The 251,779-nt window shown below is 40.8% G+C and overlaps 1 protein-coding gene and 1 non-coding gene across 2 annotated transcripts; both read left to right on the forward strand.

Annotated features, from left to right (window-relative positions):
- Positions 1–23,772: 23,772 nt before the first annotated feature.
- Positions 23,773–240,533, forward strand: sorcs3a (sortilin related VPS10 domain containing receptor 3a). Its single transcript, XM_088006703.1, has 27 exons — positions 23,773–24,370; positions 115,573–115,640; positions 135,633–135,732; positions 143,191–143,349; positions 178,439–178,512; positions 181,422–181,486; positions 181,996–182,114; positions 185,516–185,605; positions 185,981–186,160; positions 191,897–192,043; positions 196,125–196,227; positions 197,912–197,988; positions 199,382–199,473; positions 200,634–200,741; positions 201,437–201,554; positions 201,627–201,760; positions 207,363–207,476; positions 208,809–208,980; positions 215,023–215,209; positions 221,915–222,048; positions 222,829–222,952; positions 223,355–223,467; positions 231,281–231,412; positions 231,497–231,596; positions 234,078–234,183; positions 234,903–235,063; positions 236,592–240,533. The coding sequence occupies exons 1-27, from the start codon at positions 23,816–23,818 to the stop codon at positions 236,648–236,650; spliced, it is 3,591 nt and encodes a 1,196-aa protein (XP_087862829.1). The 5' UTR covers positions 23,773–23,815; the 3' UTR covers positions 236,651–240,533.
- Positions 105,696–105,768, forward strand: trnai-uau (transfer RNA isoleucine (anticodon UAU)). Its single transcript has one exon. It is a non-coding gene; the product is annotated as a tRNA-Ile (tRNA).
- Positions 240,534–251,779: the final 11,246 nt, after the last annotated feature.

Raw genomic sequence — 251,779 nt, forward strand, 5'->3', positions numbered from 1 at the left:
TTGCAAGCTCAGCTATTTTTCAGTAATTGCTTCTTAAACAGCTTTTAATAATGAACTCAGAGAAGTGAAGCGTATCACCGCCCAGCCGCCTCCCGATCACCACCAGGTCTTACGGACCCGGCTTTCTTAAAATATCTGACTCAGTTGGACTGACCTGAAATTCTTTCCCCTCCTGATCTGCCGAACGGCCTGTGCGTTCCCAAACTATATAGGAAAAAGATCGCTCACACTCCAAAGCCAGTGTGGTATAATGAGGCGACCCGGGAACGCTGGTTTTACTTTCCAGCTATAGGCTCTGAAAGGTTAGCTCAGCCCAATTAATTCTGCTAGTTAAAAAGGTCAAGGCTCCGAGTTAAAGGACTTGGGAAAAGCTGCACAAGGGCCTCTCAGTGGCGCCTCATTACTTAAACTTCATCATGCTTCATTATAAAGTGAAAGACAATGTTTAAATGTGATTAGAAGAATCCACGGATTTGAATAAAATCTGACCCAAACTGATATTTATCTGCTGTAGGACTGGAGCTCCAGAACATGATGGAGAAGAGATGCTAGAAAGTGTTTTAAAAAGATCAAGAGTTTCTGATGAAGAAGAGCTGTTTATTTAAGCAGACCATGGGATTAAAGTGAACTATGATCTGCTGACAAGTTGCCTTTAGCAAAAGTATTTCAACTCTGAAGTTTATTTTAACATTTTCTAACTTTGCAAACACAAACTGTAATAGGGTTTTGTGGGATTTCATCCAACACAGTGCCATGTTTGTGGGTGCAGCATGGTCAAGGCGCAGGCAGACACTTGAAAAAGGCATTTTGAGGATTTTAATAAAAATCCAAACTCACAGGTTATGAGGCAAACAGGCCAAGGAGTATGGAGACGGAAACAATGAAAGGAAAGTTAGAACAATGGAACCATGGAGCTTGAATACTGAGGCAGAGGTGGACAAAGGAACCAGTTGAGCTAAATAGAGATGACTTGAACAGACATGTTGGGACTGTTAACTCCAACTAAAGCAACGATCGTTTAACAGGTAAAGACTTGGTTTAGAGCCGACCTGTGGTGAACAGGTAACACTGCCGTTTCTACATGAATGACTTTCTATGTCACACAAACACACTATTCAGGTATCACTGCAGAGCCGACCTGGAGAAAAGTTGAGAAGCAAATATGTAAATAATGAGCTTTACTTGAAGCGTGAAAAGGATGTTTTTGCTTGAAAGTAGACAAAATACTTCATAAAGTTTGATGTTTTTTCAATGTATCAATGTTCTATTGGTCAGTACTGATCCATAAGAACCAAAAATAACCAGAAATTAAATTTTACGACTAAAAAAGCCATTAGTTTTTGTTTTTTTTTCCCTTTCAAATGTAATATTTGGTCCACCCAGCTAAAAGTCCACACCTACAAGCTTTGACAGAATAATTCAGTACGACGTGTAAAGACACCAAAGGCACCAAGAGACCTGAGCTGGGATCAGATCAAAGGTCAGAACCTGAGATAATTAAGACTGATCCGTCAAACGCATGGAAAATGAATCCATCACTATTCTGGAACAGTGAGATCCCTGCTGGGCTCTCCGGCTGCGCTCTGCTATCAAACACTATATTAAAAAAGGTAGCGCTCGGGGAAAAGCTGCACCAGCTGGTTTAAGCATTGTTCTAGATCAGAATACATTCAAAGGACCAGGGCTGAGTTTCAGGGCAGCAGCTCTGAAGGACTGGATGTGAGTTTTTCTTGAATCATTTCTAGAACTGATTCTGAGTCTGTGTGAAACCAGCAGAGCTGTGTCACTTTAAACTGCTGTTCAACAAATGACCATGTAACCAAATTAAAGGACCGGCACAGGTATAATTTAAAACAGCTGCTCAAGGCAGGTGAAGCTAAAGGCCCTGAGCCAAATTCCCTGTTCAACACCTGCTGCCTGCTCACGACTCAGAGCCACATGGAGCCCGGATCAAATCAGACCAGTCAGCCAGCAAAACCTCCTGGCAGAATTCAACTTTACTCTGAGCAAATGCATAAAAATATGATTCTGTTATTCTGTCAAGAACGTCTCTTATGACTGAAAAGACAAAGATTATTTTAAATACAGATTCATGTCCAGAGTCTTTATTTATATTAATAATATTTGACTTTTTGATAACTGCTTTAGGGAAAGATGTAGAGCTGCAGGTTTCAAGAGTTTTAGATCAAGTCATGAGACATCAGCACAAGAAATAACATTTCCCATCACACAGACCAACACACAGTGTTCAAGTTTGTTACACATTTCAACACCTTAGTTAAAAGAGCTTTATGCCATAAAAATATAACACAATAAATTAATAAAATAAGAATGGCAGCAAAAAATGCAATCCAGACTCGAATGAATCAATGTTCCAGTTATTAATCAAATATAACTCCAAACAAAAAGTTTATTATCTCTGATTTAAAGGAACTCAGTGTTTCAGCTGTTTTGCAGTTTTTTAGAAGTTTGTTCCAGATTTGTGGTGCATAAAAACTGAATGCTGCTTCTCCATGTTTGGTTCTGGTTCTGATGCAGAGCAGAACCACAAGACCTGAGAGGTGAGGTTGATGCAACGACTGCAGATCTTTCATGTGTTGTGGCGCTAAACTGTTCAGTGATTTATAAACTAACAGCAGCATTTCACTGTTTATTCTCTGAGCCACAGGGAGCCAGTGGAGGCTGCAGAACTGATGTTCTCTATCCTCCTGGTTTTAGTCAGAACACCAGCAGCAGCATCTGGATCAGCTGCAGCTGGAGGAGTGATGTTAGGCAGACCTGTTTAGATGCTGTTGCATTAAATGTGGCTGAGTTTTTCCAGATCTTTCTGGGACCACAGCCTTATGCTGTGGGAATGCTTTAAAAATGCCTTGAAACCTTTGGAACAAGTATTCACCCTGTTTATCTAGCATAATCTCAATTAAATAACCAGAAAAATGCAGTTATGAAGTGGCAAAATGTGAAAAGCATAATAAGTTTGCATTATGGGAGGTCAGTCTTAGTCACTCTTGTTAAATAATTTCGTACAGAATGTCTCTTATTTTCTTCAATGAAATGAAATAAGCGGTTACTCATCACATGATGATGAGTCATTAGTTATAAATACAGGATTATATTTCATTTTATTACAAAACATAATTTTTCCTTCAACAACAGAGAACCTCAGGCCTCTTTATGATCTCTAAACGGTCGTAGAGTCTCAATGCAAACCCGTGACTGTCCTCCCAGAAACAGAAGGTATTGCTGGTGTTGCTGCCTGGCATCCAGCTGCCAGTTGTTGTTAACACATTAGCAGAGTAGCTGACTGAAAGCCACAGAGCACATCACCGTATTCAAGATTCCTGATTATAATAGCTGCTGTCACTGTCTGTCCAAGTGAGTTAAAAACAATGAGAGCGAACGGCGAAATGTCAGTCGTATTTCAGGGTATGAGCTTTAAAAGCTTGTTGGCTGCAAATCTGCATTAATATTTATAACAGAAGGAGCAGATTTCATCCATCTTTTTCCCCCTGCACTTTTACATTTGGCTGCTACTTTCATTTTTTGTTTAGTCATATGCTTCACATGCACATACTATCCCAGACCTTGGAGAAAACACAGCGGTCTTTCAAAGTGCCACCATCTGCTTTTGAATCCTCCTCAAATGGGGTGGCAGGTTTTCCACCAAACTGGCCTATAAAGCAAAATCATGGATCATGAAAAACCCTAAGCTGGGAATTCCTCTGCCATCTCTTCAGTTCAGCTATAGCTCCTGCTTTAAACTTCCTCTCCATTCCAGGCCTCATGCAAGTCGAAACAGCTGATAAAGGATCTCAGTGTTAGGTTGCTTTGGGAAAGTCGGGCAGAAAACACAAATTGCTTTAGTTTCTGTCACGTCTCTTGTCTTGCCTGGAGAAGAATCCTTTTTCTGACATAACTTCAGGTCATGGAGAGGTCGTCTGTGTGAGTCCCTCTTTTACAAATGTCATTCCTGTTTTGTCTTTCCTTCTTGTTTGTGAAGAAACTCCAAAAGGTGTTCTGTGGCCCTTCTGCCCGCTGAAGCAACCACGACAAGGTGCTCTGCTCTGTACAACCACTTTGCTCATCAATTTTTCAAAGGCCCTGAAATAAAGCAGTTTGCCCCTTTTTATCATTTAAGGAGGAAAGACAGAATTGTAAATGCACTGCTTGTGGTTTTGATGCCAACGCAATTCAAATTAAAAGATTTAAAGATGTGAAAAAAGGAGTCACAGCTTCAGAAAGTGTTGTCTTCTGGCTGTTTCTGAGGATCAAATGCAAGAATGAAATTATTCCTTTTCATGCTTCAATCTGTTTTTGCTTTAAACATTTATCTTCTTCTTATCAATTTCTCAGATGGCTATTAAGGTGGAATCCCCATTAGGACTGCCTTCTCCTTTTTACCTCTAAAGTCATAATTCAGAGAAGTTATTGTTATGAATCTCAATATTCAGTTGCTGAAAGTCTGAAGTTCAGCCTCCATTTATAAACTTTCTCTAACACGTTTCCCCTGGAACCAAGTTTCTCTGCACCTTTTATTTTATCATGGCTGCTGACTGTATGTGTTCCACTGTGGGCTCCAGAACTGGTTATTTGCAGAAGCTGTGCAGATGTTTCTCCTGCAGACGGGTTGCCATGATTCAAGGGCCAAGTTCTCTTCCATCCAGACAGCAGAGTGTGATTAAAGAAAACAGTGAAATCAGAAGAATAAACCATTATTTCCACATTATTTCGTAGCGGTTATGGCTTAAAAACAAAGCCATAAGTTAGAAGTTTCCACTTCCAACTTTGTGGAAATGCAAATTAGATCAGACTTGGACTGAACCACTGATGCTGGATAACAACAGTAAGACATTCCAGTCATGAACTCATGTTTGGATCCAGCTGTTAGAAACCTCTAATAAAAAACACACAAAAACAAAAAGATTATTCAAGACATAATGAAATTTGAAATCTTGTGAACTTTGCTAGTTTTGAAAGTCGGGTCTGTGGCAGTCCTGGTGTTTTCTGTGGAACAGAGACGGATCTGGCGGTTTTATTAGGAAGATGCTTGATTTATGACTTTATTACACAAAGCTGGAGCTGTTATTGAATTCTTTTTGCTGCCTTTTGACTGTTTGAAGTTTGCATTAACTTGCTTTATGGACTAATATTTGCACATCATTTCAGTGAAGCCCAGCAGTTTGTGGTATTGTAAATCTTGCGGTTCTGCAGATGTTCTGTAAAATTGATGAAAACTTCAAAGGAAGTTTGTTTTTAAAAAGTGATATCAATACAAAAAAAATAGCATAAGCCCTGAAATAATTCAGGGCTTATACTATTTTTTTCATTTTTAGCTGTTCTTTTCTTTAATAGGATTTCTGAAACACCAGTTTTCAGCATAAGAGTGAAAACCAATGACTTTAATAACACAGAAAACAGTAGCTTCAATTTTGCTTCAGGATTAGAACATTTCTAAACACAATTACTACACAGTTGCATGCCGTGGAGTAAATGAGTCCTCACCTGAAAGTCCTCTGGTCTTGGAACATGGAAAACATTTGGTTAGTGGACCTCAGTGTTCTAGATGAAGAACGGAGTTGCAGAAGATCCTGAAGATAAAAAGGAGCCAAACCGTTTGGAGCTTTAAAAACCAACAATAAGATCCTGAAATCAGCCTGATTGCAGCCTGGGAGTCGGCGCAGTGAAGCCATCGCTGGTTTCTGTCTTCACGTTTTCTTGTTCTGGTTAAAAGTTGAGCTGCAGCACTTTGTAGCATTTCAGGACAACGTAGAGACTACTGATCCCTTATACAAAGACTTACAGTCTAAACGTTTTATAAGAAAACATGATTTTTACAAAGTCTCTACAGCAGAAGCAGGATTTTCCCTCGGCTAAAAGACGTAGCTGAATGAAGCTTGATGCTACGTCTGTAATTTTGTAATAAAAAATCACTTGTTTCATGAAAAGACACTTCATCTGCGGTGAGAAGCAGAGCCGTTGCTCTAAATGAGCATGTATTCAAATTAATGGTCGGCTCTTTGAAAGTGATCATTTTAGCTCTCTTAATTGACCAAACTGAAACTCTTATTTTCCACAGCGAATGAAGTGAATGGGAGCGGTGCCCGGGGTCAGGCTCAGTGCTACGACTCTAACAAAGTAGAATCCGACACACAGTTCAGAAAAAATAAAAGTTTAATTGAAATGAATGAAATGACTTCTACTTGGGTAATTAAAGCATTTCAGATTTGTCACATTTCTTGAATAGCGATCTGCTTTGGGTGTAAAAACTGAGTCAATCTGAATATTGTAGGGTGGAAACAATGTGCTAATAAAACCTCAAAATACAACAGGAGAAGGTTTTTTACATTAAAGTGACTCTAAAGCTGGTTGTAACCCTGCAGTTCGTTCAGCACACAACCAAAGTGACATGACACATTTTGGAGAAATTGGTAAAAAACGTCTCCAACAATTTTGTTTTCAACATATTTTTTTCACAAAGCTGTTCTGATCTGGGTTGAATTCATCCTTCTGCTTGTTTTATCATCACCACCACATTTCAGATATGTAATTATGCTACCTTAAACGAATGTTGAATTTCTGTTTTGCCCTTTCATGTAATCAAAGCCAATGTTTATTAGCTCAGTAATCCCAGAATGCATCAGTCCAAACCCAAGCAAACACAAAGACATTTCTAAATTTAACTGACTTTTGTAGTTTCCTACAATCTAAATTCTTCGTTATATTTTTCCACTTTTTTGGGAATGAAGGTGAGGATGAAAACACAGAATTTAAAGAGGAAGATCTTTAAGATGAATTTGAGTTTTCAGAAGCGTCCTACAGAAATGGATCATTAAATGGTTTGTCTTTGGGTTGATCTGCAGGTACAGAGAAGAAAATGGCTGGTTTTAGAGATGGGATGTGTTACACCACCTGTCAGGTTACACTGAATGACAAAGATGCACAGAGTATCTGCTGCTTCAAACTCCCCCCGTATTTAATTTGCATGATTGATGATTTTGTCATTTAATGAGCTTCAGCTAAATGAGGGTTTTGTTAAAGAGGAGCATCATTCTCCCTTTTGAGCTCAATAATATACAAGCAACCTGAATTAATTCAGATTTTATGGCTGTAAAATTATCCAAAACGGTAGATTGGAGTGATGTGAATGTTAAGCAGACACACATGGCAATGCACCTTTCATAATTAAGTACCAATACAAGCCATTTTGATTAAAGTAAGGGCATCAGTGGATTATGTTTGCTTTAATTTCTGTCATATATTTTCACAATGGCTCAGGCTCAGACAGATAGATTGGATTTGACTTGTCTGCATTCATGCAATAAAAAGCTCCTCAGTAAACAACAGCCACTGTGTTGATGATCACAAAGACTGTGCAGCAGTTCACCCTTCACCTTCGCTTTCTAACCACTGATGATACAAGTATTTACAGCTGAACTTGTAACTGGTATGTAAAATATACATTTGCTATTCATAAGGTAACCCTTACTGCAAAGTGTTACCGATTATTTCTCTGCCTGGCCAGAGTCGTGACTTGAATCTTTGGGGGAAGAAAAAGATTTAGTGTGATGGCACAGAGGCCTTCCAACCTCAGAAACTTGGAGCTCATCACCAAAGATAACTCATGAAAGTGCCAGAAGAAACAAAAAAACTGCTTAGCAATTAAGAGAAGAGTTAGACTACAGTAATGGCAATACAGACTTTTCACTGATTAAGGAGAAGGGCAAATGGCTTAGCTCGTTTTAAATCTGCCAGTTATGACTTATTTTGTGAGAAACTGTGAGACCAAAAACCAGATTTGGAAGAGGTACATTTTTCATGCATTGTAAATGAAGTGGATCTGGAGGAACATCTAAACCAGCGTTGCCGACGCCACTGTGGTGCATTTACAGTCCACTCAGCAAACTTTGGTCCTGATTCTACCTGCTAATCTCAGTTCTCCTTCTGCACCTCTGTCACAGCAGGGCCTTTTTTCTTTCTTCCTCCGCTGTTATCAGACATGCTGGCTAGCTCATAAAATTGATCACATGCACAACTGGAGCCACCCGAAAAGTTCAAAGCGCTGCCCTCTCTTTCTACGTCTCTGAAGTATGACTAAATAATGCATCTGCAGTGGGAGTCTGTCTACCTGGATTGGCCTGTTTACATTCTGCAGGGTTGTCCATCTGAGCAAGCAGCTGCCTGCTGAGGACCCTGAGGTGTGAAGATGGATATCCTTATCCAATGATAAGGGAACAAACCTGCCACCGAGCAACACATCAGTGACAGCGACAGAGCACTGACTCAGCCATTGGAGGATCCATTAGCTGCCCCAACTGTCAGTCTCTATTTAGAATAAAACAGCGATCGATACTGCCACCGTTCACCCTGCTGCACCTCCAGGAAGGCTGCAGGAGCTGCGTTTACCGTGCTGAAATATTTAAAACATTCGCTGTGTCCTATTTTTCTGTCCTCTTTAATTAATGACATTTGCTGGAGTGAACATTGGGGAAGATTCAATTAGCTGTATAAAACATCAGTGTTCAGAGGTAGTTTATTAGCTTCTCTCCACTTGAAGAAAAATATCACACAAAACCCATAAATGTAATTAGCCCACCAGATGCCAAGTGGCATTAAAACGGCACTGAAAGAGCAATTAACTGTGGTCTGATTGAGTGGTAGCTGAAGTATTGGAAGTAAAATCTGAATTATTACCGTGATTGTTGGACAGGAAAAGACAAACACTTACACTATAATGATGGTAAGATGTCAAGATGACTGATATTTCAGATTATGTTTATTATTTTATGAAAGTCCCTGCCTAGCAGGGCATGGACTTCACCAGACGTCCATCTATTCGTGTCTCCACGGGTTTATCCTCATGAGGCTGTGGGAGGCTGCTGCCTATTTGAGGCGGTCATTGGTGAGAGGCAGAATACTCTCTGGACAGGCCACCTGTTCATCACAGGACAGATAACCAAACATGAACACTCATAACCAACAGAGCAACCCATTAACCATCCACACTGGGGTCTGAACCCAGGACCTTCTGCTGAAGGAGTTCTGCCAACTGGGCAGCTCAACATCTGAATATGTGCTGTGATTTCTGGCTCCAAGCTGTAAGGAGAAGATCCTTTGAGTCCTGTGGATCCTGGACCCGTTTGTTCGGTTCAACCGGATGGAGGTCTGAGGAGCTGGGAGGGGACGTTCGTACTGATCAGATTGGTCCACCTTTCATTGCACTGAGGTCCAGTTCTGATGTGCAGATTGTTGCTTTTGGCTGTGGATGAGGGTTATCACAGGTTTCCAGCCTCATAGATGGAAAACAGCCATGCAGCATGCATTCTGACATTATCAGGCCTTAACATCTGCTGGATGATCCTGTTGCCAGTAAACTACTGTTTCTTTCTTGGACCACTTGTGATAAATCATTTTGTATAATAATTTAAGTGCCATTCTGTGGAGTTGTCACAGAAAAACAGAACAGGAAACATTTAATTAGCAGTGTGTGACTCTCATGCTTTAGTGTTTTTCATGCAACACTTACCAAGACGTTCTGATATCCTCAGTTGCTCCTGTCTCTCACTCCTCCCTGCCATCTGCGATTCTTAAACCGTTTCCTCTCACTAATCATGCCCTCCACTGTATCTGCTCCTTGGTTTCTTGGTCATGTTCGTTTCCTCTATTGTTGCCCTTTCTGACTTTCCTGGCTTATCAGTAAAACCAATCAGTGTCATTCAGAGCTTGTCGGCCTAATTTCTGTGTCCTTTTTAACAGTAACTTGTGACAGCAAAATGACTAACCAGGCAGGGAAACGGGAAATTCAAGCAGCTACAATTTTTATTTTGATATACAGAATTATTTTAGTGTCAGAAAGTTACTCTGCCTGCTCAAGTAAACGCAGAGACAAAGTCCATGAGCCGCACCATAAAGGAAAGCAGGAGGAAGGAGGTGCTGAGGCTACGGTTAGAGGGTTTCATTCTGGATACATTGAAGGAGAAGTTTATAGAAGGTTAGAGAGTATAGGAGGCCAAGGGAGGAACTCTGATGATGGATAAGAAAGTCAGGAGCAGCAGAGACGTATTGGTGTAATGTAGGAAGGGCTTACAGATTGGTTTGTTGTGGAAAGAAGGATAATCAAAATCAAAGGAAGGTAGAACCACGTTAAAAAAGTTAATGGACACAGCAACGTTTGAAATACCTTCCTCAGTTTTGCAAAAACGTTTTTACGCTCACTTTAGGTGGTTTTTGACTTTCTTTAAAAAGGGTTAATGCGTAAAAGGAGACATGGAAACACATTTGCAGAGTAAGTTGTGGTGTGGCAAACTTCCATCCACTGGTGGGTTTCTGCCCTAAAGCCACAAAATTCTAAAAATGACTAAGTCCAAACATCCAACATGAAGGGGAGAGCTGCAGTCTGCAGCGGCTGGCGAGAGGCTCTCCCTGCTGGGATGGGGGCGGTGGATCGCTCCCATCCACTGGTGGAGATGGAACCACCAGCCAGGTCGGGGGGGTCTCCATTTTTCCAGGATAGTTTGCAACTTCTACATCTTTATTACAGTCATATGAAACATCACAGCTCATAAAATTACGGTTTGCTTAACCTGGTTGATTCACTCCAACACAATAGATGGAAACAAACCTAATTTGCATTTTCCTTTTTTTGCAACATTTCAAAAGTTCACTTCAAATTCGCTTAATTGGATGGAAACATAACTGGAGAGGGACAAAGACACTGAAAGGAGTGAAGAACCTTAAAGTGGACAACAGAAGGCAGGGAGCAGCAGCCTGAGGGAAATCCATGGAGACGAGACTCGGGGCTCCTATGTGACAGATCTTTGTGACCTGTTTAATAGTTTTGTAGTCATTTCCCAGCCAAACCTCATCAGTTTATTCTGTCCCACTCCTTTCCACCCCCAGCTGCAGCCAGACTCTGGACCAATCAACCACCCGGCCGGTGGTCAGTAATCGGCGCCTCGGCTCGGATTCTTCTCCGTTTATTCAGGTATTTTCCACATCCAACTGTTTGTTTCGGTTGCCATGTTTAAGAGTAGGTTGTTGTTTTGTTTTAATCAAAGCCTTGAACATTGACCTTTTGATTCTGTGGTCAACACCTGGAAGTGATAAAACAATGTGAACATATCCCTCCAGTATCTCCCTTCTGCAAAGAGGAGCCACAGATTTTAACTGGGACAAATCACAAGCTTCTTCAAAGTTAATATTAAATGTTTACAGGAAGGAATGATTTAATGTTTATTAGTGCTTCCATTGTTCTAGATGTTTATGAGAGTTTTTGGTAGCAGATAACTAAAGCAGTTTTATTTGCAGGAGCTGAAACATGATCTAAAAGCACAATATGAGAGAAATGCATTTGTATTTCAGAGAAACCATTAAAATGACTCAACATTTCCTCTTCATTTTATTTTACTGGTTTCATATAAAATCAGATGAAGTTTCATTGGTTAAACCAAGCCAGCGGAGCAGTTAGGAGATTAGATACAGAATCCAAAATGAAACGCATCCATCAAAATGTTTGTCACTTTAAAATCTAAGGATCATCAGAAGAAAAAACATTCACAGCAACGTTAAACAAAGAAGGATTAATGCAAAAAAACCATTGCAGATAAGTCACAAACACTGTCTTCTGCACCAAACACTCCCAAAGCAACCTGCTAACTACATCTGCCTGGCAGTGAATGAACTTCAGCCCCTGCAGCAGCATATGCCAATCAGTGCCCTACCGTCAAAGGAAAAGGTCAATTACAGTTGCGTGTCCAAGGACTCTCTATCATAGTTTGACCTTTTTAACTTAATGTGACCGAAAAGCCTCTGGAGCTTCATCCAAATGTCACATATTTCCTGACACTGTTTGATTCCCCGGGCTTCGGACTATTTACTGTGTCCCCTGTCTGTGTTGATGCAGGAGGAGAACTCTGACAACCAGAGAAAAACAAGTCAATTTACGCACTTTTATAGGTCTACATATGTTTTATAGGTCTACATATGTTTTATAGGTCTACATTTGTTTTATAGGTCTACATATGTTTTATAGGTCTACATATGTTTTATAGGTCTACATTTGTTTTATAGGTCTACATATGTTTTATAGGTCTACGTTTGTTTTATAGGTCTACATATGTTTTATAGGTCTACGTTTGTTTTATAGGTCTACATATGTTTTATAGGTCTACATTTGTTTTATAGGTCTACATATGTTTTATAGGTCTACATATGTTTTATAGGTCTACGTTTGTTTTATAGGTCTACATATGTTTTATAGGTCTACATATGTTTTATAGGTCTACGTTTGTTTTATAGGTCTACATATGTTTTATAGGTCTACGTTTGTTTTATAGGTCTACATATGTTTTATAGGTCTACATATGTTTTATAGGTCTACATTTGTTTTATAGGTCTACATATGTTTTATAGGTCTACATTTGTTTTATAGGTCTACATATGTTTTATAGGTCTACGTTTGTTTTATAGGTCTACATATGTTTTATAGGTCTACATTTGTTTTATAGGTCTACATTTGTTTTATAGGTCTACATATGTTTTATAGGTCTACGTTTGTTTTATAGGTCTACATATGTTTTATAGGTCTACATTTGTTTTATAGGTCTACATATGTTTTATAGGTCTACATTTGTTTTATAGGTCTACGTTTGTTTTATAGGTCTACGTTTGTTTTATAGGTCTACATATGTTTTATAGGTCTACATATGTTTTATAGGTCTACATTTGTTTTATAGGTCTACATATGTTTTATAGGTCTACATTTGTTTTATAGGTCTACATATGTTTTATAGGTCTACGTTTGTTTTATAGGTCTACATATGTTTTATAGGTCTACATTTGTTTTATAGGTCTACATTTGTTTTATAGGTCTACATATGTTTTATAGGTCTACGTTTGTTTTATAGGTCTACATATGTTTTATAGGTCTACATTTGTTTTATAGGTCTACATATGTTTTATAGGTCTACATTTGTTTTATAGGTCTACGTTTGTTTTATAGGTCTACGTTTGTTTTATACGTCTATATATGTTTTATAGGTCTACATATGTTTTATAGGTCTACATATGTTTTATAGGTCTACATTTGTTTTATAGGTCTACGTTTGTTTTATAGGTCTACGTTTGTTTTATAGGTCTACGTTTGTTTTATAGGTCTACATATGTTTTATAGGTCTACGTTTGTTTTATAGGTCTACGTTTGTTTTATACGTCTACATATGTTTTATAGGTCTACATATGTTTCAAAGAAGCCCCATATTATTACAAAAAAGACATATCCTGTATTTAAACTGTTTTCTCCGTTTTTGTTTTAAATCAGTTGGGATTACCAAAGTTATATAAAATAAATACAATTATTTCTATTTACTAAAAGCTGGAATAATGTAAGAATTTAGAAAATTCTCTAATTTCAAATGTCAGTGGCGTCGTAACGTTACACAGGAATCGTCAGTATGCTTAAATAATTGAAAAGACAAAAACGATGAAGCTGTGTGCAGAGAGAAGCTGAAATATATCAAAGTGCTAAAACTTGACCAGATCCAGTGATGTGACGTTCCATGTCCTTTATTGTCTTTACCATAATAACAACAGTTATGGATAGCAATAAAGTTTTGATGCCACATCATTGACCTACATAGTGTTAAATGATCACGCTCTGGTTGGAAAGTGAACTTTGCAGGTTCTTATGATCGGTGTTAATAACAGCATCTGACTTCCTGTAGCTTCTTAGGCCAAAACCACAACGTCTAATTTCTGAAGGTGATTTAAAAAATAATAATTTAACAAAAACAATATGAAAATTAAAGGAAGTGGTGGTGAAGTGGTCCCAGCATGGGGTGTAACATTTATCTGTCTGGTGTTAGCCTTTAATCTGACATTGGTCTCCAGTCCAGAACCTTCAAAGCTTGAAGAGTAATCCACAGAAACAGTCACACAATTTATTCCTCTCAGATGGTCGTGGCTGAGCCCATTCTCAGCTGGTGAAGGTGTTTAACAGGTTATGGGGCCTGACCACTTCTGCTCACTTCAGTCTGATCCTGGTTGAGCGTTTCTAAACGTTCCTGTTTCATTTGGAGTTAGACAGAAAAGTTCACTTCTCAGAGAATTTATTTTAAATAAGTGCATATTGCAGGATGATGATGTACCTGATGGTGGCATGTTTACATTCACCACCCAGAGTTGGTGCAATGTCAAATTAGCATTAAGCCTGTTTTAATGTGCATTCATGTGTTAATGTGTCAAACGTTCATTCATTCATGCCTGGATAAAATGTTTAAAACAAGAAAGAAAAATACCGAAAACAAATTCCTGGAGGAGAGCAGAGTGTGAAGGGCTTCATTTGGATTAAAGAAAACCCAACTCAGAACAAGGGTAACAGGAGGTAACAGGGGTAACAGAGGGTAACAGGGGTAACAGAGGGTAACAGGGGTAACAGAGGGTAACAGAGGGTAACAGGGGTAACAGAGGGTAACATAGGGTAACAGAGGGTAACAGAGGGTAACAGAGGGTAACATAGGGTAACAGAGGGTAACAGGGGTAACAGAGGGTAACATAGGGTAACAGGGGTAACAGAGGGTAACATAGGGTAACAGAGGGTAACATAGGGTAACAGAGGGTAACAGAGGGTAACAGAGGGTAACAGAGGGTAACAGGGGTAACAGAGGGTAACATAGGGTAACATAGGGTAACAGAGGGTAACAGGGGTAACAGAGGGTAACATAGGGTAACAGAGGGTAACAGAGGGTAACATAGGGTAACAGAGGGTAACAGAGGGTAACATAGGGTAACAGAGGGTAACAGGGGTAACAGAGGGTAACATAGGGTAACATAGGGTAACAGAGGGTAACAGGGGTAACAGAGGGTAACATAGGGTAACATAGGGTAACAGAGGGTAACAGGGGTAACAGAGGGTAACATAGGGTAACAGAGGGTAACAGAGGGTAACATAGGGTAACAGAGGGTAACAGGGGTAACATAGGGTAACATAGGGTAACATAGGGTAACAGAGGGTAACAGGGGTAACAGAGGGTAACAGAGGGTAACATAGGGTAACATAGGGTAACAGGGGTAACAGAGGGTAACATAGGGTAACATAGGGTAACATAGGGTAACATAGGGTAACATAGGGTAACAGAGGGTAACAGAGGGTAACAGGGGTAACAGAGGGTAACATAGGGTAACATAGGGTAACAGAGGGTAACATAGGGTAACAGAGGGTAACAGGGGTAACAGAGGGTAACATAGGGTAACATAGGGTAACAGAGGGTAACAGGGGTAACAGAGGGTAACAGAGGGTAACATAGGGTAACAGAGGGTAACAGGGGTAACAGAGGGTAACATAGGGTAACATAGGGTAACAGAGGGTAACAGGGGTAACAGAGGGTAACATAGGGTAACAGAGGGTAACATAGGGTAACAGAGGGTAACAGGGGTAACAGAGGGTAACATAGGGTAACAGAGGGTAACAGGGGTAACAGAGGGTAACATAGGGTAACATAGGGTAACAGAGGGTAACAGGGGTAACAGAGGGTAACATAGGGTAACAGAGGGTACTCTGAGCATTCTGTATTTAGTTGTGTTTCTAGACGTGTGTTGGGTTCTTTAAGACGTTGGTACATTTAGATTTATTTGTGATTTCTGAATCGTTTTCTGAATTGTCCTGTTTCTATCTGCCTTCCCATCATCCTGGTTCCATCGCTCTGTTTGTTGCTTCCCTCAGACTCTCAGCTTCATTCTGTTAATTAGACCAATCTCCGTTAACTCCAGGGATCAAACGCCTCAGTTTTTCAGCTCCTGTCGTTCTTCTCTTGTTTCCTGAACATTCATGGTTTTTGGTTTCTGTTTGTCCTGGAGTTCCTCCTCTCTGGTTCAGTTCCCAGTTCCTTTTCCCTTGTTATTAATCCCAAACGTTGAATCTATGCTACATGAATTTTCACCTTCCTGGTTAAATAACTAAAATATTAATTCATAGTTCATATTTTGTAGTTGAGCACTCAGAAAACAAATTAAATATATGAAGGACATTTAAAACGGTAGTATTCAAAACCTGAATGAGTGCATGATTTTTTATTTATTTATTTGTAGTTCTTTAGGAACTACAAATAAAAATCAAATCAACTTTTTAACATATCAACCAGAAGGACGTGATGAAAATGTAACATAAGGCTTCAGTTCACCAGTTGCTTCATTTCTGTTGTGAACTAAATCTACATGCTGCATTTATTTCTATTTACTCTGAGATTAACTAAAACTGCACAGTGAAGAAATAGTCACATAATAAACTAACTTGTATCGATAAACATAAGTTTTTAATAAACTTATTTTGAAAAATCTTTAATTTGTATGTTTTTCTTTATCACTGATTTAATCTGGTTTTTTCTTTTCCCTTGTACTTTAGAATATTTTCCCTTTGTTTACTAACATTTTGTGAATTATTTACACATTTAAATATTTGTATTCTTTCTGAATTTTCTTGTCTGTATTTTATATTAAAATATCATGACTCAAGCTGATTTTTTTCTTCTATAAATATGCAGTCTGAGTACATGAAGTAATTATAAAATGGTTGCATAGCCCAGCTGTGTAATATTGCACCGTGTTATGGAGCAGCTTCCTTTGAGCTGCAGCTTCAGCACAGATCAGTTCAGCCTTAAAGAGACATTAAGTGTTTTACTGAAAGCCACTTCCTCATGGTTAAAGGTGCTCTCAAAGCCCCGGGCCTGTTTGCTCATAAAGACATATCTCTCTGATAAAATGTCCTCTTTTTGTGCCACATCTAGACACAGAATACGTCTTACTTGAAGGCAGATTGATTTGAAAAAATTCAGTTTGATTTATTGTTAAATGGGATTAATAATTTCCACTCCATTAGTAAGCCATGGTAATTGATGAATGGCAGCATCACAAGAGATGAGAAGTTTCATTCACTTTCATTAAAATCTCATTACATGTCTCTGTGTGATAATTCAGTCTCTGCTCAGGGATGATGTGAGCTGGGAGGTTTTTCTTGTCTCTGGTTCTTTGGCTGCTGTTGTTTTAGGAGCCATCTGAAAATGGGACCTTTTTGATCATCAAACTCACTGACTGACAGATATTCAGGGAATTCTGTTCATTTTGTTCTGGCCAAACGTCGGAGTTTCAGGAGACAGAACTTTTTAGAGTATAAAGGTTTGAAGGATTTATTCAGCCTTCATCTGTTCGTGTGGCACTGGGCTTGTTCTGTGTTTGACAGTAGCGCCGTTCACTTTGCTGGGTGGCCAAGCTTATCGGCGCCACCAGTAAACAACAAAACCTTTTGCTGCAGTAGATAATGTTTTACTCAGTTATTTAGAAAATTACCTTTTTGTTAAAGAGGCAAAGAGTAAATTGTTTTTGGGCAAAATCACTCACAGTTTTCCTTTTATGCCCCAACATTTCACAAAGTCAAAAACATACACCTCGTCTCACAAGTTTTTATTTATTATCATTTTAAAGGGCTTTAAGTCTAACTAAGCTTATTGGAGGATTGTGTCTCATTCAGGCCCAAATTCAGCCCTGACAGAAACGGTTCCTCCACGAAGTAAATTAAGATGAGCTGAGATGGATGCCTCAGTATTACGACTGAAGCTCAACCATAAAAACAGACACTTCAGGCACGACTTGGACTCTGGAGACTCAAAACCTGAGGTCTGGGACTTCAGCTTCATAAATAATCTTTATATCTAATCAGGCATCAGTGTAAGCCAGGAAATGTAAATCCTTGTAGTAAATTATGTTGCCTCATCTGAATTACCGTAGTCATGGTGGTAACTGTATGCACAGTACTTTTGGATACGTATTAAGCCGACTATATGGTATGCATTGAAAGGTAAATATTACTTTTCAGACTTTAGAAATGAGATATTTCATAAAAGCAAATAGAAAACATAAATGAATGAAAAATAAATACATAAATGGTAAGTACAACTCACATTGATGATATTCCACATCAGAAGTCAATGTGCTGAGGATCAGAGCATCAATGCTCCTGCCTTCAGCCTCTCCACAACTCACCTGGACCTTGAGACCTTTGACCCCTCACACAATTTGTAAGCTCATGTTGGGGCAGAAGCCCTAATATGGGCTTTCCTCTTTGGCTATGGGCTCCGGGGGGGAGGGGGGGTCCAGTGACCTACATCTGGCTGAAGGAACGTCGTTTCTGTGGGTTTTTATCGGTTCTTGTCTCATCGGTTCTGTTCACAGCCTTTATGGACAGAATTTGTAGGTGGAGCCAACTCAGCCAAGGTCCTGACCCGTTTTGGTGGGCTCAGGATCGGGCCTCTGCTTTTCACAGATGATTTAGTTCTGTTGCCTTCATCAGGACGTGACGATCCTAACTAAGAAGCAGCTAGGATGAGAATCAGCACCTCCAAAAGAACCGGAGAACAGGAGAGCGCCCTCTCTGGGTCGGGGAGGAGTTGTTCATGAAAGAGGGAAAAATGGACAGAAAGTCCTTTAGTGGTTTGGTGCTGTTTATATAAGCGCTGTAGTGGTGTGACATGGTGAACAAAGAGCTGAACCAAATGACAAAACTCTGGATTTACTGGCTTATCTTCACTCCAACCTCTTCTGTGACTGAATAAATGAGATCATGGAGACAAATGGCTGAAAGGAGTTTCCTCCTGAGTGTCTGGGTTCTCCATTTTCAGAGAAAAGACTAAATAATGCTGCAGCATCGTAATGATGGAACAGCGACATCATCCAGTGACTCCCTCATCTCGTGCTTTGACCCGGAAACTGGTCCAGTTTGGCTTGGATGTTTAGCAAACTCTGTCCAAACTTGAAAAATGTTCACTGGAACTGGAACTGATCAGCCTTAAAAATACAAATTAAAATGGCCAGGTCAGCTAATGCACCGACTTAAAATCTGTAATGCGAGCTTGCTTTTTGGCTCCAATCAGGAAGAACTGGAAGAAGTCCGGTTCAGTCTGCAGAAGGGTTCAGGGATTGGGTTCCTGGAGGAGAGAGAGTGCTCTATCTGATTTATTGGGAGGAATTGGCAGAGTTGCACCACTCCAAGGGGAGAAATAAGGCAGAGCCCAGAGGCATGAGAGAGTGACGGAGAGGGGAGAGCAGGGATAGACTGTGTAGCTGCACATCAAGGACCTGGAAAGAAAGGGAATGTGTGTGCATGAAATAAAATGAGTGAGTCTTTTTTCTCCTCCTCTGTGGGAGTGGGTTTGTTTGAGTGGCTAAGTGCAGCTTGGTTATTCATTAGCGGCCTGGCATGTTGCGTCCTTGTCTATCAACTTGACTGGCCACAAATTGAACATCAGGGTAAACCCCAGAGGCTCTGTCTGAATCCCAGCAAATTCCCAGTGATTTTAATGTGAGAAGGAGAACTGCGGAGCAGACGGGGTAGTTTTAGGATTATACACCAATACACAGGGACCACTGCGGTGGAATGTGGAGTTTAATCAGATTTCTCTGCACTGCCACACAGAAAGAATGAGTCTAAACTGTAGCATAACTGTGACTTAAAAAATCCCCACAATAATTATTAAATTTTTATTATGTGACATGATCTGATTGTTGTGAGAAAACAAAATTAAGATCTGCTCCCAGATGGTTTTCAGCCTGAAGGATGACGTCACTTGGACAGAAAGAGCTTTCTCGCTATTTGAGCCAACAGTCTTTAAACAGCTTGTTTCCTGTTGGCTTGCGCCACCCTGCAGCCCCCATCCCAAACACACACACACATACACACACATACACACACCAGGGACATTATAGTAGGGTGATGCCATCTAACAGAAACCCCCTGGCTTTATTACTACAAAACTTGCAGATTAAATAAATAAACAATGAACAAAAGACGACCTTATTTGCAGTGCGAGGTGGCCTGTCCACATTTATCTCTTTAATAATTGCAGCCTGTGGGGAAATTAAGGCTTTTCAGGCCCCAGGGGTTTCTTTGTTTGAGTGTATTCATGGCTCACCTATAAACGACAGATAAAGTCAGAAATTAGTCTGAAAATTTCCCAGCTGAGCTCCAAATTACACCCAAAGAAAATATGGTGGCATTTTGTGAGTATCAGTCTATAACAATAAGTTCTCATTACGTCATTGTTTTTGTTTTTACTGCTGGAGTTATGCACTTAAGTGAAAAGGATGAGTGGACACTAACTGGCTCTGGAGGATCCATCAGGGACGTCACCTGACCGTCTCCAAAAACAGAAGCTTTAGTAGTTTAGCTTTAGTAGCTTAGCTTTAGTAGCTTAGCTTTAGTAGCTTAGCTTTAGTAGTTTAGTTTTAGTAGTTTAGCTTTAGTAGTTTAGCTTTTAGTAGTTTAGCTTTTAGTAGCTTAGCTTTAGTAGTTTAGCTTTAGTAGTTTAGCTTTAGTAGTTTAGCTTTTAGTAGTTTAGCTTTAGTAGTTTAGCTTTAGTAGTTTAGCTTTTAGTAGTTTAGCTTTAGTAGTTTAGCTTTTAGTAGTTTAGCTTTAGTAGTTTAGCTTTTAGTAGTTTAGCTTTTAGTAGCTTAGCTTTAGTAGTTTAGCTTTAGTAGTTTAGCTTTTAGTAGTTTAGCTTTAGTAGTTTAGCTTTAGTAGTTTAGCTTTTAGTAGTTTAGCTTTAGTAGTTTAGCTTTTAGTAGTTTAGCTTTAGTAGTTTAGCTTTTAGTAGTTTAGCTTTTAGTAGCTTAGCTTTAGTAGTTTAGCTTTAGTAGTTTAGCTTTAGTAGTTTAGCTTTTAGTAGTTTAGCTTTAGTAGTTTAGCTTTAGTAGTTTAGCTTTTAGTAGTTTAGCTTTAGTAGTTTAGCTTTTAGTAGTTTAGCTTTAGTAGTTTAGCTTTTAGTAGTTTGGCTTTAGTAGTTTAGCTTTTAGTAGTTTAGCTTTAGTAGTTTAGCTTTAGTAGTTTAGCTTTTAGTAGTTTAGCTTTAGTAGCTTAGCTTTAGTAGTTTAGCTTTTAGTAGTTTAGCTTTAGTAGTTTAGCTTTAGTAGTTTAGCTTTTAGTAGTTTAGCTTTAGTAGTTTAGCTTTAGTAGTTTAGCTTTGGTAGTTTAGCTTTTGGACTTTATGAGTCAATAATAAGGTCCATTGTATATCAGATATGTCTTCTGTGACACCAGAACGATAGTGAATCTACAACAGAAGGTCTAGAAAAGAAATCATGGTGTCTCAGTGACCCGGATCAAATCAGATGGCATCGCGATCTGACTTCAATGCTTCTTACAGGATCATGAGAGGCTGTGCAGAAACATGGAAGAGCAAACATCTCTTGCATGTGAACACGACACCTGGTTTTCGTTAAATCAGGCTGTTTGGGAGTATTTAGGTTTCACTTTGACAAGCCAGTCAGCAGTGACTCCAGACAGAGGCTGCTGCCTTGAGTTTACAGATTACACTTGAACTATATTTTAGTCAATTCACTCTTTGCCTAGTTGTTATTTTCTGTACTACATTTGCGATCCATAGTTGATCAGCTGTAGAGCATCAATAATTAATGTCTTTGTCACAGTTCTTGAGGGCTTGGTTTTTGGTCTTCATTTTTGTGTTTTGAACATTTTTATGTGGTTTATGTTGAAGTCTTGCCATACTCAGTTCATTTCCCTGTGCTCATTATTAGAATGTTTTTGCCAGAAGAGTTTTTCCTGTTGTATTTATGTAGTTTTTGAGTCTTGGTTCAGCTCCTCTGTCTTGGTTAGTCTCTTTCCGTTAGTTTTCTTGCTTCCACTCTGCCACAGCTGTACCACATTTCCTCTGATTAGTTCATCTGGTTCATTTGTAATAACCTTCAGTCTCACTGGTTCATTGCTGGAATCACTGCTCCACCTGTTAGCCTTTTCATTAGATGAATGCTGGTACCATTTCCTGTTCCATTGGAACTGCTTCATAAAGTTTTGTAAGTTATTTTTCATTAAACTCCTCACATTATAATGTAAAAAGCAAACGTGATTGCTTTGAAGGGAAAAAAAAACATTGCACTTTACTTTTTCTGAACCAACAGTTAAAAATGAACTATTTCTACTCATCATTGGTTGACTATATTTTAGTACACAAGCAAAAATGATTGATTTGAATTAAATATTTTGTAGACAAGGAAAAAAAGTCTTTGCTTTCTCTGACGTGCCTTATAGAGAACGATAAGTAAATAAATGGAGAAAAGAAAGAATGTTTTCCAGATTGTCTTAAATATTATATTTAGTAAATAAACATGATCATGCTTTATAAATGTAATATATTTATAGTAGTTTTATAAAGTTTTTCCAAAACTACTTCAGTATTTATTTTTCCATGAGCATTAGGTTTTTGACTGTGTGTTAATTTAAAAAATATAAAGAAAGTTTATGTCTGTACTTACTGTTGGAGTCTGGATAACATTTAAATCAGAGTTTGATCTTTGACTCTTAGTTCAGCCTCCTTAACTTGCACAAAGCATTAAAACTGCTGTTTCTGGAATTTAAATACACCAAACTGAACAACTAAATTCATTTTAAGTACCAATTCACAACAAATATGTTTTTCTATCCTTTGATAGCGGCTTCAAATACAGTTACCAACAGCGTTTCCATTCAGACCTTATTTACAACTCCAAGTGTTTTACATTCCAACATTTTTATTTATTAGCAAGCTTAACATTTTATTTATTTATTTTTGTTCTATTTTAGACCAAGTGAGGGGAATTCAAGTGAGCCAGAAGCGATTTATAGGTAAATGAAAACATTCAGATTGAAACTAAGATGAATGTTTGAAAACGGAGAAATAAGAGACGAACAGAAAGGCAAAATGTACAACATAGGAAAAATATCACTGTAGTTTTAGATAATACTACAGTGATAGAGAGAAAAAATGAAATATGAGTAATGAAGTAATGATTCTTTTGACTGACCAGCATGGAGTTTATTTCATAATTAATCAGCAAATAAGAATAAATAACAGTATTAATTAGAGCAAAACAAGAGGGGGGATTATGATTAAATCAATGCCAGACAGATCTAGAGGAGGTAGAAGTGATCAGATAAATGATTCTAGAATCGGCATTTATTAAGCCTTTTAACTAATGAAATATGTTACATCTAACAGTCTCAGTATTAACACTTTAGGACTTTTGTTGTTTTTACTCTGATCCCAGATGGCGCTGCTGATTCTACCTTAACCAGCTCCACTCAATGCGCTGAAAAACTGAACCACTTCCTTCTGAATCCATGACTGTTTAGTTTCTCCAACTGCTGCGCCACCGCACATTTCTGCGCTGATCCAAACAGCGCAGTTTTATTTACACACCAACGCAACTTGAATCTTTTCCAACCATATGTTACAAATTTAATCTTTAAATGTGCTTAGTGAATTAGTAGCAGAAACAAATAAAAAGCAACAAAAATGGAGAGGCTGTGTGGAGAATCCGAGGCTGCAGCACAGTGACTATTCTGTGCTGCTCAGATTTGAACACTTCAAAGAAGCTTCAGCACCATGGACAGCGTTTCTCTCTCTTTCTCTGTTACACACACACACACACACACACACACACACACACACACACACACACACACACACACACACACACACACACACACACACTAGAACACTGAGCGTCTCTTCCGGACGCTCACTCGGCAGCTGGCTCAGAATCAGCTCCTCCCTCCTGTGTGGTGGCTTTTCCGACCAAAAGCTCCTCAGACGTGAACAGTTTCGCTGAGGAGCACTTTACTCCCCCTCAGCCCTTTCCCCCCGCTGCTCCCCCCCCTCCTTGGAAAAACATCCAGGCGGACAACCGAGGCGTCACTTTCTGCATAGCGACCTGAGTGAGAGGAGTTGAGGTGTCGGATAATCAGGTCTCCAGTCGTCCTTCACCCGGATCTCTGTCAGCGATGGAGACTCGGGCTGGCACCCGCCCAGGCTCTCACATCTCTCTGGGTCTCTGGCTGCTGATCACCGCTCATGCCCTCCAACACGCCAGGGCGGAGATAAGTTGCGGATCTTGCCCGTCGCCTGTTCAACTTCACCGGGAGGAGCTGCAGCTGGCGCCGGGGGTGCGCTCCGACCCCGCGGAGGAGGCGGTTGAGGTCAGGGAACCCCGGGTTACCGGTCGGGAATCTGGGATGCTTGCTACTTCTGGCCCTAATTTTAGTTTGGATGAAGTTAAACCAGACGATTCCGAGTCTGGGGTGGCTGAGGATGCTGCGCTCTGGAGAGCCAAGAGGAGCGCTCCAGACTTTAGCGAGTTCAGCGACAGCGACTGGACCGGCCGGACCGCGCAGCTGGATAGCCACAAAGCTGTTCGGTCGGAATTCGGGTGGAACAGGCAAGATGGGAGAGGAAATACCCGGCAGGATGAGCCCAGGCTCAACAGCAGCACCTTCGCTCTCACTGGGGACTCTGCGCACAACCACGCCGTGGTCTACTGGACCGGACAAAACAGCAGCGTGAGTGCAGTTCCCTTCTTATCTCCCCCTGGTTGATCTGTGCGGATAAACTCCTCGCAGCGCACACTTTGTGCCGCTGTTAACAGGTGCACCTCCAGCTACAGATGCGCGCTGACGCACGCTGCCAGACCTGAGCAGCATCGCGATTTGCGCGCACCAAACCTCTCAGCCACTTCTTCAACTTCTTATTTTCTTTCTTCAACAATCGACTCAGCTGCTTTTTTCGCTCGCTCTCTATCTGCGTGTGGCCTTAAAGGCGCGATTAGGTTAAATATTTTATTTTGAGTGCGGAAATATTCAGAGCAGATCTGAGATAAGCGAATACATGATTCATTCCTCCCCAGCGATGCCAGCTTTTCAATCCAAATTAAGTGACTGGGGAGTGAGGGCGTCCTGAATTATTAAAGACGTTTCAGAGAAATTCTGAAATTCCTTAATATATTTAAATCGGAATCCATTATTATTATTATTATTATTATTATTATTATTATTATTATTATTATTACTATTATATTTTTTTCAGGGTTCCGTGAAAACGGACAAATCGGGTTTTACTTAGGATCCTCGTTTGGTTGTAAAAATCTGTTATCCTTCAGAATACAAAGATGCCAACCCCTGTAGCATTACCTCACATTTTCCAAAGGGAGTGTTTGGAGATTAAGTCCAGTTCTTATCTGCAATATTACACCGGGATTTGAGCATTATTCCATCAACTTCATGTAATCTGACATGATGCATCTGCTTCATCTTTGCCAGAATCATGAAAGAAAACAATTCATTTTCAGACTTGGATATTGGAAGCTCTGGGTCTTTGAGTGCAGCAGAAATGAGTGTTGAGGTCAAAGAGAAGTGCAGCATTATGCGCCTTTATATTTCTCCCAGCGCCACTTCACTGGTCTCAGTAATACGGAGCTCATTCAGAACCAGCCCTGCTCAGAAACCGGCTGAATGCTGCAGCTCTTACTCCAATGGTTCTATTCCAGGAGGAGGATAATGAGCAGAAATAAACCCGAATCATTTTTACGCGGCTGTATCTGCTCAGTAGGAACCCAGGAGTTCTTCTTTCAGCAGCTTTATTTGTTGTTATGGCTGCTTTTTACTCCATTAAAATAAGAGCAAAATGTAGCACATTTAGTCTTATCTGGGCTGATTATGGCAGGGTCAGTGAACTTTTTTTAACCCGCAGTGAAGACCAAGGGGGCTGTGCGTGTGTGTGCGTGTGTGTGTGTGTGTGTGTGTGTGTGTGTGTGTGTGTGTGTGTGCGTGTGTGTGTGTGTGTGTGCGTGTGTGTGTGTGTGTGTGTGTGGGGGGGGGGTGTAACTTTGGGATTGAATGCTGGATGGAGAAGGTGAGGGGTTGTGAAGGGCCCCTGCCCCTAAGGTTTGGTGTTTTCCTCTGTTTTGAAGTTTCTTTTTTCGTGGTGAAAATCAGGATAAATGAGGACAGAAGCAGAGATCGTCCCTCTGCTGCTGCTGGTGCTTCAGTTTAAAGCTGTTTAACAGTACAATGCCCTGCGGAAGTAATAATAAAGTTGTTGACATTTTGTGACATTACAACATAAAGGTCGATGTAATTTGGGGGTTGTGTAAGATGCCAACACAAAGAACAGCATAACTAGTAAAGTGATATATATTTTTCTTTATCAAATAAAAATCAGAAAACTGAGGCGTGACACTGCAGGTACATCTCCACACTGAAATTCCTCTTTGGCTCGATCTCAGATTGGCAGGACAGAGAACTGCTGTTACCCCTTGGACTCTCAGTTGGATTTGGTCTGGACTTTGATTAGGCCATTGTAGCAGATATATGCTTTAACTGCAGCATTCTGTGGAAGCTCTCATGTTTAGGGTCAATGTCCTCTTGGAAAGTGAACCTCTGTACAGAAGCTGGTTAGCTACATGTGCCGAAGACCTAATTGTATAATTCCCTTCAATAAATCAAGATTGCATTAAGTGTCAAAGTAGAGATACTAGAGATAATTGGAGTAGAAATCTGGTTTATGACCCTTTTCAGCCTCTGAACAGGTTTTCTTATGCAGCTCCATTAATCTACTCATTAACTATAATCAGCTTCATCCCATTGCTGAAGACAGGCCTCCTGACAGCAGGATGCTGCCACCACCTTGAGTCACAGTGAGGCCGGCATGTTCAGGTAACGATTAACCTTTAACTTTGGTTTCCTCTGACCTTAACACCATCCAACACATTTGATTTCCCTACATGCCTTGTGTTGAACTGCAAACAGCTCGTTTGGGCAGTCTTGTTGCCTCTTTTCCATAATAGCCAGATTCTTGGTGGCGGTGCCAGCAGAGTCTCACATTTAAGCGTTGAATCTCTGCAGCCTCCCAAATCTTACCGCCTCCATCTTGGCTGCTTCTCTGAATCGGGCTCTCGCTGCCCAGACGGTCGGTTTGAACGGACAGTCATGTCTTCGTAGGTTTTAGAACCGTCACAGAACATCTGGATTCATATTAAGAATAAATTACTCAGAGATTATTTAATAATTATCCTGCAGGCAATTGCGAAAGTGAAGGTCTGAATATTTACCCCCCTTCTGAGATTTTGATGTCCAAAGAAATGTTAAAAATTCAGCTTTGTTTTGCTTTTACTTTCTAATTTTGCATTATTGTGTCGAGGAATGGACTGAAGTCTGTAGTTGTGACAAAATGTAGAACAGTTGATGAGCTATGCGCACTTTTGCAGTGCGCTATAGTAAACATAAATTCCCAGTTGAGAGGCAGGACTTAATGGACGGATGGTGACCATCTTTGTTTGGTGGGTTTAACCTTTCCTGTCAGCTTGATCTGAAGGAGAGGAAACGCCACAGGCTGTTTGGTCGGACCAAACCTCCTCAGGTGCCGTTTGCTCCAGATGGAAGCAGCTGTTCCACAGCATGCCCTTGTCTTTCACTTCATGCTGTACATTCATTGTGAAATGTGACATTCTTTTTCATTTCTAAGGTATTACTTGTCAAGACAGACTGAAAGAATCTTATTTTTACCAAGTCTTAAAATGAGGTTAATCCAACAAGGAATAAACAAGTCAACATCACATCTGCAGAAACCTGTAAAGAATCCAAGTCCTTGTCTTCATGTTCGATATCATCCAGGTTCTGCAGCACACACTTTCACTGGACACCATCAGCGGTTTGCTGCTGTGGAACTTATAAGACCATGTTAAGATGGAAAGACATTAGCATTTACCTTAAAGAAGCAATGTCCAGTTGTGGTTCTGAAAAGTAAGGATCTGCAGTGGCCCAGTCAAAGTCCAGACATCAAACTAATTGCAAATGCTGAAAGAAACCTTTGTAATTGCTTAATTTTTATTCCTGGATCAACTCATCTTTATCATTGTTTGAACCATAAAACATTAAAATGTAAAATTCCTAAAAGCTGATTGATTTTATCAGTAACAGATGTGGTGTTACTGAAACGCTTCCTGATTATTCAGCCATAAGCATCCAAATAAAAAACGGTGATGTTGGCAACGTAGGTCCCTTAATCGTTGGGCTGCAGGTTGGTTCAAGCCCCCACTCCTTCTTTCTCTGACTTTGTGTCCTTGGGCCACCACTTCGACCAGGTGGGCGGTCAGAGGGCCCGGGGCCGCCGGAGCACGGCGGTCACGGTGGTCAGAAGGCCCGGGGCCACAGGAGCACGGCGGTCACGGTGGTCAGAGGGCCCGGGGCCACCGGATCACGGCGGTCAGAGGGCCCGGGGCGGTGGTCAGAGGGCCCGGGGCCACCGGAGCACGGCGGTCAGAGGGCCCGGGTCCGCTGTGGCCACAATGTGTGAAATAATGAATGTCTTCTGAAACACATTGAGGTCCTCTCAACCTAATAACATGCTACACAAGTTTACCATATGATTAATATTTAAATGACTTTATATTCTGAAATACTGAAGTGTAAAACATGTAGAAAAAAGGAAATGAGTTATGGAGCAAACAAACTGCTGGACATAGAAGGTTCCTGGTTTTATTCCTGACCAAGTTCTGACTTTGACTTTGTCTCAACCAGGTCTTTAACTCGACGGTCACCATTACTACAGGCATCTGACTTGATGGACAGTTGGGGTTCTTGGTTAGCTTGTGGTGGTTGTGTGTCAGATGACATGCTCATGGATTAATTTCTAGTAAATGTTTTGAACATTGTGTCCGATCAAATCACATGAAATGCTTCCTTTGCCCGTTTCAGAGTTTGGTATTAGCTTTTCAATTTTTCATTTTAAAGCATCCAAATCTTAGTCTGGTAGTTCTTCTTGGCATGGCCACCCTGTAACAGGACCAGAGCATTTCTATTATTAAAACACAACTTTGCTGCCATTTTTAGAAAGCCACAGAGTGGGCCACATGGTGCTTTGTGCACCACTTTCTCAAAAATAGCTGCTGGCCTGCAGAGTTTTCTCTTTGTTCTATTGTAACACAAAAACAATAACAGGGGATCAAACTTATCATCCACAAGTGCAACTCAATTGAAAAGTGGATTTATTTCAGTAATTCAATTCAAGAAGCCATTACTGCAAGAGCAACATAAAAGGCCAAAATGCAGTTTTCAGATGCACTCAGAGACAAAGATTGAAATGTTTGGAGACATGTCCTGTTATCTAAAACTGAAGCGTTTGGCCATCATTGTATTTGAATGAAAAAAAGTTAACAAGCCTGGGAACCATGTGCCAACTGTGAAGAGGGATATCATGTTGTGGGCGTCTTGCTGCAGGAGGGACGGGTTGCACTGCACATGAGGAAAGGTCATTATGCGAAACCACTGAGGTCAAAGACAATGGAAGCTAAAGCTTGGGACTAAATGAACAATGACCCCACCAATACGACGTATTGACTCCAAAATATTCACTGAAAACTATTTATTTTCTATTTCTATTTTTTTTTCTTGTTAGCATATCTAAAATACCAGACAAAAAAATCATGTCAAGCTGAAATATGTTGGCACAATGCTGCTTGTCACACTGTAGGCTGGCATTTGCATTTGCATGCTAATACACACACACACACACACACACACACGGAGCACATGCATAAAGCTAAGGTTGAAGGAAATGACTCGTTAGGGAGCGCCCTCTTTAGGGCGTTTAGCATAGAGGCCAACAAAGGGAACTACAAGCTGCTTGATGCCATTTTGCTCTGTTAGCCCATAATGATAGCATGAGCAATGGACCAGCTGTATTTTTGTATTAATAAATGTAATTCATGAATTCAACTCACTGAGTCTTCTTTGACATCATACGTCGATAAATGGAGAAAGGCTAATTCTCCTACACTATTAAAGTAGCTAATTATGAGAGTTTTTAGAGGTGAGCTCAAGTATTGCATATCGTAGCTATTCTCTGGCGGATGTGGCTCCTGACCAGGGGTCCAATGTATCACCAAATAGTTACAAGGTGGTTGAGGGCAGCTAAGTCCATGTTGTTGATTAGCTCTGATCTCAGTGAAGGTCAGTTTGAAAAGGTGTAGGAGCAGTGGGCCAAAATTACAGTAGTTTTATGAGCAACATTTCACAGAAACTCAATCACTCATCCAGCTTTAGAGGCAATTCTGCCAGGTATTTAAAAAACGTGCGTAAATTTCTAAATTCGAAGGATGTTTACAGTTTCTTTATTCTGGCATTTAGCAAGTAAAACATACTTTGGGTAATCCTAATTAAACTAAATTAGGGGTTTAGTCTTGGTGAGAAGGAAACATTTGCGTCTCTTCATGCGGTGAGTATCTGTTTCAGCTGCATGTTTGTTTCAGTTTGATGGTTATTCATCAAGATGCAGCTGCAAGTTTTGTTTTTCCTTTTGGGTCCAAATGTTGAAATCTGAACACTGAGGAGGTTTATACAGTTAAAATTTCAGCGGACCCAATGGCAAACACAAAACTCTCTGATGAATCACTGCAACAGTCATACGCATGTTTTAAAGTGCTGACAAAATGCTGAAAACTGACACAAACTCATACAGGCATGCTCTGGAGGGCACAGGCCCCATTCCACTGACCTTTAGTCAACATGCCAATCCCCCGCACCATGCTCGACCATTCCACCGCCCCAGGCCCAAATGCCAAAAATATAAATGCAGCTGAATGTGACTTGCAGCCCTTTTTGGTTGACTGACCACAACATGGAACATAAATTCACAACCTCTCTGGTCCAGAGACTTCCCCTTAGTCGCGTTTCATGCGGGCCGGCCGGCCGTGTCTTGCAGCGCTGCTACCTGTGTGCTGTAGTGGGCTCCCAGGGGGCTTGTGGTGCGTCCTCTGAGGCGTGCACACTGGGCTAATGCACTCTCACTATCTCTCAGTGCTTGTCCAACTGGCTGTCTTCACCCCCAGCGGTGTGCTTCACTCTGCCTGCTGTCAGTCCTGTCCTCATGTCTGCCTCGGGCTGCTGCAGGTTGTGTTGAGGCCTTGCCTCGGATCATATAAGGGTAGCCATGTTGAGACTGGCTGTCATTTACAATGCTGATTAACATAATTCGGATGAAGCGTCCCCGCGGCGATGTGCCAGGCTCTCTCCTCAAGTGTTTTTGAGTCACTGTAGCCTCTCAGCCCCGGCAGTCATGAACATAATGGCATTGTGAATGACAGCTTGAAGACAAAAATGGATAGCAGTGTTATCCTGAAACATTCATCTCTTCTCTGGGAACCTTGAGATCGCCTCTCGACAGCATATGCAAAACAAATCTGTCCCTTTCATCGCTTTTGGCTGCCACAGCTTCCCTTACTTCTTTGAATTCGCTCGACGCGCTGCGGCACGTGCCGCTCTCAGCGTTGTCAGTGTGCTTCAAAAAATCAGCGTGACGTGCAACAGATAGGTGAAAGACTGAAGAGGTCTTTTTAAACGGTAGAATCACGGAGAGGCAGGTCATCCATATCTGGCAGGTCATCAATAGAGCTGACTGTGTGTTTGAAATTCCCAAATCCCCTTTTTGAGCAGCAGAGGAACCCATGCAGACTCTCATGAGCAACATTTAAAGTCACAAATGTCACACGGCAGAGACAGCCGGGCTGGTGTGAAACCTTAAAGGCTCTTTTCTCTGCAGGTTATTGGATTCTTCCAGAGCAGGTGTCCATGAATGATCTGGTTTTATAGAAATAAAAGGAAAAAAACCTGTCTGCTCCAGATATTTTTGGTGAACACATAAAATCTGGACTGGCTTTCATTTGCATCCGATGGTCGTTTAAGAGTTTTTCCTGTGAGGAAAGTAAAAGCTCAGACGTGCTAACAAGCAGCATGCTGGAGGCCTAAACGACTTCCTGCTTCCTTCCCATTAAACCACTTCTCCTTTAGGACTGAGGAATATTAATACTTCATGCTGGTTTTTCCTTTATTCCTCTGCTGCTGTGGTTTCATGTTCTGAGACGTGAAGCCACATGTCTCAGTCACAGACAGTCTAAAAAGATCATGTGTATCTTTTTAGAAATGTTTCTGCTCAAATGCAACCAAAGAAAATGACTGAATTGACTCCTGGTCCAGCTAATGAGCCATTTATTTGACCTGGGTGTATCGAATCAGGATAACAACTAAAAGTTGCAGGTCCAGGCCTTAAGGACTGACTTTGGACGTTTTTGTTCTAAAGAAAAGAAGAATATCACAATAAAACTCCACTGATTTATCTTGTATCCTCCACATCCCAGGGCTCTGATTCCTTCTGTGTTGTGTCTTCAGGACTTCTAGCAGTGGGAATGCCAACAAGCTCATACATTAATGCTCAGCAGCATCTCTTTGTCATTTTGAAAGCAGTTCTACTGTCCAGTGGCAGGCATTACTTAGAGGAGATGAGGGTGAAACACTAGAAAACAGCCAAGAGTTACTGCCAATATAAAGATTTCTCTACTGACGTTTTTCAGATTTTTTCCTTCTGGATGGATGTTAAAACACTCTTGACAGTTTCTCCTCAAGGTTGAAATCCAGTTTTCTGTAGTTTTCTGTATTTACCGCAAATCGCCATATATATATATATATATATATATATATGAATATATAAATTCTCAGTTGTGTAAAATTCATCAATGCACAGTATACATTTTGTTTTCCTTTTGTTCCTATTGATTGCTTTTCATTTGTACCTCCTATTACTTTGCAGCTCTGTAGTAAATTGACTGAATTGTGACTCTGGATCTCTTTCTGCTGTTGTGGTCAGGCTGATGCTGCTCCTTCACCTCCTGCTCCCATCCTGCACAGCTTTAAAAGCTCACATCACCCTGCTGTACAGTCAGAATAACCTGTGAAGGATTTGTCATGAATTACACAATTTGGCCACAGTTCAGGCTGTGATTTCAGCCGTGCAGAATGAAAAGTAAAAAGGTTCCGTGTGGGATGAGGAGCATTAGCTAATTACATAAGTCCTAAAATAAAACAACACTACACACGTCGCTTTCAACAGCATCCAACCTACATGACTGCACACACAAATAAAGCTCCTTTCTTCTGTCAGAAGGTAAGTAGGTCAGCACATGTTCAGCATTTTATGATTCCTGCTAAAGGTCACCTGATCCACTTAGCAGAGCCACGCTGGAGTAAAACTCTCCTGGCCACAGAAGCGCCACTACATTCAGGAAGCCATTGAGATTCCTGCCAATCAGGATGCATTGCACCTGCACCTGCAGCATGGCATGGATCTCAGATCACATCAAACTGCTAAAAGGCTTTCGAGCAACGTGTAAAGTAGGAACCCAGCCGGCCCGAGCATCGGCTGTAAAAGGCTGCGTTCGCCTAACCTAATGGCCTCGTTATGCTTCCTGTATGATTGCCACAGCGGCTGCTGGGGAGGCGCCTCGCCTCGACTTCAGAGTGTTGAGTGTAATCACACGCTTGGCCACTGATCCTGGTTCGCAGTACAAGGGTGCTGACATTATTTGTGTGTGAGAAGACGTGTGTGCACAGAGCCAAAGTCGTAGCACTTCAATGTCAGATTGGATTAAGATTCACTGAAAAAAACACTTTTCCACTTATGTGTTAAGCAATACATTTTCTTTTACATTGCAGAAAAATCACGAGTTTCACATTTGCAAGATGTGTCAACATGTGATCACATCTGAATAACCGTCAACATTAAAGCTACTCTGACACATTTACATTGAGAGCATTTTGATCATATAACTGTGAAACCTAAAGGATTACACCTGATGCTCATGTGACTGTAAGCTATTGGAATATTAGTCATGTCTAAACCAAAGTGACAGTTAATAAACCTAAACAGAGCACACTGCCAGCTCAGCTCTCTGCTGCACTACAAATGCTAATGCAGAGGCAACATAATCATTTGATGCATGTCTGAGTTTTGAAGTTTTTGGAAAAACTGCTAAAAATCCAGAAATCAAGGAAATCTGATTGCATGATTTTTTTAAAATAATTTGTTGTATTTCACAAAATAAGTATTTGATTTAATAGTAAAGTAGAAGTTAATAATTGGTTTGTGAAGAGAGGTTGGATGCTTCCTCCGTTCTTGACCTGCAGCAGGGGTTGTGGGACCGCTCCTCTCCTCCCGCCCATTGTGTCGCGTCTGCAGGTGCACAGTTAATAATAATCACTCCAGAGCCACCAACTCAGCAGCTTTGTTGCTATATTTAGCAACTAACCCTCAGATTTAAAAAAAATCTATATCTGCAAAGATCAGAACGGGCAGGTCAGGTTTTATTAAAGATCCGTGATCGGTCAGAAAACTGGAATCGGTGCAGCTCTGGTTTCTGCTGGCTGGGAGCCTCAGCCTCTAATTCAGACATGCTTCCCTCCCACATGACTAAAATACTATATTTATTACACACAGTGATCACTGAAGGAGGCAGAGGAGTAATCCTATATCTCCACATGTGAAAGAGTTCATTCATTCACCACAGACGAGGACAGTGGCTCGTTTTTCATCCAGATTTTGCTCGGCTCAGGTTAAACATTCATGGAATACTGAGTTTTTAGACGGCCTCATCCCAGAGGCACAGAGCACATTGACCTCATCCACCTCCATATTTATTTTTATAAAGTGAAGAACGGTGCCTTGTAACCTTAATGTCCTCTATGGTTGAGGCGAGAGGCCAGGCGAAGAGGCCGTAATGATGTCACCGGATCCGTAGATCGCACGCTGTGCCTCCACGTCTCTGTCCGGCTCTTCCTCTTCCTCACTTAAAGGAGGAAAAAGACAGAAACGTTCACATTCACACTCAGGATCACGTCTCACTCCGTCAGATTGAGAGCCTCCCCTCCTGGAGGAGGCCGTCATTGATAGAGACTAATGTTGACACGTCGCACCCCAGGACCTGCAGTCAATTAACACATTGTCTAATTAAAGTGATCTACTGGTTTATCTATGAGAGATTGAAAGTGGCTGTGAAATGAATCCACGCTGCATTAATTTTACAATCAGGTCTGCTTCTTTATTTCCATTTGGATTTTAATGGTAATAACCTGCGTTAGCATCCCGTCCCATTATTGAGCAGATGCTGAAAGCATCTCTCACTGATGAGTTTGTGAATCTGAATGTGATCCTGTTAAACGGCCTGATTGTCTGAAACATCCATAAGTTTTCACCAGGAAGTCGTCGTTGACTAAGCAGTCCTGTTATTGGTTGCTTTTACATGTCTTATAATTCCCTCTGAGGAGAAACATATTTCCATTTTTCTCACAGTAATTGTGGTTTACATAGCAAGCCGCCATGCTGAGATGCCTTTAGAAATGTAATTACGCTGCAGGACTCGTTTGGCTTGTGTTGCAAGGACGTCTCAAATATAAGCCTGTTTCATACAAGACAAAGTGAATCATCATAGATATCAATTAATTATTAATCCTTCAACACTTTTATAGTTGTTTTTTTTTCCTTTTTATGATGCTGCTGAAGACAAACCAGTAACTCCACTGGCCAAGACAGGCTAATGATTCCTTTGAATAGAAATGTCACAGCCAGCTCAGGAATGCATCATTTCATTTCCATTAAGGGACCTCTGTTATAAATGAATGATATGTTAAAGGTCTAGTTAAAGCTCAGGTTTCATAGTGAAGCAGAACTTGGTGGTGGGAAACATCTCAGGTAATCTGGAGGTTATGAAGGAGCTGCTCTGGTCTGTGGTGGTGAAGATCTTTATTCACTGGCCTAGTTAAATCCCAGCCTTAGCCTGTAGACCACAACTGAAAGAATGAAATCCCCAGTGAAAGCACCTGGCATTTGTTTGGACCATGAAACGATCTGTGGTATGAAGAGGAAGGAGTTTGGGGAATTGCATCACAAGCTCATCATTTAGATGAGATGGAAAATATTTTGTCTGCAGAGTTAGAAATGGCTGTTAAATGGAGGATCCACTTCAGTCCCAACCTGAACTCTATTAACTCACTTTGGCTGCGTTCACACTGCAGTCTGAAGTGACCTAATTCTGATTTCTTTTTTGCCATAATGCGGCCGGTGTCTGATCTTTCCAGGACCGTCTGAACAACACAGGTTGGACTATTTTTGAAGGGTCTCAGTCTGTCTGGGCCTCTAACCGCCAGCAGAGATGATTTTCCACAGTAACTCTTCCTGGATGACACCATCAGTTGTTAGCCAGCTCTGCTGTTCCACCTCGTTTGCATTTGCTGCTTCTCTCTAAATTCCTGTTTGGTTGGAGGAAGATGCTGGAGTTGGGGATGAGATCGTAGGCCTTTATGAACGATGGAAGAAATGTTTGAACGTCCTGCTTCTCTCTCTGCTCAGCAGCCATGAAGCATCTTTTTAATCTGAGATTTGAAATGTTATTACTTCCTGTTTTTGGCCTTTTAACCCTGATTTCATTAAAATAGGCTTTTCTTTGCTGTAATTTAATTCACGTTTTCTTCACGCTGATAGCAGAACAAACTATTTTTATTATGATGTTAAGATTTTTCAACAGGGAGTTTTATTTTAGCGTCTCTGTGAGGTGACACCTGGATTCAGTAGAAAACTTGAATCCTCAGAGGACTGAAGCTTTAGTTTTTCTGCTCCTTGTCACCGTTTGTTGTCTGCAAACAAATATGAAGTGATGACATTGACCTGCAATCCACAGACCTGAAAATCTTGTGTACTTGTTTGTAACACGAGTGCTGATGGGAAACATGGACAAACTTCCTGTTTAAACCTGTATTAGATGTCGAGTCCTCCGGTATCAACATACAAACCCAGCAAACAAAATGAATTGTCAGATTTTGCTTATTTTCCTGACAAATAAAGCCTCAGCTCTTCTGGCTTCCCCAGTGGGTCATTTGTTTGCAGCAGGAACATGAAACAGGAGGAGAAACTGCATCCGAAACCTGCTGTAAACTGATCCAATCACACACAGCAAAGCAATAATGAGAGAGAAAAGCTGAGTTTTCTTCTGCTTTACAAGAACCTGGACAGCTAAATAATTTGTCCTGCTGCTGTAACAAAGTTGTCGCCAAGTGGCCACACCTCAGTCACCACATTCATCTCCCTGTTTGACTCCCAGCAGCTGGAGTTAAGGTTGTACAAGCAGTAATGTTGAGTAATGAGCGGCAGCACAAGCTGCTAAATAAACGGCCTCGGTTCTAGAGCAGGTCCGGTTCTGCCTGCGTTGGCAGCACAGTGACTTCCTGCAGAAACAAAAATAATCATGGGCCAGTTTTTCTTTTTTAAATTGGAGCTTTGTCTGCTTGGTGGTGGTAGTTGTATTGAAACAATGTCCTTAAACTTCTTTGCCTTTTGTTAACATTTAATCTTTCCATTTCCGAATTTCTGGAATTGTTTTCAGCGCCAACATTGGACTTTCTTTTCCCAATATCCCTCAGTGAAGGTTGCCACAGTGCTGCCCCAGTCCTGTCATCCAGAGACTGATAGTGGGCCTTTGTAATCAGTTGTGCTGTGCATTATTCCCGGAGTGTTATAGACCTGCAGGCTCCCATGAAAATAAGCCAGGTAACCGCTTAGTGACTGAGACTCTTTGTGATGCTGAATTTCCTTTTGGTTTCGGGGCAAAACAAACATGCAAACATCATATTTTAGGTAATAAATGGGAGGAGGAGCAGAAATAGACAAGATTTTAATGTGACAAGCAGAAAATCTTTGTTTTACAACATGAGCCAGTTATGCTGCTGCTCCAATTGTCCTGAAAGGACAAATTAAAGCACCAGCCTGCAATGGGGAGAGCAGCACATGCAAAGCTACCTAAAGTTTTACATATTTTAGTTTTTTACATGCAAAACTTACATTTAATGAAAGTAGGATTATTAAATTACTGAGAACTTCTCAGACAAACGTCTGATTAGTGAGGCTGATCAGCTCTCCTGCCTTATTAAAACTCATTTTTATTGTTTCTGAATCCCTGCAGAGGATCTAGATGAGTGCAGGCCGTGGTGCTCAAGTTTGGACAAATCTACTCCCTTACAGCAACAACCAGTTTTCAGCAGTCATGTGACTTCATCATTGCAGATGTTTCTGTTTTTTTATTCCTGGAAGGTAATGAAAGGATGGAAGGATAAACTCTAAACTTATGTGTTTCTCATGATTTAAAAACAGCTTTGGCCATTTCATCACTGTAACATTTTTGAACTTATTTGAAGTTTGAAGACACTCAGTGTCTGGTCTTGGACTAGGCCATTGCAGCACTTTGTTTCCTTTTGTTTTTTAACTGTGTTGTAGTGAATTTACTGCTGCGTTTTGGGATAATCAGATTATTTCCGTATTGATCAGCTGGTGATCAGCTCTAAATGTAATATTGCCCTCCTGATAAGAATCACCTTTGCTGCCTTCCTCCCTCTAACAAGGTGCAAACGGCCCCCGCTGAGTCACACAGCATGTTTGTGATAGCAGCCATATGCCGAAGCCCTTTTAATTATTGCACATTATCCCAGCCGTGTCAGACTGTTGCAGCGGGAGCATTAGCTCCAGCACGACCTTTTCATCAGGACAAACGTATGAAAGCAGAAACAGGCAGAAAACTGTAAAATGGCAAAACTGGTGAAATTAAATTCCTACACGACTTAAAAAAAAGAAAATATGCTGCACATCATGTCTGTTCGTGTCTAACAGCCTGTTCTCCGTGGCCTGACCCCAGCTCTCAGTTTAACATCAAATATGTTATTGTGTAATGTGTAAAAATAAGTCGGTTGCGTAAAACGTAATGAATTATGAATAATGCCCCTTTTCTTTGTGTGGCCGGCTCAGGCTCTGGCCACATCAGTTATGTTGAAGTGGATTGATCTCATTTCAGAGGCTGTTCCAATTTTAAGCATGTCAGCGTAAAGACATAATGGCATTTAAATGAGACGACGCAAATCGAAGCCCTGATTTGTTGCAGACAGAGAGCTTCGCAACAGCTTTGTTTAATGAATCCAGTTCACTGGTTCTGACTCACCTTTTCATTTGTTCTGCACACGATGCTGCATGTCAGGCCAGTGAGCTCCATCTGAGCAGGGACAGTCTGGGATCTGCAGCAGTGACTGATGGCTTCATGAAGCTGCACACATGCTTCCTGCTCCGCATTTATCACATAAACTCCAGGATTAATTCTGGGAATACAGATGAGGAAAGTGGAGCTTGCGTCGCATAATTAACATTTTCAGACGCAGAACCAGGAATAAAGTCGGCACTGCATCATCTGGAGCGGTGAGATGGATGATGGGAGGGGTGTTGAGGGAAACTAGGCCTCCTCAGGACCCCACTGAGTAGCTTTACAGAAATCCAGCCCAGGTGATTATCACATTGTGCCACAGAAGCAAAGCTGCTTTTTTCCTCCAGCAGTTTAAATTTATTATTTTTCAGTTTCACTATTCCTGCCTTTTTAACTCCATGTTGCTATGTCACAACAACAAAACTATTGATTTAGTATTTTATTTGGATTTTAGATCACATGTGTCAAACTCAAGGCCCGCGGGCCACATGTGGCCCGCCACGTCATTTTATGTGGCCCCCGCAGCGTTTTATAGGCCCATGATTGATTTAAAATAGGTTTTGAACACGAATTGACTACAAACTACATCTCCCATAATGCATTCCGATTGTTACCAGCGAACATTGCGGCTTCTCGCCACTAGAGAGCAGCAGAGTCACCTCAAGCTGCTTATTGATTTTCCCAGCGAATAAAACTGAGACATCGACAAGCTAACATCAAAACGTCCAAGAAAAGAAAAATCGATTTACAAGTAAGACTGTGAATGAAGATGTGTGAGTTGGTGTCAGGGCGGGCTACTTTTTTGTTATCCGTTATCTTGACCGACAACAACAACAACAAAATCGGTCATGTACTATTTTTATCCGTGAAATTACAATCATATTAACATCGGATATTTACTCGCATTTTATGCATTTTGTATAAAAGTGTAGATAAATGTATCTACATTTTTCTCCGTAGTGACAAAAACCACTGACTGAGGCCCCAATAACTTTTAATAAATTAAATTAAACGACTTCACTTAAATTAGCATCACTTCACCCGCTGGGGTCTGAACGCACTTCCTCCTGGTTCCCATCTGCAGAAAAATCTGCGCTAATTCATCAGTCAGTTGGATCTGTCTGATCCAAACAGATCAACTGATCGATTGAACTCTTTGAGTGTTTTACCCTGCGCGCGGTCCGGTGTGCGCTTTTACCAGGATTTATTTTTTGCGTGGTTTTGCTTCTCCGAAACGGACAGATGTTTCGTCTGCAGCTCCTCCAGAACTCCGCTCTCCTGGGTAACGTGCAACAAGGCTCCATTTGTTAAATCCGCTGGATGAGTTACTTCCGCAGTGGTTGAGCAGCGCACTGCGCATGTTACAGTCTAATTAACTAATGCATCGTCATTTATTTCCTCAAGATAAACTGCCGGCTCCTCAAATGGATTAACACAACGTTGAATTCTCTTTAGTTTTCTCTGGTCTGTAATGGAGACTTGAATTTAACGCGCCATTTCAACCAAATATTTTGAATGGGCTTCCTAACCAGACGCTCCAAAGCGTTATTAACAATATGAGGTGTTGTTTAATTTATTTTAAACATCGTATTTTCATACATTTATGCTAGCGCTGCCCAGGTCTAGTTTTCCAGAGCTACCATCTGAAATTTTAGATGCGTTTCTTCTCTAACCCACCTGGATCATTGACTCATTATAAGCCTCTACAGAACTGAATGAGGGAAGTCAACCTTTTGTCTGGGGTGTTTTAGCAGGGATGTATCTAAAAGTTGCAGTCTGGAGGACTGGACCTGGGAACTCCTGATTTGTACCGTCAATGTGGCCCGTTGAGGGGGGTCAATATGCTGAAGTGGCCCTCGGTGAAACTGAGTTTGACATCCCTGTTTTAGATGATTGGCCAACATAAAGTCATTTAGATTTTTGCAAGACAAAATTAACTTTTGAAATAATCCACAAAATGTGTGGTGGACGTATCCAGTCACCTTTCAGTAAATAGTCTGCTTGTCATTTATGAATCCAGCTGTTCTGTTTCTGGCTTCAGAGGTTCAGTAGAGACCAAGCAGCATGGAGACAGAGGAACCAGCAGACGGGTCAGAGACAGCGTTCTGGAGAACTTCTGAACCAGTATCCCAAGCTCTCTGTAAGGAAATGCAGCAGATTGCAGATTTACTCCTCCTGGATGTGGAGCGACAGTGGGAAGGAAAGAAAAAACCTCCATTAGAACCAGAACCTGACTCAGGATCAGGGCCAAAAAACCCTGAAGCACTGACACAGTCAGTTTTAGATCTCAGTCACCACAGAAGCTCAGCTGTGGGAGAAAGACGGGGTTCAGCACTGAATGACAGGGTCAAAGGTCATCTACAGGAGGAAGTTGTTGGCAGCAGAAGTTCAACTGATGCCGCCTTCAGGAAGGAATCACAACCCAACAGAACCAGATCAGGTTTAGCCTCTATGGAGTAAAATACATGAAGGTTAAATGTTGAAATGAGTAGTAGGAGCATGTAGAGCAGGGGTCCCCAAACTACGGCCCGCGGGCCGGATCCGGCCCGCCTCCTCATTTGGTCCGGCCCCCTGAACAGAGAGCATTCAGTGTTTTTTTTCATATATACGTGGATTTTTCTTCAACCACCAGGGGGGGCTCTTGAGCAGATATGAAACTCAGTTTCCCTCAATGGAATATATACTAGTCAGTACCAGTCACTGTTTCGCTCATTGTTTTTTTCCATTTGCATTCTGGGTAAAAATCTATCTACAAACGCGAATATGTCGTCGGCAGTAATCCAGCCCCCCCCCCCACACACACACACACACACTCCAGTCAACGAAAGTTTTCTAAGGTTTCTTTCTCGAAAAACTAAGACCGGCCCCCGACCAGAAAAGGGAACAGTTATGTGGCCCTCGCAGGAAAAAGTTTGGGGACCCCTGATGTAGAGTAACAACAGAGAGTCCTTCAACAGCCTACAGCCCTGAACACCTGGGAAATGCTGCTGGCAGCATCATACTGTAGTGTTTGGAGAATGGATGGAGGTAAATCCTGGAGAGTCCTGGTGGAAAACCAGCTGGAGGACAGAGCACATCATCATCTGTTAAAAAGGTCTAGTTAAAGTCCATAACTATCTCCAACTGAAGGTCTTTCATTTAGAAAACATTTTAAGAACCAACATTTCTTTTCCTTTTGACTTCCTAGTTATGTCCTAGTTTGTGTTATCTTCCAAATAAAATCCCAATAAGTACATTGAAGTTTATGGTTGTGACTAAATCTAGAAAAGTTAGAGACGTGTGGATCCCTTCCAGAGGCCGAACTGCAGGATTCCCTCCCAGGTGATGATCTCTTATCACTGCTGCTTTTTCTCACTGTGTCCGTCCACCGCTGGATCCTGCAGGCTGAACACCACACTGCCCTGAGCAGAGCGCTGGTGCTCAGTCATCTTCCTGCAGTCTGACAGCGCTCAGCAAACAAGTGTTCCCAGCGGCCGGCTGGCGAGGCATCCAGCCTGCAGCGAGACTCTAACTCCTCCCGCCGTTCCCCTGGATCCACATTCTCCGGCTGCCTGCCGGCTGCTCCGCAGGCAGTGCCTTTGTCCATCACTAGAGGGAGCGGGCAGCCCTAAATATAATGCAGAGTAATATCAGGCATTGGACCAGAGGACAAATGGAGAAGTGGAGAGACGAGCAAACGATGTAGGAAGAGTTTGGAACCCCAGAGGAGGATGTGGAGGAGATCCAGAGTGGACTGGATGGATGCCTCTGGACTAATCCTGCAGAGACATAAGTCAGAGTTTTTGGCAGATAAAAAGAGTGATTAATGGAGACGGTGTTTACTTTGTGTCTCTGTGATGAAGTGTGGCAGAAGTAGTGAGACAGATGGATGCAAACATGACAGCAGCCGCAGACAAATGCAGCTTGATATAGAAACACTTCCTGGAAGTCTCTCAGTGCAGCGACTTCTGCAGGGTTTCAGGATGAATATCAGAGTTCCTCCCAGATCCGGCTCTGCTGGCTGCAGCCCAGACCCTCATGCTCCTTTCAGTTCTCACTTACCACACGCAAAATCCGCTGTCAGACAGGACGGATGATCGGCCTGGTCAATGTTTGACTAGCTTTTATTTTAGTCATCACTATGAGGAGATGAAGGTGCAGCCAAATCTGAGCCTGAGGAAACGGCAGTCACAGCGTGTGACTTCACGGCCATCCCTCCTCAGAGAGAGGTGTGTCAGCTGTGTTGGTCAGTTTGCTCACTGGCCCGATTATTTTGTCTGATGCAGGACACAGAGCATCCACAGCCAGCTTTAAATTTCAGCTTTTTCCACTCACCCTGAGAGAATAGGTCAAAACAGATTCTGTGAATCACCGACTGCGCCTTCAGAGCGCCACATGACCAAAGGTTCCCGTTTAAAAAAGAGCTGAGGGCCAGTTCACAGAGAAGCCAAGTCAGACCTCCTGGGTGCTGTGGAGCAAATCTGGTTAATGAAAAAATGAAATCATTCATGGTCCTGAAGGCGCGGTCATATCTGCTGAACCCACTGGACTCCAGTCCTCCAGGATCCATGTGGACTGGATGCATCCATGTTGATCCTCCTCTGGATTAAAGCAGCAGAATTCACAAAACACAGGAGACACAAACAGTTGGAGATCAGTTTCTTCTACTTTTGTCAAATTGTAACAAGAAGCGATCAAACAGGGTTTTATTAACTATTATATGAGAAAGAATCAAGTCATTAATGAGCGATGCTGCACATTGTGACATTACATCCCTGTAACTGACATAAAAGCATAAAAACATTGATTAAAGCTCAAAATACGACTAATAAATGTTTAATATATTCTATAAATACAGAGCGCTAGCTTGTAAAACCATAATTTAAACATTTTATATAAAACTCTAACTAAATTCTGTTAGCTTCACATAATGACATAAGGGTCTGTGCATGTCTGCAGTTCTTTCACCTTTGACCCCACTTTGTAAAGCCCACAGTCACTTTTTCTCATTTTTCCCCCCACACTAAATTTACCAGTCGCCCTTAGCAGACGGTATTTTTTCTGCATGACTTGAGTAAAAAAAATCACTTCTGGTTTTTAAGAATTCAAGGCTACTGACTCTGGCTGTAATCTACATAAATATATATAATTGTTGGCATATTTTTACATAAATGCATACATAGCATCTTATTTAAGCATGAGCAAACTGTGTCTGTCCTGACCGGCCGTGTGGCAGACAGGACAGTGGAGATATATATATATATATATATATATATATATATATATATATATATATATATATATATATATATATATATATATATAGGAGGCAGAGGACTAGTGAGTGTGAGAGCCACTGTCCAGGATGAAACATCCAAGATCCATAAATACATCAAGGACAAAGCCTCAACGGACGATGTGCTCAGCGAATGTCTCAGGCAATGGGGAACAGAGGACGAGGTGCTGGAGGAACCATCATGGGAAGACAAGCCCCTGCATGGGATGTACCACCGACAAATAACTGAAGTGGCTGATATCAGGAAATCCTACCAATGGCTGGAGAAAGCTGGACTCAAGGACAGCACGGAGGCCCTCATCCTGGCCGCCCAGGAACAGGCCCTAAACACCAGAGCAATAGAAGCTCAGATCTACCACACCAGACAAGACCCAAGGTGTAGGTTGTGCAAGGAGGCCTCTGAGACAGTCCAGCACATAACAGCAGGGTGCAAGATGCTGGCAGGGAAAGCGTACATGGAACGACATAACCAAGTGGTGGGCATAGTGTACAGGAACATCTGTGCCGAATATGGACTGGAAGCCCCGAGGTCAAAATGGGGGACACCCCCAAAGGTGGTGGAGAATGACCGAGCTAAGATCCTGTGGGACTTCCAGATCCAGACAGACAAGATGGTAATGGCGAACCAACCGGACATTGTGGTGGTGGACAAAGAACAGAGGAAAGCTGTTGTGGTGGATGTAGCAATACCAAGTGACCACAACATCAGGAAAAAGGAGCATGAGAAACTGGAGAAATACCAGGGCCTCAGAGAGGAACTGGAGAAGGCCTGGAAGGTGAAGACCACAGTGGTGCCTGTGGTCATCGGGGCCCTCGGGGCAGTCACCCCCAAACTGGAGCAGTGGCTCAAACAGATCCCAGGAACAACATCAGACATCTCAGTCCAGAAATGTGCAGTTCTAGGCACAGCCAAGATACTGCGCAGAACCCTCAAGCTCCCAGGCCTCTGGTAGAGGACCCGAGCTCAGAGGATGAAAGAGACCACCCACGGAGGGTGAGAGGGGAATTTTTTTTTTTTTTTTTTATATATATATATATATATATCTCAGTGGGGGCAGGCCTCCAATATTCCCCCACCCAGCACTTGGAATGACAGAGCAGAGCTTTCCTTGCAGCTGCATGCAGAGAGGTTGTCAAGTCGAGTTCAAAGGTCAGAGGAAGTTCGGTTACCAGCATCTCCCTGCTGACAGTGATGGGCCCTGTGGGAGGTAAAGATTTCATATGAAGGGGACAAGAGAAGTTGGAACATGATTATTAATGAAAGACCTGCATGTTTGTGTTATATTTCAATTGTTTCTTAGGACAGTTTTTATTAATCTGAGAGTTAAAATCAGGATCAGAATTATCAGATTATCAGATGATTTCTGTTTTCTACCTGGACACATGCAGAACAATGCAAACCTGTTCAGCTATGTTAGAAAATAATCCATCAGCTTTCTTATCTGCTGATGGATGAAGGCTCGGTCCATAGCGGTTCTGTTCATGGCCGGAGCATCAGAGAACGACGCAGGCTGGTGGAGGAGCTTCTGAAAGACTGCATGCAGAATAGAGGGGAGTCTGGGGAGCGATATTTTTTGCTCTGCTGCGTGGACTCATCATGGAGTGGGTTATTCAGCCGTGTGGAAAGTATTCTACCAGGAGGGACACAGAGTGCCAACAGACCAGATTACCGGCTCTCAGCAGAACTGGAAGCACTCTGAAACAAGTGCAAAGAAGATGTGGCCATAGATTATGCCTGTTGTTGCTCAGCATGATGACTGATGGAAACTGCATCTGTTCGCGGACATGAGAGAGAACAAAGATTTTTGCAGAAGAAGATGCGAATGCACATGGATGTGTGAAAGACCTCCACGGCTCCCTCAGCTTTTCTGTGTCGCACTCGCATGACGTGTGGGCGGATTCACAATTTCTGGACCGTTTCTGGTCCTCGGGCTCCGATGTGGATGGTGGGGGCTGGGACTGAAATGACTCCGAGAGCCCACTCCACATCTCTGTGTGCTCCCTGTGGGGCTGAGGCGGTTCTGGAGAACTTCTGTCATGGCTGCGGTTCCTGCAACAGGATTCAGCTTGACTGGTGATGCTCTGTTCAGACGTGACTCTGTCAGTGAGTCACAGATGATGTGAAAAATCAGCTTTCAGGTGTCGACAGACAAATGTCTGAATTCTGGATGCACCTGAAGGTCTTTGATCATTGAAAGAGGGCTGACTGGTGCCGGAGTGAACTGCCACCACCACTTTTTATCTTTTCAGCCTTTTCAAAATGATGCATGATTTCACTCAACACAAGCTGCTTTGTGCAGTTTTCCCTGGTTCTTATTTTTGCATCTTTTGGGGCACCTGGAGCTCATTTACTGTTTTTTTCTTTTAAAGCTTTATTTCTTTGATTTATTTTTAAAAAATCAGTTTTACATCCTCATTCTGCTTTTTTTTGACTGAATCTTCACAGCTGCCTCCGTCTGGTTGTTACCTTTAAATGTATATTTTCCTGACAATTTGCCACATTATCAAGCCTCCCAAAGTCAGTTTCTTTAGCCTTTTCCTGATGTTCCTGTTTGAATTGCGTTAAATTTGCTTCTGTAGTTTGACTTATTTCCTGTTTTGCTCTCCGGCTCTCCCGTTCGGCCATCATGATGGCTGCCTCCGCCTAAAACCTCCTGTTGAATTTTAAATCTGAATTTTTTACTCTGACCTGTTTTGGTGCATTTGGAGCTGCTCATTCTGCATACTGATCGCAGCGTTTCTCAAACACAGCGATGCCACGAAAAAGACTTAGAGAATCTCAGTAAGTACAACTGAGGCAGCATTGTTTCCAGGATAAAGAAAACAAAGCTGTTATCGTCGTTGGAAATGTTTCTTTGGTTTGCAGGAGTTTCCTTTATTGGTTCTGGTTACAGAACAAAGTATTTGGCTTAAACTGCCTAAATATTTTCATGGAAGGAAACATTTACAACAGAAAAGTTTGATTCCAGAAATATTCTACAATAGTAGATACAAATGAAATAGTGCCAATAATATGCAGATGGATAAATATCCACCATTTGTTTTGTACTCCTGTCCTAAATGGGTTTTATATTATAATGTGACATCATGCTGTCTTCGAGAATGAAAACAGAAGACTTATTCTCAGTGTTTAATATGATACATTAGCAGTTAGCACAGTAACCTTACTGACACATATTGTCAGTAAGGTTACATTCACGGTTTACATTTCATTACTGTGATTCCAAGATTTTCTAAAAACTGCCAACATTTCCAAATCCATCAAGTCCCAGGATGCAGATAAAGAGCATGAAGTGGAAAACCAGATCGCTCCAGTTTCCTGCTGAAGGTTTTTCTCTTTCTCGCTCTCACAGACTTACTGAAGGAAAAGTAAAACTTTCAGAGAAGACATAGTTTCCTCTTAAATAGCTTCTAATATATTTGTGTTTTTTCTTATTTCCTTTGAAATAATTCACTAACACTGAGAATATCGAGCTTTGAGTCTTCCTCAGGAATATTCTGGTCCTTGTGACATTCCAACATGCGGCACATTCACCGATCAGACAGAAAAAAGCTGATTCTGTTGCCCGAAAATGAATAAGTACCAATCATCAGCTGATTTTCTGTGCTTGTCTGTTCTGTTTTTCAAACTAAAAATATATATTTTGAAAGAAAGAACTATTTTTGTAACTGGAATCTTAAATGTGCTCTTAACTTTTCATTAATACTGTGAATCATCAAGGTTTATAAATGTAAGTTTGATTTTTCATCGACTGAAGAAGCATTGGATTCTCATGAAGTGCTTTTTATTTAGTCTCTTAACTTCCTAATAATCATTTCTTGTTGCTTTAAGATCAGCCCCAAAGATTTCATTAATGTTTTACTCTGCTCTGAAAAGGCCTGTCGCCCAGAAAACCTCAGAAAACAATAAAACACGACGTTCCGAGGCAACGCTCTTATTGGCTAAGACAATGGTCATAAAGCCTCATGAAATTGAGGTGAAAACTCCATTATGTTCTGGAGATGGGGCCATTTTATTAGACTTACAAGGAACAGTGTTCATGACTCATCTGGTCCGTCAACTAATATCGGCCATAACAACCGATTTCAGCAGCATGAAACGACTCCACCGGCCTAAACAGCAGCATATGCTTCACCAAATTACGGGCCTGTTAGAGCGTGAGAATTGGCTGTGCTTTCGGCGATTCCCCCAGATGGATGGAGATTTCCCAGAGGACAGGAACTTAACCATCTCCTCAGCTCCGCCACCTTCTCGTCTCCTTCTGTCCGTTACACATATCACAACTTTATTTACTAACCTTGAGACGATCTCTCTTCATCAAACGCGTGGAGCATCCCCCCTCGGGTCCTCTTGAAGCGGGCCGGCTGAACCTCAGGGGAGTGTGGCTCTTACCCTCCTCTAAGGACGACGCTTTAAAAGAGAAACTCCAAAGAGCTGGTGTCTCTTTACTTGATAGATCCTTAAGAAGCAGAAAAAACTCTTTTAGAGTCGGGCTGGAAGATGCAGAGAAACAGAAAAGAGTATATGTGTTTTATGAATCAACGGCTTTGAAGCTTTTTGCTTGAAAACCAGCAAAATAAATCAAAATAAAGAAAGAATGCTCATTTTAAGCTATCAGCTCTTAAAAATGTGTTTAGGATGTCTTAAAGTATTCCTATTTGTTGAGCACATTTTGTCACTTCAGTCAACAGCTCCCAGTTTGATTTGAGTTTAATGTGAGTGAATAAAAAGGTGATATTTGTGAAGAGGAAAGAAAAGAACATGATTTTCTGAAATGTTCCCAGTAAAATCAAAGCTTCAGTTTTAATCCTGACTGGGCGTCTCTGCCAGCTGAGGCTGAACATTTTGGCCCTCTGGGTTTCAAAACAGCTCAAGTTCAGAAAGATTGACAGGAGAGCGTATGTGAACATCAGTGTTTTTAAGTTTTTCAATTGAATTTATCCTAACTGATTAATATTGGTTGATCTGAACCATTACAGAGTTGTTGTCCTGCTGGAAGTTGAAGCTCTTCCCCACTGTCTCTCGTCTCAAATCTTTTGGTCTTTAACATTTTTTCTCCTTCTCCACAACTTTCTCCCTGGCCTTTCTGATTTGTTCCTGGCTCTTCATGAAGCTCTTATTAAATTAAAGTGAGATTTAATCTGGCTCTATGAGCGGATGAGTGTTGATATGATGCAGTCTGTGTGGCGGCCGTGTCTCGGCTGGATGTTGGATGCCACAGCCCTCCTGGCCTCCCCTGTGCAGGTACGGCAGCTGTGGGTCGTGTCGATAAATTCAGAGTGGATGAGGGAAGAATGCTGATCAGAGCGCTGAACTACGGCCAGCAGAGAGGAGACGGTGGCCTCGCCTCCTGGCACAGATCTGTGGGTTTCTCTGCAGCGTTCAGGCCGTTCTGCTGGAGGTACCAACATGAATACTTATTTAGTTTTCATATGTGTGAGCTTTTACTTCCTTTGACAGTTTAAGAAGTCAAAACTTTGTAAGAAGCAGAGTTGTGTAATTTATTCATAATTCTGATCAATGACTTTTCATTTTGAGATTCCCCTCTTTTTTTTTCAAACACTGCTTGAGTCAGATGGATGTCCGATTTCCGACAGAACTTTGATTTTCTCTGCAAAAATCCGTCTCTACATGTTTAGCTTTGAGATTTCAGAGATTTCAGTATTTTAGGATGATACAAGTTTGATGTTACAGCTCCGGCTGTGTTAAATGGTTTCAGCGTCTGCTGAAGTCATCAGGACAGAAACCTGCCTGGTGTCCACAGCGTTCCTCATCAAACATCTGAATGCATTAGGTTTGCACAATGCAGCACCGATGTACCATCATAATAAAAGTCTGTGCACAAAGAACGGCTCTGGTCCAATATTTGTTGGCTGATATTTCTCACACTGTACAGGATAAATTCAGAGGCTCCAGGAAACCTGAGTTACATTTGACTCAAACGTTTTTCTTTTTTGTTTCTGATACTTTCATTTAAGAAGCATTACTAAATGCATAATTTCCCAAGCAGATCAAGAAACATTCATTATGCATTATAATTCATTGCATTAGACTGCTGCAAAGCTGCTGCAGAGCTGCTTAAATCTTGACAGATCATCAATTTCAAGTCTGAGCGGAGAACACGTCACCCAGACTTCTCTGTAAATCCTCTGATGTCACAACCATTTTAAACTCTTTCCTCTGGCTCCAGTAGGTTTGAGAACTAGTTTTAAGTTTGACCTGTACTCACCTGCAGCGCTCCAAACGGTCAGGCTACTTGTTATTTGTGTCGTCTTTAAACCCAACTCTGTGCTGCTTGTAGCCTTTCGTTCCAACCCAGAATCTGCTGGTTGTTCCTTGTAAAAGTCTAAAAACTAAAAACAGCAGCAGCTGTCAGCCTGTGGCTCTTCAGCTCTGGAGCTGGTTGTTTCTGCTGCTTCACTGTGGATGCTTTAAAAACCTGTTGAAAACTTGTTTCATACTATGAGTTTGAATTTGATTTGTGTACAGGCCTTTGCCTCTGTGAAATGTGGCAAATGAAAAATCTTGTCCTCCTTACTGCTGTAGATGAGCTGACAGATCGTAGTTCTCAAGATGCCCAACATCCCAGAGAACTGGATGAAACATTTATCATAAACGCCTGTGGGTTTTACAATATTTAACAATAATGTCATTATTGACTGATTTCCTAATATTGTGCAGACCTAATGCATATGAATGAAGCTATGAGCGACTCTGAAAGAAGCTTCATCCAGAACTGTAAAACATAAAAGCATATCCTGACAACTGGTAGCAGAATGAGTCAGAGATGTGTTTCCTCTTCAGCAGGTACATCGAGACACTGAGGAGTTTTTAGGCTTTTTAGGAAAACAGTGAGAGCAAAGTCTCCAGCGCCAAGTGAGATCTTAAAGCACTGAGTAGTTATTGTGATTTATCCAGTAAAGAGGAGGAAGTTAAGAAAAATGTTGTCTGAGAACAAAAGCCTGGAGTCCAGAATCCCACCGTCAGCTTTAGAAATACTCTGAAGATCCCAGCATGTCGTTCATTCACACAGTGCTGAAGGCTGCAGACAGAGACGTGGCATCAACAGATCGGCCAGCATTCAAGGGAACTTCTGTCCCTGGTACTTACTCATCTACTCTCCATTTTTAATAATAATAATAATAATAATAATAATAATAATAATAATAATGATAATAATAACAGTAATACATTTTATTTAAAGGCACATTTAAAAACACCAATTTCTTACATTGTTTTTGGCGGATCAGGATCTGGTCGTCCTCTTCAGATCTGGGAACTTCATCCACTTGTTCTACTTATTGGATCTTTGGGGAGCGACGCGGCGCACCGCTCACTCCATCTGAGCTTCTGGTCGTTTTGGCGCTCCGTCTTCATTTATTGCCCCTGAAACCAGGTAGCTGCTCCATAACTGCTTTGTTAGTAACTGTCTGGGTGCAACAGGCTCTTGAGTCAGAAAAGTTCCTTTTTAAATAATTTTCTGCTTTGAATATAAAGAAAAAGTGAGAATGTGATTTATTTATGAGTTCTACCAAGTTTCCCAAGCTTTCAAACAAATATAATAGGATCTGAACTTTAAATACTTCATCAAAATCTCTTTCTAGTGTTTTGACTATTTTCAGTTTCTGCGTTTGCTGGCTTTCTGGTATTTCTGTAGTCCAGCTCTAACAGCAGGTTGTGTGTGAAGGGGAGTTGTGCTCTTTATTTACCGTCCACAGCAGCAGTGATGGAGGAGATCTGCAGTAAGCACTTCCTGATTGTGTCTGACCTGAGCTCTCACCCTGCTGCAGATGTCTGAGGGGATCAGCATCCTTTAGAGGGAAAAACTTTTTACTGAGGTTATTGAATCCCTGCAGTTTTCGTGTTTTGTGTAGATTTTGAAGTTTGTCTTAACTGAAGCACAATGAGGGAGAGAAAATGAAAGATAAAGTTCAAATTAAGGTTCAAACCATAAAGTATTACATATGCTTATTAAAGGAAAAGACAAAGCATTCTGGCATTGCTAAAGGATTTCTAGACAAGTAGCTGATGTCAGAGTAAAATATGTAAGGACAGTGGTGGGAAGCTTTCAGTAGGAACTTCTTATTTGTGATGCTGAGTGATGGATCCCTCCTGAAAGCGCTGACCTTCTCTCTTGATCTGCGGTTAAAGGCCATGGCATTCTTAAAAAGAAAAAACGATGAAAGAAATGATTTTTCTTGACATGTCTTTCCCTAAATAAGAGTTTGGATGAAAGTTTAAAAGCTGCAGACATGAATTGCTCCCGCAGCATCAGATGTAAAATCACCGGTCGGGTATTGGAGAGTGTGACGGATTCTCTCCTCACAACTGTGTCTTGATTACACTTCTGAACCGTGAGAGTTAATTACTGGCTGATGGGGAGGGTGATCCACACCGATCCCGGGAGATGAAGATGTGACGCCGAGCCAGAGAGCATGAGGAAGGCGCTGCCGTGTGTCTGATGGGGTTCAGGAGAGGAGGAACTCAGCGGGAGGAAGAGATTGTTTTGAGCTGTGCTGCTAATTAACGGCCGAGTGAAACCCATGAAGAGAGTTTCTAATCAAACCAGCTCCCTCCCTTCATGTCTGCATCCTGGAGTCTTTCCTGGCTCGGTAATTTGCTCAAGGTCTCTTCGTTAATATCAACCCTCTCAAAGGATGGAGAGTCATACCTGATGACTTTAATTAATGACCAATATTCAGCGGAGGAGGGACCAGACATCCTGGTTCTTCGCTCATCGCTTTCATGTCTGTTTTTATGTGGTAAACCCAAACTAATTAGCACATAGTTGTCAATTAGAAGGGAAATTATACATTTCTAAAAGCTTTTTCACAAATATAAATCTGTAAAGTCTGCTATGCGTCTAGTCATCCCTGATAAAAGCTCTTTTATTTCAGCTAATGTGTCCATTTCTTTCCATTTGTTAATGCCACCTCCTGACTCTGTAGACATTTTTTAAATGTTGTTTATCTTTCATTTTGTGATTATGCAAATTCCATCCAGTGGTCAGGCTGGAGGAACATAATATCAACTTCCATACATTTTCTGATCATAAATATCAGTTTTATTTAGTTTTTTATTGTTTTGTTTGTCTCTTTAAAATATCTCACCTCATTGCTTCCCACCAGCTGAAGACACTTTTTGCTGTAACTTATTTCTGACAGTTTTCAGATATGTGCTGAGACATGATTTAAAAAAATGTGAATAAATGCTGCTGCTATATTTTGACACTGTGTTTATGTGATATATCTGATCTTTGTGTCTCTTCCATCCAAATGAAAAAACATTAATCACTAAAACTAACATTCAGAAAAACAGATTATATTTTTACTGCAACCTTTAAAAATTCATATTTTATAGTTTAAGGTGAAGGTCCTTTATGTTTTGTCATTTTTCACCTCATATCATCTTTCACACCATATTCTATCACCACTTTATATAATGCATCAACACAACACTTATTGGTCGAATTGCTCCGTCTTTCATTTCCTCGTTTCTATCTGATGTAAGTATCTTGATCATTTACTAACGGTAAACTGCGAAGCACTTCTCTTCCTTTTCTCTTTTTACTTCCAGGATTGACTCAGGAAATTAAACTCTGCCTTTGTGTCACATCATCCAAGTCTTACCAAGTGTTTCACCATCGTTTTCGCTTTGCCGCCTTCCTGCACCACTGACCCATTTCTGGTTGCTGCTGCCGCCCCCAGCGTTGAGCTGACCGAGCAGCCCCTCCACCACCTGGCCAGTTGTCTGCTGGGAGTTGGCCAGGTGTAAAAGTTCAAACTAATATAAGAGGGAACAGCCAGACTCATGTTCGGTTTTAGGGAAACTGAATTTAGTTTCACTTCATTTAGAAGAAGCATAATGGAGAAAATTTGACCTCTGAACCAAAAAGTAGAATAAACCTGTTTCCAGATGAAAATATGCTTGAAGCAGGAGGATTTAGTCTTTTCCATCTTCGCTGTTCCTCATCTTCAGATTGTGATTCTGGTCTCCTTCTCCCCTCCTGTCAGGTTGAGCCGTCACACTGTTTTTCATCATGTGCATGTCACGCAGCAGGTAGTTGGGGATTAGCTTCCTTCTCACAATGGCAAACACAACCAGAGCATTATAAACATCATTTCTTGTGTCATTGCACCAAAGAGTTGAGCCACAGATTTCAGCTCCTGGGGCGATTCAGTGCCTCGGTGTTTAGGCTTCCTTAAGGGGGGCTTTGATTGCTCAGTTTGAATTTTAAAACTGCAAATGTTCAAATAATTAACACAGTCAGAGGAGTTTTTGTGGAGCCTGTTTTCATTACTGTTCTGAACATTGAACTCATTTCCTGGTGAATTTTGTTATGCTTTCTAGTTTAATCGGTTTAACCATTTTATGCTCCAACTATGCTGGGTGTTTGATGAAACCAGTTATGACTGCCCAGGCGGCGTCTCAAGGTGACGCAGCCTTGCTGAACGTGAGAGACGGGTCGACCGTTTTTGCTGCAAGATGTGTAAAGTGTCAGGACTTGGACAAGCCCCCCTTGTTTAGCTCGACCTTCCACACGGCAATATCAGTTCTCGGCTGCACTTTTTTTTTGCTTCTTTTTTCGACACAGAGGATAAATATGGGCAAGGACACTATGAGAACAAGCCGTCTCTGTGGTCGCAGGGCATGTTATGTCACCACAACAGCTGATGAGACTAATTGATGACATAATGATGGTAGTCTTCATCACTTCTGGGCTCTCAGCAGAACAAGGATGATGGGCTGCTGCAAAATGTGCACAAAATGTCAGTAAATATCACAAAATGAACGTTCCTGCATGCATCCTCCCTTTTTTCTCACGCTTGCTGTTCTTTTGTGCTTTGTGTAATAATCCAACCAGTCAGCATCTTACACTACAGTTAAAACCTCAAAGAGGAATTCCAGCTGATTGTTCCTTCTAAACAAAAGCCAGATAAATGCTGCGCCTCTGGCCTTTTCTTTTGATACTTTTTGTGTTTTCTTGTAATTTAATTAAATCTATTAACATTCAGTCCCAAAACCTCCTCCATGCTTACAGCTTGTCTGTTCACAGAGCAGACTTAAGTTTGTGCACTTTAAGCTCCAGGGCTTCAGTCATGGTTTGTACATTTTTTTATTTTCTCTTTGTTACGGAGACCAAACAGAACAAAGAGCTTTTCAAAGTCTTGGCAAAGCTGCAATGTGATTCCTGAGGCTGTGAATCGTAATGACTTCTAAATAAATATATTAATTAACTCATCACTTCATTAATTGTATCATGTACCCATCCAGTGGGTGGTTATTGTGCATTCATTTTTCAGTATGTAGGTTCTGGTTCTGGTTGTTTTATATATCTGGAGAGATGGAGAGTGTTTATCTGTAAAGCATCTCAGCTGCAGGAAAACTCAGGCTGTGTTTATGACGCCTGTGGTGCCTGTAAGCAAATTGGCGATCAGCTTTCGTTTAAAAGAACTCTATTTTAACATCTTTGCAGTTTTCTAGAAATGAATTCCAGATTAGAGGAGCATAAAACATAAGGCTGCTTCTCCATGATTGGTTCTGGGGCTGCAGAACAGAACCAGAACCAAAAGACCTGAGAGGTCTGGAAGGTTGATGCAACAGCAGATCTTTAAAGTATTTTGGTACCAAGCTGTTCAGTGATTTATAAACTAACAGCAGTATCTTTAAGTCTATTCTCTCTGTGAAGGATTTTAGAACTGGGTGATGCTCTGTCCTCCTGGTTTTAGTCAGAACAGCAGCAGCAGCTGGAGGATTGATTTTTTTTTTTTTTTTTTGCTGCAGTAATCAATGCAACTAAATATGACTGCAACAATGAGTTTCTCAAGATTTTATTGAGACATCAGTCCTTTGATTCTGGAGAGGTTATTCAGAGATAGAAGGCCGACTTTGTAACCGTCTTTATGTGGCTCTGAAGGTTCAGGTCAGAGTTCATCACTACTCCCAGATTTCAGTCTGATCTCTGTAATAACTGAAGCTGCGTGTTGACTCTAGATCTATGACTCTAGATCACTTCTCTTTAGGTCCAGAGGCAATTGTTTTTATTCAGATGCCGGTTATTTAACGTCCATGTATTGATTTGCTGTATGCATCCACTAGACTCTTAAACTCTTGCTTGAGTTCAGTCACCTGGTGACATTGTAAAGTAGAGATAAATGCTACTTTACAATGTCAGTAAAGTAGCATTTACTGTGTCAGATAATCTTATTTGTTTTAATTTGAGCTAGTGGGAGGATGTAGATGTTAAAGATGGAGCCTGGAGGAACCCCTCATGTGATTTTTGTCAAACATCTACAGACTAAGCAGTCTGTAGACGTTTGAACTGGTCTGGTACTGGTCTGGCTCCAGGAAGGTTTTCTCCTCACCATGGTAACTGTTCACGGTGACAGATGTCAGGCAACCAATAAACATTTTCTCTTGTGTTCAGTTCGGCTTGTAAAACAGTTCAGATGACACTCATTCACCTGTTAACAAACACATTCATTGCACTGATGGTGTTAAACTGCATGTCTCCACAGCGGCTACATGCAGTCTGAAAGAAGTTTGACTCCTGTAGGGTTTGCAGTGAGGGTCAATATTAGAATATATTAAAGAATGCAAATTGTGATGCAGAAAGTATCTTTATTACTCAGGTGGCATTTTAAAAGTGAAGATCTGTGTAGCATCTGCTTGTTGAGATTATTCACTAGAGGACCATTAGTGAGGGGTCCAGCAGCAGCAGCAGGCTGGTGGAGACCCAGTTGAGTCGTCCTGGAGGTTTTCTAACTCTCATCCTTCAGGTTCTACTTCTACACCAAGTTTTACTGACAAATCCCCAAAAGTCTTAGTACAGGAGTTCTTCCTGGATTTGCTGCTAAAACCATTCAGTCAAAAACCTGAGAAGGTCTTCAGTGACACAGTGAGGTCCAAGTCTGACTGAGTCAGGCTCTTCTAGCAGCAACACAGCATTGGGCAAGTGATCAAAATGTTATGCAGAATCTCTGGCTATTTCATCTACAAACTGCATTCAGTACATTCTGTGATAGATGTAACGTGGGCTCCTTACACATAACATGATTTAATCAGGAAGATTTTCAGTTTTTTGGCCAGAGACAGGCAGCCTTTAAATAGCCCAATTAGCATTCTTGGCTTGAAGGCGAGACAAAGCTGGCAGCTTCCGTCCCTCAGTCTGCAGGACTGCACCGGCGTTCGGCTTTGGTTTCATGCCTCCGCGACAGAGCAGGCTGCACGCTCAGATGAAAGCGGTGATGTGAAGAATTTCTTCACAGGGAGCTGAGGGAAAATCCCCTTTTAATTCAGTTTAATCCGAGGTATTACATTCAAGCGGCTGCAGCAATTGTCGCTGAGCTCAACCTGATTTATAGGTATTTAACGCTCTAAGCAGAGAACCCGCACGTTTCCAACCTAATCAGAAAATGTTGATCTTATGTTTCACAGTTGTTGGGAATGAATTGGAAGCAGTTCAGTGTCCTGGATTATCTTTGTTCTAGTAGAGCTTAGTTTTATTCCTGAGCTGGTGGGAGTACTGTACACATAAAGCACAGTTATACAGAAATATCACAACACTGTCATTTCTAAAGTGGTTCAAAGACAGCCTGTCTGAATGTGTCTACTGCTCTCCACTCAATGCTTTAATGTCTGACACCACCGACTGCAAGGATAAACACAGTAAAGGCTCAGAAGAGGCTAATCAGATTAGCTACAAAATTCAGTGTTAATCACTGTTTTAAATTTGTTCAAAGGTTTTTTGTGGCACCAGAGCCCTTAATTTACAATAATCAGACACAGAATGGACAGAGATAGACGAGGTGAAGACACACCGAGGTTTAGGAACTGAACTTCAAACTGAACCTTCATTAAGGACCAAAATGGATCCGGCAGATTTTTCTGTGGTTTGTAAGAAATTCACCTATTTGCAGATTTATTTTGTTAAGTATATATATATTTTTTTAATGACAGAAAACGTAGCTTGGGAAGATGACACAGCAAGGCATAATGCTACTTGACTTGCTATCAGCTTGTGTTTTGCAAAGCAGCCAATCCAAAGCTCCAGTCATTTTCCTGTGGCCTGATTGGCTGCAGCTCCAACAGCAGAAAAACAGAGGACTGGAGATATTAGCTTCTTTTTAACCTGAGTGAGAACAAATTCTCATTTCAACAATAACCTGTTCAGAAAAACATCATAAAACAGAATAAATCTCAAACAGTTTCTATTGTGTGTATAAATACATATTAAGGCACATTTAGTGTTCCAGGTATTAAAATAGGTAGTTATAAGCGTGTTAGTGGGAGGCTCAAATATTCCTAAAGTTGAGCTAATCAATTAGATGTTGCTAAATACTGTTAGACACGTTTGTTTCAGTTGGAAAAATCTCCATTGTGGCTGAATTAAAACAAATCTGCCAGTAAGAGTTGATCAAAGCTCAACAGACAAGAAACTCAACTGTGTCAGAAATGATTAGGTTTATTTACCAGGCAACAACTTATTCAGATTACTTATTTTACCTTAATAAAACATGTATTTATTTAAAAACATCCATATTGTTTCCAGATTATCTTTGATCAGATATATTTGTCGTGTCTTAATTTGTTTGATTTGAAATGTTTGTGACAAAAACAAACTAAAAGACATCTGTAAAGGGCAAATATTTTCTCCTTTCAGACCATCTCATTGTCTGTTGCATCTTTTCACTGTGTCACTTTCTGCGACTGCTGGGTTGTAAATGAATAGTTGTCTCATGATAAGCAGTATTGCTGCATGTTTTCAGCTCCTGTGATTTCACATGACAGAAGGATTCTCCACAGTTTGAAGTCAGAGGAACTGTCCAGGCATGGAGGACGTTCAGTTTTACAGTCTGGGAGCATGACCTGCGTGAAAACTGGACATTTTGGTCAGAAGGCTGCTGAAAAGAAGTCTAAATGTAAGAACTGAGTTCAGCTTGTCACATTGCTCAGAGCAAACATCATAAATGTATAAACATAAGCTGCAGACAATGCTGCAAACCAAGCATTTGTTTAAGGTGTGATGATCATTTAAATTCTCTAGAAATGAATAATAAAGGCTTCAGAGCCTCAGTCTATAGTAATAATGCCGTTAGTTAAACTAAAGAGCTCTGGGCTGTTAAAACCACAAAAATCAGCCTAAATATGCAGAAACTTTCTGTCCAGATATGTATATGCTGGATTGTAATCCTCTGTGGAAAATTAAAAATCTATATTTTGATATTTATTTCTATTACTACGATAGCAGTATTAAATGTTGCTTCTTTTTTTCTCCTGAGGAAGCCATCAGTGTGTTCCTTCTTGTGAGAGATTCAAATATGTGATCAATATATTGAACAAAGTGCTGTGAGGTATGACTGCACAGCTGGGAGGGGCGATTTGATTGGTCTAAATGAATGTGGCGGCTGGGAGGGGCGATTTGATTGGTCTAAATGAATGTGGCGGCTGGGAGGGGCGATTTGATTGGTCTAAATGAATGTGGCGGCTGGGAGGGGCGATTTGATTGGTCTAAATGAATGTGGCGGCTGGGAGGGACGATTTGATTGGTCTAAATGAATGCGGCAGCTATGAGGGGCAATTTGATTGGTCTAAAGAGGAGACGTACTGTATGCAGCCTACATGCAGCATTGCCAATATTTTACAAGTCATTTCCTGCAGAACACTATTTTACTGAACAAGTGAAGACACTAAGTTGATCTGCTTGACAAAAACTGATTTTATTCTCAGAAGCTTTTATTTTACATGTTTGGTTAAAGCACGTAAACCCAACCAGAGGATTCTGTTGGCTGAGTGAATACCTACTGCAGGGGTCCCCAAACTTTTTCCTGCGAGGGCCACATAGCTGTTCCTTTCTCTGGTCGGGGGCCGGTCTTAGTTTTTGGAGAAAGAAACCTTAGAAAATTCTTGTCTACGGGGGGGCGCGACGACACATTTGCGCTTTTAGATAGATTTTTACCCAGAATGCAAATGGAAAAAACCGTGAGTGAAACGGTGACTGGGACTGTCGAGTATATATTCCATTGAGGGAAAGTTAGTTTCACATCTGCTCAAGAGCCCCCCTGGTGGTTGAAGAAAAATCCACATATAAATACAATATATGAAAAAAAACACTGAATGCTCTCTGGTATGAGGAGGCGGGCCGGATCCGGCATCGTTCAGGGGGGCCGGACCAAATGACGAGGCGGGCCGGATCCGGCACGCGGGCCGTAGCTTGGGGACCCCTGACCTACAGTGTCTCTTAGAACAAAACTCTGCTTGAGATTAATGTGATTGTGCTTAAAGACATCAGGAAAGATAAATCAGTGCAGGCAGAGCGCTGCTGTGACCAGGGACTCCACAGTTCAAGGTATTTTGTTTATAAGTTAAAACCTCTGCTGAAGATAAAAAGTTCATATGAGTTGAGCGCCATGGCAACTTCACAAAGACATAACGCTGCCTCCATGCTGATCCATGTGCTAGACTAGCTTGTTAATAACACAAACGTCATGGAGTGAAAACCTGAGCCGGATATTCAGACGGCTGTGATGGATGATGCTTGGTGAGGTGTGATGCGGCGGTACCAAGGCCTGGTTGGTCAGCTGTGTGTTTTTCTGTATGATCACATTATTTTACATGGAAAATCAAGAGAGCTCAGCTTGAACTGCCTCAAATGTCTCTTGAAATAATAATTTAAATATTTTTTACCATCAGATTTAAATCAGTTTTTTGTGTTTGAATAACTTTTTAAACTATTCTGTCTCTGTTCTGTTTCCACAAAAAACACAATAATTCAATCTTTGGGATGTTTGGGTTGGATGGAGTTTGGACCCGTTCATGGCCTTTTTCTCATTTTAAAATGCGTTACCGACGTGTTGATGGGGTTTTGCCGATGCTAAATCACTGTCACTTATTTTAAACATTTCACAAATTATGCAAACATGTACTGTGCATGTAAAATGGTCTGGCTGAAAAGCTCCTCTGAGGTTTTCTTCTTTCAATTAACGGAGGAGATGTCTGACTTTACAGAAATGTCTCAGGCTGAAAGCTCTCAGCATTCTGGTCCAGGATTCCTTTTCATCAGATGGTCGTTCACAGCGTTTCTGCCAAAACACGCAGTAGGAGGACACTTAAGGATCACTTCACACTGACTTCCTGTAATATCATGTTTATGCTTAAGGAGGTTCTTTTATGGCTTAAAGCTGCAAAGACAGACGTTTAGCATCCTCAATTCAAAATATATTTTAGTTATGAGGACAAAAGATAGTTGCAATAAATGACAAAAATTAATTAAATATTTGTTGACAGGTGTTTGAGTTACTTTGACAGCAGAGCCGGATCTAACTTTGAAGTTTAAAGGGAAGATACAACATATGTGTGTGAAGTGTTGATTCAGTTTGACCGTTCTTCCATTGCTCCTATGAAACAAATAACTGAATTCCCTCATCAGCAGTCACTCAGCTCTGCAGAGCAAACAAGCCTGTCATTTGACTCAGGTGTGTTGGAGGAGGGAAGCATCTAAAAGGTGCAGGATTGCAGCTCTTGAGGAATGGACTGGGCCACTTCCACTCCAGGATGTTCCAGGATCTTAGGTTTTCTTGGAGTTGTGTTTTGGGTTATTGTCCTGCTGGAAAGTGCAATGCTCAATATTGTCAACAGAATTCTTTAAGTTCCTTCTTATAATGGACTTTTACTTCTGGGAATTCATGATCGGTTTTTCCTCCAGTACTCCACGTTAGCTCCAGGTCAGACATCTTTGAATCAACACAGGTTTAATTATTGTGATATGACTGTAAGAAATGTGCCTTGGAACAATGGAAGGTTTAGGAACCATAACTCTGATCCGTGAATGCTTGAAAATCCTCCTAAGCTCCTATTTTAATAGTTTAAACTCAGAATATTCCTTAAATATGTATTTACACCCACAGTGGAAACCAGCTAAGTTCACCACACAAGCCAACACCCACAAATCTCCACTGTTCAGGTTCAGCCAATCAGTGCCAAGAAAAATAAACTCTGTTCCTGGAGTTACAAACTCCAACCAATAACGTGCCAACTAGCATTGCTCCTGCTTATTCCCCCTTTCTGTTTTGGAATGTTGTCTACAAAAAAATCCATGAATGGGCGAATTTAGAGTCACGTTTCATACAATCCTGCAGAACCACAAACAGCAGCTGTCCAATCTGCTTTGTGCGTTTTCTCTTGATTTTATGGATCATTCAATCATAAAATGTCAAGCAAAGCAAAATTTAGCTCCTTGACAATATTTCAATTCAATTCAGGTTATTTATGCAGGGCCAATTCACAACAAATGTCATCTTAAGGTACCTTAACTTCTAATCCTTAAAATATTTCACAAGCAGAATATTATGCATGATTGCTTTGGAAGCTTCACATCAGCAGATATGAAATCTGTCCTTGATAGGTAGTTATGATACATCTTAACAGAGACTAATGCAAAGATCCACTCCATGAATAGAGGTAATGCAGTAGATTGCCTCTTTCCACCAGAATAAGGCTGCAAACTGAAGCCTTTCAAGTAAAATGGCACCAGTCAGTTTCCAGGAGACAAAAGTGAACTAATAGACAAGTTCAAAGTGAGGCAGACAGAAAACACCAAAGAAATCACAGTTTGAGTCATGTTCATGAGTTCATAAGGTCACATTCATTATTCTGCTTTTTCTGCCAACACACTGCATACAGCTGAGGACAGAATAATAAATCCTACAAACAATAAAGAGTGTGGTGGTAGTACTACTGAAGATGGTTTGTTATGGAGTCTTCAGTGTCTGCAGTCACATCACCAGCATCATTAGTGCAGCTGAACACAGTTAAAAAGTTTGAATTATAACAATACTTCTGAGCACAAGGCAAAACACACACCCACTGTCAATTATAGAGCAGAATATATCAAGAGCTAATAAAAACTACCTGATCTTCACCAGGTTCAAAACGGGTTCAAATTTAACCCCACTTTTCTAGAAACACCTCAGATTCCATGTTTTACATGAACTCAAGACAGGAAGTAGAAGCTGATTGTTCAGATGTGTCCCATTGAGGGACAATGAAGGGTATTTCTATTCTATTCTCAGTTAATTGTTCCTCAGTAGAGCCACCTGGAGATAAGCAGGCATTTTGGCAGTTTGCTGCTCTGGAGAGAGCAGGTGAGAGTTAACACAATGCCAAAGCAAAGAGAAGATCATCAATTAACTTAGAGAAGCAACTCCTATCTAATTCTGCAGAGATAAAGAGAAATACCAAACTTCCCAGGTGTAGAGGACCCAAAACATTTCCCCAGGTGTGAACAAAGCTCAGAGGAACGGAAGACACACAAATTCCAGCTCAGACTCGAAATGTCTTGGTTTGTTTGGTAAATGTTGAAGTTCATGCCACAAAAACAAGAAAAGAAAAACCTGAAGCATCTCTAAACTCAGGCAACATGGTTTAGGATCAGGAAACTGCTGAGGGCAGTTCTGAAAATAGTTTTTTGACATGGTTATTAGAAAGTCCCCATGCTGAAGGCAGCATCTGACTTGTTGAAGTCTGAAGACTCAAGTCTTTCCACCCAAGTTCCAGCCAAGTCCAAAGAGAAAACATGCAAGTCTCAAGTCAAAGTCCAAGGCTTTCAATTTTAAATATGTTTTTGTTTCCAGAACAACCAGCAAGAGAAACTGAACATTAATATCCTGTAAAAACCTTGGAGCATCAATCAGTCCAGCCTAAACTTAAAAAATGAACAACTGATCAAAAAATAACTACAATAATTTTACAAAAAACTCAATTATTTAGCAGAACAACCCATTACTTTTGTCACTTCTTTATCTTTAAGTGCAGTTTTCTTCTGAGTAGTAAGTAGGATGAGCCGTTTTACTCAGACTTCCTGAGAGGAGACCTCTATACCACATGCTGCACCATTTGCTGTCTCTGTCCTTTGATTAGGACATTTTTTCACACCTGTTTGTTCAAAAGATGAATAATCTCTCAGAAATAACTCGGCTCAGCTATTATTTTTAACTTGCCCTTTTCAGTTTGTGATTGAATCATGGAAGAGGCGGGATCCTTATGACTGAGTCTGCAGGTTTCCTGTTTCCCTACGATGTCTGTTAGTAAATTATTTACTATTTTCAAACAGAATTTCTGTCAAAGACAAAGATTGATCTGACTTATTATTTTAAGCACAACTCATGTAATGACTGCTTTCTGCATCAAAACAATACCTTTCAGTCCCATACGATGTATTGAATTATTCATGTTTTGATGAAAAGTTTGCACATGAAAGTTCTCACAGTGAAGATCTGAACTTCCTGTTTCTCTTTGTGGATTTAACAACCGATGGTCCTGAAGCTCTGAAACAATACAGAAGATCCAGTGATTTATACTGAGGAAAGGTCTGGGTGCTACTCCGGCTTTAACCGAGCCGGCTGATACGGTCTGTAATGTTGAAGTGAATAGTGTGGTTGAAGTGCAGGGCTACAGATTTCTCCCATTTAAGCTTTTTTCTGTCGGGGTTGTTAAGGAAGCTGAAATCATCATTTCATCAGCCAAATGAAGGCTCTCTTCAGGTGCTGCTATCTGCTGCCTCTTTGAAGTGCCGCTAGCCTTCGGAAAACATCCTAATCACAAAAAATCCGAGGATATATTTGGTCTATCAGCACCCAGTTCAGACCCGGCAACGTTCCTGCGAGGCAGTGCTGCAGGGCCAGTGGCGGCTTAAATCTGTCAATTCTGCCTGACTGGAAACTGAAATTTACAGGCAGAAAAAGAAACTCCTGTAGTAGTTTGGAAGGCCCTTTTTTAGCCATTTCAGCTGTTCCATGGCCCATTTGCCCTCCAGTAATATGTTGACTACTGTGCCTAATTTCTGTGACACATGCCCCTCTTGTGAACCATGGCAGAAATGTCTAACTTTCCCAAAGTAGAAGTCATAAGAACATATATCTCAAACTTTAATTCTGTCACAGCCAAAGCCTTAACTTTTGTTCAGAGCTGCTGCGAGTTTTGACTTCTGAGGAAGCATCTGAGACTGGTGACAGAGTCAGACTCTCAGGCACAAAGTCAGCCATGAAAGGCCAAGAAACTACAGGGGGAGATGGATTGAAACTGAAGCTGCAGCTTCTGGGTTTTTTTAAAAACTGTTTATTTAAACTCCAGCTTGGAATAGTCATGATAAGAATAAGAACATTACTGTTTTAAAGACAGGTAAACATATGAAACAACCTGTTTAATCTGATCCCATCGGACAACGCTGAAGTATTCTCTCCCAGGTCTGAAGGCAGAGACCCGGCTTAAAATCAGCCTGGTCTCATGGATGCGTTGTTCCCTTATAGTCAGGAAAAAAGCTCATGCAGATCAAATAGATTCATTTCACAGAGTGAAATATCTCAAACATTTGTTCTTGTGGTTTTGGTGATCGTGGCTCACAGAGAATGAAACCCAGACATTCAATGTCTCAGAAAGTAAAAGTATTCCATAGCACCAATTTTAAAAAGTAGAATTTTTACTGCATAATATGTTACATTATGAGGAATGTGGCTGATTAGACGGATGTCCAGAAGACAGTTGCTCCACAAGGAAGGGAAGACACAAAAGCTGTTCACAGTCCTGTATCCAAGTATATTCATAGAAAGTTGAGTGAGAGGAAAAAGTGTGGTGGGACTGGGTTCACCATGGATAACCTGAGCCTGGAGAGGATTGACAAGCAAATCCATTCATGAATCTGTGGGAGTTTCACAAGCAGTGGACTGAGGCTGAAGTCAGAACATTAAGATCCACGTTCAGTCAGATCACAAGCCTCTGACTAGAGCAAGAACTGTCGTTTCTGAAATGAGGAACCACAAGTATTAAACTTTCTAAAGATATGATTTTTATAAGGACCTGCACATTTGTCGTCGTTTGATGAGTGTTGTACTGTCCAGGTTTCCTCTGCCTCGTCTCCGTTGTCTGCTGGAGATTCTCCAACCTCAGAAACCCTGAAACTTTATAGCAGATATTAAACCATGATGGATGTTTTTTTTCCTTCACCGCCTGCCTTTCACAAATTAAACGCATGTCGTTTTAATGGAGAAGAGTTTCATTTCTGCTTTCCTTCTTGTTAGATTTCTGCTCATCCCCATCTGCTCAAAACGCTCCCAAAGTTTGGGAACTAGCCCAAATTGTCTGCAGAACAGTAAATGTTCTCTTAGTGTGTTTCCTAACATTACCAAAAGAAACATTTAGCATTAAGCTGCCATTTGAAAGCTGCTGAACTGACAGGTGGTGTTAATACACGCTCATTGTTGTCAGCTTTATCCCGCCGAGATCGTGGCAATGAAACGTCACGCTGACGAGCTGCTGATGGCCTCAGCCAGGGAATGAGTCTAACTGGAATGACATTCTCTGTCCATATGTCCATGTTGGAGTCTCCCCGTTGAGTCACAATATGTAAAAGCAAATTACATCCACTATTACTGCCTGATGTCATGCTGGCACACAGCTTGTTGACTCCAAGAAAGTTTCATTGAAGAGAACTTTAACTGAATTCAGAGAAGGAAGAGAGAAGCCGTGGAAAGTATCGCAGAAGGTGGCGTGTTCTCTTCGAGCAGCGTGTGCACTTTGAGGAGGTCAGGGGAGAAATGTTCACGGCCCATTTAGCCCCGAACACATCAGCTCCATCGTGCCATCTGTGTTCGTTCTCCTGGTAGAAGTGAAATCCCAGAAAGCCCGGCGATGTGACAGAGGAGAGAGATGTTCCTGCGATGTTTGGAGAGTGCAGAGCTGAACATAATTAGATTCCAGTTCCCAGACATCCACAGGGACTTCCTAAACACACACTTCTAATGTCACCATGGCAGGGGCTTCTGCTCAGGCCAGCTCTACTGTCAACAAGCAGCATGGAGAGACCGTCTCTGTTTTTACAATAATGTGAAGCGTTACTGGAAGCCTGGAGATCTCTGACGCCGAAAGCTTTAGAGCAGGATAAATGCAGCTGGGAGGCTCTGTTGATGGTTTTATTAGCTTTTTGCTCAGCTAAAAAAACTTCCAACTCTAACTTAAATATTTTGCAGCAACATCCAAACTCCTTAAATTTTGCTGCATTTTTTCACATTAGAGCCTTGAATTAGCATTTAATTGTCATCTTATGGGGCAGAACAACACAAACAGTAAGTAATTTTGGAAATGGAATGAAAAATAAATATTTTCTCATCAAAATCTAGGAGTTGCAAAGATTGATTTATGTGCCTTTTTTAATTTTACAACACTAAATAAAATCTAAACCAATCAATTTCCCTCAAAAATTTACTTAGTTAGCAAACAGAGATGGAAACGTTAAACTGTCACCGATTCCTCTGTCCATAGAAAGTTTGATCACTCTAACACTATTAGTTATTTTTTAAGATCTACATCCTGTTGATTATATGAATATCAAGAAGCAACTAATATATTTGAGGTGATAATAGTAGATAGATAATAACTAAAACTAGTTATTATCTATTACACGACAAAAACAAATTATGACAAACTGGTCCGAAGTCAGCGAAGCTCCTGAGTTATTTTTTTTATTTATGAAAATATTATATGAAAGTGATTTGAACTTTGTGATGAACAAAGATCCATTTATTGCTGCATAAATAGCAGCTGCCATTGGAAACACCTGGAGTTGAAAGGTTTTCAGATTCTAAGCTCAGAGAAAGTTTGGACAGATTATTAGTTTTGTTTTCCATTAAAGTTGAAACAGGAGGTAAAACTTTACCAGAAACGTAGGAATATTTGTCACTGAGCTGCTGAAACGTGATGTGAGTTTGTATTCAGAGCCTCGGAGGAGCAACGGGAAACAAGTTCAGAACTGATTTGATTGCACATCAAGCTGGTGTTGGTGGGCACAAATTCTGAAACTGAATTTGAAGATATTGCTTGAGAAGAGAGATGATGAAAGAAGTTTGAATTGCAGCAATCAGCTCTGAAGGATTTTGTTGAGGGTGTCTCGATTTTCATTAAAATGTGAAGCACAGATCCAGTCTGAGTCCCAGGAAGGAGTGAAAGAAGGACAGGATGCTTGTTGATGCTGGCAACAATGGAAATGAGAACAGAGTCGATGAGATGCTGCAATAACTGAATGTGGATGGAGTAAGATAGACTAGGCAGGGATAAAATAAGTTTCTACAAGTTTTGTACATTTCATTCTACTGCAAGAAAAATCACACTAAAAAGTTTCTTGTTTTATCTATTATCTGAATGAATTTTTCTCCAGCATCCAGAGAGAGGGATTCTGATCATTCTGAACTGGTTACAACGACAGAACAGAAACAGTTCCCTGCAGAAACATTCCCTTGAAAAGTGGGGGAAAATGGTTTTTTTACAAAAACAAATCTGGTAAGTTTGGTGTGCTTCCAGCTTCGCCCCTGAGTCAATACTTTGCAGAACCACCCTGCACTACAATCATAGCTGTAAGTTTTAGGTTTATGTTTCTGCCAGTTTTGTACTTTTAGAGACCAAAATGCTGCACATTGTTGCTGACAATGCTGCTGAAAACGTGATATATAAATAAAACAACCTTACTTTAGACACCCCTCTTTGCAAAATAGTCCAAGTTCAGTCAGATTGGATGGATAACATCAGTGAACATCGATTTACAAGAAGACATCAATCTGCATATTGGTCCATGAATGTCAGATTGCTTCAACCATTTTACATGTGAATATTCATGTAAAATGAATATTTTTTCGTTTGCACAATATTTCCCAAAACATTTTGCATTGCGTTTCTGAAACAACGTAGCGTGCATGCCAGGCCTGTAGGGGGCAGTGTTATTCCTGGAGGATAGTCTGCTGTGTGCAGGTAATAAACAAAAAAAAACTGCAAAACAATAAGACGATCATGATTGCCAAAACGCTGTTACCATGGATACAAGAGGCCAAAACGCAATAATATGTTTGCCTTTTACTGATCACTGCAACTTTGCTTTTCAAGGTTTTCTTTGTCCACCAACAAACTTCTGACTCTGACTGTGGTGGTTCTCCACTGACACCTTCTGATGTGGCCAAAGCATTAACCCCACTTCACCCCACCCATCTGCATATTGGTCCATGAACGTCTGCATGAATTTCATTTTCAGGCATCAATAAAAGGAGAAATTGTAGAAAATTCAAAACACTTTTCATATTTTTGGGGTGATGGAGGGTAAAATGTTTAATCTATAGGCTGAACCCCCGTCTGAGCTAAAGTCAGCTGAGTCCCATAAATCAGGTTGGGAAGAGATGGTAGATGGTTTCAGCATGTTTGCACTGCGTTACAAATATTAACCTGCAGTTGTTGCTCCGTGTTACGCCTGAACGCATGGCTGCTCCTCTAACTCGTCTTTGTGTGGAGAACAAAAGACATTGCACATGTTTTTCCCATTTTATTTTTTTCTTTGCAACCTCGGGGCGGGATGTTGATATTAATTTCATCACACTGGATTTAAAGCACTTGAATTCATACTGGGGCAGCGTGAGGTGTGATGAGAGGAGGCGCACAAGCTCTTTAGTTTTTTGTCACTGTAATGTATTCTTCACTTCTCTGCTGACGTTCAGGCCTAAGGCAAAGTTTAGTCTTTTCATTAAAATGGAACACAAAGCGATTGTAGTGTAGTTTTTGCTTCATTAGCCCCAAACTCTGCTGCCACCGCTGCTGCAGAGCTACGCTGCTGCTAAGGATCTTACACTCCCTCTAGAAAATGAGCTGCTGCAGGAGATTACTCTATGAGTAACTGGATGAATCAAGCATGTCGAAGTACATGATGGAGATTAATTACTTGCTTATTTTACCTTTCTTCTCACCTGTTTTGCTACTGGTGCTGGGATAATTGGATTTCTGTAATCTTTAACATTTTATTTGCACACTTTAAACCAAAATTTACAAATGTTACCTCAGAACTTCTTCAATTAATCACTTTTGGTACATTTGCTCTTTGGAGTCACTTTTGAAACAAAGGAAAACTGGATTTTCTTACAGTTTTGGTGCCTTTTAGTGTGTTTTCAATGCATTGTGGTACATTTTAGACATCATGTTCACAGCATGTTCATAGCATGGAACATGTTGCCTGCAGTTAGCATGCAGTGAACATGTTATCAAGCAAATAAAAGGTTCAACAGTCAACAGAATTCCCTATAGAGAAATTCCTGTTCCCTCTCTAACTTCTCATGGAATCACTGCAGTAAAAACGGGTTCATTGTGACGGAACAACATCAGACAAACACGCATCAGAACTACAGAGGCTTTAACATTTTCAGAGATTGATAGGCTGAGGTCTGGTTGTTCTTAATGGGATGAAAAGCTGTTTACTGAGGAGCATTTCAAGCTGCAGTGTGTTGAACATAAATGTAACCAACATGGTAAAAGAAAAAGAGTACTGCATAGCGCAAAGACTCAGAATATATATTTACTTAATGTCCAGGTAGTGCAGAGACCACGCACAGTCCTGTGTGATCTGGAGAGCCTGGAGACTTTACAACCAGCATGATGAAAGCTGTTTATTGGAGCAGAGAGAGGCTGAAGTAATGTAGGAAAAGGCGTTGTGGAGGACTGGAAGGAGACATATGGTCCAGCAGTGAAATGAGCTAAGTAACATAAAAGCAGCAAATGTGCCCGAGAAAGCTTGGGTGTGTTGAGGCATAATGCTTAATGAACAGAGTGATCCTCCACAGGAAGCCTAATGACAGAGGAGATGAGGAAGCTGCAGAAAGTAAGAGGAACCGTTCAGAAGAGCAGAGTGAAACTTTAATACTTTCACACTCTGCAAAACCGGTCTGAATAAATTAAGCACACAGCAGAAATGTTCCTGTTCCTTAATACACATGCAGGCCGACCAGGGTTAGGTAGAGAAAAGGTTTGATTTGCAGAGGCCTGATGGTTGGAACGGGCAGTCCTAAAAGTGATGGACAGCACTACCTGCCCTTCATGGGGTTTAATGGGCAGTCAGACCCTATAAAAACAAGATGTGGATCCAGTGTTAGAACCAGTGGGTGTGTGAGGGCCCCTGGTAGGCCACGGATATCCAACGTTAGTATAAAAGGGCCAGAATCCTCCCTGGTTCAACACACCTGAATCAAATGATTGTTCGTTAATAAGACCCTGCAGAGTTCATCTACATGCTGAGGAGGATCTAAGGGTCTGGATTCACCACATGGGAGCAGGACCCGTCTAAAACATGCCGGACTGACCCTTACAGAGAGCAGGTGGGGGCTCCTGCTTCAGACGGATGCTGTGCATCAACCACCAGAAAAAACCATGTTACCCAACACTGGCACTGGATTCTTCATACAGCAGAATGATCTAACACCTACACATGGCCCTGTGTTTCAGCGTTACTACTCAACGTTAAAAAGAATTACTGAGCCATTATGGAGTCATTCTTTTTCGATAGTAAGACTCCATCAGGGAAATTTACAAACGCATTTGTGGAACTTGTGCAAACCGAGTCTAACAGAACAGAAGGGTTTCTTAAATATGTCTGTATGTTGACTAAATCCACCTACTTACTTTTGTTTCCTCTTATTTGTGCACATCAGATCAAAAGATTGGTTTTCAAACATAAACTAGGGGATGGAATAGAAACCACACTGTGCTGCGTGGTAAGACACACAGCCTCTCTCCCCACATGAAGGTTCCCCCTGCAGAAGTAGTTGCCAGATTGCTGGAGCATGAAGCACTAACAGCTTCGCCCAAGGCCAACCTCAACCTTTTCCACTGGAACGGAATGGAAGATGTCTGGTGAATTTCTCATTGTTTATGGTCTCATTTCATGAGGAGATTAAGAGTGAGTCCCTTTGCTTGGTGAAACAAGGGGAAAGCAGGGAACCGAGAAGATCATTTACTTTCTGACAAAATGAGCTTTCCTCTAAAGCAAAGCTGTGTGTGTGATTTAAGAGCTGAGTTTAACAAGAAGGAAAGTGTTATTCAGAGTAATTGAACTTTCTACATTTTCTCACTGAAGAATGTTGGCCATTTTTCTTTTCTGTGTCCTTAATGAAGAGTGAACGTGAAAAGCTGATGTTTTTCAGGTGGTACAGTAGGATGTGGATGAATTCAAGCTGCACATCACTAAGAATCTTGAAGATAAATTAGATTAGATATGAGTCTGAATGCTTATTTAGAGGATGTTTTCCTCTGCAGCTGTTTCATGAAAGCAGCCATCAGTCAGAGACCAGTCACAGCAGATCTATGACAAAATATTAAAGTACATCTTACATCTGTTAGATAAGTCATAGTTTGAGAATAGTCAATTTTAAATACAGGCTTTATTTATTTGTCAATACGATGAGCTGCAAAGTTCAGTTTCTGTTCCAGTAAAAGTAAATCAACCCAAGCAGCTTCATGACCTCCTGAACTCTGACAGCTCTTTATTTGGAGGTTTGATCTTTGGTTCTTGAAGTTTTTTCCACTCTTCCAGCATTTTTTTTCTCATTTCAGTGTTGTCCTTGTACCAAACCATGAAAAAATGTTGTGAAGTCCTTGCTTCAAAAACCGACACTATATAATCTCAGTTTTGAAGTCTTATTTAAAGCCTGGTGTGTTTTCTTTACAACTCAAACAATATTTTAGGAAAAACAACGAAAATCACAATTTTCTCAGAAATTGATGACTTTTCTTCTCTGTGCTCTGGTGACTTGTTCCTACGTTTCCTGTGGTGCATCACGTATTGCCTCATGTAAAATGTGCAGAAGACGGTATAAATCTTTCTCACAAACCTCCAGCCATTGCACACACACACACACACACACACACACACACACACACACACACACACACACACACACACACACACACACACATACACACACACACACACACACACACACACACTCCAAGATCTGTGTGAGCAGTGAAGAACTGAAACCAGCTGGAGAATTGCAATAGCTGGGCATCAAACCCACGTTTGCTTTTCTTTTACATTAGGTACACGCACACACGCGTACACACGTATACCATATACAGAGCTACAGGGGTTTTCCATTCTTGTTTCTGTTTAAAGCGTATTGGTGTGTTTTTCCTCTGTTTCACATGATTTATTGATAATTTACAGTGATTTATGCAAATAAAACTTCCACCAAAAGTTGTTTTTCTGCTTCAGAAAAGTTCATCAATGTGGTAAGAACTGAAAAATCACTCATAGAGATACTTAAACTTACAGTATTTAACTAACCTTATGGGCCAGTCAAAGAACTGAGCTTCCGTTTCCAGATGTCTGTTTCTGCATATAAATGAAAAAACACATTAAATAGGTTTCTCTCCACAGGATCCCAGCAGAACGTTGTGATTTCCACAGGCTTGATTCTACTATTCATGATCTACTCAGAGTACGAGAGCATCAAACGTGACACTTAAAGCAAAACACACAACAATTAGTGAAGATATTAATGTTGGATCAAATGATCCACTAAATTCAGAAACAAACACAATTACTTCTGCAAAGTTTTAATAAACAGTATTTGCTAAATTTGATTTCAAATGTTTACATAAGGAGGAAGTGCATTTTATTTTTGAAATCCAGGAAAGAGCAGATGAATTAAACCATTAACTATAACAAGTTTTCAAAGCCTCGCTGCATATCTTGTCACAAACACACACCTCAAGTTGTGAAGTAAAACAAAAATCCGACCAGCCTCAACAGTCCAGTCCTCAAATCTGTCACCTTTCTTAAACTGCTGATGGCTCTGCTTATAAACTGGCCTCAGCTGATTTTTGGACATGGAGGGATTTAAGTGTCCATAAAGAAACGTAAACATTGAGTTCCAGGATGAGAATCAATAAATCATGTATTTTTTTGACAGTCTTTATAACCCCATAAGACTCCAGTGAGCTCAGAACTCCTTTGTCTGCTTGCAGCTGAAGATGGCTCCTCATAGCTGCAGCTGTGTGTTTGCTCTCTAGCTGCAGACTGAATTTATGAGTGGTCAGATACCCTGATGTTAACGCATCACAGCCAGGAAACAGCACTTCTGACATGCACGCATCATAAGTCTGCCAATTCACACAATCTGTGACTATGCAGACTGGGGATAAGAAATCTTAACTCTTGAATCGTGTAGGGAAAACTAACCAAAAGTCAATTTATTTCTGGATGGAAATGCAAGTTGTTGACATCCCATAAACCCGAGCATCTTTCATCTCAGCTAATATGACAGAAAATTGATCGTTTTGTGGTGAGAAAGTGGTGGAATATTCCTTAAAGTGCTTCTGGGACAGGATTTAGCAGGAGGGGAAAATTCATCTTCACACCTTTGGCTTGGATCATTTAGACTTAATGAATGCCTCACGGAGCCAGATTTTTTTCTTTCTCAGGTTGACAGGGGGGTGGAGGTGGTAAAAAACTCCTGGAGCAGCTGAGATGTGGAACAGCAGCACATTGAGTCTGTTACTGTATGAAAACGAGCCTTCATCAGGTGTTTATCTCTGGTTTTAAGGCGTGAAGCTCCTTTTAATCTCGGCTGCGTCTCCGAACTGCTCCACGTTGCCGAGCACATGCGGAGCTGTAACGGTGCTCCGTATTCTTCTTGAAGTTATTATTTTGGATGTTTTACAGTTGCGCCGACTGGTTGGGCTTGACTTTTTCAGGCTTCCTCCCAAACAAGGAGAGCAGGTGTTTGACAGCTGATGGGTCGCCCTCTGCTGAGAGAACCCGGCTCATCTTCTCTAATGAGCTACATGAGACGGATTGCTTCTTTATCCTTCATTTGACTTTACAACAAGAGTGAGTCTTAACAAAACTGTTTGGCTGCTAGAAGAATAAATTCGCCCCTCGGAGGCAGCAGAGAAACAAGTTGCTTCAATAAGGCCTTTGAAGGCGGTTTAATGATTTTCCTAAATGAATGTTTTGGCAGCTCTGCCGTCTGGCTGCAGCAACGCTTCGGTCTGCTTTTATCGCACGTTTCGGATGCTCTGTTTGGAGAATCTGTGGCAGGAGTAAAGTGAGACACAGAGCGAGGATGCTGCAGAAACATGAAGTATTGATTATGGCTGCAGCAGCCAGGCTGTGTTACTCTTGGTATCACCCTCACCTGAACGGTCAAGTGGCTGCCACTCTGCTTTTTGCTGCCCGTCGTTGGACCACAATATGCATTTCAGCAGACAAGAGAAGATTAGAGTGTCAGTGAAAACAAATAAATTAAAAGTTAAAAAAAATAAATAAATAATCCCTCCATTAAAATGGGATAAAGTAACACAAAGCAATTAGGTGGCAGTGTGACTAATCCCTCCTCATCCTGGGGTGAGAATGTGCTTTAAGGAGCATTTTCAACAGAAAACCTCAACAATGGCATTCAGCAGATCTCTTCAGCGATATTCTGAAACTGTGATTTAGAGAGCTACTTGTAGCAGAAAATTAACAATGAAACACAATCTGTTTCCTGTAGGAGAGAATAATACCAGCTTTAGGTTTCTGAAGCTGGTATTAGAAAAACATGTGTTCCTTTAAATCTAGACTAAAAACCCACCTGGTGGGAGCTGCTTTTGAAACATTATAAATGAAACATTAATCAACTTTCTGTGCACTTGACAAAATGTAACGCCTCAATTATTGACTGTCTTCTTCATCTTTGAATCTGATAAATAGTTGTTGCATTTTGTGACAATGTTTTGGTGTCTTTGTTGTTAGCAGCATGTTGTGGTAAAAGTTAGCATGTCAATCCAAGTGAAGCTAAATCTGTTTTCGTTTGTTAGTTTTACAGTTCAGAGTTGATGAAAACGTGTTGCATGAATCAAGCTTGGTAGAAACACTTAGAGGTGGGAACTTTCCACTGATCTGCTTTTCTTTGTGCTTTTGCTAACTTTAAAAATTGATAAGCGTACTTGTAGCTTCTCCTAAATTAATATATTTTATTCTAAAGCAATAATATACTTGGCTGTTTTGTAAACTTCCAGTTGAATAAAGCTTGATGTGTTAAAGTTTTTCATTTAATTATTTGTTGTTAGATGATTATTTTCTTATTTTGAAATAGGTTTAGACTGTTTACGATTTTATTTTTATAGTAATGTTTTATAATATATCTGATATTTAATCAAATATATGATTTTCTTTTGTCTTTCAAACAAAATTATTATCTGGGCCACTTGAAAATGAGTTTTGAGCCACATGTGACCTGTGGCCGCCATTTAAAGAGGCCTGCTTTATATTAAAGCCTGTTCATGTGTTAGAATGAGCACTCCACACTTTTCAGATTAGTTTTAGTATGAGATTCTGAAACCCACATAACCTTATACTCCTGCATACATTTATAATGAAATATGCCATAATTATTTAATGCAACAGAGTTAAAATAATCAAGGGTTTTGAATCGTTTTAAATCTAAAGATTTTCAGTCTATAAAATGATCAGGTCTGTTTACTGTGTGCTAACGAGTATCCTGTTGTACGTCTCCTTTCCTGTATTTGGTTTATAAATAAAAGGTTAAGGGAACAAGAGCGTAAAGAGTGAGAGTCAGAGAGGAATATTTTCCATAGGAAAACGTCTGGTGCTCTGCAGAGTCTCAGTCGGAGCGGAAGATGATGGATCGTATCAAGCCGCAGGCAGGGAGCGCTAGAAATAAGTAATCAAAGAGAAAGTGGGGGTAGGTGGTGTTCATGCAGACTCGCTGCTCACCATTCATATTCCAAAAGGTGACGGCGCTTGTTAAGTTGTTGATGGCACCACGTATTGTACAAACTCTGCTGCCTCTTGGCTCCAGTAGGTGTTTTAGTGGAATAGAGTTGAATTATCCATTTAGTACCAGAGGGGCAGTTCGTGACCTCTTCCTCTCGCACTCCCCCGCACCTCCATCAGCCGCCCACAGTGGCATCCGCGGTCAAGGTTAGCTCTGTGGCTATTCAGCATTCTGCGCTGAGCCAGGAAAGTCTGCCAGACAGGTTCTGCTTGAATATACTCAGGTGCAGAGATGGTTTCAGGGTACATTTTCATAATGCAACCAAATGGGCGATACTTTTTTCCTTGTTGCCATGGAGCCTGCATGTCTCTTTGGAAATTAGATTTGACATTGGTTTAAAAAAATAATCAGCAGGAGGGATTCAGGATGCCAACAGGAGCTAAAAATCCAAATATGGTAATTAATAACTCGTCTTTGGTTTTGCTGAAGAAGCTGCTTTTATGTGTTACTTAAGAAAACTGCATGAAGTTTCCATTTGAGAAAGAAATGTGGGCAGAAATGTGCCGTTTTTTATTTAAACTGGAGTTGGTTAGAACCCGCTGTAACCTGGAAACAGACGATACCGCTCGCCGTGCAGAAAATTGTAGAACAAAATGTGCAACATTATGGCTAAAGAGGATGCTGAATGTGTTATTAGAGGTTTTAAAATGTGTCTGGCATTTTCCACCTCACAGGAAATGGCAACTGACTGATAATAGCCTCGTTGTCAATGGCCAGAAAATTCTGCTGCTGGTCTCAGAGGTTTGCACCTGGATCCACAGAGGTTCAGACCCGCCTCCCACCCACTGCAGAGACCCAGCATCTGTAGGCTTATGAACAGATGTGGAGTTTATTTTAGTGGGTTGATGATTCACAGTGGCACAGAGATCAACATGAGGTGTTAGTAAACTTACTATTTCTGAGAAAAAATTGTTTAGGTGCTCAATTTGTTTCCCATTTTAAACCTAATTGCTTAGCTGTCTGCTTGTTGGTATCACTTGTGCCACGCAAGGCCTGAAGGGAAATGCAAATTCCTGGGTAATTGCAAGATTTAGTTCACAAATTCATGTATAAATTATGATGTTTGATTAATTAATTAGAGGCCAAATGATGATAATTAGACTACAACTCCAACTTTCTGAATCGTATTAATTTTTAATCGTGTAGTTAAAGAGGCTTTAATGACTGGATGGTAAGATGCATAGTTTCTGTTTAAGTGTGTGTGAAATGTGACTGAGACCATTCTTCTATTTCATCATTATGTTACACATAATTATTTACATGCTTCTCACAGGCTCTGATGAATAGCAGTGATATGATGCAGGAGGGAGGAAAATTACAGCAAAGAAAATTATTGTTCCTCAGAAACCACTAAAGATTTATTTAAATTAAGGTAACTATATTTTGTAATGTTTTTATAGATTCACATCTACAGTTGTTTGATAAAACTTTAAAATATTCTACCAATGATAATCTTAAGACCAGGAAACAAAGCTGCTGGACAGTCACCAGGTTTTAATGCAGTTCCATAATTTGCCTAACATTTTTGTGTCTGTCCTTGTTTTTTGTTTTTTCTTGTATCTTAAATCTCTAGTTTGATACTTTAAATTTGTCTTTGATCAGAAATGCATATTGTTTTAATTCAGCAAAAACTCACATGTGAATGTAGTGGAAGAACATCTGGTTCTGTGATGGTCTCATCCAGTTCAAGATTCAGCTGAATTTACACCATTTTTTAAATTCTAAGGCAAATATTCATTCCCTTTCCATAAATGAATAATGAAATCAATTCAATATTGCATAATTAGATAGATTCCAATTCAATTAAATATATTCAGCTTCCCTATTAAATAATTCATCATCCCTCTTTTTTGTAGAATCGTATTCCTCGTCTAATATCAACATCTCTCTATATAAAAGCTGTTTTAAGCGAGAGGTGTCTGTAAATGCTTCACAGTTATGACAGACTGATCTTTGGGGAGGATTCAGCCGGAGGACTGTTAAAACCAGTTGAGTGCATTGTTTACTGCAGGGCTATTTGAACTATAAAACACTGATCTGACCTACAGGAATAACTTCCTAGAAATTATTTTTGTGGCCTTTAGAGAAAAGGCTAAAGGCACGCGTTCATTGATTCTGATTTGGTGCTAAACTGAAGGCTGTTTCTTCTGTTTGTCCAAATAATCTGTCATCTGCCTTTGATCACTCTTACATGGATCAAACCCAAACGAGACAGATCTATACAGGACCAAGGTTTAATAATCAGCTTTAGCTTTAGCATACTCTGTTGGTTCAGACAACGAGTTACTAGAGCCCCACGACTGGGGCTGATAAATCATGATTGGATTACAAACACATCCACAAAATCTTGGATTTTGAATAAAAGCTGAGCAGCTTGTTTTCTACTCACCATAGTAGGTGAGGAGCAAAGTTGCCTTTGCTGCTACCTTTATGTGGTTCCAATGCTAAAGGTAAACATCCAAATTCTTCTAAATCTTTCACTTAGAATCCATGAATCGTCAGAATGTCAACTCAAATTTGTATTTTATACCAAGAACAAAAAGCTAAAGGGCTCAAAGGCTCTTTGTTTGTCTTTTTTATGCCTGACTGTTTGCCTGTGAGAAAATGTGCAGATGATCTCTGTTTAGATCAGATTTTTATTTATGGTAAATGGTTACCATCACTTGCAAAATTTAAACATTCAAACTAAAGAAGTTGACAAAATAATACATTAGTTAAGCATTTCAAAAACAATTCAACTATATAGTTACTTCCTGGTTCTTCACTTAACTACATAAAGTTTTAATGCAAGTTTATGGCAAAACCCACAGGGGTTGTTTTGGTTGTTTTTATCTTCCTCTTGAATCCCTTCTTAGTTCTCTGTTATTGTTTGAAAAGTCTTCCAGTTGTTTTTGGTTATTATTGGTAGAAATGTGTTGCCACATTAGTTTACTCCTTTATGTTTGGTACTTAGTTTATTCATGTGTTTTATTCGTTGTACATTTGAATGTCTTTGTCTTAGATTACTGTCAGGTCTGTCAGGTTTGTCGTGTCAGTGGCTCAGGTCACTCAGTCACTTTGTTGTCTGGGTAAAACACTCCACCTGCTTTGCCTTCTAGTGGCGGCACTGACTGAATGGTAGCTCAGCATCTGTCAGCTTCCCCAGGGCAGCTGTGGCTACAGTGTAGCTTATCACCATCAGAGTGCAGATGAATGGATGATCAGCTGCCTCACAGGTTTGTGTGGCTCTTTCCTGGTTCATCCTTTCATTCTGTTATTCATAACCTCCACACTATTCTGTGTCAAAGAATGTCTTCCCAACTTCTGCCTTCATGCTTGTCTTTGTCATATTCATGCTAGCAGGGCTAAAGCTGATGTTGATTGTTTCACTGGACAGATGCATCATCATAGCAGGTAGTACCACACATCTCCACTCACTTATGCAGTAGTTCCTCCTTTTTGACCCCCTGCATGAGATTCTTGCCGCCCCTGTGGCGTTCCTGATGGTGAAGGAAGGAAAACATCTTGACCAACCCCTGAAAAACAAAATGTGGAACATGCTCTTCACTTTCCTTCTGTTTGGCATTGTCTTGCATTCCTGGAACATTTTGTAGAAACAGAAAGTGTTTTCATATTCATTCAGAAATCTGTTGTCATGTATGATTTATCAAATTTTTCAACTCAAAAGGAAATATAAGCTTTCATTTGAGATCTAGTGATTGTTGCTGACATAGCCTTCACAGGTATGAAGGATACAAGCTGAACAACTGAAGAAAGAGTGTTATAATTGCATACGCACATTTCCATGTGGCTCATCAGTCTGGCTTTTCTGCTATAAGAACAAAAAGAGAGAGAGAGAGAAGGTTGTAGGTCCATTCTCCTTTGATGTGCTTCTGATCAGAGTGCAAAAGCTCCAGCGCTGAAGCTTTGAAAAGTTGTTGCCAGCCTGCCGGTACAGATGATGTGTCATTAGTGAGCCGAATGATTGATTTCTTAAAGTGGATGTGTGGCTCTAGAAGAGAAACATTTACCCCTCAGGCAGGAAGGCAGTATTAATAAAACATTACAAGGAATGAATCGCCGGCTCTTGGAACTCAGAGTGTATAATGGTTGTTTTTTTCCCCTTTCTGCCTTGTGTTTAAACGCAGTACCATGAGGATTTCATTCTTTAGGACTGTGAGTCAGATGAAACTGTGAAGAGAGAAAGTTTGCTCAGGTTAACTCTGTAAACTCGTCTCAGGAGGTGTTGCAGTATTTGGCCTGACGTTTCATATTCCAGCCTAATTTTCTGTCCATGAAATGACTTGTAATTCAAGTCAGTGTCAGTTTCAAATGTTTCTATTAAATCTGAAATGGAAGGAAATTACTTCCAGTTTGACACATTCATTCAAAGCCAGTGGCTGATATTCTAAAACTGTGGGTCTGTTTACCCGAGCATGAGTTGGAGTTAATTAACTGTGCTAATGTTTCAGATCCAATCTGTATTCATTGTCCAGACTGCTGTCTCTTGTTTGTCTCTTTGCATGACAAGTAGCAATTCAAAATGAGAAATTCAAAACTTTGTTATTAGACCAATAATCTGAATGTTTTGTTCTGTAAAGCCATAGCTTTTCTCATCTTTTTAGTCCACTTTGTTGAAAGATGAAGCAAGAAGAAACAATTACTTCAAGACTTGGCTTTGACTCACTCTTTAATTTGACCAAATGTCTTAAATATACACATCTGTAAATGTGTCAGAACCATCCAAGAGAAAATGTACGCTACATAAACGTAAACCAAAGCTTTCCAACTGGATCATTGGTGTAAAGCAGTCTACATTATCTCAGATTTCAGCTGTTTATTGGTAACAGAGTCCATAACTCTGACTGTAGTTTCAACATATCCTGCTAACCGTCAACTTTTCCAAGGCAGACCTCAGGACATGCACACCCTTCCACATGGACGAGGTTGTGGTGGAAGTGGGAGATTAAATCCCTAATTCTGAGATAATTTGGGTTTTATTTGCGTTCTTAAGGAAGCTCATATCTTCTTGCAGAGAACAGAGGAATGAGTCTGTGAGGAACTCCACCGCTTGGTTTGAACAGTATTGAGTAAATGCAGAGCAGAGGCACTTTTCATAAAGAGGATTTGAGTGAAGCCTGCCTTGATATAAAATGTACAGCAAATGGATCAGTGCCAGCTCCCTGCATTAAATAAAGTGCTCTCACTTTGTGGGTTAACAAGCCTCAGTCAGGAGAAGAACCAACAATCAAATCAATGGGAACAAATCTCATTCACATTCATGTCTTTACCAAGAAAATCTAACTTTGTGAAGGGAAGTAAAGCTGCACACTGAGTCTCCAATCATGATATCATATTTCTTTACTGCTGCCTTTCAGGGGTAATGCTGTCTAACTTTAAAGATGGCCAAAAAGGAATAGTTTTTCTCACAGGAGTTCTTTGTTTCATTGATGTGTGCATTTATGTGCCACCAGTTTTAATGCTTAGCGCTCAGCGCCATGAGCCTGGGGCTATTTTGTGAAATTTCCACATGGATAAACATATTGAAATTCAGTAACAACTTGTCTTCTGAAAGGCCAATGTGGAACACCTCAGGCTCAACAAAATGAGACACTTAGAAGAAAACAGTCTCAGTCCCACATTTTAAAAGTCCTATTCCGCCCTTTGTCTGATCAACAGAGTAAATTAAAGACTAATGTGCAGTTTTATTTGAAGTGAACAGATCACACCAATTTCACATTAAATTATGCTTAATTTTAATGAATACATTAAGGTAAGGAAACAGATTCTAAATGGTTTTTAGTTTTGATTTTGGGAACTTCTGAAATGAAGAAAGCCAATGACGGTATGGCAAACATTAAAAGTAAAATCAGTATCTAAACTCTTTTCAGTGAAGGAGCCATGCTGTGTGTTGGGTCTCCTCCCTGTTAAACATGCTGACCAAGCAAAGCTTCAGTCCCTCCTTACACCTTACGCCTGGTTTGCTTTCAGAATGTTTCTTTTCCAACAGAAACTGGTCATGTTGTTAAACTTTCCTTCCCGTCTCTCAACTAATATCTGTATATGAAGACATGAAGTTGGTATCTTCATATGTGCACATGAAGATACCAAAAATGGTCCAAAACCTTACTACTGAAAAATTTAAGTCAGTATTTGACATTTTAGTCATGGCTAGTTGATTCCTAGTAGTTGTTTTTAAGTTTACATCTGTTTCTTGCTAATTAACGAGGAACCACCAACCCCTGTGATTATCATCCTTCCCAGTACGTCTATTCACCTCCATTCTGCTGTTTTTATTCCTTTGTTCTTGGATCTTTGAAGTTTCTTTCATTAATCTGCATTTTGGATATTTGTGTTGATAGCTATTACATACCAGTGACTCATTGTAAATCTTGAACAGAAAACTGACTCTTTTCATTTCCCTCTGCAGAACTGCCATTTTCAGGTTAAGGAAAATGTTCAGAATCCCTGTTGTCATTCACACAGTGAACTACGGATGGTGGCAGGGTCTCCTGAGCAAATAAACCGGGTAGAAGCCAGACTGAGACCGAATCAAGGACCTTAATGAAGCAAGACCACTGAATTTGGTAAACCTACTTCAGAATATGGAGGCCAGGGTTGTTTCCTTCAAAGTCTGTGCAATGAACATGTTGATGGATAACAGGAGATCCAGTCCAATGTTGAGCCAGAAGTACCAGCTAGAATCTGAGCCTGTTTAGGGTTTAGGATCGGAGAGCAGGAGCCGACTGGGTTTCCACAACTTTCCCTAGTAATTAATTGAAAACAGCATCAAGGTGTTCTTTGGAACAATGAATCACCTCAGACATTTTGAAGTATGCAAGATATGACATTACGTTGCCTCGGGGATTGTGAATTATTGATAATACTGATGGACCAATGCAGGTTAGAGACTGAACAAATAAAGATGGATCTAATATTTCTAATGAACAAGTAGTCTTTAATATTTCCAGTTAAAGCAGTCAGCTCAAATGTTGTAATTGGAACAAAATAAATAAATGACTCAAATCACTGGGGCTCATCTTCATAGACAGAGGAGAAACATCAGATTTGATTTTTATGATCTTCTTCACAAAAACAACTGATAAACCTGTTGACAGTCATCATCTGAGGTTAACAAAGCATGTTGGGTTGGAGCAGATAAGATTACTAAAAATACAACTTATCATCATTAACCGCCTTATTATAAGAATCCAGAAATATTTTTAAATATTCACAATGGACAACTAGACCTGGACTCTGGAACTTGTTGAAGAAAGCAGGCCACTAGAGATTTTTATCATTTGTACTGCACTAATAGCACTGAAGCATTGCAATTGAAAGGGTTAGATGAATAGGAAAGAAGCCAAACATACAGAGCTTTAATAAATCCTGAGTTTAGAAGCTAACATGAAGAAAGAACCCAATCTATGGCAGGTTTTCAACCACACTGCCTAACTTGTGCCCTCCCGACCAACCCCTGTGATATTTGTTTGTGTGTAGAGCAGATGGAACATGCTCTAAAACAGTCTGACCAAATATATTACTGAGACCTTATCCATGAAGACATGATGTGAGTCTTTACAACCTGTCTGACCTTTATACCTCACCCTGTGCGTTTAATCAGGTCTTGTTATCCTATCCTGCTTCTCAACCTTGTGACATTTCACTGTACAAGGTGGGGAATGCAGCCTTCCTCTTTACTGTGTGACAACAACCTGCATTTCAACAACTGCATTATATGAAACAGGAATAAATAATATTAGAAATGTGGTTTAATACTTAATGGAATGTTCGGTTTCATAACAAAGTCATCAAACTCTTTCTCTCCTCTGGAAGTTTCTAATAACTGAAAGCAGCTGTTTATGTATTTGGGGCAGAAGCTCTGAGTAATGACATTTGGCTTTTTTCCCATGCATACAAAGTGAGCATGTCAGGGTCTGAGATGGTTAAGGTAAGCAGATTGACAAACACAGCTCTGCTTCTTTGACACTTCCTGCCCCCCTCCTCTGCACCCCCTGCTGCAGCTTGACTGAAGAATTACTGTATTTGGTGCAATTTGATGGACTGCTGAACTGTGAATATGCTTTGGCTCCAGACAGCTGTCTTGCCCAGAGTGAAATGTGATGGATGGGAAGGAGAGCAGGGGGGACATATGGAAATGACCGGGCATGAAGGAAGAAAGAGAAATTCTGCTTCCCTTTGTTTCATCACCCTGACCACACACTGACAGTAGTTTGCTTCCCCACTCAACGATTCAACCACGTTCCTCACCTGCTTCCTTTTCCCCCAATCAGCATCCTGGGAGCCTAATCTCCTGCAGGTTCAGACTAAAATTAATTTGGCAAATGCAGGAGGTTCCTGTTATTGATCTAAATAACTTCATCGGGATGCATTTATCACTCTGGTAGTGACAGCAGCTATGTCTCCTTAAGCAGCTCCAAGTCGTTGAGGCTTGCAGGTCGGTGCCGCAGTGACAGCAGCTAAAGATCAGGATTGACAAAGTGCATCACCTCTGCGGATAGAGTGGCACCAAAGCATAATTTACCAATAACTCACTATATTTGGCGACGCCTTAGTCAGCAGAAATCTCACAGGCCATCAATCCAATCCAAAGAAATTGATCTGCTGATTGTGTTTGCATGTGACTGCGATGAGGGCAGAAAAGGTAAAGAAGGCAGAGCTGAGGAGATCGAGAGGCAGAAAGAAACCAATAATCCTTTATTTGGCCCTCAGAAGAGAAATTAGCATTGGGCTATATTTCAAAGAAAACAGTTATTCTGTTTTCAGGCTAATAGTCTGCATGCTGACCAATAAGTTTTCTGTCATCTGTGCTGAAGTTGGAATAGATAAAATATTTTGCATAAGTGATCAATGCAACTTTAACATTTCTGCATCAACTGCTGAAGTCTTTCTTTTCCTCACTGAAGATGAGCAGTTACACAGCATGATGCAGCCACCACCAAGTCTCACCATAGCAATGTTTTCAATATGATGTGCTGTTAGTTCTCCGTTAGACACATCATCTGACCTGAGCTGTGGGTCTCTGCACCTCCTCCAGAGCTACCATGGGCCTTGCTGATGAATGCTCTGTTTGCCCAGCCAGTCAGTGCAGGTGGACGTCCATGACTGGGTAGGTCAACAGTTGGTCCTTCTGCTCCATGATGAGATGAGGGATTGAACAGAGCTCTAAAATGTTCAGTTTGGAATATTGTTATAAAACCAGCTCTGCTTTAAATGTCTCCTCCCTGACCTGTGACCTCTGTTCCAGTGTCCATGATGCTCACCTGGCTGCTCTCTGATATTTTCTAACAAACCTCTGAGGGCTTCATACAACAGCTTGACTCACACTGAGAATAAATCACACAGATAAAGTCTACTTAGAGCAACTGGTTGCACTGTATTTTATATATGTATGCTTTACTTTTCAGATATATATTTTTAAATAAACAGACATCCTTGTAAGAATACTTTTGCAAGGCAGTGTATTTGTTATACATTCATATAATAGTATCTTGAGATTCTTTGAAAGTAAGCTTGACCCTGTGTTGATTTATTAAAATGTTTTTTTTACCACATGCCATATTTTAAGTGGCACTCTCTTTGTCCCAACAACTCTGTCAAATATTTCTCTTATATACCTTATATGCCTCTATGAATAACTTGTGTGAAAGCTCTTCATTTATGCAATATATGAACTTTGGAAAATTCAATCGAAGGACTTTTTTTAATGTTCTTAATTGGCAGCCTGCCATTTTAATTCATCAAGTGTATTATGGATTGTGGGACATCTGCCCATCTTGGAAATATGAGAGGCTTCAGGTTCTTAGGGAATTACTTAATGATGTGCTGATCCTACCTTTGAGTGTGTGCTTCCTAAAAGCACATGAACACACACTTCCACACTAAGCTAAGGTGTTTGTTCAACATCTTGTTCAAATAAACCTCCTTATTGCTGATATTAAAGCACTGCCACACAGCACTTTCCTCACCTTCCGGATATATTAGAGATAAATTTAAAAAAAGACATGAAACACAATAAGTTCAATAGTGCTGCTGTTAAGCGGTTCAAATAAAAGCAATATAAAAAAAAAATCTGCACTAAACACAATATGGTTCTTGTCTTGTGTTTACGCTTTGAAGGCCAGGATTTTATTTGTGGTCAGATTTCTGACACTAGTTGCATGTAGCTGCTTCGTATAACTGCAATCTAATGTGCATAATGTAAATTGGAAACAAGATGATGGCATATATGAGCAAAAATACTCAATACTATCTTTATCTCTAGGGGCGGCACTGGTGGAAGTGCTACGTAAGCAAGATCCAGTAATGCCATTGGTCAAAGATTCCCAATACACAACAGTAGAGCTGGAACTGTATAAAAACTTGATGTCAGAAGTAAGAGAGAAGACATTTTGGATTCCGAGACGATGAAATTGAGATGATGAAAATGTAATGTGTGAATCCGCAGATGTGCATTAAATGTCTTCCTGGTTGTCAGTGAGCCGGAGAGAATGGACTTTGTGTACCGTTTCTTATTTCATGAGTTTGGCACCTTTTAATTCCTCCATAAGAGTTCTTAAGAATGGAGCCAAATCCTTTAGACTCTTCTCCTGTGGAACAATTTTAGTCCATGAAGCAGACATCCTGTATACTTTTAAGGTTTAAAACTTCCATTCATTCAATACAAAACTACTTTGTTTATCTAAAAGGTAAAGTAAATGTCACTCATAGTATTAGTAACTCATAAGTATCTTCAAAGAGTTGTTGTAGATGGTAATGCAGGAAGAATTTCCAGTAGCAGTTAGTCATGCAACAAATCTAAAGACCTCATGTGCTATTAAAGATGTCACCCATCATTAGCATTAAGAGATTTAAAGAGGAGTTTCTGCTGCTCCTCTTTAAATGTCTGTCTGTGGTTGTGGTTCTGTTGGAGGCTTCTTTCTGTTAAAGAGGAGTTCTGTTCTCCATTGTCACCACATGCAATGGTATGAGGAATTGCTCCAAAGTTAAAAACTAACTGAAATTGTTGTCCACTGTTAGCATTTTTCTCTTTTGGGAGAGATTACAGCTAATTCATTGTTTTTTGAAAATTTGTAAAAGAAAATCTTAGAAATCAATGCTTTCTATGCATTTCCTTGGTTTTTGGATAGAATATCCTTTTAAACTGTTGGTTTTGGTGTGGGAACTTCAGGCACCTTTCCTTAAAGTACAACCACAGATCTGCCTTTGATTTACACAGGTTTGACATCATCATCATGGCTTTTCCAAATATAGGGAACATTTCATGCAAAATTCACTTTTTTAGCTCACAAATGCATTTTTTGTACTTTGAATACATTTTTTTGTACTTTGAATGTCTAGGAGTTAAAAAAATAATACACGTATTCTCTCCCGTGCTGCATAGATATCTTTATACTCTTTTTGGGTTATTTGCTCATTTTTCTCTATTCGCTATAACGTTATATTGGCTATGACGTCACTGCATTTGCACTGGAACTTCTTAAGAGGGTCATGACATTAAAAGACAAAAAAAGAACAAGGCCATGACTTCCGGTGTTCGGTTTGGCTGATCTGTTGTGAATCCGCCATTTTTTTTAATCCTCAAAACGAGTTTTGTCGTTCAAGTTCAGATGTGCCGAAATTGCAAATAAACAAGTCAAAATGTTTGCTTCTAGCGTGTATTAACGCACAAGATTCCTTACGTCGCCCTCCAGCATCAGAGCCTCATCGAAGTGTTTGGTTAAGTTTTATTTTTCTCGGGAATGGACCCACTTCAGAGGGAAAAGTCCGTTTTTGGAGCACTGCCGGACTTCTGCCAGTACCAGGGATTTTCCTAAAGACTCCGTCTGATTGAGGCATCAGTTCCTTCTCTCTGTGGAAACGATGTACACAGCAAAGAGGTAAACTGCTAATAACGCTAAAATGACAGCACAGCTTATTGTAGACAGGAATGTTGTGTGTTAATAATGGCGTCCCTGGCCATTCATGGTAGCATTGAGCCTTCTGCTTCTGTTAGCGCTGTGTGCTAGCTAGCTGTTAGCTGCCTCCTTGAGGACATAACTGTACTGTAGTGGTGGGAATTTCGGCTCTCTTCAGAGAGCCAGCTGTTGTGGCCCGGCTCCCAAAGAAGAGCCGGCTCTTTCGGTTCACCTGACTGTTTGCTCCCCTCTCTGTTTTCGCATAAGGGTATGACGTCCTCACATGTGATTGGCCACAAGGCTACGCTGCTGCGTTTGAAGAACGGCTCTCTCAAAGAGCCGGCTCTGAGAGCCGAAACGTTCTCGACTGACCGATCTTTACATCTCTACATTTTATTTTATTTTTTTAAAATAATTATTTGATCGTTTTTGTGTAGAGGAACACATGACCAAAAGCATTCAGTTACGTTCTTGATGCTCCTGTTAACTAACCCCTTAATTATGTCCAGGCTTTGTTTACTTAACTATTTAGTATTAAGATTTTAAAAGGTATCTGACAGGCATAGACACTAGAGTTAAACTTGTAGGTATTTGAGGGTAGATATACAGTACTAACACCTTTGCGATGCATTCATTTGAGCGCTTGGTTCTGCAGGTTCGTTGTCTTCATTCTCCTGCTCTGGGTCAGACTCTGGCTCCAACATGTAAGGTTGGATAGACAGGTCTGCCATCTTTAAAAAAACTTTGGAGCAGAAAGTTTCTTTGAGCATAGTGCAGAGAAAAGGAAGGATTTAAAAGTCACATTAAAGCAATCTTGGTGTATGTAAACTTATGAGTTTGAAGAAAGTAAAAATTCTAAATGGAAGTAATTGTTAGTCCCAGCTGACCTAAACCAGGAGAGGTTTGGTCTGGTTTAATGTCTCATGCAGGTGAAAAGGCGACACTGTTTTTACACAGGGTATGTAAATATCTGGTTTATGCCTCCCAGATGCCTGCTGAGTGTGTGTGTGTTGATGAAATCCATGTGTTTGTGGGCTTTGACAGTGTGGATGTAATTTTATTTGGACATAATCTTTCTCTCTGCTACTTGGTTCTACAGAATAGAATCAGGAAGCAATGTTTTTATTTGCTTCAGTCTACTGCTGCCATCGGACTGAAAAGGCAATATCCCAGAGATCCATCTGTAAACAAACAGCATCTCAATACATAAAGTGCATTGGATGAATAACACCAATATTTGATTCATTTCTTGTATATAAAAAAGCAGGCCAGTAAACATAAAAAAAAAAAACTTCAAATGTTTCTTTAGATTTTATAGAAAGTATATTTTCTACCCTTAGAGGGTAAAAAAAAAGCTTTGAGATGTGATATGTAAACCAGGGTGCAGCATACTAAAGCTGAACTGTTTCAGGTTTGAAAGCTTCAACAAAGCATTGATTTTAGGAGAACTGAGCCGTCTTCCAGTTCAGGGGAACAAAGAACACACGTCCAGCCACAATGTAGGTTTAAACATTTTCTGTGTTTCACAGACCCCAGGGCTTTGATTAATTGATTTTCAGTATCTACATAAAGTCCTGTTGCCTTGGATTTATACCCAACATGCAGTGCTTTCAGTCTCCACCGCCACATAAAAACACAAGGATTCATGGCTGCTCCCAGGCACCATATTAAATGCTGTTTGTCTTCTCCTGAAGACATAACTCTCCTCTGTTTACCATAGTTCAACAAGCCCCTTTGGGCCAACAGCCAGACTTTTACTTCTCATTTTTTCTGTACTACCTGGACATAAAATGAAATTCATGACAGATTTGTTTTCCCTGACACTATATTTGTCTTTGGAGGCAGAATCTGTTCTTTTAAAAATGTTTATTTTTGTTTTTTGTCACTTCTCTAACAGCCTGTGTAGATTCTGACAATAAAAAACATGCAGATCAGATTTTGACTTTACCTGTAACAGAGTTTTTATTTTTACTTAAAATATAGATTTAAAAGCCCCACTAACCATTTTTACTTATATCCATGTTTGGCCATGCTGACACGATGTTTGAGACAGACGAGCCAGTAACCCACGGTTACAGATTGAACCCTTACCTCGTGGCTCTTTCCCATCAGCACCAGCTTCATCCAGTTCAGTGTGACACAGAGCATTTGATTGCCCTTCATTACAATTGAGTACCACATCAATTTAGATGGGGTTGTTATAGCAACTTGGCCACCAAGCACATGAAATGTCTGCGCCTGGTCAATGGACACTGGATATTGAATTTTCCTCATTTAAGCCATAACCATCAGTGTGGTAAAAAACATCCCCCAGCTCTACGCTTTGCTTCATGTGGAGGATCTGATGGTGGTGGCCTCTTTCAGCAGTGGATGGTTGAGGAGCACAACAATGTTGACTTTGCTTGGCATCTCTGGGATGTGCTTGACAAACAAGTCCAGTTCAAGGAACTGGTGGAGCCAGTTCCTCCATGGATCTCCTCTTGAGCTGTCTTGGCAGCAAAAGAGGTCCTAAGGGGGTCATAATGTTGTGCCTGATTAATGTAAATGCAAGTATATATTATACAGGAATTATTTTTATTTATGTTGTCTTAGTTTGCATTATAGGTTCCAAAATATTTTTATTTAAGATAAACTTCTGAAAAATGAAATCACAATTTGGTGTGAAACAAAAGTCTGGTTGAATTTAATCGGAACAGTCCAGTTTCCACATACAGCTCTGAGCGATGTTAAAAAGGACAAAATTCTGCTTTTAATTGACCAGCGAAGCCATTCCAGTCTGCGGGCAAGGTGTTGGATTTAATTGAGAGGAGATGTCAGCTCTACGATTGGAAGACTCAACTACAGTAGTCCTCAGAGTCTGAGAGTCAGCAAAGTCAATGAAAGGCCTGAACTTTCAGACGGCATGAAAGAAATGAGGGCAGGCGATGGAGATTGGGTCCAGGGACATATCCAAGAGGGAGGGGAGGCAGGGACCGGCCAGAGACACGGAGCAAAGTACACTTACGTCTTCTTTTGCCTTCTTGGGCGTTTCATTGCTGCTGAATTACGCCTGATCTAAAAAGTGCAGACAGTTGGCTGCTCCAAGTTGATGATGAGAGCTCAGGTTCTGTGATATATCTGCCCATCAGACAGACTTAACTGCAGAGGCATTATTCTTCATTCCAAAACCCGAACACATTTATTACCTTGCTTCTCTGAGGATCCCTATTTATAGTGAAGCTCTCCTGCTAGAGACACAAAGAGAGCAGCAGCAAGGTGAGGCACGTTTATTGCTATACCACACACGGAGGGTTTACTTTAAACTATTTTATTCTGAACTCTTCAAATGATGACCTTTTTGCTCATAAAAGAAAACCCTATACATCCTGCATTAAAATGTCTCTATATGCAGATGATATACATGTTATTTTACATTCAGAGAGCTTTCTCTGATGCAAATCAATTCCCTTCCCAGAAATAGATCACATAAATACACAGTTTCTACCTCGTTCTGTTTGATCTGCATCTTTCTTTCTTTTTTTTATCTTATGCTGCAACAACATCTACACTGGCAACAGAACCTTGTCCTGCTGGGTGCTTTTTTTGGCCGTGTTCCTCATCTTGCTGGCTTGAGAAACCAGAGCTACTTCAGCAGTATCCACTGTGCCTTGGTGAATGAGAGACAGAAGACGTATGCCTTCTTTTCAAATGGTTACTGAAAGTCTTTAACCAAGAAAACATCAGAAATCTGAGATCAAGTGTCCTGATGAGACCTAATAGTCTTAATTCTTTGCAGCAACAGATGGTATTTTGTTCATGCGTTTAAGCACCGAGCTCGATCAGGCTGTAACTGCAGGAGGTGAGAAGTGACTTTTCTTTTCTTCTCACCCTGAGAACAAAAATGACTCATCAGATTTAAGGATGGAGCAGCTGAATGACTATCCTAGAGGGCCGAGCATTTAAAGACTAGACAAATCAAATAATGGCAGCAGTTTCTATAAAAACGTTTATAGAAACGTAAGAAGTATTTTTAATTGCAACATATTAAATACTCACGAAACTGACATTTTTTAGCACATATTGATGATCTTTTTTTTTATTCATATGCACAGAAACCTTCTCTTAGGCTTCCATTAAAAGCCTACATTCATGTCCGCCTGCTCTAAATCTGAGAAAAAAAAATTAAGAGATTTTACTCTTAAAATTTGTTTTTGCCTTCTGTCAATTTCTTGGGCAAAGATAATCTGAATACATAAATTTGAATAAATACATTTGCATTTATTAGAGGAAAAAAGGTACTCAAACCAACCTACATATATGTGGTATAATATCTGAAACTGGCCTCAAGGCTTTTATCTTCCATTAATGAAACTAATGAAAATAAAAATGTTTTACCTCATAGAAAAACTGTATGTGCAGTCTGTGGTAGCTTCACTTGGGATTTTCCATACTCTTGACTATTTTATGTCTTCTGGTTTCCATTGATAATCAGCCCATGTCTCCTGTTATTCTTACAAACTTCCATTATAGATTGAGATCAGTTTTTCATCTTTCAGACACGTTCAGCATCATGCGAGCCCACAGATCTGGGCGTTTTCAGTCCATTTTGATACGTTTGCTCGTTTTATCAGCAGCGTTCTGAAAAGTAGCAAAATGAGCTCACCGACTCATCTTCTCTCCTCGCCCGTCCTCGACTGAATAAGAGGAAAGTGTGATGGTCAAAATTAGCGACTGAGCCAATACAATCAGGCTTTTATCTCTTTTTCTCAAAGGCTGCTGCATGACCTTTTCTTCATCTAATTGGTTTATGAAGAGCCTCTTGCAGCTGCACTGAAGCCTGGCGAGATATGTAACGGCTGTTTGAAAAGTCTTTTTATCATGCTCCCATGTGATAAAACCAAATCATTCAGTGTCACGCATGAAAAAAAATGAACCCAAGTCATTAATGTGGAAAAACTATAAAAGTTAATTTTGACTAATTGATTGTTCAGTTAAAAAATGGATAAAAGTCATATTTCTTGTAAATAATGTGTTTTCCCTTTGAAATTGCCAGTTTTGGGGGTCAGATATATCTCAGTATTTTATGAGGCCAAGCTGCTTTTTGTTAGTTTTAGACCAGAATACCAACTGGATATTTGTTCTGAACTCCAGCAGATTTTACTGGAGCAGGGTCAAATGTCAGTTAGCTCTAATCAGTTGTTTATAATTGTGAATTTTAACCAAAAGACAAGAAATGGAATATGCATTTCTGTATTTACCAATAAAATTTACTGTATGGTTTATCGCCACAGTAAGAACACCAGTCAGATGGGAGACCGCCTGAAAAGCAGGAAGCAGACTATAACTCAGGGCATTCTGGGTAAATACAGCCAAAAGGAGTGTGCAACTCTAGCGGTAGAAATGTCTCATGGTCTTTTGTGAATGTCGAGAAATTCTACTACCACTAAAATGTGACGCCTCTCCATTTTGTGAAGAAGGAAGTTGTGTTCAGTGTCTTCAGGTGTTAAATACCCGAGAGATCATAACAAAGTCTGATTTCTGGGAAGAAAATCCTGAAGTAATGACTTTAGCGCAAACCTTTACAGTGTTTATATACATTTTAATGAGATGCTTTAGCTCTCTTTTGAAGAGTCAGTTAAATTTAGAGAAATATCCCAGCATGCATAGGGTTCTGTTGTGAGTCCAGCACCTCGGCCATGAGGTTCTGGTCAGAAATGACTCGTTTAAAAAGCCCTGACCGTGACAACGCTTGGCACATCAAACTGAATGGTGTCAGGCAGCACACAGCACCAGCTGCTTTTGTTTGTCAGCCTGCTGTTGTTAGCACAAAGTGAAACCTTCTGCCCGTGACGGCACCTCGTGATGAGATGGGGAAAGCAGAATCTCCCGAGCCGTCGCCCCAGAGAGCAGCGCTGCCTCCCTGGAACAGCACTGCAGTGAAGAGTTGTGCACTGAGCTTTTTCCCCTGATGAAAAAATAGAACAGAACCAAACGGATCTGCATAAACTTTAAAGAGCAACTTTCCAGTTTTTGTTCCAAGTAAAGTAAGTTTGTTTGGTTACAAAGTTTTTGTCATTTTCTGTTGGGAAATGATTCCCCCTGTCGACGGCGGATGTGGCAGGTGGAAAGTGTAATGGATAGTGTGCAGGGTGGCATCAGCAGCACATTTAAGTGTCTGCTAAAGCAGAGTTGTCGCAGCAGATGTCAGAGTAAGCAGCTGCTGAGCCATCAGTGAGCTGGCTTGTGCCGATGGATCAAGTGCTTGATGGATGGCGTAATGCCCCTGAAAGGACAACTTATTGCAATTTTAATTATGCTCAGCTCACTCCTGATGCTTTTAGTGCGTCCGCAGCGTCTAGCTGGGTGCACCTGCAGCCGATGGTGATGTGTGCTCTGCTTCCCATCCTCCCCTCGTTCAGTCCCATCAGTATGTACCGTGAGGAGACCGAAGCTGGTCTCAGAGCTGAGGGAAAAAATGTAATTAAGAGTTTCAGATTGGAGCCTGGTGTTAATCAGCTGTCCTGTCACCTTCATATCGTGTCACCTCTGAGACGATCTGCAATGACACATGAACGGGTCCCCGGTTAAAGCTTGCTGCCTGGCTTTGCCTCTGCGCCGCCGCCAGACTGGAACACATTACCAGTCTGGAATAAAGTGGAATAAAGAAAGAAGAGTAATGTGAAAATGAAAATGACAGCCTCCTACTAATTACTGTCGCTCGTTTAAAGAATAAAGAGCATTATGTCGCCCTAATCAGAAATGATGTATCTGTGGTTACATGGGGGAAGAAGCTTATTCAGACTTAGGTCTGTGGAATATGACTGATTAGTTTCAGAAACCTACAGCTGTCGGGGTGATTAACACTTTCTGATAATTAACGCCAGCAGTTTTGATTGTGATAAATGAACTTGATGTATCTGGATTTAAGCTACACTCTTTAAAACAAAAGAAGGCAGAGAGAGAAATCTTTAGTTGGGGACATTTCCCACCCAGACTCTCGACTCCTACTACTTGTGAATTTATATTTCACACTCATTTGCAAAAAAAAGGTGACCATTCTCTCTTTCTTTAACCACCAAAAAAGCCTGGTACGGAACGCATTTCACAGTTGGCTGTCTGTCACTTGAGCCATGGACCATCGATTCCCTCCAGCAAAAAGCACAAAATGCTTCAGTCAGGGAAATAAAACTTTGACTTCTTTTGATTTTCTTTCAGTCAAAAAAAAACTTAAAACCCAACTTTAAATTGACATTCGACACCTTTAAAAAAATGCCAACCCACACTCCAGTGCTGTTTGCTGGAAATTGTATATTTAACATTCAGCAAAAGGAAGCTTTGGCTTTCCTGCTGGTTAGACAACGAGATAATTAGTTTATCCACTCCACTGGTTTCGCTTAATGTCGAGGATCACGACTCGGGGGGCGGAATCGGATTTCTAATGAATCAGACTCGTTAGGGATCTGTTAAAGACGTGGCTGGAAACGTGGTCCACCTGACTGATATAGGAAGCCAACTAGTACCACTGAACTTCAGGCATGTAAAAACAAAAAAATCAGCTGCAAATGTGTAGGGACTCAAGTCTCAGACCTACAAACAGAGAAATATGTACATTTAAAGGTGACCAGACAACATTTATAAAATAAAAGCCAAGTTTTCTTACTTCTTGAAGATCTTTCTGACCACGGCTTGGGATCATATCATCTTAGCGGTGTAGTCGGATAAATCCTGCCTGTAGGCCTGTTCAGGTCACCATTGATGTTGCTAGGGTCACATCCATTACTTGGCCTGCCCTGCATTCGGTTCAGTGTTTGCATTGTTAACATTTATTGTCGCTAACATACCACCTCGTGTTTCCCTTTGAGTTTGTTTTGGGTCTAAAGGTGTAAATGTCTGTAGAACCAACTGAGGAGACGAGACATTCGACATCAGAGGGTCACAAAGATGAAACGAGGCCATTTCCTCTGCTTTGGTTTTTCACGTTTGATGTAGATGGATTCATCCACTCGTCTCAGGAACCACAGTCTTCCCTGTCCCAAACACACCTTGCTATTTTCAAGAGCCTGTGCATCAACCTTGAGATGTAGATGAGCTGCTTGGTGTTGATCTGATGAACTGACTCTTCTTGTGTTTGGTCAATCTTTTGAGTAGCTGCTGAATCCATGTTTAGAACTGAAAAAGCCTTTCAGGTGAGAGATGAATTATGAGAAGTCCAGTTCCCTTCTGTTTCTGTTTGGGCATTTTGGATTATCATGTTTTGGTTGGCAAACACAAATGCTGTGACCTTAACCACCTCAATGAATATTACGATTATTGGTTATACCAAGCACCTACACTGGCCAGTTCCTCAAAGGTCACACTCCCAGGAAATGAAGTTTTTGGGTTTAATGTTCATAATTTTCCTCAGTACTTCAGCTCTTCCTGAATCCTCACATTACTCTTAGATCTCCATTCACCTTCATAGCAACAAAAACAAAAGTTGATCCAGAATCTTTTGATTTGCTTAAGAATCCTGCTAACATTGAGAGTAAAGATAAGAAAAGCCTCAATCTGCTGCACTCTGCAGCGAAGTTGTGGATAATTTGAACTACTCTGTTTTTTTTTTTTTTACAACATTTCAGAGACTGTTAATGAGACACAAGTGTCTTGAACTGAGCATTGTGATCTTTCTGCATCATTGATCGATTCAACAAGAGCCAAACTAAAGACTGTTTCATGCATGGACCTTGTCAGAATACAAGGGAGAACCTACAGCTCTTTCAGATTTTCTTTTTGTATTTCTTTGAAACACACCACTCGTTTACTGAGAAATAGCTTTTCAGCTAGTTACTGATTAAACCTTTAAAAAGGGCTTTGTGTTTTCAACTTTCCTGTCTGCCTGCATAAAAATCTACCATCATTTAAACTGAATTTTAGATAAAGAAATATTAGCTAAACATGTCTCAATCTTGTCCAGAGATACAAGTTCATTTCATGCTAATCTGCATATATTTAAAAACAATGTGTGAATGCAAAAGAAGGATATAGATGTGGGTGGATTATTTGTAACATATCATTCACATGTGCAGGGATCCTCTTGTTTCCATTTAGTCTTCAGCCTTCAGATAGAAAAGACACAACACTTTGTGTTGCCTTGTTGCTGAAAATGTGTGATATAAATAAAATTACCGGTACCTTTACCGTTTACCTTTACATTTTTGAGCTGCAGGAAACTTATATCGTACATTGTTTGTTCTTTTCATCCATTCAAGCCCAGAAACTAGATTTCAGCCATCAACCAGCAACCATTAGATATTTCTGAATCAACTTCTGCTTCACCATAAGAAATGTTGGTAGCAGTTATGTAGGTCACCAAATGAGTTAAAGATCAATTTGTTTGATATGGGATCCCATAATGACATGTCAAACAAACATATCAGACACACATAAATTAATCGGTATACCAATGTGTTGATCCGGGTACATCTTGGGAAAATTGCCAGCTTATTACAGGTAAACAGGGACACACAGAACCAACACACACACACACACACACACACCAAGGGGGAATCCTGATGAACTGTTTGAGGAAAACAGAGAGAACCCCTGCATACACTTGGAAAACATGCAGGCTCCTGCTGTGATTCAAGCAGAGGGCTGATGCTGATCACCATCATCATTAACCAACAAAAAAGAGGTCATTTTCCTTTAGTCAAAGAGTCTCATTTGCAGAAGGTTCTGTTTCTGCATAGTCCACTAACTTCATTCTGAAATCTCACTGCTCACTTTCAACACAAATGTCTTTTTTACTTTTCATGAATATGTTCTTTTTGTTGAATTGTAGGAGATGATAACCTGGTTTTACTGTAAATTTGTGGGAGTTGAAGACTTTCAGATCAGTTCATTAGGTTGACACCCACCATGTCCCGCTGAGCCAGCAAGCAACAACATGAAAGACAATGATGATTTGGGGATATAAAAGTAAAATTCTAAATCAAAATAGTGTATTTCTGTGAGCAAGTCAGGAATTAGCTCATTATGACAAAGGCAAATTCAGAGCAAGCCATAGGTATATTCCTTCTCCTCTAGATATTAGAATATTCTGTTCTCAATCAATCTGCATTTTATATAACAAAGAGCATCTGAACAGAGAAACATTTCCAATGTCATGAACTTAAGATCTTGTATTAGTCTCCCTTAAGAGAAATTTGTTTAGGAATCAGGGGCAAAACTACAGTACAACAATAAAACAGCACATCCAAAAAAGACAATAGCCACAAACATAAAAGCAAAAATTCACAAAAAAACACAAATGTCAGATCAGCAGTACATTCCCATAACCATCTCATTTCCATTCACATACAATACATCTTCTACATGCTACTCTTGATCACCGTCTGGGCCTCCTATTACTCTGTTCAGGCCCCAGTAGTCGGAGAGCCTGTTAAATTGTTGATACATGTATTATATCAACAATACATGTTGATACAATAACATAAAACTCTCTAACGAGAAAAAAATGAGAATCAAGTTTTGTTTATTGAATGAAAGAAAGGCTGACCACTTTTGGGTGTGGGTGTCTGTGTCTCTGTGTTTTCTTCTGTAAAGGTCAACAGGAAATGTATGGATTCAGACTGTAGAGATGTATGAAACTAGCTTCTTCAGTAGGGTGTCTGGTAACCCTTGGAGATGGGATAAGGGACTATGTCTTCAAGGAGCCTTTGCAGAAGAGCCAAATTAGCTGAGGTGGTTCAGAGTTCTGCAGGATGCCTGCCAGGAGTTTTGTCAGGAGAATGTATAGTGAATGGGTGAATGACAGACTGTGGTATAAAGTACTTTAGGGTTCTCTGGACTGAATAAAGAACTGTGCCAGTATAGGCCATTTCCCATTTCCCAGGAGGTGACCATAAGAGAGACCCAGGACTCATTGGAGTTGCAATAGATCCATTTTAGCCTGGGAACATTTTGGGACTTCTTGAATGAGCCGCAGAGTGCTACTGGGTGAAGAGATGTGAGGCTAGAAAATTTAAGATTTCATGTAGTGTCTTAATACATCTGCCTCACAAGATGAGATGATAAAAGATGTAGGGCTCATGAAAATATGACCATCCAACTATTGTCTTCTGTCTATCCCAAATTGTGGGATAAGTCCAGAAGGGAACCCTAGACTCTCCTCTCACCAGCGTCTTTTTGAACCTTGCTTTTGCTACTTTATCTCAATCATCTGTCTGGAAATTCTGACCTTGAGTGATTGCCCTGTTTTGTGGCAAAGAGGATTTACTGTTAAATTTTGTTAAGCCGTTTTGCACATATACACAAGGTGATCTTGGACAGCATCTTTTTTTTGTCCCACACCAAATTCGTCCTGCGCCTCCATTTTTCAGTGCGAGGTATCGATTCCCTCCAATGTACGGAGCTCTGTTATCTAATTAGTGAACACGCAGAACTGCACATTCTATAAAAATAGCTCCCTCCGAGAAATAGAGATTGTTTGAACATATTCCACATTGTCACTGTGGGCTCCCACTAAATGAACTCTCCAGTGCATTTAATGATAAGATATATAATAAAAATGAGATAAAAACTGATGCTGTAGAAGGAAGGAGCAAGAAGAGTGCCACTGCGCTTTTTCAAGTCAAAGATATATTCTTATAGTTACACATTCTTTGCCACAGTGAGATGGCGGGATGCCTTTTTAGCTTCGCTTTGATGTCTGCTGAGACTATATCTGTGTGCCAATAAAATTCTAACTCTTCCCATTTTCTGTTTGTTGTTGCTGCTCTGTGTTTTAGTGGAGAAAAGTCAAAGATTCTTTGTTTTCCCTGCACCCTGGCTTGCACCGTGATGAGCCCTAACCCTTCAGTGGAGACTTTATGCCCAGCCTGATAGGGTTTGTTTCGCTTGACTTCATCAGGAGCTGACCTTAGAGGAGGATGTGCCATGAGGAAGAAAATGGGAGTGTTTGTACCCCAAATGAAATGCCTACAACAGCCTGATCTAAGAGAGGATTATTAATTCAATCATTGAGCTGTTCTCAAAGTAACCAAAGGCTTTGAAGTCTTTGCGTTTGCTCTGCACAATGTAGATTTCCTTTGAATCTGTTATTTATTTTATCCCAATTAGATGTCTTAATGAGGCATCTCAAGCATTCTCCAATGAAGTATTTTCTTTATGGATATTCTAGAATAATCTTAACATCTCCTTCCATTTGATTTATTTATTTTCTGGATGAATCAACCAAACACTTGGTGCTGTGGGTCAGTATCACAGTATCAGAGGTCACTTCCTCCATAAAGTATGGTAAGAAGAAGAACAAACTTTGTTTCCCTTAGCCGTTGTAGTGGGTTCCTTAATGCATTCTTGCATCGTCCTTGCCAGAGTGTATTTTCCTCAAATTATAAATCCTTTCTGAAGAAGACAGCAGCAGGCTTCTTATGGACTTTTACAAACTTTGGATCCAGGATGGCTGGAGCTCTCTGAGCATTTTCTACTGCTCTTCAGACAGCAGTTGTTAAGGTAACCTTTCTATCTTAAGTCTTTGAAGCTGAGGGTAGGATACAGTGTGCCCATGTGAAAAACGGCACTTAAAAGTTTTTCTAGGCTGCAAGGAGAATAAACGGCAGGTTTATCTATACTCAAAAGGTTAGATATAATAGATAAGCTTTACAATCTCACTCCTCCCATGCAGTGCCACATGACTGGTTTATCATCTGACCTTTTCTTCACCTTGTAGTGGCCCATTGATCTTCCGGTTCTTCTAAGGATACCAGCTGCAATCCTCAAACACAAACTTATGCAAAACTCTTGCAAAACACCAAGTGGTGAAAGAGCTGTTGGATGGTGGGGCAGTTGGTAGCACTGGTGCCTAGCATCAAGGAGGTCCTGGGATTGAATCTCACTTGGCGTTTAAATGTTCTCCCTGTAAATGTGTCAATTACATTTGTTGGTTCCTGAGCAATCAATTTATCTATCTAAATATTAATTGACTTAATCAATGCAAGGAATCCAAAAATGTTGATTAAAATCAAACCTGAATGTATGGTACAACTAAATATGATCATATTAAAATGTTAAATTTCACAGCTTTTTATGGTGTCTAAAACTTGACCTTTCTGACCTTCCTTGATGCTCCTTACAGGCATCATGCTAGAAGATCTGCTCTCCAGTCAGCAGAGCCAGTTTAGCTGCCACCTGCTCAGGACACTTTGCTCACTCCAAATAGAATAAGTGGAACCTTACAGAAAACAGTTATTTTTTGTTTCCTTCAGTTACAGCAGTTATTTTTAAGAACATACTATTGATGAATTCATAATGAAAGGTCTTTCTTAGAAGCACAAGCAATTCCAGATATTCAGTTCAGTACACAACAAAAGCCATTGTCTGGTTTATTTGTGTGACAACAGAAGAAACTAAAAAGCAAACCAGTTATTGATGATATGATTCAGGGAAGGAGAGAGGTAGCTAGAGGGGGAAGAGAGGGTGAAGGTAAGGAGCAACAGACAGGTCATATTACAAGGACAATATGGGAAACTACAAAGAATACAGATAAAGAGAACGTGCAAGGAGACTGTGTAAGAATGAAGTGAGTATGCGTAGGGTGGGGGGCAAGTCCAGTTAAACAGACCAAGAGGGTTTTGCTAAGAGGAAAAAAAAACAAAAAAATATGGCAGGTGAGGAATAAAAACTCAGAGGAACAAGGGAAAGACATTCAGATGAAGGATGGAGTAAATGAGAGGAGGCAGACAGAGAAGGAGATAACCCAAAGTGATCCAGATACCTGAGCCAAAAGGAGTGAGTGTGATGGAAGAGCGTGACATGAAGCGAGAGAAGATGTCCGGAGGAGGGCAGAGTACAGTAAACCCCTCCATGACTCAGCCTTGATGTCTTAAAAAAACATACCCTACTTTATGTTTAATTGACCTTCATTCTTAAATTTACATGTGTTTAATCTGTGCTTGTAGTTAAGAGTGAAACACTCGGAGTGCTGATGTCTGACTGAAACCTTGGCCTTTTTCGTCTCCTGTAGCTGTGACTACGCGATGCTAGATAAGAAGCACTCATGTCCCAAGGCTAGCTGAGTCTTTTTGTCTTTGTAGTGTGTATTTATATGTGCATAATAATGCATCTGGATGCTGTTCATGCACCTTTGATGCAAATGCCAGACATATTACCCTTCACTGCACAGCGTGGAGCAGAGAGTGAGATATTAACATGGTGCACACAGAAGAGTTTTCTATAAGTGGGTTCTAATATTCCAGTTTCAATACCCAGAGTTCCTGGATACCTCTAAAACATACAGTATTGCAGTGTTTGTGAGAAAGAGAAGAGAAGGTTTGAAGACTATCTGAAGAGGTGGATTAACTACAGTGGTCTGTTCATTCAGCTGGCCGTGCAATCAAGGCAAGAAACATGAGTTTAGCTCTGAATTTAAATACTTTCAGTTTCTTTTTCTGTAATTTGAATTCTTCATTTTAAGATTTGTGTACTTATGTTTTTATCCACTTACCAACAGGTCAACAAAAGCCTTTGTTTTCTATTGAGCCAGGCCAAATAGCAAAACCCATAGACTGTTTCTCAGATTGTCTTGCTGTCAGCGAGTCTTTGTTGCTGCCAGTTGACAACGTCTCACATAAACAGCTCTCACCAGTTGATAAAGTAATTGCTCCTCGGTTGACATGCTACAGGGAGGTGGGGAAGCTTAATCACTTCCAGATAACGATCAGTTCCAGCTGTCATTTTCCTGTTGACTGTCTTGATGCTTGCAGACAACTACAAGCTTCTTTTCAGGCAGTTGTTCTATTGTTAGTAGACTGCAGTGACATTTAGCAATTAAAAAGTAAGCAAAAAAAGCTTTTTGTTTGTGTTACATACATGTCTTAAAACCCATTGAAGCTCAAATACAAGATGTTAAAGAGCAGTTTAAACAATCTACAGCTTATGAATTTGTACTTTTATGGGATTTTTTAATAATTATAAATATACTACACACTGTTCTAAAAGTCATTTATTGGCTACACTACACTTTGCCAGGCATAAATTTAATTTGCCCAACTGCCATAATTCTTTGAAGCACTGATTCAGCAAAGTGAAAGGTGTCGCACTGCATGATCTGTTCTGGAAGCAGGATCCACACCATTGGTGCTTTTACAGATGTGCTGAAGCAATACTTCCTTTAACTGTACATCTGTAAAGTGTAACATTTATTCATGTTAATTAAAATACTACTTGTTATAAGATGATCTATTTTCCTGGTTAATGAATGATAAATGTCATAATTTAGTTCAAAGATTTTAAGTAGAATTGTGTATTGGACTCACAGGACTGTTAGCTAGTTGCTACCATCAATGTGACCTCTGGTAACTCGTCGCAGATGGAAAAAAAGACCTTTATTATTCATAATAATCACATTTTATGAGTTTAACTAAATGTGTTATTGTACTTTACAAGACTATATACACCATGTATTCATGGCAAACACTGATTTTACTCTTTCCTCATGTTTTATTATTGTACAGTGGCACATTTTTTCAATAAGCAGTGTTAAATGCAGCTAAACAATTTTTGTCTTTATTTCTTGTGATTCTCTTTCAGTCATATACTATTTTTATGATTACCATGACAGACAAATAGAAATAAAAGTATCCTCTCTGGAAGTATTTATTTTAGCACATGATGGCACAGGTGATGGTGCTTCTGGAACAGAACATGCAGTGAAAAATGCAAATAGGTATTGTGTAAACAGGAAATGGAAGACCTGTTTGGAGACGTTGATGAACTTGTATCCTCTAATGTGTGAGTTGGTGTCAGGGCGGCAGGTGGTGCTAGACTTTTTTTGTTATCTGTTATCTTGACCGACAACATAAAAACAAAATCGGTCCTGTACTATTTTTATCCGTGAAATTACAATCATATTAACGTCGGCTATTTATTCGCATTTTATGCGGTTTAGTTAATATTCACCGTGAATCCAGATCCCATCACCAATTAAGCAGATAAATGCATCTACATCTAAGCGACTTCACGTTTCTAATTCATCGCAGCAGCGGAGCCTCGTCCGCAGTGGTTGAGCAGCGGACTGCGCATGTTGCAGTCTAATTAACTTTTGCATCGTCATTTATTTCCTCAAGATAAACTACCGGCTCCTCAAATGGATTAACACAACGTTGCATTCTCTTTAGTTTTCTCTGATCTGTAATGGAGACTTGAATTTAACGCGCCATTTCAACCAAAGGTTTGTAATGGGCTTCCTAACCATTTTTTATTTGTAAATATTGATTTTATAGCCATTTAGCCAAGTCTCTGTAGAACCATTTGTCTCTGCTAATGACATCTTCAATACATTTTTTGATCCCAGGCTTAGTTTATGGACTGAACAGACAGAAACAGTTACCATTATACATTTTGAAGTGTTGATTTTATTTTTGAACCATTTTTAATTTTGAAGTGTTGATTTTATTTTTGAACCATTTTTTAATTTTGATTTTATTTTTGAACACTTATTTATTGTAAAGTGTTGATTTTATTTTTGAACCCTTATTTATTGTAAAGTGTTGATTTTATTTTTGTATTGATTTGATTTTTGAACCCTTATTTATTTTGAAGTGTTGATTGTCTGAAAGACCTTACACATGAATTGCCCCATATGGGGTTTGAACCGACGACCTCAGCATTACCAGCACGGTGCTCTAACCTGCTGAGCTAACTCACCTACCTTACAAACTGTTGAGTTTCCATGGATTTAAGAAGAACTTACATGATCTTACCACAATGAAGATTTGATAAAAGTGCTTATATTCTAATGTTTTTCAAAACAACATACATAATATTTTATTTTCCAGAGATTTTGTATTTTTAAGTGTTGATATTATTTTTGAACCATTATTAATTTTCAGGTGTTGATTGTATTTCAGAGATATTTTTTATTTTAATGTGCTAATCTTATTTTTGAACCATTTTTTATTTGTAAGTATTGATTTTATTTTATAGCCATTTAGCCAAGTCTCTGCAGAACCATTTGTCTCTGCTAATGACGTCTTCAATACAATTTGTTGATCCCAGGCTTAGTTTATGGACTGTAATGTGAAATTAGGCACAAGTATAATTTTGTTCACCAAGTTACTGTGCTCTCTGAGAGGATCTGTGGTATTTGACATTGTTTCATGCCCATTGTTGACATTAGTCTCTAACAAAATTTGGATCATCTACCAGGAACACTGTAAAGAGCCTGAGTTTCTGTAGTGTAGTGGTTATCACGTTTGCTTTATATGCAAAAGGTCTCTGGTTCGAAACCAGACAGAAACAGATTTTGCATGTTCTATTCATCACAGGTGTTTACTAAAGGTCAACAAGGGTCTGTGGTGTCATGGTCTGTACTTTGAATCCAGACATCTGAGTGCAAACCTCAGTTGAAATTTTCATGCGTTGCATCTCACATCTTCAACTTTGGAACCTCAAACTGAAACAAAGCAGAGAAGTTCAGTTCCTGTAGTGTAGTGGTTATCATGTTTGCTTTACACGCAAAAGGTCTCTGGTTTGAAACCAGATAGAAGCGGTTTTTGTCGGTTATGCATCTCTTGGGGTGCAGTGAGACAACAAGAGCCTTCCTCTTTGGTGATGGTTCATTTGCCAATCGACTTCAATGTTGGCTTCTTTGAAATCGAAGATACTTTACTTCAATTACCAATTGGCAGTTCTATGGCGTAATGCACATGTGTCTACATCTACATTTTTCTTGTAGTGACAAAAACCACCCCAATAACTTTTAATAAATTAAATTAAGCGACTTCACTTAAATTAGCATCACTTCACCCGCTGGGGTCTGAACAACTTCCTCCTGGTTCCCATCTGCAGAAAAATCTGTGCTAATTCATCAGTCAGTCGGATCTGTCTGATCCAAACAGATCAAATGAACTCTGTGAGTGTTTTACCCTGCGTGGTCCGGTGTGAGCTTTTACCAGGATTTTTTTTTATTTTTTATTTTTTTTTGTGTTTTCGCTTCTCTGAAACGGACAGATGTTACGTCTGCAGCTCCTCCAGAGCGCCGCTCTCCTGGGTAACTTCCACCCAGGAGGCTCCATTTGTTAAATCCGCTGGATGAGTTACTCCCAGCGGTTTCTAAGTCACCGCAGTCCGCAGTGGTTGAGCAGCGAACTGCGCATGTTACAGTCTAACTTCTGCATCGTCATTTATTTCCTCAAGATAAACTGCTGGCTCCTCAAGTGGATTAACACAACGTTGCATTCTCTTTAGTTTTCTCTGGTCTGTAATGGAGACTTGAATTTAACGCGCCATTTCAACCAGACGCTCCAAAGTGTCCGGTCCATAACTCTTCAACACGCTGTCAGCTCCCGGTCAGAAAGACGCATTTAGTTCAGAGACCATGAGATGATATTCAGAAAGGATTTTTTTTATTATTAATTGATTTCAGTTGCCTCAGAGACTAAATCTTTGCGTAAAGTCTATAATGTCTGCCCATGTGACTTGTTTTTATTTGCTTGCTTACCTTTAAACACTGATTTAAATATTGTAATTTTTAAACTGAGCAGTAATTTTACATCCATGGAAACTCAAATGTAATATTTAAAACTGACCTCAATACCTAAAATCAGTTATTTAACAATTTGAGGTGTTTACTTTATTTTTAACATTGTATTTCATACATTTATGCTAGGGCTGCCCAAGTCTAGTTTTCCAGAACTACCATCTGCAACTTTAGATGGATTCCTTCTCTAACGCACCTGGACCATTGACTCGTTATAAGCCTCTACAGACCTGAATGAGGGAAGTCAACCTTTTGTCTGGGGTGTTTTAGCAGGGATGCATCTAAAGTTGCAGTCTGAAGGACTGCAGCTGGGCACTCCTGATTTGTACCGTCAATGTGGCCCGTTGAGGGGGGCCAATATGCTGAAGTGGCCCTCGGTGAAACTGAGTTTGACACCCCTGCTCTATATGCTGGAAACCAGTGATGATGAAGTCACAGAGTCTCGATACTCCAGTAGCAGAGTGAGTGAGTTCACGCGCGCTGATCCAATGATCGGGTCTCACCATAGGTAAAGGGATTAGTTTGTAATCTAGAGCCCAGTGGTAGGCCAAACGGTCCGGGTCAGAATGGGTGGAACAGATCTAAAATCTATGAGGCGGAAATTGGGGTTGAAGTATATGAAGATAGACTCGGAATCAGCTGCAGGTCAAGTACATGACACGGACATGAAAAACGCTTGAAAGCTTTTGGTGGTTGACCACAAATCATCTCACGCTGAGATGGTTGATGTAGGACAGGTGGAAGCAATCAGACAGCCAACAGGAGCGGGAGGAGCTGGAGAGCAGCATGAGCCATGGCAGGAACAGGGGCATCATGACAAGTTCTCTTTATTAACCAGTCTGGATGCCCTCCAGCTGTTACCTAAGTTCATGAGATTTGGCTCATTTGAATACAAACGGCTAAGATTAACTTCCTTTGGAGGAAGCTAATTCTCTATGAAAGAATTAGCTTCCCTGTGAAGGGTTCAGTTTAGGAAACTTTCTGTCAGGAACGTTCTGTCATCTAGCAGAGACTTGAAGTCGAGCTCCTGCTCCTTCACGTTGAAAGGAATCAGTTGAAGTGGTTCTGCATCTGACCAGCTTGACCAATGTCTGTCTTCTGAGCTCTGATATGAGCAACCTGCTTTTATCCACACAACTACCACTCACTAAAGTATTTTCTCATTTTTTGACCATTTTGTGTCCGACACCAACAACCATGTTGAAAGTCAGTCACTCAAACCCTCTCCTGCTGTCTTCATCACTGACATTGAGTTTCTGTGAGTGTGTATTTAAGTGCTTTGTTAACGATTGTATTCTCTATTACAAACTTTGATGTATATTTATATAGACACCTAAAAAGTGCTCATCAGCGGTGTATTAACTGAGCTCTCATTCAGCATGAATGCACTGCCACTTTTGATTTAGCTTGGTTTAATTTAACAGCCTTTCTGTGCTGCTGTGCTAATACCTGACTTCAGCAGCAACACCTCTTCAGGTCATTGTTCTAATTAAACTTTTGCCTCACATAGAGATGAGCCAGTCATTTTTTTTTCTTTCAAAAAATGTCATTAAGACTGATTAATTTGTGATGACATGAAACAATTTCTAAAATTGCGTATGGCACTTTGACTTGGTCATGTAGTAGATGGAACATTTAGTCATGGTTGTAATATGTTTTCCACACTCCTGGTTAATTGTCTAGGCAACCAGGCAAGTACAGTGTGGCTGGCATTTTGATTCAATAATTGCAAGTCAAGTGGGGATTCAAATACAGAGTCTGCTTGAGATACAGACGCCTGGTCTGGTGTTGCTTGAGGTTTGTCCTTCTATACTAGTTTTCACTTTTGGACAAGGTATTGCTTTTACAACCAGGAGCATCTGATTAAAGGTCAAATATAAAAGCCTTAACTATGACCCCAAATCCCAGAGGAGTAGAAAAACAGCTGCAAAGCAGGACCAAAACGCAGAGAGAGAAGGAAGAAGCTCAGACCATTCCTTCCTCTGGGGATAAGATCCATGGAAGAAATGGATCCAACTTTTCTCTGTCCACCTTTCTAACCATAGAGCCAGATGGAGATTTAAAGAAGAGTGGCAAATGCAAATGAGCTGGATTAGCAGAGCTAGCCAACAACTGAGGGTGTCATCCAGGACGTGTACATGGAATATGATCTCTGTTTCTGGATGTTGAGCTGTTATGTCATGATTGTCCTCAGCAACTGTCTTCAGTCAGAGGCTTCTTCAGTTTTGTTGCAAGACTGACTGTTACTGGAGTCAGTCTTGCATCCCGAATGACTGTTTGAAGATGTTTAGATGACATCGTTTCATTTCTTTTTGAAGTACAGTATTTTTCCTATTGAACTGGATTGAGCTATGAACCAGCACATGAATTCTCATTAGATAACATTTAACGTTATGAATTACAACACTGTTTTTAATTGAAAATTAACTTCCTTTGTAGTGAACAAAAAGTGGACAAATTTCCATCTTTCCTGGAAGATCTTTTGAAGAATCTTTTTTTTTTCTGCGTGGCGTCTAATGTGAATTTCACATTCAAACTGTCATAAGGGGATGAGAGGACGCACGTCTGTGTTTCACCTCCCTCCAAGCAGAGGAGGCGGCACATCTCTGACAGCCCAAATCCAAGGAAGGAGGGGGTTACAGGACCGCATACACAATTACACTGCAGTGGACAAAAAGTGGACTTTATCAAAGTACAACTGGACATGAAGTTACCCAGTTTTTTATCATTTTTTGATAAAAAAAAAAAAAAAAGATAAATGATGAAAATAGACCCTTTTCATTGGCCTTTCTCTGGCAGTGCAGGCTTTCTTTGTATGAGCCATATGTTCATGCTCTCAGTTGAACGGACCCTCTGGCATGTGGTCCATCCTCATCCACAAACTGCCCAGGGTTCTGGTTCAGAGGGCAAATAATCGAGACTTAGCAGGAGGTGGAAATGTCCTGGCATTCTGTGAGCCTCCGAACATTACCGGGGCGTGAGGCGAAGGATGCCAAGGCACTGGTGGCTCTGGAGTTTTATTTTGGTCACGTTTAGCATGATTACTGCCGTCTGTCACAGGATTTGGAGTATTTACTGCCATCTTAGCTAAATGACTAAAGTTTTGCTTAAAAGGCAGAAGACTGTTCCAAAGAAAAAAGGAAAATTAAGAAAACGAAAGATCCAGCTGTTCAGACACAAACTGAATCTAACATAATTTGTGAAACACAATGTATAAAAATGACATGTTTGACAGAACTTGGTACAGAAATCTAAACTGTTTAATGAAAGTGTAAAGTCTTAAAGGTATAGTTCATATTAATCCATGTTTAATTTTTGGGAGATGAGCAGTTAGTCCTACATGCATCAGATAACTCAAATAGCTCAAGTAGCAATTTTGACTAATATCAGAGGGGAAAGAAGTTTGAATTCTCCAATGTCACTTTCACAAAACCTTTCCATTATTAGTCACATAATGAAGAACTGACCTACACCATGATGTTCACAGAAATCTGTAACAGTGTTTCCATCAGGATGTTTTTTAAAAGCTCTTTGGAAAAGTTTGATAGAAACAACAAAATTTGAAAAACCTTCCCAATTTTGCTAAAAACGTTTCTTGTGAGTTGGCTTTTGGCTTTTCTTGACGTTAGTCTGCCAAAGGGGAAATGGAAACACATTTGGCAAATAAGTTTTGATGTAGTGAACATTTACATTTCTTCCTTTAGATCTATGAACAACATGTAATACTGCAAAATCTAGTTGACACATCAGATCTAGATGTTCTATAGCGATACATTGCTGAAAACGTCCATCCATTATAAATGTGTGGTCCTTACAGGTTTGGTTTGGAACCTCGACTTTGCAAAATTAGAGGTTGCAAAGTAGAAAAGGTTTGTGTGGCTGCCGCACATTTTCACTCCAGGGAAAAAGCGTGCATATATTTACGCAAACTTTGAGGCAAAATTAATTTTTATACACGCCGACTTGTGCATAAAATATGGCGCCGCAGATTTTTTGTGTGTACGCCACTTGAGGTTTCCTCAACTCCAGTTTCACAAACTTCATAGCAATCCTTGCAAGCATTGTTCAATCAACACCAGAGTCACTCTGCTTTAGATGCTCTTTTACATGTAAAGTGTCTAGAACTGCTGTGCTAACCACGGCTCAAAACTCTTCTTGAAAAATCTGAAGCATGCCTCTAGATTTCAAAAGCAAAAATAAAACTTAAGCTAATAGTTTTCTTTTAGTTTTCCAAATCTTGAGGTGAATAAAAACTGAAGTTACCAGATGGTTGAAGTTGTTAAACAGGCTTATTTTTAGTGGCAGTTGATTTTATCCCCTTCCATCTCTCTTCATCCCTGTGGAGCAGAGTTGTGATCTTGCACTTTGGAGTGGAGGATCACAGCTGACCGCTGATCCTCACAACCTTCATGTCCTGTGATTTGCTCTGAGGATGTGCACAGTCCTTATCAAAGCGCCCCGCCTGCTGATTATCTCTCTCTCTCTTTAAAAGACCAAAGCTTTGAGCAGTCTGTTGGATGAGACTTTTCCACAGGGGCGAGGATGGCAGAGTGCTGCATCAAGAAAAAAAGACGAAAAAAAAAAAAAACGTCAAAGTTTCAACACTGAACGGGATACACAGAATTAATTATGCACAACACAGCATCCCAACATGCTAATTTATCACTCTGTACCTTGTAGTGTTTTACTAACTGCTGTTGGAGCAAAATTTGATTCACTATAGAATGTATTTTGTTGTAGGCAGTAACTGCTGCTTTTTTGGGGGAAAAACTGCAATAAAAGACGATTAACTGCAGAGTCAAGCTTTATAGAAACTTGCTCACTGATGCATTTCAAATTTTGCCATTAGAGAGAAAATGTAAATATATAATGCCACACATAGTATGTTCATGTTTCAGCATTTATCCAGGTATATCAGACATGTTGAAGAATTGGTTTTTGTGTCTGAGTGGCCGAATCTGGGGCCTGTTAGACTTTAGTGGCTCAGTATCAAAAATTTTAAGCATCTCACAGAAAATGCCATTGTTAAACAAAATCCATAAGAAGACACTGAGGTGCTCTGGTCAGATAACAGAGGAGGATCACTTGTACTACAGAGAGCCCAGAAAGCATCAACCCTGTGGTGAAACCTGGGAGTTGCAACCTCATGTTGTATGAATGCTTTCCTGTTGCAGAGAAAATATTATTTATTTTCCCACTTCAGGAAAATTGAGGGGCAGCAAGTTAAAGGTAAATGAAGTATTCAGATTCAAAGTAGAGAATAAAAGAAAAGAAACTGAGCAGCAAATTTACAACATGATAAAAAATATTACTGTTAATGGCTTACCTTGTTTTGAAAGAAATGTTCAACTGAGTAGGAAAATCTTAAAAATGTATGAGATGTGCATCTTTGTGCAAAGAAAGCAGCAGCACGCTACAAAAACTACAAATATCAGTAAACCTTAATGAGTTTGTTGGGACAGTGATGGTTCTAGAGTCTAACGGCTGCAGGAGGAAGGACCTGAGATGACGCTCCTTTGTGCACACAGGATGCAGCAGTCAGTCACTGAAGAAGCTCTCCAGCTCACATTGTCCAACATTGAATTTAGCTCCAGACTGAGCTAAATTCAGGACAAACATGAAAAAGATTCTTAAGACCCAAGTTTGTCAAAAAAGTATTCACATCGGGGTTTAAAACAATGCTGGCCACTATTTCTAGATTTATGTTTTCCATGTAATCACAGTTTAAAACTTTGGCTCTTGGTCTTCTAGCTCATAAAATACCAGTAAAATACACTGAATAAATTGTGCTTTTATAGTGAGAAGATGTGAAAAGGTTTAGTGGTGTGAATAATTTATCACGGCTTTTCATGTCTTGAGGTTTAAAAAGACAATTTTTCTTTAAAACAAAAAACTTCAGTTTGGCCTCTGTTAGAAGGCGGTTCTGTAACGTGTTGCTGCTGTATGGGCATTATTAAAGCATGTCAAACTTTTAATGTTCATTGAAAATTGTGATCAGAATCCACAGCTTAGATACCAAAGACCCCAAAAGTTACGTTTCAATCATAAAATAGCACCTATAAAATTATAAAGTCATTAAATTTAAATCGTTTTTTATTGGCTTGAAATATTTTCCTCTAAACTGTCCAGTTTAACAACTGTTTGAAGTCATTAAGACAGAAACAGCCCCCAGCAGTGTCTTTGTTTAAGGAATTGACTGCAGCATCAGTGTTTATGGTTATGAGGGTGTTATTGTTATGGCGCTGTCAGTGAGTGCTGCAGGAATTGGTTTCTAGTATGTAACACTCAGATAAACTGCTTTATATTTGTTAACAGTTAATTTGATCTACTCCCAAACATAAAAATCCTGTTATTTTGGTTATTACAAGACATTTTGAGTGCAGAATAATACTTTACTTTGCTTTGTTTTGTTTACTTTGCTTTGTTTTTGTTCTACCCATAAACGCAGAAAGACAAACTTTGCTGATTTTATTTTTGAAGACATCTGGAGGAAACAGTGCTGACGCCTATTGAAGTGGGCCTGTTTCAGAATTTGCACTTTATTTGAGTAGAATATTTTTTTGGGAAAAACACTAAAAATCATACTTTTTACTTTACTACATTTCTATAAAGGTTTTTGTTACTCATTTTTTCTGTTGGTCCTGTTTGTGTAGTTTGCATCTGTTTTATTCCACTAACACTGTAACATTGAGCACTACTAAATATGGTTGGTGGAAGAATAATATTTTTGTCCTGATGTTTCTTTATGCATGTGGGCTGAGATCCGGGCGGTGTGATTCTCTACCAGACCGCCCTTGACCTGTGCTGCTAGCAGCAAACTTAATTACAGCCTACAAAAGTGATTTAGACTTTCAGCACTACAAACGGATCTTTGTTCAGATCACAGGTGCCAAACTCAAGGCCCGGGTGCCAAATCCGGCCCGCCATAACTATTTATGTGTTTATAGAGAAACATAAATTTAACTTTAAGATAACAGTTGTGTGCTTAAATAATGAGCACACAACTCATTATTAAGTACTTCTTTTCAGTATGAAAAGAAGTACTAATGGAACCCAGTCAAATCTGATCAATTAGCAGGTATTTCTTTTTGATAGATTCTTCCACAACTGGCCCCTTGAGGACATTCATGATCTTGATTTGGACCAAAATGAAATCGTGTTTGACTCTCAGTTAGATCCTGATTAGGCCTCCTGCTCATTTGTTTTGTTCCAAAGTGTTTCTAGCTTGTTGTAACGAATGCCATTTTCAATTCAGCTAGCTCAAATATTACAAATAACTTCAAATCCCAACTGAGTAGATGCTGTCATTGTGTTTCTGTTTCCTTAGATATATCAGCACCTCAATGACTTCATTATCTCACTTTAACTAAAGGTAAAATGCAGCAATGAGCAGTTCTAAATGTCAACCGGAGTAATTCTGGGGATTTATATGCTTACAGTTCAGTTCAGATTATTTTGACACCTCATAATAAGTTGCATATTATTTTTTTGCCTTCCTATCCATAGCTTCATTTGCCTTGGGAATAAAAAAGTACTTTTGAAGCGCACTGAATTATAAAATAGCAGAATATTTTGAAGATGGTTATATATAAGAGGCTGTGATCACCATGAAAAAAAAAAGTATATCTTTTTATTCTCCTTTGTTTCACCTGATATGTTGAACATGAGACTCATATTGACCTCCTGCAGAGAAGGTGGTGATATTTTCCTCCTGACTACCAGTAGTTCATGTTTGTCCTCTGTAGAGGACATTTCTAAACTTGAATATCTCCCACCCCCTGCTTTCTACTGAATTAATTCCTTTTGGTATCTACAGAGGACATTTAGGGCTTTTCAGTGATACCACATATGAAGGGGTGGGACTTTTGTACGTATCTTTTTCTAATTCATAAAAATTGCGTTCATCAGTAATAACACATTTTATGGGAAGAGACAAAGAAAGTGCATAAAACCTTTTATTACCTTACAAAGAATGTGGGATTTTAAAAAAATGGTGATTGGACAATATTTTTTTCCTGGTAGTCAGGAGGATATACTTCCTGTGCTGTCAGAAATCGCTGTCGGGTTAAACTTACATGTTGTATTAAAAAAAAACTGTTGACTGTTGGCAAGCAGCAGTCAATGAAGTCTGGTGGAAAAGTGAGGACTGAGAATGATTCTGCTAAGTGTGAAAGATGTTGCCAAAGGGTTGAACTTTCACTCTACAACAGACTGCATTTATTTCTGTTGGACACGTCTGATAATCTGTCTGGCTTCGTATCGAAAGCGAAATGTGTCTGTTTTGCTTTAAGATTCCTCTTAAAAATCTGACGTAGCATTGATCATACCAGTGGTTCTCAGGTCTTTGCCCTGCATGTTTTAGATGTGTCTGCTGCAGCACACCTCATTCAAACGGTTGCTTTACCTCCTCAGCATGTTGCCGGTGCTGCAGACGCCTGGCAGCCTCCTGTTCGTTCAGATCAGGTGTGGCAGCAGGGACACACCTGAACATGCAGAGCACTGGGTCGACTGATTTAAACTCTTCAAAAACGTCATTTTAATGCAGAAATTTCTTTTCTCTGCAGGTCATCCTTATTCTTACCAAACTCTATGACTTTCACATCGGCAGCGTCACTGAGAGCACTCTCTGGAGGTGAGTCCTCAACACTTCTTTTACTTGTTGAATGCTGTCAACATCCATAAGCAACAGATTTTAAACTAAGGATTGCAAAACTATCCTGTTGATGCGCTCAGTGTTGCAGGACTTCAGTCGTAATCTGAGCCAAATATCCATATCTGCTCTTTGCTCATTCATCTTCAGCTGTGATTCTGTTCTCACCTTCCCAGTCCATTGTGGGAAAACCGTGTTCTGGTGTCATCCGCCTCCAGGCGGTGCACTTGGGTGTAGGAAGCTGTTTTCCATGTGCTTGTTCTGGGATATTATCTGATGTACTCGTCTTCTTCCCCCCTGCAGGAGAGAAGATAAACACACACACACAAACACACACAGTTTGTGAAACAAAGAGAGTGCTTGTAAAAGAGGAAAAACAGACGATCAGAAGGAGGGATAACACATCCCTGATGAATAGAAGCTGCATCTAACCCATTTTCAGATCTGTATTGTGTAACACAAACAGTAATTTGCTTGTTTCTCTTTGGGGAGCCTGTAAACACATGACAGTGTTGGCATGGCCGCGAGAAATGTAGAGCAAAAACCCTAAAAAGACAGAAATCGATTCATTTTACCACAAGAATCATAGAATTAATATATTTTTATAACTCTATCAGAATGAAGTCAGGCCTTGTGACTTGTGAACCTTTATGTTGGGATGCCTGAAACGGAGAGAAATGTTACTGTGAAGCACCATAACAATCAGTGTATAGATGAAAATGCCAGAGGGGAGAACTTTAAAAATGATTTTAAATTGCACAAAACGGGGAAATTATGAAGAGATTTGCCACACAGGAATAAAAAATAAACTCAAGGACAATTATATCAATCTCAGATAAGGTTTGCCATTTTAAGACGAAAAACAATTTCCCTTCAATGCATTTTTTTAGTCTTTGAGAAGTTTTTAATGGCATCTTTTTAAAGTGTAGAAACAGTTTCACCTCTAAGATTTGCGTTCTATGCCCAGTTTGTAGGGCTGCCTTCACAAAGAAAAGTGCTTCCAAAGTAACCGCTGGCTATTTTTGACATTTAAATACCGTCTGTGCAACAGTTATGATCCTCAGGCGAAAACAGAGTTTTGTTTTAGTGTTTGAGGAGCTACAAAGTAGGCTGAGTTTCTTTTTAGTCTGAGGAATAGAAGACGGACTGTTCTGCTGTCGACAAATTATTCTAAAATATTCTGGATAATGATATGGCTGTTTCATCAGAACACTCTTCTGTCTGCATTTCTAAAATGACTGCATACATGTCGGGAATATGAAATATATCCTTTCAAAGCTCGACTTCCATCTGTTTTTCCTTTTTTCTCATGACGAAACTGCAAAACCTTTTCGTACAAAAGATCCCATATTTTGTGCAGCAGCTGAAGTCTCTCCACTTTGATGAACCTTGTAGTCCCTGTTGCATAGTCTCAACACAGGCATGTCCCCCATCAGAACCACCACAGATGGCGGAGAGGGAACATAATGTAGCCTCTGGGAGAATTAACCCACCACAATGTCAATGGGATGGAGCCGGGATAAATGTCTTTCAGAGGAATGGTGGATTAACCGGAACATGACATTCATTGGGATTCAGTGTTGCCCGGCTTCATACAGTCATTTGTCTCCTGATGCATTTTAGCATCTGTTTGTCATGCTGGTAAACAGAAGCAGACAAGTGGTCAACATCAATCCAGGAGGTCGTCCAGAGTAAAAGTCGTTGTAGTTTTGAGTAAAAATGAACTACTTTAACATATCTGTAAGTGTTTCATGTCCATCACCTGAAGATTTGAGCACATTTAACAATAAATGGTTCCTTTATGATACTCGGATCATGCATTGATATTTAATGAATCCATCACAACCAGGTATAATTACTGACCAACATTAAAACTCAAATGTTTTGACCAAAGTGACTCGACTGAAAGAACTTTGCTCTTAACAAAGAACCCTGTTCCTTTAAAAACTGTTGCCAAGTTATCGACAAAGATATTGATATTGAGTTTGGATTTTTAGCATCGTCACAGCCGTTCACCCTAATAGATCAGCAGAATCAGCGGATCATCTGTTCTGTTTAACTGCAGGAAGGTAAACAAACTGAAGTCTTACAAAGTTCTGTCAGATTTAAATTCACCATGACAGCTGAACTCTTTGGGGAAGATGCAATCAGGTGAAGAGACTAATCCATAGTGTGAGAGGAGGGACCATCACTGCTGTTGAAGATCATTATTATTGGCAGCCCTCCCAGCACTGTCACTCGGCCACAAACCTACAGTGATTGGGGAGCAGCTGTCCATCCAGGCTTGACTTGGCAGCGTCTGAAGAGACTTGTAGAAACCTCAGTAATATTTTTTTCATGATAAGTTTGAGTCTGTTTTTTTGAAAGAAAAAGAATCGGTTTGAGGAATGAGGCTTCTAACGGAGATCACAGCTGCGATAGAGTCTGAAGAGGAGCGTTTGAGTTGAATGCTTATCACTTCAACAGGAATACATCCCAAATGGCACGTCCAATGCTGCCTGCTCGCAAAGGTCAGCGCTGTGGCAACACCTCAAAGTATTTACCAGTCCATCTGTCGGATTTAATGAACATCCTGACCTTAAACAATGAAAGCTGATCAGTCAGACTCTGCATAATTTCCAAAGTATTCACACTGTTGAAGCGTTGGAGAAGCAGGCAGATTTATAGTCAGTGCCAACTATAAATCAACTCTGCAAAACAGTTTGTCTTCAAAGTTGTTCAGCCTCTCTCATCTGGCCTCTAGAGTATTGTCTCTGCATGAGGAAAACATTTATTAAAGATGACAAGTCAAAAACTCATTTGCAGGTATTCAGACGCAGTGCAAATTAATGCCAACAACAAAGTCAAGATGTATCCTCCCCTCCTTCACTGCTGGATTTTGACACATCCAATACTTGTTCTTTATGCAAAACAAGTCAATGCGGCAGTTGTTTCCTTTGCTTTATGTTATGTTTACTGAAGTTTTTTTTCCTTCTTGTGTTACTGAACAGCTGACGTGGAAAGTTTGTGGGCGAACTGAGGTTTATGTTTTCTTGTGCTTGAGGGAAAGTTGAACAAATGGAAATCAAAAATGGATGGGAAAAACAAACTGGATTTGGATCAAATGTACATTAAATCAGGAACACATCCCAAATTAAAAACCTACATAAAAGAAAATAACATTTTAATGTAGATCCTAATCTATCTGCACAAAACCAAAACACCTAAAGGACAAATAAATCAATTTTATTTACAGTTACGACCACATTATTAGCTCCCAGTACTGAATTGTAACCCTTTTTTGAATTTGAACCTTTTGCCTTCAGAACTGCCTGAAATCTTAACCTGGACTGAACAAAGTGTCAGAAACATTCCTAAGAGGTTTGGTTCATACTGACATGATGACATAAAGGAGGTGCTGCAGATTTGTTGGCTGTGCTCTGCTGGACTGAAGTGAAATCAATGTCATGTTCAAGGAAAACATGACATTTTTCTAGAAACTTATGAATTGCATTTTTGCACATGCAACAAACTTGGAGCATGCAGGCCTGGTTCTTCACCGCAGTGCTCCAGGCAGCATAGAGACCCAAAGAAAAAAACTGACATTTTACGACTATGCTATTGACTAGTTTTGTTGGTGAACAGAAAAGAGAGTCTTTCAAACATGACAGTTTAGTTCTGTGCTAAAATCTGGATTTTCTTGCTATCAACAGTGTTTGAAAATGTAAGGCTGCTTTTCAGTCCTGGTTTCAAAACCATTTCTGCCATCAGATCTTTACTGAGATTCAAGTTCCCTGGATCCCTGATATTTGTGGAGGTTAGGAATCGCTACCAAACGAAGGAATACTTGAGATTTCCTAGAAAATCTCTTTCAACTGACAATTTTTATAGTTCAAGTAACAAATATACCTTAATATTCATAAAACACACAGTGAAAACTGTCCCAGTACAACTTCTGCCTGCAGTCTTCCCTAACGCTGGTTTTGGGAACAACCAATCACCAAGGAAAACTCAGGATGCTTTGGGAATAGCCAGTAGTGTGTCAAGTTGTATTTGCTAGTCGGTTCTTTAGCTTGACTTTCTTTCAGATATTTTGGATATGAACCAGAGGAATTCTGAGCTGCTTTTTGTGCCTTCAACAAATTGCTAATTGTTGCAAATTGCTAAAAAGCTAATTGAATAAAAAGGAAACTCCTCCCACTCATTTGTTGTTGAGCCTAATTAACACCCTAATTACAGTTTTACTGATATATAGCAGTGAAGTATTCATGATGTGAATAACTGCCTAGAATTAGGCTTGTTAAAATGGTAAGTGATTATAACACTTACCATTAACTGGGAACTTGTGAACATGAACCTTGGTTTACTGTTCATCTGACCTGTTGGTCCTCTCACTCTGGTTTTAGTGGTTCTGGTACAGAAAAACAATACAAGTAATAATGATGGTTAGAGTTTTAAAGGTCAGTAAAAAGGTTCAGTTGTTTTCTGTTTGTGATTTTTAAAGCTTTGGTTTGAAGCTTTTAATAGCAGCAAATATTTCAAGACTGAGAAAAACACAAAGCTTTTTGTTTCGGGGTTTCCATCCCTGAAACTCAGGGAACTGTTGGAGAAATAGACTGGAAGTTGGTAGCTGTGTTGTATGTGTGCGTGTTTCTGTAAGTGTGTGTATCCCAGCTGCGGACAGACTCCTCTCCTGCTGTGGAGAGATCGGGTCACCAGGGGGTGAACAGTGACATCCTCTCAAATTGCATCATTTTGCTGAGCATGCTCACAGCCGATGTGATATTTCACAGGTCAGTGCTTATAATAAGGGCCTGGTTCTCTCAGAGAGGACCCACCTGATGTCTGCGACCTTTTGCAATTGGACTTGGTATTTTCCTCCATACCTCACCAGCCTTCTGCACACCAGAACTTTTCAAAAGAAAGAAAAAAAAAAAGAGCGATACAGCTACATTTCATTTCTGATGAAAATGGAAGACATCAGTTCCGATAAATCTGCATGAAGCGCTGACAGGTTTGCTAAAGCCGGCAGATCAACATATCGAGAGACGAACCAGAACATAAAGACTTGACCTTTATGCTCCCCTAGCTTTACAGCCTTTTTTATACGATTGTTTTGGTTTTACTGCAAGCAGCTTCAATGCTTTAATTAACTCCATTCGACCTTGTTCACAGCACAAATATGTAGCGTAATCCAAACAGTTTTACTTGGTCAGGGGTGAAAAAGCAAATACACAAAGTTCATGCTTTGCTACATACCACAGCACACTTCACTAAACATGAAGATATCTATTAACTAATTATCTCAGCTGTGCACTGTGAATTCAAACTCATTATTTTTCCTGATCAGCTTTGTTATTCGAGGTATTTTTCATATATTCAGCCAAGCAACAGCAAAATATAGGAAAACATGTAACTGGCATATTATATTAACATAATCTGTTGCAAATGATCCACAGTTTTCTGCCCATTCATTTTTTCTATCTTCACTCTTTTTGAGCTTTAGCGTCTCTATGAAGTGAGGGCAGCAAAAGCCCATCCCACTGGGACACAAATGTAATTGGCATCGTGAAGGAATTACACATGAAATGTAGTAATTTAATTCAGTTTATTTATATAGTGCCAATTCACCACACATGCTGTAAGGAATTAAAAAAGGCACTTCAGTCCAATCATAATTATTATTTTGATTGATCCTAGTTATCAAACTGCATCCAGGTCAGTTAATTATTCAAACTGGCATAAAGGTTTCTGTCTAAGATCCCATCATATTGAATCAGTCGACTGCAGCATTCACTCCTCCTGGTCGAGCACATGGCAACAGAAGACCTTTGCTGGCATTGTGTCAATGACTTTGCAGCAATCACTCACACTGAACATGCATGTAGCGACAGCAGAGAGGAAAACTCCCCTTTACCTAGAAGAAACTTGCAGCAGAACCAGAACCTGGCTCTGTGTGAATGGCCATCTGCCACGACTGACAGTTTCTGGTTTTTGGTGTGTACCTGCTTTGTCTTCTCAAAGCCCCACCAATCCAGGAGTACTGTCCACATCAGACAAAACTAAAAAGTTATTGGTAGTAGTAACTCTAGAAGAGAAACAGCTAAACAGAAGCGTCTGCAGAGCTGTTGTAAGACAGACTGCTACAGGAGATCCTTCCAGCCCACAACCATCAGCAGCTACAACAACCATTTGAAGAAAATTGCATCATATTTACAACAACATTTAATTTCCTTCTGGGATTAATAAAGTATTTTAAATTTGAATTTGAAATCATTTCATCCATTAATTTTTAAGCAGCAGCAGCGCACCGAAAGCACCCAGAGAAAACGTAGTGAAAACTAATTTTGTGTGAATTATTTAGTTCACTTTTGCAGGGAGTCACTACATAAATCATCTTGGCTGTCATTACCGAGGTCGTTTATTCTGAGTCCCTCAGCATATTTAAATCCTTACCTCTGTAATTACAAACTCTGAGGCATCGTCACTTTTTTCAGGTCCGTTCCTGTCACAACAGAACATCTCTCTTCTTGTGTAGTTATAAATATTACTGGGACAAATTTTACACAATTAATAAACCGTAAATAAGGGGGTGGGGGAACGTACATAATCTACCCTGTTGGGGCTTTTTGCAGTGTTGAAAATTGTTATTCTGTGTGGATAGAAAAGAGAAGGCCACATGATAAAATGTTTTTGTTTACAACTTTTTTCTCGTTGGAAAAGAGAAGTAATAATAAAAAAAGTTGAACAAAACTAATTCTGAATTAATTCAACATTGTGAGACTGAGAGAGTGATGCAAACTAAGTATTGATCACATATCATTGGTAGGCCTGGGACTTAATGCATAACTTTTCATTAATTCATTACATAGATTTTAACTCGTTAAAATGTTTAACAGTTAATTATTTTGTAAAGCTTTATGCTTTGTACTTATGCATTTCTGATTTGTTCATAAATGTGATGCATGAGTGACATGGATGGTCAATAAAGCCACTTGATTTGACCCACTGGGGTTCAGTTTTGTTTCAGAAAATGAGCTCATGGGGCAAAGGGGGAAAAAAAACTATTGTGTTTTATCCTGATAGAATAAAACACAATGGCTATTTAAACCTAAAGTAACATCTCAATGCTAAACATGTAGTGCAGCACAGACATCCCCAATGCTAACGTCAGCATCCACAGGCCGCATTTACTCTCCAGCACAAATGTCTTTATTCAAGGATTTAGCAGCAAAAAGGATTTTTGAATTGAAAATGTTTGTTTTATCAATTAAAATACGATTAATTATTTCATACCTTGTAATTAACTCAATTAAAAGATTTATTTCAGTCCCATTTCTAATTGTGGGTGGCATACACTGCTCTGTTTCCAAAACCAATAAGGATCAATAAATCAGAACGATTCCTTGATCCAACAGAATCACATCATTATCTGACATCAGTTTAGAAAAGTAGTCAGACGACGTAAAGGCAGCTGTGAAAACACTAATTTTCCCTGAACATATTGTGACAATGCTGCAGTATATAGCATGCAGTAATACAGCTGCAGGCTACCTGCAATTTTCAAAGTCACACTTTTTTTTTAAATTTGAAGGAAGTTAGGACATTTTTCATCTTCCACCTTCAGAGACACTGTCACCAACGTGTCTTTTTTCAGCTCTTGGACGTTCCCGTCTCTCTGACCCTGACTTGTCAGTTATCATCACTCACAACACTCTGGAGACGTCGAAGCGCAGATCTGCACCTACAGAAGCCGACTCCATCCAACAATACTCTGTTATTATCTTGCCATTGAACTGCTGTTTCCTGCAACCCCCCTTATGAATAATGAACAGAAGTCGGGTTGTTCTTCACAGTCTGATGAAAACTGATTTCTTCCTCTGAATCCTGCCGTCTCACCGAGACGTAGACCCCATACTGTACATGTTTGATGCTCTGCTGTTGGTTCACCTCAGTGGGCAGAAAAAAACCCAAAACAACCAAAAACGAAAACATCAGTCGTGAGTTTAGACGTCGAAACAAGCTGGATGTCAACAGTAGATCTATCCTCTGTAACCTAAAAGGCCCGACTGCTCCTCATGAAAAAGTCAACACATCTGGGAGGAACTTTGAAAGTTTTATACTTTGGTTAAAGATTCATTTCAGAGAATGCATTCTGCAGCACGGTGAGTGAGGGAACAGATATTTTCTGCCCACGTTGGAGGCTGAGTGGAGACGCAGGAGGAGATTGAGACAACAAATGTTGTTGCTAAGAGCGATCTTTGAATGTCAGCACTTCTGCCTCAGTCTGCGTGCTCCTTTAAGGTATCTTCCCTCAGCGCTGCATTCATCAATCATGCAAAGATGCAACGCTTCTCAAAGTATTCCTGCCTCTTGATCCTTCTCACATTTTGTCAACAATAAACTTTACTGTATTTTGCCAGAATGCACTGATTCAAGATTTATGAAGTGGAAGGAAAATTGTTCTAGGTTTTTATTTATTATGACAACATTTAACGTTTCTTTTAGATTAAAGAGTGTGTCTCAGAAGAACAGCCATGAGAAGTCACTTTCTCTGTTTGGTACAAACCATGATGGAAGGAGGTCATCTTCTCGGACGAGACCAAATACTCATCTGAGCATCTACATGTAAATGAAACGTGTAGCAGGAAACTAAACACACAGAGAACACCGTTCCCATAGTGAAACATGAAGGTGGCAGTATCATCCTGCGGGGAAGCTTTTCTGCAGCAGGGACAGAAAAGCTCTACAGAGTTGAGGAAGGAAGTTGTGGAAAACCTGCTGAAGGCTGCAGATCACCAGAGATGGAGGTGGAAGTTTGCTTTCCAGCGGGACAACAACCCTAAACGCAGCCAGAGCTACAGAGGATGTGTGGGAGAAGGATGCATCTACAGGCTGCAGGATGGAAGATCTCAAGGACTGGACTTGGGCACCCCTGGTTTAGATCAAAGCATATTCATTTGTTAGAATAGCCTAAAAGTAATTTTATTTATATAGCACGTTTTCAGAACCAAGACAATACAAAGTGCTTTACAGGAATTAAAAGGAAATACAAAGAAAATAAACCAAAGGAAAGAGCAAAAGAAGAAAAATAATCTAATGATCTAAAGTCTGTAAACTGGGGTTGCTAGACACGTATCCTCTGGTCTAAGTCCATTTCTGGGTTGGAAGAACAGGAGTCTAAAAAGTCTAATAATGTTGATCCAAAGTATATAAAGTAGATAGTCAAAGTCCAAACTTAAATCCCACTGAGATTCTGTGGGAGGACTAGAAAACTGAAGACTCTTTTCATTTCATCTGTCTGAGCTGGAGCTACTATAGGGACTGTAGAGATTCTCAGAAGACAAAATTACAGCTCAGGAGTGATAAATTTATGGGTGAACCTTCAGATTTTTATGCACAATTTAAACCATGCATCATTTTCCTCGCACTTAAAAAAATATTCTCTACCTTGTGTTGGTCAATCATAAAATCCTGAAAAACCTAGAAGTCTGTTTGCAGCGTGGCTGGATGTTTTTATTTTCCTCTCCAGCTCCTGTTTGTTCTGTGAACTGCTTTTTGTTTCATGCTGCAGGATCGTCTGATTGTTCTGTATCAGCAGTAGTTTGGGTTTTAGTGCAGGCTGCAGTGTTTGTTTCACACATCGCTTACTTTTATATTTTTCTTTCACATTCGCACACAAACACATTGATGTTCATAAACACACACACCCGCGCACGCGTGCACCTGGCCGGACACACCATTTTTTAATACATTAAAAGGAAGACAGCTTTAGTTTTTAGTGTACAGTGTTCAGTCATGTAGGGTGCTATTTTTATTGCCCCCCACCCCTTCACTTCATTGCTCCCCGTTCTCGCATGTTGACAACCTCTTGCTCTCTCACAGAAACACCTGCAACTTCAGTATCCTCCTATCTCGACGTGGCAATTCTCTAAAGTTGTTTTCAATTATGCTTCAGTGGATTTTACATTAGAGAGAAGATAATGCAGCGGTTGCCTTGGGTGAAAACATGGGAGGGTTTGTGTGTGTGTGTGTGTGTGTGTGTGTGTGTGTGTGTGTGTGTGTGTGTGTGTGTGTGCGTGCGCGCAAGGCCACCTCTGAGCATGACTGTGAGTGTGTATGAAGGTTTATTGTGAGTCTAGCTCAGAGTGTATTTTCCAGAGATAAACCCTTTGGCAGCTTGAACATTACGAGACTCCTCGTTGAGATATGTGTTGCTCCTGGTAGCAGTCAGTATTAAAAGTACATCCACAGGCTTTATTCGTTACTTATATTATTACAACATTTTCATTAGTGTGTTGCTATGCATTTTGTTTTTCATCTTTTATGCTGGCAGAGGGACATCTTTTTCATTTTTCACACAGTTGAAACCTCATCCAGCGATGGACCAGCAAAGCTTTATTAGTAACTTTGTGTGACCACATTGAGCCCTTGTTGAGGATGCATGGAGCTCTGCAGAGTGAAACACAGCTGAGCATGTGGGAGTCTTTAGTAGGAACGTCTTTTAGGCAGAATATTCAGAGAGGACTCCAGAACACCACAGGCAGTTCCATGTTCAGGTCTGTTAGCCAAGCCTGACCTCACATAAAACCCAAAAAACCTGAATTCTTGGTTCCTCATGTTCTAAAACTAATAGATGCCTGAAAGATGTTCGAAGAATGGGTATGAAATAATTTAGCACTTTGTGTATCACTTTTTTCTTTGAGTGAGATGTATTATGCAAACTTCATATTCTGCATGTTTTTGTTCTTCCATTTGAGTCAGAGCTGCTTCTAAAATCAGCCCAAGCATTTAAAAAACCACCGAGCCGTTTTTTGGCAATAAGTTGATGTTTTTTTGTGTCTAACAATGAACCGTTTCGAAAAACCTCTGGAATGTAACATCAGTTCATCAGGCACTGCCTCTCATCTGGCAACCCCAGCCACCAACCCGTTACCTGGCAACCCAAGGGTAGTCCAGCCTGTCACCTAGCAGCCCGAACAGAGCTCCAGCATCAGCTGGTTTTACCGCTGTATGCGTTGTACAATGGCTGCTGGGAAAATAACAGGTGTTATTGACTCTCCATCCAGAAACAACTTGCTGCGTTCTTGTTGGTTGTGCAGGTGGCTTTACTTCTGCTTTTCAATGTATAGTTGTATAATAGTGCATCTGTTTGCAGCCATTTTCACAGAGTGTAAAGGTTGAGTCGGGGGGAGGGGGGGCTGGGGGTGGGCGTGGCCAGCAGCACCTTTTTGGATGTAAATTATCAGAGACCTTAAAACAGCTCTTTCTGAAAGCAGCTCAAAATAGACAAAACTGACCAGACTAAATCAATCTTAAAATCATTATTTAAGAAAAAAAAATGAAATGAACATGTTTGGTATAGCCGATAGACCGATCCTAACCTATATGGTCACCTTTAACACCCTCCTCGAGGAGTTTGAGAAAACTCTACTCAGTAAGAAGTGACTGAAATGGCTTTAAATGGGGCCAACATGTCAAACACAGCTTCACATTTTGCAACAGTGAAGTATGACAACAGTGTTTGTGCCCAGTCTCAGTCTGGAGTGCCTGCTGCAGTGTTTTGGGTTAGAGCAACCCATAATCCAATGGTTGAATGGGCCTGGAAGTAACAGACTAATTGCCCCAGGCGACCCATCCAAGCATTTCTTTTCTGTGCCTGCCTCCTCTTGTTGAGCTGCGAGGCTGCAGCCCGTCTTGTCATGCCTCAGACTAAATGGCAGAGAAGCTCAGGACAGGTCGCCAGTCGCTGCAGGGCCAACTCGTGGACAAACACAGTTCAGTCAACACCTTAGGCATTTCTGACCCAGTAAGCATTGATCTTCACCTCGTGTAGCTGTCTAGCCTTGTTTGGTGACTTTAAAGCTGCTGAGATTTGGGTGAAAAAATATAAAGATTTCAAACTATATACTTCTACATTGAAACAAACATTCTTTGTTTCAATGTAGAAGTAAACAAACTGCACAGTTTTTAGAAACTCACTAACCTCTTATCAAAATACAAGTACATCTCATTTTTCAGAATAAAACTATCTTTTGAGAATAACTTTTAAGCAGGTTTTATATTGTCTATTACTCTTATATTTTATGATTACAATATGTTTGATTACTTTATTATAATTTTCTAACCTCAAGTGTCTTTTCATCCGACTGGAAGCAGAAAATCATAAGAGAAAAAAACTCCAGAGTTTTAATTAATCTATAATGTGTTGAGTTACTGAAATAAACTTTAATATATTATTCTAATTTATTGAGATACACTTGTATAGTCTGCTGCTTATTTATGCAACAGTCACTTAAGGCTTTCAAATAAATGATTTACTCAAAGTAATATTTATTATAAGATTAATAAAACAGGATTTCTGGTGCAGTGAAGTTTATTGCAACAAAGATTTGATCCTTTTTTAGTCAAACAATACAGCAGTAGAAAATAGTTGAAGCAAAAGTGAAAACACAACCAAACTGCTGGGATTATGAATATGATGCCATGAAACCCAGACTGGAAGATAAATTAGGGAGATTTAGAGGAAATCAAATGTATTTAAGCTGTTTAATGTATGTTTCATCGACAGGAGACCTCTGGTATTCAAGGGATCTAAACAGCTAAAAATGATTATAATTGACTATTTTAATAGTTCAAACACCAAATATACATAACATCCTTTAATATGTACAGTGGAGACAGACTTGGCACCAGCACAGAGGCTAACATCCTGGGTCTTCCTTATTTCTGCTCTTAGGGGTTCAGCCAATCAGCACCAAGGTAAATAAACGGTGCTCCTGGATTGGCTGCTTTACATCCAATAGCGTGTTTAGTGGCATAAAATAGCTCATGTCCTTTAAACCACTGACAGGTGAAGTAAGTAACACTGAACATATTTTCACATCTGTTCAGGTGTGTGATCTATTAGGCAGCAAGTGAACAGTTTATCCTCAAACATTCATTTGTTAGAAGCAGTAAAAACTTTGACAAAACGTGTTGGGGAAGCTACAGTCAAAACGCATCAGCAGCAATATTTAAGAGTCCAGTGTTGATGCTTTCTGGATGTCATTTAAGTGATTTAGGATTAAAAAACTGAAGTCCTCAGAATGTATTCTTTAATTCTGATTTAGAAACTTGTAATTAGACATGCTTTGATTGCTAAAATTATAGAGGTGGCTGATAGACTCATTCATTCAACATGTCAATAAAAAGACATGCTTCTAATTTTATAAAGGACCAGTGGACTGCAAAAAATTGTGGACAAATAGTCCAGTCCTGTAGGATTGTCCTGTTGTCCTGACATAAAAGGTTTGGAGGTGGAGCATCTGGGGATGGAGGTTCCATGAAATCCTCTGTTTTACTTATTGGAGGTTGTGTTAACTCAGGATTTCAATTCAAATCAGAGATCTATGTTTTATTATTGGTTGCAGAAAAACTAATCAGTCAATTGTAAAGATCTGAAACCCCCGACCGTAACTGAATGGAAGCAGAGTCAAACAAGTATAGATATTGGAAACATTGACCTCTGTTCTAGAAATGAATCTAATCTCTTTTGCCAAAGATGGAGATGTGTTGAAATGTATCTAGCAACTTGATAAAAGCGTAAATTGGTGGTCAAAGTCCAGCTATCAGATGGCTGAGAGCAATCCATCATGGAGTAGGCAAGAGAGGGCGAATCCAGAGATGTGAACATGATCAGACACAGGAAGACAAACGACATCAAGGGAAGAACACTGGAAAACCAGCAGTACTTGGACTAGGCTTTTGATAATCTGGTGAGGAGGCAGAGACTGAGAGGAGCTTAGAGAGCAGAGAGCCTCGGTGAAGGCAGTGGGGGAATCAGGCAAGGTGAGCTGAATGAAAACAGGAGAACATGAACATGACATGAAAACATGAATTATTACATGTTTGATGACAAGAGCTTTAATATATTGAACTATTTTCTTAAAACAACAGTCTCAGTATGATTACATTCATTTATTCCATTTGTTGATTTGTGTGTCCCAGTCAACTAGACAACCTAAAGATGATAAAGGCGTGTATAGCCATCCCAAGGCCAGTGAGGTCTAAATATAGCTAACTGTTATGGGAATTTAATCTCCAACAGACCTTTGCTGGAACAACTCAACCAGATTCATTCCTTCTGGTTCCAGATGTGGTGTTCTGGTTGCTTTGTTCCCATGAAGTTTGTAGTTTTCTCCCATCAGCAACAATGTTCTGTGCTTCACACCACACCACTCTCCAGTCTGTAGTTTGGTAGATGTAAGTCATAGTCAGTTGGAAGATCACTGTTAGCTGGTTTGCTGCTTTTCCTGTCTTTTTGCTTGTATCTCATCCATGTTCCTTTGGCCCTCTCACTGCTTAGACTCATTCTTTTTAAACAATTAAACCTCATGGCTTTTCACATTTATCTGGTTCTATCAAAACGGAAGCAGTTGGCTGCACTTATTTCATGGTGCTTGGAAGTTTATAGTTTTTTATAAATTCAGTTGTTTCTTATTCCTACTTTTTATCAAGTCTTTGAAAACAATGACTTGCTACAGCATTTAACTCAGTGGAGCTGTGGTGGCAGCTCTGTCTGTTACTGAAAGATCCCTGAACTGAATCCAGGAGTGGGTTTGTCTGGAAGACTTGTTTCTGGATTGCCTTGTCATGTCCTCAGAGTTTCCCCCCAGAACAAAAACAATGAGACAATTTAGAAACATCTGCAGCCCAGTGTGCAGCTCTATCTCTGACCCCGTTCCACCACATGACTCTTCGGTTCACCGGATCAGATCAGGGTTATGTTTTTGGTACATCAGTGAGTTCCTGCACTTCGGGCTCGGTTCTGCTGCAGGGTTGTTAGGTAAGAACTCATTTCCTTTCTCTCTGTTTGACTCTTTTTCTGAGGACAAACCACTGAGTTGTTTCTGCTTGGCCTTGACTCTGACAACCACCTGACGATGCTTTCATCTTTACACCTTTGATGAATGTTGATGAGGTCTTTTGTATGCTCCCTTTTCAATGATGAGCATGGATATGCAGCCTCTCTTCTCCCTTGCTATACACTCTGTTTAGCTTCTGTCTGCTTCGGGGTGATGTGCTTTGTTTGTACGATTTTTGAGAAAGTGAAATGATTTAGTTGGAGTTTTTAGTCTTTGAAGTAGATGGCTTTTTTTCCTCTGTCTCCCCAGAGCATGGTCAACCGTGTTGTACAACAGCTCTGAATTGTTCTGCTTTATTGGCAGCCATCTGGCAAAACCTCACAAACATTCCCTAATGCAATTTCTGCCTGCCTTTTATTCCAATCATTTGATGTTCACACACTGCAGTGCACCACGTCGCATCTCTGTTTGGCTTTTTAAATTGGTACAAATGGCAACAAATGAAAACCTCTCCTTTGTGGAAGCTGGGAGATGGCGTTTCTGACCTGAAAAGAGGTTGAGAGAAGCATCCTTCGCGTCTTTTCTAATCGATTATTGTCCCACTTGGGTATAAGTGTCGGCTTGATGCTCACAGACCGAGTATGAGTTCTGCATTAAAGCGAGGCGGATGTTACACACTGAGTCAGATTTGCCTTAATCTCTTTTACTGATTGTCACCAAATTATTTTGAGCTCCTATCTTTTACAACGAGCCCAAAACAGACGTTTTTTCAGCAAAAAACTGCTTGTCTCATCAGAAATGGAAGCGGGTCCGTCTTTGCTCAGAGTGCTTTGGTGTTGAACAGAAAATGCTTTAAAAGAAAAACTCTCATTCATGCTGAAGTTTTATTAAGATGCGTCTCTGGGACTTTCATTCTTTATGAAGAGTGGAAGGAGCTCAGAGTGAAAAGGCGTCTGAGGAAACCGACTCCTGGGGAAACGACCACTGGAACACGTGTCGATGACAACCCCCCACTGACAAACGCAGCGTGCATAAATGTGGCAATCACGTGTTAATTATGTGAGGGAGCATCTTCCTGTCCTCTCAGGGACATACAGGCACAAACACAATTGTTTCCCACACATTAAAAAACCTTTCTGCTAACCACATTGCATAAAATATCAGCCCTCTTACCAATTTTAATTATTCTAAGGTCAGTTTTCAACTTATAATTTATCAAGACACCCATGAAAACCAATTGGGAACTTAACCCTAACCCAGATTACTGCCAACCCAAAAGAACCTGTCTGGCAACATGAAGTAGGCTTAGAAGGTCATGGAAAGCAACACATCATGCTCCAATCCAGGAAGATGACAAACAAAGTAATGAGTAATTTAAATAAAAATAATTCTATTTTATGTTTAAATGACGTTAAAAATGTCACAACGTTTCATGTTAAAAGTATAAAACATAAACTACCATGTTGGAAAATGTGTCATTACATCAATCCAAATTACACCCAGACATAAACCCAGTTATGTAATTCCTTCATGTTGAGCTTTGTATCTAGTGAATTTGAAAATGTTAAAATGTTATAGACCAATATTTGACGAAACATCAATTAATAGCAGGCAAAAAAAAAAAAGCCGCTACGCGAAAAGGCTGAAATAAGAAAAGGCTTCAGATGGTTAAAATTTGCATGAAAGTTGTGAACTTTGTAGCCTGGCTGTTGCCTTCTTTAGCAATTCTGCTCAATTCTCATTTCCCTTGAATGCTCCGTCTGGTATTTCTCTTATTGAGCTTGATTTCTCTAGTTGAATTTCAACTGGGCCAGTCAGCGAACAGAAGAAGTTGTGAATGATGATTTGTTAATGGTTAATGGTAAACACTCAAATCATAATGTCAATTCCTACAATCTCTTCATATTTGGTGTTTTTGTTCTTACATAAATTATTGCTAAATGAAAATGTATGTAATTTCTTTGCTAAATGAAAGAACTACTTCTTCTCACTCCTGCTGTCAAGCTGATCTTTATGTACCACCAGGCAAAAAAAAAAAAAAGTACACAAGCCATAGTATCACCAATACTTATTAATCTACAGTGTGTCCTCTGTTGTGGTGGAAAGGAAGTTTGCTGATACAATAAATGAAACGTTATTGTCTGAGAGGCTTTTTTCATCTCAGATTTGTTCCAAAAAGTGGGACCAGGCTTCTGTTAGAAGGTCTGGAAATCTTTGTCCACATGGTTTCAGTTAGCATAAGCAGCCATTATTGTTCTTACTTTAACTTTTGAAACTGCAACGTCTAAGAGTTAAATACGGGCTTTTTGTCCAATATGCCCACCGTGGACGAAGTGGATTATGTCTTTCCAATGCAGTGCTTCAGTAGAAAGCACTGTAGGAAAATGAAACAATTTTTCACACCATCACATACTTTAACATATATAAGCAATAACTATGGCTACTTAAGAAAGATTAGTGTTTAGAAATTACCAAAGCAAACATGTATTTATGTTAGGAACCTCCAAAGAGAAACCAGACAAAGAAATCATTCCATTATTTCTATTTTTATCTTATAAGCCTGTTTTTTTCCAGGCAGTCGTGCTATTAAGTCTTTAGAGAAGCAGGGCAGAGCAGAACAAAATATGGATAATCCTCTGTTCATTTGACGAATGCTTGAGAGCAGAGCTCAGGTCAAATTGAACCCGTCAGTCCCTGAAGACTTGATGTGATTAGAGGGACAAGGTCAGGCTGAATTTGGCTGGAAAAACACTCTGAGCCTGAATCAAAGACTTTCAGTTAATCTTAATTTAATTGTGCAGCGTTTAATTGTGTTTGTCAAACTGAAGCTGCTGGGTGACATCGATCGAGAAGTCATGCAAATCTGCATACACAATTTAGATAAAACATAAATGGGGTGTTTTCCAATGAACAGCAAAAGAATAATCACCACATCATGTTTTTTTAAGTATTCTTTAGGATTCAGATACATACACACATTTTTTCCTTCTTTACAGATTATTTAGTCTCTGTGGTTTTGTTAAAACCTTATACTACATGGCTTGTTGGAAGCCATTAGCAGGAGTGTGCAGCACCTGCTCATCTGGATGCTGGGGAATGAACAGATCAGCAGCCGAAGGAATAAAACATTTCCATGGCATCGCATCAGTGAGGCATCAAAAGGTTGTTTTAATGGCCTCCTCCTCCACCAACAACACTAAAAGAAAAATTAAATTAAATTAAATCATTCTTCATTTTTGTTCTGGTTTGAACTAAACATTGCGATGCATACCAGCTTAAATCAAAAGAAATGGTGCAAAATAAAGTGAAAAGGATTTTTGTTTGAGGAAATTGGCCTTTAGCTTAAAGCCAGGTAAATATTATGTTCACCTTCAGATCTCGACCTAAATCTTTTTTTGTTTTGTTTTTAATTTTTTTAAAAGTCCGAGAGCTTCAGATGTACTGGAGTAAATGAACCAGACGGGTCGTAGCAAACGGATGTCAGACAGTTAAATGGAGCTGCTGCATTTCAAGCTGTCCAACACGTACTGGGTTGATTACAAACGCATGGATACATTTTTAAAAAGTTTTGATTGAAATGAACTGGTTGGTAATTGAACACAATTTTGGAAGTACAAGGGGTCCAACTGACACACCGCACAGTCATCAGCGTAAGAAGAAAATGTGTGAAAGGCGTCATAGAGACAACAAAACTTGACCAACTGCATCGAGCAGCCTCTGCACACGGTGCATAGCTTTTAAATAAATCATTTTTAAAATAAATTCATTGATGTGCTAGTATAGTTTTTGATTTATAGTTGTGGAGATTCCATAGTAAATATAACATAGATAAAATATTCTGTCAGATGGTTGTTGAAATGTGTCAAAGAACCAAAATCAGTTCAAAAAGTAAGTTAGCTAATTATAAAATTCTCAGTTTACTTTCTTTTCGCTATCCTCAGAAATAAAAGATAGAGGTTCTGGAATAACTTTGATCATGTAGATATATTATAGTGTGTTTTGGTATTTATGATGCTGTCCAGTGAAAACCAAGGTTATCTTTTATTCAATTAATTACATTTTCTGTTAGTTCATTTTATTTGAAAGTGCACAGAAACAAGCAGACGGCTGCTGATGTAGTTTGGGTAGGCGTTGCCTTGGCACAGATCTGAGAGTCTCAGGTGAAGAATTTCTCAGAGAAAGTAAAACTGATTGGTTTGATTCAGCACCTGTAAATCCATGTCTGTCTCAAAACTTTCTGCAAGAGCTTTATAAGTGAAAGTTTTCACTCAGAGGATCAGATGTAAAATGTGTAGTTCTCAGCTCACACTCCAGCCTAACATTGTTACTCCCCATCCCACTTTAATGTAATGTGGAAATGATGCTGCCTCTGTGTGGCTCATTACGGTGCTTTGTAATCACTGCAGATATCGTTCCCTCTGAAGGAGCGACACCTCGTTACGGCCTCTTTGAAAGCCTGTTTCCCTCTGAAGGAGCACAAACAGCAGGGTTTGACAAAAACAGGAATCATCTTAGCTTTCCGCATAGCAATGTGAGTCAGTCTGCAAATCCAAACAGGAGTTTTGCCACAGCGGTGGGCGGCAGCTTCTGTCCCCACTGAGAAGATTCCCCGGGCACGACACCCACAGAGGAAGACAAGCCTGTGAGCAGGTCTGCAGATGCTGAAATGTGGTACTTGAAGGCAGATTTGGTTGTTACCGATGATGGATTCATGTGGAGTTTCCAGGGACTGGGCTGGCTAACAGGCTCATTCCCACTGTTAAATTATTAAAACCCGAGGGTTCTGGAACATCCACATGTTTTTGCACTCGTCATATTTTATTTCATAGTAGTCATCAGGAGAGAATTAATTATTTACAGTGTCAGGTCCCCAGAGCTGTTTGAATGGTTCATTTTAGTGGGAGCTGTGGATGATTGGTTAACCCTCTCTTATTTCACTGCCACGGATTTACTCCCCTGACAAGCTGCATGTACACAACCAAACTAACATTTATCCTGTTTGTTCTCTTCCTTTGGGTGTGATATTCTGTTCTTTTTCATCAATATGGTGACATTACAGAAAGTAGCATCAGTTTGTTTGACACACAGCTTCTTGGATTATTTTCACAGTTTTCTGCTTCTCATTGTTTTTTCTCTTTGTTCTGTTCAGATCTACAGACTACGGATCAACATACGAGAGAATGAACGACAAAATCGGGTCCAAGGCCGTCCTCAGTTACCTTTACGTTTGCCCAACCAATAAAAGGAAGGTGGGAATTTTCTTATATCTTTGTAACCTGTAAACAGAAATGTCCATCCATTGACTCCTGCTCAGCTCTGTTGCTGTGCAGCAAGAAGGTCCTGGGTTCAAATCTCTGTATGGATTTTGCATGTTGTCTCTGACCATGTGTGGGTTCACTCTGAGACCAATTAACCTGACAGTCGAAAACATGACTTTTAGGTTAATTGGGTTCATTAAGTTGCTGGTAGGTGTGAGTGTGTGAATGGTTGTTTGTCCTGTGTGTGTGTCTGTTGCTCTGTGATGAACTGGAGATCTTCAAGCTTGCTTTGGAAACAGCAGCTAGTAGCATGTCTAGTAGCATTTCGTTGAGGTATTTCCAGTTTCTCAACATGCATTTTACCTCAAAGAGTTTAGATAGGTTCAACAAAAAAACAAAAACAAAAAAAATAAAAATCAGCAATAGATGAATTTTCCAAAAATACTTTGGAGTTACCCTTCACACTTCATTCAGCTGACTAACAAAGCTCAGCAACAGGTTGGGGAAGGACGAGCGCCAGAGCTACACACAGTGGTAAAACCTCTGCCAGCGCTGCGGCCAACTCCAACTGAAGCAAAGGTGGCTGCAGGTACGACTGGTGTCGAAATGAGATCCATACATCACTGGGTCAGTTATTTTCAGCCGCAAAGCAATATGAGCTTCTGCATAAAATACAGAAACAGACAGTTCAGAAGATGGTCTTTAGTTAATAGTTTATCTGCAGCCAGCTGCATTTGTTCTTTCTGTTACGAAAAACTGTCAGAAAACAAAATTAGTTGGCAAACTCTGCAGAGGAGAAAAGTGAGTTATTTCCTTTATTTTTGAATCAACCTGCTGAAACTGAATTTTAACAATTTCAGCCTGGAAATAAATAAGACAAGGGGAATCACGAGTTCTCCCAGCTGCCAACCATCTGCCGATGCCTTTAATTTGCCTCCCAGTTCTGTCAATCACTTTTCATTTCTTCTGACACTCTCTGAATTTTGTTCATCGATCTGCACATGGTTTGCATTCCACTTTCCACCATCTGCCTCGGTTTTCTGCTCGTCTAATGACAAACACAACAAAATACTTCTGAATCTGCATGGTTAAAAATGGAAGACTTCAGCAGACAGCTTCGCTCTTAGCAGAAGGTTTTCCACACTGATGCTCCCAAAATTGTTGCTGTGAATTACAAATCCCTGCACTTTCTTTGTGCTCTGCTTCTCCGGCTGCAGTAAATCACTTTTAATCAGATTCAGTTGAAAACTACTTTATTTATTCCAAAGGGAAATTAAATGTTGTAACTCACATCAGTCAAGTATCTTCAGAAAGTCTTTGTGGGTGAGGCTGGGGCTAGAAAAGATCTCCAGTAGCAGCCAGTCTTGCAACTAACCTGAACAGACCTCTGACTAAAGACGGCTTCTGTAAAACAGTCACATGACTGTTATGACCCGCCAACAGCTCAACATCTGGCCAGCAGAGATGATATTCCACAGTAACATGTCCCAGATGACACCATCAGTTGTTGGCAAACTGCTAATCCACCTCCTTTGCTTTTGTCATTCCTTTTAAAATCTCTTTCTAGTCATATGGGCAGAGAAATGTTGGAGTAGGGGATATGGTCATTATGATGGTTTGAACTTCTTCCTTCTCTTTGCTCCTGGTCTGCATCCACCAAGCCTCCTTTTCAACCCTTCTGAAGTATTTTTTGAGCTCCCAGTAGTGAGGACAGTACCTTGTTGCCATGGTTACTCATCATAACTGTCCAAAAGCAAACGTTCAGCAGCAAATATCCTTTCCAGTTGCATCCAAAACCAGAGGGAATAACTGTCCAAACATTCAACATGTCAACCAAAAATGAGCAAAATCAGAAGAACCCAAGCTGCTCCAACATGCTGCCACCATGAGCAAACCACACGTCACAGACTGGACCTTGTGATATTCAGCCAAAAACTGTTGATGGTGGATTTTTTCACTGCGTTGTTCCCATCAACCCACAGTCCTACCTGGTAACCAGCCACTGGATGCATGAAGTGGGAAAATTCACACGATAACATTTTCTACAAAAATGAGCCACTTGGCTCATCTCTCAAAACTCCCAACTGTCTCCTTAAATGAGAGCACTTAGCACTCCTCTGCAGGTAGGAAATCAATTTCTCATGAGTGCAATCCAATTTAATCCAAAAAGAAAATAATAGTTTTAAAAATATAAACCCAACCCTGAAAAAATGGGATGGATGCAGAAAAGGAAAGGGAATGTTTTCTTCATTTATTTGACTGTGTAATAATAAATTCATCTGCATATTGCACCAAAATATTTTAAGTGCATTTATTCAGTGAAAAGCAAAAATCCAACATGTATTAAAAGCACTGATGCTGCAGTTATTGATGTCTGTAACACAACTGATCATTTTAACAGTTGGATCCCATCACTCCTGGCTCCAGACGGACCAATCTGGAGAAGTTGCAGACAATGCTCTGCTGCTGTTTGTGTGTCTTTTCATTAGCTTCCTCTGTGGTGTTATCATTTTGTGACTGTTGACTCCCATTGTTGAACAGCTTTAAACTCGATCCATCGACGGCGTCAACTGTCACATTACCGATCAGTAGCATAAACAGCCACACAGACAAAAACTGGATTTCAGCACAAAAGTAGGAATCTGGCATCAGTAGATGCTGTGTGAATGAAGAATGATTCTACGATTCAGATGGGCAGAAAATGAATGCAGATTTCAGATTTTCATGTGGAAAACATTTACAGAGCTGTCAGTTTCCTTGCGTGGGAATCCAGATAAAATGCACTGGTTTGTGGTTGTTAGGTGACAAAATATGTAAAATAAACTCATGACTTGGTAGAGGCTGGCCTTCCTGCTCAGAAACGGGTTGGATGAAGCTGAAGCTGCGCGGTGCCAGCAGACTAATAGAGAAGAAGGCGTGACTCGTTGGCTTGTTGACTTGTTAGAAGTGGTTTGGGTCCTCGGGTTCATCAGCATCACTCCTCCAAGGCCGATCCAAGGTGTTGACCCTGACTGTGTTTGCATGTTGTCGGAGTTAATGGGATCCTGTGAAGAGCAGAGACGCATCGTGGCGAGGGACAGATCACAGCCGGCACTGATTACTCTTCGTGACTCACTCACTCCTGCATTTTCATGCAGAGAAAATGTAATTCCACATGAAGGCCGTGGCAGGAACGCGCTCCCCCAGGTTCTCTCTGCAGGAGATGTGACGCGCAGCCCTTCAGACGGCTTATATGGCATGAGATAAAGTTTATCCACGACTCAAGAGGGAAAATTAACAAATGAAATCCCATCATTTCCGCCATAGTTTCCAGGAGAACTATTTTTACTTCCTGTCTGCTGCTGTTAGTGAGTCATGGCAGCCAGGAACCTGTAGTAATGCTGATGATGGTTGTCCTCTGGCTCTTCATTGCCTCTCTGTGCTTTATCTCAGGCCTAATTATTTCGATTTACCATCCTGGAGATGGATGAAAGTTGCCCATTGCTGGCTGCAGCCCTTTGTTGGCTCCTCGTTTGAGGGGCCTTCTTTAGCATCGGCCTGTTCTATAAAAAGAGCGTCTGTAGCTAATCACTCACTGAAACCTATAATCGTCCTCTGCTCCCACCCCAGCTGTATATGCACTTATATTGAAATATTTTGGCCTCACTTACGTTGCCGCTGTTACAATCCCCAGAGATGCGGTAAAGATTTGAGCGATAGTGACGACATTTAGCAGAAGGCCTCAGCGGTGAACTCTTCAGCTGCATCGTGTCGTCTTTTCTTCATGCTCTCTCTGCAGTTAATTGAACGGCTGCTCAACGGGGCTTTAAAAAAATTAAAGACATGCACAGTTAAGATGCCACGGAGGAAGAACGGCAGTGAAAACATGATAGCTAAATGTGGGTGATTAAGGCCTGATCCGTGCCTAATGAGCATACTGTGAAGACAACTGTGTTTCCAAAGCTCCCGTGGAAGACAGCCTAAGCTCGATTGATCCGCCGTGATTCATTTGCTGCAGGGTGTCTCTTTCCCTCCGTCTCTGATCCATACCTCCACTTAACTTGCCATCTGACAACTATCCGCTTCTATCTCGGCGCTGCAGCTTATGCACAGCTCGACACCAGGCTGATAAAACACAAAGGTTATCCCCAGCAACCTTTATCGATTCCGTATTGTTACCCTCCTCACTCGGCCCGCTCCCTCGTTAAGGCTGAGTGGAGGCTGTGAGGGAAATCTTAATCAGACTTTGATGATGCCATTGGTCACTGTGAGTTTGGGGATGAATAATTATTGTTTACTTAAGCAGGAAAGGGAAAGGCCCTGCCATTACAGTACCTTGCAATAATATACTCAAGCTTTTATTCATTTTCTTAGTTTCTCAGGTGTTAAAAAGGGGCATGACGATACATTCTGGCCTTAATGTTTAACCCAACCTGATCGACCACTTGATCAGTTCCATGCATACTTTTCACATTAAGGTCAATATTAGAACGATAAATCTGAAATGTGATGTTTCCACTTATGCTAATACTCCTAAAAACAAACCCAGTGTGACCAGTTGTCATGAAAGCATCACCTGTTGAAGTTGAAAATCCTACTGGGAATATTGGAGCTTGCCTAGCAACCCTGACTTTGGCATAACTTGTAGTTGGAAAGTTACCAAGTGGAATCTGATGTTATTTTCTCTACAAGCTCAATGGTGGGAGGATCTGCTACGTTACGCGTTTAGTTGTGTACTCCACTGATCTGGCTATTTTGGAAAAGTGGCTGGAGACCCCATTAATGAACCTGCTGCTGTCTGATATTATGCAAGATTCCTGGACTCTTCCTTTGTCCAGCTACACTAACATTAGATTCCAGACCTCAGTCTAATTGGGAAGGAGTGATAACTGCTCAGACAAAACCAAAAGTCAACTTCTTGGCCTACTAGCAGAGCATTGTGTGGATTTAAACCATTTTTTCGCATCACCTTGAATCCACTTTGCCCATAATAAAGCATGGTGGTGGCAGCATCATGCTCACAGAAACTTAAAGTCAGAAGAAAGACCAGTATTTATGTAAAGTACTGGCCAGTGGGAGCTGAATACAAATGTACATCACACGTCTTAGACTCTGACATTTTGAAATGGAGTCGTTTCCTTCTTTTCTTACTGAGATGCTTTTCTGTCACATTAAAACCTGGAAAAATGCAGTCAAGTTTGTGTTTGCAGCTTTGAAAACAGGCTTATAATCACAGAGGTGACAGACAATTTTTAACAAACATGAGGTGTGAATTTGGAAAATAATGTTTTCACACTTGTTGCTAAATGAGTAATGCAAATGTAAGAATATTGTCCAGCAGCTGCTCCGTGTGATGAAACAGAAAACCATTTAGAGCTCAAAGACTGAAGCGAAAGCTGGAGATGAAAGCTCAGCAGATGGAGGTTAGGGAGCAGGACGAAGACTTCCAGTTCAAGGCTTCAGCACAGAGCAGCAGTTCATTTTAATACAATCTTTTTAGATTACATGCACACATTTAAATGCCTTTTTTTTCTTTTCACCATTAACTTCTGATGGTTGGTTCTCAAAGTGAGCCTCTTACAGCCACATTATCGAATATGATTACAGCTTAAAAGCTGGAAATTACATCTGATAAGCTCCAGAGAGGCTCGCAGATATCAGCAGCATTGGCGCTGCGCTGTGACAGGTAATGAATGGAAAGATCGGCGAGCCCACGCCAATGAGAAAGCCAGATTGAGAAAGTGCTGCCTGTTTATTGGTGCTTAATGAAAAACAATTTATCTAAATCACCACCAGGGAGAGTTCCTGCTTACAGCTCTGGAAGGAGGGCTGGCTTTTCTGTCAGTGACAAATGTGCTGCTGTTCTTCCAATTCCACTGGAATTGACGAGAGAAAACACAGCTATTTGGACCCCAGCGCTGCCCGCTGGTCCACCGCGCGCTCATGCAACATGCATGGTTGGTGGAGGTTTGAGGAGCAGAGCAGCTCCAGCCTGCAGGACAGGCGCTGGCTATTGGGCAACACATGTGGACAATAACTGTTAATATGCAGAAACCCACTGAGGATTCTGGGCTGCATGTTGGTGGATTAAACCCGTTTGAGGCCGTAACTGGAAAAACAAACAGCTGCAGACACCAAACCACAAAGGAACAGCCTAGTGTGAACAGCTACTGGTAAATGGAGAACAGAATCGATGTGACTGAACTCATCCAGAGCAAAGACAAGGTGGAGTTTTATTTTAAAAGTCAAAAAGTGACAAAGATGGCCTTTTTTCTAAACGTCAGCGTCCACGTTTCCAAAGAAGCTCCATGAATGATCAGGGCTTCCTGAACCGGATGAAGGCTGAAGGAGTGGAACCACATTTGGCTCCAATCTGATTGTTAAATCTCAGATTAAAAACATCAAGTGTCTTTGTTGTTGAGCTCATTTGTCTATTCAAGAATTTATTAGCAAAAGGGAATATAATTAAAAATATTGATTTTTGTTTAAAATTCAATTTATGGTGTTTAATTAGAGAATCTGCAATTAACTCAATTAAAACATTTAATCGTTCCACCATTAAAAATATGATTTTCATAGTCATGCTCTGCTTTGTGTCGGTCAGCCACCAAACGTCCTGATTCAGCTGCAACCTCATGAAATCTGTCAACACGTAGAAACATAAATGTTCCTTTTTCATGTGAACTGATGTAAATCCCCTCCTGCCTTTTAGCTCACGCTGTAAAACAAAGAAAGCAAACTAATAGAGCCCCTCATTCAAGATAATGCATCAGCTTCACTACGGCGCTGCTGAATAAAATACGGTGATTACGGCTACTTTGAGGAGCTTCCTGTAATTCAAGGCAAAATTCCAGTGAGCATTTAATCTGCTTCCAGAAAGACTAAATGTTATTAGCTGAAAGATATATGCGGTAAAAGTTCCTCTCCTTATTGAATTCTGTTGGAACCGTGACGGCTCCCGCAGAAACAGTTCAAGCATGAAATTACGGCTTCTAACCCCCCGCTGAGCTGCTGAAGCTGGAATTAGAATTGTACTGGAAGAGGAAATGCTAACAAATGACATTGTGTGGTGCAAACTGATAAAGACAGTAAGTTATTGTGTGTTTAGGTTCAGTCATGCCTGCTAAATCACTCATTAGAAGCAGCTCCTCTCGGCTGCAGCTGGAGCAGAGGAAGGTTTCTGAAGGAGGCTTCCACCTGTGTGTCGTCGTTTCCTTTTTATTTTTCCCTCCTTGTTGTTTTGGACAGATATGATGATGAGTTTTGACCTCTGAAAGCACAGAAGGCTCCACAGAGGAGCTTCAGCAAAGCTGTTTGCCAAACGTAAACCTGCAATGTGCCAAATTGGCGAAACATTTTAGGCCCAACCCCGCTCCTGCTTCTAACGTCTTATTTCTGTCTCCTCTCATCTCCTCATCTCTCTCTGTTCCTTCCTCTGTGTTTTCCTCTCTTCATCCTCCCTGCTCTCAGATTATGGTCCTGACTGATCCGGAGTTTGAGAGCAGCGTGCTCATCAGCACTGATGAGGGAGCCAGTTTCCAGAAGTACCGGCTCTCCTTCTTCGTCCTGAGCCTTTTATTCCACCCCACACAGGAGGACTGGGCCTTGGCCTACAGCCACGACCAGAAGGTGAGACTCTTCACGTCAGATCTGCTCATTTAAAGAGCTCCAGTTCACAATCAACATTATTATAGACTACTTTACAGCCTATTTAAAGGAGATCCAACTCATTTGTGTTACATTCCAGCTCCGTTGCAAAGCAACGATGGAGTATTTATTGGTTCTGTTTGTTTGGTCTTCAGTTACGTTCTACAGGGAAAATGCTGCATTTAGGAGGGAAAAAACCTTCATTTTACATCTTACAAACAATACTTTTTATGTAACTGAGCATAAAACTGGACAAGAAATAAAACTGAAAACTTTGAAACAATATTTTTTATTCATATAGTGAATTAAACCAAAATGTGCATGAAGAAAAAAATACAATTTATTAAATATTTTATCTAATTATGAAATACTTTGTTGCTGTGTTGGGTTGGATTAATATTGGGTCTTTATATATTAATTTTATTTTTCATCATTTTTAATCAATACTTAATTTTGACCACACAAATGCCTTTTATCTCTGCTTTGATGTTTTTATTTGGTTTTTAGTTCCTGAAAGTTTCATGTATTTCAGATGATGATGATGATGATGATGATTTGAGGGTCAGTTAGCTTCAGCATCTATTTTCATTAGAGTACATTCCTCTGATAATTCCTGAAAACTTTTACTGTTTCTTGTCTTTTGTTGAATTAACACAAATTCAGGGAATTTTAAATTCATTTTTTCAGTTTGTTAAAGCAGATTTGTGAATTTTTGCTGTCCTTCTGGTGTCTTTGGAGTCTTTAGGTCCAAGTAGCCTGTTCACTCAGGCCATGACAATCATTTCATCAGCAGGATTTTCACAGCCACAGTTTGATTTGCATCTATAAATGAAATGATTGGATTCTGTGGTGAAGTTTACTGGATCTACTCAGAAAAATGCTTCAGAATCTCAGTCAGTGGATTCAGATCATCGGTTCATCCAGACAAAAGAAAAGCTTCAGTAGGTTGTTTTCAGTTATTCCAGGAGAAGTGTCCCTTCCACCTGTGGCCATGATGGTGTCACCTTCACTGGTCTTTGTGTCTCTGCATGAAGCCCGGCACGCCGTCCTCACGCAGAGCTCTGAGATTGTCCCAGTAAATGTCGGCCATTAAGGTCAGTGACACTGATCTGGGAGCCGAGCGGTCGCTCCACAGGAGGGAGACGGTCGGCGAACAGCAGCGGTTCAGTCAATCCTGTCAGCAGCTCACATCTGAAAAGGTTGTCACTGCGTGAGGGACAGGGACTGGGACAGGAACTGGAACAGGGACAGGAACTGGGACAGGGACTGGGACTGGGACAGGGACAGGGACAGGAACTGGGACAGGGACTGGGACAGGGACTGGGACAGGAACTGGGACAGGGACTGGGACAGGGACAGGGACTGGGACAGGGACTGGAACAGGGACTGGAACAGGGACTGGGACAGGGACAGGAACTGGGACAGGGACTGGAACAGGGACAGGAACTGGAACAGGGACTGGAACAGGGACTGGGATAGGGACAGGAACTGGGACAGGGACTGGGACAGGAACTGGGACAGGGACTGGGACAGGGACTGGGACAGGGACAGGGACTGGGACTGGAACAGGGACTGGGACAGGGACAGGGACTGGGACTGGAACAGGGACTGGGACTGGAACAGGGACTGGGACTGGAACAGGGACTGGAACAGGGACTGGGACAGGGACAGGGACTGGGACTGGAACAGGGACTGGAACAGGAACAGGGACTGGAACAGGGACTGGGACTGGAACAGGGACTGGAACAGGAACAGGGACTGGAACAGGGACTGGGACTGGAACAGGGACTGGGACTGGAACAGGGACTGGGACAGGGACAGGGACTGGGACTGGAACAGGGACTGGAACAGGGACTGGGACTGGAACAGGGACTGGAACAGGAACAGGGACTGGAACAGGGACAGGGACTGAAACTGGCGCCGTGTCATTGCAGGGGGGGTCGCAGGAAGCCGTCTGGTTGAAAAAAAAAAACAAAATATGAACACTGTATGCGCTGGGTTTTTACCTTAGAATGGCCAACTCTCTGTTATTCCTATGTCAATTTGATACAGTAGAGGCTTCCACACTTCCCATATTTGTGTCCTCTGTCACTTTTATCAGCAGTTAAAACTGTTTAATCCGTTGTTAACATGCTGTAACCTGTTTTTCCGAGCTGCCTTTAAACGCAACATGAGCGTTACGACGCTTGCGCTGGGTTTCCACCTGTGAAGGAGACCTGCTGCTGCTGGGCGGAGCTACGTAGGTTTATGTTAGAATCACGGCAGCAAACCAGCAAAACGCAAAGAACTTTTCACAGTTTTTCCCTCCAAACTAACCGACTGAGTTGAGTAAAGCTGTTGGATGCAGGTAATGTTAGCTAAAAGATGACTAGCTAATGTTAGCTAAAAGATGACTAGCTAATGTTAGCTAAAAGATGACTAGCTAATGTTAGCTAAAAGATGACTAGCTAATGTTAGCTAAAAGATGACTAGCTAATGTTAGCTAAAAGATGACTAACTAACATCAATACAGAACCTTAAGCTTAACAAGTACCTTGTAGGCTACCGATGTTGGTGTCTATTTTCAGCTACGTACATTCATTTTGCCCCCAACAAAGTCGATGCCCCCCCCCCCCCCGTCACACATCGTTTCAACCAGACAGCCATTTGTAATCCATAGGGGGGGCGCAGAAAAAGTTTGGGAACCACTGCTTTAAAGTTTGACAGAAATGTGCAAGGATGTTAATTTATACCCAATTACAGCAGAACCTTTTAACACCATTTGGTTTTTTCTAGAAATTGACAACCAGCTTGTGCAATAAGACTAATAAAGATATGAGGACACATTCACACACTTTAAACAATTTTGACACATTTGTTAATAAATATTTCATTTTAAATGTAGGAATGAAAAAGGAACCAAATGTAGAAGTTCTTGTGCTGCAGAATCAGTCTACACTACCTGACAATAAACTTCATTTTTTCTCATGTTTTTTATTCATAGTCCAACTAAATCTAAAAAAAGTGTTGCATGTATTTGTATTCGGCTCATAACTCCATAGTTTCTAGCAGCTTTTTACATTTAAAAAACTGAAACTTTTGGCTTTCCTTCCTCTGCAGTTTTTTGGCCCACCAAAAAAACACCAAAAATCCTGAATCCTGTCGTGGAGGATAAGTAAAAACATCAGGGAACCTCAAGAATCTGCAGCACTGTGATAATATTAACATGAACAAACAAGCTAGGAAATTCATCTGAAGTTAAAGTAAAGGGAGAGTTGAAAGGGCAGCGCCTTCAGTCAGAGTTCTGGGCAAAGCATGAAATCACTGAAAGTCCTTAGCAGTCAGCAGCATCTCCTAATTCTGAAGCAGTGTGTTCTAATGTTAATTAAAAACAGCCCTCAGCTGGTTACATTATGCATAAGAGCTGCAGCCTGCAGAAAATATGAGGTTCTGCCACCTTGCCCATGAAATAGACTCACAAGATCAATGATGGTAACGGCTATTGATCTCAGTGATTAAATACGCGGCAGCCGTGCAGGCGGGAAATACATCAAGCAGCCGAGGAGAAAGTTCAAGAAGGCTCCGCCGGCTGAGAGCTGGATGGAGCAGCTCAACATTAATGAGGTGGACAGTGATAACAGGTATTATGAGGCTAATGGTTTATGTGGCTTTAATTTGCATCCTTACAGCCAAAGTTGGCGCCCGAAGCAAAAGGCTCCGGCGTGATTTTCACCTCCGCCGGACTCATTTTCACTCCCATCCTGAGTGTGTCATCCACACGCCACGGTTTCCTCCTCGGGGCTGTTGTCGCAAATATGTTCTTTGTCTGCTAGTTAATAGGGATTTGCTCAGATATTATTGGTGGCTTAATTCGACCTGATTTCCCTCACAGCCTCGGCGTTTCGTCTTGACTGTCGAGCCGGCAGCAAGGAGCTACAATATGCTCATTTTCAGCTGATAGTTTTCAGACGAGGTCACTTTGAATCTAATCAGCTGGAAGTTGGTGTTTAAGTCGACCGGCGCCCTCGGGAGCAAACTTAAAGAGACATCAGGATTCATGTGGAGACAAATAGGCTCGACTGAAGTGTTTGTTGTGTTTCTTGATTCTTTTAAAATGACTTCTCTTTTTAAATTACCATCTGGGTGAGTCCACTCGTCAAGTAAATGGAGATATTTTTAGATTTGAAAACTCTAGGTGACCTTTGGAGTCCCTCATCTCGGCTGTGAACGGTTTGTGAAGACAATTACTCATGGACATAGTCTCACGTTGGCTTCTGTTGCTGTTCCTGCTGCCAACAGACTGAGTTATGCAAACAGGCCGATGCAGAGAGATGGTGACAGGAAGAAATTCTTTCATTTTTAACCATTTTTATGTCTGTTGTAACATAAAACTGCGGAACTACTTTACCTTAAATAAGTCATTCAGTCATTTTCGTTATCAAAGAGTTATCTGAATAATTACATCTGAACACTTTTCATCCTAAAGCAGTCGAGCAGATTTGTGTGTTTCTTGGTTTACGTAATTGTTTATTAATCTAATAAAAGAATTATGTCCATTTTTAGCAACCAAGTGTCTACAGTCACCCTCAGAAATCTCTACATCCCTGTTAATATGATGGGATTTCATCTTTTTAAAATATGTCATGATAAATCCTTTTTCCTTCACTTGTCAGACTCTCCATCCCTGAACTCTTGATCTTCATCCATTGTCTCATGTTCCTGATGTTTCTGTCATTTGGGCTGGTTGCATCAATCACATCGGCTGCCCAATGTCCAGAATGTTAGTCGGCCGGTTGGTCAGTCGGCCGGTTGGTCAGTCGGTCGGTTGGTCGGTCAGTCGGCCGGTTGGTCAATCAGTTGGTCGGTTGGTCGGTCAGTCGGCCGGTTGGTCAATCAGTTGGTCGGTTGGTCAGTCGGTTGGACGGTCGGTCGGTTGGACGGTCGGTCGGTCAGTCGGCCGGTTGGTCAATCAGTTGGTCGGTTGGTCGGTCGGTTGGACGGTCGGTTGGACGGTCGGTTGGTCAGTCGGTCGGTCGGACGGTCGGTTGGTCAGTCGGTTGGTCAGTCGGTTGGTCAGTCGGTCGGTCGGTTGGTTGGTCGGTTGGACGGTCGGTTGGTCGGTCGGTTGGCCAGTCGGCCGGTCAGTCAGTCGGTCGGTCGGTCGGTCAGTTGGTCGGTTGGTCAGTCGGCCGGTTGGTCAGTCGGTCGGTTGGTCGGTCAGTCGGCCGGTTGGTCAATCAGTTGGTCGGTTGGTCGGTCGGTTGGACGGTCGGTCGGTTGGACGGTCAGTCGGTCGGTCGGTCGGACGGTCGGTCGGTCAGTCGGCCGGTTGGTCAGTCAGTTGGTCGGTTGGTCGGTTGGTCAGTCGGTCGGTTGGTCAGTCGGTCGGTGGATCGGTTGGTCAGTCGGCCGGTTGGTCGGTCGGTCAGTTGGTCAGTCGGCCGGTGGGTCAGTTGGTCGGTCAGTCGGTTGATCAGTTGGTCGGTCGGTCGGTTGGTCAGTCGGCCGGTGGGTCAGTTGGTCGGTCAGTCGGTTGATCAGTTGGTCGGTCAGTCGGTCGGTCAGTCGGCCAGTTGGTCATTACCATTTTGTTTGTGTCTGGAAGTCCAGCATTATGTTAGATCAGTGATTTCTGGTTACCCGTCTTCAGATAAAATGAGATTTTTAGTCGATGTGTATGAAAGTACAAATAGTGTTGAAGAGCTGTCAGTTTTGATCCAAAAAAAGTTTTGACTGATCTAAGGGAGCCAGAAAGGAAGGAGCTTGAAAAACAACACAGGGTTACAAAAAAAATGTTTTTTTGAAAATAGTTTATCTTTTGATAACTGATTTATTACAAACATCCACTACTGAATCCAAAAATAACATCCATTTCTATCAATCAGGTCACGTTTTTATGCTAAATTCATTTTTAAATCCGAGTTTTTTGTTTAATTGGATTATTATGGATAATTAAATTTTTTGATTTTTAGTAATATTTCTCATCCGAATTAGATTTTTAAGATATCAATTGTTTTCTAACAATTTATTGATGAAATGTTACAAACATCTGTTACTGTAAATGTAGCAGTCCACATTGATTAATTAATTAATGTTATGGACATGTGGAGTGCATGTTACCGTCATCATTGTTCCAAATTTAGGGCTTGAACTTCCGTTTTGTGGAAACCCGAGAATGCTCAGCGACAGAGATGTCTCTCTTCAGAGTCCAACAGTAATCAGCCATCATGACTGCATCCCAGCGTCCCTGATATCTGGTCTCCATTTCTTTTATGTCCTGATGAAAACTCTCGCCCTGCTCGTCGCTCATTGATCCCAGATTCTCCGGAAACCGATCCATATGTGAGAATAAGTAATGCATTTTGATGCTCATGTTGCATCCGAGGTTTCTGAAAGCAGTCAGCATATTGGTGACAAGTTCTGCGTAGTTGCTGGCCTTGGTATTGCCAAGAAAGTTCTTCACGACCAAAACAAAAGCCTTCCACGCTTCCAGTTCCATTCCATTCATTGATTTTTTGAAATCTGAGTCTCTGATAAGCTGACGGATTTGAGGGCCGTCAAAGATGCCAGCTTTCAACTTCTCTATGGTCAATTCTGGAAAAGCCTGGCACAAGTAAGTGAAGCAGCCACCATTCTTGTCCAGAGCTTTAGTGAACTGTTTGATCAAGCCGAGCTTGATGTGCAGCAGTGGGAAGAGGATCCTGTCTCTGTCCACCAGAGGGTTGTTGATGACGTTCTTTACTCTACAAGGCACCAATTCCTCCCGCACAGGCCAGTTCCTCCTCGTGTAATGCTGATCTCTGTCCCTGCTGTCCCACATGCACAGAAAGCATGGGTACTTCGTGAACCTGGACTGCTGTCCTAACAAAAGGTTAACCATTTTCAGGTCAACACAAATGAACCACTCATGCTGATCATAACAAATTTTCTCCAGCACATACTTCACAGCTTCATACTTGTCCTTTAGTGTAGTCGAGTGAGCGAGGGGTACAGAGGCAACCAGGTTGCCGTTGTGCAGCAGAACACATTTCAGCGATCGCTTGGAGCTATCAATAAACAGTCTCCAATCTTTGGGTTCGTATTGTGGCACTCCAAGCATACGCAGAAGCTGCGCAACATCTGCACAGTACACCAAGTCCTTCTCTTCAGAGAAAAAGCGGAGGTACTCTTGATGCCTGTTGCGATAGAAGGTGATGCGAGCACTGTCAGAGAGGAGGTTCTTTTCCTTCAATCTGGATGCCAACAGTTCGGCTAAGGATTTTGACAAGCCGAGATCACGAACTAGATCATTCAGCTCATTTTGGGAAAAGGATGTGGAGCATCACTGTCAAAAACCACTTTTTCTTTGTCTTCTTCTTCAACACTGGTGGAATCTTCGTCACTATTATCAGGAAGTTCTCCAAAGACAGGTACTGGAATTTCATCACAATGAGCTACAGGACGACGTGCTGATTGAAGATCAGGATACTTTAGGCTGCTCCGGTTCTTTCTGTTGATCCCAGTAACATCAATGCCACAGAAGTAGCAGTCACTGCAGTGGTTTGTTGGCTCCCTCCAGACCATCGGAATTCCAAATTTCAGACAACTCTTGTTGCCCTTTGTCCACTGATGCAGATACTCGGTGCTTGCTTTGCATACCATGTGTGGCGCCCAAGCTTTGTCCTGATCTCCAAGTTTCATCAAAATAAGCATGGTAAGCACGCTTTATGAAACTTGACTGGATTCCTGTTAGGCACAAGGGGTGTATTCGCTGCAGATGTAACAGAATACGTCAGGTTTATTTTTCCAAGATCTTCTGGCTGAAGCCATTTCGTTTTTAGGCAATATAGAGGCTTTTCACTTTACTCTTACTAAAATGCTATGACCGGAAGCGAATTAAGGAAATGACGTTTCGCAATTGATGACATCACCCATTAACTTGTAGTCTGAATAAGTAAGTCATTTCATTTCTAGAACGTGATATAAATACAATTTAAATGAAATAAAAAATGCATCTAAACAGAATCGTAAAAAATCAAGATTTGCCTATGGCTCAAAAAGTTGACCTGATGGAGCAAAACGAATGTGATTTTTGGGTTCAGCTCATTGAAATACTACTAAGTCACCTGAAAAAACTTAGACAATTTTTTTTGTGTTGACCAGTGAATCAGTTCTGTGGGGTGAAAGGTCAAATCTAAGGTGTTTGAAGTTGGAAAAGCTTCTGATTTCCTCAGATATTTAATAAACTCTCACACCCTTAAGCTTTTTTTGTTGAAAGGCTTCACAGCTACGGGATTTAAAGGATACGTCAGAGGGGTGTCTCCACACGCCTGAACAAACTTGAGACAAGCTGTGACTCTTTAATGGACTGCAACATGATTAACTCATCCAATAATTACATTCTACACGAGTGCCGTCCTGTACACTGTAATCAAATGTTGTCTATAATCAGTTTTTATTTCCCTGTGAAATGTGGATTTCCAACCTTTGACAGAACAGATTCTTCTCTGTGCTGCTATTCGTCAGCGATAATTATTATCTCTGGTAGCTCTATTGTTTTTCTTTGGCTGCTATTAAGATTCAGAAAGATAAAGCTATTTACTGTTGCACCTCCATGAAGTGGCAGAGCTTGCAGAGACAGATGCTGCGTCTTGCAGCTTGTATGATTTATTGTCCTTCTCCGGTAAATGCAGCCTCATAAAAACCCTGTAGATACATTAAACATAAAGCTTTCTGGATGTCGTTTGGTTAGAGGACTGCATGTTTTCATCAGCTACACCTGCAGCACACCTGCAGGGTCATTTTAGTCACTGGAAGACAAGCTGGCAAGTTGATTCTGGGCGGAAATATGCTGTAAAGCTTCTAATTTATCATTTTGTGCAGCAAAAATATAGAAAACATATTGTATCATCATTTTCCACTGTGTTCAGGCTAATAGCTCACGATTGTTGCAGCAGAGACTTGACAATGTGTTTGGAGTGACAAACTTGATCGCCAGTGCATAACAAGAAGATGATAAAGTCTCCAACCCAAAGACTGTCCATCACCAAACGCACGGCCTTACAGCTTTCTTTAAGAAGCTCAGTCAGTTCAACACCATTAGAAACCAGAGCTTAAAATAGAAAATTGTGTTGTAACTCTGGTTTCTTGAGCAAACACTGTAAAATGGCTCCTGGTGATCCGTGACTTTCTTCACGCCTTCCCAGATCACTGCATGACCGGTGGCTCTGCAGCTTTTATCCTTCAGGCATGTTCTGCTGACTCTCAGCCAGCCATTTCATTCAAAGGTTAATTTTTTCCCCTGCTATAAGAATCGAGTACAGAAATATTATTTTCTGCATGTTCTTCATGTTCTATTCTAGTATTCTCTCTTTCACTCTGTTGCACCGTTACAAAGCTGGAGCTTCACATGTTGTTCATCTGCAGCAACTTTAGCTGTTATATGTTGTTTCTCGTTCATTTAGCTCAGACACTTCTTAAAAGTTAGGAAACTGTAACTTGCTGATGGAAATGCTAAATCACTGTGGTGAGTCCGGTCAGAACCCCAAAGAAACCAGAGTCACACATCAGTTGGTCCAGCCTGCACTTGCTGTTCAGTCTTTATTTCGGTGTAACGTTGTGGTTCTACAAAATATAAATAATCATTTATTCATCAGTGTCTGATGAATAAATGACTGAAATAATAACACACTTACTTCACTAACTACACTAATAAAGTTACACAAATATTCTGTTCTAAATAAACACAACACAAAAAAACCACGTTGTGTAGCTCAAGTGCGCACGTGAACGAAGCTTGCAATCAATTAACGCTAAAACTTAAATATTCAGATGCATAAACAATATTCTTCACTTTCTAACATCACTTACTTGTATTCCACGCACATCGAAAATAAAAAGGTAACAACAAACTGCAAACGGTAACTCAAACTACACGAATGTGTTCGGTAACTCTCGGCTCCTTCCTTCTTCTCTCCCTTTTTTCATCTGCGTGCTGATCCACAGGTGCTCTAAGCTCCGCCCCCTTAAAGGGCCTCAGCACTTGAGCAGCCTTTTTCACACTTCTTATTGTTGTAATATACAGAGAAAACATTTGACCACAGGTTACTTATTTCATGTCATCTCCTGGTATCAGATGTCTTGTTCTGACAGAGAACACAAAAACATAAATTTCCCCATGAATACAAAAGAAACCCTTCGAGACGGTGAATCTGATGGTAACAGATTCTATGCTGAGTTATATTTGGACCACACATCCAATTTCAAGGATGTGACTCAAAAGTTACTTGTAAAACTCACTTTTAGCCTAAAACAACTAGAGAAAGTTATTTTGTGATTTATTTAATTCTTACTTTCAGGATTTCTTTTATTTTTCAGGCTCAAAGACCTGATGTTGGTCCTTTAAGGCAACAGGGAAACAAGATGATGAGCTGTATCTGTGAAGATCCCAATTTCTCACATCCAAAGACTCCAAAGCTAAATTTAGACCTGAATAATGGTGACATTATTGCTTCTGCACGTCACCGTCGTGAAGGATGTCTGGAAGTGCAGACTTTCAGCTTTCAATATAGAACACATCCAAAGAATGTAAATGATTAAATGTTTCAGCCTTGAAATATCTTCCACAGCTCGTATACGAAATGTAAAATGAACTCAGGTCTCAGATGCTGGTGAAACAGAACAAGTTTAGGCTACAGAAACACAACAGATTCATCATGGAGACAGCGGGAGCGTTATGAGCGGCTGAATCAACAGTTTGGTTCATTGTGAGAAAAGCAAACCCGCTCAGCAACATAAACAAGCTATTTGTATCTTTGCAGAGGGAATCGCCACAGTGCAAACACACCAGTTACTCAGCGCTCTCACACCTGGCCAAACCACTTTAGCTCATTTTCTCTGTGTGCTGTCAGAATACATTATGTGTGAAATATAGTGAGGATAGCCTGCTGTGTGCTAAATGCTAATGTCAGCATGCTTCCTTAATAATCCGGCGTGTTCGAGTCTGTTTTCACTGAAAAATGATGCAGTTCATTCATTTTTCAACTTGAGTCTCTTCTCATTTCTTAGAAGAATTTGTTAAAGAACATGTTGTTATGGAGAACGCAGTTCTAATCATCCCACATTCATTTTGCATGTAGAACAAGGTGTTCCTGCCTGGACCTGAGAATAAAAACAGGCTGACACACACACTCAGCTTTATTGATGTCACACCTTTCAAGCACAGATTAATTTCATAATGCTTCAAGTGCTTCACAGAACAAACGCAAATCTTCAAAAAGACACAAACACCTCATTGAAAAGTGGTTTTCTAGAGCTTATAAAATACTGATGAAATAATAATAAAAAAACTGTAAAAGATAAAGTACATTTGAACAAGATCTGGAGGAAATCATGAAGCTAAACACAAGAACTGCAGAAAGGCCCAGTTTTTTAAACAATGTGTCAGAATTGAACTAAATTAATGATGTATCAACAAGATGGGCACTTTAAAGCTAAATGGGATTTTTCAGTCTTACCACAGTTATTTTAAAGCATCATTTGCTGTGTTGTTAGAGCAAAACCTTCCAAGGTGTTTTTTTCCTCCAAGTGGTCCAGTTTCAAACAGACACATGTAAGGTTAATGGGCCACTCTGCTCTGACCTTAAACATGAGTGAATGATGGAGAAGGGCACCACAGCCAGCGACCAGGCATGGGCCATAAGTAGGCATCAAAAGCTGGATGGATCCAAGTCGGCATAGCAACAATCCAATCTGGACAGGAAATTAACTATTTTTCAGCATGGCTTATCCATCCATCTGTTATCTTTATCCCTTGTGAGATCGTGAGGGGAGCTGGTGCCTCTCCAGGCGTCAACGGGCGAGAGGTGGGGTCACCCTGGACAGGTCACCGGTCCATCACCAGACCGGTACCTGAGGAACCGGATATTTATTATTATCTTTATAGATGAATGCTGATCCAGAGATCTGTTTCTTATAAACATAAAGATAAATGCTGGTGAAAAATGACTTCAATCCCGGACAATGTGCTTAAACTAATTGACTTAGTTTGTGAAATTGAGAAAGTTAATTTTAATTTAGCCATTTCCGTCAGCCATTTCTAATGCAATAATTAAAAATGTGCATATAAAAACAACATGGTGTCATCAGCATATTGGTGTATTTCCTTAGATGACCAGGAAACCATTGATTAGATTTTAAATGTGTAATATCTGTGATTTAAGCATGTTCTTTATGAGACTTGTAGCTTTCTTTTCTTCTTTTGTTTATTTAATAAACTGTTCAGTTGAACATATATAATCATTATGGCCAGTAATATTTTGCGTTCATGAAACTGGCTGAAGAAACATGAGTCTTAGCATAAGAAAAATGCTCTGGACAGAAATCAAGGATCAAAACAAACGGTTGAGTTATTTCACTTTTTAAAGGTCTTCTTGAGCTGGAGGAACATTAGCAAGGCCTCCATGATGTGGTGGTTTTGTCATTGTGGCGGATCATGAAGGGTTTCTGGGGATTTTTAGCTTTCACAAAAGTTCCATGGTGACGATGTGGTGTCATCCTGCAGGCGACCCAGGATGTGAGATTAGTAATTGATTCACTGTCTTTGACACATCGTGGCAGCTGCATCCTGGTAGCAGGATACTTGTCTGAAGAAGTTGTGCCAGGATGAACTCTAAGAAGTTGTACACTTGTGGGATGTCATGGCAGCTGGAGCGATATGTAGAGCATGGTGAGAGCTTATCTTCAAGGTGAAGGAGGTTTTCCAGGCCAGCAGTGCTCTGATCTGATGTTCAGGTCATGGAGAGGACAGGAGAATGTTCATTCAATGTGAAGGAGATATAACTACACCTTTTAAGATTTAATGTTTAAATAATATGCAAAAACAATCCAATAAAGGCTAAAGTAGACCATCTGTTTTATATTTCATCCTCCAAAGCTTGTAGTTTTTATATAGATCAGTAGAGTACTTGTTAATATGAACAGTGACATCCTCAGCTGCTGGTAAAATTTTACTCAGTATCAAAGCAGAATATGAAGTCAGTGGAATGTGTGAAATCCCTGCTGATGTCCTTATTGTGAAGGTTTCACAGACTGAGTGGCTCCCTCTGCAGCTGGTGACTCATGTATAAAACTGCTTAAACGTGTCCTCTACAGCTTGTCCACAGTGTACGATAGCTTGGCCTCTTTCAAAGCATTCTTATTGATTTGGTCTTTGCAAACAAATCAAGACTGACATATTTTTGTTTTGCTCCCATATTCTAAAAATGTGCCTGTCAGGCTCCTGTTGTGACTTGTCAGCACACCTCTGAGCAGCGGTCTGCTGCATGCAGGCCCACAGACCCAGACCACATATTACCTGCTGATCCCACCAGCAAGCAGAAACACCGGCGGAGCGCTGACAAATTGAAATTTCCTTTCTTCTCATTTCCTTAGAAACAGCAGAAGTAAAAAAGAAAAAAAAGCCAAAGCTGCACTTTAGAAAAACAAAGCGAAGCTGCTGGTACAACTGATGCATGTCGAGTGTAACGAGGACGAGGGCTTTCAGGTCCAGCCTCATACACAGCCGTCCGCATGGAAAAATCTGCTGCGTATTCACAACACACTGCAATTTCATTACTCTAAGACGCTGTACAACACACCCCGTGTCCAAGTAAACATTTAATTTGTGTCTTCCTATTTCCACTGGAGCTGTGGTAATCCATTAAGGCTGGAGCATCTGTGGCAAGAAGCTTGGGTCTCAGAGGCAGCAGCAGCTTTATTACAGACTCTGACCTGGAACGCATGTGGGATTCAACCAAAGCTCTCCATGGCACTGAGCAGGCAGCATCCTGCAGATGGAGGGATTAATGCCATTAGCAAGGTGATGGATGGCTCCACATGAAGCAGTAATAACACAATAGATCACGACTAAATGATCACGGACTGAGCTGTCTGTGGAAGGTTAACTCCAGATGGTGGAAGAAGAGAAAAAGCAACAGCTGATTCATATAAAAACACGTCTGATGTGAAATAAAGACTGAAAGCAAACAAAAAGATCACAGGAGTGACTGAGTCGGCAGAGGAGGTGCATCTGTTTAACTCAGCGGGCGCATATCAAAGAAAACCAAGAATCACAGATCGAGAGCGGCCGGGATGCATTAGGAAATATTTTATCGCACGTTCCTGTGTCCATCTGGAATGATGAAACTGGAGATGGAGCTTTGAAATCAAAGGGAAATTATGGATACAGTGAAGCATGGCTACATGGGAAAGAGAGGCATCAGAACAGATGGAGGCCCTCACGCCGATGGAAGGCTGGAGTACGTTTGTCACTCCTTTGTGAAAACAGCAGATGGGAGTGTGCTGCCAGGCCAAAGGGAAAAATGTCAACAGAAAGAAGAAGTTTGTGCTGCTGCTTGTTCAGATCCTGATTGACTCTTTAAAAAGACTCAGAGGAACGACGTCAGAATGAGAAAGTTCTCTGTAGCTTTTGCTCTCTGTATGAATTAAGATGTTCCTGGAATATGAAGGGAAATTACACAAAATTACACCTCTTTGTAACACCTACGTTTAACCACTACAGTAGGTTATTTTCTTATTGCATTGGCCAGGTGATTGAGGTGTATTTATGCATTACAAAAGAGGCTCTATTATCAAGAACGATATGTTATAGAGCCAATGGTTTCCTTTTCCGGGGTTTAAATTTGTCAAAATGCTTCTTTATGCAGTGAAAACTAACAGAGTAGGAAAGTTCGACTTTTAAGAGACATTTTAAATACAGTTCTTGTTTTGCTGTAGAGTAGCTTGTGGAATATATGTCTTTTTTTAAACAGGGATTTCTTTACTTTAGTAAGAACATCACAAAACAACATTACATTGCAGTAATGTGATAGAAAAACAGTGAAATTAAGAAAAGCAGAGGACAACAGATGAGAAAACACGACTAGAATTTCTGGACCAAAATGTGCAAAGTAGAAGTTCAAATTATAAGAGAAAATAAAAATATTTTCCTTGGGGCTGATTGGCTGTACAGTGCAGATAAGGAAGATATTGGCTTCTGCGGTTGTGCTGAGATGGTTTCCAGTATTAATGCATATTCAGGTACGTTTGGAGTTTGAACTGTTAAAATAGACAATTATGAGCATTTTTGGACGAGGTTCTAAGTATTTTCAGATTTTAGTGGACTATCCACCGTCTCTGAAAACGTTCCTGACTCCAGATGGTGGAAGAAAGGAAAAAGCAACAGTGGATTCATATAAAAACGTGTCTGATGTGAAATCTATGATTCAAATAAAATTCTTTAACCGTATAATTTAAAGAATTGAGAAAGAGAAACAAACCAATATTAGCTAGATATTTCATCTAGCTAATCTTGAAAATAAATAGAACATGATATCAAATATAAGAAGAAAAATGTGATCAGATTTGCTTCTAAGGCGTACTCTGTACCAAAGTATGATGCAGTGAGTGATGAGGATACGTGACTCTTATACAGGTTGATTTTTATGTATCAAAATCAGTTTAAAATAAGTTTTCTGTGCTCATGAGAATCATACAGTTGCTCAAAATTAGCAGCTTGGACTCTAGGATGGCCTCATATCCTGCACACTGTGCCTCACATCAAACATTTACATCTTTCCATGCAGTGTTACTCATACATGTTGGCTGCAGAGGATACCAAAGTGATGACTTCATCAGAAAGACGCTGCCGGTGTTGACAGAGATCATTTCACCTCCAGGCTCTAAGGCTGATGGGCCTGTAGAGCCTGGAGACCTGATTGGACCTGAAAGCAGGATGTGTGAAAGAATTTCAAATAATTTGGTTCTAAAAGTTGTTTTTGACTCAGCACAAGGATGAAACCAGCTGAAATTAAAGTCTGTGGCTTTTCCCTCAGCAGCCCACACTGTTATATCCTGAGTTTTGACACCTGGATATTTTAGATTTGAAAAATGTTAGAAGAATGAAAACTCTGAGTGAACTTTATCTTGGTTTTAGCTTGGTCTCTTCCAAATATCCAAAGTTTGGGTGAACCTGTAGCAGCTGAGGAGTTCAGCTCTTGTTAGTCCTTTAATGAATAAGTTGTGCGTAAAATTTGCCTAATTTCCAACTGAAGTTCACCAGTCATTGTGGCTTAAAGCTGGATTTTTTAATTAGCTGTTTTTGCTTCCAATCTGACATTTTTCTGTCTCTGGGTTCCAGTTTGAACAGAATTTTTGAATTAGGCAGCAGCAGTTGTTTGCACATCTCGGTGCAAAGAGCGGCCATGTCCTCATGGAACAGTGCTATTCCCTTAACCGTTCTTTGTGGTTCATGAAAAGTTTATCTGTTTAAATCATTTTAATGTCATAAACACAATTGCAGAAGGCTGCTCTGTTTCTACAGGAGTGTTTGATGTAAACAAACCTTCACCTTCTGTTTTGATCATCATTTATTATTCATTATTTATTGGCTACTGTAAGCGTGCTAAAGTTTATTCCTCTGCAGAGAGTCAGGCTATGTTTAATGATTTTTATTTGACCTTTGAACTTCTTCTAAAAGAATTTAAAGTCTACCCTGGTTGAACCTGTTGTTGACATAGAGAAAAAAAGTCTACTGTAGGTAATCTGAGATCCAAGAACTGTGAACAGAAGGTGTCGAAGAGAAGAGAGGAAGATGATGGCAGGAGACTTTGGAGTAACCTTTGGAGGAAACTGTCCTGGAGAAATCAGCACAAGAGGTTGAGTCCAAACTGCAATTAAACGGTGAAACATCAGGCTCTACAGAGCTCTGCTAATGAGCTAGCATTGGATACGTCTAAAGGGTGCAGGACACCAAGGTTTAAGGACTGGAGTTTGAGACCACTGAGGACCAATGGGTCTCAAACTGAAGACCCATCAGTGTGCAGTGTTCAGTAGGAAAAGCTCACCCTTCCAAAGGATCTGGACAGTTTCTTCCTCAGCAGTGGTCATGCCTTGTTTTCCACAAGTGATGCCAAACATGGATATGCAACAGGTAGCAGGGCGTCAAAGCAATGCTGGAAAAATAATTTCTAGGTGGCATTGTCTGTTTTTGACAGCTGTTTGTTCGTCTGTAAATGATGTGATTTTCAGCAGAGGGGCGGCTCGTTAGGCGGCCCTCGGCTCGTCCCAGCTTGGATCAGCGGCTCCATGCCAGAGGTTTGACCCTTCTTAAACAGACTACCATCTTTTCCGTGACGACAGTATGTGTGAACGAAATGAGAAACTATTCATTGCTTTAGTTGGAGTTCAATAAGTTGCCAACTGAAAAATAATTGTCCAGTATGAGGTTGGTACCTGTTTGCTTAGTCTTTATTTCTCCCAGACTGTGTATATTCAAGCTATTCTCTTTGTGGATTCAATCTTGGAATATTTCATAGTGATAAAATATGTTACTGAAAAGGAAACCTAGAAACGTGCGACGGTTTGACAAAAATAAGAACAATCCCTGCTTCAGCTCCCGACTTCGTTCCTCCTAAACTGAGCTAATCCCTGCAGACTGAGCCTCACCAGGACACACTTTCCCCTTTTTCCTGTAATAAATCCACCGCAGGTAACATAAAAGCAAATGTTTCTGTTGATTTTCGTTGATTATGCAGAATGAATTATTCAGCGTGCTCCAAATGCCTAATGAGTCCCGTTCTTTGAGAATTAACTGTTAAAATATTGCTGATGTTTGTATAGCCCTTGCCTGAGGAATTACAAGTATTGACTCAACTTTCTTCTCATGCGCTTGGAGTAATAATACGAAACTGCAAACAATCATCAAATGGTTCCTCACATGTTCAGCTTTTTCAGTTTTTTAAGCACTGATTTATTACTGTTATTATTTTTTCTTTGACCAGCCTAAATCATGGTTAAACATCAAAATATCTAATGCATCCTTGGAAAAGGTAATAGTCCTTTGGGGTGCGACCTGTTTGTTTATGGCCAGCCCAAGATTAGCATTTTAAGGCAAAATGAGTAATTTACTAATTGGAGTGTGAAATTATTGGGAGTCTTCCAGTTTAAAAATGTCAGTGCACAAATAGGGAGGAGAGGATCAAAGATTTATGGTTCAGAAGTGCTGCGTTACCAGAAAAATTCCCATCTCCTCCCAGCCCTTATAGGCTCAACTCCATTTGCCTTTTCCTTCCTCCATCCCGTCGTAATGATCATAACAGGCCTCAGAGGCCATAAATCGGAACAGTGGGGAAACTAAGTGTCTCATCATTATGCAGCCTCCACCTATCCTCTCAAAGCGCATCCTCGTGAGGCCCTCGGGACGGCAGCAGCACTTGTTTAAATCCAATCTCATTTCAGCAAGCTCTTCATCACTTCTCCCCCGCTCGCACCTAATGATGTCCCCGTGTCATATTGTTGTCTTACGTGTAACGGGGATGAGCTGAATTAGTCTTCTGCTTGACTAATGGTGAGGACTGAGTTAAAGTGGCAGTTATTTCCACATGACTTCATGTTGTTGAAGCTGTTTGCTCCTGAAGATGTCTGGAAGTCGGACAGACAGTTTCACGTCTGTCAGAGTCACACTATCACAAACTATTCATTTTGCATGACAGATCAGATGGATGAAACATGTTTGGTTGATTAGACACATGTTCCAGAGGAAATGATCTTTGATGTGATGCAGCGTTGTTTGAAGATCACATTAAGAAATGCCTTACAGCTTCCTTCATGTTTCTCATAATGGTAACAAAGAAGATTTATTTTTTCCTGTATTTAACCAGGTAAACCTCGTTGAGATCTAGATTTCATTTTCAAGAGGGACCTGGGAAATGACTGAAGGATTTGACTGAACCTGTCTGGTTGTTGTTGAGAGAAAACATCATGGAAACCACGACCAAGAGTTCATATTAAAGTCTGAAGCCTTGATGTCTTTGCAAAGGCCAGATTATATTTTTTAACACATTACCCATCAGATACACGTAAAAACAAGAAAAGGTCAGCACTAACAGGGATAGGATTAATCTGAATATCTTGTCATTTTTCCTGAACTGAAGATGAATTAGTGTGACTGTAATGATTGTGGTGATGTGGTAGGAGTTTGTCCTGTAGCTGGCGGTTCGCTCCATCTGTTCCAGTCGTCGTTTCTTTGGGGAACACACCTCTGGCGGTCATAGCTGCGGTGCCTGGCAGCTGAATCACAGCCTGGTACAAACCAGACACTCGTTCTACGTTGTGCTTCTCCCAGAGGATCTGGAGCCTCCACTATTGAGAAATGATTGCTTGCTTGAGGTGTAGACTCTATTGAAGTTAGAAATGATAATCTCTGATGTTTGGCTGTGATATATGTAAGGCACCAGCTGAATTGTGAAGGAAGCTGCGCGATGGAGCTCATCTGAAGGTGTGTGCTTTACCATGAACCATAACCCACTGCCAAGTCTTTTGTTGAACCCCATGGGCAGCAGGGCCATGAAGTCTTTCCCAGTAATGAAATGTCTGAAGCATTCCTCCTGCTCCGACTTTATTGCTCAATATTTGGAAACGAGGCCAACGCAGACTAAATGGCTTTGTCCTTTTTCTCTTCTGCCATTGCTAAAACTACAGGCAGCCTGCAATTATAACGTGACATCATCATTCACGATCCTACTGTTCTCTGATTGGCCAGGATGAAACCCATCCTGAAAGCTCAAACTCTGTGGGACAAATCCCAGACAGAGCATCGGTGGCTACAGTGTGGCCAACCACAATCAGTGGATGAATGACTGGAGTCCTCTGGACTAGATAAAGAGTACATGCCAAAAGCCACGGGCTTCGTCTAGTCTGATTTCTTTTAACAATGATTTTCTTCTTGCCACTCCTGCATGAACATCATCCATCTGCAGCAGTTGCAGGTTGAAGGTCACACCTGTGACCTTGTCTAGTTTCAGTTTGTGGAAAAAAAAACTGCCAAAAAAGCAGCAGATAGAAAAACTGCTGAAACTTTTAGTATTATTGTACATGTGTGTTTGACTTAATGTGTTACTCTGCAGTGATATCTAATGAATAACACCAACATTATTTGCAAAATCTTTAGTGTTTAGTTTGTTTTCAGTGCGTAATTATTAGCTGTAAGTGTTTAGAGATTTCCTTCAGTTACCTCCAAATAATAAGAGAAAGATGTACAAATCAAACCCCGCTCCAACAGGAGAACATCTTTTCTTCATTCATCTCTGAGTGCCGCATGGATGCAGTGGAGAAAATAGAAGCTGGGTTTGAGCAGCAGCCGAACAAATTATGGCATAAATTAGTTGTTTTGTAGAAACATGGAAAATCTAATAATAGCTGGTAAACAGGTTGCTCGTTGCAGGGAGGCATCTGAGAGTTGTTCAGTGCAAACTTCCTTCAGATCTCTTTTTCTCAGCACATGTAGAGGTGGAACCATATGTTTACATACACTATGAAGCACGTTTTTTCACTCTGCCAAACTTTTCCTGTTTTGCTTCAAATAGATTATTTTATTTGCTGAGTCTCAGAACAGTGAGACTGACTTTTTCCATTTTCTTTTAAACAGGCTTGCATATGTTGAACATTTTTTACAGATTTTTTGCATATAAAAAGGAAACAGTGTATTGGAGGTAAAACATCATTAAGTCAACAAATGGACTTTCTGTAGTTGCTTAGTCTGATGAGGCTGTGGTCATTAACAAACCTATGGCAGCCAGGAGACCCAACCACCCGCTGGAGCAGAGGTGAGCAACTCCAGGCCTGGAGGGCCGTTGTCCTGCAACCTGTAGATGTGTCCCTGCTTCAACACATGCGAGTCACATAATGAGGTCATTAGCAGGACTCTGGAGAAGCTGACTGCACTTAGGAGGTGATTTAACTATTTGACTGAAGCATGTTGAACCTGGGAGACATCTAAGAGTTGCAGGACAGCGGCCCTCGAGGACCTGGATTGCCCACTCCTGCGCTGGAGGAATGTTTCAGCTGCTTTTCTGCTTGTTTGTGTAAAACTCTACAGACAGACACAGAAACAGGTTGCAGGCACATCTGAATAAGCTGTCTGAGGATAATAAATTCTAGTGGGTGTTACCAGACACCACAATGAGCATGCAAAGCAGAGAAATGTCAGGAAAAATGTAGTAAGTCAGTTTGTGACTAAGATGCTCAGGGGATAACCAGACCCTGGAAACAGCTTTTTCCTCCTCTGTTGCTCTCTGACACACTAATTCTCCAAGGAAAAACGTTTGTAGTGTTCCTGATTGTAACACACCGCTAACTGTGTTTCTGAAAGCGTACTTCCAGTTGAAGATGGGAATTCTCCTCCAGGTTTCCCCCTGAGATGCTGATGGCTCACCAAACCTGGGAAGAGAAGCAGCATGCTGGTGTTTTCTTAGCGCTCCACACAGCCTCTTTACTCCCCTCAATATGCAAACATTGTTTGACTTAATCCACCCTAATGATGCAAATTTATGCTTTTAATTATTTCCAGCCGAATCGTACCCTGACTAAACGCTCTCACATATGCAACGGGGACATCAGGCTCAATAAAGTATTCAGAGAGAGAAGCAAGAGGACATTTATTCAGGATTACTCTTTTTATTCTTTCTTTTCATTTGCATCAAGTCCCTGAAAGGAATTAGCATTTCTCATTTTGTAACATTCCTAATATGACAGATATTGTTGTCTGCAGCTTCAGATTCTGCTATTGAAAGTCTTTTTAGATAAGCCTCTTTTATTTCAGACTTTATTTTTAATAGGAAGCCGTGAGCCTACATCCTGAGTCCTTGGCTGACACCACCCCCCCCCACCCTTAATGTGATTCTTAATTTAAACCTCTGATTCTTTTTGCTACTTATAGAGAATGTGAATAGAAGCTGGAACGTCTTAGAGAACGTAGATATTCACCTGTTAAAGCTGCTTTTTACACAATGTCATGATAGCATCTGGCTGCATCTTCCACATACGACGTTATCAGTTCTGCTGCTGATAATCCAAATGAAATCTGGATCAAACCAAAATCTCATTGTGTTTAATTCAAAGATTCTGATACCCCTAAATAAAATGCAACCGATTGACTTCCAAATTTAGCTAATCAGTTAGCAGAGTCCAGATTTAACACAGACAGATCCTTCTGTGAAGGCCTCAGAGGTTTGTTGGAGGTGGCAGTATCATGCTTTGGGGATTTTTCCTTCTGTAGGATCAGGGAAAAGTTGATGGAAAGATGGATGGAGCTAAATCTGTCTCCAGGAAGGAAACCTGCTGGAGGCAAACGAGACTGTGATGTTCGTGGCTGTAATGTTTGAAATGTGGAAATGTTTAAATCGACTCGTTTCAATGGGACAAAGACTAATGGAGATTTATCCAGTCTTCAACCTGGGGATTTAAATGTTAACAAAATATCTTTTTTTGAAGTTAGGTGCTTGTGCATTTCTATGATTATCTGCATGAAAATGAGACGGCAGGTGAGAATTAACAAGAAAAAGACGTCACTTTGTGGGTAAGAGAAGGGATTAATCACTTAATAAGAAAATAATCAGCAGATAAGTCAATAATTACAGTGATTGCTGTTTCTGGTCCTAATCAGAACCAATCAAGAAGATAAAACAGGACAAAAACATCCAGTTTGTGTTCAGGTTATGAGGAGAAAATCCTGAAGAATCCAGAATATTTCCACTCAACTGGCAGCTGCAAAATGAACTTCAAATCACTGTAAACCTAAACGTGTTTTAAAATGTCTTGCAGTGTTTGGGTTGGACTCAGTGGAGCTTGATCACAAGTAAACAGTTTCTGTTTTTGATGATTAACTTTAGATCCTGAGTTGACTTTTTTACCAGAGTTTAAAATGTGTGGAGGTGATAGTTTACCTTATTCAGGCAGACCTTTGAGTTGCATAATTTACAGCTGATTGAGCGGATCCTCCAGACAATCAGGGTTATGATTTAATGCCTGTAGTTTTACTGCAGAACTGGATCCTGGCCATGATTCTGATTTGCAACCAAACATTAATTGGCAAAGCTCATTAAAGCTTTTTTATTTGTCTTTGTCACATAATATGAATTAAGTTTTACAGAAAAAGCAGAAGAAAATATATTTGCCATAGGATTTTGTGAGGTGGACATTATTCTTTTGTTGTCAGATATTCAATATTTTTTGTTTGCAGAGGGATCATAATCCAATTTCATTGTTTATAAGGTGTCATTTTATGAGCTAGAAGCTGCAGCTCCTTCACTCTCAGCTGTTCCTCTAAGGTGACTCCAGCTGTAAGGCTGCTGGGGAAAACAAGTTCTTCTCTGGTTCTGTGAAGAACGATCAGGAGAAGTTTCTCTTCTCCAGTCAGACAGAAACTTCATACATATCAAATCATTTCTTCTGCTAGATGTTTGATTCTCTCTGGATTCTGAGTTTCTGTGGTACCCAAAGGTGGGTCAGGATCCTTCTTGGGTTCACGAACCAACTACTGTGGGGTCATGAGAACCACTAAAATAAATCAGATTGATAAGAGATGTTGGCTGTTGGTGCATTAAGTGCAGTACGTTTACACAGCTGTGATGCTCAATTCCGATTCTTTGCTAAAATCCTATTTTTTTGCATGGTGGTTCATAGTACAGAATGATGTTAAATTATCCATTTTCCCTCAGTGGGGTCGGGAGGTGCTGGTGCCTCTCCAGCTAACGTTCCGGGTGAGAGGTGGGGTCACCTGGACAGGTCGCCAGTCTGTCACAGGGCAACACAGAGACACACAACCATGCACACACACTCACAACTAGGGGCAATTTGGAGAGGCCAATTAACCTGACAGTCATGTATTTGGACTGTGGGAGGAAACCGGAGTACCCGGAGAAAACCCACGCATGCACAGGGAGAACATGCAAACTCCATACAGAAAGACTGGGGCTGGGAATTGAACCCAGAACCTTCTTGCTGTAAGGCAACAGCTCTACCAACTGCGCCACTGTGCAGCCCCTATGTTAAATTATATCTTCCATAATGCATTTCTCAGAGCAATGAAGATATTTCTCAGAGAAAACTTTTTTCTCCATCACAGATTTATTCCAGGGTAGCCAGTATCTGCAGGATCCACAGCTGCCCTGTGAATACATGAACCCCCTCTAAAACGCTTCTCACTGCTGATTTTAATAACTCAAACATGGACCTTAATACACACAGTGGAAACTTTAACACTACAGCAGAAACATCCACAGTCTCCCTAATCTTTGCTCTTGTGGTTCAGCCAATCATCACCAAGACAAATGAAGGATGCTCTTTGATTGGCTGATTTGCCAACACCAGGAAATAGTGTATCACGTACCATTGAGCTGAGGTATTTCAGCTTCCCAAACTACATTTTCACCACAATATTTTATAAACTATATGAAAAAAATCCAACTTCCAACGACTGATTTAAACTTGCTGTTCAAAATAATTGAAGGGGCAGAAAAAGAAAACTTCTAACAAAAACTGTGCATGCGTATTGTGCATAATTAATGTAGAGCAGTTAATGTTTGCAGTAATTATACGTCTCTTGTCTTAAAGTTAGCAGAGAATAAATATGAGCAGGATGTTCAGGACTCCGGCTGACTTACAGGTACAACGTGTTCCTGTTTGACTTTCACTCAGTCTTACACTCCAGCTCTCTTTTCTGGAGATAATGTAGCGCTGCAAAGTCTTAAAGTCTCTAAGTTTTAAAGAACCATGTTCTACATGAGCATGAACTACAGGACTTCCCATGAGGCGGTTGTTCGATACGAATGTGGAAACATCGTGCTGTGAGTTGCTGTGCAGGTTTAGGTAACAAGGCTCTTCATTATCTCTGAAGAGCGCCGCCTGCATGGCCCCATCATGTGTTCCACATTAAAGCCCATTAAAGGCGTCCTGGCAAGGAGGGTCCAGCTCGGCTCGGTGGAGCGAGCCGACCCGCCGCAGCTCGGGACGCAGCGAGCTGCACGGTGGAGATACCTGCCATCTGGAGAGTCACTGGGATGAGAAATGCTCTGCTGCAGCTGAGCGGCCTCTTTGGCTCCAGCTCAACAACACCGTTCAGACAACGAGGGCAGAAGGAGGCTGGAAGTAGATAATAGATCAGCTGGAAGTGCTTCATGGGAAAAACAAATGGCGGCTTTCAGGACACCACGGCAACAAGAGGAAACGTCAGCACAAGTGTTGTATGATGGCAACACAGGATGTTCAGAAGCTCTGATAAATACAGTCATTTTACACTAAAAATTACAGTTTCATCTTCTGAAAGTGTGCTTCATATCAGTAACGTCTTCCTCAAGGCGGAGAGTCTCTGCTGCATGTCAGTAGAAGGAGAAGGGACTGACACACACGCCAGGCTACTTTACACCCGGCCTGATCTCATCTGACCTGAGCCTGAACTCTGAGATTACACCCGCTCTGGATTTCCACCCATCACATGGCTCAGGAACAGTGTCAACACTAAATTAATCAGCAGCTCTCTTGTTGTGGCCTCTGAGAATCTGCAGAGTCACAGCAGGGCAACCGGGTCTGTTGGTACCAACGAGCAGCAGATGTGAAACGCGAGAATCAACACAGATCTGAGCAAACAAATGTCTTACTTTACTTTGGCAGAACAAGCTTTTCCAGAAGGATTTGTGCCGTTATGAGACAAGCAGTCATGTTCCTCCAACTCTAATAAAACGTTAAATCTCACAGCGTTAGGATTGAAGAGGGACCAAAAGAAGAGAAGCAAGGAAATGTTGAGCAAAAGTAATTTTTTTTGGTGGATGAAATAATTTGATGTACTTTCTTTGAAACTGTTTAATAGTTTTACAAAGTTGTGAAAGAAGATGCTTTTGGATCCCCAGCCCATGGTTTTCCAGTTTTTATGAAAAATGTGTCTATTAGTGGAATTTTCATGGAGCATATCTGAAATATTGGACAGAAAGTTCAGCATGGGAAGCTGAAATCCTACCTTACACGCTATTGGCTGCAATTTGCAAAGCAACCAGTTGGGAAGAAACGTTCCTTCTCCTTGGTACTGATTGGTTGTAGCCCCAAGAAGGGAAACGGGGCAAGTCAATTATTAATGCATATCAATGTATATTTGGTTTTTGAACAAATAAGATGTTTTTGTATTGGTCTGTCACATACAATCTCAAAGTTTGTTGGTGTATCCTGATCAAAGTGTGTAGAAGTTCTGGGGTGTGAATACTTTTCAAGGCTCTGTGTTTGAGTTTTAGAAATAGACAAAGATCCACGTTGGCCTGGAAACAGACTGATGCCATGTAGGAGACCTGATTGGTTGGATCTCTTCTTAGTTCAGAAACCTCAGAAGTTGTTGGTCTTCACTCCTTTCAGGCAGGACAGAGTCTGAGTGCCGTTTGTGTTTCCCCTCCATCCACATGCAGGATGGCCCTTATGCTTATGTTCTTTGCCGGCTCCATAAATCGCGGGACATAAAACCATCGCTCACTCCCCCTCCACGCAGGATGTGCCCAGGCGGTGCCTGGAGGAGCAGTTTGATTTACAGCGCTGTACACAGATGCATCAAGAATTTATGAGAGACTTAATTAAGAGTTATAAAAGTGACTTACAGTAATTGTTTGGGACACTGGGTCCTATAATGCAACAGTTATTTCCATAATTCCAAAGTCTTGATCCTTTTCTCAGAACTTTTCTGTTTTTATAGAGCAGCAGTGCTTTGATGTTGCTGCAGGAAGCTTTTTGGGGCGCAGAGTGTTGCTGCAGCTGTGCTGCAACCAAACAAGGCTGTGTTTTATTTTCTGCTGTGTGTCAGTGGAAAACATCTTAATGTTACAATGAACAGAAGTATGACCCAAATATGAAAATGAAACACTTGTTTCTGTTGTTTTATTTTCCTGAGAGAAGTAACACAAAATGCCTTCTTGAGTTTGTAAAATAATTTAACAGATTATAAATTAGACATTGTGTTTCAGTTGTAAATAGTTTATTTGGTATATAGTAGATTTAACCGTTCATTAGAGCAGGTTCTGCTGCTTTCTTTGTCCCCAGCTGCTGCGTTGTTCATTATTCTACATGCATCTTTAATGAAATACACATTACAGCACCATTTTAAGCACCCAGAAGCAATGGTCCAACTTGGATGTAATTTGGTCCACAAACAGGCTGGAGATGGGTATGTAAATGATTTGATTTACGGGAAGCTGGCACATCTAGAGCAGAGTGCAGAGAGCATAAATGCTGGCATCGTAACTGGAGCAATATCACTACAGACAAATCAGCCGACGGTAACTCAATGGAGGGAGTGAAGGTCAACAGACACAAATGAAGTCTTTCACATTTAATTGACAGCATCACCACTGCTTAATGGAGGTTGATGGGAGTCATATTGAGAGTCTGAGAAAAAGGAAGACACAGATATCTGGTTTAATGTACAGTTTGTTTTATAAATGTTGCAGAGGCATCAAAGCATTTGTGATGTTTTTGGGTCGTGGTGGAAACGGGTAAACATTAGCAGGACTGGGAGTCACACGGCTCGCCTGTCAATGTTCTCATTTTAACTGCAGAACAATCCTAGTGGGCTTAATCTGAACCGATGGCCAGACGTTCTTCTCCCGGCTTCCTGCTGAGAGCAGAAGTGATAAATATGTTTCTTACCAGGTTATCTTGTCCAGGTTATGAATCAGAACAGCAGCACAGACGGTTCCTCTACCATCACCATGTTTGACTGCAGCTCCAGTGTCCTGATTCAGAAACATGGTCTTAGTTTCACACCAGATCTAAACGGACACGTCTTTCAAAAAGATCCACTTTTGTCTCGTTGGTCCGTGGAATAGTTTCAAAACCATTTTGGATCAGAGGCAAATGTGAGACTGGCATTTGTGTTCTTTTGGGTCAGTAGTGGTTCTGGCGCTGGACCGCTCCCAGTTCTGATATTGTTGTCCAGCCTCATGAACTCTGACCTCTCCTGAAGCAGTGAGGCCCGCAGTGCCTCAGGTCGATCTGTTTTTTTCTAACCTCCTGGACGGGTCTCTGCTCCTTGTGGAAATTGACATGATTTCTCCATTTAGCTCTGTGAAGTTCTAACTTTGGTTTGCTTGAATCCTCGACGCCTTAGAAATGGCCATGCAACCATTTCCATTTCCATGATAATATTTCTCCTTTCTATGTGCAGGTATTCAGATCAAGGCACAATTTGTTACTTTTTAGAAATATTACAACTTACCTTATGATTTTGTATGAAAAATGTAAAATTTTTAAAATTTACTCAAGTTATTATTGTTTCATCTTCAAATATATTTAATCTGAAACAGTGTGAAAAGACAGAAGAAGTTGTAGTACTTAGTATGGTATTGATGGAGTAAAGATGAAATTACAGAAACACATCAGCTGAGACCTGGACGTCCACATCAAGGCCTCGCTGGGGTTGATTGGAGACGATGAGTCCTCTGTCCGCCCTGAGGTGTCCTACTCAACTGTCCAGAAGCCGTCCTAATCAAATGCTTGAAGCACTTTTGATCTTGAGGAATTTAACTCAGCAATTCAGAACAAATTCTGCTGTTTTAAAGATGATGTCCTTATTTAGCTCACAGTGAGCAGATCCTGTCATCTAAGGTCTTTGCGTGTGAATATTGCATTCTGCCCCCTTGGGTTTGTCTCTGGAAACGCCATCGTCCTTCCTCAGGTCAAGGACGTACATGTTAGGTTAATTCTGCTGAGTGGAGGTGTGGGTCTGTCTGAGGCGACAGATGGGTGTTTAGTTCACAATGAAATATTAAAAAGAGTGAAGTCTTTTGCCATTGGCATTTCCCTCTCTTTCATTCATGACAAGTGCCCATAAACTCAGAAACGGATGTAAACTTTAGGATTTGAAGAAGGTGAAAGAAATCTCAACGTGTTCTCAGTTGTTTTTTGTTTTTTTGGCATTTAGCAAATAGCAAGTCTGTTGGTCTCTTCTTGCCTTATATTTAATGCTGCTATATGTCATTAATAGGCATATTTATGCATTATTTTCAAATCATGCATTTATTTAATTGTCAAAGTAAAAATAGACATACAGCAGATATTACCAACATTACCTGCATCAGTGTTGCATCTGTGATTCATCTGCATCTGTTGCTATGGGAAACAACAAAAATCTATTGAAGTGGAGAATCTGAAAATGCAGTGGGGGCAAAATCCATTTTTATCCACTTTAACTTCCATAAACTTCCAGCCAGACTCATGATATCTCATTTCTCAGCCAGATGACACATATGTAGCAGCTGGATGCAGCTGACTGGGCGTGTTGGGTTAAAGACTGTCCATCTGTTGCTGATTGGCTGCTTCCAAACTGTCTAACTTTCCTTCTGAGGACATGTTAGTCCATGTTTCACAGCTCATACTGAGATTTAGGGAAACGTGTGATCATATTCTGCCTGGTGGTGACAGTCTGCAGCAGCATTGCAGCTAACATGTCATTGGTGCAGGTTAGCAGCAGAAAAGCAGCAGTAGTGTCAGCTTTGCATTCTGGGATGCGGCGCAGGCTTTCCTGGAACTGAGAACTGCTGTCAGTTCGTCCACAGGGGACCGTCTCTGCACCACCATTTTTTAATTGATTTCCAGGGTTGACAGCCGCTGTAGAGCCATCATTTATCTTTCATTCTGATTCATATTTCATCCCCAGCCAAAGTGCACTTTACTCCGGCCTTTAAATGAGGGGCCTTATGCATTCCTGGCACAGGTTTAAGTATAGAAAATCTAAAATGCCTGACCTTCATCTGTCGGTGTATGTAAGTTCTCTGTGATCAACCAGGTTTGGAATCAATTCGCTTCTCATTTTGGTTCCACCGGTTTGAATGCTTGACTTCTCTGTGTTGATTTGCTGTAAATCACAAGTCACAGCTCCAAACACACACACACACACACACACACACACACACACACACACACACACACACACACACACACACACACACACACACACACACACACACACGCACTGCAACATTTACTGCATCCGTGTGTTGAAATCCAATATCCCCACGTAACTCTTCATCTAAAAGCGGTGAAACAAGCCTGGTTATTATTCCTGCTCCTCTGCCGCAGAAACTCAAAGGTTTGATGTTTAAACATGATAAAAAAAATAAAAATGAAAAAAATCAGCACTGCCTGGAATTAATTTGTTGTAAGATGTGGCCTTCGAAGACTTTGCTCTGCTGTTGGAGGTTGGGATGTTAGTTTCTGCTCTGATGCCTTCTGAGTGTAAACAGTGTTAAAGTGCATTTTCCTGTATCTCGATTGACATGAATAATTTGGTAGAAAAAAACACTTGTTCACATGTCATTAAGGCCGTGTCGTCTTTATTTTAAAACCTCTGGTTCTACATGTGGCATATTGAACATGTATTTAAAGCATCTGTTTACAAAATATCTGTGACACTTTGAGACTTTGAGACTTTCTTCGCTGCGTTTCACTGTTTTATTTGACCAACTGAGGCAGAAAACTGGAATCACTACAGGAGATGGTCAGATGAGAGTCAATGTTTACTTTGTTGCATAATAAAGCAGAAGAAAAATCAGACTAGACACAAAAATATTTTATTTAACAGCTGAACAGCCTGCCGTTTTAATTCTTTTTAATTACAGTGTGTTTCAAAACTGCGCATGTCTCTTGAGCTTTATCCACATTTTGTCAAATTAGATCCACAAATAAATGTATGTATTGGAATTTTATCTACAAGAATAAAATGCATTGTATAATATAGTGACATGTTTACAAAGGAAATTCAGAAGATCCTTTTGCATTTGCATCGATGGTCATGGTTCCTGTCAGTCAGACGCAGCAGCTTGTTGGATCTGCAAAGACTTTTCCAACTGCAGATTTGTACATTTAATCTGCAGCAGTAAACTTGTTCAGGTATTTGTTGCAGAAATGCAAATTACAGGCTGATGCATATTTTTCTTCCTTAATGTTCAGCTATGCTGTGTTTATTCCTCTTCTCAATTGAACAAAATCGATTTGTATTTACAGTAATCTGCTGGTTTTAAGGAACGTTCTCCAGAGCCACAATGTTCAGCTGCTGAATGAAAACATTTTGTCACGCCTCTGATTACTCTAGCAGAAGTAATTCCCTTTTTTCCTTTGGATTCTCTGCTTCCGCCAAGCCAGTCTGCCTCAAGCTGTTAAACATTTGTCAGAAAAGTGGCTGGATTCATATTTTCTCCAAAGCAGGAACACTCCAGAAGCCCGCTTCAGAGCCTGCTGCACTCCAGCTGTTGAACTGCAGCGTTAGCCTGTATAAAACATGGAGGTTTTCATCTGGAGCCGTGTGTTTGAAGAAGGCGGCCCACCAGCTGGGTGAAGCAGATGGCCGCTCTGCCTTAGTCTGGTTCTGCTGGACGTCTCTTTTAGTTTAAAAGAAGTTCTCCTTTCCTCATCTGCTGCTCTGAGCATGCTCAGTGCCGTCTGTTGGCTTCTGCAGTCAGTTACATTACATCATATGTTTGGATTGAACTGGTATTTGGTTAAACTGGTTCCAGTTTTTCAGAATAAGACATTTGATGTTGATTGGCATCTTGCTTATCTTCAGACATGACAACATACAGAACAACCAGTAAAAAATGAAATCTGAAAATAAAATCCATCCGTTGCAGACAGTTTTGTTCCACCTTTAAGCTTCTCTTTTAAATTCCTATTATATCAGAGAAACTGATTCCAGATCAGATGAAGCTTCTGCTGCTGATTTTTGATGTTAATAAGCTAAAAGAAAAAATGAATCATAACCATTTGGATAATAATTTACCGTTTTGCTCACCCATTCTGACATTGTAACTAATAGAGATGGAGTATTTATTTTTATCACTTGTCAACATGTCATCGTCCATATATCTTAAATGATGACCTTAAATTATCTTAAATGACATGATTATTTGAAAATGAATGCTGGAATAATTGCTGTTAATAATAATCTTGTATTTGATTTTGATTGAAAACAATATTCATAATAATTTACATCATAGTTATCATCACACCTATGAAAGACGGACTCAAGACATTTTTTAGTAAATAAGAGATAGTTTGACTCTAAACTCAACTATATAATATCTGTTACTTTGACAGCATGAGGAGACGCTGCCTCAGTACTGACTGCAGCTCCAAACCAACATCATGTGGAATTATTTCAGTAATGTTTTTTCCCCAGTAATATTCTGTTTGTCTCTTATTCTTTAAACAAAAACCGAGAATTTCCAGCGATTTTCCCATTTTTATGCCAATATTGCTAACAGGTACAGAAAGCACAAAGACCTGACATCCAGGATGAAACAGGAGGACATCCATAAACCTAAAGTTTTCTACTGAGGGGTGAAAACGTTGAATAGTGAGAATGAATTGTTAAAATACCTCGAGGTCATTTAACAAGCTGTCAGTCAAGATGTAATGAAAACCAAAATCCACTGGAGGTTTTTTCTCCAGTTCACATTTGCACCAGTTTGGAATTCTGTAATACATTTTAATAACCATTTAAAGATGAATTTAGATATTAGGTTTGTCTGAAAATGGTTCAGTGTGATTTTGGAAATCTTTTCTTTGACCTGTTCACCAGCTGGACCTGCTCCTCCGTCTTCCCGGTGAATCCTTGACAAACAGAACTCACTTCCTGTGATTCCTCAGTGAGCGTTTTTGATCCTGACTCCGGTGGCAGCTGGCCATGCATTTGATTTATGGAAAGGAGAAACTATGAAGCGTACTCTGTGACGGCCCAGAAGCTTTAAAATTTAAGATGTCATTGACCTGATGAATGGAGGGAGGAGAGCTGGGAGCTGCCCGCTGCAGTCATATGTCACTGTCCGAAGGGATGAGGGACGCTGCCTGTTGGCCAGCTTCACCAACACTCACTCAGTGACCTGCAGTCAGATCCCCTCTGCTGTTTGTTAGAGTTCAAGTTATATGTACCAATATGTAGGGAAATTATTGGTTCTAGAGCCGACAGCATGAAAACAAAGGACTCGAGCTTTGAATGATTAAAGCACATTGCTTTTAACTGTTGTGTTGATAAAAACATAAGCATTTGTCATCATGAAATGCACATTTATTTTATTAACCTTAATTTCACCAGGAAAATATCAGTGAGATTAAAAATCCTGGCCAAGAATGGCAGCAGCAAACAGAGTCTGCAGAACATTCACAGCTAAACTGGAAAAGTGAACATAACTTTCTGCTTTTGGCTAAAATCAAAACATCAAAAGATTTTTTAATATTGTTTTATTTTTTAAATTTGACCTTTATTTTTGCAGGTTTAGACCTTAAAGCTCACTCACAGCAGAGACCTGTCTACATGCTTTACAATGAACATGAATGTAACTCTACATAATTTTATCTTATTTTTCATTAAATGTCTTTCAACATTTTAATTTGCATTAATCATAAATCAACATTTATTTTCAATATCTTACTATTGTTTGACAGCTTCATAAAAGAGCCTGGCTGTTGATTCCCATCAAAAATAAATCACTTAAACAGACAATACTTACTGAATCTGGGCTAATCAGAGGCTAAACGCTGCATCGATCGTTCAGAATGAATTCTAACGAATCTGGTCTCTGAAATCAGCTGAAACCAGCCGGGTTGATATCTGTCCTCAGCTCATCTGTTCCATGTTACATTTCATCCTTTCTGCTTTAGGCTCAGATTATTTCCCAGTTTTTTCTGGGAAATAACTTTTCTCTTTTTTGAAGAGTGGATGTGTGAATTGCAAGGAGTCTGATTCAACTAAATGTGAATGTCCTCAAAAACCTTCAGCACTCAGATGAGGAAACTGCAGTGGTGCAACATTTAAATGAGAAGTACACATGCAGGTGAAGATGGGATGCTGAGATATATATATATTTATAACTTGGTGTAGAAATCAGCAGCAAACCTTCATTTAAATCACATTGAAACTGTTGAAGACGCTGAAGATAAAACTGCACTTTGTTCAGAAACATGATGTTAAAGTGCTGAGAAGCATCTTGTTTTAATGACTTTTCCTCTGTTAAATTACTGTTTAAATGAACACACCTGACTCCTGTCTTCATATGCTGGTTGCTGTCTCTCATGGTGCAGTAAGAAACGTTTACAAAAATATGTTTGTTCCATATTTATAAAGTTATCGTGTCGTGACAGTACAGCATCATAGAGATGATGTGTGAGAAAATGAAGCTCTTCCACCTCCTCCCTCAGCTTCTATTGCATTCTGCAAAACTGCAAAGCTCCTGGTCAAAAACAAACGGAGCCAGGAGGAACGTCTGTGCTGTCAATCACCCTCGTTTGCATGCTGCTAAATGTGCAAATGGAAAGTTACAAGCATGTTAGCCACACTTCCAAATATTGAATAACATTGACAGCCATCCATGAAGCAAAGCGTAAAACAATGAGCTGTTTTTTCTTTTACTTACACTCCACAGCAGGATCTGAAATGATCCACTTTGATTCCTTCGGGACAACTGGAATTTCTTATAAGACAAAAAGAGAAATCTTTTGAAACGTGCTCTGATTTTTTCTTCAAACTTGTGAGCTTGTTCATGTCAAATGTTTGTTGTTTTTCATAACAAGCCCCTCTTCTACATGAGACGGCCTGTAGAAATAAAGGTCTAGCATAGAAACGATGCTTTCCATTGAACGATCTTTACATTTTTATTCATGCTGTGATTAAAATCTATCAAATTGGAACATTGGCTGTACTTCACAAGAACCGGCTAGATGGATGCACAAAGGCGCTGAGAAATATGTGAGGTGCTCCGTCATCATCGATCAGTATAGTGCTAGGAAACACAAAGGGGTCATTAATTGGTTGCCCGGGCGCCTGTAAATGTAATTAGTACATCGAAATTGGGCCACAGGCTACACCTGCACATCTGGTGAACCATACATCATTTTTTGCATCCGTTGTCCTCTGCACTGGAACAGAATAAAGTGGTTTTGTAGCCAGTATTTGACGTGCCTATCAAATAAGATTCTTTGCTATGTAAGCTGAAAAAAATGAGCCTGTTGTTTGTACCGCAGGGAACAGGGATGCATATATTTGTCATAATCTGTTAGCTTGATTGGCCGGTTGTTAACGCTGAAAGCGATTCTGTTGTCATCTCCTTGGAGGATGCTTTATAGCCCCAGACTATCCTCCAGCCTGGAATTAACCAGCCACATCTCTGGCTCACTTGTGGCTGTTTTACATCAGCTGGCCTGATTAAAAGACCTGACAGATGTAGATGTATATGTTGACCCAACTAACGTCCCTGTGTCTCTGATTTTCCTGCAGTTGTACAGCTCAGTCGACTTTGGAAGGAAATGGATGCTCATCCACGAACACGTCACCCCGAACAGATTCTACTGGTGAGTCATCTCTTCTCATGTCTCGGCTGCTGCATTCCTCGTCTCTAAAGCTGTTTGCTCAGGAATGCAGCAAGTGCTTTTGACTCAGAACAAGGCCTCTGACTGGCAGTGATGGTGGAGAAATCCTGCACATTTCTGTAGTTTGACACAATGAGCCAGAGCTTTATATTCTTATATCTCCGTAAGTGGTACAGGAAAGTGTTCACCCCCATTCACTTTGTCCACATTCTGTTACTTCATAGATTTATTGTGTGTTTGAGTATTCTTCTGTCTCAAAGATCAAGGCACAGCACTCCATAATAACCAGGCAAAATAGCTTTTTGGAAAGATGTGCATCAGCTTTTACTGACAAAAAATGTATAATATGTACCTTAATATTTTTCTTAAAGCCTCTTTGGCACCAATCACAGCGCGTCTTTTTGGCACAGAAGTTTTAAAGCATTTCTTCCATTTTTTGCTCCAGATCCTGTCAGGCTCAGGCAGGATGGATGGGCAGTGTGGAAGACGCCACGTCTAGGTCTTAGTTTGCTTCAGGTCACCGACCTTCAGTGGACCCACAGAGCTTAGGTACAACACAGGTCGTACCTAAGCTCTGTTATTTTATCTATTATGAATAGATCAAATCCACAAATGCTTGAGACCTCCTTTATAAATGTGTCTAACTTCCCATTTGATCGTTTAAACAGAAAATAAGCCTTAATGTGCATTAATACACACAGAGGAGACAGTACTGCAGAAACTAGCATCTACTGTCTTCCTTTCTCTGTGTGAGGAGGTTTTCTCTAAGAGCCTCTCTAAGCTGTTGCTTTGCTCTCTATTCAAGCTGGTTTGTATCCATCCCCAGCATTGTGTTTCTGAAGACTAGAGTAAATTCCTTCAACTTCACTGCTTGGTTTTGCACCATCAACTAAGAGACCTTATATAGAGTAAAGCTATTTCATGAAAATAATGTTAAATAAGCCACGTGTCAACACACCTGAGTCACATAAAGAGGTGATTAACAGGACTCTGGAGAAGCTGTCTGCATGCTGAGGAGGTGATACAGCCGTTTGATTCAGGTGTTGGACCAGGGAGACATCTACAGGTTACAGAACGCCGACCCTTAAGGCCGGGATCAGAAGACTCTGATCTCAGGGATAAGATCTTTTCATAGCAACATGCTACCGTTTCCTATAATGTCCTTCATGTAGAGAAGCTACATGAAGGACATTATAAATCTGACCTTGCTGACACTTTGGAATAAAAACCTGCACTGATGTTCATTTTAAAATAAATAATGTAACAAAATGTGGAAAAAAGTGAAGGGATGAAAATACATCCTAGTGACCCTGTAGATTCAGCTTCCAGTAGTATTTATATTCCTCTTAATAGGTTAATAAATGTCTAGAGTTTCTTTTAAGCTAAACCAGTGGAAGCAGGAGGAATCATTTTCTTATGATGCAGACATACAGACTTGGAAGCAGGACCTATGACTAATAACAAATCAGGGATGCTCCTGTCGCTTCATATCCACTCAGCCTCCCTCTCACTCCCCCTGTGGTGCACCAACTCTGTCTGAAAGTGCACACTCATCACAAATGTTGGACTGAATGTCGCCCAGCTCATCGCTCCTCCACCCCTCCCTCTCTGAGGTGACTGGCTGAGCCTGGGATTGCCTTGGGTTGTACTCTCTACTGCTCATAAATCTGGAGCTACATCCATGTCACTGCAGAGATCCTAAATTTGTGCAAAATACATCACTGACTTTACCCTTTGCTGCCAAAACCATTTCAAGGACACTGGAGCAGTGGATGGGTCTGAAGCTCAGCCAGGCTGGACTCCAGTTGGCTGGATCTGCTCAGCTGCTCCATCGACCTCAGAGGGATTTTAAATATTGCCACAGTTGGAGACCAGAAGCTGCCATTCAGTCTAATCCACCAGATGCAGAAAGTGAAAACTCAAAACCCGTGTATGATTAGTCCTTTCAATCGTCAATAAAGAACTTTAAGTTTAGGCTCCAATTCAAACAGTTTGGATGTGAGTTTGGAGCCAGTCTCCTCCACCAAACTGCCTCAAAGCTTCAAGCTGTTGATTTCAGGTCAAGTTAAAGAGGCAGTCCTCCCTGTCCATCATCCCCCCAGTGTGAACAATCCAAGGCAGTAACAACAGGCCCACAGCATGACGCTACCATCAGCAGCGTTCCCCTGCTGTTTCACAGTGAGGCTGGAGTCCAGCAGCTTCCTCTTCATGGTAGTTTTACCTTTAGTGGTTCTTGAGTCTTTCTTCAACATCCAAACTAATTTTCCTTGATTTGAGGTGACAGTTTGGGTCAGATGAGTGAATTCTTAGCAAAGAACAATAATTCCAACCATATAACCAAAATTACTTAAAAACGATTAATTCTCCCATTCTCTGGATGACTGTGACCCAAAAACAAGTGATACTTAAACCCAACAGACAAACTGAATGAAAACATTCTTAAGTCATTTCCTGTAAACAAAGTGTTGATCTGCAGAAACGAACCCTTCTCCTAGGTTTTTGTACTTCTCTCCTCCTAAATGAATCTCTCTGCTGACATCTTGTTCTGTTGACTGGAAGTTTTGTCTTCTAGAGTGAATATGCATAACCACAGATCCCACACTACTAAATCAAGCAACAATAAATCAAGGCATAAAGAAATTAGTTAGCATAAAATGTTTATTTTTTCATAGAAAATCTGTAATTCAAATGAACAGGAATTCGTTTTTAGGGCTTAAATTAATTCTGCTCTGTTAAAGGAATTCAGGCCTCTGCCAGTTTCTGCTGCTTGTTTGCTCTCCATTCATTCTTTGGCAACAACTCTAAACTAATCTTTCTTTATAATTTTCATTTCCAATGTATTAATTCTTGTAATTAGGCATTCATGCATTTGTCCCTGTTTTCCCTGCCAGGTCTGTTTCTGGACTGGACAAAGAACCAGACCTGGTCCACATGGAGGCTCACACTCCAGATGGAAGTAAGTGACTTTCAGGTCTTTGTGAGAAAACACAATACAGTTTGTTCAGGAAATAATCAACCAGGAAAGAAGTTTGGGTCCAGAATTAAGCCCTAGACGTCAGCCTTAATGAATCTTGCTTCTCCTTCTTTCCATTTTACTCGGTGAATTTCAGCTCCTTAACTCTGAATGGCAGCGTCATTGAAATACAATAAGTGCTAAAGTTTTTACACCAAACTCAGAGATTCAAGCTTTCTGTCTGATTGACAGGATGCTTGTTTGTCATATCTGTGCAACGAGAATAACTAGGTGCTACAAAGAGAAGCAAATTAACCGAGGAAATGTCGGGCTGCGTGGATGGGAGGAGAACAAACAGTAAAACACAAAAACTGTTTTTGATCTGATTGAGAACGGTGGAGTATGGAGATGCTTTCCGCTTATCTTGAACAGGTGATGCGTTGCTGTGACTCGTTAATATGCATGAGAGGAATAACAACTTTAACGGCTCTTCCTGTGTGTGTGGCTGACAGATGTGCAGTATGTCACATGCAGAGCTCAGATCTGCTCCGAAGCCAACCGGAATTATCCATTCCCGGGATACATCGACATCAGCTCTCTGGTGGTTCAAGATGACTACATTTTCATACAGGTAGGCCTCCAATCTGTCTCCCCATCATACAACTCAATGTAGCCAAGCTTAGTTCCCCTTCACATATGCTCACTCTTTGAACTTTTACCTATTTCACGTTACAACCAGAAACGTCATTATTACGTTATTGGAACTTTGTGTGATAGACAACACAAAGTAGAGGGTGCCATTGATTTATCTCAAACTCCCTTTACTCTTTTTCTTTTACTATTATAGCAGTGAATCTTTTACGATGCGTCTCCACCAGATTTGTACATATTGAGACTGAAATTTTTACCCTTTCTTCTTTTCTAAAGAGCTCATGCTCAGTCAAATTGAAGAGGGATCATCTATGGACATACATTTCCAGGTCTTACCTCAGACTCTTAGGTCTGGACTGGCAAAGCTTACATTGGGTAGCTGGACAGGAGGCTCTAGCTGGTAGTTCTTGGGTCCAGGAGCAGCAGCGAACCTTCGTTCTGACCATGGAACAGTGGACCGGGTCTTTACCCTGGTGATGTTCAACAAAGTCACAGGTGTTTCCTTCTCTGGCCTACATTAGGCATTCGTTGGATGTGATGTGGGACTATGGAGTGTTTTAAGGAGAATCCAATCCTAGTCATTTCAAATCCACAGGTGTGTCAACAGGTTGAGCCTGTTCCCAGTGTGTGTTGGACTCTACCAGGCCTCTACAAACCAAACCTGTTTCTGGACCGGATCTGAAGGTGATGGAGAGGAGGACACCTGGTGTTGGAACATTGTTTCATCCTAGTTTTTTTTGCAGATGATGTGGTTCTGTTGGTTTCCTCCAGCGGTGACCTCCAGCGCTCACTGCTTGGTTTGAAGCCAGAAGTCTTGGATCATGGTTTATAGTTCAGACGTGATGTGAGAATGAAGCAGGTGGATTGGAGCTTTGCCCGCAGCTATGCCAGCGCTGCTGTGCTCTGTTGTGGTGAAGAAAGAGCTGAGCCAAACAGCAAAGTTCTTGATTTAATGTTCTACATCCAGTCCTGACCTGTGGTCATGACATCGATCTGGTTCTGTTGGTCATGATTCATGGTAGGAGTGGATGAAATGAGCTTTCTCCAGAGGCTTCCAGGGGTGAGGAGCTCTGCCATGCAGAGGATGCCTCCATGGCGCCTCCCCTTGATGCTGATGCCGTCCCACTGAGGGGAGAACCTGGGAGACGCTCACATCCTGTCTGGCCTGGGAATGCTTTGGGATTCCCCAGAGTTGGTCGGGACAGGAATGTCTGTGATTCCTCCTGGACTTGTTTCCTCCCTGACTTGATGTTGGATAAACAGACGACGATGGATGGAATGGATAGACTTTGACTGGGCCATTAAGCTTGAATATGTTTTGATCTAAAACAGCTGTGTCCAAGTTGAGCTCTGAGAGCTACGATCCTGCAACTTTTAGAGTATCTGTTCTCCAACTCTTCAGTTAAATGAATGCCTCATTACCAGTATTAAAGGTTTAAGTACCATAAATACAAGCCTCCCTCCATCTACTGTAGATAAAATATCACTCATACTGTGTGGTGAAAAGGAAATAACCCACTTAAGTCCAACTCTTTGTCCTCTCTCACTTCTTCCTGGCACAATCGTATTCACTGAAGGCTCCATGAATACTGAGTTCACTGTAATGACCAACAATTCTGTAATTTAACTTCACAACACAGAAACCATTAACCTGGAAAAAAAACATACAATGTCATGTAGAAATTCAAGGATACAGTTCGATTACCTGGTCCTTTGCCCCTTCACCCTCAACCCCCAGCCTTCTGCCCTCCAGCACTTTAGAGAAAGAAATTAAGCTGTTCCTTAAAGATCCTTCAGTCATGTCTGACCTGGCCTGAGTCTTTCATGCCAACTCTCAGGCATCTGACGAACTCTCAGTCCAATTGCCTCCACGTTTTAACATGCATGCGTCACAGACAAAAGGTCCTACAAGGGATTGGCAGGGTGGGAGAAAATCAATCATACCAATTCCTCTTAAAGTTCAAACTGCTGCTGGTTATCTGGCCATCGATCTGCGACTCCCTCACTCGATTGCATGTGGGAATGTTCTGCAGTGCTCACAGCTCGGCTGCTGAATTGCCTCTCAAAGCTTGTTTTCTCTCCTCTGAGCCACACAGAGCACTTACAAGATCAGTAACAAAATCAGCCCCGTTGTGCAACATTGATGCTCACATCGTTTCTCTTCTGCAAGCTGTGAAATTGAAGGTTTTTCCTCTAATGAATTTTATGTCGTTATCGATCAGGAGGAAAATTGGGTTGTGAAACTGGCCAATCATTTTGCACGTTGTATCTCAATGTGTACAAATGGTCGTCCTTTGTTGCCCCAAGGCTAATGACAGTTCTCCAACACACACCTCCCCAGACAGACTCCTAACAGCTTGTATGTTTGAAAAAGGTCTGCATCATGAAGGATGACTTTCCCCTCCCTCAAACTGCAGCTGAGGCTTGGTTAGGCAACTTAAAGATTTCTCCTGACAAAGAATAATGAGACTATTGATTGTCCTGTGAGATATTTACCAAAGTCCACTTTGAAACCTCCAAGTTCACTGACACCTGGGGAGGAGTTTATTTCTGACCTGACGTCAGGTGATACTGATGAATCCTCTCTGGATCCCCACCTTGACAAACTGCTCAGAAAGACAAACAGCTGCAGACTGAAACCCATCACTCTGACTGATTGAAAATGAGGAAATGACCAGCACTACAGTTAAACCTTTTTTACAAGTATAGATATTCATTTTATAGACTTGCAAGAAGATCTTTTAAAAGAATCAGATTATTCCTGCAAAAGGACAAAACCTGAAGCAGAACCAAAGTTTATAACTGGCTGCATTCAGATGATAAAAATGATTACATTACAGGCAACGTAAGCAAAACAAAAACCAGGATAACATGAAGTCATTTTAATAAATGTAAAAGTCATCTGTAGATGAGGATCAGACAGCTGAGGCCCCTCAGCCTTTGGTCTCTGCTCCAGAACCCCACCTCCCTGCCCACGGACTGCGTTTCTTGTTCTGGTTCCCGAGTAAAAACCCGCCTGGCACCAAGCTCTCACCAGCAGGCCCCTCCTCCAGGTCTGGCTCCTATCAGGGACCCCAGTGACGCGTTCAGGCGACTGTTTCCGTAGATGTTTCTCATCATTAGCTTCTATAAGCTGCATTGGTGTGACCAGTGATATGAAGCCCCTATAACCTGACAACTCAAACTCCTCTGACACAATAAGCTGGAAGCCCATGGAGATCTGGCTCAGGTGATGCCTGTTCATGGTGTTTTTATAGCGGTAAACCAAGATCTACACCAAGAATTAGAACCCAAGAAAAAGGTTTTTACAACAAAAATTCAATTTTACTGTAAATTCTATACTAGAATGAAAGATAATTTGTTGTCTTCATTGTCTCAAAGGTTCCCACCTCTGGACGAGCGACTTATTACGTCTCCTACAAGAGAGAAGCTTTCATACAAATCAAACTGCCAAAATACTCCCTGCCTAAGGTACGCTGCAGCATATTCACGTGTTGGAGACTCATTGGAAGTTTTTCATTTCAAATGTCAGAACAAAGCAATCATGCAGTTAATTAAGTTTGTCTGTAAACCTCAAGATTGAATGTTTACACTCTGAAGGTTAGGACTGATGTAAAATGCATGTTTCAGTTTTTTTTCTTTTTTTATTAAAATCAGTTTTCTGTCCTTCCAGAAGTCCTTGTGACTCTCACTGTAGGAGATACTGTCCAGTACGTCCACAGACATTTACATTCAGACCACAGCGCTGATCTCATGACCAATCCCACAGGGTCAAGATGGACTAATCTGTCATCTCTGTGCCTCCAGTCATAACTTCTCTTAATCTCTCCTGCTGCTTCCTGAAAGGATTTACACATCGTCAGTACTGACGGGAAGCAGGTCTTTGCAGCAGTGCAGGAGTGGAACCAGAACGACACCTACAATCTCTACCTGTCTGACACCAGAGGGATCTTCTTCACCTTGGCCATGGAAAATGTCAAGACAACCAGGGGCATCGCTGGGAACCAGATGCTGGACCTGTATGAGGTACCAGTGTTTGAATTATTCATGAATGAAGTTTATGGGGTTTTGGTCTCTCTGAATGTGACATCAAGCTAAAAGAGGGTCTTTAATTGTTGATCTGTGCATTAAATTTTTGATTGGGTGAGATTGGCAGAGAGAACTGTGCTTAAAGATTCTCATGTAAATCAAATCCCATTGTTGAATTCAATACTCTCCAAAACTGTAAAAAGCAGCAGTTGAGATGCTCCTTTGCCAGTGAGTTTTTGTTAATTGTATTTTTTATTAAAAGCAACAAGTTAAAATCCTCACTGGGCCACAGGACTAATCCTTTAATGCATAAATGGAGATAATCTTGTAATCCCATAATTTCCTATTGGAATCCTCTGTCAAAACAACTTCACAACATATTTTTGCAAATGTTCAAATTTTGTTTCGTTCAGTTGTTGGAATAAAAGTTGTTGTCAGGTGAGTTTAAATGTTCCGCAGAAAACCCAAACCACCAGGAAACAGTGGTTACCTGGTGGTTACCCCAGTGACTAGCTCTCCGCCGTTCCTTCCTTTTGAAACAAACCGAACGGCAGATCGAGAACACCGACTCCGATCTGCACCCCGCACATTTTTCTGCTTGAATTCATCAACTTTAAGGACACAATATAGGACCTCAGTTAAAGCTACAAATAAAAAATAACACCTGTTATTCACTGTCAGTTTGTAAAATGTTACGACTGATCAGTTTGTCTTCATAGAGTAAAAGACAGTTTTCTCTTTGACCTGCTATAACTTTAGCATTTCAGGTATTTGGTTAATGTTTGGGATTAAAAGGTCCAGGATACAAAAGTAATGGTATTTTCATTAAAAACAACATTTTCTATGTGTGTAAAGTTTTTCTTTAGCAAAATGGGTTACAAATTGTGAGCAGAAAACAAGAACATGGCGGCCCCAAACAGAATTACTGAATGTTTTGTGATTATTTGTAATGAAGGTGCAGACAGAGCTGTGGAAGCCAGGATGACATCCATACATCCAGAGAGTTACCTTAGAGTTTGTTTTAGTTGACTTGTTGAATGTGGACAGGTTTGCATAACAGGCTGCACTCGTCCATCTTCCTGACAGCAGACACACACAGCATAGAGAATGTGGCTCAGTGCTGTGAAGCTGCAGACTGGACCTTGTTAGCTCGCTGCCTTCATACTGTATGTGTTTGCATTCATAGCAGGAGAGTTCACTTCCATCCCTTTGCGCTCCTCTGTGAACCCAGTTTATCACTCCAACACTGGCAGGTGTGATGGAGGGAATGGAGGAAGGAAGTGAGATATTGGGCAGCTGCAGTGGCAGCGGGGCGGTAATTAACAATGCCATTACTTCTCCTGCCCAGGCTGTGGATATGTGCGCTGATTGTGAGTGCAGCTCCCCTTTCCATGTGACACTGCTTCATTTCTGCGGTGGGAGACGGCGCTCAATGCAGCTTTAAGTAGATGCATGCAAATAGCTGAGAACCGTCTGGAAGCACCTGTGCTGCTATACAAGCCAGTAGAATAAATAAATCAGTTGGAAGAAGCATGAAAGAGGAATAAAAGTGGCCGGGGGAAGGCCCCACCCACCGAGCCCAACAGCTTTGGATGAATTGTACCGTACGCTGACACCTGGTGGGTTTGGAATAAACCTGCTGGAACATCTTTCAGCCCATTTTCCCACCGTCAGCTCTAATAACGTGTGTGTGCAGAGCCTGTTGGAAAACCAGCCATTCTTCTGAAAGTCATTTTCTGTCTTTGTGTCACACTTTCTCCCAGACTGCCGGACCTCTTTAGGAGGCCAGCTGCCGTCCTGGCTTTTATTTCCAGTGGATGAAATGAACAGAATCCCATCGATCGCCTCGTACCCCCACAACCGCTGAAGAAAAACTGTGGCCCATTAGATACACTTCACATATCAGTCAGTCAAGGCTTCATTTATGGAGCTCCCTTCGTTCACAGGGAGGGCAACACAAAGTGCTTCTTTTGTATGATAAAAATAACAAACAGAAAAAAGTAATGAGGTAAACCAGACGGAGCATAAAAATGCAGAAATTTGTCGTCAAGAGGAGAAGTTTGTTTGAAGGACTGAGGAAATTGAACTGTGCAGTAAAACAAAATGCTGCCTGTCGGCCATCTGCAGTCCATGTAGCTGAAAATGTGGCAGGCCAGCAAATTAGTAGATTTTTATATTCTAGACCTTTTATTCCTTTTTTTGAGCTGTTGCATGTTTGGACAATTATTCTGATTCTGGATGCTGAGCAGCTGGAAGGATTTTTGCTCTTTATTTTTCTCTTTTGCTTTTGGACAGTTATGATGTGTAACCACGGCAACAAGATTTCATTTTTATAATTGTGAGCACCTGATTAGCATCTCAAAAGCTCAAATGACTCCTGAACTATGACCCCGACTCCCAAAAAGAGGAAGAGGAAGTTCAATCTATCTCTTCCATCCATCCTGATTTTCAAGGATCGTATTGTTTACTCAAACATTTCCCTTCCCGGGTTTCTAACCGTACAGCCACACAAATTTAAAGAGGAATTGCAAAAGCAAAGGAGGTGGGTTAGCAGTTCTTTCAACAACTGATAGTGTCATTCAAGACAAAGTACTGTGGAATATTGTCTCTGCTGCCTGGACATTAAGTTGTTTGCATGTCGTGATGTAGAAAATGTACAACACAAAGTTTCCATAAGTCCATAAACACGGTTTTGCTTTCTTTTCCATTTCACAGAAAATCAAACTATCAGCATCCAGTGAATTTTTGTTAAGATTAGAGTAGTTTACTCATTTCATTTAAATAGTGTGTTCATTTTCATGCAGATAAAACTGAATCGTTACACAATAAAGCTTGTTTTTTGTGGCCCATAAGTGCTTTTACTTTGTCAACCCAGATGGTAAGTTGTTTGGACTGCAGGATGAGACAGAAATGGGCTTCACTGTATTTGCAGCCTTGCTGCGTCTCCAGTTCTGATCTTATCCTAAACAGAGATGCTGCCTGTGATGAATGGATCAGTTAAACAAGGCAGAACGTTTTCATGCAGCCAGGACTCGTGTCGTTGGTAAGAGAGCTCCATCTTGTGCTTCCTCACAAAGACACTCGCTGATTTTCTCCCACAGAAGAAAACGTTAAAGTTTTCTAACCCCACGCTGAAAACTGCACAATTACCTCCTCAATTAGTGGAATGATTTTATTGTTGGTCAGACTTCATAGGAGCAGTTTGTGTAATCACAGGCCGTTTGTTGGAGAACTGCTGTCATTTTTCTATGCGAACTCGTTAAACTTCCTGCTTTAGCAGGAGGCTCCTGGTTGTCAGGGATTCGGTGCATCAGCAGTCATTTATCTTTTCACTCTCTGCTTTTGACTTTGCCATTACCAGCCCCAGGTGATCAATCGAAGACACGGGTAACATGTTGTCTGTGTAAATAATGACATGCTGATCCTGGCCCTGTTCAGCTCCTCCTGTCTGCGAAGTTAAACTCATGAAGGCGTTAAAACTTTAAATGAGTCATAAAATATATAACTTAGTTGTCTCACTTTAGATAATCGGTGATCCCCTGCTGTTCACCAACGACTCTGTGCCTCTAATGAAATGCATTCTCATAAGATCAGTGGCAGCGTTGTGATCTGCAGACGATACAGTGAACGCATTTATTGAATTCAGTGAGAAGCTGCTCTCCAATGCAGCAACAACAGGAAGATAAATGAGGAGGCTGTCAGGCCGTTTTAAAGCCAAAGGAGAAACCCAGACAGGCTCTGTCCCTCTGAATATCAACTGCTGCTGATCGCATTATGAAAACTGTAGATAACTGTTATTGGGAAAGAATGCTGGAAGTGATTAGGCTTTTACCACTTATCTACAGCGCTTTTGTGTTAGTTTGAAATTCAGTTCAGTTCAAAAGTATAGTATCTATCCCAAAGGGAAATTAAATGTCTAACCTTTAGTTTCCAAGTGTCTTTACATGGTTGGTATGGATGGCAATGCTGTGAGCAGGAAGGATCTCCAGAAGCAGTCAGTGTTACATCTGATCTGAAGATCCCTCTGACTGAAGACTGTTGCTCTATGACAGTCTGCAGAGGGGATTTTCCACAGAACCACGTCCTGGATGCCGGTCAGACATGACCATATTACTCCCATCCTCCACTCTTACTGTGTAAGCACTGAGATCAGAACATGTAAATTCATATGAAAATATTACATCATCAGAAGCACCTGAATATAAAGTAATGTTGAAAATTTTTTTATCAGTGTATTTTCATATAAAACTTATGAAACTTGAAAAAACTGCAGGTGTGTATCTGTGCCTGTTGAATTTTGATTAAATCCATCCGTTTCTTCACTCAGTGAAGTTACTCACATCCAGGAATTTTACTCAACTATTAGGAGCGATACTGCATAATAAAATTACTCAACCTGTAAAAGTACAGCATAGTAAACTATTCCTAAAAGTATTATTTTTCCAAAAAGTTACTCAAATAAATGTAATTGAGTAAATGCTACTAATTACTTAGCTACTCTGCTGCTGTGTGTGGAGTTTGGTGTTAATCTGTCACCTGGAGGCCACATGAAGGATTGGATGAATAAATTGATACATAAAGGCTTATAGGTTGGTAAGAAGGTGATTCAGAACCATTTATTATTCTACAATCAGGAAAACCAAACAGAAAAACTGCCATTAGTTTTTATTTCTGATGCTTTGCATTGCAGCAGACGTTATTAAAAACCACCTGGTAGAGTTCATCTTTGCTTTCATGCTGCAGCTCATCACCAGGCTTCGTTTTCGTTCTGTCTGCACGCACATACACTCGCGCTTCAGAGTAATCTGTGGAGCCGAAACTTCTGCTGGCATCCTTCGCTGTGTTGCACAAAAAGTCATGTAGGTGTAAATGATGGATGGAGGGAGAGCCATGCTAGTGGACGTGCATGATCCTCAAGTGTGTGTGTGAGAAGGAGAGAAAGAGCGAGTAGGTGGAGGCAATAAATAATAACTGCAGCGATTGACATGTCTGGTTGGATCAGGATGGGGGGACCCTCATTAGCTGCATCCATCTTGAGCGCCATGTATCTCTGACAATGTCAAATGTGCAGCCTATTAGTGCCACTTATAAAGATGTGCCCCTGCAGGGAGGGAAGCACATCCAAGAGGAGCCCCTCACTATGGCAACCACTCGGAGGGGCCGCGTCCTTTCCATCACATAACTCACTTTGCTTTGCTTCGTCTATTACCTGAAACAGAGACTTTGATGATGGAGGTGACTGCTCGGGATGTTTCCGTCTGTTTATGGTGTCGGAACATAAAGTCGTCTAACTGTGTTGGTCTGGCAGCTTTTCAGGAGAGAAAACTCCTTGAGCTGGAGGGTTCAGATGGCCTTCTGAAGGTCTGAGTTTTATTCTTGTGATTCAGTCTTCCTGAGGGAAAACAGACAAGATGTCTTTTATCCTGCCTGTATTGTTGAGACACATAAGGATATAATTACAGATAGCACTTAGAGCTACCTGCCACCGTCTCTGCAGACAATTGTCAACAACAGAAGGAGACGATAAGCATTCCATTTGCATTTAACCGGAGCGGTGAAGATTGCTGCCGCAGCACCGAATGCCTTCTAAGATGGGAGTGCTGGAGCCTCTCCCTTATCACAGGCAACCTCTCTGTCAGGGGATTGGTGTGAGCCTTAGATGTAAAAACGTAATTTCTGTTTTGCATTTGAAACGTGAAAAAGAATGAAGTGTTTTGTGTCTGTGTCCATTAGGTGGCTGGAATCAAAGGAATGCTAATCGCAAACAAGAAGCAGGACAACCAGGTGAAGACCTACATCACCTACAACAAAGGCCGGGACTGGAGGCTCCTTCAGGCGCCGACTGCAGACCTGGATGGAAACAACATCCACTGCATCCTGGTAAAACACCGGGCCGGATATTTCCTGGAGCTCAAACCATCATTCTGCTCATATTCACACTGATGTGGAGAGGATATGCCAGGTGGACCACTGCCAGGCATAATTAGAAATAATGATTTATAGTTTACAGCTTCACTTCATTGTAAGGCATTCAAATAATAAGCCATTAGTTGTAATTAAGTTACAACTAGGCTGATTTTTATTCAATCTCACAATGTGTTTGGCATCAGAATGGAGTTCATATGTGTTTGTACACATTTAGTGCTGAAGGGCTCACCTGAGGGGAACCGGCTGTGGGAGCAACCTGCAGCAATCTGCCGTAAACTGGAAAACGGAGCAGAGCTTTGTTTCACAGCAACTTATCGTAGAAAATGTTCTGCAAACTCACTGCACTTCTCATTTTATTTTCAGTCTCACAAACATTCTGTAATAATCTATCCTACAAAAAGTAACAAGGTGATTGTTTGGTCATTTTGTTACTTTCTTTTCTTTATGGTAACAATCGTTTTGTGCCAGAGTGAAGCAGCCACCCTGGCTGACTGGAAACGCGTTCTGGTAAGGGATGGGATTCTGTCCCACAGCACCAAGCTGGTGGCCATGATGAAGAGGAGGCGCCAGGCTGTGGTGGTTGTGTGGAGGCTATGTGCATAAAGTTTACCAAAACACAGACAAGAACCTGAACGAACATGAACATTTCACAGAATTTCATGATGAAACAGAAAACCTTCAGAACCGAAGCAGAACCTGGGCAGAGAGAAGTGGAAGACGGTGAAAACCAGAGAGCTTAAATCATTCAGGTATCTGAATGAGGTGAAACCAGTAGAACATAAATGCATAAGAAGGAAACGATCAGAACACAAAACGTAATTCCACGTAATGCCGTTGTGACCGAGCACCGGGCGGACATGGGGACGTCTCTGTGATGCTTGAAGATCCTCATTCGATTTGAAACGGTGCGTAAAAATCTGATGCAACATCAGGAGGTTCCAGAGTTCAGCTGGTCCAACGTATTCCATTAACTCCCTCTGTGGTTCAAACGTAATGCGCTGGCCCACACCTGACCCTGACGGGCTGGATTTAAAACCCTGCTGGACCTCTGTCACAGCTGGGAATGGAGCCTCTTAGGAACGTGTACAGGGCAGTTTGCTGGGTGACCAGGTCCAGAATGAGGTTGGCTTGGGAATACAGCAGAGCCACCTTCATTGTGAAGGCAATCCATCATCAGAAGTTGAGAGACGAAAGTTGTTTGAGGGCAAACCCTTCTGGGTCACTCCATAAGCCCTTGGTGAGACGAATGGAGGGCAGGAGGCCGGATGACCTCACCCTCCTGTGTGAGAACGACCCTGACCGCCAGCCGGAGGCAGCAGCTGATGCTTCTGCAGATCCTGTTAAGGAATTAAACTCTAAACTTCCCCTGATGTCGGATGATGATACGCTTGCTGCTCCATGCGGGTTTTCAGTGACCCATCTCATCTGGACAGTCGGTGTGTAAAAAGGACAGGATCGTTTCTCTGAACGGTCAGGAAAGGCAGGACAGGACTGGGTGTTAAACAGGTGGATGATGTAAAGCTTTGTGATGTTTTAGATTCTGGATGCAGAATATTTCTGGTTACCAACAAGAAGGCAGTAAAGGCAAAGTGTTTAGGTGGATATTAAAAGTTGTATGACAGTCAGACATCATCATAGATTGAGGCAGATAGATTTACAGTATGCAAACATGAACAGAACCCGGTCAGTTCCTCCTGGAGTCTTTCATAATTTCAGTGATGGAGAATCAGAATCACGAGCCAAAGATTGATTTTCAACTTGCTCTCCACTTTCTGAGCAGAACAGGAACTTACTGAACGTTGATTGAATGAAAACTTTTAATCTTGGTTATTATAAAAAAAACTTGCAGATATATTTTGTATCTATGGATTCTTCTGATTCATACCTTCCTTTGAAGCATGTTATCTAACCTTTGATATTCAATATAAATGATGGATACAGGACTTATTGTTCTGCAGCCACCTGGGCAGTCAGTCGGTCGGCCAGCCTAGTTTACTAATGTCGTCTAGAGTCACGTTACCAACCTGGTTAATAATCGACCCTGCAGACCTGCTGCATGTTCTCACCACTGAAACAGAAAAGTCCTGTTGATTTTACACCGACTGATTGGATGAGCTTTGCCTACAGTGGGTCATCAACAGGACAACGGTCCTAAATACAGCAGCAACTCTGCAACAGAATGAACGGAATAAAGTCTGTGTTTTAGTGGCCTAGTCAAAGTCAGAGTTCAGTCAAAGATATACATGTTCCATTTGGTTCAGAGTCCTTCAGACCTGAAGATCTGCTGGATGAGAGATCTACCTGTCGTTTCTCTAAGGCAGCGGCTTGCAGCAGAAGCTACCGTCAGATTCTGGTATTCAGGATGTTGATCTACCTCATGACCGCAGTTTGTGGCTAAAACAAAGACAGAGCGGTTAATTACGATGTTTTAGTTCAGTCCAGCTCTCTGCTCACCACAACAGACGGGAACAACATCCTCATTACCGCAGACAAAGCCCCGATCCATTCATCCATCTTCTGCTCCATCCAGCCATTACTCTTGAGCAAGACTAAGCAAGACATGAAGATCCTTGAAGCAATGACTAATCCTGACCTGACAAAGAGAAAGTATTTCACCTTTTTCCAGAGGAGAACCATGGCCTCAGACTTTCTTTCTAAAAAAGGAACCCGTCTCATAAAGATAACCGGCAGACTGCAACAAATCTTCCCTTCAGCTCAGCAGTTTTCCTTTTAGAAGACAATCGGCGGCAGCGGGGAAAACATCCGACTCCAGTCCCCGTCGGGCGGGTGTCTGCCTCGACCTGTTGGGGCGAGAGCCGACCGAGAGAGGCAACATGAGCAGATCAGAAAATGAGGTAGAATCGGTGCCAGAGTGACGGATCCAGATCGACTGCATGTGTTAACATTCTGTCCTCATTAGACAGCCTCCCCACTACTGAAGCTAACAGGCCGACTGTTGGGAGGAATCATGTTTTGAGACATTAGTAGGACTCCATGCTGCTTAAGAGGTGATTTCAGGCCCGGGCTGCGTGGCTTCCAGGTTCCCTGTGATTGCACATTCATGTGACATTTTAATTACTGCCATAGATTCCTTTTGATTGCCCTGTTCAGTCCCACTGCTTTGATGTCCTCACACCAGTGACATGCTGTCTGCTGCTAAGATGAAAGCAGACATTGTTTTTCTGCACTGTGAGCATTTGTAATTGTATTCTGTTGTGTGGATGCCTCTGAGGCATGCCTTCATACTTTAATGCAAATTTCTTCTCTCTTTGTATTAATGACAGATTAAAGGCAATTAGCAGAACTTGTTAAAACGCAGTTTGTTCTCTTTGAAGACTAACAAATCTTTTTGCTGGTTTTGTTATTTTAATGCTTTCTAGATAAAAAAAACTTCTGCTTTTTATTTATTTAAATAATTTGACGTGATATGGTAATTATGCACTCAGTGGCCTTTTTATTAGGCACAGTGTGCTGGTGTCAGGTTGGGCCTTCAGAACCGCCTTCATTCTTCAAAAGGATCTTGGACAAATTGTTTTGGGATTTTGGTCAATAAACCAAAATGTATTGACCAAATAAATTTTGGTTTATTTATTTGGTCAATAAATGACTTTAGTATTTACTAAATACTAAAGGGACATTTACTAAATGTCCCTTTACTAAATGTAGTAAAGGGACTTTACTACATTTAGGTCCCTAAATGTATTTAGTTCCCTGCTTGTTTAGTTAGTTTGTTAGGAATTTATTCATTTAATTAAAAACTAAAGAATTATACACAATAGAAAAGATATATAAATCCATAAAATGAAAGGCAGCAGAAAGAAGAAACAATCTTATAATATCTTCCCCTTTTATCCTAAAGACACATTCAGACAATGTGGATTTATAAAAAAAAAACTAAACACAAACATCAACTGAAAAACAATCCGTATGGATTCACATTATTCTATTTCATATTTCTTCAAATTGTCATTTATTGATTCACATTGTGCTTTTTGAGCTCTGTCATTAAATGCATTTTTCCAATCTTCTTCAGCCATCTTGTTCCCTTCATCTCCAACTGCAAACGTCAGAGAACCCGTACGTGTCGGGAACGATCTCCACCAAGAGCTCTGCTCCGGGGATCATCGTTGCCACAGGTGAGACTTTAACTTGTTATCCTGACCATGTCTCAGTTTAATATCTACTTTTTCTTACACTGCAGCTTCTTGACTTCTGCCACAGTCATAGTGTTCAGGATCGTCTCCCTGATTGATGACATTAAAGTCATATTGGATAATTGAGAACTTTGGTTAAGTAGGTGTTAAACATTCTTTTCATTAAGCAAACATTTCATTCAGTTCTATTCAAAATATTGTATCTGAAAGGGAAATGAAGTGTTGTAGCACATCATCCAGGTATCTTCTGGATGGTGATGCTTTGAACTTGAGCGTAGCAGTCAGTCCTCCTGCAGCTGCAGAGGCCTCTGACTGAAGAGTGTTGCTCTATGCTAACAGGCTCATTACTGTAATGACATGATGACAGATTAAGTTCCTGGCAGTAGAGACGACATCCCACAGTAACATGTCCTGGATGACACCATCAGTTGTTTTGAAGCTCTGCTAATCCAGTTCATTTGCTTTTGCCGCTGCTCTTTAAATCTCTGTCTGGTCGAATGGCTAGAAGGACGAACAGAGTCTTTCTAGCTGGAGTCGGGACACACATAGTTTGAACTTCGTCCCACTCTCTGTGTTCGTTGGTCCTGCTCTGCCTCCATGACGTCTCCTTGTAACTGGGATTAAGCGTTGTAGTTTAGGTGTTATTTAAGATGCTAATCAGCTGCTGTTGGCTGTAAATCACCACGTCATAAAAACCATCCAAAAGAAAAGTAATAGCACATATTCGTCCGGCTGCACAGATCCAGAACCAAGCAGCAACAAAACTCTATACCAGCAACAAATCAGAAATGACATGGCAGAAATGCTCCACCATGCAGTTCTGCTAAAGAATTTCTATATTTAATCTTAATTTTATTGGTCTGATGTAATATCCTAAATGTTTTTAAAGAGAATCATAAATAACAGAACAAATCCTTAACATCAGTCTGTGTGTAATAAATCTATAAAATGTGTTCCACCTAGGGAATACTGTAACAAAACCGTTTCTACTGATTTATTTCATTTAATGGGTCTGTAAGATTATCAAGCAATGTACATGACCACGAAGCAATTCTGTTCGTTTTCTGATTTGTCTGCAAAGGCAAAAGAAAAATGACGGTAAATAGATTTTTTAGCAGGACTTGCCTTTTTAAGGAGGGTGAGCACATTTATGATTTAGTGTGTTTTTCTCTTATGTGTGTAAAAATGCTGACTAATCGTTCACCTCTGCTGCCTGGACGGCTCAGTGTGCGCTGACGTGTGTGTTCGTCTCGCTGGCCGAGACTTTGCTTTGGCACGGCAGCTCACTTTACCCGCTGCGCCTTTTAAGCCATCAGCTGGTGCAGAGATTATTTTACCAACATGACAAACAGCATCCAGATCAAACACATGTCTACGCACTGAGCCCCGGCCAAGACAGCGCAGCAGATCAACACAATAAAACCAGTTTGCCCACTTCAGGCTCACCAGAAACGGCACTGGAGGCTTGAATTGTAAGCCTGCAACGCTGCCACAAGGAGAGCAGGCTCCTCCGAATGCATTCCAGGGGGTTAGGAGAGATCCTGGGGAGTGTTTAAGAAATATTCAGCTTTCTTGGAACATAAATCCTAAACATCACCTGGTTTGTGCAGCTTTTTATCTGTGATCCCATTGTGACTTGATTGTCATATTCTCATTTCCACTGCAGGAAATATTGGAGCAGAGCTGTCTTATAACAACGTTGGCATGTTCGTATCATCGGATGCAGGGAACAACTGGAGACCGGTGAGAAGAACCGTAACGTTTCCCCCAGCAGCTCACTGAGCTGGAAACCAGTATGAAACTGTGGCAGTTTGTAACTCTGCAGGAATCTGTAACCAAGTTCCCCTTTGAACATTACAGCATGGATTTAATGTCTAAAAGAAGAAAAAACTAACTAATATTTTAACGATCGATTTAATAAGAAAAGCAAAACCTCCAGTAATATTATTTTTGGATGCAGATGTCTCATCAAACATGAAAATCCTGTTCATGTGTTAACACTGGTTCTACAAAACTTTTGTTTTCTTTAGAAGTAAAACGTCAAAAAGTGGAAACACATTTCTTTATATCAAAAATTCTAAGTTGTCTTTTTCCAGAAGTTAAATGTCGAGTTTTATTTGTGGACTGAAGGAAAGAGGCTGTTTGGCTCATTTTTACCTGCTTGGCTTGTTTTTTATACATAGATGAGCAGGAATGGTAACATTAAGTGAAAGTTCTTTTGTCATCTTCGATATGAACTGTAAAGTTGGTAGTTTTGATTATTTTTCAAATAATTTTAAAATGATCCTGATTGGTTCTTTTTAATAGGATCAAAGTAAATCCATTGGAAACGATTTATAAGAAATGTTTCCATATTTAAATCCATCTGCCTAATGTGTGTTAAAACACTGAAGACTGTTGTGGTATATCATTTTCTATCTTGTAACACTTAAAATAGATTTTTTACTTAACCAGTAAAGTCAAAGTTTTTCCTTGCAAATGTTTTTTTTTTTTTTTTTTTAATTTAGCAACTTTTTGACTTTGGTCAAATTAAACATTTTTTGGAGCCACACCAGCAAGATTACTCTTCCTAACAAAACAGTTTGTTTTGTAATTAGTTTAGATTTTCTAACTGAAGAACAATTTAACTTTTATATTTATGCTCAGAACATTTTCTTCAGTGGAACATTAAAAAATAAACTTGCAACATACTGACAAAAAAACTAGTTTTTTAAATACATTACATTATCAGTCCCATCATTTGTGGAAATGTTAAGAGTATGTTCTATTAAAATACTTGGTAAAAACATCTAGTGTAACGTTTTTTAAATTACCTTCGTATTTTAAAAAATGTTTACAGGGATGATCAGTGCAAACAGTTCAGTTTTGACCTTTATGTCAAAGGCTGTGAATTCTTCTACAAATGTGATTTGTTTTTTGCTTCCTATTTTTAACAAATGTGCGAAACATTTAAAAAAATCCACATTGTTGTGTTTGTGTGTAGAGTTTTGAGGAAAGAGATTAATTTCCTTAAATTTAATTCTGGCTGGAACATGCGGAACAAAATGTGGAAAAAGTGCTGAGAAAACCTTCTTGGTGTAAATAAGTAAATTTATGATGTTTTTACCTTTTTATTCCTTCCTGTTTGTCTTTGCAGATTTTTGAAGAAGAGCACAATATCTGGTTTCTGGATAAAGGAGGCGCCCTCGTTGCGGTGAAGCAGCCGTCTGTGCCAACTAAACATCTCTGGTAACAAACTTTGTTGCACAAGGTTCTTTTCTTAAATTGCTTTCCTGCTGTTAATGGTCATCCCAATTTTAAATGAAGCTTTTTACAGTCCTAAGAAAGAGCATGCATGTTGCACGTGATTCATTTACGGTTGCACTTTGTGCACAGTCAGATGCATAGAGTTCCAGCCAATCTAACTTGAAAGATGTGACTTTTTCCCCCCAAGCCAATTTTCATTAGGAGTCGGACGTCTGACCCCCTCTTAGGGTTTTCATTAACACGTTGCCTTCCTCTTGCCAAATCGAAAACGTATGCCGTGCCTCAGTGCAGGCTAATCCAAGTGAGACCAGATCCGTCCTCCACTTGCTTTTGCACCAATTTTGAAATTAGTTTTAGAACCAGTGAAGTGTGGCCAGCTGGGTTTTTGTCTCCCTCCCAATTTAAGTGGGATGATGCAGGGAAAAACCTGAGTGTTATGAAAAGGCCTGTGTTTCCATGGAGTGGTATGTCTTTCACAGCCAGTGTGCAGTTTAACACTTCCTCTGGCTCAGTCCGACAACAGGTGCACATCAGTGCTTTGCTGTTGTCACTGCTTTTAGCCAAGTGACAGCAGGAGGCTTTCTGAGGCAACATGGGGGGATTTTCAGTTTTTTTTTCACTCCATGTCACACTCAGGTACTTCCAGTTGTTCTCACCTCAGCACCGATGTTGATAAGCTGTCAGAATCAATAAAGCCCAGGAGCCGATGATGAAAGTTGTCCAATTTTTTCGCTGTCTCATTCTCCCCATGCACTCTTGTGCTCAGACATGAAACACTTCTATTCCGGTTTTGTTTTCTCACCTCTGTGTCAACTTTTTACCCGGGACAAGACATGGTGTCATTTTCCTTTTTGACACCCCAAACTTTCTCTTTTCATGTTCTCTGAAGACGTTTTCTGCTTCTTTGCTTTGATACTCGGACTGACGTTCTCCTAAATATCCCTTTAATGTTCAGCCGTTTGATATTTACCCAAAGCTACAGTAGCTAATTGCACAGAGGCTCTGAGACGGCTCTGTTGAGACAAGCCAGTCATTCTGATCCCCACCTAAACCCTCCCCTATGACCAGAATTAAATAGGGAGCGTCTGTTTTCCGCGCCGCCGCTGATGCCGGGTTTGTGACGGGAATGCGATCTGACACAGGGTCAGCTTTGATGAAGGGAGGCAGTGGACCCAGCACAGCTTCTCCTCGGCGCTGCTGTTTGTGGACGGAGTGTTGGTGGAGGCCGGCGCTGACAACCAGATCATGACGTGAGTCCAGCAACACTCAAACCATCCAAATGTATTTTAAAACACATCATTGTTTTGTTCTAGGGTATTTTATGGACCGTTTAGATGTTGTGTTTGGCGGTCATCTAAAAAATATTAAAAAAGAAAAAGATTTTTCTGGAGGTAGTGGTTTTTATTTGCAGTAGTTAGACAGGAAAAGGGCAGAGAGAGAAAAGATGAAGACATGCAGCAAAGGTCACAAGATCAGGAATCAAAGCCCAGACTGCTGCATTGAGAGCTTTTATTTTTCATTGATATTTTTGTATTTCATATTTTATTTGATCTTGTTGAATCATTTTCACCAGGATTCTGTCACTGCTCTTAGTAAAGTGTGTTGGAGGTTTTTAAAAGTTGCTGAGTCTAGAAAGCAGCTGTCACTAAAGCATCACTGCAGGTTGCTGATGGTGAGCTGAAGGCTCTGGTCTGTTGCTCTGAGTGTAGAAGTTCACTGTAAGTACTGGAACGTACCAGTTCCTGAAAATGCCTCGTATGTCCAGCACACGTTCCACCACAGTTTCCTGTAAATCCAGAAACTGAAGCATTCGTTTCATGAAGGAACTGGCTGCAACCTGCTTTTCTGTCCTGTTTAAATTCACGGATCACGTACAGAAAATGTCCTGCTGATTTGGTTTGTTGCTTAGATTTAACATTGAAGTCCATCCATTTTGCTTTTGCAGCTTCTTTGGACACTTCAGCCACCGCTCTGAGTGGCAGCTCATCAAGATAGACTACAAGTCCATCTTCAGCAGGAAGTGCACTGAGGAAGACTACCAAACCTGGCACCTGCACAACAAGGTGAAGCTCATACTGACCAGCCTGCAGGCCTTGATGTGAAACGTTTCACTGACAGCTGTTGTGTCGACACAGGGCGAGCCGTGTGTAATGGGTCAGAAGCAGATTTACATGAAACGCCGGCCTGGAAACTACTGCATGCTGGGAAGGGACTACTCCAGAATCCTCTCAGCTGAATCCTGTATTTGCCGAGCTCATGATTTTGAATGGTAAGGAGACGCACGCCTTTGTTCAGTGGCTCCTTTCCTCATAATCGTGGAGGAGGATTATGTTGCTCTCCATTGTCTGCTGAGGAGAGCTTCATTAACAGGGGTATTTGTTCTCCAATGCCGCCACACGTAGAAGTTTCAAACAGGCATTTTTCTTTTTCTTATTAATCCTTTCAGGAATTTTCCTCTGCTAATACTTGAATTATTCTCAGTGGATTCCGTCAGATGTGATTGAAGCTCAGCAGGTCATTCATTGGGATACTGTGCTCAGTGAAAACATGAAAACATATCTGTCCTATTAAAAAGCAGCTGCCCTTCTGTACCAATTTATTATTTTTCAAGTACATCTGTGCAACAACCATTAAATTCCCTCTTCAGTCCACTCAGATTTGCTCTTTAGGGCGGATCTGTGAGTCCTGCAGGCTGACAAGCAGCAGCAGTAAACAGGCAAATAAATTGTGCAGATTGGAAAAAATGGTTGATTTGACCTGCAGTCGGACTTTCTGTGTTCTTCTGCACGCACTCGTCTCCTAATTATTTTTTAATACCTGCCTGTATGAGTGAACCCAGCAAGCGGATACAGGTTTTGTTAGGAGAAAGTTACCGTAATTGATGTTTGCTGTAGTGGAAAATACAGTGACAGCAGCGCAGGCAGAATGACGACCAGAGACGTTACAGCCAGTCTGAAGAACTGAAACTGTAAAATGAAAAAAGCAGAGGAAGCAGCCTGAAGCAGAGGGAACACTGGCAGTTTTTACTTTTTAATTTAGGCTTTTATTTGACATCCGTTCAAACTTCTGATTACTTTTATAAACATCTGATAAAGCCAATTAAAAAGCTCATGTACCTCGGTTAAAACATCACGTTTTTATAATAAAGACATGATTTAATCTTTTATGTAGCTTATTTCAAATATTATTCAGCTTACAAACTGTTCACACATAAATAAATATTTTTCTGGTATTTTTGCTGCAGGTCAGTTATAGAGAATCTGATCCATCGCAAATGACATCCAACTGACCTAAGAGGAGTTTCCAGACATCTTCAGTTCACATTCTGTAACCTGTTGTTGTTTGCAGGAAGACTAGAATTAATTATTTTATATACTCAGAAGTAAACATGGATTTTAGTTTTTCATGGCTGTTTGCAGCCCCCAACTGCCATGGTAGCCATGGTTCCCATGACTACCGGGATCCACTGGGTTCCCATGACTACCAGGGATCCACTGGGTTCCCATGACTACCGGGATCCACTGGGTTCCCATGACTACCGGGATCCACTGGGTTTAGTAGTAGTAGTAGTTTTTTCTGACCATCATCATGTGACTCTTCTTTCTAGCAATATTACTGCATGGATGTTTGTCTTTGGTTCAGTTTATTGTGCTTTCTGAAATTCCAGTACATCCAGTACATCCAGTACACATCCAGTACATCCAGTACATCCAGTACACATCCAGTACATCCAGTACATCCAGTACATCCAGTACACATCCAGTACATCCAGTACATCCAGTACACATCCAGTACACATCCAGTACATCCAGTACACATCCAGTACATCCAGTACACATCCAGCACACATCCAGTACATCCAGTACATCCAGTACACATCCAGTACACATCCAGTACATCCAGTACATCCAGTACACATCCAGTACACATCCAGTACATCCAGTACATCCAGTACACATCCAGCACACATCCAGTACACATCCAGTACATCCAGTACACATCCAGCACACATCCAGTACACATCCAGTACATCCAGTACACATCCAGCACACATCCAGTACACATCCAGTACACATCCAGTACATCCAGTACATCCAGTACACATCCAGCACACATCCAGCACACATCCAGTACATCCAGCACACATCCAGTACATCCAGTACTTCCAGTACATCCAGTACACATCCAGTACATCCAGTACATCCAGTACATCCAGTACATCCAGTACACATCCAGTACACATCCAGTACATCCAGTACACATCCACCACACATCCAGTACACATCCAGTACATCCAGTACATCCAGTACACATCCAGCACACATCCAGCACACATCCAGTACATCCAGCACACATCCAGTACATCCAGTACATCCAGTACATCCAGTACACATCCAGTACACATCCAGTACATCCAGTACACATCCAGTACATCCAGCACATCCAGTACACATCCAGTACACATCCAGTACATCCAGTACACATCCAGTACATCCAGTACACATCCAGTACATCCAGTACATCCAGTACTTCCAGTACATCAAGTACATCCAGTACATCCAGTACATCCAGTACTTCCAGTACATCAAGTACATCCAGTACATCCAGTACACATCCAGTACATCCAGTACACATCCAGTACATCCAGTACATCCAGTACTTCCAGTACATCAAGTACATCCAGTACATCCAGTACATCCAGTACACATCCAGCACATCCAGTACACATCCAGCACACATCCAGTACATCCAGTACTTCCAGTACATCAAGTACATCCAGTACATCCAGTACATCCAGTACACATCCAGTACATCCAGTACATCCAGTACTTCCAGTACATCCAGTACTTCCAGTACATCCAGTACTTCCAGTACATCCAGTACTTCCAGTACATCCAGTACATCCAGCACATCCAGTACACATCCAGTACATCCAGTACATCCAGTACATCCAGTACTTCCAGTACATCCAGTACATCCAGTACTTCCAGTACATCCAGTACTTCCAGTACTTCCAGTACATCCAGTACTTCCAGTACATCCAGTACTTCCAGTACTTCCAGTACATCCAGTACTTCCAGTACATCCAGTACTTCCAGTACATCCAGTACTTCCAGTACTTCCAGTACATCCAGTACTTCCAGTACATCCAGTACTTCCAGTACATCCAGTACTTCCAGTACTTCCAGTACATCCAGTACTTCCAGTACATCCAGTACTTCCAGTACATCCAGTACTTCCAGTACATCCAGCACATCCAGTACACATCCAGTACATCCAGTACATCCAGTACACATCCAGTACACATCCAGTACACATCCAGTACACATCCAGTACATCCAGTACTTCCAGTACATCCAGTACTTCCAGTACATCCAGTACTTCCAGTACATCCAGTACTTCCAGTACTTCCAGTACATCCAGTACTTCCAGTACATCCAGTACTTCCAGTACATCCAGTACTTCCAGTACTTCCAGTACATCCAGTACTTCCAGTACTTCCAGTACATCCAGTACTTCCAGTACATCCAGTACTTCCAGTACATCCAGTACTTCCAGTACTTCCAGTACATCCAGTACTTCCAGTACATCCAGTACTTCCAGTACATCCAGTACTTCCAGTACTTCCAGTACATCCAGTACTTCCAGTACATCCAGTACTTCCAGTACATCCAGTACTTCCAGTACATCCAGCACATCCAGTACACATCCAGTACATCCAGTACATCCAGTACACATCCAGTACACATCCAGTACACATCCAGTACATCCAGTACTTCCAGTACATCCAGTACTTCCAGTACATCCAGTACTTCCAGTACATCCAGTACTTCCAGTACATCCAGCACATCCAGTACACATCCAGTACATCCAGTACTTCCAGTACATCCAGTACATCCAGTACACATCCAGTACACATCCAGTACATCCAGTACACATCCAGTACTTCCAGTACATCCAGTACTTCCAGTACATCCAGTACTTCCAGTACATCCAGTACATCCAGTACATCCAGTACACATCCAGTACACATCCAGTACATCCAGTACATCCAGTACTTCCAGTACATCCAGTACTTCCAGTACATCCAGTACATCCAGTACACATCCAGTACACATCCAGTACATCCAGTACATCCAGTACTTCCAGTACATCCAGTACTTCCAGTACATCCAGTACATCCAGTACACATCCAGTACTTCCAGTACATCCAGTACACATCCAGTACATCCAGTACATCCAGTACACATCCAGTACATCCAGTACACATCCAGTACATCCAGTACATCCAGTACATCCAGTACACATGTTTGTGATATTTTCTTGTTGTTTCTTGTTTTCTACCAGACTTGTTTGTCTTCAGACTTCCTGTTTCCTTGCGGTGGCTGAGCGCTCACCCAGTCTGTCCTTGTAGCATCTGTTAGCAGCCTGTTGTGATTAGGATTCTGCTCAGACCATGTGGGCGTGAGAATAGTTTCAATTTGTATGTAAATCCAAACTGGGTGAATTTTTTATCTTGTAATGACGGGGAACAGAAAAAAAGCGGTCCGAACATTCAGCAGTTATCTAACTCGTGTTTGTAGAAAAGCTAATTGGTTCATATTTAACACGTTTAAAGTTGCTTTCTTTTTCCAACTCTGTTTTCCTGGTACTTACTCCTTACAGAGGATTTTTCTGCACATGCCTAAAACATCTAACTAATGTCTCTCATCCGTTAACTAGGTGTAAACTCGAGGAATCAGCTTTTTACATCTTCTGCTGTTTTCATCCCCATTAGCCTAATGTGCGATAAGTTTACAGGTTTCTGGTTTAACTTTTTTAGCTCCTACCTCCAGCAGAGAAGGTGGTAAAAACTCAACCTGCACTTAGATTTAAGGATGAGAAATTAGGCCGTGGAAAAAATCTAACTTTAAATCTTTTGTTCTAAATATGAAATTAGATATGAATATGAAAAGTAATTCAGTTGTTTAATTTGAGTAATTTAATTTTGTTCTGTATGCTTATTAATATTTTTACAAAACATCACAAATCAGAGGTAGAAATGCCAGAATTGTAATAAATGATATAAAGCTGGTGGAGTCGTCTGATGTCATCAAACTGCTTGAGGAGTTTCTCTCCTCATCATCATAACTCAGGTCAACAAATATGTTGTTGAGCAAATGCTTTAAATTTAAATTGTTTATCTTCTCCATTGGAAATGCTTTCTGCAGGGCTTTTAATATTTTATCTGAAGAGACAAATTGGAGCCAAACAAGGGAAAATACCAAACTCTGGAAAATCGGTTGACGTTTCTTTAAAACAGCTCAGACTTTACGTCTTCCTTTTAAAGTTTGAAAGGTTTTTTCTGTCGTTGTTCAAGTCGAATAGAATAACGAACGACGTCACAAGCAGGACACTTTCACCCCAACTGTCTCTAGAATCAATGCATTCAAGTCTGGAGCAAATCAAGTAGGCTACAGACAGCTCATACCTACTCCAGATAAAAACTGAACAATGCCTTTATGTAAAAGGTTCTGCCTCCCCTGACCGGCTCACCCTGCAGTGGTCAGCTGCTGTCTTGTTGGTTCTGTTTGTTTTGGCCCAGTAATTACCTGATAAATCAACGTCAGGACCTTGATGAGAACGGACACTCGCCCACCTGACTTGGCTGCATGTAAATCACAGGCTGAATGTTATCTGTGAGGATTAAAAGTCATTATTTCCAGTAACCTCTCTTCCTGCAGGCTGGGTGTCCTGGCATGCTGGACTCCACGCCTCAGCAGGAGGAGCTTTAATCAATATGTAATAATGATGCAGATGGTGACAGAAAGTGTCCGTTCACACACTCCGGTGCTGATCAGGCGTTGTGGATGTTTTCTCTCGTCTGACAGCGATTATGGATACGAGCGGCGGAACGACGGGAACTGCCGGCCGGCCTTCTGGTTCAATCCGTCCTCTGTGTCCAGAAGCTGCAGCCAGGGTCAGAACTACTTCAACAGCACAGGGTAGGACCTGATTCATAGCACCCGTCTGCACATCCTGAGTCCACAAACCGACGTCTTTCTGTGGCAGGAAGTGGGAGCTCACAATCTGTTTCCAACTCACTCACACTCCTGCAAATGGTTCTTTAGAAACGTAGGATCATTATGGAGGACAAATCAAACACATTTTCTGTTTTTGTTTCCTCTCTTTGAGGCGCTGATGGAAGATCTTTAGATTTCTTTGTTTACCTCATCTTGTCAATCAACTCTGAATCCCATTCCTCCAGTGAACCAATCAGCTGCCAATCACAGTTTCCTCTAAAAGGGAAACTAGTGAAGACATCGTCTCTACCTTTTGACTGCTGTAAACATTACAAACTCCACATAGACTCAATAATAATGGAGAAACCAGCACAGCAAGGACGAATGTTCATTTCACTTTCATCTGAGGCTTAGTCACAGAAACCTGAAAACATGTAGAGATGCTGCTTTTTCAGCATTCAGTTTTTCATTGAAGGACAGTGGCTGATTAATACAGCAGTGATGTAAACTGAAGAAGCTGCTGGGAATACGACGATCCAACAGAGAAGAAACTCTTAAAACTATTTTGGGAAAACCGTCACTGGAGAAATGTTCAAACGAGCAGCAGAGAATTAAATCCATGTTCTAAGCAATAATTTGGAAAAGATGATATTGTTATCAAGGTATCTTTTCACAAACAAAAAGCCTTTCATGTGTTCACGCTGTACATTTGATAACTTATGTTTTGTAATAATGATTGAAAAACAGATTCAATCTTTCCATATTTTTTAGATGCAACATTTAATTGTCCTTTGGGGCCAATGAAGTATTTTTATTAACTTTCAATCATCCATTTGTGTAAATAATGTGATATAATGTTTCAGTTGGTGGTAAACACGCCTCGTAGCAGTTCTTCCAGCAGGGCGGCGCTGTGGATCTGGCTCCAGCCTGCACCCAGCAGCTGTGATCACTTCCCTCATTGCGATGCGCCGTGTCTCTGTTGTTCCTCAGAAGTTTGTCCTGCGTGTTTCGGAGGCTCCTCAGGGAACGGACACCTTCCCAAGCTTAATCACAGCAGCAGTGTTTTATTCTCTGCCGCACTGATTAAACTTCCTGCCGTGTCACAGCCTCTCACACAGCTTGTCTTGTCAGTTGTCATCTAGTCCCGAACGCTGTTAACACAAAACAGCTACGCTGTGCTGACTTCAACCTTTCTCTGTACACCACCGGCTCACGCAGCAGGAAATGAGTTTAAAACTACAGAAGACATCAATGTGAAGATGAAAGCTGATCACCACGGTCTGAAATGAAGAGTTTCTCTGTTTTCTTCCTAAGGTACCGTAAAGTGGTGCTGAACAACTGTACCAAGGGCGTGAAGGAGATGTACACGGCCAGGAAGCAGCAGTGCCCCAACAGGCCCCCGAAAGGACTCAGCCTGGCCACCAAAGACGGGAAAGTCACCGCCAACATGGGCAGCAACGTCACCTTCGTGGTGCACCTGGACGAGGTGAGAGGTCCAGCAGCAGGACGTCCAGACCACGTCCAGCTCCGGCCTGGAGATTTCTAGGAAGGATTTATTGTTTCTAGAAGCAGCAGTTCGGCCACCAGAGGTCAGGGAACAGCAGATCCTGAAGTGCAGATCGTTCATCTTCCCTCCTTATGGAACAATGTGCTAAAGATGACATGACTTAAACTTTATTACATATTTTTCCTCTAATTTGTAAATGTTAAGTTTATTTTATCATTAAACATTTTTCATCGCCAATCACTCAGTTTATTTAAAGTTTTTTATTTGTATTTTATGATGTCAGCAGCAGGTATAGAAAACCCAAATCAGATTTATGGTCCATCAAATTGTCTTCAGTTTTGCTGTACCTGCTACCAGGTAGTGACAACAATATCTGTAACATTATGTTAAGGTTTAGTGGAAGGACAATACCTGGACTGGCCACCAGTTTGAAATAAAAACAACGTAAGCTGAACGTTTTGACCTTACTGATGCAGACGAGGCCTGCAGAGCTTCAGATGTTCTGTGATCTGCTGGTTAAATCAACGTTAACTGATGAAGGGCCCTAATTTCATTGTTTTCATTTTTATCCTGTCCTTGTTTTAGTTGCAATTATGGATAAAATATTCTACATTTTTCCCTTTTCACATTGAACTAGGCTGCTTTGGATAAGAAAAACATGAGATCATTATTTGAAAAGTACATTTTGTATTTTTTTGAACTTGTATTTGGTTTTGGTAAAACCTTCCAGCAGAGGCTGAGACAGAGGTGTGTGATGGAGTCATGCATGCATCGTTCTGTTGGTAGAACCTGCAGGCGCTTCGTTCTGGAGCTCCAGTAATTTCTGCTGATTTCTTGGAAAGTTGCTGCTCTCTGCCATGAGCTCGGTCCGTTCCCTGCACATCGCCCACACCAGGCAGCAGCTCTGAGCCACGGGCAGAAATAAAAGACCCCACCAGAGACCCTGTTAGCGAGTGAGAGGTGCTGCGCTCAGTCAGGCAGCCCGGTCACCAGGGAACCGTTTCTACGCCTCTCACTCGCAGCGCACTCAGCTGGTCTGAGCTGCAGGATTTGGGAGTGTTTTCTGCCAACGTTCTCCTGGGAGCAGGTTCAGGTTCTGGTTCTGTATCAGCAGGACGAGTTCAGAGCTGCTGCTGGTTGTCCTTCACTAACAGAGACCTCTGGGAGGTGAACAGGGGCGGGCCGGCAGATGGAGCTTTGTGGCTTCAGACTTATTTGAGAAAATTCTCTTGATGAATTCAAAGTTTTAATTTATATTCATGAACCTGGAGATGGCTGTATTTCTTGGGGAAAGAAAATGGCACTAAATATTTCATGGAAAGAAGACTCTTCAGTTCATTTAAAAATAGAATTAGGAAAAAAACTGAAACATATTTGGGGATTTAATAAGATCTGCACGTCTTCTGCTTTTTGTTTTGTTCCGAACCCTTTTATGCAACACAATATTTACATGCACAGATGGATTCAGATGGATTCAGTTTTTAGAAAGCAGTTGGCAGAGACGAGATGAGTTCATGCCTGAATCTCAGTCGACCGAAGCTCAAACAGTTCCTCCCTCATTCTGCATCCAACACAGAAGGATGGAGAGGCTCACTCTGTCTCCTCACCGTTTAAATGTTTATGGCTCATCTTGGAGCACAGTTAATTCCTCTATGAGAGCCTCATCGAGAAAAACCTCATAACCAACCCGTTAAATGGGACTCTGGGGAACATTTCTATTCTGTTTTTAATCCAAATTGGTCATTTTGGTTTGAATGGAAGATAAATAGGGGAATTTAATTTTGGATTAATATAAATAACAAAATTTTAATAGTTAAGGAAAGAAATCCAAGGACTGAGTTCAGTCAAGATGCTTTATTTCTACTGAGATCTGATGCCATCTGACCAAATCCAACCAGCTGCACCCGGGAATGTCGTCCAGTTTCCTGGATATCTCGCATCATTCCCGGAATTTACTGTAGAACCAGATAATGACAAACATGACATCTCAACCTTTAGACTAAACCTAAACTGTCTCTGATCAGCAACAATCACCAAAAATATTATATTTGCTTTACGACAGAAAGGACCCGACCACATCAATACCTGGTCTGATTAATAAAACAATCAACATTTTGCTTCATATCCTCCCAACATCTGGATCACACAGCGACATTTTAAAGTTGTGAGACAGTTTTAAAAACCTGAGAGACCACAGGCAGCGATTTAAAACAAGTATTGGACAAAAGACGAGACGATCCAACATGCTGGATGTCAGATCAGAGCGGACCAGATCGCACAGCAGGAATATTTCTTACAATTATCTGAAGAGCCGTCCAGATAATCGGGGCTCCTTAAAGTTGTTGGACTGACAAAAATCTGCATTCAAATGTTTCTGTGCAAACCAGGAATCATTGGTAGCAACCAGATGATCCTCTTTAGGGTGACTGAGGATGTCCTGCTGAACAATGGAGCTGGACTTCAGGGGGACAGAGCGACCAGATCAGACTGGAGGTGGTTAAAATGATGCACAGTGTAATAAAACAAATCTTAAGTCAGTCTCTTAAAAACACAGCCTATGTTAAATGTTTGCAAACCAGATCTTGACTGCTGAACATACAGCAACTTTAGTTGCTCCCAGTGATTCATCTTTAAAGCAGCAGGTAGGAGAGATTATATGAGATTGTGACATTCATTTAGCTTTGTCTGGATAAACATTTCTTTTGGTTCAAAGCTGCAGTGAATCAGATTTGGCTTCTTTTCTGTTGGCAAATCGGAAACATCCGAAGCTTTGCCAGCTTTCTGCTTAAGTTGGAGTGCAGACAGCATGATCTGTTGTTTCTCTGTTTGAGAAGACTGCATTCCCCCTAGTAACTGCATTTTTTAAGTCAGCTGGTATTTCTTTACCTTAACTGGCAGCTGTTTTTTTTTTTTTTTTTTGCCTTGCAGAAAAAGGTCCTGGGTTCAAATCCCGGCCTGCGCTCTTTTAGCATGCAGCTTGAATCTTCTCCCTCCAGAAACTGACTTTCTCTAAGAGTCCAAAAGCATTTCTGTTAGATCAATTGCTCTCCATGTATGGTGCATGGTTGAAATGGCCTAGTCAAAGTCATGACCTCAGTCTGATTGAAAAAGTGTGGTGGAACCGTTTGTGAGTTGTTAGGAATCAAACGTCTGATAACATTAAGGAAGTGAAACAACTGGTGCTGCCTTGGCTTCACTCACTGCTGCGTGTTTCTGCCACCTCAGTGTCATCCTGGTGTTGGTTTATTTTTTAGCATGGCCACATCTGGGAGAAAATGTTCTACAGTTGTTTTTTACATGTTTTTCATTTAGTGAAGTGAGATTTTGCCTCAGTGGGAAACCAGGAGGATTTTTTTTCCACAGACGAACTGATTGAACATGACAGCCACACCAGGCGACTGAAGGTTCCCAGCTAAAATATTAACCACCGAGTTCATTTTCAGGATCTGTGAAATCACAGCTTAGGATGACTCACCCTGACTTATTTTACCAGGATATTTATTTTTTTATTACAGATACCTGTTTCATTTTTCTTTGCGTTACTGAACCATCAGTTGAACCAGTGAGTCTCATGATGTTGCACCACATTCAGGCTGTAAGCCCGACTGGAACCAGGTTTCTGCTGCTGGAGCTGATCGGTTCCACCGTACCGAGTCACAGCAGAAACTTTAGTTTGTGAAGCGAAATGAGCATCTGTACACGACCACAATCTACCTTATTTTTCACTTTTTATAAAAAGAAAGTCTGGACACCGTGTTAAGATTGTTATTTTATACTTCTAAGACATATTTATTTGTACTTAGTCCATTTCCTGTGAGCATTTGATGCTGAAATCAGATCCCTTGTTTAAACTCATGTAGATTATTTGAGATGAATGTTTGTTGGTTTGCACCCAGTGGTTTTCTTTAACCTCCTGTTTGAAAACGACGAGTTGTGGATCCACCGTCTGATCTTAGCCTCACCCAGCTGTGTGGTGTGGAGGGACCACATGAGCCTGTCCAGCATTTAATGATAGAAAATGAGAATTTTCTTTAAAAAAATAGCTGCATACATTTTTCTGTCTTGGCTAACGGTCGGCTTATTTTTGCAGTGACCTTTGCTGCAGAAATCCCTTTTATCAGGTCTGCCTGCAGCAGATATAAGCAGAACATTTGTTCTTTTGTTGTCACACATCACACTGACACCGTAGGTGCAGGTCTAACACCTTAACAAATGCTGGCCTCGTGTTTCCAAATCCCTGTCAGCGCCCACAGCGCCGCTGTCACCGGGAACCGGCGGCCATGTTCCAGCCTCAAGGCTGCACGCCGCCGTGTGTTTGGATCCACGCTGACCTTGGAGACTCGTGGACACAAAGAGTGACATTTTAGGGAGCCGGGTCAGCGTCACTTAGATGCAGATGAGTGAATCCCAGGACGGCTCATATAGGCAGTAAACACAGGATGCGCCACAGATGCTGAACAGAGCTGACTGGCATCGGTGAGCCAGAGTCTTGTTTGGGTGCCAACTCATTACAGTTCCCAGCAATACAGAGTGTCAAACCCAGGAAGCTGAGCTGCTTCCTGTTCTGTTCATCCACTTATTAAAAGTATCAGTTTCCAGGCAGAGATGGGAACGATTCGTGAAAACCTGCATTTTCACACTGTGGTATGGATAAAAAGACAAAACCAGTAAAAACAAGAGAAGAGGTTTTGTTGTGTGTTCTCTGGTGGATCTGCTCCTCTGATCGATCCCACAGCGTTAAGGTGGAGCCCTGACAGTGAGAGGTCAACCAGCTGCTGAGGTTCGTCCTGCTTTACGATCCTCAGGCAGCAGCAGGTGTGATTATCAGAGGGATCTGATAATCACAGGAGGCAAACGCTCCGACCGATGAAACAACCAAACATGGGAAAATCTTTTCCTTCACACACAACACAACTTATTTACAAATCAGCTGCACAGAAAACTCTAAACGAAATGTACTGTTTAACATAAATCAGGTGATAATATAGAGATATAGAGCCGTAATATTCATCTGAATATTGCTGAAAAAAAATATGAATTGGCAGACTTTGATCTTTTATGCATTCTTTGAAAAACAAAGGCTTGTTGCTTCGGTGGCCAACATGGACATGATCAGTCCTCAGGACTTGAGTTGGATTTTTATAAAATACATTGTAAACATTTTGGCCTGAAGCCGATTAGAGAACAATAAAAACACCGAAACAACACAAATATCCTCCACACCAATGAGCTGCGTGTCTCAATTTATGGATGTTTTTACATGTAGTAGCATTAATGTAAAAAGTGTTCTGTTATAAATAGTCTTCAATTTACCGACATGATTCTGCCGTTTTCTTTTGAATGTGACGTCAGCGTTCCTAATGAATCTGCAGCTCTGACATGTTTTCCTGCGTTTCATCATCTCCTGATTGTAAAGCCGCTTCAATCGAGACGCTGTAGCTTTAAATCGCCTTCCTGTTCCTGATGGATGCAGAAATGCTCAGTTAGAGTTCAGTACAGTTCTGTTTCTCCTTAGTTAGATTTTTCTGTTTGTTGCTGTTTCTCATAATGATTGACAGAACACATTTGTTTCTGTGCAGAGACTCCCTGAAGGTGACAAAACTGATGTTTCTTCATTTCTGTGTGACAGTTTGACTTTTCTAATTTTGGCCAAAACATAATGCATAGTGAATGATTTATGGTGACATTTTAAAAGGTAATCAGCTAAAATACAGAGACAGAAACATCGCGACGCGTTTAGAGGCTGTATTTCTGAAACCCTTTCAAACATATTTGATGTTATATTAATGTGGTGTTGACTCATTGTGTCTTTATGATGTGTTATACCAGGTAGGTGTTGTATTTTGAGCTCAGGTCTTTCCAGAAAAGCAGCATCACATTTGTTATGTTTTATGTGGATGTTTGATTCCAACCAGCTCAAATGAAGTCATGCATACAGCGATACGTTTAAATCTGCCTTAAACTTCATGTTTCAGAACCATTCCTTCACAGTAAAACCGTCTGTACTCTGCTGTGCCTCAGGGAGACTCTTTGAGGACGAACATCCAGCTGGACTTTGGCGATGGCACAGCGGTGTCCTACTCCAACCTGAGCTGGACAGAGGAGGGAATCAAACACGTCTACAAGTCAGCGGGAATATTCCGAGTTACGGCGCTGGCAGAGAACACGCTGGGCTCCGATACCACTACACTGTATCTGCACGTCACATGTGAGTGTTTACAGAATGCTGAACCCACCATCAACCCACCATCAACCCACCATCAACCCAACATTAACCCACCATCAACCCACCATAAACCCAACATTAACCCAACATTAACCCACCATCAACCCACCATCAACCCACCATGAACCCACCATAAACCCACCATCAACCCAACATTAACCCACCATCAACCCAACATTAACCCACCATCAACCCACCATCAACCCACCATCAACCCACCATAAACCCACCATTAACCCACCGTCAACCCACCATCAACCCACCATCAACCCACCATCAACCCACCATCAACCCACCATTAACCCACCATCAACCCAACATTAACCCACCATGAACCCACCATAAACCCACCATCAACCCAACATTAACCCACCATCAACCCAACATTAACCCACCATCAACCCACCATCAACCCACCATCAACCCACCATCAACCCACCATCAACCCACCATCAACCCACCATTAACCCACCATCAACCCAACATTAACCCACCATCAACCCACCATCAACCCAACATTAACCCACCATGAACCCACCATAAACCCACCATCAACCCAACATTAACCCACCATCAACCCACCATCAACCCAACATTAACCCACCATCAACCCACCATCAACCCACCATCAACCCAACATTAACCCACCATCAACCCAACATTAACCCACCATCAACCCACCATCAACCCACCATCAACCCACCATCAACCCAACATCAACCCACCATCAACCCACCATCAACCCAACATCACCCCACCATCAACCCACCATCAACCCAACATCAATCAATCAATCAATCAATCAAATTTTATTTGTATAGCACATTTCAGCAGCAGGCATTTCAAAGTGCTTTACATGATTTTCAAAACATCGTTTGACAAGGAAAACAGTGAGAAAGAAAAATAAAAAGAAAGTAAAAAGAAAAGATGAAATCGTTAAAAAGATTAAAAACATCAAATACGTTGAAAGCATTAATTGCCATAAGCAACTCTAAACAGGTGGGTTTTAAGCTGAGATTTAAAGGCACCCAGTGTTTCAGCTGTTTTACAGTTTTCTGGAAGTTTGTTCCAAATCCGTGGTGCATAGAAACTGAATGCTGCTTCTCCTCGTTTGGTTCTGGTTCTGGGGATGCAGAGCAGACCAGAACCAGAAGATCTGAGGGGTCTAGACGGTTGGTACAGCAATAACAGATCTTTAATGTATTGTGGTGCTAAACCATTCAGTGATTTATAAACTAGCAACAATATTTTAAAGTCTATCCTCTGAGCTACAGGGAGCCAGTGTAGGGACTTTAAAACTGGTGTTATGTGCTCTATCTTCCATCAACCCAACATCAACCCAACATCAACCCAACATCAACCCAACATCAACCCAACATCAACCCATCAACCCAACATCAACCCAACATCAGCCCACCATCAACCCAACATTAACCCACCATCAACCCACCATAAACCCACCATCAACCCAACATCAGCCCACCATAAACCCACCATAAACCCACCATCAACCCACCATAAACCCACCATCAACCCAACATCAACCCACCATAAACCCACCATAAACCCAACATCAGCCCACCATCAACCCAACATTAACCCACCATCAACCCACCATAAACCCACCATCAACCCAACATCAACCCACCATAAACCCAACATTAACCCAACATTAACCCACCATCAACCCACCATCAACCCACCATGAACCCACCATAAACCCACCATCAACCCAACATTAACCCACCATCAACCCAACATTAACCCACCATCAACCCACCATCAACCCACCATCAACCCACCATAAACCCACCATTAACCCACCGTCAACCCACCATCAACCCACCATCAACCCACCATCAACCCACCATCAACCCACCATTAACCCACCATCAACCCAACATTAACCCACCATGAACCCACCATAAACCCACCATCAACCCACCATCAACCCACCATCAACCCAACATTAACCCACCATCAACCCACCATCAACCCAACATTAACCCACCATCAACCCACCATCAACCCACCATCAACCCAACATTAACCCACCATCAACCCACCATCAACCCAACATCAACCCACCATCAACCCACCATCAACCCACCATCAACCCAACATCACCCCACCATCAACCCACCATCAACCCAACATCAATCAATCAATCAATCAAATTTTATTTGTATAGCACATTTCAGCAGCAGGCATTTCAAAGTGCTTTACATGATTTTCAAAACATCGTTTGACAAGGAAAACAGTGAGAAAGAAAAATAAAAAGAAAGTAAAAAGAAAAGATGAAATCGTTAAAAAGATTAAAAACATCAAATACGTTGAAAGCATTAATTGCCATAAGCAACTCTAAACAGGTGGGTTTTAAGCTGAGATTTAAAGGCACCCAGTGTTTCAGCTGTTTTACAGTTTTCTGGAAGTTTGTTCCAAATCCGTGGTGCATAGAAACTGAATGCTGCTTCTCCTCGTTTGGTTCTGGTTCTGGGGATGCAGAGCAGACCAGAACCAGAAGATCTGAGGGGTCTAGACGGTTGGTACAGCAATAACAGATCTTTAATGTATTGTGGTGCTAAACCATTCAGTGATTTATAAACTAGCAACAATATTTTAAAGTCTATCCTCTGAGCTACAGGGAGCCAGTGTAGGGACTTTAAAACTGGTGTTATGTGCTCTATCTTCCATCAACCCAACATCAACCCAACATCAACCCAACATCAACCCAACATCAACCCAACATCAACCCAACATTAACCCACCATCAACCCACCATAAATCCACCATCAACCCAACATCAGCCCACCATCAACCCAACATTAACCCACCATCAACCCAACATCAACCCACCATCAATCCAACATCAACCCACCATCAACCCAACATCAACCCACCATCAACCCAACATCAACCCAACATCAACCCACCATCAACCCAACATCAACCCAACATCAACCCAACATCAACCCACCATCAACCCAACATCAACCCAACATCAACCCACCATCAACCCAACATCAACCCAACATCAACCCACCATCAACCCACCATCAACCCAACATCAACCCACCATCAATCCACCATCAACCCAACATCAACCCACCATCAACCCAACATCAACCCACCATCAATCCACCATCAACCCAACATCAACCCAACATCAACCCACCATCAATCCACCATCAACCCAACATCAACCCACCATCAACCCACCATCAATCCACCATCAACCCAACATCAACCCAACATCAACCCACCATCAATCCACCATCAACCCAACATCAACCCACCACCAACCCACCATCAATCCACCATCAATCCACCATCAATCCACCATCAATCCACCATCAACCCACCATCAATCCACCATCAATCCACCATCAATCCACCATCAATCCACCATCAACCCATCAACCCACCATCAACCCACCATCAACCCACCATCAACCCACCATCAACCCAACATTAACCCATCAACCCATCAACCCACCATCAACCCACTGTGGTTTTTTATATTCAAAAAAATTGAAAGTTGACAAGAAATTCAATGTTATCGAAAGCCATTATTGGCAATACCTAAACTCAATCTATAGTCTAAAAAATACAACCATAATTTGTGGGATGCAAAATTCAAATATTTATTGTTTTACATTTTCTTGAGTTTTCCCAGAGTCTACAGTTTTATTTAATAACCTGATTCCTGATTTGGATTCTTTATTTATCCAAACAAACTCAGGATGAGAAGGACATGATGAGCTGTGGTTTCATTCACCGTAAAAATGCACAAATTGGAATAGCTGATAATAAATTTAGTAAATGGAAATGACTAATTAAAAAAAAAACATTAACCAATTTATTCATGTGTTATATTAATTGCATTTCTTATTTGATGGAAACTCCAGAGTTGTAAAATTGAGTATTTTCGTCATTAGCAGAATATTGAAAAAGTTTTACACACATTTGAATTGGAAATGCAGCTATAGGCGGTCTGGTTCGTTTCTATTAACTTTTATCGAGTTGCAGACCCAGCAAGTCCCAGAACACACTGAGCGCTAAGCATGTATATGCGCCAACATCAGTCTCACTATACACTCAACACTAACTTCATAAAGTGTCGTTTTGCATATTTTTCATTGTTGAAATTTTTAATTTTGTTCTCAGTCAACTTACTTGGTAAAACAAAGGAAAATATGATTTATCTCCTAATCTTTATTTAAATACATGCAGATTTTTGTCTTCCTGATTTTGCACCTTTTTTTGGCCTTTTATATTAAATCTCAAGTAAATAACTCAGAGTGACATTTGACCTGCAGCTTCATCATCGTCTTTTCCTCATCGTATTTCATGATGCTTCTGGTGCTACAGTAACTACAGATCAGTAACTCTGTGGATCCAAGCTACAGTCACTGAAGAATAACGGTGCAGAATGATACAGGAGACTATGGAGGATAAATCAGCAGCTATGCACACAGATATGACAGAAAAGGTCATAACAGAGTTGGGTATGAGATGTTTTCATGTGGAGGGAAGCAAACTGAGAGGGAGGCCTTTAAGGCCAGCCAGGTAATGACTTTTATCAGGATCCACATCTAGAACTATAGCTAATTTAAGGCAGAAGCAGGTTTTCACACAGCAGCAAACAAAACAAATTACACAATTGTCATGCTCTGCAGCTCCACTCAGACACAATGAAAAAAAGGATCATTTTAGCAATCTGAGGGAATTATACAAGCTTCTTTCAGTAAGTGTTAAATTGTCTCTTTGTCATGTTATTGTTTCCCTGATTCGTTCAGTCCATTCTGACTTAACCTCTGCCGTCCTCGTGGGTCACCGCGCTCCGTATTAATACATTTCTGACAGCCGTAAATTCAGCTGGGTTTTGGTCTCACAAACGCCTGATACCTTCAGGGAGAGACGCCAAAAACTGCAACTGCTTCTCACCTCGACATATTTAATGCCAAATGACTTTCTCATCTTCTCCCGTTTAAACGGAAGAGCAGACCTGAGCGCAAAGACGCACCGAACATCTCATAGTGGGGATAAGGATTAGTTCTGGCTAAAGAGGATGAGTGTGAGCCAGACGAGCAGCCAGGCCACAACAACACAAACGGTTAGCGGTCGACCCTGCATGCAGCGTGTCGCATCTGTCCACAGCAGGAAAGTTCATCCTGAGATTAGTGGAAAGCAGCTGAGAGCTCCGGCGGCTCCCATCAGGTTCTGCTAGCAGGGAGGTTTGTGGCTTCACCCCAAAGGTATAATGTCAAAAATACCTGATGTTTTTTTTTTATTTTGGCACTAACAGACTCAACATTGCCTGTGAATTAGTGGGGAGTTCCTGCTGTCACTATGTTATGCCTGCAGAGTTTTGACAAGCAGGAACTGTGTTGTTTGACGGTTTAATTTGGGGCACCGGGGTGGATCGCTTCAACGGGTTCACACTATTTTATGAAAATAAGCAGCAGTGCTGTCACAAAAACAGGACAAAACTGTCTGTTTGGTTTCTACAATCGGTGCTCTGCAGCACCGGCCGACCTGAAAGTCTAAACAGTTTGTGTCCAAGATCTGTGGGGTCTGCAGAGATAACCAGGAAAACATTTCAGAGTGGTTTAACTCGAAAATAATCGTTCACCTGCTGCCTTGAAAATACAAACAAAATCAAGGACACATCCTCAGCTGAGCTTCGGCCTCACACACCGCCCTCCCCCTCTCATCCCCTCTAGACTAGCAGCAGCAGCAGTTAGCAAACACCTGGTGAAGCTCATCATAGGAACGGTTGGAAACGGGATAATGGAGGAGCATGTTGTGATGACCCTGAAGGCAGAGTGTCTCTTTAAGAAGCTCCCAAATTCAAGGTTTCTAATTGAGAAATCTAAATGTTTTTACTTCATGTTTGATAGATTCAGCATTTTTATTAGAACTGAAGGTGACAACACTGATTGTGCTATAAAATAGAACTATGTGTCTGGAAAACATATAATACAGTCCTCTAAGAAATGTTAGCTCATTAATGAAAAGATAAAATAACAGCAGCATCGATCAGGATCCTTATGATCAGCTGCATCAGGTAAATCCTTCATTACTGTTTGATGTTGAGTTTCTTTGTAACAAGCAGAGTTTCTAGGAACCCTGAGAAGTCAGTTGACATAAAATAGATTCCTGTCTAATCGTGAAATCACGTAAAACATCCCTGAGAAGTCTACATCCAGTAAATATTGTAAAAGATTAGACGGTCCATCCATCACTTCGGGTAAAAGCACCCTGAGTCCTTCTGTGCATGACGTAAGGTTCTCTGGAGTTGATATAATTGCTCTCAAAATGTTTGCATCCATCCATTTTCCTGACTTATTTATCCTGCTCTCAGGATGGAGGCGCAGGGCAGATCATATCCCACAATGCCTCTGACAAGACGAGGTAAAAACAACCTGGACAATCTGACGGCTTTCTCCAACACGTGCAGACTCGCCGTCGCTTTCACGCCTCTGGATTATTTATGGTTTCACCTCAGGTGCACAACTTTGGGCTGAGAAAGAAAAGCAGAAACGGCTACCTGTCAAATCAAAGCGCTGAGGATTTGAAGTGTTTAGTCTCCTGGAATAACCTCCACAGTGTTTGGGATCCGTGATCTCCACTCGGAGCGCTCCCAGTCTGAATGACTGCTGCCCTGTGTGGTTTTTCCTCCAGGTCCGGTGGAGCACGTCCAGCTCCTTGCTCCCTTCGTGGTGATCAGAAACAAGGAGGTGAACATCACAGCGGTGGTCCTGCCCAGCCAATCACGCACTGTCACCTACTTCTGGTGGCTTGGCAACAACACAGAGGTAACCCCTCCATGGCAACGCTCAGGCACCGGCTGCATCAAAACAATCAGGCCTAAAAATGCTGATGTTGCATCAGACAAAAAAAAAACATTTTAATGTGTAAATGTGCAATTTTAATAAAAGTAAGTTTAACAGATGCTTAAATCGGTTGTTTTCCTTTAAAACTAAAGGCCTGCTTCTTTTTAAGACGTATTCTCATTTTTTTATGCATAGTTGAAAATCCTGCTGTACATTTGTATTCTGCCTCTGTTACCCATAAATAAAGTTCTGTCTTCTGTGTGAAGCTTAAAGCAGGGTTAGGTTGTAAAGTGATGAACATTTCTCAAATCAAACATCTGAACTGAGAGAAGATGGACAGTAAAAATCTCCCTAAGCTGAACAAGCAGATAATAAATCAGAGAAGCATCCAGGAGTCTGCCTTCTTCAGTTGTTTAAACATAAAGCATTTCTATGGCTACCAAAGGAAACATAGTTACTTGATTGTGCTATAAAATGGCACTTTGTGCCTACAAAATGCATAATATTGCCAGTTCAATTTGTAATCATTTTCACAATTTTGCATTCCCACAAAACAGTCAGATGCACCAACCTGCTTTGTCTCTAACACACTTAAAATACAACATAGCAGCTGATTGAAGAGCTGTACAAAAATAAAACAACAAAATAAATAAGAACATTTGTAATGTTACATAATGAAAGATGTTAAAGGGGCTTAAATAATTTTGAAGGCACTGCAGGTTTAAAGGAACATGAGTTTGTGTCTTTACTTTGTCCTTGCAGCCGGTGATAACTTTGGACGGCAGCATCTCATACACCTTCAGGAGTGAAGGGATGCACAGCATCACAGTTCAAGTGGCAGCAGCTAACGCCATCCTGCAGGACACCAAGAGCATCGCGGTCAAAGGTCAGTTAGTGTCTGTAACTCCAGCCAAGGAGAAAACTGTTCTGCTCAGGTTGATTTCATTAAAGCTCACACATTAATGAAATCTGTCACATTTACAACTGAAAATTCCAGAGTTTGTGTCTTTATTTCATCTGGATAGGAGGGAGTTTCTGTGAGATGCAGCGATTTATTAGCAGCAGACAGATTGGATTGAAACTGGAACATTTTCTAATTATCAGGAAGTTCATTCACTGCACCGGGCCAAAGGGGGGAGTCGGGTGGGGAAGCCTCTTTTTCTCATCAACTGTTAAGTACCTGAAATCTCAACTTGAGCAGAATGACATTTTGGCGCAGCTGTCTGAGAATAATGGCCTCAGATCGCTGTGAACTAATGGCTGATTCTCCCACATCTTTCCTCCACAGAATTCTTCAAATCTCTGCTTTTATCTTTCTCCCCGAACTTGGACGAGTTCAACCCCGACATACCCGAGTGGAGGCAGGATGTGGGGAGAGTAATTAAGAAGGCTCTGCTACAAGTGAGTGATTTTCATTTTAACTTCCCTTCAGTCCGTCTCTGCCTCTCCGATCCGTCCGCTCTGTCTCGGCTTGCTATTTCACAATTATCTCCCAAACCCCCTTTCCTGCCCAATACTCAGCGATGCGACGAGTGAACACCCTCGGGCCACCCTGCGATTCATCATCAGACAGGTGTGAAGACGCCTCTGCTTTCCTTCTGTCCCTTGATGGCTTCATGATGACTCCAGTTCCTTAAAGTCTCTGATAAAATTATTCCAGAACTTGGGGCACAAGGGTTTTGGTGGAGACCTAAGAGTAACGATTCCTGACACTGACACACATATTGTGTGTGTGTGTGTGTGTGTGTGTGTGTGTGTGTGTGTGTGTGTGTGTGTGTGTGTGTGTGGGTGGGTGGCCTATCATTGTTAAGTGCCTCTCATCTCCCCATTCACAGCTCATGAATAGCTGGATGTATTTGATGGTGGTGCTTGAAGGCATCTTAGCAGCAGATTGAGCATTACAGCAGCAGGTGGAGGTGATGGAGGGAGGAGGCTGATGATGACAGCAGGAGATCTCATGTGCAAACTTGATACCCCAAAAATCACATTCAAGCTTTTCATCCAGCTCCTTTAATTAGCTTGTAACTGATGCAGAGACCGTTTCTCCGTTCAAACAGAAGGTCTCGCTGCTCAAAACTAATTTAGTTTTTTGTTATTTTGCTGGAATCTGCTGTTTTTGTTTTGTGTGGTCAATCATGCTAGTACTTAAGTTCGACCACAATCAGACCCCTCTGTTAACGACCCCAAAGCGCCGCACATGAGCAGAAGAAGAACGCTGACGTAAACAGCAGCGCTCTGTCTCTGGAGGTGACACGGCGGCGCCATCTGTGGATCGATTTGATGTTCAGCAATGAGAGTCGACAGTTTTATCACAAAATCACTGCAGAACTATGGAAACTGGTAAAAAGAAACACAACTAATAGTGATGGTGTTTGTGGAGCAGAAGTCTGTTTGGATGTGCAGTCAGAACTGAGAGTGGTGGGATTGGGATTGGGATTGGGATTGGGATGTGATCCACTTCAGTGACACAAACTTCTTTAATCTTTTCTGAATTCATATTTCTTCTGCTGCAGAATAATGACGCTTGTTTCACATCGTTGATGTCGATGTAAATGAGAGGCGAACTAAAAACTTTAGGTTTTTAGAAGCACAATTATTTTGATGTCCCTTTTTTATAACAGACCTGAAAAATGTTTTACTACATTAGCTTTATAGAAATTATATTTAACAATTAAGGAGTTCTGGATTAGTATTTCACGTACAAAAAAAGTGTTTTACTTTTTTTACTGAGACTAAATTGGAACACAAATAAGTCCACAATGGAAAAGCTGTGCATGCAGGAGTGAACGTCTCCCTGCACGATGCGCCCTGTCACATTCTATCATGTCAAGTCTCCGTCTTTCTGCTCCTGCACATTGCAGTTCCCACCTACACCTGACTAAGTTCAAAGCACAAAGCGTGTTTGTCTTCTTACAGGTTTCTCATTATGTTGCAGAAACGTGAATGAGGATTCATTGTGTTTGATACAGACAGCATTACTTTTACTCCGCTGGGTTATTTTTATCATTTCACAAGCTGCATGCAGAGTTTTGGAGCGACTGTAAGATACAGTAACATATATATTTTTTTGGATTATGAAACAAAACAAAAAGTTGCACAGAATGGAATTAAAAAAAGTTTTTCATTTTTTAAGTTCTCTTCAGATGCTGTATTCAAAATGTTCTGACTGCTGACTTTATTTAAAAGTGATGCTGTACCAGTCTGTCGTAGAGACGAGAGCTCAGCCAAACTACTTTCCTGCCCTCATATCAGGTCATGAGCTTCAGGTAGTGACTGAAAGAACGAGGCTGCAGATCCTGGGCTCTCCCTTCGACACAAGGTGATGAGCTCAGCTTGTCAGGACGCCTCCCTGGTGACCCAGAGGAAGATCAGGGACGATGTTTCTTGGCTGAACTGGGAAGGCTGTGGGATTCCCCAGGAGAAACTGGCCCAAAGGGCCAGAAGAGGGAAGTTTGGGCTTCCAAGACCCGAACCCCCAGAATAAATACAAGCTGGATCTGCTGCCCTTAAGACCAGATCTTTTTCAAACACAAGCCGTTTTCACCAAGACAATCCCAGAAGGAGAACAGGCTGCTACCCGGCCTACTCTGGGTCCCGACCCATCCAACCCATCCCATTTTGGAGAGTTGGACTCTGTGGTGGCCATTTATGTAATGTTTGCAGCTTGTAATTTCTACTAATTTAGTTTTCTATTTTTGGAAGTTTAGAATTTATTTAAGTTAAGTTTAGATCCAAAATCTGTAGTCAATTTTTATATTTGAATTGATGATGTTGGTAATTGGTTAGACCCTCCCATTAATTTAAGTAATTAAAACACACCGGGTCCTGAGTGGAGCGATGGTCTGGCAAATGTTTGGTGTGTGGATGGGAGGTTTTGTAAATGATTTTTTGACCACTTTCACTTTCACTTTTCATTTTTTGTACTTGAAACGTCATATTAAGTTTACTTTCATTTTTGACTAAGTTGTAGGACATTTTTGGTAATTATTTTGTCGCTATTCTTACAAGAAATAAATAATATATTTTTTTCAAACAAATTAAGTCGGAAGTGCGTTCAAATCAAAAACCACCTGTTAACACCCACGGCCTTTGTTGGAATATAGTTTTTTGGAAACGAGAAGGCCGCGACAGACTCAGTCTGAAACTCATGGCTTTGTGTCCCAACAACATGAATGAAAAGAAATTACAAGGGTTGAAAGAAGATTTTCTGTGAATGTGTTTCACACTGCAGGAATTCAGAGGTTATTATAAATATGTTGGAACTGACGAGTTTTGGTTTCATGCCAGTTTTGAAATAAAAGAACCAAGTTTTGTCTGTTTTCTGTTTATTTTCTTTTTCTCACTTGTAGCACATGCAGAGCAAATAACCTCAGAGTCCATGTTGCAGTGAAATATTAGAAGAAAGCAGCAGGTGAAAATGGGTTTATTAGATTACTCTGTTGGCTGAGTCGTCGCTTTTGTTTGTTTTTTATCCTCTGACAATATCCTGTCACAGTTTGATATCAGCTCCTCTCTATCTGCTCAGATCTGTTTATATGAGGGCAGCTGACATCAAGTTCATTTCCAGGCAAACATATTGTCCAAGTGTTGACAGGAGGGTTTATTTCTCCTCCATTTTGTTCTGGTTGAGCTCTCCGCCTCGCCACGGCACAGTAAACATCATCAAAACAGAAAAACCAAAAATTAAAGGCAGGCTCCATTAAACGGACATGTGGTTCAGCTTAACTTCACTGCTCAGGTCTTTAAAGTAAAGATTTTGCTCTCTTCACCTGGGCTCGTTTCAGTACCACTGCTGGTCCTGATCACATTTCAAGTAATAAAGATTTTCATTCCACTCTCCCTGTCTGCAGCTGCCTCCCTCACAATTTCCATCAACATTTCTCACAGCTCAGCCTCACACCGTCTGCAATATTGGCACTCCCCCACATCTTCACTCCAAGGTTAATGCAGCCCATCAGTCTAGTGGAGCCTCTTGCTGCTGCAGGCCCAGAGGCTTGGAGGAGCATCCAGCTGATGCAGGTTTATTAAAAAACTGATCCCATTTAATCCTAATGGCTAACACATTGATGAGCAAATATACATGTTCATTTCAATACATTTTAATTTCATTGAAAAGTTCATTTATTTCAGTAATTCAACTCAAACATTAAACTTTTAAACAGTGATATAAACTATTTTTAATGTTGTATGGCTTAATGTTCATGAAATTCTACAATTTGGTTTCTCAGAAAAAGTGGAAAATATTTCTAATGCAGACATGTTGGCTTTAATAAAACTGTGTGCATGTACATAGAAAAGAGAGAAAAGACTGTCCCTTAACAAGAAGAAACCTCCAGCAGAACCAGAACCTGAGCGGCCGTCTAACTGGAGCAGAGACACAAACCAGAAACCAAAGTACTGGTCCAGGATCAGTTCAGGAAAAGGACAAAGTTAATGGCAGTAGTAGAGGCTGTAGCAGCTTTACCTAGGAGAGAAAAACATTTTAAAGCTCTGAGCCGGTTTTACAAGCCTAAAGGATGACAGAGCAAAAGAGTTTGTCTTGATAAAAGTTCAGCTGGTAGCAGGTGGATTATACTGGTGTGAACTTCTGTGTCTCCATGTTTCTGATTCTGCAGGATCATCATGCTGTTCATCAAACAGACATTTGGGTTTGTTGCTAATGTCCAAATGTTGGTTGTAAGATAATAAACAGTGAACAGATGATCTAGGAGCTCTAAGGAGCTTTAAACATTGGAAAAGTTCAACTACATCAGTGACGTAGTGACACATTTTAAAAAATAACTTCTATTTAATTCCCAAGTAGAATTTGTTTAGACCGCCTCTTTTTTTAAATATGTTTCTGTATATAAAGCTTCAAAATATTCAACTTTGAGTCTGCGTTGTTTTTACTTCAGTAGGTAACCTTGTCCTCCGTGTGGGACCCGTCTCTTCTGTTTCTCCTCCAATCTTTGTATCCAGCACTAAATTTGCAGCGCATCAAAACGGAGCCCTCCAGATGAACCCACCATATGTTTAAACTAATGACTGATTGCACCGAGTGTAAACATGGTTCAAGGGCATTGATTTTTTTTTTCGGGGCCGTTGCCTCTTTTGTCATTGATTCACTTTATCACTCCCTTCACTACTCCTTTTCTCATTGCGAGACGTGCCTGTGGCTATCATTTGTCCAATACTTTGGTGCTCCGATAGTGATTTCTGGGCCTGGTAATTGATGTACTTTGGCTGTACGGGCACCATTGTCGCCCCGGCCACAGAAACGACATAGAAACATGGCAGGCTGTAAAATTAGGAGTGATTGCCACACAGGTTGTCTCTCCCATTGACTCTGTAAACGTGTTAAATGCTAAGGGCTTCATGAAATGCTGCTCTGGAAACCAATACAGAAAACATTTACTCTTGATTCTCAACCTTTCGCCTCAGTCCAGAACTGTAATATCCCATGTTAGTCTAAAATAGATGGATGAGTGGAATCGAAAACATGTAATTCAAACCTAAACGTATTACTTCATCACATGAAATATAAAGAAATATTCTTTAAAAATATAAGATTGTGCACACTAAAGTGTTAAATTTGCACCATATGTGTAGCTACTAATTAAAACTCCTTGAATTATTATCAAGAATTGTCTTTAATGTTCTATAAACTAATATGTCTGGGATGGAGTCAAAGGCTGTTTCTATTGGAAACATAATCAATATTTCTCTTTCTTGTTGATAAAGATGCTGAAAAGAAAAAAAAACTTGAATGTATTGCAGCTCAGATTCTCACTGCTGAAGATGCATCTGAATCGATGATGCTTTACAGGAATATAATAAACCATTCAAGGTTCCTGGAGTGTCTGTAGAAACATTTAGTTTGCTAAGCTTTGCTTTTATTTAGAAAAAACACGCAGTGAGAGACAGAAGGCAAAAAGCAGTGCAAGCACACCTTGATCTTTGTGGAGTTTGTAGAAGCAGAAACAACCTTGGTGCACCAGTTTAAACCAGCGGTCAACCCGGACGCCTCATAATGGTTGTGTGATATTTAGACACAGGAATGATTAACAAAGTCAAACTTTGGGGCTGGATGCTGATTAGTACGTTTAGGTTATGATCAGATCAATCCATATAGGCAGATCAGAACTTTGTCACTTTCCTCTGAATAATCAACCAGTTCCCTCACTGGAAACCATTACGCTGCCGATGGTATTGTGTGACTCTTCAATATGATTGAATTCAGGTCACTGCCATGGCCACATGTCTAAAACACATAAAAAATGTAGGCCAGGTGTGAAGACTGCCTTAAGGAACGGGTCTGTGTCAGAGACTCGGTGATTTGACCAGGAGTCTGAGCAGAAGTCCAGTGTTCAGAGCTCTTTGCTGATTCTGCTGTTCTAACAAAGAGATCCTGGTCAGCTGAGGCATGAGGAGCACAGAGATCACCAACCATCTTCATGTGGCCTCCAGAATAACTCGGTGTTGATGTCTGGAGCTTCATGGAGCCGTTACATAAACTAGAAAGAATCATCTGACATCTTTATTCTGCTGAATACATAAAACGCTGCCACACAAGTTACAGAAATCAATGTTTTTACTATCATTGCATCTGATTTAGATCTTTCCAGATCTAAATCAGATCAAATATGGAAATCTTTGACTCTGATTTTATTCTTTGAAACAATTTGTGGTCCCCATACTTGTGAAGTAGTTTTCCCAAAATGTTACTAAAATCTCTGCCCATCTTGTTGCCGTGGGCAACACGGTGGATGTTCTCGCCTCTTGAGTCGAATCGATCATCACAGCTCTTCTGCTTTTTTTTATTTTGGGATAAACAATCCTCATTTTCAGTTTCTGATTTTGGGAATCTGACAGTTTGATTCTTATTGTAGCGAATCAAATTGGATATTATGACTGCTGTGACTGAAATTAATTAGACTGTCATCAGACTTGAATGTGGCCTGTTTTCTATGTTTCTGTGTAAAAACACCCAGTTAAATTTAGTTTATTGGACTGAAAGATGAAAATAGTTCACATTCCTCTTATGAAGCATAAGCTTGTTTGAAATGCTTTGAAACAGTTTCAGTCACACTTCAGGGATGTTTTCCAGTCTCAAAGTTTCCTTGAATTTCTTCCTAAAAGAGAAGAAATTCTGTATTATAATTTATTTAGACTGTTTATCTGTTTTTTATGTCTGTTATTTGCTCTCAGTAAGTAAACTACTAAATTGTTTTTCACATTAAAGTTAAAAGTTTGGTGTTTGGTGTCCAGAAACCAGAACAGGTTTTCCAGTTTTCCTGCCTAAACTCAGCAACCTGTCCGAAACAAAACATAATCATTTTCTGTCATTTAGTATAATCATTATTTATGGTTACAACCTCATGTGGCCCTTTTATGAGTCTGTGACTGACATGCGGCGGGTAAAACAAGTGTGTGATATATTCAGATGTATTTGTAAAAGATGCTGATGGCATTAATTCTTACCAGATGTTAATAACACATGTAGTCTCCACATTCAGTGAAAGAAAACTTTAGTATGAATTAAATTATGTTATAAAATGGGATAACATAGAAAAAAATGAGTATATTTCCTGAAATGTATCTAACACTTTGTACTTTGTGATTCACCATCTTTAGTGCATCATTAGAAATATATTAGTTATTGTGTCACTTTGGGTTAAAAAACTTATTGAAAGATAATCGACATCCAGTAATTATCCAACTGGAGGCTCATGTCTGTTTTTATAGTTCGATATATTTATAAATTATTCCATGCAGATCTCGGTCCTACCCAGAACTTTGTTCTAATTCAGCCTGAGTTGTAAAAATATCAACTATTATTTAAACTTGATCAGTTGGCTTCTGATTTTCTGACCAAATATTATTTGATTTGCTTGTGTTATTGGTACCACGTCCATCTCATGTTTAGTTTATTTCAATTCAGAAAGCACTTTTTAATCCCCAATGAAAAATACTAATGGAAATGTAATCTGTTTGAATGAATCAGTGTCATCCAGTGAAATCCTGTTTGCTTTCTGATGACAAACTGCACCTGTGTTGTTCATGGTTGAGTACGCTGCCCCCTGTGGAGCTCCACGGTATTGGCCCAATGGGTCGATCAGTGTTTGGCTGACTGACGTTGTTGTCTGTTGTGGATTCATTTATCTGCCCCCCTTTCATTGTTTGTAATGGTCTTACTTGTGCAGGCCTTGTAATAAATTACTTCTACGTCCACCAGGTGTCAGACTTCCCAGAGGATCAGCTCTTGGTCGCCGTTTTTCCAGGAGTTCCAACAGCCGCAGAACTTTTCCTGTTACCCAACAAGAACCAGACTGAGGGCAAGAAAAAGAGTGATGAAGAGCTAGAGAAGGTTGGCATAATCTACCCTTTTAGAAATGAATGGAAACCAGTGGGATTTAGGCTTCAGCGTGTGAATGTCTTCTCCACCCAACAGGCGTCCAGCATCATCGTAAGCGCACTGAACCAAAACCTTGTGGAGTTTGAGCTGAAGCCTGGCGTCAGAGTCATCGTCTACAACACACAGCTGACGCTGGGTAAGGGAGGTTTCCTCTTCCTGCTTCCTATCCCGTCATTAAGCTGTCAGCAGTAATGTTATCCTCTGACAGGCGTTAATTCATTTTAGCAATTTCTGCTGTGGGAGTGTGGAGAAAACCGAATGGTAATAACCGTGTTTTGACAACAAGAAATTTTTCTTTGGTCTGCCAATTAAAATTCCTTTCAGTCGGCTTCCATCGGAAAGGCGCGGGAACACAGGGGAGCGTGGGAGGGGCCGGGTTTTAAGTGGAGCTCCTTGAGACGAGGGATCTTTTATGCCTGCCATCAAAAGCTGAACATCTGTTCCGTTTCTTATGCAGCCATCCAACCACAAAATGAGTGTTACACTGAGTATAATTATGTTGATTATTTAGTCCTTGAGAAGGAACAGTGTACAATTTGAGGGCAGAGATGGAATTAGGGATTGAGAAGTTGTTAACTGCTGGGAAGGAGAAAGCTGGTTGACAGTTTTGACCCTTGAGTGCAGTCTGTGTGAAGTCTGTGTGATTCATGGAGACAAAGAGACTTTAAACGGCGCGGCTGGACTAGAAAGCTCTACTTTTTATTGACCTGAAGCCTGGTGGTCCTCTGAGTCTCCTGGCCCATTCTACTAGACAAACACACATTGTATTCTTTGCCTGGCTGGTTTTATTAGCCACACTATTTCTGACTCTGCAGCTCAAAGTGCACAGCTTTAACAGCCAGATACTCCTGCAGTGTGCTGCAACTCTAATGACATTGGTGCTGTACCCAGCTGGATCCTTCTTTATATTTCACCTCCCAAGAAAAGGTCTGAAAAGCCTTCAAGCGGCGCGACAAAGGTCGCCAGCACGCGCACTTCCATCTCCGAGTCGCGGGTCTCAGGAGAACTCTGGAAGCCGTGGAAATGGCGTTATTTCCCCGTGAATGACAGAGGAGACAAACATTCCTGCAGACATAGAAACAATGAGAGGAATTTAATGAGGGCGCCTTGTGAGATAAACCATGCACAGTGATATTAATATTCTAAAGTGCAAATGGGTTCCTGTATGAAATGACTGTGCATGAAAGCATTTCAAATCCAGCTGAAAAGTGTGAATTTCCTGCTGTTGTCACCTGCTCAGAAACAATTTCATGCTGCTACACCTTCAGATGTTCCAGATATTAAAATAAATCCTAGCGACTTAATGGCTTATTGCCATGCAAATTAGCTGAGGACACATGCGAAGAGAGAATGTTTTAAGGAAAACCTTTCATCCAATTAAGAGTGGTAAACAGAGAAGAAGAAATGCTCCTGTGCTGTTTTTTCTTTGAAGCACCACCACCTTTCTCGCTGGACACTGTATTATGTTCCATTTAATTGTTTATTACCGTCTGGATAAACCCAAAAATCCCTCTGATAAATCATCAGGCCAACAGAAAGTCATTAATTCGAAGCAAAATGTCTTGGTTGGATTCCCACCAACGTTTAGTGGCTTTAATCAAACTCCAGTCTGTCTGTGTAGACAGTCCGGTTCGTTTGGGGCGGTGTGAACGTTTAATCGAACTCTGATGCCGACCAAAACACTGAACTCTGGTTCGCCTGAAAACCTCCATCTCAGCTTGGTTGAACTGAAGTTTGGTGCGGCTTGACTGCATGTGAACGCCAAGCGAACCAGAGTCTGTCGTCCATAGCAGGAAACTATAAGGTGTGAAAACAACCTTAGATGCTTAAACTGTTGTTTTTCTGCATCAGTTAAGTTACAGCTGCAAAATGAAAAGTCAGATGTAGACACAGAGTCACACCAAACTCAGCCTTGCTCTGTTTTTACATCAGATCTCTAAAGGAGTTTTCTTTTACTTCACACAAATACTGAACAGTGAAGGGCGATGAGTGGATGAGCTGAATATTTCAGAACCAATATCATTTTTATGTCCTATTTAAGCCTGTATGGAAAGCTCCATGTCTACAAAGAAATAAACCAATCACAGAGAACACAGGCAGCAGATGAGATGATTTATTTTCCAAATCTGAGCAGAAACAGTAAGATGACTGACGGAGAACCGTTTACATCCTTTTACTATATAATGAATTTCATATTAGTTTTTGTCAGTTAATGATGTATTTCTACTTCTGTTCCTCCTCTGGGTTAATTATGTCATTTAAACAAGAAATAACTGTTTGCAGTTTGGCTTCACTCTGTATTTTCTGTAATCCACATATAATCCAAGGTCCTCAAGTTAAATACAGAAATGTTCCCAAATCTTTTAAACTTATCCTGAACTGAAAGGCGCCAACATGAAACTTATTCCATGAAAATTATCCCAATATAATTATTACAGAACAGACCAACGTCTGGGGCAGGTTTGCATTTGGATCCTTTCTTTAAAACCATTATTATTATTGTTGTTGTTGTTGTGACCACATGTAGGTCTTAGATTTCATACATCAGGTAGTGGTCAATATGAGGTGAGATGAAGATGACTCCTCCTCCTCAGCTCGTCCCTGTCTGTGTCCACAGCGCCGCTGGTGGACTCCAGTCCCAGACACAGCAGCTCTGCGATGCTCATGCTCCTCTCGGTGGTGTTCCTGGGCCTCGCCGTCTTCCTCATCTACAAGTTTAAGAGGTTCACCACTTTCTGATGACATCCACCTGCTGCAGGGTCACATCCAGCTCCCACACACGACTCTTACTCCGTTACTGATGGAAGCAGATTAGCACGGCCTCTACCAATCAGCTGCAGTCAGATTTGATGCTTTGAATCTGAATATTTCAGTCAAATGCTGCCTTTACTTTTTACTGGCTACAATGCATCAGGCAATCAGCCATAAATTGCAGAAAAAATATCTCTTAAGTGGTTTGATATGCAGAGTTTGTGCTTTTATTTGCTGAATAAATTATTTCTTCCTCAAAGTGATTATTTTGAAAACTCAGTGGGAATATGAAAACACTGGAATACTCTGCCATGATTATGGATCTGTAATTTCTCCTGTCAGTCAGAGGAAACACATTTTTTAGGGAATCAACCAGTCGACAAACCAGAACAATTAATAACTGGAATGAAGATTAATTAGAAATAAATTGGATAGAGTTTGAATAAAAATATATTAGATGTGAATTATGCAGAGTTCCACTGTTATTTTCATATAAATAAGTTGCAGGAATGTAATTACATTAAAGATGATTTTAACCTTGGAATGCAAATATTTGCTTTGGCAGACAAAGTTGCACTCTTTGAAATGAGCTTCTGCATAAACAGATGATTGGATGTCACAGTAATCACTTCTGATGCAACAGAATCGGCTCTGCGGCCGACTGATTGGGTCTTCCCTTTCTAATCCGTAGAAAAATACCTTGGATCAACATATACGCTGAGGTGAACCAGGAGAAGGAGCAGGAGATGATTGGCTCGGTCGGTCAGGGCGACAGCACGCCGAAAATCACTCTGAGCGAGTTCACAGCGTCCAAAGAGCTCATGGAGAAGGAGCTGGATGCCCGGGTCAAGAGTAAGTCAAAGTCAAACGATGGGAGCAGTCGCCGTTTTGTCTGGAGAAGCTGCTTCCAGCTGCCAGTCTGCAGGGCGGATGTGATTCATCTCCGTCCACACAGACATGGAGCCATCTCCTCTGGACAGTTTTATTCATTCAGAGAAAAAGAAATAAAACAGGCTTACAAAATAAGCATATAGTTTAATGCAGGGGTCACCAACTCCAGTCCTCAGGGCCATCCTGTAACTTTTAGATGCGTCTCTGCTCAAACACACCTGGATCAAATAAACTGCTCGTTTCCAGCCTGTTGCAGAGAGGAATGAATGCTGGTGAGGGAGTCAGACATTTTGGAGGAGTTGGTGACTCCTGGTTTAATGTAAACCTTTGCTTGAAACTGGGTTATAAATGATTTGGTTTTTAGTGAAATTGTGTCACATCAGTGAGATATGACATCATGACCTGACACTTAAGTAACATTGGTTACCTGTCCTTTAGTGGGTAGCAGACATTGGTGGGCTCTAATGCTAGCTGATAGGTTAGTTGTGCCAAACATTAGCTCCACTGATGCTAAAGCGCCACATTAACATGATGTTTAGTTTTTAATGTTGTTTTTAAAAGCTAAAGTCATTTAATTATAAATGTCCTTGGAAGATGGATAAACTAACACCTGAAGTTATTCTGGGTTAAAACATTTAACTTGATTCATTCTTAACAGTCGACAATAAAACTAAACACAGATGTTGAACTTTATTCACCAGGATCATACTGGTTCAGATGGGAAGAGGTCAGAACACAAAACTCATCCCAGTTTGTTGCTCAGGAGCTGGAAACCAGTCAGTGACCCGTCCTGATGAGGAACCATCGATGGGTCCGGTATCAGAACTGGACCTCAGGGTGATGGAGGAGGGTGGCCCAGTCTGCAGGGATGAATCCGCTTTAGCTTTTCTGTTTGGTTGTAAAAGACATTTTGTTACTTTTCACTGTTTTGCAGATTATATTCAGATCTCACATGCCTTAAAACCAAAGGACAAATCATGAAATCTTTTATTAAATGGTCTGCATTCCATCAAGGTTCAGATAAATGTAAACATTTTTTCTCACGACTGAAATGACCTGATGAGGGACTTCAGACAACCCCGACAGTTTTATTGGGCTTCTGGAGTCATAAATCAACGCGATCTTAATAATAATTCCTTGATGTAGTTTTGTTTTATGTTCCTTAACAAATCTGTTCAGTTGTCAAAATACGACTCTTAAGATTCACGGCCAGCTGTTCTAAACTCCTCCCTCTGTGTTCTTTAGTTACCAACAAAAGACTGGAAACAGTTATAATGAAGTGTGTGATTATTTAAGACCTTTTTCTATAGTTATTATACTCAGTGGGCATTTTTTGTTCCCATGTCATCACACCCACAGAGCCTCGTGATTAGCAGTGAATTACGAGGCATTGATGCCATAAGAGCCATTTGTTCTGCAAAAGGGAAAGAAGTGAGGTGACTGACATGAACATGTCGGTTCTTTGACTGATTCTGTGTTTTCTGCTCAGGAGGAGTCGGAAACGCCTGCGAGAGCACAAGGGAGATTCCAAACTGTACCAGCGTGTAGAAGCTGAAGTTCGTGTACAGAGCGAGTGTCACAGTGTCCGGGGTTCTTCTCTATTTCTGTTTTGTAATTCTAAACACAACTGATGTTAATAGTTTTTCTAAAAGGCCTCATTTATACAGACTTGCATGGATGTCTTGTTGGGCAACATCCAATGCAGCGATGGGATCTCTGCAACGCCGACGAGACTTTTGGGTTTCCGTGGATGTAAACGCTCCGTTCATTTGCTGAGGGATTATCTTTTGTGGATGAGTTCTGTACGTTTCCTGAGATGTTTGCTTTGAAAATCATTTCTGCCTAAATGTAGACTATATTGTCAGAGTCTTCAATCAAACAGGGAATATTACTGAAATGTATAGTGTTATTTTTCGTTCTGTTCCATGTAAATATCCTTTCTACATGCTCGTAGTCTCATGGCGACGGCGTGAGATCTGACGGCCGTCTGTTTTTGAAGGTGTTGAAAACGTCAGACATCGCTTACAGAGAAACATTTTGCTTTGCTGACGTCCTTGGCTTGTGCATGTTCCTACTGAGGACACGGTTTCTGTGTTGTAGATAAGCAAATGTTGTAAATAGTTCTTTTCTAATCATTCGTCAAAGCCCAGTCGGTTCTGGCCAGGTTCTGTTCTGCTGTCATCCTCTTCGGTTGCTGTTGAAACGGGTCGATCTGCTAATGTTCAGCTGCCGTTAACAGATTCACTCTGCAAGCAAAACAAGGCGGACCAACATGAGGAGGATTGTGTATAATATATTTATATTTTCAGTAGAAATATACTCGAGATAACCAGACATTTTAACTAGATGAGTGTCTTTGAACCAAACATTAAGAGCTTCTGGCATCATTGGGATCCATTTGGCCTCTGATTGTCCTGCTTTGTGGGGACCAGGTCTGCAGTTCACAGCATTTTAGAGCAAAACCTGGTGACATTTTCATAATGTACAGAAAATACTTTGTTCTAACTCAAAAAATAATGGCTGAAGAAAGTCATGACCCAGACTGTCAAACATTTCTGTTGTGTTATGATGAAGCTTTATGACCCGTATGAGAGGAAAAACTGAGGGCGTCAAAACAGCAAAGACAAAATGTAGAGATTAAAGTTTCTATATAAAGATTAAAGTGCATCTAATAAAAAAACACTAACAATGCTTTATGTAAAGGAGGATTTAATAACCAGTACATCCTGTCTGATGTGGTCAGTTGTTCTATTGATTTTGTTTCTGTTTTTTGTAAAACACTAAAATCTGTCCTCTCTAAAACAATCAGTTGTGTGAACATGCAGCAGAGAAATCACTTAAGGCATGAAGTAACGAAACTCTTTCTCCTGATTTTTCCTTTTTTTTCATCAAATTCTTCCTGCAACAAAACATTTTAGCTCTGATTTTTGTGCCACTTGTGACATTATTGACCCAAATACACTTAAACCAGAATTAGACATTTTTTGAATGCACCTTAAGAAACTCCGTATTGTTGTGAAATCTTTCAGTGGACATTTACACGGTGAGCCTCCGTCTGCTCAGGGTTCCGATTTTTCTCTGGAACAGAGGAGTTATGTAAGACATTTGGTCTTGGACCGATCGGCAGAGCCCCCACAGGAAGACTGTGGATGTTAGTGCAGGACTGTTTCTGCTGCATATTAATCCATGTTTGGTGTCTGAACTATTAGAACACCAGCTGTGGTACCAGGGATCCACTGAAGGTTTCTTCTTTGGTTTTTTAAGGTGTGCACCCTTAAAAACTAAGAGACAGCTCCAGCTGTGTTTTTGTTTTTAGTGGAAGGTCAGAAGATTTGGATCATTTCAGAACCAGATTCAGATCAAGTCACTTTCATTTCCTGATTGAAGAGGGTGAACTTTTTTCCCCTTAGCTAAACTCTGCCAGGTTTACCAAAAAGTCTAGCACAGCAGAGCAGTTGATGTATTAATGCAGCTGAACCTGCTAATATAATTTGAAATAAGGCGGAGTTGCTCCCTCCATGTTGCACTGTGACTGTAATGATAGAAAGCTGGATGGCTAAGCCGAAGATCCCAGCATGCACTGCTTCCCCAGAAGCTCATGTAAACATTTGAAAAGAAGAGAGTCCTCAGCAGCAGAGCCTGTCACACACATGCATTAACCGAACAGAGGACTGATGCTTGTTACTGCATACAGAACTGAACAAAGATTATTTCCAGCCTTATTGAATTCACATCGTGTCAGAGCTGAGGCTTGTTTGGATTCTTTTTTATTGCAGCTTTCATCTGGTCCGACTTCTTTCATCAAAATGAGATCAGGAGAAAAGCACACAAAAGGAAACTTTGGGAAACAGGAAGTAAAGTTAGTGTGGATGATGGTGTAAAAATGCAAGGAATAGCCACTAGTGCAAAGACTTATAGGATAATTTATGATGCTAATGTGTTGAACTGCAGCATTTAATGAAGTCATGGCTGTCCAGTCTGTTTGGCTGATGGGTGTGGCCAATGCTGCTACACCATGAGCGGGAGACGCCTGTTACAAGTGGCATCTGTTCAATGTTGTTGTTTAAGTTGTGCAGCGTTAAATAAACCTGCAGGAAAACCTGGAGCCTCGGACTCTTGGAAAAGTTTTAAACTTTTCATGTTGGTGTCAGATGTGGGACCAACTAAATGTTGGTGAAGATGGAGAATCTGAACAAACCACTGAGCATTTGGAAGCAGGCGGAACGGGCCCACAAGACGCTGCTGCTCCCTCATGTCTTTTCTCTCAAGGCTCGTCAATTTGTCAAAGGTTTTTGGATAAAAACTTTATTAAATATAGTTTTCATTCAAATTATTGTAAATGAAACAACATCCTTAAGGATTTAGAAGCAAATGAACCAGCTGGTGGTCAGAGAGCATTCCTCTGAAACCGAGGAAAACTGAATGTTCCAGACATTGTTTGGAAAACAGCATAGCTCCATTAAAACTGATTGTAAAGAAGAAAAATGAATCTTAAATGGTTTAAAATGGAAGAAAAGGGAGAAACCAGACCAACTGAGAGAAAACTCAACCAATGGTCAGTTCAGCTGTGCGAGTACTTTAAAAATGAAAAGATCCTGAAGACAAATGATCAGCACAGGTGAGATGGTGTGAGGAAGTTTCTCCTGCTATGATGATCTTATTTATCACACACCAGAGGTCAGGAAAGGCCTCTGACTTGGAAAAGCTCCATACAGCTGTTGTTGCTGGTGTAACACCACAATAAGACAAACTGCAGTAAATGTCCAGTGTTTTGGTCCAGACTAATCCCTGGACCTTAACTCAGTCAGTTTTTAACAGTCTGATCATCCTGGGCTCAGACGCCCGGCACAGGTACCAGCATTTGGGTCCATTTAAAGTCACAGTAATTGATTCACAAGAAAGTTAAATCTTCAAAAACTTCACAGTTTATACAGTAGAAGTTCCATGTTTGTAAGGAAACTGCTAATTTTTTAACCATTTATTATTTTTTGTCTCAGTTTGGGTAGAAAAAATCAAACTGGATCATTTTTTCTGTATATTCAGCAGCAGGATGTGAAACATGCCCAGAGCCTGTGAGGGTATGAATCAGTTCTAAGGGTCTTAATCTTTACTTTGAGTTTGAACAGAATCGTACATTAAGAATGTCACCAGTGAAAATATCTCATTTCCCCCATCCAACAACCTAAATGCCTCTTTATGCTGTGAACGACTGATCCCCAGACGAGGCAAATGGTACCTTAAGCGATTTGTTGCAATTGTGTTTTGTTTTGTTTTTCCAGGAGGCGAAAGCATTGTAATGTTCTTCAGTGCACAAAAAAGCTATGATGCATGCATCATCGGTAATGTCCTGTTCCATCCTTATTTTAATATTTCTACGGTAAGGAAACTGTCATTTTGAAATTGTTTCAAATAAATGTATTTTTGTACATCCTTCTGCGTGTGGTCTCTGTTCTGTGTTGAAAGGACGACATTGTTGAGGTGAAACCCGTTTCCCGGTGGACCGAGTGGAACAGAACCAGTACAAGGAGAGCCTGGAAAAGCAGCATCCTCTAATTATAGATAAAAACACGATGCACCGAGTCAAAGATTCAGACAGCCCTAAGAAAACGGATAATCACAGAACCGAAACTAAAATTAGAGACATAATTGAAGTGTTTGATAGTTTGGCTGGTTCTATTTTCATTTAAAGGTTCTGTTCGGTTCAGGCGAAGTCGTCTCAGATGCCTCCGAATGCGTTTTATTAAAATGACTGGACGGCCTTAATGACGGATATCATCTCATCTTCAAACCTGCAGAAACCATCAAAGCATCATCATCATTTAAACCATCTAAAATAACTAGAAAAGGCTATTTTTGGAAGGAAATTCAACCTTAATGGCATTAAAATGAAACTTCATGGCAGCTAAAATCAACAAGAGTGCATTTATTTAAAAAAAGCTTAGTAAACCTAAAATAACGAACCTGCGAACCTTCATTTTTATTCTCTGTCGTCTTGTTTTCACCTTTTGTCGTCTTTGTTTTGGTTGCATATCTGCATTCCTGCAGCTCATTAGCTGGTGAATTATCATAGCCTGAATATAGATGCACCGTTGGGCTTCTTTGTTCTCTGTCTGATGCCGTCACTTTGTTTTCTGTTTGGAAATTTGTCGTGCTTTGGATCCCCTCCTCTGCTGCTTTCCTGTTTCTTCCCTTTTGGGTTTTTTGGATTTCTGGTTTTGTTTAATGCTCTTTATCTGCCAGCCTCATGCAGCTACACCTTCAATTAAAATTACTCAACCAAACAATGGAAGCTGTTGGCAGTAAACTCAAGGACAGCTAAATTATTTAGTCCTTTTTGATGAACATGAGCTCAACTTTCTGCTGTTGTGACTTACTGTGAACATGATGCAGAGCCGGACACCAGGTTCAGGAAACGCTCACTCTTCATGGCGCCGCCAGTCTCCTCCAAGGTCCCGACCAAAACCTGGACGTTGAGAAATGCTTTGGCTTGTTTGAAGGTCCAATGACGCCATTTTCTTCCAGGATTTCCTGGGTCTATTGAATCCATCCTGCTCTACAAATACTGCAGATTTCCAACCCCAGGAGAAGAAAAGCAGCATCACTGAGTCACCACCGTGCTTCATCTGTTCTTTTCAGTCTTTTCTTGAGTCTTCCTCATCCAGACACACTGCTGACCCATAGTGCTGTACATGTAGGAGGCATTTAGTATGAGCCTTACTGTTGAAACTGAACCTCAGTGCCTCGGTTGTGCTCAGACCTTCTGCAGTCACTTTGAATTTCCTCCTCAGGAATCTGGTTTCAGTCATTAGTTGTGTCTCCATCAAGGTTTCTGTTTTATGTGCTTTTTGAAATATTGGATTAGAAAAGCTTGATGGAAATTTAAATAATTTCTTCAACTTTCCAAAAAAATTAAATTCTGACACATCAAATTTTACCTTCTGGTGAGTCTCTGCCTTACCAGAGGCACACAACATGTCCAAACCTCCGTCTCAGGAGGGAAAACTCTCCATTTTCCTGATGTGTGGTCCATGAAAGTTTGTTTGTTGCTACCGCCCTGCGTAGCGTTAAATCAGGCTGTATGTAGCTTGGTTGATTTGCTGCCTAAATCTCTTTTTCTTTTCTTCTGCCATATATTATGGCCACTTGAACTCTCCTCTACCTTTATCAACAGGAACATTTAAGGCCTTTCTTTTTGTGTGTGTCATTTTCCTTGTTTGTCCGAGGCGACGCTCTCATCTCTGAACCTTTTGAGAATTATCTTGACAGTTTATTTAACCAGAAATGAAACGTTAAGATGTTTCGTCTCAAGCACATAAAATGCGGTTAATGAAGCTCTTGACTGGTTACTCAAACCAAACCAGGTTTGAAAATGTGGAATTGAATGAATATCTGGGAGACTAAAGTAGGATTTAATGTTATGGATTCAAATAGAAATCCTGTTTTTCCTGCAAATACTTGAAAACATATGAACACATCCAACTCAGCCTAGAAGGACATTTCAGAGTTTCTCCAGGTTTTAATCTCATGACCTTAACAGGAACACGTCCCAAACTGATCCCAGTTCAGCAGGAAGTGATCAGAAGTGATGTGTTTGCTGTGCCTGATGAAGTAACATTTCCAGAGGACAGCTCTGTCATCTCACCTCCACCCATCCAGACATTTAGGATTACCTCAATGACGGTATGAACATTTTCTGTCACTTGATAAAAGCCTCCCTCAATTAAAGTTTTTTTTCTTCTGCAGTTTCTTCCTGTGGTGGCAGATGAAACTTGAGCATGAAATGGATTTATTGAAGTTATCAGTGCACAATGGCAAAGCTGGCACAAACAAAAGCCATTTGTCTTTATTCACCAGGGAACTCGGAGAGCAGCCTCATTATACTGTGGCTCGAATTAATCTCAGCCCCTTGTCTCTCCTTTTCACCTTGGCAGCTTGAAACAATGTATTGCAGGTCTCTTAGAATCCCAGACACATACTCCAACACTCAGTGCAGGTTACTGATAGACTCACACGCTGGGTGGAGGACGGAGTCTTAGTCAAAAGGCGGCAGGGAAAGCTTGATGTGCAAAACTAGGTAAACTCTGGATGCCACAGTCTGCTCCAGAGTCTGCTCCGTTTGATTTCCACAACAGAGAAGTTAAATCAGGAAAGACGATAGATGTTCTGATTTAAATTCTGTCACTCACTGACTTTGAAACTGTGCAGTCAACCTCTGTGAACAAGGTGCAAACAATACTGAAAGAAGTAAATACATTTTTCCATTCCTCATCTTCCCCAAATAAAATGAAATTCAGACAAACTCTGCCACCCTTTTCTTTACTGATGTCTGTGAATGTCGATGTTTCTGCGACCTTAACATGACACATGTTTAGATTTCTAAACTTTTTGGTTGAATCCTATTTCACTCCTGTCTTCACCTCCTCACAATGTTCCACTCCTCTGTATTCAAACCTTAAGTGAGTTTTGTCCTGAAAGCAAAGGGTTGGTGCAGCAGAGCCGACCCTGCAAACGGAGGGCCGCAAGGAGGGTGAGATGTTTGGAACTAAACCAAAGAATCAACTACGAGATAATCCACCAGGAAATCCAGCTGTTAACATCTTTCATTTTGCTCTCATGATTCCAGATATAAGCCACTGCAATGAGTTGCCTTTAGAAATCAGCTGTGAGTTCAATGCACACCACACTTTTCAGATTATTTGCAATAAAAACAGGATGCACTGCCTTGTGTTGGTCAGTACAGTGAACTTTACAGCTTGAGTTTTACAAAAGTTGAAGTTTGAGCCACAAGCAAACATGGATCCACTGTGTGTCATGTTAGGTAGTCATAGATAAAATGATGTTAGTAAAAGGTGAAGAGCTGAAAACTTTCAACGCTGGAGGTTGCTGAGGAAAAATACGGGATAAAATAAAGATTAAGGGAAAGCAAGAGAAGGAGCCAGTGGAGAACAATGAAACTAAAATACTAAGTATATTCTAAGGAAGGAGTGGAAAATGACGGGGAACAGAGGAGCTAATCAGAAGAGAATACGGACAGCGGAGGGAAATGAGGAGATGGAAAACAGCCGGGCAAGGAAGCAAGCTGACAGGCTGAGGACCAAACCATGAGAGAGGAAAACCCTGAAACAGAAAGAAACTCTAATTTATAGAAGCAAGTTCAAATCCAGAATGAACTAACACAAGGGAAAACAGAAAATGGCAAAGTCTAAGCAACTGATCAGAACAGGAGCAGAGATCCGACCTCAGGATCTGATCAATATGCAGCTTTTCCAGACATCCAGCAGGAGCAATCTCTAAAAGCAAAGCCCAGCTTCACGAAGCTGTTAAGATCTCTTGATGCATAAAGTCACTCTGTGAAAATAAGGTTTTATTATTTATGATTTTGTGCTCAGAGATGGAAATCATAAATATGCATCATGGAGCCTGTATCTGAGCTGCTGGAGAGCCGGACGTTATCTTGATCTGTCCTCAGAGCTGTTTGTCTTTAATTCAGGAGCCAGAAGAGTTTGTGTGGTTCACACTGAACAGCACCAACAGTCTGACCAAAACCTTTGGGTGAAATGTCTAACAAACATCTGGCAGTGAGGTGAAGCAGTGGGGCAGGAGAGCAGCAGCCTGACGAGTCCTCAGGAGGTTCTGACACTTCGTGTCTCCAGAGCTCGGCTGAAGCCGCCTGATGCTCAGCCTCTCCTGATTTGTTCCAGGAGGGAATTTAGGGACCAGAAACAGGATGAAGACACCAAACTGCTGCACATCTTGAGTTCTGCTGGACAAACTGGGCGAACTAATAACACTTGACCACAAATACTGAAACGCTATTAAGCTTAAGATGTTCTAAAACCCAAAATGTTGGTCGATGTAAAAACTCTGAGTGAACTTATGTGAAGTTACTGAAGGTGGCAGAGGCCAATTAGAGGGTTCAGCGTGGCTACAGAGACAGATAAGGGAGATGTATCAGACTCTAACATCAACCTCATAGCAGATTCTTGATAATAATTTAGATATTTGGATTAGCACAAGCCATTAAAATAACCCATTAAAAGATAAGTACGAGGGATTCTGAAGTATTTACTGAGTTTGATTGGTTTTAAGAGGCCTAAATGGATTGAAACTTATTAAAGTTTTTAATCATAAAGTACTTCATAAAGAAGATTATCACACTGTTCACCCTGATTATCACACACTTCACACCCGGCTGCAGGCAGCTGGATAACAGCCATGCCTTTATGTTTGAGTGACGTCTAAAATATGATGTATTCAGTCGGCATAGAAATGAGGACGATGCAGCGAGTGAAGCTGTCACAAGGTGTCTCTCCTCAGCAAAAAGTCGTCGCAGACGTGTTGCCACATCCTGACACTTCCAAGACTCTTTGTTGGATTCTGATCCCCCAGATGTATTGCGACAGCATCTGTGCTTTCATTTTCAATTTTACCGTGTGTAACGCCCCATATGGAGCCTGTCTGAAGTCATTTCTGTGCAGACCTTTCAGCTCGTTGCGCTGCTGCGGGGGTCCTTCCACCTGCCTGTCTGGATCCAGATGCTGAACTTTTATCTGAAATCCTTTCTTTCTGCAGAACGGTTCAGTTATTGACCGCAGCTCCGATTGCGACTTCAGCATCTTGAAGACGACACATTTTCTTTCTCATAATGCCAGTCAGCCGAACCGTCAGACTCACGACCTCTAAATGTTCCTTCAGTTCTACTCATTTTTCTAGTAACCTTTGATTCTTGAGCTAAAACCAAGCAGCAGATTAAAGCGTTTGGATAAAAACCTGTTCAGACTCCAGATCTTTCACCAGACCTTCACTAACTACTGCAACTCATTTTGTACTTTCAGGACAGTTTAATGCTGCATGTGTTTTATTCTCACCCCAGCTTCTATTAGTCATTATTTAATTGGGTTCATTTGCAATTATTTGTCATATTCACAGCACTTTCTTGTTTTTATGAGATTAAAGATAAAAATTGGTTTTCAGATGTTAGTTTCCTTAGTTAAATGGTGAACAGGATGGGGCTAAAAGTCCTGAACGGTATTATCAATAACAATGTCTCAGGCATCAATGATGATCTGAATAATAAAATGATCTGATGCCAGAGAGACATGAGGTCACCACGTTTCTCCAGCCGGTGGCTGCAGAAAACATGAACATGACGTAAGATCCTCATTCAGGAAGTAACTGGCACTTCAGGGACACACAGAGCAAAACAGAAAGAGAAAAATAGTTTTATTATCTTCTGTTCCCAATAAACTCAACATGGATACAAACCAAGGAACTGCCACCATCTGGCCATCGCCTTCCTACATGATTCTCATCTCCCTTCAGATCCGTCTGGGATTTTATTGCTGCTGAAATCTTTGGAAACAGAAAGAGAAGTTGTGAACAATGACATTGATTTTCTCCTCTGACTTCAACATCTTGAAGACAAAAGTGTAAAAAAATCTGAATATTTTTATGGCACCACTGAACTCAAAACATCTCCGTTAATGAAGATGTAACCGTGGCGATGGGTAGGGTTAGGGAACAACATAAATGTTGTTCCCAACATTTATGTCTCCTTCTCTGCCCATTTGAATAAAGACACTAAAGTCTCTAAATGGAAATGATTTAAATAAATGAAAAAGTTGCCTTTGTCTTTGAAATCAAAATAAAGCCGATGTTGAACTCTAGAAGAAAAAAACGCTGATTTCCTTTTGCATTTGGTGATATTTAGAAATATGCAGATGTGTCAGGAGGAAAGCAGAGACCTGAACACGACGTTAAATGATCAAAAGGCAGCCGGTGTTTCAGTTTTATGTTCCAAACTCAGATCTGGCCCATGTAGCTTGTTCACTTGCTGATTCATGCTTTTGAAATATTTTCTTCCAAAGTTGTTGATTTGCTTTTTGATGAAAATGATTTGCATGAATAAACACCGTGAGAGGAGTACAGATGCCGTGTGCGACAGAATTACATGAAAGAATAATGATGAAAGACATCCAGCTCTAATGAGGCATCTGGAGTTGCAAATAAAAGCCAACCTGGTCTTTTCCTTCGCTCTGTGGGAAATTGCTGCTTGTCCTCGGCGCCTTTTGCCTCGTTGAGGCTGAGAACTCTGATTTGGTTGCCAAATGGAGAGATTTTTTCCTTCATTTCTGGCTCCGTTAGAAAGTTTAATAAACGTTTGAAGACTTCAGTGACTCTGAGTTATAGAGAACTCATCAGGTAGCTTCAGACCACTTCTCTGTGAACAGGAACTAAATTACGTTTCATCAGAGGCGCTTTTGTTCCTCAGAAATACCAGGAGACCTGCAGGAATCTGCAGCTGGCTGTTCAGGCTCAAAGCAACAACAGTTGTTTTCCCCATGTGACTGAACACCAGATTAATATTCTCTGTTGGTTATTTTTGGTGACTCAAACTGACACCAGGCAACGAGGCCTAAAGCCCCTCAAACGCCACGACAGCAATCTGGCAGAGATTAAATATCAGTTTAAAGGTCGACGACGCTTCATTTTCTCTCCAACTTGGAACAAAACGTGTCTTTTGAGGACAGATGAATTAATTACCACAAAGGTCTTGCAGATCAAAGTGCTGCTAAAACCAAAATTAGCCCATAAAACTACATTGAACTGGTTTTTATCCCATTCACTAACATTTTGTAACCAGTGAAGTGACCGTGACGTTCAGTCAAGATGTTCTGGAGGATCGCTGCTGGCTCTGTGTCCTCGGACCTCTGTGGCTTCCTTCTTCTGGACTAAATGACTGAAGTAGCTTCAGTTCCATTAGAGGAGGATCAACACTGAACGCTGCTTCTCCATGTTCGGTTCTGATGCTAGAGAAGCTGAAAGTTCATGTGGTTTTTACTGTACGGCTCCTCTGCCCTGCATAACTTTATACATGAGGTCTGCAGGTTGGGGTGCACTGAGTTCCTAACACATATGGAAAAATGTCAAGTGTGCAAATAATTTTACCACATTTATGCATCAAATGTCATCATGAAGAGAGCAGAAATATACAGAGAGAAGTAAACTACATGAGGATATGTAAAGATTTGTGTTTCTGCGTCAGTTTAATCTTTTCTGAGATATTTCTCTACTTCATCTGTTTTTAGATTTCAGCCAAATCAATAAAAAGATGATTTTATCAGTTACTACTTTAAGAACAAATATTTTAGTTTATCCACTGATGACTTTTCCATCTGCCATGTTTTATTTCAACTTTTGATTTTTTTAAATGTTCAGAGGGAATAAATATGGACTCTTTAAATATATATTTGTCATCTTTGTTGGATTGTTGGGAATGAAGCTCAACAGGATTCCTGTGGAGGTTCTTGTTTGTTTTTAAGCCTTTGTGGCCTGGTGCAATGTTTCTGATTTATTAGCTTATGGAAACTAGTCATTAATGTGTTCATTGTTTCCTGCAGCACTCACTTTCCCTCACAAACCAGTCGGTTCCTCTGCTCCTTCTGCTCCCTGGTGAGTTGCTGTGAATGCGCTTCAGTCGCCATTTTATCAGCTCACTGTACAAACAGTGCCGTTTAACGCTGATGGGGAGAAGATTCACAAGGATCTGGAGAAGAGTTTTTGGGATTAACTGAATACGTGTCTTCTCAGCCTGATTCATTGGACTCCGATGCGGCGATAATTGAAGGCGAGGACCAGACATTGTATTTTTAATTTGCTGAGCCTGGATACTGCTGACATCTGCTTATGCATGGAGGTTATTAGGAGTAATACTGGTCCCATTAGGAATTCAGATGGCATGTTAATAGAGGTTGATGAAGTGACCAGGAATCTATAGTCATTTAGTGGAAGTGGTGAGGGCGTTGGGGGCAAAACATCCAGTAAGATCCTTCACTAATGGAGGCTTGTGTGCTTCTGTAACATCCAGCAGCTAAAATCCCTAAGATATTCTGAAATCAGCTCGATGAGTGTTTAGTCTATTCCCACAAGTGCAATGAAAGTGACGTTGAAGGAGCCTGGAAGCCCCAGCGCTGCAGAGCGGTCTGCAGGTAACCGGGCAGACAGATGACTGCACCAACTGTTAGCTTCCTCCTCTGAGCTGCTAAAACTGCCCAGGATCTGCTCAGGCTTTCGTCTGAACGTGGAACAACCAGGGCTCTATGAACAAACCTGCAGCTCATCCTCACCTTAATGAACAAACCACCAGCTGGAAAATCCCAGGCGCTCTATCAATGAAATGGAAACGGGAACGCTGACCCAGCGGCGTCGCTCAAGCACAAATATAAATGATCAATTCCAGTTTGTGTCTTTTCTTATCAGCGCAGTCTCTCAGATGAGTCAGAAACTAATTATTTTTTGTACACTTTAAATTAGTTTTTAAAAGAGTGCAGCTGTAGCAATGAGGTGGAGAGAAAACATTAATGCCCAACAGTTTTTAGTACTATTATTATTTGCGTTACTTTCTTTTTAGTGATATATTGGAACATGTTGCCAGAAGAGATTAGACAACCCTGGGTGGGTTATGCTAAACATGACTCCACAGTCAGGAACAGTAAAAGCAGCTCCTGTTCGGCTGCTTGGTGGCCCGGCTGGCGCCGCTGCCCTGCAGTAAGAAGGTCCGGGGTTCAGATCCCATCCAGGGTTTTTCTGCAAAGCTGTTGCATGTTCACCTCATGCATGTGTTCTCACCAGAACTCAGCACAGCTTCAGTTATTACAGCTGGAAACTGGAGATCAGGCTGAAATCTGGGCATCATGATGAACCTGGACCTTCAGAGACACATAAAGACGGTTACAAAATCGGCCTTCTATCACCTGAAGGACATTTCCAGGATTGAAAGACTAATGTCCCACTAATATCTAGAAAACTCACCTATGTGTTTATCTTTAGTTGCATTGATTACTGCAGCAGCGTCTTCACAGGTCTGCCTACATCAAAGGTCCAGCTGCTGCTGGAGTTCTGACTAAACCCAGGAAGGCAGAGCATCACCCAGTTCTGACGTCCTTCACTGAGAGAATAAACTTCTGTTAGTTTATAAACCACTGAACAGTTCAGCACCAACATATCATTTGTTTCTGTATCAACCTTCCAGACCTTTTAACAAATGAACCGTTCTAAATGTTCTGGTGTTAATAATGAATTTTCCCAGAGGGAAAATTCAATTTACCATCTTTGGAAACTTCTCCTCATCATCCATGTTTTCCGTTTCTACATGAATGAATCCATGAGCAGCTGACCCTTCCTCTTACCTTCAGACAGGTACAACAGGTTTTGGTATCGTTGATAAATTTTAAAATAAAAATTAGCCATGGAGGAGTAACTTTAAATTTCAGCCAAAAAACCAAATTGAATGTCATTAAATTCACATGTTTTCAAGTGAAACTTTTCTGGTGTCAAAAAGTCAAACATTTGTTAAAAACATGATAATTATAAACACATAAATTTACAACATTAAGACTAATATTTAGTCTGCACAACTAATGGAAAGCCCTTCAGTGTTAAACATTCATATAGATCTGCATGTTTGATAAATTAATTATTAAACCAGTCATTGCTCTGCAGCTGTAGCCCAGACCGTATCCAAGGGCAACCGACAACAAATTTAATCATTTGAAGCTGCAAGTAAAAGTAAAGAAAGCTGAATATTGTTTATAATGTTGCACAATTTTTTCAGAGCAACATTTAGTCTGTTGGATGAAAATCCATAAAATAAATATTTTCCAGACTTTTTAGCAGCTTGTCTTGAAATGGCCCAAACAAAGCCTGAGTCATGCTGAGAACCTGCCAGCAGAGCATGAAGGATTTGTTGCTCTAATTTCATTTGAAGCTGTTTCTACAAAGTTGGTTGTGATGAATATGAATATCTCCCACACTATTCAGATTTTAATTCATGACATATTTTTTATCCTTCCACCTGACGGTTATGAGCTTCCTGTGCAGATTTATCATCTAAAATCCTAATAAAATCTCAAGTTTCTGGTTTGGAACTGACATGACAAAAAGTTTTAGATTTTTATTTTTTCAAGGTGTTGTATAAGTAACTTTTGTTACTGCTGAGTATTAAACTAAAGTTTTTAACATCAAATAAACACAGAGCTGTTTTTATATATTAACATGAAATGCTTACTTGAGTCTTTACACAGATGGATGGTTTGGGTCGGCAGATGATTCGTCAGGATTTTAATGTCTGTTCATCAGAAGCCCTCTGACCAGCAGAGAATTCCTCTGGGTTGGTTTCATACTGCAGACTGAATGTGATCTGGTTTTGTTGCCATAGCGACCTGTCCCCAGGTCGTGTTACTGGTTCGACCTGGACCCGGTTTGCTTTCCAGTCTGTCGTCTCCAGCTAGCAGCACCAGGTCAGCGTTGTTCCTTGGACTGGTCCCTTTGTGTTACATCGACTCTGGCATGTCATCCATCCCGACTCTGGGATCAGTCCAGCAGTCTGGGATGACAGATTCAGGCGAAGCCATTTGCTCATGAGACAGATTTAACGGCCAAGCTGTCTGTGTTGTGTAAAGACAAGACACTGCAAATTGTTCCCTGAATCTAATTAAAGGTGTGGAAGTTAAGTACTTTGACTGTTAAGTGTTGTACGGCTGGTTTTAATCACATCTCCAGGTCTGATTTAGGCATTGATCACACACCATCTTTCACAGTTAAACAGAAAACAGAGGAAACTGTGTTTGAATACATGGACAAGTGGTTAGCAGAGCGAGTCCATGTTGGTCTGTGGAG

This window comes from Poecilia mexicana, unplaced genomic scaffold (genome assembly GCF_051168715.1).
Source record: "Poecilia mexicana isolate PSO_F unplaced genomic scaffold, ASM5116871v1 scaffold_1, whole genome shotgun sequence".
NCBI classification, from domain to species: Eukaryota; Metazoa; Chordata; class Actinopteri; order Cyprinodontiformes; family Poeciliidae; genus Poecilia; species Poecilia mexicana.

Bases quoted from the DNA above. Each gene is read 5' to 3' on its own strand.
- sorcs3a (XM_088006703.1), top strand. From the start codon at position 23,816: ATGGAGACTCGGGCTGGCACCCGCCCAGGCTCTCACATCTCTCTGGGT. The intron at 234,184-234,902 runs GTTCACCACTTT...TCTAATCCGTAG, and splicing joins CTCATCTACAAGTTTAAGAG to AAAAATACCTTGGATCAACA. The intron at 235,064-236,591 runs GTAAGTCAAAGT...TTTTCTGCTCAG, and splicing joins GCTGGATGCCCGGGTCAAGA to GAGGAGTCGGAAACGCCTGC.